The sequence below is a fragment of the Schistosoma haematobium genome, chromosome 5 (assembly GCF_000699445.3).
Source record: "Schistosoma haematobium chromosome 5, whole genome shotgun sequence".
NCBI lineage: Eukaryota > Metazoa > Platyhelminthes > Trematoda > Strigeidida > Schistosomatidae > Schistosoma > Schistosoma haematobium.
This window is the reverse complement of record NC_067200.1, coordinates 13,063,180-13,351,537: the sequence shown is the minus strand read 5'-3', so window position 1 is coordinate 13,351,537 and position 288,358 is coordinate 13,063,180. Positions and strand designations below refer to the sequence as shown.

The 288,358-nt window shown below is 33.9% G+C and overlaps 5 protein-coding genes across 9 annotated transcripts in view; 2 read left to right on the top strand and 3 right to left on the bottom strand.

Moving 5' to 3' along the window:
* MS3_00009190 (uncharacterized protein) overlaps positions 1–17,202 on the bottom strand; it is a 32,770-nt gene extending 15,568 nt beyond the window's left edge. Inside the window, exons 1-5 of one of the 2 annotated variants that reach the window (XM_051217527.1) lie at positions 17,005–17,202; positions 14,219–15,167; positions 12,305–12,374; positions 8,930–9,024; positions 755–7,869 (exon numbers count right to left, since the gene is read on the bottom strand). In XM_051217527.1, the coding sequence (XP_051064941.1) occupies positions 755–1,400 (646 nt within the window). In that variant the 5' untranslated portion in view covers positions 1,401–7,869; positions 8,930–9,024; positions 12,305–12,374; positions 14,219–15,167; positions 17,005–17,202. The remainder of the gene's footprint in view (positions 1–754; positions 7,870–8,929; positions 9,025–12,304; positions 12,375–14,218; positions 15,168–17,004) is intronic. The other variant, XM_051217526.1, reaches the window with a different exon arrangement.
* Positions 17,203–30,567: 13,365 nt separating this feature from the next.
* Positions 30,568–115,555, top strand: MS3_00009189 (uncharacterized protein). The gene is made up of 25 exons (XM_035733259.2): positions 30,568–30,637; positions 33,251–33,452; positions 37,917–37,989; positions 41,069–41,195; positions 46,853–46,937; positions 49,304–49,464; positions 52,236–52,363; positions 53,025–53,115; positions 54,495–55,090; positions 56,360–56,846; positions 57,277–57,419; positions 69,673–69,807; positions 74,846–74,979; positions 77,769–77,830; positions 78,790–79,865; positions 82,348–82,642; positions 86,804–87,275; positions 89,466–89,806; positions 94,917–95,117; positions 98,351–98,630; positions 100,901–100,935; positions 104,751–104,986; positions 106,424–107,340; positions 108,871–108,974; positions 111,234–115,555. The coding sequence occupies exons 3-25, from the start codon at positions 37,925–37,927 to the stop codon at positions 111,468–111,470; spliced, it is 6,408 nt and encodes a 2,135-aa protein (XP_035587581.2). The 5' UTR covers positions 30,568–30,637; positions 33,251–33,452; positions 37,917–37,924; the 3' UTR covers positions 111,471–115,555.
* Positions 115,556–138,355: 22,800 nt separating this feature from the next.
* On the top strand, positions 138,356–155,086 carry MS3_00009188 (uncharacterized protein). 2 transcript variants are annotated; one of them, XM_051217525.1, is made up of 10 exons: positions 138,356–138,493; positions 140,215–140,513; positions 143,582–143,656; positions 144,673–145,012; positions 145,055–145,189; positions 147,399–147,456; positions 148,196–148,287; positions 150,082–150,157; positions 152,086–152,150; positions 153,791–155,086. In XM_051217525.1, exons 1-4 carry the CDS (start codon positions 138,452–138,454, stop codon positions 144,731–144,733), a joined length of 477 nt encoding a protein of 158 aa, XP_051064939.1. In that variant the 5' UTR covers positions 138,356–138,451; the 3' UTR covers positions 144,734–145,012; positions 145,055–145,189; positions 147,399–147,456; positions 148,196–148,287; positions 150,082–150,157; positions 152,086–152,150; positions 153,791–155,086. The 2 variants fall into 2 exon arrangements, with proteins under 2 accessions (XP_051064939.1, XP_051064938.1); XM_051217524.1 differs by lacking the exon at positions 145,055–145,189 and having other exon boundaries at positions 144,673–144,724.
* Positions 155,087–157,444: 2,358 nt separating this feature from the next.
* Positions 157,445–179,597, bottom strand: MS3_00009187 (uncharacterized protein; the record flags this gene model as incomplete). Of its 3 annotated transcripts, XM_035733257.2 has the most annotated exons (11): positions 157,445–157,816; positions 160,223–160,292; positions 165,208–165,293; positions 167,001–167,093; positions 168,217–168,417; positions 170,658–170,723; positions 172,971–173,056; positions 173,781–173,883; positions 176,040–176,550; positions 177,878–177,964; positions 179,532–179,548. In XM_035733257.2, the coding sequence occupies 11 exons, from the start codon at positions 179,546–179,548 to the stop codon at positions 157,466–157,468; spliced, it is 1,671 nt and encodes a 556-aa protein (XP_035587579.1). In that variant the 3' UTR covers positions 157,445–157,465. The 3 variants fall into 3 exon arrangements, with proteins under 3 accessions (XP_035587579.1, XP_051064936.1, XP_051064937.1); XM_051217522.1 differs by lacking the exon at positions 167,001–167,093 and having other exon boundaries at positions 179,532–179,597; XM_051217523.1 differs by lacking the exon at positions 179,532–179,548 and having other exon boundaries at positions 165,208–166,949; positions 177,878–179,274.
* Positions 179,598–183,485: 3,888 nt separating this feature from the next.
* MLLT4 (myeloid lymphoid or mixed-lineage leukemia (trithorax, )) lies at positions 183,486–281,811 on the bottom strand. The gene is made up of 27 exons (XM_012939086.2): positions 281,635–281,811; positions 258,752–258,947; positions 256,551–256,669; positions 247,743–248,082; positions 246,122–246,359; positions 244,218–244,665; positions 241,748–242,335; positions 236,417–236,854; positions 233,627–233,944; positions 229,295–229,666; positions 227,289–227,459; positions 224,381–224,671; positions 221,578–222,084; positions 217,539–217,925; positions 214,962–215,351; positions 209,013–209,664; positions 205,809–206,019; positions 202,366–202,773; positions 200,176–200,443; positions 199,129–199,341; positions 197,999–198,391; positions 194,579–194,685; positions 192,936–193,041; positions 190,000–190,120; positions 188,202–188,648; positions 187,141–187,235; positions 183,486–185,105 (listed from the first exon to the last, which is right to left on the bottom strand). Exons 1-27 carry the CDS (start codon positions 281,731–281,733, stop codon positions 184,953–184,955), a joined length of 8,076 nt encoding a protein of 2,691 aa, XP_012794540.2. The 5' UTR covers positions 281,734–281,811; the 3' UTR covers positions 183,486–184,952.
* Positions 281,812–288,358: the final 6,547 nt, after the last annotated feature.

The following is a 288,358-nucleotide window of genomic DNA, read 5'->3' as shown; positions in this document are numbered from 1 at the left end:
TTAAGTCACAAGCACTGCAGAGATGGATGGTAGCTAGCAGTGGAATCCAGGACGCGCGTTTCGGCCTATTTTTAACTCGTCAGCTGGATGCACCTGCATCCCAGAGTTCTTCTTCACTCCGGTAAGATTCAAACAACCAATACAAAGATGAATTACTTCATTCTATTGTATAAACTGTTGACTATCTGGACTCAGTATCTAAGTGGATAACGTGATGCCGTTTGAGGCGAAAAGTACTGGGTTCGAGTCCCGGAGTGAACACCAACTCTGGAGTGTAGGTACATCCAGCTGACGAGTCCAAACAAGACGAAACGCGCGTCCTGGATTCTACTGCTAGCCAACATCCATCTCTGCTCATTTAGTTGGATAGTTCGAACAGTTTGTAAATCAGTGCAAGTGATTCAACTATTTTTCCATATTCATTAAGAAATGTGCACATGAACTGTATTTATACTGTTGAATAAGCAATTTTTTCTAATTATGGGCAAAATATTGTCTTTTAATACTGACAAGGTTCGGAGAAAAATATGAAAATAGAAGTTATGGCGTTACACGTCATTCAATTTGATTTGATTGCTATATTATCATATCGAAGGTGATTTGCTGGAACAATTTATAAGAATAATGCGAACCTCTCGAAAAGCCGTTAACCAGTTCAAATTAATTACATTTTGCAAGAATATAATGTAACCATATAACAGGAATGCATATGGAAATATAAATAAGTAGAGTATTGAAGCGCACATACACTTACTTATGCATAGTTCGCTAATAGATTGGCAGTCAGCAGACAAGTCCAGACGATTATCATAAACACTGGCTGGAAGTGTTTGTTCCACACAACTGGAATTATTATTACCATTATGATTATCGTTCTTGGTCAACAACAATGGATCCACTACATCGGATACCTGTAGTTTAGATGTAGACTGAGAATTTGATAACATAGATGGGAAAGAAGTGTGAATATTATCGGATAAAGTCGATAAACTTATTGAAGATTTTGTCGATATTGTATTTGGAGAAGAATTAAATTGATCGCCAATAGTAACTGATCGATTAGGATTTTTCAACCAAAGATGTACTTCTTTAAGATAATTCAAATCAGAATCATGAGTAGATAACTCTCCATTACAAGTTTGACTATCGTATTCTCGACATGATAAACAACGTGTAGTCCTAGGATAGTGTTCATCATTCGACCTTTGATTACTACTAGTAGCAGTGGTAGTAGTAGTAGTAGTAATAATAATAATAGCATCGAATCTCCCGAAAGCATCATGCCTTCGTCGGCTAGTAGACTCTAATGAATCATCTGGTCTACTAATAGATGATGAATCAGTTTGAATGCTTGTCACCGAGGATACATCCAATGTATCACTTTTATTGTTGAAATGCATATCTACGGTACTTGGATTGGTAATTGAAATAAGTTCCTAGTTAGAAAGGGGGAAAATATGTAAAAATAATGATATAGTTCATTTTTGTGTTAAAATTCATACCTGTATGACTAGTAAAGTAACTATGTACGAAGATAATATTAATTTTAGAGTCGAACTTAAGTGTTTTAAACTAATATCTTAACCTGTTGTTAGGGTGTAAAGTGTTATATTTGTTGTGTTAGTGACAATTCGGAGCCCAATTAACGCTTATTTTGAGTATCCAGTTCGGATACAACCCCATCGATGATACGTAGTTAAATATTCTTAACTAAAAATGGTAATTTAAAGAAAATATAAATAACAAGTTAGCACAATAAAAGGATTGACGAGTTAACAAGGAGAGAAACATGTAAAACACTGAAAATAAAAATAAACTACAACTCACTTGTATATGAATTTGGTGAGGGTGGAATGGAAATAATCAGAGGCAAGTAGAAATTAAACACTCCCCAGAAAATTTTCATGAAATGAATAGTGTAACTAATTAAAATACAATGCAATTTGTTCCCTTGATGACAGGCATTTTTAGAAAGTAAGAACAACAACAAACACATTATGAGCAATGAAGTGTATGTATTTTACTTCATGTACTCTTGATCTTCCTCTATATACGGATTGACTGATAGAATTCAGAAAACTAAGTATTTCAAGAATGTAATATTGTATGTGACATATATAGAGTCACTTATTCCACTACTGACAACTTCAACTACTTTTCCTATTTGCGTAAATTCGATTTTTAGATGAACGAAAAAGGGAGAAAGACCATGATTTAATGAATTCATTTTACTCCACAATCTTCGTTTATAAAAAAACTGATTAATTATGACGCACTATGCAATCCTCCAAATAAACAAATTACAGAAGTCTGGATGACATTATACAAGAGAATTTGATTTGTTTAACAAATGCTTTTTTGATGTATCAACAAAATAAATGCATTAGAAGTTGATTTGAAAGAAGTACTGATCATTATATCATGAATTCCGGGATGAGTGTAATATTACATATCTATTGGACGTAAAAACACTAAAACGTAAGTGTGGAGCAACTCTCGGTCAATAGGTTGCAAGGTTTGAGCCCACACTCGGACTACTTCGGGTTTAGGTATTTATTTATTTTATTTTAACACATAGATATTGGTACAAGGAGACACCAAATACATATGCGCCACACAGATCTCATTTGATATGTGTGAGGGCTGTGATACTGCCTGAGTGCCCAAACCGATTCAGATGTTTTTCTTAGGGGGCCACACCCGAAGTCTTCGACCTGAAGGTCTGATCCACAAGACGGTGGAGCAACGTAAAGAGATGCAGTCCCATGGTAGCCAGTGACCAGCGATTGGTTCATACGCCATTTGTTCCTTTAGGATACTGGAGCTCATGTGCACCATTGGTTTGGAATCAGGGTTTTGCAACTCCCCTAGGTGGACTCTCCATGTCCACCAACCCGGTTAAAGAGCCGAACGTTCACTTTTCGTCCTCTCAATTTCGTAAACAACACCCCCGCCACGAGAAGGCAGTGAATAGGACTTCCCTGGCAGAGGCTATATATGCGTGGCCATGTGAGAGCATTTCGAAAGGGAGAGCGGACTCTCCCTGTTATGACTTTATGTCCGGCTTTTTATCACGTGATTTATCCATCAATCAAAATGTGACTTATACAATCTAAGCACTGTGCCAAACCAATGACGTTCGGCCAGTATGAGCAGTCTAGCGTTCTTATTGGTCCTATGTCCGCCTAGCCCGTTCACTTGAGTCCAGAACACCAATACCAGCTCCCAATATGCGAATCATAAATTTCAAACATACTGTGTTTATATATCAAACAGACCGCAACGCATCATAAAATAGGAAATAACATTTGTACACAATAAAGCCAAAAAGTGGCTGTGAACGTGGGAGGCAGTAGTTAATAAACTGAGCATAATTTAGGGACAGTAAATCGTATAATAATAAATTATAGGTCAAAATGAAGCTTATAATAAGGGGAATATAAATATACATAATCTAATTATTGAATAATTATACAATAGGAATATTTATAGAATATTATTCCATTAATAGTCCTCGGAAGTTACCTGTAATTTAATCTTCACTAGGATATAACACTCCCCACTCTCGGCCGTACCAGGGCGTTTGGGGGCAGGTTTAGGTAAGATGATGGTAATCAATTACCATCATATTATCTCTCTGACACTAACAGAGTCCGTAAGAGCTGATTACACAGAAAAATTTGTATTTAGTACTACAAATTAGCATGAATAGCTACGAAGATTACAGTTCAGTATATGAATACTCTCAAATAGTTTAGTTCTGTTTTTATTATAGCCATTTCATAGTGTCTTAATAAGTCCCATCTTTCTAACTAAGTTGAATAAGCGTGAAAATATTGAGAATCCGGTACAAATTGCATTTTGAATGAAACAGTAGGGACAGAAGAATTAATAAACATCAAAGTGGCATAATTTATTTTTAAAAAGATAGGGGAAAATTTGTTTCAGACAAAAAACTACCATTACATTATGTGGTCTATGAAATCATGAAGATTTACAACTGAGGTAGGCGAATGCTTTTGGTGATGTTGAGTTCATTGAGCCATATGATCATAATTGAAAAGCTTTCGGAGGCGTTAATTCCCAGGAACAGTGGTTTTTATTCAAATCCATATATGTTATTTACAACACTGTATTTTAGCCAGACAATCATCAAAAATAAAGAATCATCGCACTGGTATTTTATACTAATTGAGGATTCCACAACCCTACAAGGAATAGAACCCAGGACCTTCAGACCTCGGAATGAGCATGCAAGAGTCAGAATCTAATAATTTATATTCCTATCTTCAATATTTAGCAATACTGTGCAACTACCATGCATAGCCATTATCAATATTTGTCTCATGACTGACACTAATGAACCCCACTACTGGTCACACAATTATTTGATTTCACTAACCAAGTATGTAAGACTGTCAGAATCACTATTACATATTCTTCTATGGATCTCCTACTACCCGTAAGACGAGAAAAAGTTTGATGTAATTAAATACTTAGAATGAATTAACAGACAACGACATTTAAACGATGACACAACTGAATGTAATCGAAGAGAAGATTGACTTTTCACCGAAAAGTTAATGAAATGAGTCAACATCACTGTATACACAGCTTTTTTTACATGAACTTAAAAGTACTAAATATTTAAAAAGACAATTGACTACGAGCAACTAATAAAAGAGGTTAGTTACATGTGATGTTTTATGTCTAATGTCATGTGCTATATATACTATACCCTTTCAAGTAACCCTAACAATTTTCATGTTTATATATCAACAAGTATTAGTTTTAATATTATTCTGATAGAATGAAACATTTCAATGTGGAGAAAAACAAGAGAAAGTGAATGTACAACATTAAGAGTTTATGTTGATGCGGGAAATTGAAAGGGGAGTAGCTTTGTGTTCAAATGTTTACTACAAACATCTTTGATAAAATTTAACAAGTTTTTTGTCTCATACAAGACACGGATTAGACTCCACTGGTTTTATCAGATTAAATTAATAAAAATGGTCATCTCTTAAATCTTAATACCTTATTTGTACAACAAATTACATTGATCAATAATGGTTTAATATTAATATTCAAAAAGTATGATTATTTCTATTAAATTACGACAGATGGAAACAAATTGAATAAGAATCCGCTGTGTATTATGATATGATGGAACACGTTATCTGACTATATGCATCGTGTAACCTGAGACATGTGTACATCAGTCCAATTGTTAAGCTTGGTTCAATTGAGATGAATAAGACAGTTACACTAATCTAACATTATTTCAAGCTGCTACACCACATTAACACAGAAAAATGAAACGTACCAACCTAAATCTCACAGTAACCGCATTCAGAGCCCCTCTAGGATTACTGTCACTTTCAAGTCCGGGTAGAGGAAAAATCACTAACCAAAAATATAATTTCAACTATTTAAACCCTCCCTTGGAAGTCAAAGAGTATTTATTTAGGAAATTTATAACTTCACATGGTGAAAGCCGAGATTTTTTAGGAGCCTTGAGACAAATGCCCCTTCTGAAAACCAGAGCGACAATTAAAACAGGTACATAAAATGTCTGGATGATTTGGGAGACTGGGAGGGCCATCCGAATAGCCACAAAATAAGAAGATAAAGCCTGGATCCGTTTGGAATAAGTGAAACTCAATGCACACAATCTAGACAAAAAAACAAAGTTCAGGAGAGTTTTTATTCTATGATAGTCACAGAGAAGTAAATATATCACACATACACAAGACGTTAGACTGAGAATGTTCAAAGAGGAACGGAAAGCACTCATACGACGGGTATCTCATGACTCCAGAATGATCAAGGAATCCTTCAAAACAAAGGAAAAGATCACACTGAATGTCAACCAAAGCTACGCACCCATTAATGATAGCAGCACAGACAATAAGAGACTGCAGTCCATACTACAGAAACGCTCAGGATAGGGAGTGATTATCCCGACGAGACCTAACGCCAAGGTAGAGATGGACAACACCGGATATAAACGCATTAGGTGGAGACAATAACTACGAGGAAGTACACATATGTATCAAAAAAATTCAGGTCAATGGAAGAACAAAGAGAATAGCTGATATAGCTTCAGATTACCACCTGGTGATGACTAAGCTAAAAATGAATCTAAAGAAGCATTAGATAATGGAAGTAGTAGTATAAAAATTTAATAAATCCTTCCCTGGAAGTGTTAAAAATCACAGCGAGTTCATGATAACTCTGCAACAAGTTCTAAGTCTTACAAGATCTGCTAAAAGAAGAAACCACCATGGAGAGCAAGAATGGAAACGAATTAAAGAATCGATAACTTGAGCATGTCAAGAAGTAACAGAATAAATAATGTGTTTTCGTAGACGGTTTGAAGAAGACTTGAGATAGGAAACACAAAAAAACTGTGATCAAAAACAGACGAAGAGAAAGCCGGAGAAAGATAAGACATAAGGTTAATATACAAAAGTAAATAAACGAGTGAGGAAGAATATTGTTGACAAGCGAAAATATGTAGAAGACCTGAGAGCTGTAGCAGAAAAAACTGCAGAAGAAGAAAATGTGAGAGAGCAAACAGGCTTGCAAGAATATATAGTAGATTGAAGGGACCAATTATGAATATAAGAAAACTTGTCACGGACGTTTAAGAGCAATGAAACAGGTGGATAAAGGACTTTGAAGAGCTCTTGAAACGACCATTATCACTGGACCAACCGGAAATCCAAGAATCACGCAGAACTCCCTGTAAATCTTATTCCATCAAGAAAACAGGGACCATCAAGGCCATCAGACAAATCAAGGACGACAAGGTGACAGTATGAAACAGCATACCAGCTGAAACACTGAAGCCAGGCATAGAGTCGACAGGATTCAGAAGAAACGGCAAGTACCAACGAAACTGAAAATAGCGATACTTCATCAAATACCGAAGGAGCTCAAGGACATCACACTACTATCAGTGTCAGACCAAGTTCTTAAAGGTGTTGCTGGATCGAATGGAAGATTCAGTAGACAAACGAATTTGAGACGAACAAGCTGGTTTTCGTAAGGATCGGTCATGTAACAATGGAAGTCATCATTATACATCAACTCTCTAGATTAGGCAAAAGCATTCGAGAGGGTGGATAAAAACACATTGTGGAATGTTTACCGATAATACGAAGTACCTGAAAAGATCCTCAACATCATACGCAACTTCTACAAGGAACTGAACTGCAAATTTGTGCATGAAAGGGAGCTTACAGATGCCTTCCACGTGAGAACTGGTGTCAGAAAATTATTCCCATTCTCCTTTCTCTTTTTGCTAGCTGTTGGCTGAGTGATGAAGACTTTCACATCTCAGAAGCAGCGCTAGACACGGTAGACTCTTTAGACAACTGGGACTTTGGAGATGATTTAGCCTGGTGGAGAAGATTTGTAGCTCAGGTGGATGATTTTGATGGAATTTTGTTCTCTGAGCTGGAGAACAAAACTTCATCAAGATGACTTAACCTTTCTATCGCATACACAGCAATAAATGCAGAGAATGAACCAGTGACGCAGTGGCTTCCACAGCAGTAGGTCTCAACATTCACAAAGGAAAAAACAAGATCTTAAAGCACAACGTGGTGAGTACCAACGAACCCACACTTGGTGACGAAGCTCGCAAAAACGTGGGAGCATTTACGTATATCGTGGGCATCATTGATAAACATGGAGAATTCGGTTATTTCGAGGTACGAACTAGGAGAGCAAAGGTAAAACTTCCACAACTGAAGAAAATATGGAACCCAGAAGTACTGCTATCCATGATTAAGGCCAGGATTTTCAACACCAACATTAGGACAGTTCTATTGTACAGAGCTGACACGGGGAGGGCTACCACTGCAATCGCAATAAAAGTAAAGAAAAATAATAAAAATATTTAGTCAAGGTAATGCAGATCTATTGGTCAGACACCATTAGTAATAGCAAACTGTAGCAGAGAACAGATCAGCCTCTAGTTGAGGAAACTATAGAAAAGATGCTGAATGTGGATAGGACAACGTTTGTGGAAGTCACTAAACTGCATCGCAAACCAAGTCTCAAGTTGAGGCTTTCAGGTAAAACGGAACAAACAGTGCTAGGAATCGGAAGCAGACATTAAGACCATAAAAAGAACTTAGCAACAACTGGAAAGGAGAGTAGTTTAGGACAGATTTGATTGGAGATCTCCGGTGGAGGGCGGCCTGTACTCTAGGTAGGGCAACAATCTTAAGTATGCAAATCTCAGAGTGGAAAAAGTACTAACATTTTTAGTAGGATTAGAAACAGTTAGATATCAAAATTTTAAAAAAGCACATGAAAATTATAGGACTGTGAGTCTGTGGAAGGACAAAAGGAGGTGCATCTACACCATTGTGACAGCTTGTGAGTCATGTTACCCAAGGTCTCCAACTGCAGGTGATAAAATTTCAATTGCATTTTAAATGACTTTTATCACAGCAACCGACTGTTATTGATGAATTAACTTCTATTAAGAAACTAGAGTATGAAGCAAGGCTCAGTATGTACGTGACTCCATAACTAGTGTTCATGTATATTACGCATTAGTCTAATGGGTTAACTAATTATAATATTAATTGTTTAAAAGGAACTGGATAAGAAGCAGGTATTATTGATATTACTGTTACTCAACATCAATTGGATTAAGCGTCCATGTGCAAAACCAAAGGTCCTAGGTTCGACTCCCAGTTGCTGGGTCGTGGATGGGAGCTGCTGAAGATGCACGTTTTAAAATAGGGTCGCTTATACTCATTGCTCTTTTTACAATCAATTGTTCGATATGGAAACAGAAAAAAAGATAGCTAGCCAGAAAGTAGATTTTGAGAGTGTACGTATGTTTAAAAGAACGTATGATTTAAAAGTAATATATGTAACCGGTAGTTATGATGAATAAACGTACCTTATTGTTTTCGTCACTGTCATATCCACAAAAACGCAAACAATCTGACGGTAAACTATGCCGACGTAATGAATGTGTTACAGAACCTCGATGATCTGGAAATATTTGTAAAATTTAACGATAAGTATTCTCTGAAACAGTGGATGATATATCACAGATAAATGTTGATCAAAATAATAAGATTGCTAGTATTAAACTTCGGTAAAATTAGACGAACAGATGATATATATATATATATATATATATATATATATATATATATATATATATATATATATATGTTTGATATGGAGTGCAACATAACCAGGCAATGAACGTCCACAGGCTACGCTATGGGCTTAATCTGATATATTGTAACAAATGAAGTGATATCATCACCGCAATCCAAAAATGAAAATGTATTAGCTCGTTTGCAAAGCTGTTTTGTTTTTGTCAGATAAGGAGAAGTGGAAACTCACTCATAAACTACCTGGTCCTGGCAATTCGAACAGTATCACTTACTGGATAAGAAATATCAGCAAAAACATTTATAATGAAAACTCATTCGATAAACATACGTTGTTCAAGTGTTTGTTCTTCGTATGAACGGAATTCAAAAGCATTTCAAACAATGAGTAATCAGTTGGAAAACTTACTTCTCTCATGATAAGATTTAATTCGACGATAAGCAAGTCTAGTAAAGTGAAAAAATTTCATAGCCTAAAAAACCTTGATATTTTATCAAACACTGGAACGGGAATGGTAGTCATCGATTTGATTCTCACTTATGGAGTTAGAAGTATATTTTACCACCATCAGAATGATCTCGATTAAATGCTCTTGACAGACAGCATCACGGTTTTCATTTTGTAAACCCGACCATGCAAGAACAAACACCGTATAGAGAAAAACTCTTTAGACAGGTGATGAAGACTGAGTAGTAGTGGATTGATACTAGGTGTCGTTTATAATGTAGTGCGAATCGCAGTCATTGTTTTGATATTAAGTTTCCATTATTTTAGCTCTTCTACAAATTAAGCACATACTCCCTCTATTTATAAATCATTAACAGTAGTGCATATTACCTTCACCCTTAACTTATTGAACAACACCAACCGATTCCTATTGTTTCACTAGCTTTAACTGCGATAAAACGCGTTCCATATTTCAACACTAGTTTCGACAAGATATTATTATCATTTTTGTATTCAATCAGAAAATACAAGTATCTGTATTAAAAACCAGGTTGTACTGGCAGAGAGTAACCAATCACGTCAACTACATTGATATTAAGGACTCGTTTACAATAATAAAAAAGTTGATTTAAGTAAAGCGTAGATACATATATCGCTAGATTGTTTTGCTTCCATATAAACAACAAATCAGCTTAACTATAATTGATTGGAATATAAGAAATTGGTGGATCGATAAAAAAGAATGTATGGATAATGACCTGCATAACAACAGCAGAGATAAGCACAAAAATATTAAATCATCTGTGAACGGAAAACACTACATGCTATTATTATCATCATACAATGTGCTTGCAATCAACACTATTTATGTGCAAAGATTGACTTTATGTGAAAGTAATTTCCAGTAAACATCTCCAAGGTTGTTCGAATTCTACACTTCATACTATTACCATATGAAGATGGATGATAAAACTTGAGTATCATTGCTAACCTACAAGCCGTAGTTGCGATTGGGAGGAAAGCAAAACTGTATTTCCTTGGTGCGACCGAGGGTGAAGAGAATTCCCATTTTCTCTTGAAGTGCTTTCATACGGCTACGGGTTTATAAACAGCCAAACGAATCGTACTGCCTTTATACAAGTGCGGGTTGTTAATGAATGTGAGATGAAAAGTGAACGTCTTGGGCTTAAACTGAGTTGGTGGATACGGACATTTCATCTAGAGGAGTTATGAAACCTTGATTACAAACCACTTATGTACATGGGCTTCAGAATCCTGAGGGGATGAATGGCGCATGAACACTTTTTTGGTTACCAGTTTACATGCCATAGCATCTCCTGACATCACTTTACTGCCTTGTGAATTAGACCTCTAGGACAAAGGTTCAGGGAGCGACCACCTAGTTTGATCTGGGGACAAGAGCAGTGTCTCAGTCCACAAACAAATGTCTAATAAATAAAATGTTTTCGCTCCTCCGCGTCATCCACACAAACGATATTTTTGAATAACTAGTTGCAATTATTAATAAATGAAAGAGAACGATGTAACTGGACTATTTACTACCATACTGTTAGTCGCAGAAGTTATGAGTTCATGCTAGTAATTTAGTGGTCAGCGAAATACAGACGAAAAGTAGTCACGTGTACAGATGAAGGTACCAAGTCATGATTTGTGGGTTAATATACAATCGTAACTGATCAGGGTCAAGTCCTATTTTAATATTAAGAATGTCATTCATAATCCTATAAGATGTTTTGATTTCTAATTATTAACTTTTACTCATGTACTATATTTGTATATGTATAGATGCGTATTTAAACATTAAAATTAAAACACGAATTTCAGCGAAGGGATCTCTTTTCAACGAATTTATTATCAAGCTGTACAATCGTATATACATGAAAATTATTATGACAAAAACATTTTAATCATCTTATTATATTCATCAAATCTATTGTTATTGTTATTATTCATATTACGTAATCTAGTATTATAACCTTTTTATTAACTGTGTTCACATTTCCCCACGGAATTAGTACTTTTACAAAAACAAAAATTTTCATATATATACGATTGTACATCTTGATAATAAATTCGTTGAAAAGAGATCCCTTCGCTGAGATGCGTATTTAACTGTTTATCCATTTAAATACTCCATATGAACTCATTCAAGAATCCCAACACGAATTGATCTCTTACTTCTTCCGTCCTATTAATTGCCGAGTTTATCAGCTGATTGGCAATACATCGCATCGTTATCCAAATTTAACATACAGTTGAAGTGGCCTAAAATAATATACATGAGATTATGCAAGACCAAGTGATTACAGTAGGAGTCAAATATGTTCCAAAAACCCATAGGCTTATTTTTTGAAATTCAACGATTATACACCGTTCAATTATAGTTCAACAATAAACCTTTGGGAAAAGAGTAGTTGCAAACATATCTGCCATTCATGCCTTTATCTACCTGTAGTTCGCGACATGTGTGTTTAATGTCATAAGTCAATATTACTCTGTATTGCTTGCCTCCCTGTGTATCAGATTTATCTTTAAATAAATGATTATTGCCTAACTTATCGAATGTAATCAACATGACAGGGATTCAAAACAAATCCACTTGGATCACTGAGAAAAAAGTAAACGGAATCAAAACGAAAATGCTCAATTTCCCAGTCAGAAAAAATGTCTGTTTACTTACGGCATTGTGAGCAATGACACAGCAAATAACCACAATGTGAATACTTTGTACAAAGATTATTATTGGAGTCCTAAAATAGACAAGAAGTTTTTTAATAAAATAATCTGCAAAGCTATTGAACTTGGTTTTAATACAACCAACAAATGGAATTTTGGTCTTAGTATTTATACGATATCATATCTAAGTAAGATGTGGCAACTTGACCGACGGAATTTAATCAGTACCAAGAGTAAGATGAAAATAATTGCCACTCAGTGGTCAGACAATTGACGTCTCGGTTCTACAGAAGGCTAGTAATCATGGTCTACGTAGCCCATTGGTAACGTATTTGACCAATTAAGGGGATAGGGATTTAAACCCTACGTAAAATATCAATTTTCTTTTCAAGACAGTAGACAGCACTCTGATGGGTGTTAATTAGCATGAAAGACTTTGAGGGCTTTTCCCTATTATCCCTGATCACTTGACATCAAAAAATAGTTAGCTTTGAATGTCCCGGTAAGTTTTAGAAGCTGTTACAATCGCATGTCATATGTTCACTCCGAGTAATGCGGCAAACAGCCGTGCCTTATGTACTCAAGTACGTTTGCACCTAAAATGATGTAGTAGTTGATATACCATTATCATAGAAGTCCTGAACGTATTACTGCTTCACATCAAACTCAAGGGCGATTGTAAAAGTTAACATTTTTTATCTATTTCCCTTTTACTTGTGTAAGGAGATACAATAAAAGGATGTTTCAGGTAAGACCATGTTGGAGTATTCTCACTGACCAATTTTCAATCAACCAGAGCTAAGGGATGGGCAGAGAACACCAGACGTCTCCTGTGTAAGTTTTACGTACACAGTGACATTTCATTACTATCCTAACTTCACTTGCTATTTACTCTGGAATACACAGACGTTCTGGTCAAATCGTATTTTAATTTGGAAACTAATCAAGTGAATCGAATCGTCCAAGAATACTAGGTCGAAGAAGACATAGTAACTTGTTTAGGCCCAAATTTCCACTTCAATCGAACATCTTATTTTCACCTTTACAAGATCATGTAAAGTGCACTTGACCAGTTTTATTTGTTCCTTTGATCATACCAAGATATGAAGACGGAAATGACCAGTCTATTCTTTTTAATTATAAATCATAATTACATGACATTGTACAACCGTGGTTTAATTCACAATAACTGTGTTAGATTTGTCTTTGTGTTGATATTATCCTAATTTGCCTCATCTTTAGCAAATGATATGGATACCATGAAATTGTACTTTACTGGTAAATATTATAACGACTTTTACTTATGTGGTTATGAATGAATTTATTGTTATATATGATTAATTCGTTTGGATTACAGAAAAGTGCGAGTATGTAGTTCGACCGAGTTTAATACTAAGAAGCGACTATGGTAATTTCCTTAGCATCTAGATAACTGGGAATATTTTTTTAAACCAGACTGTGAACAGATTGTAAATCAACGTTATCAGTCATCTGATTATGATGACAAAATCAAAATTTAACAAGACATATTACTAAGATAGATCATAGGGGTTATCACTACTGAATTCTTTAAACAACAGATTTATGCGCTCGGCTTGAGACCATAGTTTGTATGATAGATAAGGATACGACCTAACTGGTTAAACTGAAGTGGGAGAGGGTTTAAATCAGTCAACCATTGAATGAAAGTCAAATGTTTTGCCTACCAAACTACCGCTATATCGTGACTACATTAGTTGACTGGAATCCACACTAAAGTTCAATGTTCTCTTGCTTCATGAATTTTATAGAATAGAGAGAAAATAATTCACAAATGAACCAAACTTATGGATTGAAAATGGGGACGTAATTAGTTGGTAGTAGAATGTGATTTAGCTATGCAGATATATACAAAATTCAGTGGTACTGTGTGACTTACTTGATTGATGGAGCTTTGGTCACCGTGAAGACGACATTGTCTTGGTGCAGGACACAGCGGAACATTAGATCTGGCAGGAAAATTTAGACAGGAATGGTGTTTATAGTTAGATGGAGACTGTGATTTTCGAGGGGGCTTTTCCCACCCACTAAGGACATGTTTATTTGGATCTTTATACTGATTGGCAAGTTGAGCAATTTTTACTGAATGATCAGATAAGGCTTTTACGATGGATAAACGCTTATACAAACGTTGTCGCTGGTCAAAAGAGAAAGCAGGATGAAATGCAGCAAGTGTGTAAATGAGCATGATTTCATCCAAGACTTGCGGGTTAATAGTCCTTAAAATATCTACTGAAGACAATTCGTCATCACTGTCGTCTGATGAAACAGACCCACTCTTAGATGATTTACATTTTACAAGGGAAGATGTTCTAAACATGGTAGTCGATATTTGTAGATCATTCGGCGAATGTGTGTCACTCTCATCAGCCATTAACATTTCAAAATAACTTGTAGCTGCTGGTATATTTGTAGAATTAAGTAGTGAAAGACTGATAATAAGTTTAGATCGCAATGTTGGGTTGTTATTTAATATTATAAATGAGGGAGGAATCGGGATAGAAATCGGAGTTACTAAAGTGGAAATACCAGGATTCAATGGCACAGTATTATACAAAGTTAAAACACCATAATTTTCCATGGGTGCATTTGCCTGTATTTCAGAATCATGGAGACTTTCGTAATCTTGACGGGCAATCTCTTCCAAGCAGCTGCCGTAGAACCTTAGCTCTGGTGGCGTAGATAACTGAAGTAAGCCACAAACAAATTCTATACGCTTAGAAGCGGACAAATCGCTAAACCACTTTAAAACTTCAGGAACAGATGCATGAATCAAACGGAAATGTGATGGATCGAGCTGAGAGTCATAGTAACACACCATGACGTTCCTAGAGGAAAAATCAAAGAGTACATGTTTTATTTTTAAAATCTAGCATTTTATTTGTAATTGAAGTAATGTATCAGCAGATATAGATGGATTTTGTAATTCATCTTAAGCTCTGTTGCATATCCTGTGCAAAGTATTTAGCGGTTATAACCCATTAACGGTAGTAAATGCAAGTAAGACTCGTTGTGACTGATATATATATTGAATAATATTGTATTTAGATAAAACTGCCTCCAAAAGTAAGCAGGAATGGTAGCTTCAGCGGTACTATGGTGTGAACTCGTCATATATTGTAGAGTTATCGACTATTTGCCTACCTCATATGGAAGTGTAGCCGTTCTGATTAGAGTTCCATGGAAGTAGAAATTGATTTAGGTATTATGGACAATACCAATGATAACTTCGTAAAATAGTCTTTAGCAGGAATCAACATCTAGATGCAGCTGTGAGATATTCCAAATTACATCAGTCGTGACAGTTAATTAATATCTACCTATTTGGATAGGATTATACGGCAGGTGTTTTGAATATATATATATATATATATATATATATATATATACAACGCGGAACCTGGTACATGCGTGCACTGATTTAGGTTGCCACACTACACAACTATGTCACTTGCGTATCCCACGTTACCAATCGAGTTTCCCAGTAAGCCAACCCCGACATCAAGGGCTATAGAGGTCGATGAGAAAGTTATGGAATAATACTAATCTCGAAACTTATAAAGAAGTGTAAATCTTCGACGATATGTCTGACTTCAAACGGTGCCACTATAATTTACTAACAATACTCATGGAGCTTTTTAACCCGAGCCCGGACGTTTGCACTCTTTAAGTGACTTTCAGTGTTAACTATCTATTCGATGGCTGTTCTTTACCTTTGAAGGCGATAAGTGAGTGGATGCAATTCAAGACACTACAAAACCCATTCAGAAGGTGGCTGTTATTACCCTACAACAACATTGATTCTAGTGCGTATGAAGACCATTTTGCTAGTTTTCATCCTGCAAAATCAGTGCGAACTAACCAACAGAAGAAGAGAACAATAGTGATAACAGCCGCAAGCACAAGAAGGAATGGTAAGAGACCTCACAAGGTCTGAGTAAGTTTTCAGGAAATATTGGGGAAAACCCTAAATTTTCCTAATAAAATTAGGTTACGTCAAATTTTCCAAAAACCGACAAAAAATTCCTCCCATAAACGGTAGGTTGCACTCTACGTTTAGTTGCATACTAACGTCGACACACTTGTGATTTTGACTGAAATATGAAAACTTGGTATAGCGCATAATTGTGCCAAGTAATACTAAGCTTTACACACCTCACAGATAATCAGTGTCCTGAATCTTAGGAATTCGGGGTTTTCCCAAAATACGTATGGAAATCCGTACTTTTACTCAGTTTGGAGAAACTGAAGGGAGACATTTGGGAAATCCAAAAAATCCCAAGTTATTTTTGGTGAAATTTTTCCAGACCAGGTGAAATCTCGGAGTTTTTTTGTGCTATTTCCACAAAATTGGGAGATTGGATATATGAGCAGAAGATATATGAAGCAGTGGAGATCTCGCGTACAAAAAAAGTTACATTGACCAGTGCGTACTAATATGAGAATTTCCTAAATTTTATCGTCTAAGGAACATCGGAACCCGCTTGGAATATAATGAAACCTGATATCAGTATTACGTCCTGTGGAAAAAACCGGTATTTGAACTACTCGAGAAGTAGTGTATATATAAAATTTGTAACAACCCCTTATAAATGAAAAACTAAGGGTTCATTGCTTATATCTCGTCAGTAAAATAGGACCAATTCCGGCAGCCGAAGTCCTTACCCTTTTTTCACGCGCTCTTTAGCATCCACAAAGATTGAAACAAATGACTAAGAGTTGGCTTATGTGTCACGATCAGTGTGTGATGTTAATTACCATTACCGAAGATATTTTTCCTCAAAGTATTGAACCTTTTTTAGAAGATCTCATTGTTCTTTAATACTCAGTCGGAAAATGACAATATAATGTTAAAGAAAAAAAGATGCCATTTGAAGATGGTCGATTATTTACCTTTTGATACAATAAAATGCATCAGATGTATGTATGAACGCCCGACTTTAAATAAACTTGTCGAGTGTTTCATACATAAATGATCGTAGTCAAAGGAAAACGTGATGTGGTGGTAAATAAATCCCCAAAATAAATAGCTCTGTAAGTTCTCGACATTGGACGCTGACCGCATTAGTTTTAATGGACTCACCTAGCTGAAGGCGCTCGGTCATGCATCCGCACCAGATCACGAGTGGGGTCGCTGTGCTCAACATCCCATACAATCGCTAGCTAGATTAAATCGGACGATCCTCGATACATTGATAGCCTGTCAAATATATCTTCGAACCCATTCGCTTCTGTCTTTTGATTTCACTTGGTGGGTACGATTCATATTAGAAGGTGTTACTGGTTAAAGCGTTGTCAAACTATAAATGCCTGTGGCATCTTCATTGGTGAGCCCAACGTGATCTGGCACGCCAAATTGCAAACTGTCTGTTCCTTTTTGGAATTTCATAAATCATTGCTTTGTTTTAATTTTTATGTATTGTGGTTTTTTTCGTGTTTCTGGATTGTTTTCACTCGTTCATTCTCGTACTTGGTATTTCACCATGACTGAACAGACACCCAATGTACTTGAGGTAAGGACAATGTCCCTACCTTCGTTCCAACTGATGCCCTTCTGGCCAGACAACATCGAAGCCTGCGTCTGCTACGCTGAAGCCAACTTCTACGAGCATGGCGTGAACGGCACACGTGCACAATTCCTCGCAGTAGTCAAGGCACTACCCCGCGAATTCAACAGGTACACAATGATGTGACTTCCACTTAAGACCTGTGGATTAAACAGTCATAACATGACAAATCTATAGTATTAGGGTTAGGTCTATCATTACAGCAATACTAATAACGAAGTAGATCATAATTCAAGGGGTAATTATAACGAACCATTGTGTTCATGGCTGACTAGAAACGTAGTTTTATCGGTTAAATGTAGAGCAACTCTATCACTAGCGACGAGTAGCCAAAACTTTGTTAAAAGTGTGTATAGCAACGAAATATCAATATTAGACCCAAACTCATTGGACAATCCAAAAAGCTAAGGTGGATTCGACCAAGTAGAACTACGTCATGTTATGTGGCGTGGAAAGCCTTTTTGAGTCACCTGCATTAAAATATACCATGGACAAACTGTTTGCCTTTTTTAACTGGTTATCAAACGGTGCAAGAGCATTATGTAATCAGAAAATTTTCTTGCACAGAAGTAGCGTTCTGAGTTAGTTAATGCATTTCCAACATCCATCAACAAAGATTAACATGATTGATTTCAGAAGATAGTCAACGATCAGCATTCACTAACTGTTCAACGCCGCGACCTACTAACAATAAAGTAGCACCATTCATCAAGAAAACTCGATAGTAGGCCAATCTTAATCGAAGTCAAATGATAAAAGCCACGTCATAAAACACTAGAAAATATAACAGCTTGGTTATACGAGCCCTATGAGCACATTGAAATATATAATGTAAGAAGCTAAGGAATAACAGCACTCTCAAATAAACACTCTGGGAGGATTTTCGGCATATTTCTTTCATTACATCTGAGGGATATAAAGTTACTGCCCCAGCTTAAAACATCCTAACTAATATGGATAGATCAGTTTGACCGATACCAGTTACATATATTCAAACCCGAAGATGTAGTCGCCTACTTTGGAGGGGGTATAAAACTAAAATAAGGAATGATAATCTAATTTAAAGCCAAAACATTGGTGCTATATGTTAAATAGGAAACGAAAATAACACTTTCACAATATACGGTAGGAACGAACGTCCATGTCACTGTGGAACAATCAATTAGGTGGAATTCACCATTTTACACAACTCTACACATCATTGACTACGAGAAAGCATTTTATAGCGTTGACAAGACAACGCTATGGACGCTTCTTCGACACTATGGTGCGCCTGAAGTGATAGTCAACTTCATACGGAATTCCTATGGTGGACTAAACTGCAAAATCGTGCGTGTAGGACAGTTCACAGACTCGTTCGAAATAAAGGCCCGTGTCAGGCAAGGTTGCTTACTTCCACCCTTTCTCTTTTTCTTGGTGATCTCCTGGGTCATGAAGACGTCAACGTCTGAAGGGAAGTACGGGATACAATGAACAGCTAGGATGAAGCTGAACGATCTAGACTTCGCAGATGATCTGGCCCTTCTATCACACAGGCAACAGCAAATTCAGGAGAAGACAACCAGTATAGCAGCAGCCTCAGCAGCAGTAGGTCTCAACATACACAAAGGGAAAAGCAAGATTCTCCGGTACAACACAGAATGCACCAATCCAATCACAATTGACGGAGATGTGGAAGATGTAAAAACCTCTACATAACTGGGCAGCATCATTGATGAACACGATGGATCTGATGCAGATGTGAAGGCGCGAATCGGCAAGGCAAGATCAGCATATTTGCAGCTGAAGAACATATGGAACCCAAAACAACTGTCTGTCAACCAACATCATGGTCAGAATTTTCAATACAAATGTCAAGAAAGTTCTACTGTATGGGGCGGAAACCTGGAGAACTACGAAAGCCATCATCCAGAACATACATGTGTCTATTAACAGTTGTCTACGCAAAATAATTCTGATCCGTTGGCCGGACACTATTAGAACAACCTACTGTGGAAGAGAACAAACCAGACTCCAGCGGAGGACGAAATCAGAAAGAAGAGCTGGAAGTGAATAGGACACACATTGAGGAGAGCACACAACTGCGTCACAAGACAAGCTCTCACATGGAATCCTCAAGGCTAAAGGAGGAGAGGAAGACCAAAGAACACATTACGCCGGAAAATGGAGATAGACATGAGAAAAATGAACAAGAATTGGATGGAATTAAAAAAGAAGGCCCAGAACAGAGTGGGTTGGGGAATGCTCTAAACGAATAAAACAACTACTGTGAATGGCACTAACGCCACATCGTGGGAGAACCTATTGTCACGACCTGTATACTCCAGAGACAAAAATAACACCTGTAGGATAGTTTGGATCTAGGCCGTTACGAAAAAGCGAAGAGTTCTTCCAGCAAGTGAAAAATAACTTGAAAATAATCAACCTGACAGCAAATCGATGAAGCAAACGAAGCAATGGGATCTGTATTTAAGTGGATCAACGGAGATCTTGTAGCAACTCGGGTTGACTAGTTCATAGTCGACCGCAGTTGGCACGAAGAAGAAGTCAACTGTGAAAAGCGGAAACTTCGAACCAATCGGATGACATGGCTCAGCATTGCAAGAGGAGTGATTCTGTATAACTTCTCTCTACTTACATTAAATATATTGTTCTATCTCCAGCCTGAATGTGTTCTCTATGAACTTTAAACATGTTGTTAAATAGTACGAAACGATTAGTCACTGAAAACAAATCAGATCTTGGTTAACCAAAAGTCCGAAGAACGTCCGTAAGCAGTGGTTGGAAACGAAATCAAGAGATATTGAAATGGTAGTGGCTGTAAGTAACGCCAGACAGCTTTTCAGACTAATGGAAGAAACCGAAAGTAATAAGTCAAGTGTAAGTGAGGCTATTTTTGAAAAAGACGACACTCTTATCTACTTCCAGTCCAGACATTTAGGACGACGGGTGAAACATTTTAAGGAGCAGTCCATCTGGCCTTCAACCACTGTACAACTACCCACCATTCTCAGACAACCTGAATGGAACATTGAAGTAGGTCTCCCGACGCTAGCTAAAGTTTAGAAAGCCATAGCTAATCTGAAACGATGAAGGGTAGCTGGTCCAGATGGAGTGACCACAAAGGTCTTTAAGCATGGTGGTCCAATTTTAGCGATTAGATTGACTAATATTTTAGCTAAACTCTGGGAGCCGGACGTAATCCTATCTGACTGGTCGCAATCACTTATTGTCCCTATATATAAGAGAGGGTCAAAATCATCCTGTGACAACCATAGAGGGATTAGTTTGACTAACATGGCATCTAAAATATTAGCCCCAATAATTATCGGTCGCCTAACTAAGACTCGTGAACTGCAAACACGTGAAAATCAGGCTGGCTTCAGACCTGGTCGTGGCTGCATCGACCACATAATCCCCACATGGCCTACTGCTCAAAATAACGTTCTGGTCGTCCGAATTTTCAGGACCTGATTTCCTTCCAGGAGGTCCACCTATCTACTTAAAATACGCAGATGACATATTCGTGTTTGGTGAAGACGCTGATAACATGCAGAGTCTTTTGGTAGCACTGAGCAACAACACCAGGAGGTTTGCGATGCGTTTCTCTTTCTTTAATGCAAGTTATTACTTCAAGACTGGCCTGTGTCATCACCTGAACTAAGGATAGGGAATGAAGTTCTAAGACGCGTTGACAACTTCACTTGGAAGTCTGATCAGCCCTAATAGGTTGGTGTCTGACAAAATCTCTGCACGGATTCAGAAAGCTCCTTTGGCTTTTGCCAATTTATGTCACCTTATGGCGAAGGCGAGATATCCGCCTATCAAGTAAGGAACGAGTATACTGTGTGGTAGTTCGTTCTGTTCTACTTTACAGCTTCGAAATGTGGCCATTAAGAGTAGAATATACTCGTAAGCTACTAGTATTTGACCACAGATGCTTTAGAAATATTGCTGGCATCTGCTGGGATCACCGGGTAAGTAATAGTGTGGTTAGATGCAGGGTATTAAGGAATGAAGGCAAATCAGTTGATGAGGTTGTAAGTCTTCATCGACTGAGATAGTTGAGCCACGTGTTACGTATGCCTGAACACCGTTTACCACGACGCGCAATGCTGACTGGTGTTGGAGATGGTTGGAAGAAAGTTGTGGGCGGGCAAAACAAAATGTGGCATCAGTCACTGAAGTCACTAACTTCTATACTGAGCCATGTTGGTAGACGCAGACCACTTGGTTGGGGTCCGCGTGACTATCGTGACCAACGTTTGGAGACTCTGGGTTGCATGGCTCAGAATCGATCACAATGGCGTCGTTGTATACACTGTTTGTCTTCCCTTAAATCGTGAGATTAAAACAGCTTTACGTATTTCTTTCTAATTCTTTATTCCTGTACTATATCCTTATATGCAATCTTTCTTTTATATATTACCACCACTGAATTAACCACTTCTATGAATCCGGTGTTCATCTTGTTGTGTTAATGAGGTATGACAACTTGGACTGATGCATATATATATGGCTGGTCGTATGTTGTAACTGACTGACTGTTTAGGTCATGTCACAAGACACAAAGCACTATTTGATATGCTTGGATAGGCTGCAAATGGAATAGATTTTTTATCTATCCTGTGTAAGTAAATAAATTTTCGCTTTTCGATCACAACTTCATGTCTCCTTACTCTTTCAGTATGTGCGAAATGTAACCAATTTTCATCCACGCCTGTAATTAACGGACAGTCAGAGAAGCCAAAGGTTTATCTGGGGAACCTCAGACTTAAGGCCACCATCACAGTTTGTTGTCAAATCACCCAAGTTCAGTCGGCCCTGTACCTGACCACTACGAACTCTCAAGATTATAGGAGACGAATGTCTCATCCACAAGTCACGACGACTGAGGAGGAGTGCCTAAAAATTCGCTCGTTTCATGTTACGGGCAGAAATTCAGGCTTGAAAGTTTTGGCAGATATTGGTGCTGCTCTTAGTATCACTACTCACAACAACACCCAACTGTGTCGACAAACTTCACCACTTGCATATCAAGCTGCCAACAAAATTAAAATCGTAACTTCTAGGCAGAAAACTTTAACGCTAGTCTTCTGGTGTTCACCGTAGCCGATTTTGATCTTTTAATATTGGTAATGGATTTTTCGAAGAGATGAATTTTTAGTGGACACTAAAAATGACTTTCGACGCTGAATGAAACTTTGAGTTACACAAAAGTCAAAGCAAATCACGTCAATTGCCTAAATTTAAAATAAATTTCGTTCGTAACAACCGCAAAATTCTAGGATATACCCGCCGTTACCAAACTCAAAAAACCGAACCCTCAGCCTCCCAATGGTAGGCTGAAGCTAAGTCATACGATCAAAACTGAAGGCCCCACTGTGTTTTCTAGACTCAGGAGACCAGCAACAGATAAGCTTAAAAGCAATAAAGCCGAATTTCACCACATACTACTACTGGTTAATATCCCTCCCTTTGAAAACCAATAGCCACACGCTTTGTATATGTTCTCAAGGAAAAATGAAGGCGACTGGCGACCGTGTGGGAATTACATATCCATCAACCTTCAAGAAGGACCAGATATGTATCCAGTACCTCATATCCAAGATTTTACAAACGTCTTACATGATATAAACGTACTTACTGAAATTGATTTAAGGCATATATCAATGTCCCGGTATTTGAGGAAGATAACCCTAGGATAGATATTTCTACACTATGTCTATTTACATCCAAGTCACCGATACATTCTATATGGGACCGATAATTTATCAGTTGTTATTGTACGTTTCCTTTTGTACCTGGTTACTTTATACAAACGGTGTGCTCAGTTTAAACGGTTCTAATTTAAGAAAGAGAAAAAACTATATTAAAAGTACAAAATACCTCAAATGGTACAGCATGTACTATACAGTTAAGAGTTTCTCTAACACAAATGAACTTGCTAAACAACAAAAGAACTAGGTAGTACAAAAGTTTTCAATAACTGAGAATCAGTAAAAATATTCCCAACAAGATGGGATCAGATTCTACATTCAGGGATTCCAGCATCTTTCCAAGCAGACAGTCAAAGGTTGACAGTTACATACTGAAACATGCCGTGATCTTGGGTTTAGACAATGATGGAATTTCCATCTAAGATATCGTAGATTAGGTAGTCACAACATAACAAATCTACAATTTTAGGGTTAGGTCTATTACTAAAGTAGTATTGATACTGAACTAGACAATAATTCTACAAGTACATTCTAGGCCATACAGAGCCTAAAACAAATACTCAGTCAGACAGAAACGATGAACCTCAGGAGAAGCAGTAGGATCGATAAAGAAAATTTGGACTCCTGTTTAAGCTGTAGGGGTTGTGGTGTTTGTACGAACTAATAACTCCTTCGTACTTGATTACCCGCTGACTTCGAATTGCAAACATAATTCGTCCATTTGTGCCCATTTGGTTCTACTTGTTGTAAATTTCACTATTCCGGGAATTCCTAATTAATAGAATAGTTCGAATACTTCTAATTGCCGTGAAATTAGTAGTGTCAGAACATTATAACTCAACTTTTCATTTATTTCTTTATTTTTTATAGGCAATATATTTACTATTGTTTCGTACTGAACGTCGAAGAACTTTGTGTATCCGTCAAAAGTAATCTCACTCTCCACCTTTTATGTGCTTCGATCCAGATAAAGTCCTACCTACTATCAGTCCGGCTACTTCTATCGAAAAGGTGGGTAATACCCACGGGCACGAAAATATTAACAGTCCAGAAATGAAAAGAACTACCACTTATTTTTGACATTACTAGTGAAGATGCCACAGGCATTTATAGTTTGACAACGCTTTAACCAGTAACACCTTCTAATATGAATCGTACCCACCAAGTGAAATCAAAAGACAGAAGCGAATGGGTTCGAAGATATATTTGACAGGCTATCAATGTATCGAGGATCGTCCGATTTAATCTAGCTAGCGATTGTATGGGATGTTGAGCACAGCGACCCCACTCGTGATCTGGTGCGGATGCATGACCGAGCGCCTTCAGCTAGGTGAGTCCATTAAAACTAATGCGGTCAGCGTCCAATGTCGAGAAATTACAGAGCTATTTATTTTGGGGATTTACTTACCGCTACAGATCACTCCTCCCTCGTGTGAGGTAGTGATGAACCTAAGACATGGCCAGCCAGAAGTTTAAACCCAATGAGTTTGTCGTTGGTAAACACTCTTCTGATAGCCTGCTAGGTTCAGCAGCGTCTGGTCGTTTTTCATTACTATAAGGGACCATGAAATACAATATGGTAAAAAAAATGATGTACAATGAAAATTTTTGGTTCCTCGTAAACCTCATCGTTCTTTTTATCGTCTTTTCCAGCCGTCCTGGAAAAGAAAAAAGAATATGTAAGTGCATGTCGAAGTAAACTTGTACGCGCTTTAAGACACAAAGTGTGCGAAAAAAGGAAAATGGCGTAAAGGCGATTTTTACAAAATGTTTTAAAAAAAATTATTTTAGTACACATATTAGCAACATAATAAATAATTATAAATATAAGCATATAAAAAATGACTTTTTTTATATTGTGTATAATGCCATGGAAAATCGCGATGAGGCAAAATGTTGACTGGTGTCTTACGTGCAATAGTCATTTAAATGTTCCGGAAATCTTACTCTTCTCCCAGAACGCGTTGTTTTAAGTTTATTTTCAGATACTGTCGAAGTATCATCGTGCGTGTTAGTTGTCGGATGAGGTATTATAAGTGTCGGAGTCGTGTCGTTTGATTGTACCGAAGGAAAACCGACGTGGGTAGGATTTCCTTCTAAATACGCTGCTTTGAGGCGATCAGTGCTGATGCTATCATTGGTTCCGTTCTTATCGATTATATAGTATTTAGGCTCGCGTTGAAGAACTTTGAAAGATCCTTTGTATGCTGATTCAAAAGGTCGTCGATGCGAGTTTCGAAGTACGAAGACGTGTGTATTATATCGTAAGTTAGGTTGAACGAAAACATTAGTTGATTGCGAAAAAGGTTTAGCTGAATTCATTGCTTTTGTAAGCCTGTTTGTGTAGGAGGTTAGATCCATCAAGGGTACACAAATTCTCCTGGAGGCCAAAGTGTCGTTCCATAAACGAGTTGAGCCGCAATGTATCCAATGTCAGCATTCACTGCATTGCGAATACTGCGTAAGACGAGTGGAAGAGCGTCGGTCCACTGTGAAACGTTCGCAGCTGATAGTGAAGCTTTTAGTTGTCGGTGAAAACGTTCTACCAACCCGTTTGCTTGTGAATGGTAGGCGGTCGTTCGGAAGCGAGTGATTCCTAAAAGTGTGGTCAGGCGACGGAAAAGATCAGATTCAAACTGACGTCCGCGATCTGTAGTGATGGTTGAAGGGCAGCCGAAGTTTGCTACCCATCGTTCGATGAAGGCGCGGGCCACTGTTTCAGCAGTGACGTCCTTGATAGGTACTGCTTCTGGCCATCGAGTGAAATGGTCTACGCAGGTTAAGAGATAAGAGTATTCATTTGAATCTGGTAAAGGTCCTACCAAATCGACATGAACGTGGTCAAAACGAGCATCGGGAGTTTTAAATGAGCCTAAGGTACATTTGTTGTGTCTGATCACCGTAAATTTTTGGCAGCTTACACAGGAGCGTGCCCACTCCCTCACGTCTTTGTTCATGCCAGGCCAGTGAAACCGTTCTGCTATAAGCTTGATGGTTGCACGAAAACCTGGATGAGAAAGTTTGTGCAACGTATTGAAGAAGTTACGTCGATAATGATTCGGCACGATTGGGCGATCCCTACCTGTAGATGTGGCACAAAGTAAGGTTTCCTTACCTGTTCCCATCTGTTTGATGCGTAGCTTGGGGGTTTTAGGCGATAACTCGTGCTGAAGATCAGTGTCTTCTTTTTGAAGCTGGACCAGTTTAGGAAGGTCGACACCTTGGAAACTGTTCAAGGAAGTTATGCTAGACAAGGCGTCTGCAACTACATTGATCGCTCCAGAAATGTGTTGAATATCTGAAATAGACTGTGAAATGTAGTCCAGTTGTCGAGACTCACGAGGTGAGTACCTTTTCGGAGAGGAGCTTAAATAGAGAGTAAGGGGTTTATGGTCAGTAAAAAGGGTAAATTCAAGGCCTTCGATATAGTGTTGGAAATGCCGTACAGCACAATACATAGATATGAGTTCTCTACCGAATGTGCTGTACCTTGATTCACTGTCTAGCAACCGTCTAGAGGAAATGCCAAAAGTTGCCAGGAGTTGTTAACCAATTGTTGTAAGACTCCTCCGACTGCTGAGTCGGGTGCGTCTACTGCGATACTAATGGGTGCTTCAGTGTTCTGATTTGCAAGCATTGTTGCTTTAGCGATCAGTTCCTTAACTGTGGAGAATGCTTTTCGTGCGGTGTCGTCCAGATTGATGGATTTCCCATTTCCACGAAGTTGGTCGGTAAGAGGCTTCATAAGTAATGCGCATTTCGGTATGAAACGTCTATAGAAACTTACAAGGCCGTTAAACGTGCGTAATTGCTTGATGATGGTCGATTCTGGGTAACCCAGAATGGCCGCCACTTTGGTTTTAAGGGATCGGTTGCCTTGAGCATCTATAGTGTGCCCTAGGAATTCTAATGAGTCAGTTCCGATTTGACATTTCTGAATGTTTACAGTAATGCCATGTTTTTGTAGTCGGTCGACAACAAGATCCAGATGCTGGAGATGCGATTCTCTGTCCGGACTTGCTATTAGACATCCGTCAACCTACGCATGTACGAAAATGAGACCACGAAAAACGTCGTTTATGAATCTCTGGAAGGTTCGTACAGCGTTTCTTAGACTGAAAGGCATTCGCGAAAATTCGTAGAGTCCAAAGGTAGTTAAGATAGCGGTTTTCGGAATATTGTCAGTAGCCATATGGATTTGGTTATACGCTTTTACCAAGTCGATTTTCGAAAAGACAGTTGTACCTTTCAAGGTAGCTGTCAAATCGTGAATATGAGGCAACGGGTAACGATCGGAAATGGTTTCTGCATTCAATCGCCGATAGTCACCAGTTGGACGCTAATCGTTGTTGTCCCTTTTAGGGACCATGTGCGACGAAGATGCCCATGGGCTGTTTGATGGTCTTATGATACCCTAAGTCTACCATGTGGTCAAACTCGTTTTTCGCCAACCTTAGCTTTTCGAGGGCTAGCCGGCGTGCTTTAGAGAATACAGGTGGTCCTGTGTAACGTTGCTGGTTACACATGGTAATTTCGGTTGCGGTTGGTATAGCTCAGAATACTTATCGAGTAGTGGTTGATAGAAGGGGTCTATCATATGCTTAGTTGTGACTGGAGGTAATCTGCAACCAGAAAAGGAAGTTACGCAAACGGATAAATTAGTGTTTCCGTCTACTAGCTTCCGTTTGCGCATATCGATGAGTAGATTATGATGTTGTAGAAGGTCTATACTAATGATTGGGACAGAAACATCTGCAACAACGAAGATCCAGTGTATGGCTTTGCTTAAACCCGAGTTAAGGTAAACTTACCTTTTACCGTATGTGGCGATAGGCTTTCCGTTTGCCGCCTGTAGATTTAAAATTGATTTGTGAAGCCGGTCGTCAGAATTCGCTAGGAGAACGCTAACTTCTGCGCCAGTGTCGACAAGGTAGCGAACTCTCGTTGTCACATCTGTGACGTATAACAGACGGCTATGTTCGCCGGCTACGGTTGCCATTAACGTTCTGTTAACTTTTACGTAACCAGGTCTTCTCAACATTGCACTAAGATTGTGTGTGATCACCATCTGTAGGATGGCATGGAACCCGTTTTGACACTAACCAGGACTTGAAATTCTACTAATAATTCTGAACTAACTCATTGTTTCCGTTTTATTCTAACTTCTTACTAAAAATGGTTTAAAATCTCAAAATGATTTACAGAAACATATAGAGAAAGAGGTCATATACTTAGGCCATTTGTTTTACGATATCCAGGCAAGAGAGCAGCAAAAGGGAGTTGCAAAACAAATTATCTTATCAGCTTTATGGATTTAAAAGCAAAGATGCCACAAGTATTTGGAGTTTGACAACACCTTAATCAGTAACACATTTTATGATCTAAACGTGCCAACAAGTGAAATCAGAAGTTTGAAGCAAAGAGGCTTAAAGATATAATTGATAGAGTACTGATATATCGAGAATTGACTAGCCTAAGCTGACTAGCAGTTGTAGGGGAAGTGGAGCACAGTGTAACACTCGTGATCTGGTGAGGATGCATGATCAAGTGCCTTAGGTAGGTGAGTCCATTAAGACTAATGAGGTCAGCATCACATATCAAAAACTTACAGAGCTACTGATTTTAAGGGATTTATTTACAATCAAGAAATGATTGGAATTCGTGAACTGGCTTTCGTACCGAACGCAAATAATTGTAAGAGTGTACTTCAATTCCCTAAAGGAATCTCACACAGTCTAATTATTTGTATAAATGTAAAATTTTGATCACAGTGGTGTACATCCATTAACACTGATAAACACTACCGGTTTTCAGTTGTAGACTCAAGGCTCGACTCACCCTCAATACCGTTTTTCTCACTGAAGAACATATATTCTGTGTAAATAATACATCTTCGGATCATAACAAATCCGAAATTCGTTTAAATGAGTGCTATGCTGTTGACTGAAGCCGAAAATCCCTTATTTACGACTCCATGTCAATTATCAAGGAGTTGCTTTAGAAGATAGGTTTTTTTTATGGTAATACAGGTTTATTGTAGCTACAGACAGTAAAAGCTATCATATTAATTAGAGTCTATATCGTCCATAAAATTTGTCATTACTCTGGGTATAAGAGTAAAGGTTAAATCACGTTTCATATTGCTAATCGATGGTAAATTCGACTGCTCGAAGTGATGCAGCTCATGTTGAACTTATTAAAAGATCTCAGATATGATTGATTCTTGCACAAAAATTTGATCTCAGTTGTTATTAATCCTAAAATCATATGTTTGACGATGCTATCATCCCACCATTTAGTTCGGCAGTTTGCTATAAATGGGATTTTAACCGGCGTTACGCCTGTAGAAAACGAAAACCAACGTAGTCGCTTACTTCTGACGGTTTCATCAGTATAACGATGACTTCCAAACCCACGGAAATAGCATGGGGTGACTTGTAACTCATACCTTGAATGAAACATTTTAGAATGAGGATGGAGTTCTGGATAATTGATAATCGACTCTATCATCAACGCACCGATCCGTGGGACTTTTTTGACCTTATAAATACTGGGAATGACAAATATGAAAGTAAAGCTGGGCTTATAGAATAAATGACCGTAACTAAGAGATAACACAGAATTGTTACGTAAAATGACGTTGTTGTGAATATTGAATGGACTTATTTTCGCCCGAGTATCTCAAAATAGAGCATGAACTAGACCTAACTAACGAGCCTAGCAGTAGCTGATGAACCCGACCCCTTTATTATCAAAAATGTAGCAGTAGTTTTATTGCTCCTCTTCATCTATAGACGTGTTAAAAACGATACTTCACTGAATGAAGGGTTTTTAAGTCATAAATAGTACAGGGTTATATTAATTTTGTTCCTACTTACCGTGAGTGTTATTCCTTTCTTCATGTGTTCAAGGAAATATTGTATGACCTTCCTTGTTTGTATAGTGTGTTTGCTAATGTCTCCTGATCGCTACAGCTGACTCTAGGACACCTTATAGTCTTTTACGTTATTGGTTAGTGTTTATGGTATTTGTTTGTCATTGTAAAAACGTTCGTATCTGTTATTATATCCCGGAAGCAAAACTCTCCTTAATCGTTCATTTTAAATATTTGGTGATTTTTAAATCAACACCGCTTTATCACTTTAATATTTTTCCAGTAAACATAGTTTACTCCAGCGTTTTGGTTGGATCAAACTTGTTAAACATCTAAGTTTCCTTGATTCACACTGAACTTAGATTGGCGTTTCTACGTTTTCTATTCACGACTGATATTGAGTTGTGTCGTGAGAAGTTTGGGGCAGATTTAACCAAGACCTTGAACGCTTATTGTGTCAACAGCTGAAAGTTTTCTGATTATACTCCATCAAGTAAAAGTGTAAAGTCGTATTATATAACCTTGTCAGAACAAAAGTTTTCATGGCGTCTAGCTGATTTTGTGTAGCAGATAATCGTAGATCAGCGTTATGTACTAAATAACGAAGGGCTAAGTGTAGACCACGTAGCGTCGGCTGTTTTATATGGAACAACGCATTATGCTGTCCAGAGTTTTGGGGATAGGATTAGATCCGTTGTTAGTAGTAACATTAAGTTACCCATTTTTAAAAAGTTAATAGCTGCTTTGTCTTGTTACTAAGTTAATCGAATTGTCTGAAAACTGTCAAGGTAGTAGAATAAGACACATTTAATTCTGTAATAACTATCCCATCATTCATTGTTGATAGTATTGTGAACCCTTTGGTTTGTAAAAAAAACCCAGGTAACTACATTCTGAACTTTGACGTACTCGTGCATTTTTCTTGTTTCATGGTTTGGGCATGCTGACCTGCTGCATAGTCCTACTGACTGAAATACTAGGCTCGTCATGTTTTATTTGGGAACACATACCATATATCACTTATCTGTTCAAACCATAACTTTGGAAATTGCATACAAACGTAGGCTGGAAAAAGGGACTGAAACTCGCTAATTAAAACGTATTCATGGTATTGACTATCATAAGCTCGAGTGTCTTCGTTGGGGTCTAATAGATGAGTATGATCAGTGGTTGCAGTGGTACATCCACTCTCAGATAGACTCTGAGAACAGAATTGCCTCAAGCCTTCCATTCCTGAACTTTAACACTATTGGTATCATTATTTTCACCTCACCATCGTGCAAACTTTCTCGTTTCGCTGTGAAGCGCAAATCAATATACCTGTGTTCTGAGTATCAGGTCTCACGTTTTCGGCGACACTGAGTGTTTCGGTTCAAAATAAATCTTAATAATATGGATGGATTATCTTTTTAATGTGAACTTCGAAAAGTTTATTGTTCATCATTCTCCCTCATACATATTCGTTTTTATTCTAAAGTCTATTTTTTATTGTGTGGCAACTTAAATCTCTGACGTTTTGAGCCAAATTCCATTTTATTTTATCTGCATACACTTTCCTACAACTTCAGACGATTGTTAACCAAGATTAGATTAACTTTCGTTTCTATAGTTTCATACATACAATATACCTAATCATCAGCAACCAAATGGTTTCTGTTATTCAGGTTTCCAACGTGCTACACGTGTTTCATAAATTTAAGTACAGACTAGTCAGTGAATAGAAATTAAATGCTTAATACAGTGGGCTGCAACTTTATACGAGTTAATGGATATCCTTTTAAGTGTTCATCCCTCAAATCTTTTGGAAATGAAACTCTACCTTAGTCTTCCATCGGTTCCGCTTTTTCCACCACAATGAATTCGTTATAAATATAGCTTGAAATGTTAGCTGGATATTGCATAGTAACACGTACGACACGAAAGTTGCTGAACTTTTTCAAAGGATAGCTTGATTGCATGAGATTGAACTTCATGTTGAAGCAATCCTATCTAAACGATTTGATAGTCCTTTCCAATCACCGTCGATTAAAACTGATTTAACCATCTGAACTGAATCATTCACAAGTAGATTAATAACTAACTGGTTTGTTTTTAAACTAGTATGGCGGTGAAATTAACCTGAAAAAGCTGTTGGAATCATAGGTGGGCGAATTGATGAACTGTTGACAGAATCGATACAATACCCAACGATGAAATCACTGGTTGATCCACTCAGTATGTTGAAAACCAAAGCTGTTGTTTATGTAATAACAAATAATATAACCTAGTGACTTATGGGGTACCAAGCGATGAGCTTGAGTAGAAACGGTAGTTATGAGACAACCAGTGGTACTTTATCTCTACATACTATAATAAGTGATCAAAGTAGGTTCTCAGGAATACTTAAGAAGTATGGATTTGTATACTCAACTTTTAGTCACCTCGTAAAGACTAGTGAAACCACTCGACTCCGCAAACTAAGGTAAGTTAAGCCTAGTTTTAGACTGTTAACCGGCGGTTGAGCATCGGTTACTTTTCATTATTAAGCCATCCCATTACAATGTTTACACAATTATGATCTATATAACAAGTCGCGGTAAGGAAGTTTATCACAAACTGTTGGTACTTGTTCGTAGTGCATACCCTATTACCTCACTCAGACTGTTCATCCCAATTACGTAATTTTGTATGGATCACCTGTATCGCGCATCGTTTAACTAGACCTTCGTCGACACTTAAATCTGTCATGATTGCTTGGTTTTTTGTTTCAGAATTTCACGAATTTAATGTATATCATTATTGCTGTCATTTTAACATCAAGTCAACAGTCTGGATGATAATCATATTAGAAAACTTTTTGAATGATGATAACAATCGTGTAAATAATTATGAAAGTGGGATATTGAGTGAAGTTAAATTATTTTCAAAGTTCAAATTTCTTTGGATAGCCTGTTCTAGGTCATATAGTAAATCGTAAGTCAAGTTTTTGTATAAAAAATGTCACAAAGTCTTGAAGTAACTTATCACTAGTTAGGTTGACCTATTTTAGAATACATGTATGTATATGTATTACTGCTTTAAGGTTACTTCCAAACCAATCTAGAACCTGACACATATCTCCGGATCTAATTGCCAGACCACATAAGCGCAGCGCGATGAATAAGTAATAGAAATAATAGTATTGTAAATGATGACGATCGAATACACCTACTCTATCTCAACAGATCCCAAGTTATTTCACCTAACGTTTTCAGCTGTTGGTCACTATAATCTTTTAGACTACAACCAAATAGACTCAATCTACTAACACGGCTCAGTCCAACAGTCAGTGACTTCATGGAATAATATCACGTATCTTTTTGACTGATCCTAGCTTTCTCCCAATCCATCCTTGCACCATCTGGCATCGCGCTTCGATGTAGGTGGTGCTTGGGGATATGCAGTTTATGACCCATTCATTTTTGTCAACGAAAACTCACTACCTCATAGACCATTCGCGTATGAAGTCAATATTGGTCACTCGGTGGTTCCAACATACGTTAACAATGCTTTAAAGACATCTACGACCAAACACTAGTAACTTACATATATCCTATATTTTTAATGGCCACGTTTCATAACCGTACAGTAAAACAAAGCAAACTTCTGGGCAGTAAACTCGTTCTTCAGTTGGGAGGTAAACATCCCGTTTACGTCACAATTGGCCCAAGTTGGAAATGGCCAATCGAGATTTCTGAATCTGTGCCGAGATTTCGTCAGACACCAACCGAACAAAGCTGATGGGACTTCAGAGTTAAGTAGTGGCCGATAGACTCAACTACTTCACTCCCTGTCACCAGCTTAGGCGTTAATGTAGGCCAGTATTCTAGCAGCATTCACTCAGAACGGGAGATATTTACCACAAACACTTATTGCTCATATTATGATGTATGCTACTTATGCTGATAGATATAAGTAATATGTGGCACCAGTCAGAAGTAGAATGCCTGCCAGCAGAAAGTTGAATTGAAGAGAACAGGAAGGGAAATAGAAATTGTAATAACAACAGAATTGGAAGAATCATGAAGCACATGCAAGACGACTGAAGGAAGGTGCGCAAATAATGTATTTAATATACGGTTTTCATATTTAACGAAGACACTAATTTGGCATTAAATGATAAATTGGTTTTCCCAACTTCAGTTCTCGTTCAGTACAATATAGCTATTACATAAACTATCTATATATATCATCAATACGTGTAGACAGATGAAGACTGTTATCGACAATAACTTATCAAGAAGGACGTAGAACAAGCTTTTAGAATATTGTCAAAAAAGTTTCCCGTTGTCAGTTATCCGACTGCAACGTATATATATATATATATATATATATATATATATATAAAGATGAATATGCAATTGTAGAGAAGTCACTTTACGGGTCTGTGGTTCTGAAATTATTGAAGTGCCCAAGACAAGTGACATGTGTATTCAGGCCATCATTTATCTTGAGTAAGGTGCTTGATTTGAGTGAAAGTAGATTAGAAACAACTCGACATAGTCAAACTGAAATATAGTATTATCTTATGAAGTTCTTATTTATTGGTTTGCGTTACTTAGTAGGACAAAAATCCCAGGGATTTTATAAATCGAAGGTTTGAAACCTTATATCGTAACATGGTTTAAAAGTAATCACAATAGCACCGGTGTGTTAATCTTATTACTTCTTACCATCTATTACCTGATATTCCTTTTCTCATCCATCGATTTCAATCTTGATTGATCTACTGTTTTCAAGCTTTATGTACTGTTAAATGTGTATTGATATGAATCAGTTCATTATTTTGCAAGGTTTTATTCGAGGGTTAGAATTATACTTCCTTTGAAGATTCAAATATACTGTTCAATTTTCGATATTTCTGCTTTCAAACAGTCAATATTATAAAAATATTATTATATTCGCTTATCGTCTTTTTTGAAATTTCGTTCCTGATAAAATAAAAGTCGTTGTCCCTATAGCATTACACCTGTGATATTTTATAATTAGTAATTAATGAGGTCACAATATGTGTTACGTATTCCAAGTCACAACCTACATCGACAAGCGATGTTAGATGGTGGGATAACAGAGTGAAGGAAGTTATCGGTGGCCAAGCTGATAAATGTTATTAATCCATGAAGTCATTGATTGTTGAACTGAGCTGCGTTAACAAATGCAGACTACTTGATATTTCGCGAGATAGCTATGATCAGTGGTTAGAGATGCTGACTCATGCGGGTAATAATCGATCTCAACAAGACATTTTCACTCATACCTCATCTTGCTCAAGATCTTGAGCTTCAATATTCCTTCTTATACATCTTTTCATTTCATCCTTTTTGAAACATACTCTCTTTTTCATTATCCTTTACTACTGCACTACTTCGTCTCCTATGCTAGACGTGATAATATGTTCTAAGAGTGTGGTTTAATACACAGATTCCAGACCTATTTATTTCTACATTGATTATGAAGGGAAAGAAAAACGATTTATTGAATTTTTCGATGTTCACATCTATGTTCACGATCAACTTACAACATTTAATGTAAATTAACTATATTGTATTGATCTCCTTCACTCTTTTTACCTTCAAGATTATTTTCATTTCATCACTTCTTTCTGTAAATATTCTCCATAATATGGTTATTCTTCACATTATTACAGAAATTCATACCGTTAATATTGATTTATTCTCTTTGTTATCCCTAAAAATAATTCCGTTTTTTTTGTTTTGATTACGAAAATAAAAATCAATCTCATCGAGTTTTATTTGTTACTTCCCCAGTTACTTTTTAATTGATTTTTCAATAATGTTTATGTTTTGTAAATAGACCAATGTAATTTCAATATTCTAAATAATGTTAATTGGAATTTTATCATAATCTATTCATTTAATCAGTATTGATTATTGAATAATGATTTTAGGAAACATGTAGAGATTGCTTTACTTCAACGATAGAATGAGATCAGTTGGATGTGGATAAAAGTACTATTTAAGTTAAATTCTTAAAAGTATATGTAAAACAACTATCGCTAATACTGTTATTCTTGTTTTTATGTGTACTTGTTTATCAAAGTACACAAATGACATTATCTCTCTTACATTTTTGAAATTGACGTTCTGGCTACCATTCTTAGCTAAAGGTGTGTAGAGGTTATGAATAATTTCAATCAAGAAAGAACCGAAGATAATAACAGTTTGGATGTAGTAGTCATTATACATGGGTGTAGAGTGGGTGATGTTGGCCGAAACTGGATTGCATTGACACAAATTCACTCATCCTTTCTTTTTTGTACTTTAAGTTTTACCATTATTTCATACTTTCTCGTTCCCAATTTTATTTATTTTCGAACAATATTTTTCGTGCTTAGTTGTCTTCATTTCAATGGATAATAAGACTACACGTCGTTTGGTCCTCTTCTGCATTTCTTCTTTGTCTAGGCTTCGATTAAATCACAGAGACCTAACTGTATTCGATAGTTGGTTCTTATCATCGTTATTTATTATTTATTTATTTGAACACAAATATTGGTACAAAGGGGCACTGAATACATGTGCGCCTCACAAGTCATTTGATTTATATGTGGGCTATGATACTTCCCGGGTGCCCAAACCAAAGAAGATGGTTTTGTTAGGTGGCCACACCTGGAGTCTTCGACCTGAAGGTCTGATCCACAAGGCAGTGGAGCAACGCCAGGAGATGCAGTCCCATTGTATCTTGTGACCAACGATTTGTTTCCTGAGGATCCTGGAGCCCATGTCGACCATTAGTTTGGAATTAGGGTTTTCCAACTCCCCTAGGTGAACCTTCTGTGACCACCAGCCCGGTTAAAGCGCCGGACATTCGCTTTTCGTCCTCTCGATTTCGTAAACAACATCCCCGCTGTGAGAAGGCACTGAGTAGGACGCTTGTGATAGTGGCTGTATACGCGTGGCCATGTGAGAGCATGTTGAGAGGGAGAGCGAACTCCCCCACCCTCAGCTGTACCAGGGCATTTGGGGGCTCTTATCATCATTACTACAAATAATTACAAAAGTCATTGTTATTACTACAAGTGATAATGATAATAATAATAATACTGTATTATTTAGATTCTTACCCGTCTTATTGATTCCCTTTTGTTGTGCTGATGTTGTGTGGGAACTTGAACCCAAACACCTATTTTCCAAACTCTTCTCTGATTACGACTTTGTCATAATGCTAATACAAGACGTTACAACTTCGATCGATGCTCATTTATATTAGGTCCTAAGTTGTTGTTAGTTGTCTAACAACTTTTAAAAATCTATTGTTCTGTGTATATTGTCAAATTATGTTATCCGTTAATTGATTGTTGTAAATTATGTAAATGTTTTAAGGGATTTTTCCAGTTTATTTTGCTTATGTTTTTTCCCTAAAAAATTCCATTTCCAGCTATCATCATGTATATTTTTTTGATGGATCAAGGTCGCCTTGTCTCACTAGATGACAACTTATTATCTCAAACGTAAGAAAACTTTTTTTAATCGATTTATCTATGTGGATGAAGTGTTGTCTTAGTAGCCTACTAATCCTAAGTTATTTCTCTAACGTTCTATCCTTTATATATTTGTCAAAAGTTGTACACCTACTTTAGAGAGGAGTTTTGATGATTCTGCACATCAACTTGTACTGTAGTTGGTGCTCGTTTGGATAATTAATATATATATATAATTCGAGTTTTCAGCTATCAAAGCCTGTAATACTGCACATTTCATTGTATAACGCACTACTGGTATTTTACTTTGGTTGCCTGATCCCTAACAATGTGACAGTTTATCATTCAGTTTAATATGTGCACTAATTCCAACTATCGCAGAATAATGATTAAGAAGCTTCATTTTTAGCTACTTCGTTCTATGTTGGAACTTCTCTCCGATTTGGTGTGCGACCGCTTATGTAGAATGGTGTATATTATTCATGATATATTTTTAAAATTCAGTTTCGGATTTTATGTGGTTAAAGGTCGATTGATGTGGTGGTTTGAGCCTGAGTTTTTTGCTTGCTGACATTTGTCAACAAGGCTAGTTGGAATTGACGCGTTAATCAATATGTGTAGTGTTTCCCATGTTGATTGTGTTAGTTGATTTAAGAATATCTTCAAAACATTGATGTACAAGGATAATAAATTCTGGTATACAGTTTATTCTGTAATTTTGATCATTCAAAAATAATTTTCAGTTCAATTATTATTATTATTATTATTATTATTATTATTATTATTATTATTATTATTATTATTATTAACATTTTACAGTCACATTTATTTATCGAACTCAGTAATTATCCAAAGTTTTCATCTACATCTGTTCTTGGTATGACTTTGATTTATGGATGAACTGATTAGGTTTACGATAGCATCTTTTGAATTTTTTTTTACGAAACTTATTCATCCATGTAGGTAAATAGTATTTTAACATTATAGCTGATAGTCCGATCATATGGAAAAACCCTAAACCGTTTATCATCTTAATTCATAGTCCTATTTTGAACCTAATAGATAGTTTGTTTTCTAAGGTTATTTTAATGTTACTTAAAAGTTGTCTATATTAATTTTATCATTTTATTATTGTGCTTATTTTATAAAAAAAAGTTGATCTGATCAGTTGGGAAATTACTGTTTACTATTTATGTTCAGAAGGAATTTGTGGAGATTTCAGAAATTTCACAGATTGAAATCATGAGTCAATTGAAGCTAGACCACCATGGAAAACCTAGAAGCACTGGACGGCCGTTTCGCCCCAGTATGGGACTCCTCAGCAGTGGTCTAGCTTCAATTGACTCATGATTTCAATCTGTGAAATTTCTAAAATCTCCACAAACCCCTTCTAATAATAATCATCTGCTCACTAGTGACTGACTTCAAGAGATACTCCTGGAGTTCTAGAGAGAAGCCGTTACCGGTGGAGTTCAACCAGGTCTGTTGTGAGATATCAGCTCACTGAAGACAATGGTGTATGGTGGCGCAACTTCGTGAATTGATTGAAGTTAGACATTAACACCATTGGATGCCGGATCAGTAGTCTGGTTGGTTAAGCGCCTGGTGCGAGACTGATAGGTCCTGCGTTCGAATCTTGCGGGATCGTGGATGCGCACTGCTGAGGAGTCCCATACTAGGACGAAACGGCCGTCCAGTGCTTCCATGTTTTTCATGGTAGTCTAGCTTCAATTGACTCATGATTTCAATCTACTATTTATGTATTGTGTAAAGAGATGAAGAAATTAACGTGTGTTGAACATTATTTATTCAACCTACTAGTGAAATAGATTTAATATGGAGTTAATGTGAGATATTAAAGAGGAAGAATGTATTTGTAAAATCTCAGTAAAAGAATTTGAAGTAAATCCAACATTTCTCCTGGTAATCTCGTCCAAGCTTTTTCAAGGAAAAATACATTCTTCCTTTTCAATGTTCTACTGTTGAAATGTCTCAATGTCTAATTTATATATATGTGTATAGTACCTCATATCTTTATATATTTTTATATTTATTATTTTCACTTCCTTATGTAGAAAGATTTCTTCATATATACATGAATCTAAATTTTTTTGTCATTACATCAAGTTGTTTAGATCTTTGTCTGTCTGCCTGTCTTATTATCATCGGACTATCTGAATAAACTGTGCCTAGGATATAGATTTTTGTCATATGATATAGTTGTTTGTATGCTTATGTGTATAACTAGCTTATATGTTCCTAGGTATATTATTGATGTACAGGTCACATGGGCAGGAAATTTGATCAAACATCATACTGGAATATAATAATAATAATAATAATAATAATAATAATAATAATAATAATAATAATAATAATAATAATAATAATAATAATAATAACCTTGTCCCATCTTTTCTACATATGACGTAAAGCCTTGTGTTGGTTGTAGTCTAGATTATAAGTTGCACGTTTTCACTTTAGATTTACATCACTACTAATGAATGGTATTTATTTATTAGCTTAACAACTTAGATTAACGTTGAATTGTTTTACAATGAAGATTTTTTTCTTTATTGTTTTTGATAAACATCATTTAGTAAATTAGGCAGATTGTAAGCGATTCCACAATTGACCTGTAAACCAGTTAGTCATACACAATGTAGAACCCGACACATATGTGCATCGTTTCAGGTTTCTATATTTGTCGACTTTGAGACTAGACGATAAGAAATATTTAGTTTACAACCTGACGGTATAACTGGTTCTAAATGAAACTTATTCAGCCATCACAACTCCTTGAATGCAGAATCAGTAAGCTTGTTACTCTATCACACATAATTGATATTATAAACTATCGGTTATACCACTATATCTATTACATTCTTTTTAAAAGTAAATAAATAATCTGTCTCCGTTATTCCCGTAATTTAACTGCTTATTTGATCAAAATACTATTTATATCTAATCCCTTACACTTCCAACTAGTCTTAATCATTCTTCTATTTCGGTTACTTAATACTATTACTAATAAAGTAGTACCATCCTAATTCACATACACTACATCTCAATGATAATGATGAGTTTTCGTTACTTTATTTCTTTCAAGGGTTTCAAGTCTACGCAATGTTTTGGCTCATGATTTTGACCTACCATTGAATAAACAAATTCTTTTAGTATCAGGTGGTTTTCAATTGGAACCAGGTGATAAACTGTCAACTTATGGTGCGGGTTTGGTAAGTGTAATATACTGTCATGTTGTTGTTGTTGTTCTTCTTCTTCTTCTTCTTCTTATTATTATTATTATTACTATTATTATTATTATTGAGTGGTTGTTTGTTTCTACCAGGAAATTTACTTCTTGACATCGGACACGTAGATGATATGGCTATATTTTGTGAAGACACTGACAAAATGCAGTCATCAGACCACTTTAAGGAACAATGGTAGCATATTTGTAATGCGATTCTCTCACTCTAAATGCAAAAGGTTGCTTCAGGATTGCCCTACATCTGTTCCTGAATTAATGGTAAGGAGTGAAGTAGTTAAGTCCGTCAATCACCTCTCTTATATTAGGGCTTTTCATCATTCTCGATGAACTGGAATCTGACGAAATCTCGGCGAAATTCCAGAAAGTCCCATTGGTATTTTCCAATTTGCGTCAATTGTAAGGTAGTCAAGATATCCATCTACTAACCAAATGATAAGTTTACTGCACAGCAGTTTGTTCCGTTCTGCTGTATGGGTCTGAAACTTGCCCCTTCAAAATCAAGGATATTCGTAGATTATGAGTATTTGAGGTTAAGTATAATGTATTAATATATGTAATTAATTAATATATGTAGACTACTTGGTTGGGATCTGCGTGGTTTTTGTAACTAATTGTTATATACTTTAGGTGAGGTTGCTCAAAATTGTTTTCATTGCCCCACGCTCATGCATTCTTTGTCTTCCCCCAAATTCTAAGCTTCCGAACTACTCAATTTTGTTTTTGTTTCACTAATCTATATTTTCTTGAATCGTAACTTCAATGCCTAATCTCTTCTTATACCACCGTTACTGTTGCTACCTCTACTATTCCGGGATTTTCTCCAACTATTTTACATTTTTGTGCTAATCGAGTATGGCAACCTGTACCGATGTACACCTTGTTTTACGTTGCGACTGAATGGCTGTTTGTTTATGATAATCTTATAAGATTTAATTCCGATGATTTGTGATCTGTGTACTACTCAAGGATATCAGGCATTATTTTGTCATCAAGTACCCCACACAAGTAAACCACAGCTCTACTCAAGTTTATTAAATAGTGGAAACAAACTGTGTAACTTATACAACGTTGTCGATCAATTTAATTGTTGGTGTTTATAGCGCAAGTTGATATATATCTGTGTCGATGAGTCTTTATTGATTGGAAACATGAAAGAGTGGGTAGTTGTTAAACGAATAATTGTGTGCTACTTATCAGAATTCTTTAGTTATTCATAATCAACACTTCCCTGGAAATACTGTCAGCCAATGTGTTACTAAATCACATACATACTATGTATGTATATATATTCCACTGCTAGTCACAATATATTTGTTCTAAAAAAATATCGCTATTAAGTTTTTTGACATGGATAGTTTTAAGTAAATTGAACATTTACAAGAATATTCGTCAATATTAGACCGAATAGTTTGACAAATTTGGGTAATAATCCTAAAGAAGTTCAGACAAGTTTGCTGGAAGAAACGTTGGAATTACTTAGATTTCAATCTCTGGGATCATTTCAGCGGGAACCAACTAGCAATATGGTTCATCACAAATAAATTGTTAAGTTTATTTACTCATTTTCATTGTACTTATAACATATTTTTATATTATTCAAGTAAGTTACTATTTCAGTGCTGATGTATGTTCTCAGGTCACAGCTTTAGTTGTAATGATACATATCTATTGTGAAAGTTTTAATTCTATGCTGTAAAAGTTTCTCTCAACTGAACAAAGAATTGTTTTTTAATTTTCACCAAAAATGTTGTATTTATTAGAACAAAAACAACAACACTAACCCTCCAACAATATAAACGTGTTTTTACACGGTTTTCTTATTCTCAGGTTCTTTCCTTATGATACATATATAGTTGTGTATAATGCAGAACACCACACCTGATTGATTAAAATTGCTTAGTAACATTGAACTGGTTAGATTGTGCATAATAATAATAATTGTTATTATTATTATTACTATCATTATGATTGTTGTTATTATTAGCGTTTCACACGATAGTTCGATATGGCAATTCAGCTTATGTTTTACTCATGGTCATTTGCCGTGCTTACTGTGACGTTCGTGTTATATCGGCTAGCAACGTAATATTTAGGTTTAATAAGTGTTAGGAGTAGTATCCTTCCTCCGATTACGATCAAGTCTTGACCTATGTATCCTTGGACTTCTACTAGTTTGTTGTATCTTTAAAGAAATTCTAACTTCCTGTGTTTAGTGCCTGTGAATAGTCTATAGTTGTAGGCCTCAGAGAACCTAGTTTGAAATCCGTTTCTGTTGTCTTGATGTATTCATTCTTTATAATTTTCTGTCGATCTTGAGCTCAAATCTTATTCCTTAGTTTTCATTCTGTCCATTTCATTCATACTTTCCAACCTATATTCCATACTTTTCTACAACTCACTGTGACATGCGGTGTATGAAAGTTGATACTGGTTGATCACTTGGCGATTTGTGAATAACCCATTGTATCACCTCAAGTTATTATTATTATTATTATTTCAATCCCTTTGAATTCATATCACTATAGTCAGAGAATATTAATGCAACAAAAAACAGCCAACCAACCAATCATAAGCAAAATAAAACATAACCCATATTTATACATCATCAGTTCAACCTGCCACAACACATCACAAACAACAAGACGAAATTATCATGATAAATAAAAGAGTAATAGGAGAACTAACAATATTAATGTTTGTGGTGTTGGTAGTAGAAAACATTAGTAGTATAGATAATGTAATTCGAACTGGTTCTGTGTATATTCGTGGGCGAGGGACTTCTCACCTAGGCTGAAAGTGATACAAATTAGTCAAATATCAACTTCGAAAACATCTGTATGATACTACTACTCACCTGTCAATGAAATTAAAAGATAACCATCTGGTTTAATTCTTGTCCATTATGAACGATGTTAAGGGTAAAAGTGGTCGTCAAATATTTCGTTGGTTTTACTGTTCAATAATTCACAAGTTTGTAATAAATCACAACTATCTCTCTATCAGTAAATACTTCACATAACTGTAAAACACTCATCACTACTATGGTGTCAAATTTAATTGTGTACATAAGAAATGGATAAAGTAATTAATTAATGAATTCAGTGTAAGTAAACATTGTTTCTATTAGGTAGGGTACTGTAATTTTCGGAAATATACATATATGTATAATGTTATACACACATCACTCGAACGAGTACTTTACACTAAATAATGATTATGTGCATCTTTATTTATTTAAAAGTGATTCCAGTCAAGTTGTAATTTTATACTATGGATTGTTAATGTTTTCTGCAATCTAAAAAATGCATTAGAGTAATAATAAATTAATCGTAAAGATAATTCCCCAGAGAAATATGATTCTTTTCAAAAGTGTAGTGTGATGCGTACATTACAGGTTAAATCAGTTATCACAAAATTCTAGATACGGCTTACCAATGAATACCAGATAGCATGAAGCTTTGATGAATCAGGATTGCATCCTAACTACGTATAAACACTTAACTTTTCTATATTGTGTTTGGTTTTATCATGATTCTCTGTAGTTATTGGTGAATTCGCCACAAGTAATTTAAGTATCTCCATCTTTCAGATGTTATTAATCTTATTTAACGGTTGATCAATTTCAAGCAAGTATGAACTTCAGGTTCATATATTAAGGTTTCAATTTTTAAGGAGCTTTAACATGAGATGGTGGTTGGAGGTAGTCGCTAGGACACCCTGAACCTAGGTTTCATGCTATCTGGCACTTGTCATCAAGGTGTACCTATAATCTTGATGAAACTGATGCCCCCTGACGGATTCGATCTCATCGCAATATAGTGCACGCGATATTGAGTCACCTAGATTAGTGGCCGCATTGCAACTTGATCAATAGAATTGCACTAAGGAGGACTTGATATACATTACATAGATCACTACCCAGTGATCAATCAATTATGAGGAGTAGCTTTGTAGTGATGGAGAACTCAGGTGGGGAAAACCAATTTATTCGTTAATACAAAATTGCAGAATGTCTTCGTGAAATACGAAAACTATACATTAAATACTTCATTTGTACATCTTCCATCAGTTGTCTCCTACATAATCAATCGCTCCTTCATTCCTTTTGCTACTGCAATTACTCTCTGTTTACATATCTGTTCTCTTCAGTTCGATCTTCTCAACCTTTTTCTGCCATGCATTCAACTTCTGACTGCTGTTAGATACTACTTATGTCTGTCGACATAAGTAACATACACCTCAGCTTTAATAGTAATAAACCTTCTGGCACACTATTTTCAAGTAGTTTGTTTCTCTTTATTATTGTTTTATCATTTTAGTTTTAAGATGATTCTATGGAGAAAAAAACTAACCTACACTTCACTTCTGGGTACATATGTTTAGAGATTAATCATTCCAGTGTAGTAATTTTAATTTGACTTGATTAAGTAACAACAATTTACCCATGGTATGAGATAATGGTGATTTTGAACAAGGTGTCATCATTTCCAAAATTCTACAGATATTGGTTTATATGGAAGTAGTTTGGAAGAAAGCAAACCAGTGCCAATAAAACCATGACGAGTTATCAGCTTATCAGTTCACTGACTGCTGGATTGAACAATGTTATTCGGTGTAGACTACTGGGTTAGTTGGTGTCGGTTTGATTATTGTAACCAGTAGTTGAACATGTTTGGTAAAGTGAACCAGAATAGGTTACAATGATGCAGATGCATTCACTCCTTATCTTCTCTTAGAACTTGATTTTTAATTTGTGAATTCATTTTGTCTTCTCGAATCACACTCTATATACTCCTAATGTTTTCTACTACCAACACCACAAACATTAGTATTGTTAGTTCTTCTATTACTCTTTTATTTATCATGATAATTTCGTCTTGTTGTTTGTGATGTGTTGTGGCAGATTGAACTGATGATGTATAAATATGGGTTATGTTTTATTTTGCTTATGATTGGTTGGTTGGCTGTTTTTTGTTGCATTAATATTCTCTGACTGTAATGATATGAATTCAATGACTGGTCGACCATATTCAGTAAGTCATTTCCGTTAGTTTATGATACTTATGTGTTGGTAAAATAGTGATCATGTATTGGTTGCATCACTTAACTTTCAACCATTAGGTTATAAGTTTTAACCTCACTTCACCTACTTTGGTTCGAACTGATGGTTTTTATCTCAAGTGTACGTCCAGTCAATATGAGTTGTGATTTGGGTACTACATCACATAAAGTAGACTGTTTTATATAGTTAATAATCTCCATTCACTTGTTTCCACTCTGTAAAATTGTGTCAACATGCTTTGGTTTTGATTGGACATTTTATTTTCTACGTTCACATAATTTAGCAAATCTCATGTTTTAACAGTATCCTTGGCCTTCTTCACATGATTATCATGACTCCCAGCCAAGTTTATAAACATATACTTCGTAAACAAGTTGCCGATGAAAATCATTTTTATATTTGTAATAAATATCTGCATATGTCTACAGCATGCGTTGTTATTTCTTGTTTTGATAATCAATTGTGATATTAGTAAAACTGAAATTACATTAGTTTAGTTCAGATGACATGATCAACTCTGTGCTTTTATTCTCTCTGCATTCTTTCTATGTCTTATTCAGGATAAAACTAATCCAATTTATGTGTTTACGCAAACATTTTCAAATGATACAACTGTTCAAAAACCAGATGTCTTGCAAGTCAATGGTTAGTTTAATTGTTTTCTGTATTATTTTACGTAATAAAATGAATTAGATTTAAAAATAAGATTTTGCCAGTACTTTTAACCTTTGGACTACTAAAATCATCAGATAAAAGTATTTAGTTCAAAATCATTGCTGTATACCACTGAGGAGTGGGAACGTACAGTCCATTAGTCCACTCTGTCCATCTTTAGTCTTAATCTACTACATTCTCTTGAAACCCTTCAATAATGTAGTCTTTCGAAGAGTCCAATGTAAACCGTGTTATTTGGATATATTAGTGATGTGTATCATAGTTCAGTCAGTCATCATGAAAAGCAGTATCTAAAATAAATATGCCTTGAATCAACATTTACAACAAGAAAAAATCAGGATTAAAAACGATATTTTGAGTGATTGTAAAAGAAATAAAACAGTCAAAATTGTTGTATCCTCAGCTTCATATTGATTGCTTGTATAATAGGGTTTTCTAATTGTAGTAGTTGATTGTGGGGTCCAATGTACGTCTATTAGATCAACGACCTGTACATCTAATGATAAATTGTTGACCTTCTCTTAATCAATAATTAAATAACCGTGATTAATGAATACGAAATCTTAACGCCTATTGATTGGTTCAACTTGCTCCTGTAGCCACAACGGTCAGTCAGAACAAGAACACTGCAAGCAGTTAGACCTGTTGTTATGTCATTCTTTTTTGTCATTTCTGCTGAAAAAAACTCATATGATTATAAACATTGATTCCACATCCACAACAAACCTCAAATAAGAAGTTACCTTAAGTGATACAAACCTGAGTGATTAGGTTCACCACCAGTATAAATCGGAGTTGACAGTAAATAGGTATGTGTAACACATCTTCATCTCGTTAATCGATAAAGATTTGCATCCTGATCAACCAATTTACCATCTATACCTATCCCTTTACACGTAACTTCAAAATCACTTATTAAATAGTTTTTTTTCATTTCCTCTTGTAAAATTACATAATATCCGTACAGCATATGATTTATACCGAGAATATCACATTATATCCTTACTTGTTACAATGGAATAATAGTTAGAGCGCTCTATTTCCGACCAGTAGTTCCCCCATTGTAATCCCATTTCACCTATTTCAATTTCAGCGATTGGCAAGCATCATAGTTCCCTTATACAAACTTTGTGACACTTCCAAATACTTAAATGTTTACTTGATAAATGTATTACATTGTACTCTTTTTATTATTTAAGTATAAATCCGCTAACACTTATTCATTTTTCAATCTAACAAACCAGTCAACGAGCTAAACTAGTTTGCTATGTGTTTTCGAATTTGTTTACCATTACACTCTTTGTCTTCCCTTAAACCTTGAGATACCTTTCTTTCTACAAACTAGTTTTTTTCTCCCTGTATCATATCGTCATATGAAGTCGTTTTTTACTGCCACTGAAGTAACTGGTTATATAAATTTGATGTTCATCTTGTTGTGCGAATGAGGTATGGCAACTTAGATCGATGCATATATTTGCCTGGTCGCACTTTTTGACTGACTGAATATTACTGGAACAAGCTAGGTGGTTTCAAAAAATTATACGTTTTTTTCTTTCGAATTTCCAGTAAAGGTGGGCAGTTATTGGTTTGTACATTTGCCAATTTTTCGAAATTCGTCTAGGTGTATACGTTCAATTTAGTTGCAATATGCCTATCGGTTTTATGCTATACGTGATAAATTTATTAAATTCCAAAATAGATTTATTTTTCTAATTTTACTTGTCCAATTTAAACTTCTCTATAATTCTGTGAAAAAGTCTTTAGAGTTTCTTAAAATGCTGGAAATATTCCGATCAGTTAGTGTTCTATGGATGTTAGCGGGACATAGACTGGATTAAAGCATGTTCGATGCACGATTGCTTTGGTGCAAGCTGATTGGCTAATTCTTACCCAATCAGCACTGGTCGATACTTGGAGAATGCTCTAGAATCTTCTCATGTAAAAACTATAAATATACTAACGTTTTCCCTGTTGTGCTTCTTACTTCCGTCTAACCTTGTTATTTGGAATATAATCTCTTTTCCTGTTCAACTGTGTTCTGATTTGGGGACTTGTCGAGTGATTTGGTGTCCAAGACTACTAAGCAATAGGAATAGCTAGGTTATAACCGTAAGAGAGAAATATAACAATGGAATTCAAAAGTTTTCCTCTGGAATAATGAGTTACGTAATTGGTTAGATTGGTTTCGTTATCAGTTTTAGCATGTTCCAAGAGTCTTCTACAAGTTTAAGTTATACATCATTTGTTTTCTTTCTTTAAATAAATTATCAATCGTGTTTTCTTGCCGATATTTAACTACGAAAAATGGATAAATTCTTTTCTTTTCAATATCACAGATGGAGGGTATCCACGACAACTTGCCAGTCTGTTGGAGTTAGCTCCATCTGAAAAGGTATTTGAAGAGCGACTACGTCTTATTCGTTCACTTACTCCGATTGGTCGTGAAGCTGCCAATGCAATTGAACAATTGGTTTCTGAACAACGTCAAATGATACAGGTTTATACGTCCGCATTTATCTAGTTTGTGTGACTGTTTATCAGTAGTATATTTACACACTAATAATGCGATTAATTGAAAAGTATTTTAAACGTGATAGGTCAATGTTAAAAGTATAATTTAGTGATTTTAGCGGGTCTTTAAATGATATGGAAGCCAATATTTAGCTGATCAGAATGTAGGTGATATGAGTGAATAATTGATTATATAGAAACTCGAATCAAGTTTTTGTCTAGAATTACCTCACAGGGTTAATTTTAGGATTTAGCATTAAGGTTTAGGGGTAATGGTTAGGAATAGAGGGAAATATTACCTTGTCGCATGAATGAATACATGTTCAGTTTTTTATCATTATTGTAAACGTCAATCACATTTAAGTGATCTCCATACATTCATAAATCATAATCTCTATTACACTCCCCTCATGTCTATTAATTTAAAGCATGTTTGTAAGTTTTACTTAGTTTTTTATGACTTTCAAGGTATTCATTATCGCGTTTCGATTTCAACCAGATGGATTGAATGTTTCAGTCAAATTAGTATCAATATTTTCCACGTTGAAAACCACATGAAAACCCAATTTCTATGACAACTGCAATTACTGATAAACAGACACTTCATGTTTGAACCTCACATTCCACCGCATTTCTATTGGGATAATCGAGCAGTTTTTTTAGTAATAATTTGCATCAACTATTGTGTTTTAAACAAAGCTGAATTCATGTCTGATTGTTAAGTTTTGTTCGTACTTATTACTAACTTAACAGACACACATACGCAGATCATTTGGATTTGGTTATCGAATGTTACGACTACTGATAAGAATCTTTCAAATGATTTGTTTAATTCGGAATAAAATAGAGTTTAGCTGATCAGTTGGATTATAAAATAAAGAGCTTACCGATTTACAGTTGTCGTTTGTGATGGAGATCAAATTATATAGGTCATGAGTATTAGAGACAGTGGGTGAGTTAGTAGTACTCGATCGTAGTTTGAGGCTTGCTGCTATTCAATGTTATGTGGGGTTTGTGGAAACTGTAAGATTTTATGATTTTCTTTACAGACTTTAGACAAATATTGAGTACCAATAAGTACTGATTAAAAGATTTATCCTAGTATAAAGACTTTGTTAGTGCTCATTTAATACAGTAACGGTGATCATTGAATAGAAGACCTTCAGATATCCTAGCTAGCACTTGACATTTAAAGCATTGAGTTATTATTCAATGTTATACATTTCCAAATTTATTGAAAATAATCAAACTTTAGTTGTATCGAGCAATAAAATAGAGATTTCTTAATGAATTACAAGGATCCTAAAATCTTTGATTTACTATAAATCACTCATATTTAGTAACTTATGCCAATTTCCAACTGGTTATCACTTTTCTATGGATTTGTATGTTTGTTGAATACAAATTAATTGTTCACAATATTATAAATGGTATAAAATGCGATTTCATCATTTCACCTTATGATTTGTCGATATGTATATGTTTGCAATTAGATAAAAGGGATTCTTGTTTAAATCAAATACAATTATTGGTATTTATAAAGTGGGATTTTGTATCTGCTAATATTTATACCTCTGTCAGCCTATATATACTTCCTATTTAGTGTGAATATTTTCCTTGTTAAATTCAGTTCATGACATTTAAATCTCTTATAATTCATTGACAGTTGGTTAGCTGTTACATGTACATTTTACTAAAATAATTTTGGTATTACTATTTAAGTTTAGAAAAATGTCGATATCAGTCGGACCTTACTGATCTATTACTCTTATTCTGTATTTATATTATTTAAATTTGATATTCTGTGGTCTGAAAATTTGACATGATTATATTTGCATAATCAATTCATAATACCCTTTAGGTTAAGAAAAACTACAGTTAATGAAGGGCGTTATCATGTGTGTTTGTATTTCAGAAGTTGACAGTCCTTGACAATATTTCAGTGATTCACATCTCTGTTCTGACTTAAAATAAAGCATACATAGGTTTTACGAGTTCGTTATTCTGTAGCTACTAAGATGATTCATTGAGATATCGTGTTTCTTAGGATATTAGAGATTCTATATCAATTGGTCAAAGTGATCTCATGTAGTGTTAGAAGTATGAAGGCGATTATTATATCTCCGTTTCTCATACTGTGGTAGGACACGTCTTTTCGAGGTAACTGAAAAGCAAAATAATTTAGTTGTTTTGACCATCTGAGTATGATCGCAGCACTGAAGAGATAACTGCTTGATATTACTCACAGATAGTCTCTTTATGAATAGTTTTAAAGTATTAGTTCAGTACCTTTAAAGCCTTATCGTCGGCAATGGAAATCCATGAGGCAAAGTAAAGTATGCTATTTTAATTGGGGAATCTTTTATCAACTCTCTTGTTGTCACAAGTTAGCATCACTGTTGCTGTTGGTTGCTTAAAGAAAACACCTTATTGCCATTATTTTCCCAAGTACATTTGACTTTACGTCTTCACAATCAGATCATGTGTTTGTTACTTTTGTTCTTACTTTTGCCCTCCAACTGATATACATGGTATAGTAGGATAAAAAGGAACAAATTTCCCAGCTGACTTAGCTCGACTTAGTTGATACGATATACAGTCTTGATCACCACGTAAAGGTGGCAGGTACGATCTGTAGGCATTATGTATTCTATGAAACCAAGAGATACAACCTTCAATTTCGATATATACTTATATCTGTCTAACTCTGAATTAAATGAAACCATATTTTCCTAAACTTGTCGCTTTATTTTTTAGGGATGGTGTGTTGCATTAGCTAATTTAGCCGAAGTAGCGGCAGATACAAATAAACGTTTGTTGTTTGCAACAAGTCGATTAGTTCAATTTGAAGGATGTGTATCAGATTGGGAACGAAAATTGTACAAGTATGTTGAAATATGCATATTTTTACCATTTACTAATATTGTGCATATTTTAATTAGATTTGTAATAACAATAATAATAGCAATCTAATGTTTTACGTGCTTTACCCATAAATAATCAGTTATTGATAAATACTGCTAACCAGTAAACATCAATGATGTTAAGATCAAATTCTACTACTGAATTGCTTTGTGGTTTCCAGCTTTTTTCAGCCAATCAGAAAGCATCAAATATGGACGATTGAATTACAATACAAAATCAAAGAATTTAGCAATAATGTAGCATTCTACATGATGAATTAAATCTAATTTGTCTATAGATTCTTGATTATGCAATCTAACAATCTCCTTCTGTAATTCTTAACCATACTTCTAACAGTAAACTCTATTCTTAATAGAAATCCTAACCTTAAGAAATACTGAAGCGAAATATCATTGATTCTCAGTTATTTTATTCCCTCATTCACAAGTTAATACTTTTTTTAACAATCTGCAACGTCTTAATTGTATGTTCTTTATTCGGAGTCAATCACGAGACAGTTGTTAGTCAACATTTTAGTGTGTTGTGATATGGTTCAACCAACATCATCCTAGATTGATATATACACCATAACCTTGAAATCGATTTTTCTAATTTGAAATCATTCCACTTTTTTATCTTTAGCTTCAACGAATTAAAAAAGGAATTATCAGAATTGCCGTTACCACCGCAGTTGGTAGCTGGAACTAGTGAAATCCTTGATCAGAAAGAATCGGTAGGTTAACTGTTTTTTTTTTTTCCAGATGGATATCACCCATCCACTCATTCAATACATGTGGTTATTTAGTAATATGACTTGAAGATTACTATCACTGGTGCACACTTATCGTAGGTTTAAGCTCCGCATTGGATTTATCTATATATTGAAAGGTTCACTTAGTATATCACAAGATGTCACATTAAAACTGATAAGACTGATTCAAAGTTTGGGATTACATCAATCTATATTTTTTAATTTTATTATGTTTTGAGAGAGATCTTTCTGATTATATGCTTGAAACGAGTCTTGAAATGTCAATTCGAAATACATTTTATACAGTAAATACGTGTATGAAAACCTAACTTTTTACAACTTGACCATTTGCATGTTTATACGGTAGTTTTTCTTGCTCCTGTAAAACTAGATACATAGGTCTCTTTTCCATCACATTCGAGAGGATCTATCAGGCTGGTTTTACAAAAGATAGTTGAAATCAGTTTGTAGTTGATTCAAGATATTCAGCCTCATATTCTTTGGTATTAGAAAATTTTTGTGATTCAACTTACTTTATTGTAGAAGCTTTACTTACCTATTTAATTCTTTAAGCCTTTTACTCCTCTTGGAGCATAAGTTTCCAATCAGCGAATAAACGTTTTATACATTTACGTCTGTTACACCTCACTGAGTAGCATATGCCACCCACGGTGATTCTCCGTCGGACTCTGTCTTGGTCAATCCTTCCCAGTTGCTGTTCATTCTTTTGATATCAGCCACCAATTACCGACGCATTGTGTTCCTTGATCTTCCACTTCTCCTTTTTGCTTGTGGATTCCAAATTAGCACTTGTCTTGTGATGCAGTTTGATAATTTGTGCAATGTATGTTCTATCCATCTTCATTGTCTTTTCCTAATTTCCTCTTCATTTGGAAACTGATTTGTTCTCTCTCATGGTAGGTTTTTGTTGATGGTATCTGGTCAACGGACATTGAGTATCTTGTGTAGACAATTGTTTTTAAATAGTTGTACGTTTCTGATGATGGTTGTAGTAGTTGTTGAAGTTTCAGCTCCATTCAATTGGATTGTTTTGACGTTCATATTGAAGATTGTGACTTTGATATTAATATTAGTTAGTTGGTAGTTGTTTTGATTTCCATATGTTCTTGAATTGTAGAAAGTTTGCCCTTAGCTAATTCTTGCTGACTATAAAAAAGAAAGTGAATAATTTCTATAAGGAACTATCATTTCGTTATTTCATTCAGTGGGTTTATTAGACCTATTTGTTCGACTTGTGCATGATCGAAATTTTCTATTTATTTTTAAACTCCGTTTATTAATTATCTGATTTTGGGAAGTTTACAAATAACTAATTTCTTTTATGATTATTTATTTTTCAGTTCATTTTTAACAATATTCCTAAACCAACAAATTTATACGAATGGGTTTGTTTACAATCTGCTATATCTAGCGTCGGGACGCGTTATTCCTTACCATCGTCAACAATTAAAGCTGTTGGTTTACAAACGATTGCGTTGTATCTTGGTCGACATGTCGGTGTTGGTAGTGGTAGTACTGGACGTGTTCGTACAACAAGTACTGGTCATATTGGTGTCGTCAGTGGTGCTAATGATGGTATTATGTCAAATAATTCAGGATCCACTTGTATTGGATCAAATCAACCTACTGGAGTTTCTTTTTATACTGGTGGTTCTCAAACCAGCTTAAATAGTTTAGGCTCTACAAATTCAACAAATTCCTCAGATATACGTTACATCATGGATCATCATCAATATTCCATCACCAAAGATGGTAGCGATACAAATGTACAGGATCCTTCTTCCTCAGCATCTGATTGTTATGAGTCAGCGTTTTTAGATATAATTAAACGTGCATTACATGATATACATTCGTTACGATTTGGTCCAGATTCACCATTCAATTTTAATGCTAAACCACCGGATAATTTCAGTAGTGAATTAGTTTATGTTAGAGCGTAAGTGTATACATTTATTTATGTGAGCCTGAATGGAGCTGTTAACAGTTTTAACTATACCTTCGCTTAACCACACCGAGAGGTTCTCACGAGCCCGAATATACAATATCCTAGAACATCTGCTTACATGACTTGCTCCACAGAGGCAGTTGAATTGGTAGATACAGAAAGAAGTGGCTAGTATAAGCAATTTGTCTTTCAACGTCGGAGTGGTCATCGGGTCTGTAGAAAACACTAACTGTAGTTTACCTGTATTAAAAGTCCTTTGGATTGATCTGCGTAGCTTTAGTCTTAGCATTTCGCTAGGTCCATCTCCTCTGAATTGTAAGCGTATATACAGAGGCTTTTCGAACACTGTATCTATCAATTCAACTGCTGCCGTTTAGCAAGTTGTTTTGGCAGATGTTCTAGGAATTTATTTATATCTTTTTTTTCAGTTCGTTTTATCACACAAACGTATTCATTTATAAGAATTCGAATCTTAATGTTGTTGGCATACTAAGGATCAAAAGATTGTTAGTCTTTATTGGTCTATTTCATGCCACGCGCAACGTAGAACCCGACACATTTGCATCAGTTCAAGTTTCTGTACTGCATTGGCACAGTGAGATAAAATTATTTCGAGATAAATCTAAAGTTGTGTGAATGTTAACAGTATTAATTGTCGTATTAGTAAAATGACTGGGTACAGAAGGAAAAAAGGTTTAAGGAGATTTCGGAACCCAGGTTCTGAAAAAAGATGGAGAGAATGAACCTGCGCCATTGCGAACAATTCTAAAACATGTCACACAAAGTCTTTAATTGTATGTTATGATAATCACGCGGACTCCAACCAGGTAGCCTACACATATTAACATGGTTCAGTCCAATTGTTAATAACATCTTAAACCGATCCTGCACCTTTGTTTGTCCACCACTACCAAACTTGAGTCAGTTACCAAATATGTTGATTGAATACTTTCTTTTGTACCTCCATAGTTTAACTGTCGTACTATGTTGATCAGCAAAATTTGAAATACACATTTATAGTTTAGTGGATAGATTATTTAACTTTGAACTAATAGTTCATTAGTTTGAACCAAGCGTCATTTAATTCGCTTCATCCAGACGAGTGGCATCACTAACCCTCGTCCCTAACATACAATTCAATGTGACCTAAATCTGGCAGTAAGTAAATGTGTATTTAATAAAGAGCTTACATTCGATGATAAACATAGTTCATTCGTCTATTTTTTTATTGTTTTTTCAATTGTAAAATCTTGAATTTAGACAAACAAATCGCTTATATGAACTGATTACAATGGTTACTAATTGTTCAAAATCAAATTATGATGAAATGACTACTTCTACTATGTCTCATCCTTCGACGAAATCATCATCCAACATTACTACTACTAATCTTGTGACTGGACTGAATACTGCAATGTCTAGTTCGAAAGATATTTCTATTGATTCAATGAACAATGGTATTACATCAAATGATTGCAATGGAGCAGTGAATAAAAGAGAAATCCCACGGCGCACATCATCGTCAACATATTCGTCAACTTTATTCCCATCGAAATTGCCATATAATGATGGTGTAGATGATATACACTTGATCAGTGTACGTGATGCGTTAGATCCAGGTTATTTCAGTCAACGTCTTTCACAACTTGACCCTTTATTGTGTGAAGCTGTAGATCTAGCCAGAAAAATGATTGGAATCGAACAGAATTCTATAAAAACTTTTCAACAGATAATTCAACAGAAAGTTGTAAGTTATTACATTTTGTTATCAGTATAGGGTCGTGGCGATTGTTGAGTTTTAATTGAGATCATGAACCGATCGATGTTACACCACCATTGAAAACCTAGAAGCACTGGACGGCCGTTTCATCCTGGTATGGGACTCCTCAGCAGTGCGCACCCACGATCCCGAACACGGATCTTGAAGCCAGGACCTTCTGTCTCGCGTGCAAACACTTAACCTCTATACCACTAGGCCGTCATCCAACGGTGTCAATGTCTAATTTCAACAAATCCACGATATTAAGTGACCAACTTCCATTGTCTTCGATAGTTATCTGCCTCTCACTCGACACGGTTGAACTCGATTGATTTTTGTCTTAGTCTTAAAAGTCATTCTGCATTTTATTCCAGTTGGTCTTTTTTCTCCTTTCATTTCCTCTACCTTTTGTTTTCAGAATTCATTATTACAGACGAAATTTATAGAAAATACACAAAATTCACAAGAATTAATTATTGCATTCAATCGTCTTTGTGAAATTCTCGGTATTGTTATGGAGAGTAAACTGTTACTGGCTAATAATTTGTTTGATCGTCAACGGTAAGTTAATTGTGTTGCTTGTATTTGATTTATTCACTTTATTATTGTATAACATGTGCATATGTGTGAGTAGTAGTACTGTAGTGTAGTGACCAACATATTATAGTTTTCCAGTTCGTTTAAAAGTAACTGATTGAATTCTATCGTTCAGGTAGTAATGTGACCAATTTAGTTTGAGTAACTTAACATTGAGTGAACTATGTTGATGAGATGCTAAGTTTATTTTATTAATTGGGATTCCATAACTCTGTTCTCAATTCATACTGAACTTGGTTGTTTGGTTTACTTAAGCTTTGGACTCAACAACACAACAGTTGGCGATAGCCAAATAGTTTAGCTAACCACTTATAAATTTTTATAGTTATGATCAAATGTCCTTTGTCTCTTCATTAAACTGACAATTGATACTGTAATCTACGTTTTGCAGAACCGTTTTAAGTAGGTTAAAGCAGAGATGTCGAAGGCAGGGGTACAAGGTAGTGATTTTTAAAATCGTATTTCCCCAAATAAAGAGTAACCAGTTTAACGTCAGATGTTCTTAGAGGTATGCGGCTCGTTGTCGCTTCCTAGGAGCACATATCCCTGGAGGATATTTAGGGTGATTTTGATTACCTTGGATTGTAAGTGTAAAGTCCAGAGAACAGCTACTATTGAGGCCGGTCACACATGGCATCTTTTTGAGTAGTTATAAATGTGTTGACTTGCTATTTATATGACCTTGTCGCCGACTACAGAAATCAGTAGCACAAGGTGGTGTGAATTTTTGGAGCCGATCTCTTTTAACTTCACTCTGTTACAGAAAGTAACATAGCTAGAGATACTGGTTCTTTAAGGGAGAACACCTTTCTTTTGTCAAACCTCATTTCATTCAGCAATGCAATAACGTAGCAGCTACGATTTAGGCAATAAAGCCTAGTTTTAAAAGGGTTATTCTCGTCGAATTTTTAAAATGATCTTTTCACAAGCTATTCTTATAGTTACTGCCAATACACATCAATATAATATTTCAATAAAACCGAATCTATTTGCATTGTACCTCTCCCCTCGAACTAATTATTCAATTTGAAATCACCTGTTCTATTGATTTGTGTTTGCATCAGCTGATTGTGCCAAAATCAATATTTTTTCTAACAAGTAATTCATGTAAGTATTGATCCAAACAAACAATACAGTCTAGTGAAATTCAGTTGTAACAATTAAATTAAACGATAACTTCTTCGTTTTGTTAGATAGTTTAAAAACGTGAGATCATTATTATTATTATTTTACAAAACAATATTTTAAGGTGACTGGCTCTCATGGTTTCACCGTTTGTATGCTGACGTCAGTATTATTATTATTGTGCCTCGTGTAAAGTGTAACGTTAATTATCAAGGTCAATTTGACACGTACTCGCTGCGGGTTTGTTGTTTACGAAATGGAGTGGACGAAGTGCGAACGTCCAGAGCTTCAGCCAGGTTAGCGGGTACGGAAGATCCATCTAGGGGAGTTGCCAAACCACAATTCCGAACCAGTTGTGAACATATACTTCATGATCCGGAGAAAACGTATGACATATAAACCTATTGTTGGCCACCGGCTACCATGAGACTACATCTCTCAACATTGCTCCACTGACTTATGGATTAGACTTTTAGGTGAAATGCTCGGGGAGTGGCTCCTTAAGAAAACCACTTGCTTCCGTTTGGGCACCCGGGCAGCATTCCGGCCTTCACACGAATCGAATGACCAAGTGTGATGCATATATTTCTGATGCATGCCCCCAAGTATCAATGTTAATGTGTTGAAATATATATTGGGATTCTACAACGCATATAACTTAATGACTAAATCAGATAAAAACAACGTCAGAACATGGCCTTAATGTGTATTAGTCTAAGTTATTATATCACATCAAATTATGTTTTTATATATATATATATATATATATATATATATATATATATATATATATATATATATATATATATATATATATATAATTTATGAATATGAGTAGTTCTCTATACTTCTGATATTTGGGAATTTTTAAATAATTTGTCTATTCTGTTGTGTTTTGCAATCTTAAAAATCCATCTGAATCTTCCGTATGGTAGTTACAAGTGACGTTGTTGTGATTCGCGGTTTCCAATACTTAATACTGATAATTTCTGTGCACAACGAGCCTGGGAAGAAAGTTTCTTTTGACTAAACCGAATATATTGTATTTGCACTCATTTATGTAGACATAATAACAGAACGGACTGCCGCGCAGTATACTCGTCCTTTTATTAATAGACGGATATCTCGCCTTTGCCAACCTGCGTAACCTGTGGCGAAGGCGAGATATCCGACTATCAATAAAAGGACGAGTATACTGCGCGGCAGTCCGTTCTGTTTTTATTTACAGCAGCGAAACATGGCCATTAAGAGTAGAAGACACTCGTAAGCTATTAGTATTTGACCACAGATGCCTTAGAAATATTGCTGGCGTCTGCTAGGATCACCGGGTAAGTAATAGTGAGGTTAGACGAAGGGTATTAGGGAATGATGGTAAATCTGTTGATGAGGTTATGAATCTTCATCGACTGAGATGGTTGGGCCACGTGTTACGTATGCCTGAACACCGATTACCACGACGTGCAATGCTATCCGGTATTGGAGATGGTTGGAAGAAAGTTGTGGGCGGCCAAACCAAAACGTGGCATCAGTGCCTGAAGTCACTAACTTCTATACTGAGCCGTGTTGGTAGATGCAGACTACTTGGTTGGGGTCCGCGTGACTATCGTAACCAATGGTTGGAGACTCTTGGTGACATGGCTCAGAATCGATCACAATGGCGTCGGTGTATACACTCTCTGTCTTCCCTTAAACTAAGAGATTAAAATCGCTTCATATCTTTCTTTCTACGAACCAATTTTTTCTTCTTGTACTATATCCCTATATGCAATCTTTCTCTTATATGTTACTACGTTTGACCTAAGCACTGCTATGAATCCGGTGTTCATCTTGTTGTGCTGATGCGGTATGGCAACCTGGACCGGTGCACATATGTGCCTGGTCCTACGTTGTAGCTGACTGACTGACTGAATATATCCCTTGAGAAATCAAGCATATCAGTCACATATCTTATTCCCCGAAAATAAAAGCTCTTTCTAGCCCAGGCATATGCAGCTATCATTTAACGATATCTGATTAGTGCTCTGTATCAAAACACATGTGCAATGTTTCAACAACAAAAATGTTTTTAAGTTAAATTAATGAGTCTATCTAATTTAGACCACCATTGAGAACCTGGAAGCAGTGGCCGACCATCTCGTCCTAGTATGGGACTCCTCAGTAATGCGCATCCATGGTCTCAAATGCGGGAATCGAACCTGATTTGTATTGGTTATTATGTTTATTAGTGTATCACAAATTTTGCAACTAAATGTTATTTGCATGTTGTAAATCGACATGAATGAATATTTGAGAAAGGAGTTAAAATTCAATTGGTTTTTATTCACGTTTCATAATGATCACATACAATATGTATATTACTTTGAAAAAGTAAATTATTGTAATGATGTTACAATTGATTTGTAGAGTACCATAATGAATGCCTACAAATCATTTTCTCTATTCATGTTATACTCACATGTGAAAATACTTCCGCAATGTGAAACTTGGAAAAATATATTGTTTTTTTTAATAAGAATGTGAAGTTCATCGTAAATTCGGTTATCAAGAGCGTACATTCTTACATTTTGTCTATCAGTCAAGTCGAAAGTTTAAACATTGGAAACTGAGCTTTTCAGCTCACAGTTAGACTAAGAAAACTAAATGGTGCAACTAGTTTCATACTGGGACTAACTTACAATGCTAATTTGGCAAGGTATATGGGAAAAGTCTTAGTGATCACTGAATACAGTGATTGATTGGTACATTTTTATATGGAATAGAATTTCCACTTTTTACGTAGGGCATTTCCTGAGATTATAACATGATATGTTATGACTCATATCAATCAGTTATTAATTTAAAAAAAAATCAATATACTGGTACCTTACCTTGGCTTGTTCAACATTAGCTTTCTTCCAACGATCAAACATCATATGTTAATATGTGAAGTGGTTGGGTGGTATATTTAATATATATCTAACCATCTCAGTCGGTAACGACTGACTAAGCTCATTGTTTGATTTTCTACTTTCACCTCGTACCTTGGGTCCAACCTAAATATTGATTATTGATTGGTCCCAACCTACATCATCTATTATCAAACACTACCAATCTGCGAGTATCCATCTCGTTCAGATTTCAATCTCTCTCTACCTACTTTGACTTGGCAACTAAGTAGTATCATTAATCTTCATACACTTAGAGTGTGACTTGAATCTAACTGGACAATTATTTGCAAGGCCAAGTGAGTTGATAATTAAAAATCCATTTCATGTTAAGCTCTATATTCAGTACAAGTTCTAGTATGTACACTTCCATCTCATTAAAATTATACTTGTACGGTTTCACTAATTTGTAGTCTGAAAATAAAAAAATCTGTAAAATACATAACAACTAATAAAAAGGTTCTTTTTTATGCGTATGGTGAATCATCATTGTCTTCAATGTTCAATAATATTGCAATATCCAGTGTTTTCAGGCATTTTTCTGTTCATTTAATGATTGAGTGTTGTATATAAGAGTTTAATTTCCACTAGGTATCTCATTTCTATCAATATAAATCTATCTACGTATAACTTTATTGAAAACACTCCATTGTAGCCCATCCTCATCCCAGTTTACCAGAGCTTTAGAAAAAAATTGTCATTGGATATTATGCACTTACATACAGCACTCAGTCACTGAATAAACAATAATTTGCTTGAAAAATGCTTAGTATCACACACAAATTGACCGTAAAACAAATGCGCTACAAATCCATGAACACACGAATCTTATCCTTTTTCTTCAATTAGTTAATTATTCAAAAGTTGAACTATTGGAGATATTTCGTTACGTTATCATGTTTTAATGGAAAATATTCTCGTTTTCTGTGCATCAATTTTATTGTTGTCAGAAATACTATTACCAAAGAATATATATATATATATATATATATATATATATATATATATATATATATATATATATATATATATATATATATTATTGTGATTGTGAACCGATCAAAATTAGAAAACCATTGAAAACTTAAAAGCACTTAACAGTAGCTTTGTCTTAATACACCACAGATGCCTTAGAAATATTGCTGGCGTCTGCTAGGATCACCGGGTAAGTAATAGTGAGGTTAGACGAAGGGTATTAGGGAATGATGGTAAATCTGTTGATGAGGTTATGAATCTTCATCGACTGAGATGGTTGGGCCACGTGTTACGTATGCCTGAACACCGATTACCACGACGTGCAATGCTATCCGGTATTGGAGATGGTTGGAAGAAAGTTGTGGGCGGCCAAACCAAAACGTGGCATCAGTGCCTGAAGTCACTAACTTCTATACTGAGCCGTGTTGGTAGATGCAGACTACTTGGTTGGGGTCCGCGTGACTATCGTAACCAATGGTTGGAGACTCTTGGTGACATGGCTCAGAATCGATCACAATGGCGTCGGTGTATACACTCTCTGTCTTCCCCTAAACTAAGAGATTAAAATCGCTTCATATCTTTCTTTCTACGAACCAATTTTTTCTTCTTGTACTATATCCTTATATGCAGTCTTTCTTTTATATATCACCACCTCTGAATCCGGTGTTCATCTTGTTGTGTTATTGAGGTATGGCAACTTGGACCGATGCATATATGTGCCTGGTCCTACGTTGTAGCTGACTGACTGACTTGTCTTAATACAGGATTCTTTTGTAGTGTGCATCCACAGTTTCGTCGTCGGGGGTCGAACCCAGGCCATTTGGTCTCACACATAGGCGCTTAATCTTGAAACGCTTGAGCGAAGATCTAGTAGTATAGAAGTCAAAAATACATGTATAACTTTTTCACAAGTAGGATACGAAAGGAATATATTCTTAGAATAATATTTTGTTAATTTTGTTTAGAAAAACACAACAATATCTATTATTCACAAGACATAATTTTTTCATATCACACAGTTAATGCATCTTCACGTTGTTTTTAATTGCGTCATGCTGTCACATACCCATAGTTTTATGTTCTTTTTAGTAACTATACGTGTATATATTTATCACTTGCGTCGACCATATCAACTTAATTTTTACATTTTGCTATCGTTTATTATATTTCAATTAGTCATAGTTATTTTGTGTATGTACGTTTCACTTCGTTTAAAAGAAACACAACAAATTTGAACAATAATAACAACACCTATTGGTAGTGCTACGCTTATGACCTATTCTGTTCTAGGTTTTCTCCTGTATATAAAGTGTTTGTTTTATCAGTGAAATTTATAAGAAAAAAAATGTAATTAAAGCGAGAAAAGGAATTTGATTTAATTGTGTATTGTTTCTTGTGATTTAGTCATTGTGGTGTTTCATCGATTAATCAACTTATTCCACTTCATCAGTCAATCATGTGAAGTTTACAAACTCTTAAAAAAATTGTTTCCAGTTTAGTGAATTATGAAGAAAAAAAAAACAGTGGCAATATTTTTGTTGTTGTTGCAGAGACAAAAAAAATCACTTCATCTCTTTAGGAGTTTGTAATGAGTCGATTGTCTTGTCAATCACTAAATGAATATATTTATTACAATTTGTATATATATATATATATATATATATATATATATATATATATGTCTGTGTGTTTAAGCACAAGGAAGAGATAACTGATGAAATAATGAATTAATAGCTTTCTTGTGTAAATCATCAGTGCTTATATTTTATATTAGTGAAGTAATCTTGTTAAGTTACAACTTAACATAGACGTATTTGGAATGGAAAGTATATATGACTTGAAACCAACATACACATACCCATGTACAAATACTGAACTGAAATAAAAATCAACTTCAAGAGATCTACATGTCGTTTTTGTCAAATATTGTATGTAATGGTAACTAATATAATAAATGTATAAGTAAATTCCGTTATTCCATATGAGGGTAAAACATGGTCATCAAGAGTAGAGGATACTCGTAGATTACCAGTATTTGATCATAAGTGTCTTAGAAGTATTGCTCTTGTGTTTTGGGACCAGTGAGTAGGGAATCACGAGGTGAGGGATATGGTACTAGGTAAATAAGTCAGATCTATTGATGATGTGGTGAATCTTAGTCAACTGACGTGGTTGGATCATGTATTACGTATAACCAACCACTGTTTACCACAGCGGGCGATGTTGTCTGGTGTAGGAGTTGGCTGAAAGAATGTTAGTGATTGCCAAACAACGTTATGGGATCAGTCAATGAAGTCATTGATAATTGGATGTAGCCACAATAATAGGTGTAGATTATCTGGTAGGTCTTATGATTATTGTGACCAATGATAAGAGTACTTTGAATGACATGGCTCAATAATTGTATGCTATAGCATCCATTTTTTGTCTTCTCTAGAATTCTGAGCTTCAGAATTCCTTATGACTTTTGTTTTTTCACTAAATTATTTTTTTATGGAATCTTCTATTCCTATACTTTTCTATCACCACTCGTACTGTTAATAACTTTACTATTCTGATATTTGGCCTGACAATTTCATTTCTGTGTTGATGAGAGAATTTGAACCTGTGTACATACGTACCAGGTCCTACATTGTGACTGACTTTTATTTAAGTTGTAGGTGATACTAAATTCTCTTTATTTGAATCAATGTGTAATTGCAAATATATATCAGTATAACTTAATGGTTCGTTTTTTATGTGTTTGAGGATCTCACAATAAATACGATCAGAGGTTGGAGACGTTGAATGATATAGTTCAAAATCTGTCACAATAACACGAATACGTTCACTATTTTTATTTCATTGGGTTTTGAGTTTGAATGTTATCTTTTATTCCTTGCATTCATTCAATCTCCTCGAAACAGATTGTCTATACTCAATATTTTCTACTGTTGATATTGTTACTGATTCTACTACTGTAATAATATATCTTGGTAATTTCAACTTATCATGCTAATTTATTGTGAAAACTTGAACTGATACACAAATAAACCTGGTTCTACGTTGCTTCGATTAACTGATGAGGTGTAAACATCTTCACACTTGGTAACTGAGTTATAATAAATCGTCACAGAGCTTCGAACCATAGAACTATCAAAGTCTACACAAAATGATTGTTCTTTAATTTTGTGTGTATAATTTATGCTTGATATGTTAACACATTAACTTTTTGGCGTAATAACTCTATCATTATTTTTGGAATTGTTATATTCTTCGTTCACCACAATTATCTGCTACGTCGGGCTCACCAAATAATTGTGGTGAACGAAGAATATAACAATTCCAAAAATAATGATAGAGTTATTACGCCAAAAAATTAATGTGTTAACATATCAAGCATAAATTATACACACAAGGAAATTATACAGGACGTTACTTAAACTGTCAGGAATTGGCGTGTTCGAGTTTCTTTAGGTCTAGTAATCCACAATTATAAGTAGTTAATAATTACAATCACAATTGTTGTAGTCCGTCCAAGGTGTATATCCAGATAAAGCATATAATGAGAATATCACTGTGATCTGTAAACATAGATAGCAAATATATTAGGGTTCTGTTATCATAACAGCAGATAATTGAGAACAAGAAGCACATATGTACAGCAGTGTATTTGTGAGTGATAATGAGTGTCATCCTATGGGGAATTCAAAATGCAAACGGAAAACCCAATGTCATGTGTTTTTAAACAACTATTTTGCAGTCAATCATAGTAATTGTACCAATCATGAGAAGTAATGAAAGAAATGCGAATAGTAGCAAAAGCTAGTTACGAAATAAGTCTCTTCTAACTATCTCCACAAATAACTCAGGGGTTTCATTCAAAGTTATGTGTCCCTACATCATCATATTGATAGAGAAGATTTACAAAAGAAGCAAAGATTGATGATGATTGGCAGCGGAATCCAGGACACGTGTTGCATCCTACTTAGGACTCGTCAGTTGGGTGTACCTGGAGTTGATGTTCACTTCAGTGGGAAATAGTAGTAATGACTCATTTTCTCAATTAAAGAATAAAGTGTACGAAATTGTAATCACTTAAAAATAAAAAAAATAAGACAACAAATAACCCTTTTTGAACGTACAAACTCGTATATTCGGTTTCAAAGCATACTTTAAGTGTGATTTCTAGCGATATTATCTTGCTAATCATACTAAATTTGTTTAATAGAGCTGGGTTTTGAACCTGCTACTTTGTGGTTGAAAGTTGAATGTCTTGATCGTTAATTAACAATTCCATTTGGTGAATCAATACGATTGTTCTTGATTGCGAGCGATGTCACTTATTTAATACGACTTTTTTTATGTAAATCCACGTAAATAAAAAATGTACAATCTTCCTGATCCCATAATCTAATCAATCACTTCTAGCCACTTACCAAGCTTCTTAAGTTTATGTCTTCTTATTTCTATCACTATTCGAATGATATTTCTGGTCTTCCATATTGTGCTGGCATTTCATGTACTTATGTGTTGTTATTCTGGTTGTCAAAAGGCTTCTGAATAAAAACGGCTTTCACGATGAAGTGTCATAACTCTTCAGTATGAAGATACTTCAACTCCCGGGGCAAAGTTTAAGTAGTTCACACATCTAAAACTGAACGATCGACTTAAGCGCCCAAATGATTTGATTATCGAAACCTACTCACTGACTAGAGGATTAGATTTCTATGTAATCAAATAATGTACTTCTTGTACAAAATTTTAAGCATAAAAATACACACAATAAAATATCGTAGACGATTGAAAAGGAAATTGGTTCTGTACATCACTTACTGTCTAATCATTTAAGACAGTTGTTAATCCTAGTCCTTTTGAACATTTGTATCGATAACTCTACACAATACACTTTCAAAATTATCTTAAGGTATATGTCATTTCCTAATTATTGAATTCCATCCCATCGTCTGTTTCTGTATATATACAGAGAGAGAGATTCAGACAAGTTATTCTAACTGTAAACAATTTGCTATAAACATTGACATATTCTTGAATTAAATGTATCTAACAATATCTTATGTAGTTGTCGTTGTTGTGCAATTTACACAAGGGATATAATTTGTTTAGCTGCATACCATGTGTCTACATTTCGTTTAATATTCCTAGTGAAAATGCAAAATCTTACAAGGGATTTTTAATCTTATTCGAAAAGAATTTTACCCACATGTTTTGATGCCAATTTACTCTATCTGTTGTAGTTCAAGATGTATATCTATCTTCTATCTGTTGATCAGTTGAAAACTAATACTATATGGCTAACTAATCTGTTATTATTTATGGAATATTGAAACATAACCGTTCAATTATTATTTATAAGGGTGTTTAAATTATCCCGTTGTTAGTATTTAGAACGGAATTTTGACCAGCAGTTGTTGGTATATGTGTATCGTATATAAATTACCGAGATAATAGCCATTTTAATCATGCCTTTTAGGATGAAATATGCATTTTTGATTCCATTGTTAACTACATTCAATCTACTCTATCAAACATTTGAGACAATGGGTATTTCGAGAAAAAACCCCACAAGATGAAATACAAGTGAACAAAGACTTATCAAAATTCAGTTTTAATTATGAACAACGAGATAACTCAAACTCATACTAGTTATTGTCTATATGGATATATTAGTTAGAAGTGTATAGCACTTTGACTTTTGTAATGGGATATACTGTGTTCGAGTCTCGTAGTGGGCATCAACAACAGGATACATATATATATATATACACCTTATGCATCCCAAACAAAAAAAAAGCATACGTACCAGCTTTCACTGCTAACTTGATGCTGTGGCTAACACACATTGCTTGTTAGTACTTGATTATTTTCTATGTATCAAACACTTGTACAATGACTAATTCGGATTTTTAGTCCACAAATCTGATATCACTTCTTAAAGTTCTTGATTACAAAGCCGAGCTTTGCTGTGGGAGTAAACGAATTGTACTCTACCATAACAAGGAAACCATAACAGAAAAATGGTTCAGAGTCGTTTTTTTGGCAGTAAACGGGGCTCGGATACATTCATTGTTAATCTTCCGATAAATCTTCACTTCGTTTCATCCAAAATTCTATTTCCTAATCCGATACGTCGTTTCCTATTCCCACCTTTTCATTATATTCCTCTTTTAGTCTTGCTGCTTAGTGTAAGATAAAATTATCAAATGCAATATTTTCCTATGGTTCTTGTGCCCACCTGTTTAACTTATTAAAACACAACTACTTTCAAAGTCTTACACTATTCGTTCCATAGTGTTATTTTCCGTGATTATTTCAGTGAAAACGAATATTATTATTATCATTCAACATGTATATGCAAGCTCATCATTGATCACTCGGTAGTGGACCAATGTCTTGTTTGTTTTGTCTTTTTAGTGCTGATCGAATTCTATCGACAGAGTTGCCACTTGTCTCTATGACTCGGCATCACGTGCACTATAATATAGTGTTAGATAATTGGAGGTAGTCGCCAGGAAACACTAGACTTAGGTTTCATGCTATTACAGTATCGTCACCAAGGCAAACGTTTTAAGATATACCTTGCTGACCGACGATAGGTTCATACACCACCCATTTTCTAGGATCGTGCGACTCATATAGCCAATTGGTTTGGAGTTGTTGTTTTGCAACTCCCGTAGTTGGACCCTCCGTACCCGCAAACCCGCTTAAAGATCCGAATACTCGCTTTTGGTCCTCTCAATTTCGTAAACAACACACCATCTACGAAAATGCAGTGAGTAAGAATTCTCTGATAGAGTGGCTGTATACGCGTGGCCATGTGAGAGCAATTTGAAAGAGGGAGCAGACTCTCCTCACTCTCGGCCCTACCAAAGATTGATCACATTATGAGACATTTCTTGAATACCCTTGAAACTTTACTATGAATTATTTTTAAACATGGATTTCAATATAACCAAGGTAATTATGATTATAGTGTGGGAAGTCAGTACATTCTTTTCACTCATATTTTATGCTTTAAATTTGTGTGTCAATCATTTAAGATAAATCCAGCCATCAAGAAAAAAAGGAATTCTTAATATTCAATAGTTCTACAATTTTTTTTATCAATCTTATTGTGCATTCTGCACAATCATTGATTGAATATAATATTTAGAATTTATGTGTAATATTAGTTACCTTTTTTGTTATTGTAGTTGGCTACAAAACTTCCAATCAGAATTAAATCGTCTCGATGCAATTATTCAACGTTGTCTTCGTCGTATGTGTCGTGTCACTACAACTGGCACATTAATATCTCAATTAAATGAAGCTGGTCCCACCTATGCTCGGTAAGTACTCGTGTGACTTCATGTGTACTGGAGATATTTATTTAAAAATTTTTCTCTATAAACAAACTTTTGGAAACGTATGAGATTACTCGATACTTGGTTGTTCCCATATTTAAGTGTTTGGGATAGTGTGCTGCCCACCTCAGTACTTCTCAGTTGTATTTGAATCCTTGATCTTTAAAGCTTTGTCATCAGTACGATTTATACCTACTATAATCGCTATCTAATGTAGCTTGTGCACGTAAACACTCCATAATTGATATAATTGGTCACATCTTTCTCCTTGTATATCTTCTGGTAGAATGAGCCGTCAATACATTAGAATCCAGGCTTATATGCTCTACAATGCCTTGCGTAGCAAATATACACTGACGTACACGATGTTAGAGCTGACATATTCAGTAAATTGTATTCTTAACTTAGTCCTGTTACCCCTATTGGAGCATAGGCCGCTGACCAGCATTCTCCAACCCACTTTGTTCTGGACCTTCTTTTCTAGTTCTATCCAATTGTTGTTCATCCTTCTCATATTTGTCTACATTTCTCGGCGTAACGTGTTCTATGTTCTTCCTCTTTTCCTTTGACCTTGAGGATTCCAAATGAGAGCTTGCCTTGTGGTGCAGTTTGATAATTTGTGCAATGTATGTCCTATCCACCTTCATTGTCTTTTCCTAATTTCCTATTCATTTAGAAGCTGATTTATTCTCTCTCATGGTAATAATAATAATAATAATAATAATAATAATAATAATAATAATAATAATAATAATAATAATTTATATTCTGAAAATAATAATTACAGAATTCACGCCGGTTTACAGGCATGATCAATTTGATATAAATAGTAACATTAGATGTGCAGAACAAACATGTGATAGAAGAAAGTTTTAAGTATACTAGTTCAGTAATTGTTTAGGTAGTACATATATTACAGCGATCCAATGCATCAGCCGGGAATTTTTAATTTTTCCTAAATGGACAGCCCGTTGATTTATGGGCGGAGTAATTAAGGTCATTTCGTGTGCCAGATCGAATTAATGATAATTATCTACAACCAGAGAAATTAAGACGAAAACAGAGAGCACGGAACAACAAAGCAGTAATTACCAAAATATATCAATCAGGTCTACCAAAATGCGTGTGTCATGTGATCCGGTGATATACTGTTGATGTTATTCAAATTAGTTAAACTTGCTAGGGACAGTGTTAACATAAAGTGACAGAAAGTAGGTGGTTTTACTTAGGGAATGCACTAATAAAAATGGCTAAACATTTAAAGTTCCTATAATACTACTTGTGGAATGAGATACACTTATAGGTGCTAGAGCATTCAATGCATTTTCAGGGGAGCAGTATGCATCGATGCAGCGAATAAGTAATGGGAGTGATTTTATCGTACGGATAGATTGTGATAGGTTATTCCAGAGTCTAGAAAATTTATAGGTGAAGTAATTCATATAAAAAGATGATTTAGAAGTTTGTTTCACTAGTGCCAAGGAATTACGGATGTCATAATGAGAAGTTTCTACATATTGAATCACGTGATTGGATGTAAACGATAGTTTATGAAGCAGTTTGAAGGAAAAGATAAGATTTAGTTTGAGTATTCTCCTCCATAAAGGGTCTAGCCCAAGTTTATTACATCTAGAATTATAAGTTAAGGTACAATCAGCTCCAAGAATACGAAGTGTAAATCGTCTCTGTACTGATTCCAGCCTTAATTTATCCTTTATGCACGCACTGCTAAGAATAAGCGTGCAATATTCTAGAAGAGATCGAGCACAAACTTTGTACATTAAAATACGTGACTCATTGTTGTAAAGATTTCGAGTTACGTAACCTACTGGACGTTGAGACTTAGAGGTCTGTTTTAATATCTGTTTTGTAATCGACAAGTCTTGGGAGTATTTAAGTCCTAAGTCTACTACTGTATGTAGGTAGGTAGGTTTTGTTGATGGTATCTGGTCAACGGACATTGAGTATCTTTTGTAGACAATTGTTCATAAATACTTGTATGTCTCTGATGATGGTTGTAGTAGTTGTTGAAGTTTCAGCTCCATTCAATTGAACTGTCTTGACGTTCATATTGAAGATTGTGACTTTGATATTAATATTAGTTGGTTGGTAGTTGTTTTGATTTCCATATATTCTTCAACTGTAGGAATATCCCATCTTATTTGACACATGTGACAATATAAAAAGTATCTGTTTTTGTGTACAAAAAATTATTTGTGTTAACTCCTCTTTTTTTCCTTGTATGACCTAGTTTAATATGTTTGTGTGTGTGTATGTATGTGCAATTTTTTCTCCAAGTTTCACTTTACATATTGGCTGATTTTCTACTGTTATGATTCACGTTATAAATAAATCATCATTTGTGCTGTATGCTTTATTTGTCTGTTTTTTTGCCTTTTTAAAGAAAAAAAAACAATAAAAAATAAATCTATGTTACTGTTAATGAAAATTCTTTCGAAGTACACATGATATGTAGGATATACTGTTTATATGTGAATGCATGTTAACAGATTGATCATATGACTGAAATTCTTTTTTTGTGTGGTCATTAATCATAACTATTTAGTTTATTCTATTAAAGTGTATTGTAGTATATATTTTACACGATGTATTGTATATTGGTTGAATAAATGACAATGTATTTGTCGTGAAACTACATCACACGATCGTTGTTGCTACCTTGACGTGGTGGTCGGGCTTGCCTATTGTGATGAAGTAACCGAGCCATACTGGCTGGAACAACCGTTCCTCAAGGTCCTACCATGTCAGACAGGTCGGTTGAAGAGCAGTAAGACTAAATGCAACAAACCCAAGGTCCGAAGGCGAAGTCGTACTGCTCACTGTACAGAGGTGTGACAGCAGTAAGGTGTTTGTTTCAGACAACCAGCATGACAGCGATGCTGCCTTCTCACAAAGAGGGGTGGGGTTAGAAAAGGTTGACCCTAAAAATGCACACCTCGCCTTATCCCATGGATATCCGTCTCTGGCGGTAAGGTCTCAAGAAGTACGGAGCTAATACAAAAACTACTCATAAAAAGGTTGTGTGTGACCGGCCTCAAGCAGTTGTCCCTTGGGCACTGCGGTCATACTCTCAGGTCACTAAGACCACTTCTAATCCAATTTCCTTTTCAGGTACCTCCAGAAGAACCCTTCCACGGTGTGGGCAACCGGAAAGTGATAATCGCCCTCATACCTCTAACAGCACTCAAGACCACTGAAACAACATCCATACAAGTATCCTATATAAGATAATATAGTTGATTTCAATTAGAAAAAAAATTACTCCATAAAGGATTGAGTACTTACAAAGAGATACTTAACGGCTAAAGCCCCTTGCATATATGGATAAAGCTCAAATAGATGAAATGGAATACAATTCATTGTACTATGGCAACTAATTAAGTGGATCTGATTTCTTTATATCATTTTAATCCACTTAATTATCTAAACAACAACTGTTACTTTTAACTGGTCTAGTCAGTTGGTTTATTTGAATCTATAATGAACAATGAATTTTGTCAACAGAATCACACAAGCGTTCATAATTTTTTTATTTCTAAAAACTTGATTTTATACATATTGTGACATAGTTAACTCATATCATTTATAAATATTGTCCGTATTCAACAAAATATTGACCGATCACAAGTGATTTTATGGTCAGTGAAATTATTTTGCTCTCACCTCAGATCCACTGACACACATATACAATTTGTTATCTTGACACACCACATGTCTTGTAAGCACTACAGAAAATTCTTACTTTCAACGTTGTTAGATGTCCTATTTAGTATACAGTTAACTGGAGAACTATTCACCTACTTATATTCGATAATTTTGATGTTTCATTATATTTCTTTGAAAAACCTTCAACCAGATTACCGAGTGAAACGTTGGATTTATTTAAAATCCAATAGCTGAGATTTTTACAAAAATATAATTTCTCCTTCTTAATATCTTGTATGGGATCAGATATTTTGGTCTGTGAACGGGCACTAAAAATGAAGTTTGTGTACTCTGTTCATTGACTTTCCCACTAATATATTTGTAAAGAAAAGTAACATCACAGTTATAACATTTCAGTTATTGATGGAATTTGTAGTTAAGTAATCGCTCAATTGTAGTTAGGAGTAAGGTATCATTCAATCTTCGAGCCGTACATTCTGTTTAATGTCCAAACTAGTGAACAATTTATTCGAACTCGGCTTTGTTTCTCGACATTATGCATGTATTTAGTCTGTAGTTTACAAACGTGTATATATAGGTGTTACATGACTTTTCACTCTTCATTATACAATTGAATAGGTTGCACTATTTCTTCTCAGATTTTTCTCTGTTGATTACGCCTTTATGTCTTTTTTTAGACAGAAACGATACGTTAGTGTTCGAAGCACACGACTTACAAACACTAGGTCAAAAGTTCAAATAGCACTCCACTTGCTTTTGGGTTTAGACAGCCTATTGGTATCATTAATCCTCACATAAATAATGTAACTCGAAGCCAAGTTCGTAAAATCATATTTGGTAGGTGTACGGAATTGCTTTTAGATAAGTTAAACCCATTACTATCATGTAAGATAGTTGCTAAATATTTGTCTGTGGATATAACGAATCTAAACGTTAGTATACTTAGGCTTTAACATTTGAATTTATAGACTGTATCTAAATCTGTTGTAACGACTACTTACTCTAAGAATCTATTGATTGGGTAATAATTATTTAATGGATTAAATATCTAAATAAATTTACTGCTAATTAGTCTCTTAAAAAGTTTATGCTGATCTTAAAAAGTCAACTACTATAAGCTCTAAATTGCCTACCAATCTTGTGTTTTTGAGTATTAGATGAGATGTACAACAGTGGAATGTAAAAAATCCTCTCGTACAACTGTAAAAACTGTTGAGAGAATTCGGTTTATTTTAATAATGCACCTATTTAATTGATTTTATGTTTATTTGTTAAGTTTACTTCTGATTTCCTCCTCTTTTTTTGTGTGCTTTTTTCTTCTCTTAATTATCAATAGCTGTTTAGCTGAAATTGTTAGACGTACGGAATTCGACGATATGCTTACTCAACGATCTGTATGTTATCTTAAAGAGGAAACTAATTTGAGAACTGAAGAATGTCGTCGACGGCGTATATTTTCTAAACATTTAAGTATGTTTTTTAAATGTCAACATGTTATTAATACTATATTCTAGTACTTTGAATCATCCATTGTTCTGTGAGCACATTGATCCCTAACTTGATTATCCCTGTCATACTTACATTTTCTACCATATGTATCGAATAGATTTTTTATGCAATACCCAGTTTTAGCTGCTACTTGTTTATGATCTATCAAATATCACGTGACAAGGTTGCCAATCTGAATACTGACTTCTATGATCTTATGCCTGTGTTCAACCAATGATGCGTCAAAACAACACTAACAGCCTTAAGTGAACTCATGGTCCTCATTGGTTTTCTGTACAGTAATTCTTCTCCTAGATCAGTCTAGAACACAAATATCAGTGCCCACTAATATGAATCGTATATTTCAGACATACGTGGTTTATATACAAACAGACCAAACCTCATAGTGGGAATATAATTGATGGATGAAATTTGAAAGACACTAAAGTGACCTTGATAATGTCCACTTACTAACGAGGATTAAATGAGGTTTATAAACCAGTGAGAAGAATTAGAATTTTGATTCACAGTTGATGGTTAGGGTTAGGAATTAGATTTACGGTTTTCATCACAAACTGACATAAGCTAAAATTCAAAACTCTATTTAGTCAAATGGCTGAGTTTCGCGCCGAAAACCCAGGACCTGTTATTTTATATCTGATTGGGTCGTCCATAAACTATAGTCTCACTGACCGCATCGCACCATAAAATGAAAAATTATAACAATACAAAATCAAGCCAAAAGCGGCTGTGAGTATGGATGATTGTAACTGATAAATCGGGAATAATTTGTGAATGAATTATCAAAGTATTTCGGTGGTAAAAGTAACAATTTCTTTTGGAGATCTAGTTTTATTAACATTGGTCTGATCATAAGGTTGGTGTTAGCGGGATATAGACTGGATTAAAGTATGCTCAATGCACGATTGCTTTGGCGCACTCCGATAGGGTAATTCTTACCCAATCAGCGTTAGTCAATACTTAGTGACCACTCTAGAAATCTCCTCATGTGAAAAAACTATAAATATACTAACGTTTTCCCTATTGCGCTACTTACTTGCTTCTTACTTCCATCTAACCTTGTTATTTGGAATATAATCTCTTTCCTGTTCAACCGTATTCTGATTTAGGGACTTGTCGAGTAAATCGGTGTCCGAGAATAATAAGCAATAGGAATAGCTGGGTTATAACCGTAAGAGAGAATTATAACAGTTGGATTTTAAGCGCTACTCGTGATTGTGTAACGTAGTAATGGATTCGAATGCTCCTTTTCCAGTCAAATTTATTTTTGTTTCCTAGATCTAATGGTAGTATTTTGTTGGATATTGATCAAGGTATATGCCTAAACCTTTAAATTAGCTTATCATTTAGTTAAAAAATCTTAACATTTTTGATGCCACTCATCAAACAATTGTACTCATTTAATAATAATTTGAAAAACTTAGATCATATGTAACTTACCCCAGACTCCATATACTGAGACGTATTGTTAGCTGATGTGAGAGATCGGAAGAAGACTATCCATTACTAAGGCCAGTTATGGCACCAGTTCATAAAGTCATTGGACTATTAGTCTCAACCATCTTAATACATTCAGACTACTTGGCTAGTGTTTGCGCTATAATCGTGATCAATGATTTGATGAGACTATGAGTTACACGACTCAGAATCTCGGTCGTAATAGCGTTCTACATTCACTCTTCGTCTACCGCTGAGACAAAATATTTTTTTCCACCTTTTCACTCTTCTCTCAAATTATGTATCCTATTTTACTATCACTTCAATTTTTCCTATAACCATCATAATTTCATGTGATATAATAACTTAAACTAATACACATTAATGCCATGTTGTGACGTTTTTATCTGATTTAGTCATTAAGTTATATGCATTGTAGACTCCAAATACTTATTCAAACACATTAACATTGATACTTGTGGGCATGCATCAGAAATATATGCATGGTGGTTTTCTTAAGGAGCCACTCCCTGAGTATTTCACCTAGAAGTCTAATCGACAAGTCAGTGGAGCAATGTTGGAAGATGTGGTCTCATGGTAGTCGGTGACCAACAATAGGTTCGTACACCATTCTTTTTTCAAGATCGTGGATTCCATGTTCACAATTGGTTTGGAATTGTGGTTTGGTAACTCCCCTAGTTGGATCCTTCGGGCATTCGCTTTTGGTCCTCTCAATTTCATAAATAACACCCCATTCACGAAAACGTAGTGAGTATGACTTCCCTGATAGAGTGGCTGTATATTCGTTATTATGTGAGAGGGAGATTAGACTCTACCCACTCTCAGCCGTACTAGGCCATTTTGAGGTACATGTACTAATAGTCTTAATTGTAAGAAGAAAATTAGGCATCGAATTTACAATTCGGGAAAAAATATAAACTTGTGAAATGAAAAGAGATTATGATGAATTTAGAAACTTGCGTTTTTATGAAAGGTAAAAAGTGAATGCCACATGCATCATTGCGAATGATTTGGATCTATGTCATTCAAAGTCTCTGACCACTAGTTACGATAATCTCGTAAACCACAACCAATCAGTTTACGCCTACCTACATGGTTCATTCCCATGGTCACTTTTTTCGTAGATTCGTATCATGTCTCGGTTTGTGCGTCATTCGCCTTCTACCAATATGCTCCTCCATCAGCTATCGTCTCTTGTCGAGTTATGATTAATTGGTTTTTGAACATTATTAAAGTACCTAATAACAAATCGTATTTCATTTTAAAGCATAATTTTTTTCTTCTATCCCTAGAAAATAACGTTTTACATTCACTCTTTTCACCATGGACTAATTCAAAAGCGGAATGTCTCGGGGTAAATGATCACTTGCTTTATTGTTTAATTCGTTTCTCCGGTATATTGCGGTTTTCATGTATTGTTATGTTTTAACTGTGAATCGAACTTTGTTTGTTTAAGTGTTTATGTGTTTGTGTATATGTTTGAAAGCTCTCAATTTTATTTACTCGACTAAAGTGAAGTACACATCATATCTCAAAGTTCACATCTGATCTGATCAGTAGTATTGTTCATAAATCATAGAATTTTTAGCAGATAAATTGTTAATCAATGCATTTTAAGAATTCATGCAGTACTGTTGTTTTGCCTTGATGAAATTGACTTTAGAATGTTCAAAGTTGGTAATGGAATTAACACTTCAAAATATACGTTATGTTAGCTTACAAAAAGAAATATATTTGTATGTTCATTTGATATATTTATTATATGCTTGATTTAGTGACTGTTCTTAAATTCGATACTTTTGACATTCAAATTCTTATATACTTGTTGTAATCAGTTATTATACAATAGCTATTTGATTACCGTTACCTTAATGGTCTGATTTTGTATAAGTTGTTTTAAAATGTAGAAAGTGTTGATCATGGATCTCTTTCACTTGAAGTACTGTTAGTCAACACACTAGGGACTTCAAAATGAATAACATTTGATGGTTGTCACTCAATGTCACATATTGATTAGAGTTGAGTTTGTTCACCTGGACGCGAATGGTGAAGCTCCTTTTTTGCCTAACTAGAAGGTTATGAATTTGATTCTTAGTAGTGTCATGCAATGCACATTGCTATGGAGTTCCATATTTCTAGTTCCCCCTGATTTTCAGCTATACTTTAACTGAGACCAACTCGTGATGAATACCGTCTGCAGAATAATATAATTTGTTTTTTTAGATCCACATAATCGATTCTTGTCTATTTTGATGTTTATCACGTAACTTCACTTTATCTATTATTCTTATCATTATCTGTTCATGTGTATAGCTTACCAATATACCAGGAACAATTTCTATGTCACAAGATGTAGTTGAACAGCAAATGTGTGAAACATCTACTACCACCACCATTACTACTACTACTACCACTATGACTACTACTACATCTAATCAAAAAGTCGATTCACTTTCACATAGTCCTCAAACAAATGCAGCAGAATTCACAGTGAATCGACGATATGCCTTATCTTCTTTATCTGAACCACGTTTAAATGAATTAGCCAAAGCTTGTGCATTGAATCGTGTACAACATTCGCGTGTTCGTTCAACTCGATTAAATTCACTCAGTTCACCAGATCCTCAGTTGACTAAAGTTAAAGAAGATGAAGTGGTTGAATCAGATCAAAGTAAAAAACGTTCAAATTACAATTGTCCTATACAACACCAACCAGTTCTGTTACGTCCACCACATACTAAAGTAATGCTTGATGCTAATCGTCGTGCTTCAATGCCATTTGATGAATCTGATCGAGGTGAATTATCCAGTCTATCAAATTGGTCAGTTGATTCGTCATCATTATTAGGTATATTATCGAATAATTTCTATCAAACTGATCATCATAATCTATCGAATATAACACAATCAGTTAAAATTACTCGTGATGATTTAGAAAGGTTAATGCAATCTATGCCTACTAATATATCTAATTTATTAAGGATGGAATTGAATAAATCGTTTTCACTATTTAAAAATACTTCTTTTCTACCTAATTCATCATTGACCAATCCGAGTGGGAGTGTTTCTTTAGATCAAACATCCAATATTGCTAACAGTACCGGTTTTATCTGTAGTAATAGTAGTAGTCCATTATCAAATTTAAAATCAACTATCATGACGCCAACAACAACTGCCAAAACATCCATATCTACAATGATAACTAGTACACAAATTAATATGCCTGAAACAAAATCTATTACAACCTCTCCATTTAGTAGTTTAGAGAATATATCAACAAGAGATTTTATGAATGTTGGTTGTCAAGCTGAATTCGGTTTAATTGGACCAATTCTAAATGTTGGATCTGGTCGAAGCTTGAATTCTAGCCTTGGATTATCTGTTGATGAGTAAGCGTTTTACCTTATTTTGTTTTGTTATTCAGACTCATCTGAATTTTACCAAATAATTTATTATGTATACATAACTTTTATTATTATTATTATTATTATTATTATTATTATTATTATTATTATTATTATTATTATTATTATTATTATTATTAAATAAACTACCCTTTCCAAAGATACAGTAAACAGTCCTTTCTTTATAAGCGAAGATGGATGGTGGCCAGCAGTGGAATCTAGAACACGCGTTTCGTCCTATTTGGGATTGCTCTGTTCAATGCTTATAATGCTTGTGACCGAAGGCGATATCGAGGCAATCCGTATGGGATGCACATATGCCAATAAGAGACTGATCAATTGCATTCCTAAATATCAATGGAATGATTTGAACAAACAATACGAAAAAAAAGAATTTAGTCCTTTTTTTATGTAATGAAAATTTCTTCAAAAGTATAAACGTTAACTAAATTACACAATATTAATTTATCTGTTAACCAATATCACAATTAGATAGATATAATGAGATAATTTATAATTGTCATTTCTCCTTTGTTTTATCTGGTTTTTTTTTATAAGGACAATTGATTCAATGAAACAAAAGAACATATTCTTTCATTGGTTCAATCATTTATAAAACAATGTAGAGATGAGTATATATTTGTATTCATTCATGTCCCCATACCACATCAGTGGAATACTGCGATGAAATTAACAAGATGAATAATGTTTATATTCAATACTTTACTTTTAGTAAAATATAGAATTCTCAGCACAAAGTATTTCAACAAGTTCCCTTTTTTATTTCTTGATCGATCCTGACGATAAATATTAAGCGATCGCCAGTTAGATGTAAGCAGTTAAGGAATCAACGTCTGAATAATGTTCGTTCTTTCCAATGCATATTGCCAGACATCACGACGTCTCTAATTGTACTGTTTTTGTAACTTGTACAGAAAAAGGTCGTAGACTTTTCATAAACGCCCCTGAATAAGTTATGCGATTAATAGACATAATAAAGTATTAAACAAAAACAGATATGTTGGAATATTTGGATGACAGGAACAGGTAGCCCGGATATTCAAGAAGGTCGCCAATAATATTGTTAATGAGAAAGTTTAAATAATGAAAATATTCTTTGAAAAGACTGGAAGAAAAGATATGTAGGAAGGAACATTAGTCTAAAGTAAGATAAGGAAGTGGATGCATTCACTATCCAATGTAATTGATTCTGAACCATTTCACCAAATATCTCTAATCATTAGTTATGATGATCTCGCAAACCCTAATCAGGTAGTCTACACCTATTGTTTGCTTTGGACCGTTCATTTAGTATCTCTGATAATTTGTCTGTCATCATCGGAAAATTAATCCAAACTATATTGGTCAAGTATATTTTATACGTAAATAATCATATCACCATTATTGTTATAGTTATAATTATAATTATTAAGCTGTAAACTCTAGTATTTATATTGAGAGTTTAGTTCCATCACTTTCATTTAAATTTACATATCGGAAATTGTTGGGGTGATTCGGAGTATTCCTTGAAAAAAAGCTAGAGGGGTCCTGAAAACGCTGGGAAACGTTTTATCCAATCAACGTTCAATAGAAGTTCCTCAGAAACATCTAGAAAGTGAAGTCACGGGTTACATTTCTGATTGGATGATTACCTACCATGTCGCTATATTTGGTCGGGTTCCAGAACCTCCCAGAAGCTCAAAGCCATCTGAAACGCTATAAATACCCTTAATTTTCTGTACAGAAAGTAACAGAGTAAAGCCTGGGGTTACTAGAACAGCTCATGAAACCGATTCAAGCGTTCAGCCAGAAGATTAATTAAAAATACTGTCTACCAGTATTATCTTTAATTGCTATTCATTCGGTTGTAGTCATTCAAAACACTTCAGTTAGAATTAAATTTGAAATAATTCAGATTATCACGTTGTTGATGTTTTGTATTGAAATCCTATCAATCTTGGTTGGGATAGTAGCTTTCTGTGTGAATTTCCTCGATATAACCATTATGGCATAAGTTGATATAGATTAGATGGAATTTGGCTAACAATGGAATCCAGAGGCGTGTTTCATTATGTTTTGGAATTATCACCTGGATGTACATACATCCCCGAATTGATGTTCACTATGAGAATCGCGATGTCAGTTGAAGCAAATGGTACTGGGTTCGAGTCCCTGTGTGAATACCAACTCTGGAATGCAGGTACATTTATATGAAGAGTCTCAAATAGGATGAAATGCGTTCCTAGATCACACCGGTAACCATATTCTATCTATTCTATATTTCAGTTTTAACTCACCCATACGAAGGAATAATAGTGGCAACTGATTTTTTGTTTTAACGTGAATTTTTTAAAAATATGAACCAAATAACATGTGATTACATTTTTATTTAACCTCTTTATGAGAACGTGATTTACCATTCGCTAGTTTTCAACTTCTAATCCAATATTTCCTATTTTTTTCCCAGTTCAGTACGTCGTACTACAATTCATACAGTTAATAATATTCATACAGGCTGGGAAGAACTTCCAGGAAGTTTATGTAGTTGGGAATTATGCCGTTTTCCACCTGTGGCAGTACGTTCAGGTGATCGTATGTCAATTTCTTTGAATACGTTACCACGTTTTGAACATTTAGTGACTACTGGTACACAAACTGAAGAACAATTGGAATTTCCAGAATCTCATAATACATCTTATTCTCCTGTTAAACCTATAAGTACGGAAGAATTATGCTTACAAAATAGTGCGGCACACAGAAAAGTATGTCCTTTCTTTCCAAGAAGTATTATCATCTTCACGTATTAATGTGAATTAGTATCTTACCCTCTCCTTCCACAAATGATTAAACATCAATAGCAACCAAGTCATTTTATCTACATTTAATACTAAATAACCATACTTCAGCTGTAATTTCTCTATTGTTTTAATGAAAATGAGATTATGGTTTTTGACAAAAAAAACACGTATCAATCTATAGTGTATTTGGTAGTCAGGAAAACTAAATGCGAACAGCGACAGTTGGATATTCATTCTGCGACGAAACTACGAACAACAGTTTCGATCACAATATTCTGTATTGTCACAAACTCGAATAATCGTATACAGAGTCTTGGATACACAAATAAGTATTTATATTCATTTGGTTTTGGGAAGGGATTTGCGAGATCTAGGAGTAATCAATAAAACTAGGAAGTAAACCTTATCGTCCGGTCACCTATCTTCACATAATTCTCTCAGATTATCCATCACCGGATTTAATCATTTATTTTATTTATTTATTTGATTTAATCAAGAAGTCTTTAATCCATTCTGTTAACATTGTCGATTTTTTTAAAATAACGACTAATGCCATACTGTAAATCTGTGATTGATTTATAGACAATATCAACAATGTAAATTTAGAAACATTAAACAATACAACAGAGTAAAAAAGAATCCACTGATTTTGCTCACATCATGAAGTGCATATTATTATTTATTTATTTTCACAGTTGAATTCACTAGTCGATCTAAGCTAGGCCATCCAGTGCTTCCAGGTTTCTAATGATTGTCGTGCTTAGGTCGACTCATGAATTGAACTTAAAACAATCATGTTCTCACTAGTGACTATCTTCAAGATAGAACTCCTGGAATTCTACTGAGAAGCCGTGATCAATGGGGTCCGATCCATATCAGGTATGAGACAGTTGTCTACCTCAAACAATGGCTGAAGTTTTGTGCAAGATCATAGATAGATTGAAGTGATCTCGAGATTAAGCATTGGCGCGTGAGACCGAAGGTCTTGGGTTTGAGTCACGCGTATGTGGTCGTGGATGCTCACTGCTAAGGAAGTTCCATGTCATAGCGAAATGACCGTCCAAGTTTTCAATACTGGTCTAGATTAAATTGACTCGTGAATTGAACTGTGAAAATTCCACAATCTCCACAAATCCTCATACTGATTTATTCATTATTTAGAGCTAAAAAACATTAATACTGAAACAAAAAGCACAGACCAATTGAAATCTTCTCTTAGAAGTTTAGTTGTCAACTATATCCTATCGGTTATGTTAAATGTAACGTTAATTAATTGTGAATAAGTTAGTTTCAGTTTGAATTATTTTTAACGATAACATTTAAAACCTATGAAGTTGACTAGTATAGGTTGTTTTTTGTTCGTTTGAAATCTAATTCACAATATCATTTCTTGCAAGAATATAATTACATCATGGATGAAATTTTCGTTAAGCTATAATTTTCTGATAACTGCGCTCCAATTATATAAATGAGTTATTGGCACCATACCACATATGATTAGAAGGTTGTTCAGTAGATCTTTAATTTATGAGAACTTGGATGCCGAGTTAATGGTATACATTAAGGCGGAGAAATTATATTTTTGTAAAAATCTCAGCTATTGAATTTTAAATAAATCCAACGTTTCACTCGGTAATCTGGTTGAAGCTTTTTCAAGGAAATATAATTAAACGTCAAAATGATCGAATATAAGTAAGTGAATAGTTCTCCAGTTAACTGTATACTAAATAGGACATCTAACAAGGTTGAAAGTAAGAATTTCCTGTAGTGCTTACAAGACATGTGATGTATAAAGAAAAGTGTGTTCAGATAACAACTTGTTTGTGTTCGTAAATGAAGTACTTATCAACTTTTTTAAAAGGTTCATTAAATGGTATAGATTTCGAATGACTTGATTATTTTCTGGTCTTTTCTAGTCTTCCCTGAATACAAAAAAATATACATAGAAGATTCGATAACAGTTTCCTCATCTAAATTTCCAGGAGTTGAACTTTTACCGGGAGATTCACTTTTTGACTTAGAATATGACGATGACATAGTTCTGTTTGGTGAAGACGCTGACAAAATGCAGAGTCTTCTGACCACTCTAGGCAACAATGCAGGCATGTTCAGGATGCGATTCTCCCCCTCGAAATGCAAAATGTTGCTTCAGGATTGGATTGCATCGAAACCCGAACTAATGATAGGGAGTGAAGTAGTTGAGCGTGTTGATCACTTCACTTACCTTGGAAGTCTCATCAGCCTTTGTAGTCTGGCGTGTGACGAAATCTCAGCACGGATACAGAAGGCTCGACTAGCTTTTGCCAACTTGCGTCATTTATGGCGTAGGCGAGATATCCGTCTATCAACCAAAGGACGTGTTTACTGCGCATCAGTTTGTTCCGTCCTACTTTATGGCAGTGAAACATGGCCGGTAAGAGTAGAGGATATTCGTAAGTTACTAGTATTCGATTATAGGTGTCCTCAAAACATTGCTCGTATATCCTGGGACAACCGAGTAAGTAATGTAGTTGTTAGGAAACGGGTACTAGGTAGCCCCGAAATGCCCTGGTATGGCCGAGAGTGGGGTGAGCCCGCCCTCTCGAAATGCTCTCATACGGCCATGCGTATACAGCCTCTGCCAGGTAAGTCCTACTCACTGCCTTCTCGTGGCGAGGGTGTCTTTTACGAAAATGAGAGGACGAAAAGCGAATGTCCGGCGCTTTAAACGGATCCCAAACCAATGGTGCACATGGGCTCTAGTATCTTGCGGGAACAAATGGAGTATGAACCATTCCTTGGTCACCGGTTACCATGGAACTGCATCTTCTCACGATGCTCTAAAGCCTTGTGCGTCAGACCTTTAGGTCAAAGGCTCCGGGTGTGGCTCCTCAAGAAAACTACCCGCTTCGGTCTGGGCACCCGGGCAGTATCACAGCCCGCACACAAATATGATGGTGTGACTCATATATATTTATGATACGCTCTTGTACCAATATTTATGTGTTCAAATAATAATAATAATAAATATTAGGTAGGGATGGAAAATCAATTGATGCAGTAGTGAAACTTTATCAGTTGAGATGGCTGGGATACGTGTTACGTATGTCTAACCACCGACTGCCTCGACGTGCGATGTTCTTTGATGTAGGAGTAGATTAGAAGAAAGCTAGGGACTGCCAGACTAAAACATGACTCAAATCCATGAAGTCACTGACAAGTGGACTGAGCCATGTTAGTAAGTATAGACTACCTGGTTGGGGACTGCGAGATGATAGCAACCGATGGTTAGAGACCTTGAATAACATGGCTCAAATTCGCTTGCAATGGCGCAAATGAATCCACTCTTTCTGTTCTCCCGAATTCTAATCTTCTGGATTCTTCATGTCTCTTTTCTTTCTCTTTCCAAATTTATTTCACTGTATTATACTCTTTGAATAACATCTTCAAACCTTAATCTTTCAGATTACTGCTCATACTCTTACTACCTCTAATACTACGGGAATTGAATTGACAATTTTATCTGTGTGCTAATGTGGTATGGCAACTCGAACTGATGTACGTACGTACGAGGTTATACGTTGTTACTGACTGACTGACGATGTAAGTATTTAATGGTAGATATCTTCCAGAACATTGGTAACATATGTTGGAATTAGTTAGGGATCATTACAGTCAGTGGCTAGGCGTCAACCACAAGTTAAGAAGTGCAAGTTAATTATTTAAACCTAACAACCTTTTCTAAACTCATTTGTTTAGAACATGTATTATGTATGCCTGATTACATTATATATATTGACAGGAGTACGTATTTATAATTATTTAGAAGTAGAGGGATCAAAATGTGTTATTGATTCATTAGTTTAATAACCCCCTGTTTGCGCCACATCGATAAACTTAGGTTCCTTAGTTGAGGCTTACGAGATGAATTATAAAGTGTTTGTTAGTTCACATCTGATTAATAAGTAGTGATCAATGCCAGTAGTCGGCAGGAAACTCCACCCCCAGTTTCTATGTTATTGTTCAACACTGATCTTCATTATCATAAAAACTCATATTTCAAAGGAACATACAAGTATACTACATTTTGATCTCAATGGAACTAATTGTATTTTCATTTTCTATTTTTTTTTAACTCATTAAAAGAATTCAACTACACATGAGAATGACGACAATATCGTTGATTATCATCATCCTCAAACACTTCAAACACCTACTACTACCACTAGTACTATTGTTAATCAACATTCATCTTCTTCATCATCATCATCATCGTCACCGCCGTTTACAATCCACAATGATGAAATTAATGAAGATAATATTATTATATCATCAATATTTGCTGAAGATAATTTATTCACTGACTCCGCTTTAATGATGACTTCAAGTTTTCACTCCACAAAAACAACTTTTTCCAATAGTATTAATAATAATAATAATAATACTGATATTAGTAATAATAATACATCTTCATTACAAATGCATACACCTTTCATGTCAATGCATAATCAAAGTCGATCAATGTCTTCTAGTAATTTATGTGATTTAACAAATGCTACCGACATTTGTGGTAGTGAAAGTACAGCAACACAATATGATTCAATGATATACGATGATGGTAAATTTTGTACATTTTAATTAAAATTCATATTGTCCAATAGAAAATGAATTGTATTGTAATAATATTTAGTTTAATTTGTATACATTGTAATGTATGCATCATAGGTTTGATCTTCATTGCTAGAGTGTTAGTGAAAACTAGTAATTTGTTTTGTCCTTAGTATTTGGAGCTTCTCGGCAATCTCCACTTTACTTACAGCTCCATTAGTAATCGAACCTGAAATTTTCACGTTTTGATCAGTGAGTGGTACTAAATTAACATCCGACTAGTTGACTACTGATTGTTTGATTGTGATCGATCTTTCTTGTACGAATTGATAAATTAGGCTTGTGATTCTAATTGATTGGAATGGTGTGCTTATAGAACTTTCTTCGACAATTTATCAATTCTATGGTAAAGTAGACAAAATGACTTGGTCTCATCTTGCTTTATTGTTGATGATAGATTGTGGTAGATGATGAGTTGGTCATATTTTATAGTTGATGATTGAAATAATATGGAAAAGAGAATTATCTTTTTTTGAACGACCGATTACTTCATTATATTTCAATCTGTATTGAGGTCTGCTCACTAACTTTTAGAATTGCATTCACTTACTTACGCCTGTTACTCCCAATGGAGCATAGGCCGCTGACCAGCATTCTCCAACCCACTCTGTCCTGGGCCTTCTTTTCTAGTTCCTCCCAATTCTTGTTCATTTTTCTCATGTCTATTTCCATTTCTCGGCGTAATGTGTTCTTTGGTCTTCCTCTTTTCCTTTGGCCTTCAGGATTCCATGTGAGGGCTTGTCTTGTGACGCAGTTGGGTGCTTTCCTCAATGTGTGTCCTATCCACTTCCAGCGCTTCTTCCTAATTTCCTCCTCCACTGGGATCTGGTTTGTTCTCTCCCACAGTAGGTTGTTGCTAATAGTGTCTGGCCAACGGATCCGAATTATTTTGCATAGACAACTGTTAATAGACACCTGTATTTTCTGGATGATGGCTTTCGTAGTTCTCCAGGTTTCTGCCCCATACAGTAGAACTGTCTTGACATTTGTATTGAAAATCCTGACCTTGGTGTTGGTTGACAGTCGCTTTGAGTTCCAGATGTTCCTCAGTTGTAAATATGCTGCTCTTGCTTTGCCGATCCGCGCCTTCACATCTGCATCAGATCCACCCTGTTCATCAATGATGCTGCCCAAATACGTAAAGGTTTTTACATCTTCCAAAGCTTCCCCGTCAATTGTGATTGGATTGGTGCATTCTGTGTTGTATCGAAGAATCCTGCTTTTCCCTTTGTGTATGTTGAGACCTACTTCTGCTGAGGCTGCTGCCACACTGTTCGTCAGAATTGCATTAAAGTCTAGATCATTTCATTTGATCCTCGAATACTGCTTTTCACACTTACATTTATATGGGTAGCTTAGTAGTGTATCACTAAGTTTACCGTAGCTGCTATTTCGATGTGGTGGTCGGGATGGCATATCGTGATGACAGTAAGGCTAAAGTCAGCAACTTTGAGTTCCGAAATTGAAATCGTGCTTCTGATTGCACAGATGTCTGAGGGTGATTAGGTGTTCTGAAACAGTCGGCATCTCTAGAGACAATGATTTCACATAAGAGAATGAAGAGGTTAGAAAATATCATCTGTGAAAACAATATACCTCACCCTGCCTCATGGATGTTTGTCACCACTGGTATTGTCTTAATAGTACGGGGTTAGCTCATCTAGAACTTCTCACAAAAAGACCATATGTAATTGACTTTAAGAAGTTGTTTATAGGACCATGTGGCCATTCTTCCGGATCGTCAAGATCCACTCATAATTCAACTTCTTTTTGAGGTAATCCAAACAGTAGTATCCTTTTACACTATGAGCAACTAGAAATCGACAACTGCTGTAATATCTCTAGTAGATGTCAAGATTATATCTTCTTACTAATCCTCATACATCTACACATTCAAAAAAATAGTGTAGTACAATGTCATACACTTAAATCTGTATTTTAGTATGATTTCAATCTTTATGAAAATTCCAGTTACTGTTTAATCTGCTTTTTGGTTTAATCAGAAATAACACTTGAATAGTATATTTGTAAATATTCATCTTCAATTTATTCCTATATTTAATAAGTTAATCTGTTTTGATATTGTTTTGTTTTTCTTTACAATATACATATTCATTCATACAATACAATAATATACAAGATATGAAAACTTCTCGTGATGTTCTCCTTTTAAAATCATCATCATTACCGGAAGTAAAATTACACAAGTTCATTGAACAACAAAATCAAATTACATCATTTACATTATTAGATCATAATTGTTTGAAATGTCGTTTAAAACGTATTCATCAAGAATATTTTCAATTACTTCAAGATAGTTTAAAATTAATCAATAATAATTGTCATAATCATACTGATCATTATCAATTACAACGAAGTACTTCTGAAATTGTAATTGATAATAATAAATCATCAACAACTGAAATAAAACAATCTAAATCAATTTCATTAGATGCAATACAATTAAAATGTCTTTTCAATGTAAGTTTTAGTTCTATCCTTTCATAAATAAATTTTAGATTTGTTAAAATTGATTGTATATATATCTACTACTGGACAACTACGTCTTCTATTTTTTTTAGATACTCTACAAAAGTTCAACACTAATCATCTCACAAGGGGATCAAACTCATGAACTTTAGTGTATGTTTTTTTGTTGTTGCTGGGTGTAGGGTTCATTAACCACACTTTCAACCTTACTAATTTAGCTTCGGTTAGGACCAGCAGGAATTCTTGGAAATGCTGTAGGTGACGTTTCGTGAAGTGTAACAGCCGTATAAAAAAATTTACATGTAGATTTAATTAATCGTAGCCAATTATTAGACTTCATACAATCATCGATGTCTTCGGTCAGTCAGTCAGTAACAACTTGGAACTTCGTACGTACGTACATCAGTTCGAGTTGCCATACCACATTAGCACACAGATAAAATTGTCAATTCAATTCCCGTAGTATTAGAGGTAGTAAGAGTATGAGCAGTAATCTGAAAGATTAAGGTTTGAAGATGTTATTCAAAGAGTATAATACAGTGAAATAAATTTGGAAAGAGAAAGAAAAGAGACAAGGAGAATTCAGGAGATTAGAATTTTGGAGAATACATAGAGTGGTTGCATCTGTGCCATTGCAAACGATTTTGAGCCATGTTATTCAAGGTCTCTAACCATCGGTTGCTATCATATTGCGGACCCCAACCAGGCAGTCTATACCTACTAACATGGCTCAGTCCACCTGTCAGTGACTTCATGGATTTGAGTCATGTTTTAGTCTGACAGTCCCTAGCTTTCTTCCAACCTACTCCTACAACATGAAACATCGCACGTCGAGGCAGTCGGTGGTTGGGCATACGTAACACATGTCTTACCTGTCTTTTACTATCAACCTGGTTGACTTTACACGTTAAAAATTCTGGCACACAAATAATGTCTAAAATTCAATCTTGAAACTAATCACCTTACTTACTTACGCCTGTTACCCCTCGTAGAGAAGTATGGTCTGCATACCAACATTTTCCATCCAACTGTGTCCTGATCAACCCTTGCCGGTTGTTATTCATCCTTTTGATGTCTGCTTTCACTTCCTAACGTAGTGTGTTCTTTAGCCTTCCTCTTTTCTGTTTCCCTTCAGGATTCCAAGTTAGCACTTGCCTCGTGTTACAGTCTGGTGATTTCCTTAATGTATCCTCAATCTCTCCACTTCCCTCGTCTTTTTCCTAATTTCCTCTTGTTTTGAAAGCTGGTATATTTTCTTCCACATTAGGTTGTTGCTGATGATATCGGATCAACGAACATCGAGTATCTTATGTAGAAAATTTTTTATAAATGCTTGTATGTTTTTGATGATGATTGTGGTAGTTCTCCAAGTTTCCCTAGTGAATATAAAATTATCATTACTATTTCATTAGAGTGTTCATGAAGTTTTTGCTTTGCGAACATTCACAATCAACTTAGTTTATTTAGAAGAACTTATAAGAATCAAGATTGTACTGTATTGCCGTTTCATTCAATAATGATTGTCAGGTCATGATGAGATGCAAAATGTTGTAAATCATTTATCTTGTATTAATATCGTCTATTTACTATAGATCATAGATTTGAAACTGAAATAGAACAATTATTTTAAATACATTTAACTCGACTGAATATAATACATCCTTGATATATATATATATATATATATATATATATATATATATATATATATATCACAGACTGAAATCATGAGTCAATTGAAAACCTGGAAGCACTGGACGGTCGTTTCGTCCAAGTATGGGACTCCTCAGCAGTGCGCATCCACGATTCCGCACCCCGCGAGATTCGAACCCAGGACCTATCAGGTTTTCCATGGTGGGCTAACTTCAATTGACTCATGATTTCAATCTGTGAAATTTCTAAAATCTCCACAAACCCCTTCTGATATATATATATATATTGTGCACATTGAAACAAAAACTCAACACTCTTCAATTGAAATCTTTCCATAATTTATCCATTGAACTTTTGAATCCAGGTAATTATTAACTTGTTCAATGTGTAAGATCATATTTGTAAAGATTTGTATTTTACTGTGATTGAAAATTGACGATCGTTGGACAATATACCAGACATTTATATCTATTATCTTATCAGAAATCGGATTGAAATGTACTGACACCAACATGTCATCGCCTTCATTGCTAATCATCATCCACCTTTACCAATAACAATAACAACAAAAAAACAATTCATGAAATTTGAATAATACAATGAAGAAGATGAAGGTTATTAGAATTATGTGATTTATATGCAGAACGCATTTCAAACAATCTAACCATATACATGTACTTGTTAACACATCTGTTATATGAAAAAAATAGAAGGTCAGTTAGACAAATTAAAATGTAAACAGAACCAATGATACACAAGAACAATGTGAGAACCATGGTGGCTATCGGGATAGGTTAACAAGTACATATCTGATTAGATTGTTCGAGATGTAATTATATGATATAATTTTGATAATCTTCGTCTTCTTATCGCATTGATCACTAGTAAATATATAATGGAGAATGTAATTCGTTGTGATGCACTTTGTTTAATTCAATACTCTTATGGATTGTTTTGTTTTCTATGTATGTGTTATATCACATGTACAATTCATGTGATAATAAATTTTTTGTGTGGTTATTTTCTCTTCACTATTTAATTTGAATATGCATGTGTTAGTTCTGAAAAATCAACTTGAAATATTCAATGTTTATGAACTTATTTAACATCCTTACTTGAATTCATTCAGTGAAAATGTATTCTAAGTGGTTAAAGACTAGGAAAACGTTAGATTTCATTTGGATCTCTTTTTCAGTTAGTCAGCTACAACGTAGACCCAGGCACATATATGCATCGGTCCAAGTTGCCATACCTCATTAACACAACAAGATGAACACCGGATTCATAAAAAAAGTTAATTCAGAGGTGGTAATATATAAAAGAAAGATTGAAATAAGGATATAGTACAGGAAGAAAGAATTAGTTCTTAGAAAGAAAGATATGAAGCGATTTCAATCTCTTAGTTTAGGGGAAGATAGAGAGTGTATACACCGACGCCATTGTGATCGATTCTGAGCCATGTCACCAAGAGTCTCCAATCATTGGTTACGATTGTCACGCGGACGCCAACCAAGTACTCTGCATCTACCCGACCATTGTTGCTACCGTGATGTGTTGGTCGGACTTGCCTATCGTGATGAAGTAACCGAACCATACTGGCTGGAACAACCGTTTCTCAAGGTCCTACCATATCAGGCAGGTCGGTTGAAGAGCGGTAAGACTTAAAGCAACAAACCCAAAGTCCGAAGGCGAAGTCGTACTGCTCACTGTACAGAGGTGTGACAGCAGTAAGGTGTTTCCTTCAGACAACCAGCATGACAACGACGCTGCCTTCCCACAAAGAGGAGTGGAGTTAGGAAAGGTTGACCCTAAAAATGCACACCTCGCCTTATCCCACGGATATCCGTCTCTGGCGATATGGTCTCAAGAAGTACGGAGCTAACACAAAAATTACTCATAAAAAGGTTGTGTGTGACCGGCCTCAAGCAGTTGTCCCTTGGGCACTGCGTTCACTCTCTCAGGTCACTAAGACCACTTCTAATCCAATTTCCTTTTCAGGTACCTCCAGGATCTCTTTTTGATTCCGATCAACATTATTTCAAAAATTTTTTCAATTGGATTCACTATTGAATAATATACGAAGAAATCTGGATAAAAATAAACACAATTAAGAATGTCATAACCAGAATATGGTTTCATTTCTTATTGTGATTCATAGGATAATCAGTCTATAATTTGTTTTCAAAAAGGTATAGACAGTTAGTATTTACTTATTATCACTGCATTGTTTATTCAATCATTGAAAGAGATTCAAGGTCACCTCCCCTGGACGCGTGATTGTTAGTTTGGACACTTATTATCCAGTGTTTTCCAGTTTACGGTGATTCTCAGATATTAATTTTATTAAATGCAATCCATAAATTTTTCGCAAATTAATGAAAGTGGATATTCTTGAACCAGTAGAGAAAATGTAAAAGATCTAGCGAGACTCATGTGATGCTTTAGGATATGTTGATGACTAGGGGATGAGCGTCCCGAGTACAGTGTATTCATTGTTGACCTAGTTCAAACTTCTCAATCTTCTCTGATTTCAATGGTTCTCTAGCAAGTGATCAGTCTGTTCATATTCGAATTCACTTGAAAAAAGAGTTATTGTGTAATCTAATAAATGAAACGGTTATTAGTTCGTAGTTGTACAGCGTAAAAATGAAACTTTCTTTTATTGATTAATCAATAAGTAATGAGACTAATGTTTCATGTACTACTGTGGTGTATGCTACTTATGTCTGTTGACATTAGTAGTATGTAACATCAGTCGGAATTGGAAAACCTGGCAGCAGAAGGTTGAGAAGATCGAGTTGAAGAGAATAAAAGGAAAAATAGGAAGAAATTGTGAACTCGAAGAATCATACAGAATGTTAAGGACAAATGATGGAAATTCGCAAATGAAGTATTCAATTTATTACTTAGTTACACCTGTTACTCCTCGTGGAAAAGCATAGACTGCCCACCAGCACTCTCCTTCCAGCCCTGTCCTGTTCAATCCCTTCCAGTTCTTTGCATTTGCTATTCAGCCTTCGGATGTTTGCTTCCAATTTCCTACGTAGTATGTTCTTTGGTCTTCCTGTTTTTCGTTTCCCTTCAGGTTTCCGAAATACCCTGTAATTTTGTATGACAATGAAACTGATTGTCCTCACCTGTGTTCTCATTTATTGCATTGCTTTTGATCGAATTCTATCGATTAAGTAGCGATATGGCTAGACCTAAGTGATTTAATATCACGTACATTATGATTACTGACGTGTTAGCTTTTTGATGTGATACTCTGCCTTAACCTTTTTCCAAAGCTAAATTCATGACCTCCCACTGCTCGACAGGTAAACTTCTTATCGCTTGACTGTCAGTAATGAAAAAAATTGATTTTTTTGGTATCTCTATTTTTCTAAGAAATTTTCGTTTTCTTTGTTGTCTTCTCTCATGTCCTCATCTTCATTTGTGATAATAAAAGGTGTTGGAATCATGTTCATTATTATTTTTAAAATCCAAACACATATCATGTCAATCATCTCATCCTGTTTGTACGGAACTAAGCACAACGACATCAAATGGTAATGATACTTGTTCAAATGTTTCGCAACCAGATTTATCTACGACATTCAGGCAAGAGACTATTGACAGTTTAATTGACAACGACTCAACAGTAAAAGAAGTGAGTTGTTTATTGTTTTTCTTTTTATTAGATGTATGTGAATTAGCTCGACTTATCCACTGATTCAGTGTTATTTTTAATAACACGAAACAGTTTGACGTTTTTTACCCTTTTATTTTACAACTTGTTTATATCTCCTTTCTGTATTTCAATTTATACAATTGAGTATAATCATTTCGTTAGTAATTGTTCTATTATTTATAAAACAGACATGCGATTCTGTATAGATCTCTCGTATATTACTTACGCCTGTTACCCCTCGTGGAGGAGAACAGGCTGCCCGCCGGTATTCTCCATCGAACGATGTCCTGGTCAATCCTTTCCAGTTGTATTACGATTAATGATTGGAAAAATGTTTCAGTTCGCATGCACTTGAAATTGTCTCGTTTCCATTAAGTGACCGTTTATAGAGTTGATTTCCGTAACCTCCACTGTAATTTAGTTTAAGAGTTTTGAAATTGAGTAATATTTTGATTGAATATATTTTTAATGAATCAAAGTATAAAGCTTATTGTTGACTGAATTTTGATCAGTCTTTGTAAAAATAGTATGTACATCATATGTCGATTACCTCGATATATATTCATTTTATCGCATGAGTTTTTAGAATATATGTATTATGGTTAACAGTGATAGTTAGGATTGGCGTTTCATCCTATTTGGAGCTCATCAGGTGGATGTACCTACTGAATTTTGATTTTTAAAGATACCATACCTGTTGTACAACTATTTGGTGGTTTTGATGGACCTTTCTAATGGAAGGTATTTTGGTCGAGTCCTGGTTCGAATATTAACACAGATTCAGATAAATGCATTTGATGGGTCTCAAGTAGGATGAAGTGCATCTTTCATCCCAGTGTTAATCTCAATTCATCTTTTAGTGAATTGTGATATTGTTGTTTGAGGTGATCCTCAATGTTTTCAGTGTTCAATGCATTTGCTTTGTCTTACACTTTCGTCCACTTTTCCGTGTGTTTCGCACATCAGAATGTTACGTTTATTAAAGGCTTTTATTGTGTCTGGAAACATATACAACTGTCTGCTATCAATACATTGATGTAGTGCAGTCGGATTAAAACAAAAGGAAAACAAATTTGTTGAAAGTGTTAGGTTTTGAATCGAAATTTCTCAGATGAAAATTACACTTTAGTTTTGCATTACTTGCTCACTAAATTTCTAGAAAACAACCCAAACATTCTGGAAACATTTAAGGTAACTCCTTTCAATAAACGATATTACTAATCAGTTCCATGTCAGATAATTCATTTATTTATCTTCTTGTTATATTTGGATTCACGAGTCGATCTGAGCTAGACCTTTGTTGAAAACTTGGGAGCACTGGACGACCGTTTCGTCCTAGCATGGAACTCCACAGTAATGCTCATCCACGACCCCAGAAGCGTGACTCAAACCCAGGATCTTCGGTTTCGCGCGCAAACGCTTAGCGTCTAGACCATTAATCCGGCATACAACAGTGTTGATGTCTCGCTTCAACTCTGATCGATCTGTAATCTTAAACAACCCTTCATACTTTATCGAAAATAGGGAACTATCTCACACCCGTGAATTCAGCTGTGAAAATAATAGAATCTTCACAAATCTCCATACTGATAATTATCTATTTGTGTTTAAGTTACTTCATTAAGTCGATCCTAGTTAGCTGGGTAGTGTTAATTACCAATATACAAATTACTAACAGTTGTCAATCCTTTGAATCATGATAGTGTCTTAACTACAAAAAACTCTATTCTTTTTCATTTTATTCACGGTAACTAACATCTGATTCAAATGGTCATATCACATATGAATTATTAATGTATTTTTGAGTGTTCATCACCACATAAGGGAATTTTCAGTTTATTCTAAGTATTGGACATTCCATCTCTCTCCTTATTTGAACTAGCTCCATTCTTTCTTTGCCTTTTTTTTTGGTCAAAAATAGAGATTATTGTTATGACTTTAAGTTGCGATCGATTTTTACCCTGTGCTAATTGTTGTGTCCTTGACTGGAAAATTAGAGAGCAGCGTACTTATCGATCGATTACAGTGACACGTAAACACGTACGGACGGCCTAGAGTCTCGATTGGTCCCACTTCCCTGTCTAGCCCAGTCAGTTGAGTCCAGAACACAAGTCACAACCTCTGAGATATGAATCATTATATTTCAAACATACTTTGTTTATATACCAATCAAGCATACCACATCGTACCATAAAATAGAAAAGAACATTTTGTACAATATTCAACAAGTGAACAGATATCGACCAATAGGAAATGCCCATTTAAAGTCCAAGGACACCATTGGACTTAACATGATAATTATTGGTCTATTCCTCCGCATCCACAACAATTATAGAGATATATAATTCATCGGATCTATCAAATTCTTCCTTTCCATTAAACGCAACATTATTATTTATTTTGTTAATTGAATTGCTCATGTGTGTGATAAAATTAAAATGACGTATTCTATAGTGATTATCATCATATGACATTTCAATCATTGAAATAATCAGAAATGTGATTGAAGTTATATGAAGGAAAAATTAATCTATCAAACACGTGATATCATATAATTTACATCATGAATTGAATTTGTTTAGTCAACCATTGAAAATCTGGAAGGATTGGACAAATATTTCGTTCTAGTGTGGGAATGAACAACAACTTGTGTTCACCACCTCAGCTGAGGTTGAACTCAAGATGTCCAGGCTTCATAACCAGTTTTTTTTACCTTCAAACCTCTGATTGAAAATCCAGTTATCTTCATTTTTAATTTCGATAAGTTCATAATGTTGCACAGTGGTTATCTTTCAATGTCATTGATAAGTAACTGACTGCTCCATACCTGATATGATTCAATCCCACTGGTGGTAGTGGTACGGCCTGCCATTTGAACTCTGGGGTGGGATTATCCATCAAAATTAGTCATTACTGTGCATATGATTATTATTTTTATGAAGGGTTTGTAGTGGTTATTCAACTTTATAGTTTACGTCATGAACTGACCTTGGTCAGACGGCCATTAAAATCAAAGTGTCAATAGACAGGTATTTCTTCCTAGTATTGCCGCTTCTTGTCGATTCGTTATAGAAACTATGAAATTAAGCAGTTTCCACAAACCCTTTTACGTTAATAAAAATGTAATCTAATTTAAGCATATTTTCTTATAGATTCTTTGTGTGTGGCTAATATTTTATTTGTTTTTTTCGATATATCATTACGTCGTCCAGTGTATTAATTGCATTCAATTGAGTGATAATACAACGAACGATACAGCAGTACCCGATGAATTGGATTTCGGGCAGTCGCTACAATATCTTATGGAAACTTTACAGTTAAACAGTAATAATCCGGTTACCACGGTTTCCATATCTACATCAACATCACCGTTGTCATCACAAGTATTTCCAATCATCACTAGTAATGAGTCGATTTTAACACAGACAGAAATAATTCCAACCATGGATATGGCTACATCAATAACAATTCCCAATAACATGTTCACTAAAGGTTCGTTTTCTTTGTATTATCTAACAGCAATTCGATTATTATAAAAGTAATGCTTTGTAGTTTCTACTATTCGATGGAATTCGGTTGAGCTTACAGTCATTTCTAATAATGAGCAATTGAAATTTCTTTTTATATTTACCCGATAGTACGGCCATCGATACACATACCCACACAATGTCTCAACTGTTATCAGTATAGGGTTGTAGCGATTGTTGAATTTTATTGAGATCACGGACAGTTCGAAGTTAGATTAAACATTGAAAATCAGGGAGCACTGAGTGGTCGTTTGGTCGTAGTATGAAACTTTAAGGTGTACTCATCCACGACCCAGCACCTTTGATCTCTTGCGAGCGCCTAGTCTTTAAATCACTAAGCAGGCATACAATGGTGTTAATGTCTAACTTCGTTTAATCCACGTTATTGTGCAACCATCTTTCATTATCTTCAGGGGGTAATTATCTCACACTACACGGTTGAAATTTAAATGTCACATCTTTTCACTGGAACTCCAAGAATTTCCTATCGAAGTTAGTCACTAATGAACACATCATCTCCAATATAATGAAACCCATGAAAAGGACAGAAGTGTAGGAAAAGTTTTAATATTCCGAAAGTCAAGAATTCAAAATTGAAAAATAATAACTTTGTATATTTTTTAGTAGTAACGAGGCATGATCGTGAGACTCGGGAAAATTAGCAAACTATTAATGTTAACAATTAATTAGAGAGAGTGAGAGAGAGCAAAAAATTACTTACTTACATACGCCTATTACTCCTCGTGAAGGAGCATAGGCCGCTCACCAGCATACTCCATCCAACCCTGTCCTAGGCTATCCTTTCCAGCTCCTTCCAGTTGTTATTCATCTTTTTCATATCTACCTCCATTTCCCGACGTAATGTCTTCTTCGGCCTTCCTCTTTTCCGCTTCCCTTCAGGATTCCAAGTTAGGGCTTGCCTCGTGGTGCAGTTTGACGATTTGCGTAGTGTATGTCCTATCCATTTCCATCGTCTTTTTCTAATTTCTTCTTCAACTGGAGAGCAACAAATGTCATGTAAAAATATGACATTAGAAAAGATGTACTCGTTTTTATCGTTATGCGAATGAAATTAACGTTTATTCATGAAAAACTTAATAACTTGATGTCCATCTAGGATTTTCAGCCTAGATTACTTATTGTTTTATTTATTAGTATATTTCATTATTAAGTTAGTAAGTTATGTTTTTCGGTTAATTTGATGCTATCTGTCTATTCATTTTATTCTTAAATTAAATAAATGAATTTATTTATTGTAAAAGTTGGGATAAATACTTAAACCATGTAATCTATTTCAATCTACTGTTCCTGGTCTTCTCTTTTTAAATGTATGACTCATAGTGACGTATATGAACGTTAATCCATGGTCACTGAGCGCAAGTGCAGTTAGATTCGAACCCATGGTTTTGTCCCTATATGGTGACTAATTTAGCAGGAAATGATGGCTAATAATCTTTTTTCTGATATATATATATAATAGAACTGTACATTGGTTATAGAGCCTCTTATATAGCAAGTGTTACGATTTTCTTTTTGGCTTAATACTCCACTAATGTTATTATCGTATATGTATGTACATAAACTCGAACCCATCTTGGGAGCAACAGTTTCTTTCAAGACTTCAGGCACGAGTCCCAACTGGCATTGAAACCCAGATTCACTGTTTCCAGTTTAGGATAGAGTCATAGGATTAATCTGAACTCTCTCGTTATGGTGTGATATGAAAGCTATCCAGCGTATAAACCTAAAGTTGTTGAAATCAGCTTAACTATACGAATGTTTAGTCTCTACATGTGTGTATTTATATGTATTCTAAAACATTTTGTATTAACACTTAAACGACTGTAAAATGATTGTGAAGCTTATTAAAAAAAAGATCTGGTAATATTAGACGTAGAGTTAAGAGGGTTAAAATTATTTGTTGCAACATGTATGAACTAACTTTAAACTCAACAATGCACTGTCGAGAACGAAGTATTTTGGTTATATTTCCTGTAGTGGTGTTATAGATACATACTGCCAAGGAGTCCCATACTAGGAGGAAATAGGTCTCTAATATTTCCTTGTTTTTACTGGTTGTGTAACTAAGATCAATTCGTGGTGTTCAGCATACTTTATGTTTGCTCGCTTGTGTTTTTATTTCCTGATGCTTTAAATCATTTCATCATCAGTTGTTACTGTTGCGTGCGTTTATGTGTTATCATTTTTCTTTATTACTTCATATACTTTTCGTAGGTTCTGATCTTGAAGGTAGAACATCGCCAATCTGTGTAAGTTTCCCCTTTTTATAGATTTTCGGTTACTGATTTCTCGTCATTTGTCACATATTCGACATTCTTATTCAACTTTTGTGTTCACCATGTTCCAATATATTTTGTGTTAACAATAACTATCGTGAGCTGATTAAGTGTTCCAATTCTACACTACTGGAAACATTTCACTTTCGACCTTTGAGTTGCAGATCCAAAATCACTTTAGTTATAATAGTTAACGCTACTACTACTAAATGACTCTCTAAACTGAAGTAAACTTGATCAAGGTTCGAACCTATGGATAAATGGTTGAATGGTTAAACCCATAGGTCAATGCTTCACTTCTTTGGACAAAATATAGAATAGGAATTTAGAACAATTAATACCTTTCTTACATTTTTATAGAACAATTCGAAGAAGTTGATCCAAACATTGTGATGTATTTATACTATATATATCAAAAACCCTGGTCACACATAGACTTGTCAAAGCGTTTGTCCTGATAATCTTTAAGCTATTTTGTGGCCTAGGGTAGCGCGGCAATTTCCTATTCTTTCCATATGAAAGAAATCTGTTTTCTTTCCTTTATTTACAATTATCATTTAATGTTTATTGGGTTTTTTTAAAAATTTAATTGAACTTTATTAATTTTCATATATAATATTTCTTGATTAGGATATGTGTGACCAGATTGTTCGAAATGTATGACGTGAATACATCACATTTTCAGATCAACTTTGTCTTCTCATTGTTCCACCAAGGAGAATAGGAAAAACATAAGCTAAGCATGCTCATAGTCCGTGAGGGAAGTGGTACTGCTGGTCGTGGAAAAGTTTGATGATAGTAGGATATTTTTTCCCTCAAATAACTAGTGCCTGAAACGATAATATCTTCCTAAAACGGAAGGAGATTAGAAAATGTTAACCATGAACGTACCACACTCCATATTATCCCGTGGAGTAAGCTTCCGATCATACGAACGACTATTGACCGGTCTGAAACAGTTATTCTCTTAGGTGCTATGCCTTCAATGCTAGGTTGTTTGTACTACAACTAACCCGTTTTCCTTCTCAGTTATCACAAGGAGAAGTATTTTTCTGCTAGGGTTTAAGCAAACATGAAGTTGTAGCCACCTTCACACTTCCAACAGCATTTGAGATCAACATATTCGTAATCAGAACTGTTATTAATTGATAACAGAATTCAGATATTCTGTGATGCATCTGACAATATCGATATATTTCTGTTCCCTAAATTCAAACTGTGTAACAGCAAACATTAACATTCAAAAGAGTTCGGACTATCCCGTTGTTTGATATTCAGTACTGACTTTTAATGAATCTTCGCTGCCTTTGATGGAGTTTTGTTCTCTTAGCTGGATGGTTTGGTCGTGGAACTTTCATCGTTATTCTGAACGACATCATCAACACAAACTTCAGGTAGTAGTGAAGTGTTCGAATTACTCCACATATGGTTCACAGTTTGTCCTGTAGACCTCGACGTTGATTGGTTCTTATTGACCTTAAATTTGTCATTGTTTACTTCTTTATCTTGGTTGTATCTCCAATTGATTTGATTTTTGGTCCTATATTTGTCCATAGTTTTTCTGATTGGTTGATAAATTGGATTGAATACAATGTGTTTGTTGATTACTGATTGACGTGAGTGTCAAGTTTTTAAAAATTCTCTGGTGCTTTTAGAATGACCTCTATCCAAGATCTCAACACTTTCCCAGTCGAATGTGTGTCCACAGTTGTCCACATGCATTGATATCAGTGAGGATATGTCATAGTGTTTGACCACTAATTGATGTTCGTGCAGGCGAAGGTGAAGAGGGCGTCGGCTTTGTCCGATGTAGTGTTTTTCGCAGTTGGAACAATTTATTTTGTAGACGATGTTTGATTTTTCTTCTTTTGTAATTTCGTCCTTTGGTTCGCATATGATTGATTAAAGTGATTTTGTTGATTTGCGTGCTATACATATTCCAAAAGACTGAAAGTTTCGTTGCAGTTTCTTATATACCCTTTATAAATGATAGGATGATCCGTCTGTTGTTTTCCGTACTTGATTTTATTTTTGCTGATGCGTTTGGTTGGTATTTTTTGATGAAAAGGTCGGCTACCCAATCAACTTCATCAAATTCGAATGCAATTCACATCCTGAATTGATATTAGCTAGTGAATGAGGACTATTGAAGCGACTACTAAGGTTGATGTCTCAAACTGCTACTTCCCTGTAATTATGGATTGTTCTCCCCTACACTATCGATTAATAAACACTCGTAATCTTTCCCATTGGATTGACACATAAGAATTTATCGTTTTCCGTCAATCTCTAAATACTCACCACGAAATTATAAATTACTCAGTGCCATAAAATTGTTGATAGTTGTGCGCACTGATGAAGTGTTATAATTAGGAACAAGGTAACCACCTAGTTCATTTTGATTTCATCGGTGTTCCTCAATGGATGTTAGTTATTGTTAATATGTAGCATATTAGCAGGATTCTTTTATCAACGACCTATTTTATACTATTTCAAAAAAAAGATGTTTCGTCATTGGTTCCATCCATTAAAGCGGTTGAACATCATTATCCGTTTATGTTACCCAAGAAATCTAAAAAAAAAATACGTCTTTCCATCATCGATAGATAGTGACATTTCTCAGCTAGATGATAGAAAAGTATGCACACTATGTACTTTACTTCATATTCAACTAGGAATTAAGTATATCTCTTAGAAGACAGCGCACATTGACAAGTAGGCACAAACAATGTGTTATTTACAATATCAGAAAGCTACAGATTAATTATAAAATGAAATAAGCACAACGGATTTGCTACTGCAAAATTGTTTATTCACACTGAATCACGTTTATCTATTTATGTGTCTAAAATATGGGTAGCATATTTAAACCCGTGAATTCGACTCGAATAGGCATGTGTATCAGGAAATATAAACTATGCAATTACAATTCTCTACCAGGAAACAATGAATATAATGAGTGATGGTAGATATTGATAATAATTCACAAATTTGCGGTACCTATTCACAAATAGAAGGAAGAGAGCGAAAAAGTTTCCTTGCAATTAGTTACCAATCAGTTACTAAGACGCTTAAAATTAATAAATATGCAAACATTAAAACATAGAGACCAGTAATTTATTTTCGTTTTTTATTTGAATCTTCCTATTGATGTTTTGGATTGTAGCTGATCAGTGTCTTATTGGCATATGTACACCCTGTGCGAATTGAGTTGATGTTGCCTTGAATCACAAGCATTGTAAGCAAAGATGAACAGTGGCTACAAATGAAATCCAGAACACACGTTTCGTCCTACTTGGGACTCGTCAGCCGGATGAACCTGTGTTTGAAGCTAACGGTGCTGGAATCGAGTTCCGGAGTGAACATCAACTCTGGAATTCAGGTAAATCCAACTGATGAGTTCCAAATAGGATGAGACGTGCGTCTTGGATTCCACTGCTAGCCACCGTCCATAGAGATCAATATTTATGGAGTTTTTAAACCAACTGAAAGATTTGCTAGATTCAAAACTAATAAATTAACTTCATAAGTATTCATCTTTATGATTACAAAGCATTCTTTCACTTTATTCTCATTCATTACTACCAACCCTCACCTTTTTTCTTTTATGATTACCTGGATTCAGAGAGATTATCAATGGTGATCTCGATATTAAATAATAGAAATTCTTCATTCATCCACACACATTCTTATTTATTAGTTTCCTGTCTAGTATTGATTAGTAATAATAGTAGTAAACTGTTTAATTATTATGTTATGTTTTTAATTCTATTAAATAAAAAATCTAGGAAGTTTCAACGAATCTAACTTCTTCATTGATGAGTGCTACTACTACTAATACTACTACTATTAATAATAATTATAATTATCCATTGTCAACTATTTCTCGTTCTACTTCGCCAATATTACAACAACTAAATCACAACAATGAACAGGCTTGCAATCCTACAACTGGATCTTCTTGCTTCACTAATATTTCATCAAAATTAACTAATGAACGTTTTACTAGTTTTGTACATGCTAAGTGAGTTGTTTATTTTCCTTTATTATTATTTTGTTTTTTTGGAAAATATTCTGTACTACATATTGATTGAATATATGACGTTTTTAATGTTAACAGTATATCATTGTATTCTAGCAGTTCCAATCATTTAGTGGATCAGTGAATAAGTACTAGTTGTGAAAGTGTAGTTTCCACCAAATATTTCATTTTAAACACCCTTCCCTACTCCTTAACTTTTATTGCTTTTGTGCTCTTCATCTGATTTGTTGTTCTACTCTCTACACCATATATATATATACCATGAATTGATGTATATAGTACTATTGCAGCTTGAATGAATAGTTAAATGTACAACGTGAGCGAAACGAGATGGGAGGAGGGAAACTCGAGAAAATTGGTATCAGTAACTAAAGACATTAAAATGGCAGTTGTTTCGATCAATATACAATCAATGAAAAAATGAATTGACGAAGTCTAGAAATGATGATAGATCAACAGATCATAGTCAAAGGAAATGAAACTAGTAAAACGTAAGCCCGGTGATTGCAGGTTATCATTATCTTATGGACGAAAATCCGAAAGTTTTTCACCTAAGCCGTAAAATAAGTCACGTTATATGCTAATTCGACTTTTATTTAGCTGCTCAAACTACTAATGTGCTAGCCAGCCTTAAGTGTCCATGGAATAAGCGTTGACTGGTCGCTTTTTTTTCGCTGAAGATCTGAAATCTTATCAAACGATTTATTATTTCTATCTAGCACTATCCTCTTACAGTCCATGATGCCTGATTCAGCCACAGATAAACACGCTTCGTATACGCTTATTGAAAGCATCGATGACAGTGAGAGTACAGGGTAATGTTTAGGAGGCTTTAATCAGAAAACCGAATTATAGTTTGTATAAATCATATATACCTACATACAATTGTCCTTCTGACGCAAACACAGATGTGTTAACTGATATCTCAAAAAGGTTCACAATAGAATTCCTCTCATAATTTCTCGTTTATATTCTCTCACCTACCGCCTGACCTTGAGATGGATTGTGAGCGCACGCACTTGATATATCTATACTTAACCAGCCCATTGTTTCCAACTTCACGTTTACTGGTCCCACCATACATCATGAGTGGTGATTTAAAACATATTTATTATCAAGTAACTTCAATCTTATATGTTTATTTTAAACCCTTATGCGTTGGTGTTTCGGAACCTGGAAGTAATATAACACTCACTGTTGCATGGGTGTACTCACCATTTGATAGGAAGATGAAAACCCTACCTATATTGCATGTCTTTGTTGACTTGCAGAAGTTAGTTCAACTGACGTAATCAGATAAACCGGTGGTTTGGCACATACGTATCAATTGTTTCAACTAACTCAATTATATATACATATATCGTTTTACTTATATCTCATTTTTATTTATTTTAATTTTTTACTCCTTTTTATACATAGCTTTTTGCCAGATGATATTGTAATATTTGTTCCTGTTCCAGGAACTAGACCAAGTATTTCATCATCAACATTAAACACTTCTCCAACTGCAATCACTACCTTCACTTCTGTCACAGCAACAACGACTTCTACTGCAAGCTGTATTTCATCACAAAATTGCCATAATGCTGTAAAAGCAGATGATGGTACTGTTGCTACTACTACTACTACTACTACTACTACTACTAGTAGTAGTAGTAGTAGTAGTAGTAGTAGTAGTAGTAGTAGTAATAGTAATAATAATGTTCATGATTCAACAATGATAACTAAATCTGACATTTGGTCAATGAATAGTAAATTCGCTTCGAATCTCTTAGATGCTATTTCACCATCATCTAGTTTATTATCGTCAATGATTGTTCAATCATCGTTACCATTTTCATCAATATTTATGGATTCGTTAACAGGAGGAGGAATTGTATTAGGAAGTTCTGGTACTAGCACTACCGATACTATTACATCTGCCACTACTACAAACACAAGTGACAGTAATACCTTAATGAATAGTAGTAGTATCTTATCTACGCCTAAAAACATTTGTGCTTTAATCAACAGTAGTAGTGTTGACAGCAATAGTACATTAGCTAATGAATTATGTACAAGTACATTTGGCGGTAATTATGGTACACTTTTACCTTCAACTACTACTCCTACTACTAAATCTGGTTGTAGTAGCACTAGTGTCAATACTACTACTACAACAACAACAACTGAATCATCTTTCACAACGTCTACATCAACTATCACTTATGTTCAATGGCGTATGTTATCCTCGGATGGACATGTTTACTTTTTACATCAAGATGATTTTAAGGCATTGAATATTGACGATCATATTGATTATTGTAAGCCTATGAGCTCTAACGTACAGGAAACAAGTAAGTATATATATAGATGTATATGGATATCTCGACTACTAACTCTTGACTTTCATTTGCTGTAATAGAAAATGTAAATGTTCAATAGTCATATTGAAACTGTTTTACTCACTGTAATTTTCATTATAAACAGTTTTATGAATAAATTCCATCTTCTGACTGATATGTATGGGATTAAAGACCTTTCTTTCCGAATTAATGGTTATTAACACTTTGTAAGTGTTGTTTGATATGTTACCATCCAAAAAGTCAGTGGAAATCATAAATTCTAAAGATATCGGTGAAATTTCAGTTTTCTTTTCTCACTTCGACTTACTATTTGGCAAACGCTAGAGTAATATTGGTATTGAGCTTTCAGGAACCATGAATGCAAAGTTGTTTTCCATTTTCATTTTAAATAATTAGGTAATTCAACAATTTTGTATACTGATTCTTGATTCCTTTCCGTTTGTATGAAGACTGATGGCACCATGCCGTCACTAAAACATTAAATACGTAGGACGGGTTTCGAACTTGGTTTTCGCATATTAGAAAAATCTAGTTCGTGAACTTAGAAGTAACAACTTAATTGTTGTCGCTAATCATTAATACTAACCACTCAGGTTATTTTTGAAATGATTCAATGAAATCAAGTCATGATTGTTTTTACTTGCTAGAGATTCGTTGTTCAAACTTTGAAAAAGATTTGATATCGTTTCATTCTGTAACCGTTTATTGTTTTGTTAATCAATGACTATAAATGGATATTGAGCAATAATTCAAACTTATTTAATCAACTGGATACTTAAAACTATTCAGAATTGTCTTCTACTATATAAGCAAGTTATTATGACTTTTAACAAGTGTGAGTTATCAGTTTAGCACCACACCTCTTTATATGAGAACTAATACCATACTACTCAAATGTTTAGTGGAGTTTGAAATTACACGTATATACGTCGGTGCTTTTGACTATTTTGACGTTATATTTTTGTCGAGATATCATTGTTTACTTTAGGTTTTCTTGTTCATCACTCTTGGTCATATTAAAGTTGAATTATATGGGTTTAGATCAGTTTCCGCCTTGTAAATAGTGTTTGCTGGACATGGAACTCTATTCATGTAACTGTTGTTTCTTTATGGCAACGTTTATTGTTATGATGTTTTGTGGTGTAGATGATTTAGTCAGTAGACAAACATCACTTTCATTTTAATCAACAAATATATTCGCTTATATCATAAATACACGTCGACAATAGCGCCTAGGTTCGAATTCATCGGGACACATTAGTTCCCTCAACATTACAGGTATATCTTGCTGGCAAGTGTCAACTAACATGACCTAAGTCCAGAGTTTCCTATTGGTTATCTCCAATTGTCTAACATAGTAAAGCATATCTGGACCATTACTAGCCCTTATCCGTTACAAATTTAAATGCGAGTTTAATGCTCTAATTTTGTCTATTTTGCAGATATTACATGTAGGTTGTTTGACAAATGTCCCAGTTGTATTTTCACATTTTTCCCTTGTATTATGTTTTGTGTTAACAGATTCATCTCACCATAGGAATGTGTCGTTTAAAGAAGCGTTTCAGGCACATAATTATTTTGTCGCAGCCAGATACAAAAGTAAAGAACGTTGTTTATCTAAACGAGTAAGTTTATCTATCCGTTTATCCATCCATTGATAGACCTATCTGATGATTGTGTATCCTCATGAGTGTTGTTTTGTTTCTTTTCTTTTTTCTACCAAAATTCAACTTCACCTAAACACAGTCATTGTACTTGTTGGTTGAGTTTATGTTTGACAAACTGGGAACATATCGATCTGTTGTTTAGTTTGCTCTTTATACCTATCTAGTATTTCTTTGATTTCCTTTCAATTTAATATCGATTGCAAACAAGACCAATCACAGTACTAACAAATTTTTATATTTGTGATGCTTTTAATTCATTTGGTTGTTTTTGAAATTATCAGAATTAATGAAGGTACTATACTGAGCTAAAGCTTAGAATCGTGTTTAAATTCATTGACGTTAATCTGCTTTGGTAGGGATTGGGGCGACTGTCCCACAATAGACATGATTATCAGACTAACTGTTTGACTGGAACTTACGCTACTTCAGATAATCAAAGAAAATATACCTGTCTGACGATTCATTTTTAATTCAAACAAACATAGGTATTGTATCTTCAGCCATCTTTTGTATAATGGAAGAAAATAGTCAACAGTCTGTAGTATAACTTACATATACTGTACAACATACAGTGAACCGGATAGGTAGGTTTATTCACATTCATCGAAAAAGAGCTGGAGATATGTGATTATTATTCATTCAAGTTGCCTTGTAGTTAGAAATTAATTGATATAAATCCTAGTCAATAATTTTATGGATGTTAGTTCATATTTCGACTCAGTCCAAGTATTCTTTCAACTTTCAATTATCACCCTAATGTCGTTTCGAGTTGCGTTTTGTTTTTGTGTATATCAACATTAGCCCCAATTGGTGACAGTAAACTTGTTTAATCTCCGTTTCGATTACTTAAGACGTCTGTTGCGCTTCTCGGAGGTTACGCTCTCCAGCTGTCTCATCGTTTCACGGCTTATCGTCTTCACATTGTTCCGTTTTCTCTTCTATACGGTTAATTTGCATTTCAGGAGCAAACTGGAAGAGGGGCTAAGTTTGATCATTAGGAAAGTGGAAAGTTTAGTGTAGTAATCTAATTATAATCATGGGACTGCTTGATAACCATTGTTGGATATTTAAGCTCACCGTTGTAGTATGGAAGTCATACGTCATACATCTTGTACATTAGATTGCACACGTTCTAATTAATTTTGTTCATAAACTGTCCTAAATATTTATGTATTTCCTGAAATTGTTTTTTACGTTCCACCAACTGATGTAGTTACTTGGTTCGGGTATTTACCGAACTGATCATATGTATTTTAGATCGGTTTTGTAGAGGACTAGATTTTATTTTACAGAGAATTATTATATCTGTTTTTGTTGTCGAGTTATCAAATATCTGGAATATGATATTTTTATATTATTCTTATCGTAAGCTTTCATTTTCATTCGTTGAGTTGTTAGATGTTTTACTGTTCCTTAATTATAGTTATTTAATTACGGGCCTATTGTTCAGTTTTGTACAGTTTGTGGTGGATTGTGGTTATGTAACTGATGTGAGTTTTGGAGTTAGAATAATAGAAACTTAATCGGCTTACTGCTTTCGTGTTGTAATTCATTACTAGGGTTAGGAAGAGCCAGATGAACCAATAGAAATTAGAAGTTTCATTCGTTATCTTTCACGGTTATTTAGTTATTCGTCAAAAAAGTGGAAGGTCATTTATCCAAATAACAAAAGGCGAACTAATTATGATTGGACTCCGTAATTAAATGACTGGATTGAACTGACAATATGAAAAGGTTTGGTTTCATAAATCATGTATGCTTATATGATTTCATTACAATTAATTGATCATTGAATAGAGTGATCAATGTATTTATTTAGTTCTTATGGTGCTAATCGGATTCTATCGATGAAGTTGCAATCTGACCACTGGTTTAAGTGACTCGACATCGTGTGCACAATGTTGAAATGTAATCTGGTGGTTGATGGTAATCGATAGAAAACACTGAATTTTTGTTTCTTGTTATTTGGTACTCATCAGCAAGCTGTAACTGTAGTCTTAAAGTAATTAATACTTACCCAACTCACTGAGACACAACTCAAACTGAATGATATAATTGAATGCATCAGTGGGCATCAGTCCTCTAAAGATCACAAACCTCAAGTAGCATGAAGCGTAGATTCACCGTTTTCTGTCAACTAACTATCTCTAACCACTTAACATTAAATTAATATTCTATTAATTTAATTTTTTTCAAACGTTTTTCTTTTGTGTCCAGGCGAATAATCGATTCAATTTGCCGAAAAACTTTATATTTTACCGTGTTCGTGCTCGTCCTTTGTTGAATAGTAATAGTAGTAGTAATAACTGTGGCGGTGTTGGTGGTATTCCTTCGTCACCTTCTCCAACTGGAAATCTTAATCGTCAGCATCATAATAATGGCAGCAATAAAAATTCTGTGATTTGTGATTCCCATCCACTTATTTTACCAGATACAGATGTTAATAAAGAGTAAGTTTATAAGTGACATATATGTGATTGACGGTGGTGGAGAGTAGAGGCGTTCCAATCCGTTTGAGATTTGTCCTCGAAGAGAATAGGTCGGCGGGTGACGGTGGTAGATAATAATCGAAGTATTGTTGTAATTATTACTAATTATTATTATTATTACAAATATTATTCGCACTTTTATTTTACTCTCCTTTGTTTTTCTCTCGTCATTGTTGTCATTGTTATTATTCTAACCTACTTGCATACCTACCTACCTACCATATCATGCCTTTCATACATTACATATATCACTTCATCAATCATAATAAATTTCCTTCACAATCAAGCAAGATATACCAAGGGTAAAATTAATAGAAAAGTAATACTCTTTAAAATGACACACACACATCTACATCTATCATAATATTAAGTTACCCCTCGACTAATATTGAATGATGCAACTCATTATACTATCCCATAACCCACAATTATACAGATGTAGTTGAACGAAAGATCGTCTATTATCATCAGTACTAGTTCTCAATAATACATTGAGAGAAAAGAATTGAATGTCATTATTCACACTTCTGTTTCCTTATTCTTCTACTTTGTCTCCCTTTTAAACTTTTAGGATAGTTCATTACTACCATTGAACTATGTTGTTGTATATGAAACACTTAGCCTTAACTATTCTTTATGATTGTGTGATCTCCTATGTATGCACTAATATTTGTTAAGCGCCTGTGTCTTTCTTTTCCCACTTTCTCCCCTATATTAAACCATATATATAATACATATATATGTATTCCTTGTTTATGTATGAGGTACCCCTTTCCTCTTATTCATCTGGTTCAAGAGGTTATTTATTCTGTGTTCTTTAAACGTCTAGATGATTTCCATCATAGAACCTACTTCTGTCTGTTGGTTTTCGATTGTTAAATCTAATCACTTGTTTGAAAAGTTTTTTGGCTTTATTACGCACACACCCTTACCATTTATTTACATATATTTTCTATACTGTGTTCTTGTTCTATGTTTGTGTTTCAGATGAACAATTGTGTATAAAGCTATCCAGTTCTCTTAACGACATTAGTATTATTATTGCCACTGTCCATAATAAACAACATTGATCATGTTGATGGTATTCGTGGTGGTATTTCCTTCTGTCTCTTTCTTTCTATCTACATTTAACATCAACTATGGCAAGCAAAAGAATTCCGCATAGATTTTTCTCATCTCTTTCTTAGATTTTCAACTTGACATGTATAAATTATTGATTATTGTTTGTGTTTGCTTTAAATACTATGTAGATTCTTCCTGATATATTTTTCGCTCCTCTCCACTTATTGTCATCACTTCAAAATGGGTAATATATGACCTATCCAACTATACCTATACCTATATATATATATATATATATATATAATTATTTTTTACAGGCTTTTCTTTCTGAAAATTATTTCACATCATTTTCGTCTTGTATTATCTAAGACAAATAAAATCTTATTAAACCTATAAACTAAGCTAATCCTAACTAAATTGTTGAACAGTTACTGTTTTCTGACTAAACACAAACTATATACACTTTTTGTTTGTACTAAAAGAATTGTCATTAATATGATCATCATCATCATCGTTCTTGTTATTATTGTCAAAACCTTTATGCATATTATGATAACGTACGTACACAATGATAAAGCTTAACCGGTTTATATATACATATATATATGGTATTTTCTGTATACAGATTACAATTAATCATCTATCGATATAGTTTGGTTTACTGTTCGATTATGTAAGATGAATATTTGTATTTGTAATTTACTCTGTACTATATAAAAGACTGATAAAGTTTGCCCATTTTAGATATAACACAGATGTGTATTCATGATCATTTCTGTCATGGTCTATGTTTTGACTTTCTTTTTTCTTTTTTTTCTTTTCTCTTTTTTTGCAATTGTTAATCTTCTTTTTTTCTTTTTCCTTTATTTATTCTCTTTCATTTATATTCTTTATATATAAACACTGAGATGATATAAAACAATGACAATGAACAATTACACAATTATTCTCATTTCATACAACAATGAAAACATAACAACCATTATTATTCGTACTCAGAAATAATTTCTATTAAATTAAAAGGATTTTCTAGTTAATAACTTATACATATATAGATATTGAAAGTAGAAATAGTTTAGGCTTTTTTCTTTTAAAAAAGAAAAATACCTGTTACATAAATTGAATATTAATGTGAACAGATTGGGTTTTAGTCCAGTTATCATGGAAACAAATTAGGTTTTACGTTTGTTCACTTGATATTCGCTAATATAACTCGTAACCGGATCATTTGGTTAGATTTAATAAACCATTAGTTATGTCACTGGTTGAAATCATGAGTCGATTGAAGCTAGATCACCATGGAAAACCTGGAAGCACTGGACGGCCGTTTCGTCCTAGTATGGGACTCCTCAGCAGTGCGCGTCCACGATCCCGCCCCCCGTGACATTCGAACCCAGGACCTGTCAGTCTCGTGCCAGGCGCGAATATGGATCCGATGCTTTAAGTCAATCAAATATGTACACGTAATTAGCTAAGAAACGATTTACATTTCTAGGGAATGGCATATACGCTATTAGTATCAATCTGATTCTTCAATAAAAAACTACCATCTCCATTATAGAACAACTTCATATGAATTTGAAAATGACAGGTTTATTTGTTTAATTGTCTATTGTTATGAATCTAATCAATTCTCTGATTTTTCTCGGTAGTATTCTGACTAGCTTGAATTATCCGACCTGTTTCTTTATTGTGTTACCGAAATCATTCAATTTAGATGATAAAACACGTTATAAATGATCTCGTCACAAATATCTACAATTGTTCTCAGTCCCACTCATGTTGATAGAATTACTTGGTGGCTTATGCGACACTCTACTTTCATTAGTAGCATATCAACAGTTCGAAACTCCACTCTACCAATTTTGATTTCGGCAATTAATTAGCTCAAAATAGAGTACATAAATATCTACATATTAGATGAGTTATCTTCTATTAATATATAAAGGGTTTAAAGGTCTTTTCAGTTTTTTTCTCCATATCTTTAGGTATATAAATGTTCACTTATATTCCTTGTTTTCTTTCTCATACAGTCATGCAGAAAATTTAAGTGAAATTACTCACAACTTAACCATAAATATAAGTATATATAAGTAGTCAAGGTTTATAGGAAAACAGTTCCTTTTAAGGTTAATTCTAGTCAGCTGAAAGTACATGTTTTCCAATGTTCCAAATACTTATTATTATGTTATGTTATGTTATTTTTGTACAGACATACGTAATTATAAAATTGTTACTAAGACAACAATCTTTGATACATGTTTTTATCAATTTACAAAACTAAACTGCTCTGATAAAAACAGAAAAAAAGGTCAAAACGACCATGAGTTTTTCGTCCCTGAAGTGATCACATTCACACACCGCTGAGGAGTACTATACTAATACAAAACAACTATTTAATGATTCATGGTTTTAAATAATATACCCACCTAATCAATCCATGACAAATATGATCTATAAATTAATAACTAAACCGAATGTTTTTGTATAGAATTAAGTCGGTGAGATAGTAACAGAATTGTTGAAATGTATAAGGACAAAATGAGTGAATCATATCGAAGAGAAAGGAATATATGTATATAAAGTTTATCAAATAGATTTTCTAATGGAAATGAACATTGTGTTAGGTCGTAGTTAGAACGGTAGAATTCGAATCTCCATTTTGAAACACTACTCCAGTCCTTTTAAATAGAGTATTAATCATTCCTTAAAATTTAGAATCTGATCCCTTTTGATAAAGTAGTTTTAATAATGTAATTTATTTGCTTTCATACTCTGGAAAGTCCTCATGAATTTACTTAGGAAAGTAAGTTTTAATGCATCTTGTTCCGCGTAAATGGTCAGATTAATAAAGTGATTCCTCTTTCAGTTTGCGTGTCACTATTGAACACACACGAAGCATTAGTTATAGTTTGATTCTGTTGACAAGTTGTTTGAACTGTTCTTTTTAATTTATAAATTAACATTCAATAAGCGCATTATCTCTTATTGTCTGAGAATAAGAAGAACAGTTATTGACTTATTATTCTGTTGTGGGATAAATCATATAAGTCTAAATGTGTCAAATAATGTATATATGAGTATAAATTGTTTAACTGAACTTACATTTTAGGTGAAGGTCATCGGCTAACCAACCAATAATTACTTAGCTTTCTGTGTTGACCTTCATATTAAAGCGTACTATTACGTATGCCTGCCAAACTATCATAAAAATCATTCATGCTGTTAATGGTGCCATGATGAAACAAAGTAAGGTATGAGTTTATAAAATAAATATAGCTTAAATGAACTTCAAGTTAATGGCAGAGAATTATTTCTTCCTGTAAATGTTATAAAACGATATATTCCATTAAATAACATCGCTTATATGACGTATGCATAATTAATAGTATAAGTACGTTCTAAAGGTAATTTTCATCACTGATTCAAAGTTAGTAAACCTTAAAAAAAAGCACAAGACACCTTTTACTTCCTTGCCTACAATTACTCGTTACTGAGTGCTAACGATTTCATATAGGATATGACTAATTGTTTTCGGGTCTAACGTTGAGTACGGTACTTTTCAATCACAAAGTTAGGGAAAAGTTACTCGAATTCCCGACCTTAATTGATTTGTGATATAATGCTATTAATGTACACTAGTCACGCTTTCTCAATAGAAATTGATTATTTCTATTTGAAACTAGTCACTTGTAAAGGTATGATTGTTGTTAGAAGAGAACGTGAAAACTGTTCAACCTATTTGTTCTACAACTGGAGCTATTTAGTCTCATTTCGTTTCAAATTCTTTTTGCCGCACACATTTTCCTACGGTAGGATATCATGAAAAAAGTGTAAAGATAATTGGTTTATGATATAGTGCAGAGGAACGAAAGATAATGTGTCTTTATAATCTTTCGACCGCTGTCCTATACTTTCTAGATCAGTATACTTTACTGATGACTGACTGCCTGACTTCACGAAAACTTCTTTTAGTCCTAATGTAAATATATAAACATATTAGAAACGAAATTTATACTGCTAATAGCATTGAATAACGGTAGTAGTAAGTCGACTGGCCAAAATCTAACGTTGTTGGTTTTTATCTGCTCGGTCATTAATCAATAGTACTGAAAAGTTACAAACAAGGGCGAGGTATCTGGTTAAGAGTTACTTGGTAAAATTGAAAAACCATATAGTAAATCGTTAATTTGCAAATTATCAATGCATCATATCAACCTGGACTGTTTCTGTTGTAAACATCAATCCATTATTCATGCGTTTCCTTACAAACTGCATTATGCTGTCGCTCTTCCTTTCTTGATCTTCCTTCCATCTTCTGCTGCCAGACATTGCGTTTTTAACTCGCGTGATATACTACTTACATCGATATAAGTAGCACGCACCACACTTTATCTAAGGAAGGAATCATTCATAAAATAGTTCAGTTTCCTATAAGCCAAAGCAGATATAAGCGAATCAATGTTTCAAAGACAAATGATGTAAAATTTATGGTTGAAAGTGCATAGTATGAATAGTCATCAACTTCGTGTTTGTATAATCCTTATTGCTTATTAAATTTTAAAAAAATAATTTGCAGCGCAACCACTAGTTTAGATGATTATAAACCTCGTGTGCTATGTTAAGTTGTAAGTTGGTTAGAATTAATCAACAAGGAACGCTAGACCTAGGTTTCGTAGTAGCTAGAACTAATGCGCTAGATAAACACAGTATTGGTCATTACTCTTACTTACACCTGCTACCTCTCGTGGAGGGGCATAGGCCACACATCAGCATTTACCGTCGAACTCTGTCCTGGGAAATCCTCCCCAGCTGCTATTCATCCTTCTCATGTTTGTCCCCAATTCTCGACATATTGTGTTCCATGGTCTCCCTCTTTTCTGTTTCCCTTCAGGATTCCGAATTGACGCTTGCCTCGTGATTCAGTTTAATGATTTGTACACTGTATGCCGTATCCACCCTTATAATCTTTTCCTTATTTCGTGTTCATTTAGAAGCTGGTTTGTTTTCTCCCACAGTAGACTGTTACTTATAGTATGGGGTCAACGGACATTGAGTATCTTGTATAGACAATTGTTTCTAAATACTTGTACGTTTTTGATGATGGTTATAGTAGTTCTTCGCGTTTCAGCTCTGTACAGTAGGACTGTCTATAGCTCTTCTAGGGCCACTGCCTGTCTCAAGCCCAGATGAATGAGGAGGGTTGGGTGTGGGGTCGGCAACCTTGCACAAAAAGCGCTAACGAGTTCAGGATTAGATATGTGCATAACTTGACATAACAGTTAAATTGGTCTAATTTTAGTTGATTGGCAGTAGTAGCTCATAAGAACTTCAATGTCATTCATAAATGAAGTAATAATTTTAAAATTAAAACGATAAAGTAATACATTAAATATTAGTCGATATCTAGAATCTAAACTTATCTTTCAATATATTTAAACAGTTTAATAAAACGATATTTATACAAACAACTATTTTCAAACTCAAAATGAACAGGTAACATGATATTCCATTAGAGAAACAATGATATATTTGCAAGATCCCAATGAATGGAAAATTGAATTTCTGATCTTTAGCACCCTAGGACAAGTAGTTTCTTCGGAGCAAGTACATTGGAATAACCGGATCGAATTAACACATCTAATTAATACAAAGGGCCAAATAAATTATTTGGTACAGTCAACATATATCTGAACAAGTCATGTCAATCCGGAAAGGGTGAAACAAACTTGTGTAATTGTATGTTAGTGAATGTTAGATGCATTTGATAAGACATTTTGAACTAAATTACTCGTCCTGGTTAGAGTTCATTATTGAGAAGTACCTACTACGGTGCAATAGCTGATGAATCATTGAAAACCCTGGGTCATCTCATGCAATAATTGACATAGATACTCTACCACTGATTTAATGATTAAGCAGGTTCAAAATATGACCCTGATCTAAATGGTGTTTTACCAAATAATACTGGCCACCTCATCACGTATATAGTTAAATAATGAACAGTAGTCACTACGAAACCTATGCTTAAGTTGCATCACCTATCCGATAACAAATTTAGTCAACAACACTGTCAATTTACATAACATTAGTGACTGGATAAAGTAGACTTGAAACCACCTCACTCAATCAGTCATTCAGACGGATTATCGTTAAAACTTTCAGGCCACAAGTAATACGCTTCCATTTTACATTACTGGACTAGTAAGATAATCGTTAAATTAGTGATTATATGTAACAAAATAACAAATATCTCACTCTGATTGATTAGTTTAACAGTCGTTTCACTGGGAACATTTCGATCTCATGTATTGATTACTTGTTTACGTCAATAAATTATCAGCTTTCTTTGTCTCATTCAGATTTGTTATTCTGACATAAGGATCTATCTTAAACTAAGTTGTGGTTTTAATGATAAACAACCAAAATACGAGGCATAATTTCTATATAACAAAAGAAAAAAAGTTAGCACGAAAACCCATCAATCTGAATGTTGATTAGGATCGAATAAAAATAAGTAAACAATCATTCTTCTTGTGAATATCACAGCAATGTGGGATTTGTTATAGGAATTTATTCAAACTGTAAAGGATACATACGATAAAATTTCAATGGACATAGACTTATTAACTGATATGTAATTGCTGAGCTTTCATTTCATTAAATCAACCTTATTATTATCCAATGGACATTAGATTAATTTCAGATGACATGTTATAACTTGTGACCGCCGATTAGAGAGCAGTAGCTTATCGATCGGACCAAGGACGTGCGAGCAGTCTAGAGTCCTGATTGGTCCTGCTTTCCGCCTAGCCCAGCCAGTTACGTCCAGAACACCAATCTGAGCCTCTGCGATATGAATCATTATATTTCAAACATACTGAGTTTATATACCAATCAAACAGACCACAACGTACCAGTAAAATATGAAACAACATTTGTACAAGAATTAGCCAGATGTGTCTGTGAATGAAGGAGGCAGTGACAAATAAACAGGGAATAATTCAAGAATGGAAAATCATATAATAACAGTTCATAAGTTAAAATAAAGCTTATGATAAGAGAGACATGAATATGAATAGTTTAGTTAATTAATAATTATATGACAAAAATATACGCACGGTATTCGCCCATAAATAGATCCCAAAAAATTACCACTCATTATTGTTATCGGTACACAACATATGTATATTTCAATAGTGTAATAAGGAGATGATCAGAACTACGTGACGATATATTAGCGGAATACATTTCGAACAATCTGATCATACATATACTTGCTAAGAATATTTATTTACGGAAAACATAAATGGTTAACTAGACTAGAAAAGGAGGGTAAGAGGAGACAAGATAATAAAGAGAATAATGTGAAAACAATTTGAAACCTCATCAATCTGGATAATAAGTTAATATAACTAAAGTAGATTTTAGGTGCAAACGAACTGTTTTTGAATGTTTTAATGATTTAAATCATGAGTCAGTTGAAGCTAAACCACCATGAAAAACCTGGAAGCACTAGCTGACCGTTTCGTTCTATCGTGGGACTCCTCAGCAGTGAGCATTCATGACCCCACCTCGCAAAATTCGAACCTAGGACCTATCAGTCCGTACACACGAAAGGGGTTCGAATTTTCATATGGCTAAGGCTTCAATAAACCTTAGTATACGCCCTTTTACCCTTTTGTACAACACCAAAAAAGCCGAGTTAAGATCAATCTTATGACCTGTTTCAATAATGTATTGGTTTAATAATTTCGTATATGCATATAAATATTACTGTATATTAGATTAAAGCCTGATGAAGATGTAATCGAAAACAATATTGTTCGCTTATATATGTGATTCTAAATTATGTATTTCACAATAGAGGATAATGGTTGTTTATCCTTTACTTTTATTGGGTCATTTGATTCTGTTTGTTTCTGCAACCGTCGAGGTACATATTCATACACCCTAATTTGTTTTCAAAATGACTATACTGGATGTGTGTATAATTGTTAATCTGACTGATTAGTTTGTTCTTCGATCATGGTCTAGAGCTGTATATATGGTCATTGATTGTTTTCATATCAGATCTACCTATACACTTCTTACTAAATTATTCATTTTTACACTTTGAAGGTTGATTTTTTTGTTGTATGTAACTATATTCAACTTGTCTTTGAAATTGTGACGACGGACCACCGGTGAACTCGAAGAAGCTGTAAGAAGCTCATAAGGAGCCGAAGACGTTCCATCCAATCACCTTTCGGAAGAATGTTCTAGAATTCCAACGTGTAGCTTCCCCATTGGATAATGCTAATAACCCCCTGTACGCGGATTGGAAGACTGTAATGATGATTTCGTTCTCACTAAAAACTATAAATACCTGACAATTTTGTACTATGTTTGACACTGTTTGGAATAATATTCCTTTCATTAGTCTTCTGTCTTCTTACTGCGACTTGGAAGGGTTTTGGTGTTCTAGTGCTCAGTTATTCGCGGTAGTATCAAGAAAAATCGATTTTTCAAGATATAACAGAAATGAAATTTTATGAGTAGTAGCTGTTTTCCAATTTTTTTCCAACGTTTATCAATCTAGTTTTTCGGTGGTACATATTCTTTCTACTCTATGAAATAGTGTTTTGATGAGTGCACTTTCGTAAATAATTAAAAGAAAGCTAATAAAATTCAAGTATAAGACATTTCAAGTACTTTTTTGATAAATTAAATGTTGAACTTTATCGTTTGTACTCTGATTTAGGGCAATGCCAAGAAAGTAAACTGTATGTTATGATGCTGCTTGGTGAAAATTTCCAACAGATAGGTTTCATGTTGTCCACTATTATATGCATTATAACATGTCGTTAGCCTAGCTGCAATATTCCATCATTTTTTTAAATTGGTCGTTGGAACTCTGACTTTTCAAGGACCCACCAAACCATCTACACTTGTTGAACAGAAAGAAGGGTTTATCTTGAGTTTTTTTTAATAAAATATAACGAAAAGTCCTTGATAAAGAAAAAGAATTACTTAAAAGAGCACAATCTCTAGACATTTCTTGCATACAAGAGATCATGGCGCTACTTCGATTTCATTCAGGCTCATCAATAAACACCAAAAATCCAGTCTTCTGGAAATTGTTGAAGACATTATTATTAGGTATCAGAAACTTGTGTTCAAAAGGAATCTACTGTCCCGAAGGGAACATCAACTCTGAGATTCAAGAAACATCCAAATGATGAGTCAAAGATAGGATGATACGCGCATCATGGATTCCACTAGCAGCCGCCATCCATCTTTGTTTATCTTCTGTATTTCAGATGATGATGAGACTCTAATTTATGGACGACCTTTGAACAATTCTTAAGTGACCTTGACAATTATTAACCAATCAGAAGACAGTTAGTATAAAGTAAAACTATATTATAAGAAACTAATGAATTACAGTGGATATTCTTCTTGTACGTGATTTAAGAACTTGTTAAGGTTTGATAAAGGTTCAGATGTTCTGAAATCATAATGCTTACGACATAGGAACTCGTCCATAATAGTTGTCCTCTGGAGCCGTGGTACGGTCTTAAAAATTCCTTCAATCTCGACCACATGTCTTCAATGTTGTTAGTATGAACGGCGGTAGTAGGGTCGACAAAATGGCGTTTATGCACTACTACATGATGGACATATCCAAGTCTATGAAGACACTTATACGCTCTCCAATAATCTGTATATACCGTAATGCCTGGCTGCACGTATTCCTTTATAATTGGTATTATTGTGCTTGTTTGACGGTTTCTCACCCTCTGGAAATGCCCATTTTTCGTTGAGCGATCATAAATTCCAAGTTCCTGTCAACTACATTTACGGAAGTACTACTTACCCAATCTTCCTTGATACTACGTCCCCTGTCGTATTTTCGCTTTCGCAATACTGTTTCATCTATTTCCACAATACTTCCGACTCTTCCGAATGATTCGTGTAGACGCGTCATTTTAAATACACATATATCACGATAAAACTCATACCAATTGACGGCTGAAGTTTCAGTAACATCTGCAAACGCCGCAGCCAGTGTTACTGGTGCCTTCATAATCCAATCTGCAAGTATTATCATGATTCGCCTCAGTCTCAGTCTTGATCGAGCGAAGAAAGTCCCCGTTCGAGCAGACTTTTTTCTCCAACACAAAAAACAACGAAATACAATCTCATCACGATAGTCTGCACACCGTACTGCAATCATTTGATTACCGCAGTCACAGGTACAGCAACCTCTTAGTAGTCTCATCTCTTGTAGCCGCTCAATAATCACCCCTTCTCTAAAATCCGCTGTAAACCGATCGTATGTGAGCATCAGGTGTTGAATTTGGCGCCGTGACCTTGAAATTCCTCAAAAGCTTCTGACTGGCTCGTCCATAAATTAGAGTCTCGCCCAGTTGATTCTATCATCATGCTTCTTATTTTTCGCCTCTTTTCTAGACTACCAACTTTATGCAGACTAAGTGTACCTTGTTCAGAATTGTTTAAAAATTCTCATCATACAAAAACACTGATCAACAAACGAAGAATATTCTTTTCAAAAATTTCACTTCAGTTACCATAGTTACATAATCAAATTAATAATTCGAAAAAATGATCACGTTTAAGGTGAAAAAAACATCGTTTAAAACTTATAGCATATGTTTAACAAAATTAACTTGTGAATGTTTTAAAATCGCTGTTATACAACTGGAACGAGAATAAGTCCATTGGTGAAGTGAAATTGTCAGATCAATAATCAGAATTAATAATGTGTAACAGAATTTGAGAGAGAAATAATAATATGCAACTATAAATCAGATCCAATGTTTCGTAGTATATGAAGTAATATGAATTCGGTAAGAAATAGGTGGAATGAATGCTAAATAAGTTATTTATCTGTCTGGAAAATTAATAATAATAATAATAATAATAATAATAATAATAGTTATATCTTGTGGCCTTGTGTCCTATTAACGTAATGATACCGCCAATTAGAGAACAGTGGCTTATCGACCGGACCAATGACGTACGATTCCGTACGAGTAGTCTACAATCCTTATCGGTTCTTTTTCTTGTCCAATCCTGCATGTTGAGTCCAGAACACCAATCATGTATTTGTAACATATTGGGTTTATATACAAAACAAACAGACAATATGATACCATAAAACAGAAAATAACATTTGTACAAGATAAAGACAAAAAGTGGCTGTGAATGTGGGAGACTGTAATTAATAAACTGAGTGTAATTTAAGAACAATAAATCATATAATAATAGTCTATGGGTCAAAATGAAGCTTATAATAAGAGAAGAATATGAATATGCTTAGTTTAGTTACTTAACAATTACACAATAAAACTATATGTATTGTATTAGTCCATAAATAGATCCCAACAGTTGCCATTCAAAATTCTCTTCGGGATATAATAATAACAATAATAATACAAAGGTATGTGAATATAAACGATGACCATAATTGCTTTAGGGGTTTATGAGGATTTTTTTAATCTTATAGTTAACATTACAATATGATCTTAGTGACGGAATCATTGTAAACCAGGAAGCATTGGACAACTACTTCGTTCTAGTATAGAACTCCTCAGCAGTGCACATCCATTACCCCATGATACTACTCATGAATTTGAAAAATCTCCACAAACCCCAATAGTAAGTGACCATATGATTTCTAGTGACTAGCGTCGAGGGGTTATTTCGGGACTATAGTCAGGAGCTGTGACCAGTAGATTCCAAACATGTCAAGTGTGAGGTAGTTACCCACCAAGTGCGTTGGAAAGTTATTGATCAGTCTTATGAATACATTGAAGTAAGACACGGTGTCATCGGATGCCCGCCTAGTTCGTACGTGAAACCGAAGACTCTGATTTTGATTCATGATGATGGTGTAGCGGCTGCTATACTAGGACGGAATGGTCATACAGTGCTTCCTGGTTTTCAATGGTCGTTTCATTATGATCATTCTGTGTTGTTAACTGTGCAAATAACACTAATATTCGAGTATTATTAATTTCAAGTTGTAAAAAATACAAAAGCGGAAGACTGAATGTACATTGGTCAAATTAAGTCATTCTATAATTAAGTTGACTGTTGACTTATTGACCAAAGTAAGAGAGTGCATAGAAAACAATTCTATTGCATACATGCTTCCAGATTTTTATCCTAATACTTGTTGCTTCTATTGTTTTGAGGACTTTGAGTTTGACTGGCTGTAGTGGAAAACGTTTATCCTGATAATCTATTGAGAATTGGCTGGTATTATCGATTTTTCAGTGGTACTCACATTTTAGATTTATTATACTTATTTATTTAAACACATAAACATTGGTACAAGGAGGCACCAAATACATGTGCACCACATAAATCATTCGATTTGTGTGAGGGCTGGGATACTGCCCGGGTGGCCAGACCGAAGTTGGTGATTTTCTTAGGGGCCACACCCCGAGCCTTGGACACAAAGGTCTGACCCACAAGGCAGTGAAGCATCGTGAGGAGATGCAGTCCCATGATAGCCGGTGACCAATAATTGGTTCATACACCATTCGTTCCTTCAGGATACTGGAGCCCATGTGCACCATTGGTTTGGGATCCGGTTAAAGCGCCGGACATTCGCTTTTTGTCCTCTCATTTTCGTAAACAACACCGGTGCCACGAGAAGGCAGTGAGTAAAACTTCCTGGCAGAGGCTGTATACGCGTGGCCGTGTGAAAGCATTTCGAGAGGCAGGGTGGGCCCACCCCACTCTCGACATTTGGGGGCTTACATTTTAGATCATGTTGACAAATTGGAATATGCATTTAATACTGCTTTGAACATCTCTTGTGGTTTGGTTTTAATAGTTATCAGCCACTTCTCCATGTATGATATAGAGGATTGTACATATCTCAATGGAGTTTCTTGTTTATGTACACTTGGTAATCAATGTTATCATGACAAACTTGTGATTATGATTTTGAAATATAACAGAGAACTAAATGAAATAAAATAAATTCATATTATTCTGCTGAAATATTTGTTTTTACTCTTTTCAATATGACAAATGGAGCTATGTGTATAAAAGATTTAGCTATTACTAGAGTTTATAATTTGCCTTTTGTCGAACTATATTGTTTCTGTTTCAAATGGGACAGAACTCAGTCATCATTAAAGATTATAATAATATGATTTCATTCAATACACAAAGTGATTGATGCGTGTTATAAATATAGAATTAGTTGTCGGTAAAATGTAAAATGAAAATGACCAAGTCTTGGACTCTTCTTCAGACATTTATTTTCATTTTCAATGAAAATAATTATTTCCACAGCCGTAGAATATGACAAACAAAGATTTCGTGAACATCAATTCAGCTGTCGCAGAATATTCATAATAATCTATGCAGTATTAGGGAAGTGAAGCATAGAATTTACAAGCAAAGATGGATAGTGATTAGCAGTGGAATCCCGGACGCACATTTCGCTCTATTTGGAACTGGTCAGCTGGATGTACCTATATCTCAGAGTTCGTGTTTACCCCAAGACTCGAATCCAGTATCGTTCGCTTCAAACGTCATCACGTTATCCACTTAGCTTCTGAGTCTTCATAGCCACTACCTTGTACAATGAGGTGAAGTTTAATTCATTTTTGTATTGGTCGTTTAAATCTTCCCCTTGACTTTTAGGTCTTCAATTGGTCAGTCTCTTATTGGTATATGTGCATACTGTGTGTGTTACCTCGATATAGTCTGATTTCACGAGCATTATATGCAAGGATGGATGGCGACTAGCAGTGGAATCCACTACAAGCGTTTCGTCCTATTTACGAATTATACTAAAAAAGTAAAAATGTCTGATGTACTATATGTTCAACTAGTTAGTATCACATTGAGTAAAACAAAATCAAAAAAGGTTGTTATTTCAGTCTTTGTTCGTAAAATCTTGAAAAATATCCAGAGTAGGGAAACAAGACAATTGATTTGTAGTATTATAATTGAGTTACTTGTCAGATGATAAATGATTAGTCAAGGATAAAAATGACTGAAGGTCACGAAATAGCCAATCAGGTTTTAATCCTACCTATCATAGGAGATATTGATAATATCTACACTTCAGATGATACTCTAATAATATTAATAACAATAATAATAGTAGTAGTATGTAACACTAATCGGAAGTGTAAAACCTAACAACAGAAGACTAAGAAGATCGAGTTGACGAGAATGGAAAGGAAAATAGAAAGGAATTGAGAACTGGAAGAATCATGCGGAATGTGAAGGACAAATGAGGGAAATTTCCAAATGAAGTATTCAGTCTATGATTCTCAAATTTTATCAACAGATACTGTAGTCTCGATTTAAATACAATCTGTTGTCCCCACCTGTGATTTTGCTCATTATAGAAGTGGTAATTATAATGGTGATGATGATAGGCGATATGTATGTTTAATTTAGTAGAAAAAATATTGATTGTAGAAATTCTCAAGAAGTTTCGGTTTATTTTCACCAGTCTCATAAATTTTGTTGATAAACTTGATAGTCCCACACAAACTAATTAATTTATCACATAAAATCTAGGTGACCTGCGCTTTTGGTTCGTGATACTTTTACGTTATTCTTAAATGGAAGTCGGTGTCGACGATGGTGTTTCCAACCGCCTCAATAAGAGCTCTACATCTAGGTTATCTAGTTTCGAGAATGCAACATCATCAAAATTTTCATTCAGTCGAATGAGCAAAGTTCGAATGTTCAATTAACTCTAAATCTAAATATGAGGATTGATCTTTGTAGGTTTGTAGTAGAAGGACCTCAGGTCAAATAGTTTTTTTTGTTAACAAATAAAAGTTCTTACTTGTAATGATAAACGGGATAACATTTTTACAATTTATATTCCCGCGATAATATTTACTGTTACTGGTATGTTGTTTTCACCTTTAGTTTAATGACCTGTGTGCCAGGTTAATGTCTTATTGGTACAGAAATAGACCTATACCACTTCAATTTAGTCTTCGTAAATATCTAGCATATTTTTATCTTATGTCTTCTTTTTATCTTCCATTGAATCAGGCATTGTTGTGGAAATGTTATGTGTCAGTCATCCGGTTTATCGAGCTCCTATCGATCCTGTTTTTCAAGGAAAAACATTTCGATCAGTTATAATTATGAATGATAGTAGTCTGTTACAGTGAAACTGAATTTTTTTTTCAAATATTTGTCCCACTTTGTGAGGACATCCAGTTGAACTGTACAAGAACAATCGATCATAAGTTTAGTTATGGATATAACAAACCTGTTTGACGATAATTTAAATAATTTGGCATGGCTTATGTATAGATATGATACCGGATGAAGCAACAACGAGAAATGAATTCAATTTTACTTTAATAAAAAGTATCAAACCAGAATTTAAATTCGGAAAATATCATGCTGGTTTGTTCTGAAAAAAATATTCAATAATGAATGTGCGAATGAAATGTCTGTGGATTGAGGTTTGTATTGAATTTAAGATTAGCACAAGAATTTGGGAATTGGTTTAGTTCACCTAAAACTAGACATTTGTCTTCAGGTTAGGGTTAGGATTTATGCTTAATATTTGAATTAGGGCTTTCAGTGTGGTTTAGATTCAATATTAAGGGTTATGCAATAGTTCAATTATCCCTAAAATGCAAGCATGAACGCCAATCCTCGTCTTTCACTCCATGGATTAAGAAACTATAGTAAACTAAGTAAAGTCCACTACCTACATGAAATAGTATATTCGTAAAAAATTCATTGGTTCTATATTATAATTCATTCGTTCTTGTTTCTACTCTCTGGTTGGTCATATATTCTTAAGGTCAAGATGGATATTGGCTAGCAGTGGGATCCAGGACGCGAACCCAGTAACGTTCGCCTCAAACGTCATCACGTTATCCACTTAGCTACTGAGTCTTCATAGCCACTACCTTGTACAATGAGGTGAAGTTTAATTCATTTTTGTATTGGTTGTTTGAATCATCCCATTAATATTTAGGACTTTAAGTGATCAGTCATTTATTGGCAGTATTGAGGCAATCGGCACAGGATGTAGATATACTAGTATATGAGTCTCTTCCTGCCTTGGACTCGTCAGCCGGATGAACCCAGATCCGAGGGTTGATGTCCACTCTTAAATTCCCTAAACAACAAATTACGATCCGCAGCAACTTGTGAAAACGATTATTCTAAACTGTGGTTTTGAATTTATTTGCATTGGTCATTTGAATCTTCCGATTGATCGGTCCTTTTTCGTGATAGGTGCAGCGTGTGCTGATTGTCTTGATATCGCCATTAAGTCATAAGCATTATAAGCAGAAATGGATAGTGGCTACTGGTGGAGGCTAGGGAGCGTGTGTCGTGCCCCGGATGTACATAAACTCTGGGATGCAAGCGCATCCAGCCGACGAGTACCAAATAGGATGAAACGGGCTTCCTGGATCCCACTACTAGCCACCATCCGTCTTATTATCATTGTTTATTTAGTCTGATGTTATCCTTAGTGTTTTCATGTCCAATAAATGTGTCTTATCCAACATTTCTGATCACTTTTCTGTTCATATGAAAGGTTAGTGTTGAACACTAGAAAGTGATTTTCAGTAAAAATTTATTTTTAAATGCTTAACGTCATCCAAAGCTATCTGCTATGAACATATCCGATGTGACACAGCACAAACGTTCTGGATAAAAAAACACAAATAAAGTAAAAGTCACGTCTTGAAATATGTTTAATGAAGATTATTTCCTAGCCATATAGTATTCATAACTTAAGTGAACAAGGAAGCGATTCAAAGTGCTAGGCAGAACAAAGTGAACACAAAACATACTTCTGATATATTCAGTCTTGATTTACTATTTTTAAAAAAAGTATAGATCATCCAGCAACTTAAATGAATGTAAAGTAAAAAAGTTTTCAAAGTGTGCATATTATAACGTGATCTTTAACTGGTGCCAACGGTGAACATTAAAAATCGTTGAAAGTGTTAGTTTGTAATAAAATAAATTTGAAATTTGTAAAAATTACATAACAACTCAGTCACACACTAACTTTGCGCATTTTGTCATATGTATGAACGTTACCACAAAAACATTGGTTTTAACGATTCATTTATGATCAGGATATGAATATTTTTCATTATTAGATTAGGGTGAAGGTCGTAAAATAATACAGTTAGTCGGAGTTATTTTTTGTACAACTTATTAATGTATTTTCATGGAAGGTACGACGAACATGACAAGTTGATACAATATAATAATACCACATTAGTCAATCTCAGTTTAATCGCTCACACTATGTAATATATGAAAAATGGAGTATATGGAGATTTTATAGTTTGCTTCATAAAATAGACTTGGTTAGGGATCTATTAAAAACTAGGATGCCATGAATAATTATCACGTTGTAGTACGGAGATCTTCGGCAGTATGTATTACCAACTATACCGAGGAGTGAACCCAGGAACGAAGCAAACCTGAGACAGTTCAAAGGACTATCGGTATCGTAAGGTAAATCAATGTGTTTTAAGTGATAAGAAGTGAAGATCTTAACGCCACTTGACAATGAATATCCAATATCAGTTGTCAGTCTGTAAATTTAAGCCTGTTTTTCCTCATGGAGGGGTATAGGCCACACATCAGTATTCACCATCGAACTCTGTCCTGCGAAATCCTTCGCAGTTGCCATTCATCCTTCTCATGTTTGTCCCCAATTCTCGACATATTGTGTTCCATGGTCTTCCTCTTTTCTGTTACCCTTCAGGATTCCGAATTGGCGCTTGCTTCGTGATTCAGTTTGATGATTTGTGCACTGTATGCCGTATCCACCCTCATAATCATTTTCCTTATTTCGTGTTCATTTAGAAGCTGGTTTGTTTTCTCCCACAGTAGATTGTTGCTGATAGTATGGGGTCAACGGACATTGAGTATCTTGTGTACACAATTGTTTCTAAATACTTGTGCCTTTTTGATGATGATTTTAGTAGTTCTCCAGGTTTCAGCTCCATATAGTAGAACTGTCTTGACATTTGTATTGATGATTGTAACTTTGATATTAATTAGTTGGTTGAAAGTTGTCTCGATTTCCACATATTCTTCAACAGTAAAAATTCTGCCCCTACATCGCCAATCCTTGCCTTTACGTCTACATCGGATCCTCCTTGTTTGTCGATGATAACGCCCAGATATGTGAAAGTTTCCACCACTTCCAGTGATTCACCATCAAGTGTGATTAAAATGGTGCTCTCTGTGTTGTATTTTAGGATCTCTCTTTTTCCCTTGTGAATGTTGAGGCCTACTGCTAAAGTGGTTCCTGCTACACTGGTTGTTTTGACCTGCATTTGTTTGTGTGTACGAGATAGAAGGGCCAGGTCATCTGCGAAGTCCAAATGGTTTAGTTGATTCCCAGATGACCACTGTATTCCGTACTTTCCATCAAATTTGGAGAACTTCATAACCCAGTCAACCACCAGAAGAAAGAGAAAGGGAGAGAGTGAGCAGTCTTGTTTGACTCCTGCCCTCATCTAGAATGCGTCTGTCAACTGTTCTCCATGCACCACATTGCACTGTAGTCCGTTGTATGAATTCTGGATTATGTGGATGATGTTTTAAATAGTTAAGATAGTGTTTTTCTTGTTAGGGTTTTTTTAGTGAGGTTGTTTTCTATGAAACAGGGTTGGAGACTCCGTGTTCAATCCTCTTCTTTTATTTGGGCCTGAGACCGGCAGTATCCATAGAAGGGATTCAGATGAAGTGTCCACTATAATTCTGAATGATTATTGTTAAATGTCTATACTGTACCCTATTAGAAACCAAAACGACAATTAATGTTTAAAGATTACATTGTAAGTGATGCACAAGTTCAGGAGAACTGTAATGAATGGATTATTAAACTAGTCAACATAACCTATTGTCCTATGGGTCAGTCTGTGTATTCAGAAAATAAACTTGATTTGCGAGCACTTTTGATATTCAACCTTTCATTAATACAGTATGCCATACCAATTTTGTTTAATTGGTTAAGCATTAAAAATCTGCAGACCATGACCGCCGCTTGCTACCTGTAGGACTGAGTTGTTTTTGAGATGGTGGAGAAGATTTGTAGCTCAGGTGGATGATTTTGGTGGAGTTTTGTTCTCTGAGCTGGATGGTTTGGTCGTGGAGCTTTCATCGTTCTTCTGAGTTGTTTACAATTAATTAATCACTGAGTAGTGGACAATTTCATGTGTGCCTGGTCCCTTTGTACCAATCAAATTCTATCGTTCAAGTTGCAAAGTGGCCACTAGTCTAAGTGACTAGACTTCGCGTGCACTGTGTTAAAATTTTAGCTGGTTGGAAGTAGTTGATAGAAAACCCTGAAAATAGGTTTCATGTTAATTGGCACTTGTTACCAAGATGCATCTGTAATCATAAGTGGACTCTTGCTCCCTACAGAATTTGAACTCACATCACCTTGCTTCACTGTGTGGGACGTTAACATTGAGGTACCTCCAATCACCTAATATCCTAATATAGTGATGGCGATACTGAATCACATAGATTAGTGGCTGCAAAGCATCTTGATCGAAAAGACTCGATCAATACTAAGGAACTAAAAAAACATAAAACTGAACACTACTCAGTGATTAATCAGTTGTAGTATGTACACTTTAAAATCTAGGTAGAAGAAACCCGTATGTTTGTCTTAATTTCTGCCTTTTCCCATATATCTGCTTCATAACTGAAATAGGTCTAGTATCTTCCCTAAGTGTATGAACTAATTACACTACTCAATTACTGAAACAAAAAATAATTAAGATGACATTTGAACAAACTAAGCATTAATTGAAACTCCAGATCTATTAAGTTTCAGTAAAACATTAGACTTTACAAGTTCATTATTCAGCAAAATATTTTGTAAAGTACTGATAAAATTTAAGAGATTACATGAGCTGTAGACTTATAGACTACAAAGAAGTAAACAATGACAAATTTAAGGTTAATAAGGACCAATCAACGTCGATGTGTACAGAACAAGCTGTGAAACGCATATGGAGAAATTCGAACACTTCACTTCTATCTGAAGTTTGTGTTGATAATGTCGTTCAGAAGAACGATGAAAGCTCCGTGACCAAACCATCTAGCTAACAGAACAAAACTCCATCAAAATCATCCACCTGAGCTACAAATCTTCTCCACCATCTCAGACTTATAATCTCTCATATTTTTAAAATCATAGTGAATAATAAGCCGAGGAGTCCTACAATAGGACAAAACGACCGTCCAGTGTTTCCAGGTTTTTCATGGTGGTCCAGCTTCAATTGACTCATGATCTCAACTGTTGAAATTACTACAATCCCCACAAAACCCCTTCTGATACTAATCTCAAATTCATCTATTTAGTAATTTTATTTATTTTGTTGTTTTGTTTACATTCTTTCAATGATAGAATAATGTGAAGAATTATTGATTGATATCCATCATGTGGTACTTTTTCTGTTCTTAACTTTTGTTCAAAAGTGTAAAAAAACTTGTACAAAACTTGTTATTAATCTACTAAAACATTAATCAGTATTGAATTGAATTATTATACAGTTTGATTCATGTTTAAACATGGATATAATGTTAATATGAGGTAAAATTCCAAATAGAGTATTATCAGATCAAACCAAAGTATTGTGTAGGTGAGAATGATAATGATTGGTTGTTTGCTTAGTCAAACATTTAGATAGTCTGATAGGTGTCAAATGAGTTATATATTCCCTTATCCTTATTATTATTGATTGATTGTTCATTGTTGTTGGATTGTGTTCGGGTTCTGGTGTGGAAATATATTTATGTTGTGGTCAAGCTAATCATGTGTTCTTGATCTGAATTTGTGTTGACATCCTGTAGAATAGACACTGGGAAGGAATCTACTGTAGATATTCGTCTAAGATAAATTAACGTCCCATACGTGTAGACGAAGTAAAACCGAGCGTTATAACAAAAAGTTATTGAATATTAGGATACATAAAGTGGTCTTTTTCATATAAATTAGGACTTTTTTCCTTTTTTTAATATATGACTTTTTAAATTACATTTATAACTAACTAAAGTAGCGTAATTTGGATAGTAATGCTTTTGTTTTCTTATGAAATTTTGTTTTACGTTACAGGATCAAGATAAATAATTTATTTTAAAACAACATATAAGAATAATCATTCTGAATTGGCGTGAAGAAGCGGTGGTTCAAAGGTTGGGCCTTCGCTCACATGACCGGACATCCTGGGTTCGAGTCTCGTGTACAGGTTGGGGGTGTGCTGCTGAGGAGTCCTGTGCCGGGACTAAACGGCCCTCCAGTGCTTCCATGTTTTCATTAGTTGTCTAGCATAGATCGGCTTGTTAATTCAATTGTTAAAAATACAATCAATCTCTATAAATCCCCATTCTAAGAATCCAGAAGTATCAGTATCAATTTCTTATTTTACTATCTGGTCTGGTTTTACGAACAACGAAGTGACAGGCATGTCGATCAGAGTTAAAATTCATGATACAATGACAGATAACTTGTAACTTATTAAAACCTAAGTAAGAATGACTTATATTTAGCTCTGATGTATATTTATGTTGTGCAACCAAACAGTGAACGTGACATAGTGTGGAAAATAAATTGTAATAAACAACTGTTTTTGACGCAGATTGCATCTGAAAAGTTAATTTTCAATTTAATGTAATTGGTTAAAATCAGCATTTTGTATGCTCTCTAAAATGCTCCGATACATAATATTTCAACATGTTTTGCTGATTTTTCATAGTAACTTCAAACTTTTGAACATTTAGGTTTTAATAACTAACTGCATAATTCTTTATCATTATTGGCTGAAAAGTACTCTCTCACTCAAACCTCAATTCTTAGTCCTAACTCTTGACCATAATTGTACACCAGCTTTCAGCTGAAGAGGAATTGGGAAAAGACGCTGAAATTGGGTAGTATATACATTACAGAAATTACCAAACTACATCACGAGGAAAGCACTAACTTGGAATCCTGAAGGGAAACAGAAAAGAGGAAGGCTAAAGAACACACTACGTCAGGAATTGGAAGCAGGTATCAAAAGGATGAATAACAACTAGAAACAACCGGCAAGGATTACTCAGGACAGGTTTGGATGGAAAAGGCTGATGGGCGGCCTATGCTTTTCGACGAATGGATAACAGGCGTAAGTAAGTAAGCAAGTCCTAATTCCTTGCCCTAATCCTTATAAATAAATAATTCAACACTATTTAATATCAAAACTTCATATCCATTATAATTTTATTATATTTTACAATAAATTATTTTATCTAACTTCAACTAATCCACGAAATTGAGCGACACATCCACCATTGTCTTCAGTGATTTACTATCTCACAACAGACCTGGTTGAACTCCACTGGTCACTACTTCTCACTAGAACTCCAGGATATACCTCTTGAAGCCAGTCACTAGTGACCAATGGAGTTCAACCAGGTCTGTTGTGAGTAGTAACTCATCGAGGACAGTGGTGGATGTGTCGCTCAATTTCGTGGATTAGTTGAACTTAGACATTAACACCGTTGGATGCCGGCTCAATGGTCTAGTGGTTAAGTGCTCGCGCGCGAAATTATTTTATAATTAATTACTGTTTTTTGATTGGCTAATATACCACTGAAGGTCATCGGTACTGTAAAGTTTTCCTAGAATATGCATAATAAAATAATTCAATCCAATATGTTTTAGCATGAAATTCACTCCATACTCAATTCATACGACTTCATACCATTTATTAATCTTTGAATAAACCAATCTCATATGTATAACATTAAAACTGTTCCATTAATTATATAATACATGTATTTATGATTATGAATTAGTAATCTGGTCGTCTTATTTTAATAAGTAGCTCATTTCAAAGTAATCATTGCATATTATTCATTTAATCGTCTAAAACCGATCACAGACTTAAGTCACCTATAATTCTTAATTCATATTTAGGATTTATAAAGATGTATTCCTTTCAAATGCGGATATTGCTTTTGACTAGCGATTTGAACTTGTAATGTCATTTAACTATTTTAAACTTACACAACTTATTCTAGCTACTGTATAGGCCAATTTACCCATTCTTCTTGAGTCACATTTTGATCTTATTAATTATTCGTTTATCAACCTTGACTGTTTTTATATAAGTATGTAAGTATGTGCACTTCTTATCCTATTCATCACATGTCTGTAACTTATTGTCGTCTGGTTATAAATATCGATTTACTCTTGATTCAGTTGAGTTGGCTCACTTGTCCTCTCCAATCTGCTTCGCTCTCCTCTCTTCGTTTTTGTTTACTTACTTGCCTGTTCAAATCAATAATAAGTGCATGAAATCTACATATTCAAAATTCATTTTCGTAATTAACTCATTTAATTCCGCTATTCACTAACGCGGATTAAGTTGATGAGTATATACGTGGATTTGCGATGTGTATATCTCAATAGCAATCAGAAACTATCAAACTGGAGGCAGATATAGGGGCCACTAAAAACTCTTAACTGTAGAATCTTATGTGAATTTACTGATAATGATATCATTCATTTCATATATGACTGTAGTTTGTTGTCAAAAGTACAATTGTATGATGAACAGATCCTAATCTAAGTTAATAGTTTTGATGTCATCTGATTGAATTACGTCACGATTTAAATCAGTTTACCTGTATTACGATTTTACATGGATTTATGATGCCAATTATTTTTAGTTATTCATTTTTCTACTTATTATTAATCAGTAGTATGATTACTTTAAGCATTTTGATTAAATAAAAAAATTTGTACCACCTGATGAAATGTTGTCATTCGACTGAATTTTATTTTATAAATAATGATAGAATTATTTTTAGATTTAACAACGGTTCTTTCATCATAAATTACTGAGTGACCGATAAACTCACTTATATGGGTATTCAAAGGTAAAAGCTATCTGTTGATTTAACTAAGTTAATAAATAATATAAAGATTTGTCTGTCACTAGGCGGTAATCATGACAAATAAGAAGTTGTAAACAATTATTAAGGATTTAGAAGACTTAGTGATAACTTGCTCAGTTTGAAACCTGTTCTTAATGACATCGATACCATAAGTAGCCGTGAATACTCAGCGTTAAACATTTCTACGAGCAAAACCCTTGTAATAATAATAATGATAATAATAATAATAATAATCCTACGTTCACTGGTGACTAACTCATAGATCTGATTCCAAGGCTTCTAGTGAAAAGCCATGATTAGAAGAGTTCAGCTATGTCAAATGTGAGACTTATTCACCTCAGTTAATACAAGATGTTTCGCCTCGGTAGTCTGGAGGTTAAGCGTTCGTGCTCGACACCGATAGTCCTAGGTTTGGTTTTTAGTAGAGTCATGGATATGCTAGAATATATATTATCCATCAGTAATGGAAGCGTCAGTTGAAAGATTTCATTGATATATACAAGATCTGTTATTACTGAAGAGGCGAAAATGGTCAGGCTTGTTCCAATCAAATGCTCATCTTCGTGAACAAAACAATATCAATTTCGTGGAGGCAGCACGCAAAATTACGGAACTCCGTCGACTGACGAAAAACGCTATATATTCAGATTTTGTATTAGGAATAGTTCTTCATGAAGCATAAGGCCATCGGAAGACGTAATATCCTGGAATGGGAAATAAGGGACAAATAAAGGTGCTCCTTAAACCTGTCCGAAAATGGATATGCACGTATTCCAGTTTTTTTCTTTAATTCATAACTGACTGATTTCATTTCATATATTTCTTTATTACCATTAATCTTTTTTTAGTTACTTCACCACACAATCACCAAATGTTTGTTAACTCTATAAGTTCTAATTACTAGTTCAATGTTTTGGAACTTTCCCTCCCAAACTTTACTTATCCGAAACAAAATTTCTATGACCTTATTAAGTCTATTGGGATCTTCGCTAAATCATGATACACATATTCATCTCTAACCATCTTCGTGTTTATAAGTATGTCAATATCTGTAATAACGTTGATTTTAAAATATTAAGGTTATAAGCTCTTTAATAAGAACCTAACTGCTGTAACTTGTGATCTTGTGCCTAATGGTATATAACCGACCGGACCAAATGACTCACGATTCCGTACGAGTAGTCTAGAATCCCTACCGGTTCTTTTTCCCGTCCGACCCTGCATGTTGAGTCCAGAACACCAATCATGAATTTCAAACATATTGGGTTTATATAGAAAACAAACAGATTACATCACACTACAAAATAGGATATAACATTTGTACAAGATCAAGACAAAAAGTGGCTGTGAACGTGGGAGACGGTAATCAAATAACTGAGTATAACAGTAAATCGTATAATAATAATCTATAGTCAGAATGAGTTTTGTGGAGATTTTAGTAAATTTCACAGGTTGAAATCATGAGTCAGTTGAAGCTAGACCACCATTGAAAACCTGGAAGCACTGGACGGCTGTTTCGTCCTAGTATGGGACTCCTCGGCAGTGCGCATCCACGAATCCGCCCCCTGCGGGATTCGAACCCAGGACCTACTGGCTTCGCGCGCGAGCATAAATATTCTCTTCAAATGATTTATGTTAGAAAAACAAAAGAATAATGACTTTTATTCATTACATAAGCATTAAGTCAATCTGTTTATATGATAAGTAAAGAAACAATGAATAGTTATAAAGTTTGATCATATTCACTAATAGAACAAAGTCTTGTTTAATGTACTTTAATCGAATTGATTTCATTGTTTAATTATGAATGGAATCATTGAAAACAATTGAACTATTCATAGATTGCATAAACCTTCATGTTAACTATCTGAAAATGTTTTATAATTAGCAAAATAATCAAGACAATAAATATCAAGTTATTTACTTATTGTCATGGTGGAAATTGTTATTGATCATAGAAAACGTTTTAAAGAAGTGAGTGTTTAAGAAATTTCTTGTTAATCTATTTGATATTGTTTATGATTGAGATCATGAACCGATTGATGTTAGACTATCGTTGGAAACCTGCGAGCACTGGACGGCCATTTCGTTCTATTGTGGGACTCTTCAGCAGTGCGCATCCACGATCCCACATGCGGGATTTCAATGGTGTTCCTATAATCATCAATTCATAATCTCAGTCATAAAATGACTTTATGTTAGTCTTGTCTTTTTGTACTATTCATGTTAAATCGATTGTGTTGCAATATGTCTATTGTTGCGAATGGTTCAGCATCATGTTCACTGTGCTGAGATGTTAGAGGTCTAGAGGTAGTTACTATGATATCCTATATTAATGTTTCATCTTCTTTGATACTTATTAGAAAATCACAAAATTAACACAGGTAGTTTCTGTTCCATTTTGAGATCACTTACGATTATTTTAAATTTCGAATAACTAGAAGATATCTCCTGAAACTAGTGAACAGCTCAAAAATTCATCCCAAAACACTTTACCAATAATGATTCCCTCAAGTAGTTGAAAGAAAGAGAGAGAAAAACGAGAAGTATTCAGGAAACATTTGGAATTTCAGTGAGATAATACTATAGTTGGCAAATCCGTGTACATTATCATTACTATAATCCTGAGAGTATGTAACAAAAACAGCCAACTAGGAAAGAAAGTAACCTATTGGATTACAATGAAAGATAATGGGATAGTATTATTACAATTAATGACTTTATTCAATATTATATATATAGGATTCTCAGCACAAGGTATTTCAACAAGTTTCTTTTACAAAGAAAAAAACAATAAAAAATAGAGGAAAAAGGTGAAAGGATCTGGAACTATACAACTTTCCAAATTAAAAACATGTTTAAGAATACAGGTTATTGACTAGGTTGACTCTAACAACCTGCTTGTCACAGAGTATATTTGCTAAGTAAGGTATTGTAGAACTTTTATGCTTTTGCTTGCGTGCATGAATTTTAATGTTATTACATCTCGTTCTACCAGAAAATATAGAAGGAGAAAGATATGAGTGAAGGGAATGGTTGGTATCTGATAAGATAACACCTGCCAGGAATTTGCAAGACTTTAGATGTCTATGCACAACCATATTAATGATGACTTCGAAAGTCTGACCACACAGCCTGCTATCTTCCTTCAGCACTCTTCACAATACAACAGTCTTTTCTCGAAAGCCCGAGAAAGAATAATGGAGAACAGTAAACAATAATAGGTAATATGCGAGAATTGGTAAAATGTAGGAGTCAGAGGGAAAACTTTCTTCGATAGCAATAAAACATGAGAAGACCAAGAGAGATCAGAGGAGAAAGTAACACTAAGATAACCGACCTTTGACACTGTGTTTGTCAAAGAGTCTCTCATAGCACAAGCATTATGGGATCCCAAAATTGTGTTTAGATGTCGTTCATGTTTCATTCTCAAGTTAACAGCTTGACATTTAGACGGATTAAGTATGAGTTGGAAACAAGTTTCTGAGGACGTTTTCACTTGTTAGAACTATCATTTACTAATAAAAGTAAAACACCCGAATAAATGAACTCCTTCCCAGAGGTTTTAACTATCAACCATCAGGGGAGAAAATGGAATATGAAAATAGGTCGAATAAGAAAAATTGTCTTCTTAAATATTTCATGTATATGTACGATATTTATCCATACTTCTTCTTCTAACCTTTCATTAATAGATAAGATCTCATGCTTACAATCACAAAATTGTCCGGTTTAATTCACGATCAGGAAATAATTCATTGAATCAATCTACAATAAATAAAGATCCTCCAGAGGAGAAATCTAATGAATCAACTGTATACAATCAATACTGGTCAACAAATGATTTACTGTCTTTTGAATGTGGCAGTAATGATAATGAAAAATGGCACCATTCAAATGAAACTGAATATCATAGAGCTAACCTTGATGATAGATTAGGTGTTAATTTTAATTCTGGAATATTTGATTGGTCTCAAAGTGAATCTTGGTTAATGTAAGATGTGATGACTAGTAATGTTAGTTGCTTTATTTTATATTACTTATAAGTAGTTAAAAAACTTTAATTACAATTATTCGAATTCACTTACTCTGAAGGGCCTAACTCATTGATATTTAGGACTAGATAGAAGCACTCATCTAAGATCCATAATAATCATTTCATTTGGTACAGTATAGCAACTCAGGTGCAGTCGAGTTTGTTCACATTTAATTCGGTTCAGTCATTTTGTTAACTTAATAACGAACTAAGTCATCCGTACAACAACAACTTATCTATATCATTGTATCTTTATTATTGTTGCGAATGTATGAACATGTATGCTTGAGCATTGCTTACTGCCTATGCATTTATTCACGCTGCTAGCCTTAATACTAACCGCTTAATTGATTCGATGATTCATTCATTTCACTATTTATATATATGTCCATGTAATTCATGTTCATTGCTCTCTCTCGCTTAATTGTACTCGCTTACTCGTACTCATATTAGCTGACTCACTCGCTCTCTCGCTTGCCTGCTTGCCTTTCGGCACAACTCTTTCATGCTTGTTTGACGTACCTGTAATTTTGGATATCTGTGTGTGGTCCCATAATAAACATAAACAACACTTCTTATTCGCCTTCTGATTAATATACCGTTGGGGCGTTATCTAGTGACGGTTGTCAAGACGAACTGTATACGAAGTTTAAGGATTATGTTGAATACCGACCACCACAACAGATTAGTGGTTACCTAGATAAAACGGATAGATATTGGACTTTAACGTTATTGTGTACATTAACAACAGGACAAAAGTATAACCAGTTTGAAAAGTCCCAAACAGAATGCAATACAGATCCTGGAGTTTTCTGTTAACTAGAATCCAACAATATTAATGAATTCATTTGTTTTAGAGTTCTAACATGGTTATATCAGTTGACATAAAAAAATACTATGTAGGTGAGTCTGCTTTCATGAAAGAAGTAAACAAAGTTATACTGTCAAGTTAACCGGGATTACAATGATGAAAGCTAAATGAAATGTCTACCAAATCGTTTAACACTTGAGAAGGTTTTGAACTTACTTTTATTTGAAGAGAAAAGAAATGTTTTTCACGACAGTGAACGACCATAATCCTCATACGAAATCAAAATATCACAAAGTGTTTATCTTTTCCAGTACAAATTTTATCTGTAATAATGAAGATTGTTCAGTTAGTTTTATTGAAACCTACGAACTACAAGAATTCAAAATGTTTATTTGATTTTCATGGCTTCTACTAGGTAGACTCTTGTGTTTAAACATTGGCCAGACAATTTCAAAGTGATTTTCAGTGTTTTCAATTCTAATGATACTGTACATTTAGAATTGAAAATTAGGGAACAAATCGGTTAACCAGTGTAATGCTATTCAGTGATAATTCTATATTTCAGTGTAAAGACTATATATATAATCTGTGCTATATCCGGAAGTGAATAAATGAATGGTAACCGTGAGGAATTACTTATGGATTAATATTATACATATATCCTTATTATATGACTATTAAGTAACTACATTATATGTATATTCATATTCCCTTCATTACAAGCTTTATTTTGACCCATAGGCTATTATTATACGATTTACCGTTCTTATGTTATGCCTGGTCTCCTACATTCACAGCCACATTTTGTCTTGATCTTGTACAAATGCTATTTTCTGTTATATGGTGTGATGTAGTCTAAATTAGCTTATATATAAACCCAGTATGTTTGAAATATATGATTCGTAACGCGGAGACTAAGATTAACGTTTTGGAATAATAAGCAGGGATAGGCAGAAAAAAAAAACAATCAAAACTCTAAGTTGCTCGTACCGATGTATGGATCATTAGTTTGATCGCCTAAGTCAGTGTATCTAAAATTGACAATCGTGTTTCGTGATAGTCGTATAAGCTAAAGACATAACAATCTGTTTATTCAAAGTAAAGTATCATTTATGAACTTAAATGTTTCGATCATAAAAACTAGGTGTTCTCTTAATGAAGTAATTTAATATTTTCATCCTTAAAATACTTCATATGATCTATTTAGGTATGAATAAGATTGTTAAGTCGTAAACTATGGGGGGGGAATAATATCCAAGTGACATGTCTATATAAAAAATTAATAGCCAATAAAATCCAATATTGAAAGAGAATAATATTAGGCTATACTCACAAAACTCCTAGATATTGTTGTAAATTATATCGTGAAAACACTACATGACAAACCATAATGGAATCCTGAATGTTGTATACCAAATGAATATATGTATATGTTCACCGGGTAGTATAGTAGTGTGGTGTGTGCTACTTATATTGACATAAGTAGTATATGATGTTAGTCGTGAACAGAAGGTCTGACAGCAAAGAGACAAGAGGATCGAACAGTAAAGAATGGAAACAGGATGCAATTTGTATGAAAATGAAAGAACAATGAAGTCTGAGTCATTTTGAGACAATTGGTGGACATTTTGCAAATTAAACATTTTATTTATGACTGTTAGATTTTATTAACAAGTCCTATAATTGTGTGCTAAATACATTCGATTATCTCCACTGGTGTTCTTGTTCACTACAGTAGTAGTGGCCAGTTTCATAGTTGTCTAATTCTTTCAATTTTATCGATGAAGTTGAAATATGGTCCCCAGTTTAAATTATTCAACATCTAATATGCTATGTTGAAATGTTAGGTAGTAAGAGATACTTTACATGAAACTTCGTACCTAGGTTTCGCGTTAGTTGACGTTCATCATTAATAGTTCAATGGAAGCCTACCAGATCGTTGAGCTGAGGGATACAGATATCAGTTTTCTCAAGATTCTAAGTATTTCATGTGGACACTAAAATAATGTAGAGTAATCTTTATTAACAAACCAATCTACTTACTGAACATAGCTCACTAACATATATCTAACTTATTGTATAGAAATAGGATCTTTATAGGCTTTGAATGATTCTAATCAACATTATAACATGTTCAATGAAATGTAAGCATATACACCACATATTTCTATCTAATTTGAATATTACTTCTCTTTCTTGTTTTAATTTTCTTTAGTGTCCAAAATGCTATAATAAATACCATTCTTTGTAAACCAAATCTAGATATCAGTGAAGCTGTCAGAAATATGAGGTACGTTCAATTGTTGTTCATTTATAATTTTGAACAATATACAATAGCTCAACAATGATAACAAGTCATTATTGTAGAGCTAGTAGTTCATTGCATTTAGTTCTATTATCATTGGATAGTAACAATAAGGTCTGTTTTCGTTTCTTTACATGACTGCTCTAGGAATCATAACTTTATCTTATTTAATATGAAAAACTTATATATACCTTCAAAATGTTTACAATCTTTGTCAACTGTTTCGTGTTGATTACACGAAAAGAATAAAATAAAAATATGTCTTATTTGATCATAAACCAGATTTTTAACAAGTCCCGGGTTCGATCCTTTTATGGTTTGTGGCTGTATATTGCTAATGAAGATTATACTAGGACAAGACAGTTGTTTAGTAGTCCCTAGTTTCCACAGGGTAACTCAAGTGAAATCAATCACATACACATAACTTTTGAAGTAAAATTAAGATTTCAAATCTTATAGCTCATTGAAAACTTCATTTAATCTATATCGTTAAAGTTTGTTACAATCAAGCGAGTGTTAATATTGATCATTCCAAAGAAATTTTTATCTGAATGTGAGTTTGTGAAGATTGTAGTAATTTTTAATAGTTGAATTCATGAGTCGATTAAAGCTAGACCACCATGGAAAACCTGGAAACATTGGATAGTCGTATCGTTCTAGTATACGACTAGTGGAGATCAGTCATGTCTATTGTGAGGTAATTACTCACCGAAGACAATGGTAGACAGCAGCGTTATATCGTGGATTGGTTGAAGTTAGACATTACCACCATTGAATACCGGCTCAGTGGTCTTGAGTTTAAGCGTTCGCGTGCGGGATCGTGGATGCGCACTGATTAGGAGTCCCACAGTAGAGCAAAACGAACGTTCAGTGCTTTCAGGTTTCCCATGGTGGTCTAGCTTTAATAGACTCAGGAATTTAACTATTAAATCTTTATCTGTTTTAAATCATATTGATGATTCCATGGGAATTGATGAATATTGATTGTTGTTTTCATTTAGACAACTGGTAAACTCTGGAATTGAAACATCTACTATTATTGAATATTGTGATGTAAGTTGAACAAATCATTAATGCCCGTGATAAAACCTCTTAGATATGTACACAAACATCATTAGACATGAAAACATAAATACGCAAGCTGTTTAGTACCTTAAATTCATCAACCTTGATTTTCGCAACTGAAATTTTAAAATCATAGTTCATTTGTAGTATAATTTAGTTTGTCCCTAGTGATTAGTCAAGTTTCAGAAGCACTGTTCCCTCATTACATAACCAAGTAGAAAATGAAAGGTTATTCAGAAGTCTTAGTTGAGTTTATTATCCATTTACTATACATCAGTAAGGATCATTAATTCTTTAAATATATAATTTGTAATTTAGATGTTACTATACAAACCAACGATTAACAATTTTCAACTTCGGTTACTGGTATGTGCATTGAAATATAAGTACCACCCATAATTCTTCAACTAAGAAATGAATGGAGTACTAAACAACTTTGGGATTTACAAGACAGTAAGAGTTTGCTTATGATGAAAAAGACTACACTTGCCTTATTAGCTAACTAATGGTTGTCAAAAAATTGTTTTTTTTTTTTATAAATTATATTCAGATCATCATTTTATGCCATGGCAAGTGTTCAAACTAATATTTGTAAGGTTTTGTATTCTTCCATTGTCAATGTTAAATATCCATAAATGATTAGTCTCTGTGTGTACATGTACGTCTTGAAAGAACTGCTGTGATAATGTCATTTAATCACAAGTTTATTGACGGACTAGGACACGTCAGATGGATTTGTCTGGATATCACTTTTCACACTGAGACTCCAGTTCAATGATTTTAGTTTTAAACGACAACGCATTGTTTTCTGAGGTAGTGAGTACTGAATTCTTAGCACTGTGTTCAGGTCTCAGTGTGAAGATAATCACTGAGATGTACCTATTTGATGTATCTCAACTAGAATGAAACGCGCTTTATGTATTCCATTGCTAGCGACCATTACATTTTACTGTAAATATTTATTACTTTAGCTATTGATATTGTGGCGTGTACTACTGATGTCGAAAAAGATAGGTAGTATGCACCAACAATCGAATGTGAAATGCCTGGAGGTAGAGGGTTAAGAAAATCAAAGAGAAGAGAACGATAATAGAGAGTGACTGTTTTGGAAACGAAGGAACGATAAAGTTTGAGATTATTTATGGATATTTTACAAATGAAGAATTTACTGTTTGGATCTCAGATATTCTGTAATGTTGTATGAAAATGCATTAGGTTGTCCCCACTTGTGTTCTCGTTTACTACAATATGATTAAATAAGTGAATAAAGAAACTAGTAATAGAATGAGGTGAAAAACATGAATGAATAATAAGTCCAAGGTACTAATATCATGGAATTATTGTTAGGTCCCGATAAACATAATGAATGTTAACTTTGGGATCCTTTTATGGACCAATACTTAACGTAGATTTTTATCGTATAATTGTTAAGTAACTAAACTATTCATATTCATACTCCTCTTATTATAAACTTTATTTTGACCTATGAACCACTATTATACGTTTTACCATTCTTGAATTATGCCCTGTCTATTAGTCACTGTCTCCAACATTCACAGCCACATTTGGCCAAATCTTGTACAAATGTTGTTTTACATTTTATGCTACGTTGTGGTCTGTTTGATTGGTATATAAACTCAGTATGTTTGAAATATAAGGATTCGTATTGCAGAGGCTGAGACTGGTGTTCTGGACTTAACTGGGTGGGCTAGGCGGAAAGCAGGACCAATCAGGACTATAGGCTGCTCGCACGTGTTTTACGCGTCCTTGGTCCGATCGATTGGCGGCTTTGGGTTATAACAATTATCAGAAGATATAGCATGATCTATGACTATGAAGGTTCATATAATAAAGCGAACATACAACATTTTATAAACATATTACATCAAAGTAAGATTAAAAAACGATAAATTTTTTGAATGATTGGTTCGAATACAAAACAAATTATCTACTGAAACTATTCAAATTATCGTTATGTTCTAAGGTCCACTTGATCATGAGTAGACCTGGAAGCACGGACAGGTGATGTATCTACACTCTCCTCGTTCATCAACTAGGTAGTGGTTGGAACTAATTTAGAAGTTCAGAAATTTCAACTTTATCGAACAATATTCTAAGATGATGATATCTAGCTAAAACCGACTTCTTATCAATCATATATCCAGATGACAAGAAATGGATTATATATTGAATTAGACGATATTGTATTTAACTAGATTCATAGTTGCTTAGGGAAGTGTTGTGTCGTGAGGGCGGAATAGAGGACAGCGGATTATCGATCGGATCAATGACACGTAAACTACGTACGTACGGCCTAGAATCTTGATTGTTCCCGCCTCCCTGTCTAGCCCAGCCAGTTGAGTCCAGAACGCAAGTCTTAGCCTCTGAGATATGGATCATTATATTTCAGACATACTCTATTTATATACCAATCAACCAGACCACATCGTACCATAAAATAGAAAACAACATTTGTACAATATTTGACAAGTGAAATAAATATTGACCAATAGGAAATGTCCATTTAAAGTCCAAGGACACCATTAGACTTAACATGATAATTACTGGTATATTTTTCCGAACATCCTAACAGGAAGTCTTTTATTATGCTAAATTTTTGCACTAAATAATTTATCTTACAATATTGTTTGAATTTCACTAGAAAAAGGTGTTACGTAACACTATGCGTACTCTTCGCAGACCGTTGGAAAAGTTAAATGGTAGGTCAAGTAATCATTGGTTACATTGAAAACGTTTTGGTTGAAATAGTTATGAAAGTCTGTTAACTTACTTGTAAAGGGGAATATCAAAAAGATATCAAGTTAACACAGGGTACTGTCATGAGTTTTGTGAATTGAAGCTTATTTCTACTTGATTATACATTTTAGATTGTAAAGTGAATACAATATAGGAAAGTAGAATTTACTCTGTCTATCGAGTGTTAATTACACGATACACTAAATGATAAGATTGTTTAATGGAATACAAGTAGAAAAGCTTAAATGAAGTCCAACAATCTCCACAAACCGTACAAAAAATTATAATGTGCTTACTAGTGAGCAGCTTTGAGAGGAGATTTTCGGAGTTCGAATGAGAAGCCGTGATAAGTGGAGCTGATCTCTGTCGGTTGTGAGATAGATACCCATCGAAGACGATAGTCGTGCGATGTAGTGGATTATTCGACGTTAAACACCAATACTATTGAATGCTTACTCAAAAGTTTGGAGGTTAGGCGTTTGCGCGAGACTGAAGGTTGTGCACTGATTCTCGCATTCAGGATTGTGGGTGGGCACTAATGAGGAGTCTAATACTAGGAAGAGATAGCCATCCAGTGCTTCCAGGCTTTCATTAAAAAGTAGTATGCTTCGAATAACATCTATGACTTTATATATCATTTTATCACGTACTTGTATTTTACTTTCCTTATTAATAAATACAATTGTTTTTTGAAAATTTCAGGCAATGAATTGATCAGTGAACTAATAAGAATTTGGAAATATTATATAAATTATAGTTATCCTATAATTTTATTAATATTCACTACAGTGTCAGTGAGTTGTTCTTTTATTGAAATTAGTAGTATTAGTAGATAGTTTTTAAAATTTCTTTCATAAATGTATATTTTACTGATAAACCAACCAGATTTAAAGACGGCGGTTTATGAATATTTAAGCGCGAAATTCAAAAGCACGATAACAAATATCATATGCCTTATTAGGAACTATTATGGAGAACACCAACCCAATCACACGTGATGGAGAAGCACTGGAAAATGTAGAATCTCACACGTATCCGATCAGCATCATCGATGAATAAGGAGGATCAGATGCAGACGTCAAGGCAAGGATTGGCAAAGCAAGGGCCGCATTCCTAAAATTGAAGAATATTTGCAACTCAAAACAACTTCCAACCAACCAATATCAAACTCACAATCTTCAATACGAACGTTAAGGCAGTTCTACTGTATGGAGCTGAGACTTGAAGAACAACAACCATCATCAAAAAGGTGCAAGTATTTATAAATGGCTGTCTACGCAAAATACTCAATATCCGTTGGCCGGATACCATCAGCAACAGCCTATTGTGGGAGAGAACAAACCAGATTCCAATTGAAGAGGAAATTATTAAAAGACTCTGGAAGTGGATAGGACATACATTACGGAAATCACCAAACTGCATCACGAAGTAAGCACTAACTTAGAATCCTGAAGAGAATTGGAAATGAGGAAGGCCAGATAACACATTACGTGGGGAAATAGAAGCAGATATGAAAGGATGAATAACAACTAGAAAGAGCCGTGAAAAATTTTCCAGGACAGGGTTGGATGGAAAGACTGCTGGTGATCGGCCTGTGCTAAATTCTAAAAAATGATAATGAGAAATTGATTATAGAAAACAACTTGTATTAAAATGCGATTGTAATATTTCAAAACAATTCATAAGTAATTTAAGGTAACCTATGCATGTTGATAAGGTTTAAAATGAAGAATGTAGACAATTCTTGTCTACATAAGTGTTTTTATCAATATGACTACAAAGTGTTCTTCTATGATTATTTAATCAATTAACGCTAATCATAAATGTTACTTAAACTCTTAACTCAATATCCTGGTTCCAACTTTGATAGTTTTCAGTTACTTATATCCTAACTGACTAAAAATTAGCCTTATTTTTAATAATCATTTTAGGAGTTACTGAAGTTCTCTGATGACATTTAAGTTTTCTACATTTAGTGAGTGATAATTACCATGTGCTCACTAGTGACTAGCTTCGTGAAATTAATTCTCGAAGTTCTAGTGAGAAGCCGTGACCAGTGCAGCTAATTCGTGTCGGGTAGAGACAGGTATTTACCTCAGTACAATGGAAGGTGATCGCTCAATTTCATGGATCGGTTGAGCTTAGATATTAACACCGTCGGATGCCAGCTCAGTGGTTCAGTATATTAAGCGTTTGCGAGCGAGACTGAAGGCTCCGGGTTCAAATCCCGCGAACGGGATCGTGGATGGGCACTTTTGAAGAGTCCCAAAATAGGACGAAATGGCCGTCCAGTGCTTTCAGGTTTTCTATGGCGGTCTACGTTCAATTGACTCATGATCTCAACCATTGAAATTACTATAATATCCACAATACTTTCTAAGATAATCATTTGTTGAGTAATAGAAGAAGAATAATCTTACATTCACTAGAGAGGGAGAAAGCCTCTTTTCTCCTTTCCTTTCTTTTTTTTTGAATAGTGTCACGTTATGTTGGTTCCCTAGATCTAGTTTATTTTCACCTCTGAATGATAAAATATTTGTATTGAATTGGATTATTAAATTGTTTGACAACATTTTGTGTACTTTAAGGTTCCACAAAAAACAACTGAATACATGTTAGGAGCTTCCTTTTTAAAGTATATACTTGAGAGGATGAAAATTGAAGGTGAGTTTCATTTATCTATGTTGTAATATGTAGTATTTGATTTTCATAACGGTTACACAAACTTCTAATGATGTTTGTTTAATTCCTTAGAAATATAAACTATTTCTTGGTCAGTTATTTGTATCTATTATTCAGGCGGATTTCTGATTGATCTATTGTATTACTTTTTGTGACATTAATGTTGATTGTTTACATTATAATATTATGTGATTAGTAATGTTGAATTAATTTTGCCTACAGATGAATTCTCCTCTTATGTCCCTGAACTGTTTCAGAGTTATACTCAAAACACGTAACTAAATATTACGTTACTTAGTTACTTACGCCTTTTACTCCTCGTGGAGGAGCATAGGCCACTCACCAGCACTCTTTCCATCCAACCCTGTCCTGGAAAATTTTTCACGGCTCTTTCTAGTTGTTATTCATCCTTTCATATATGCTTCTATTTCCCCACGTAATGTGTTATTTGGCCTTCCTCATTTCCAATTCTCTTCAGTATTCCAAGTTAGTGCTTGCCTCGTGATGCGGTTCGGTGATTTCCGCAATATATTGCCTATCCATTTCCATCGTCTTTTCCTAATTTCCTCTTCAACTGGAATCTGGTCTGTTCTCTCCGATAATAACCTGGTGCTGATGGTATCCGGCCAATGGATGTTGAGTATCTTGCATAGACAACTACTTATAAATACTTGTAACTTCTTGATGGTTGTTGTAGTTTTCCACGTTTCATCTCCGTACAGTAGAACTACCTTAACGTTTGTATTGAAGATTGTGAGTTTGATATTGGTTGGTTGGAAGTTGTTTTGAGTTGCATATGTTCTTCAATTGTAGGAATGCGGCCCTTGCTTTGCCAATCCTTGCCTTGACGTCTGCATCTGATCCTCCTTATTCATCGATGATGCTGATCGGATACATGTGAGATTCTACATTTTCCAGTGCTTCTCCATCACGTGTGATTGGGTTGGTGTTCTCTGTGTTGCATTTGAGTTTCTTCGTTTTTCACTTGTGTATGTTGAGGCCTACTGATGCAGAGGTTTCTGCTAGTGTATCGCATTTCAAAAAAATCATATCTAACCCTACAAATTACCTATAGGTATTTCCAAAATCTCAGCAGAATTCACGCAGTGTTAGTCACTTACACTAGTAACTTCATTGTAACTTACTCGATATAACTCAATTGAAGCTAAAATGATAAGATAAACATAACGTTTATCACAACTGCTCAGTGTCCAATTGATTGTAGGTTGTGAAATATGGATTTACTTATAAGATGGACGAGTTTTTAGGAGAATCTACAGTAACTGGAGTTTAACCCTACCAACCATAAGACAAATTTCACTAATAGTAATGAGTCATCCAAAGTCAGCAGTTTTCACAGAAGCTTTTACTGACTTTTATATATTAGTGTAATTTCTAAAGGTAGGAATCTTATATTTGTTAATGTTAGAAGCTTCAATTGATCACTGTTGTTTTGCGCATGTGGATTATAAACGGAATGTAGTCACATCACCATTAAGTTACAAGCTAACCACAATTCAACTTTGCTTAAAAGTGCTTTTGACTTAACGTTCAAATGAAGACAATCCCCTCAGAATGCATATGTGCTGAAAAAAGACTGATCAACTGGAGACCTTAGCACCAATAACGGAATGATTCAAGTTTTTACAAATTATTTAAAATTCATCTCGCTTGAACAAAATAATGACTATGTGAACTTATTCGCTCAATGGAAAACACATTGGACATTCGAATAGAGAGACAATAACTTCAAGTCTCCTTGTGAATATCAACAGCATAATCCAATTACATTCAACTGGGGAGTCCTAAATAATACAAAACACACATCTTTAATCTCATTATAGTTTGTAAGCAAACTTGGCTGAGAAATATTATCAAGTTGTCTTTTTATACTTTTTTTCTATAAACAGACATTATCAAGAAACAGAATAACAAAATTAATTCGCATGTTCGACACATGTATTACACAATACTAGTAAGTTTTACCAAAGAGATTAAACAAATTGTTTCATGGGGTTTTGTTCTCTGAGCTGGATAGCGATTCAAATGCCTAAACAGTGAAACTTTTTTCTCCAAGATGAAGAAAAGAAGAAAACGTTATGTAACTCATCGATGAAGTTATATGAAGATAGTGTTTGATTGTAACTTGACTGAAGATTAAAAAAAAATATTTGAAGTATTAAATTTTAATTCAGATGCTTCAACGTATCTTTCTTGTAACAAGTTCTAATGATAATATTGACCAGATGTGTGAAGTTTTGAGCGGATACTATTAAGGAGTTTCAAACTTGGATAAAACTATAGCAACTCACGTGCGATTGAGTTTGTTCTCATTTAACTCAGTTAAGCCCTTTCGTTAACTTATTTAGAGGACAAAGTCCCCCTTACTAATAACAAATTATTGTACCTTTATTATTGTTATGTTTGTATGATGAAATATTATGCTTGAACATTGCTTACCGCATACGCATATATTCATTCTGCTAGCTTTATTATTAGCTGCTTAATTGATTCGATGATCCATTCATTTCCCTATATATATATATATATATGCATCTACCAGTTCACCTGCTCTTGTGGAGCAAGGTACATTTGCCATAGCCAGCGCTCGCTTTCAACTTGGATACGGGAACATATCGCAGCTTGGTTCTATAACGGTGAAAGGAAAGCAGTTAGAAGTTCTATACTTGAACACCTAATCGAATATATATAAACCATTCGGTATTGTGTTCGTAGTAGTTTCATTTTGTGTACCTTTGAATATTTCACTAGACAGATAACATTCATTACGTCATATGAATGATTGATGGCTTATCTTTATTATAATTAGCTTCAAGATTCATGAGAGACTAAACCTTCAATCCGATACGTGAACAATATACACTATACTTTATTATCAGGTTTTTTGATGAAGCACACACATTCTGACTATTCTGAATTATCTGTTGTTTGGTTCGCCTCCCTGTTACTTCATTCATTAGGATGGTCATTTGAAATATGCATCTTTATAAATTCTTGAAAATGACTCGATTCAATACTACATGGTTCATAATGATAGGATTAACCTAGTCATTAAACTTTGAGGCGTAATAAAAATGGGAGCTTTCTGATCTAGATCAATACCTGAAAACTAACTTCTACACATCCTTATTAATTATATATATATATATATATATATATATATATATATATATATATATATATATACTTTAATAATTCATTACAGTTGACTTATTCAAATAATCATATTCATATCTTATAATATTTTTTATCCTAGTGTGAGACTCTTCAACAGTGCGCATCCACCCCCTCCCCCCCGCAAGATTCGAACCAAGGACCTACCAGTCTCACGCGCGAGAGCTTAACGATTAAACCACTGAGCCGGCATCCAAAGGTGTTAATGTCTAACATGTCTATCGTGGATGCGCACTGCTGAGGAGTCCCAGACTAGGACCAAACAACCGTCTAGTGCTTCCAGGTTTCTCATGGTGGTCTAGCTCCGATTGACTCATGATTTAAACCATTGAAATTATTAAAATCTTCACAAAACCCCTTCTGATAATATTTTTTTATTCATAAAAATAAATTACTGAATACAGATTTTTCATCTTTTAGACCTTTTGTTTAGACAAACTTTCAGGTGATAAAATTCAACAATATAATCAATTATTTATGAAGTATATTTTACCTGGAATGGAATTCATAGAAAATCAATAAAAGTGAACATAATTATCTTTAGTTTGTTGCTAAGTTAATTATGTTACTAATAAAAATCATTTTATTTTATAAAAACAAAAAATACAAAACAATAACAGTATGAATTTCCAATGGTAATGATGAGAACGTTTTCAAGCTACCATTAATGGATTTTATCACTCTAGAGAGATTATTAGACATCCAAAATTATATGAGATATTATTCTATATTCGTTTGATATTGATGTGAACAAAGAAACAAGAAGTTTTGACAAACTACGGAAGCTATTTTTTTTTGGGGGGGAGGGACGTTATTTCATTTAATTCAAAGCTTGTAAAACAATGACATTTAATTTTGTCCTTAGTCTATTCTACATAAAATAAGCTTTCGTTTGATGTATGATTCAATGTCATAGCTCTTTTTGTTCCAAAGCTATTGTAATTTAAATATAGTATTTTGTACCCTATTTTCTATACTAAGCCCCAGTTTCGGACATAATTGTATTTTCCTAATTATTGTATGCTGTGGTCATCTATTTATTCATGTATCTTTTTACACTGATCTGAAATCGGGATATAGGGAACCAAATCGGAATTGGGAATAAATCGAGTAGTGTTCCAGTTGACTTGTATTCTCTTACTCGCGTGCTTGTCAGGTGATAGAATAGTTTTCTTCTCTCTACCCCACTTCGAACTCATTCATACTAGCCTCCATGTTAAGCCGGTCAGCCTATCAGGTCAAGGTCTTAATCTAGATTAGACAGGTTATCCTCAGCACCAAAAGTGGGTAGAGAGATCAAGGACATAACAGATATGGATGTAACTTCTTAGATATTCTATTTTAAACTATCTACTAAAATGAGGGTGAGGATTAGAAACGTTTATCCATTGGTGTTTAGAAAGCATTTTCGAGGCGAATGGGAAACTATTTTTGGTGAATTATACAAACATAAGTACATTTTATAAAAACTGTTGGAAGTTGAAACTTAAGTGTACATAAGATAAATAAGAATTCTTTGGCCACATAACAGATGAATGTGTAGTGATAAATGACTCCTTAAAATAAACAGTTTTGTTGAACCTATTTAGTTATGATTGACCGTAATGGATAAAGATACCTGATCAATTACCTTCATCATATAACGTCTTGACTTATGGTGAGACTTTTCTAACACTTTAACTAGCCCCATTGATAAAATCTCACGTTTCAGTATCGTTACCTATAATCAAATATATTCATCTCGTCAACCATCCACTCTTTATTCTTCGTTTGGATTTCGGTAACTTCGTTGAAGATATTTGAAACAACTCGTCTAACTCAGAAGAATTACGGTTGGATTCATTTTAAATAATGCACTCGAGGTCTGTTCAAGTCACAAGACTGTCTTGATTATTCGGAAATATTTGTATATTAGCATGTATTAATAATATATATGGTTCTATGATAAATCATAAGTAGTTGGATTTAAGCGTACATTCAAGGTGACAATACAGCAACAACAACAACGACAGTCAAACGTAACAATAATGAATTCAGTATGGCTGTTCATGTAACATTGTTTTAACCAATAAGAGTATATTCAGCTTGTTGATAATCAAGTTAACCAATGCGAGCCCAAAAACGGGATAACCCTGATTACTAACAAGTAACATAGCCATAAAACAAGGATTTCACAAGCAGTGCTACCAGACTATATCTTAATCAGTGTATCCTTAGTTCAGAAGTATTGTTTCCACGTGAAGGCTTGGATCTAGGATGTTTTCTGAAACTTGAGAATTGAAATGGAAGTTGATATAATATGCAATCCATCTATCCCTGCACAAATGATTTCAGACTGCATAAGTTTTTAAGCTAGATCTTTAATAGCAATCGATGTTTTGCTTTAAATCTTTTTCTACAACTTTCACTTAGCACTCCAAGAACTTGGAATGATTGAAAGACTAAAACTTATAACTTATTCAAAGAAGTAAAGATAAGCTAAAGTTAATCATTATTAAATACATTGTGCGAAAAACACTTTCAAAACTACGCACCGTTTTCCATGACATCAAGACACCGATAGAACAAATCAATAAAGACGGACGTTCTTTAGACCTTGAATGATAGCTACTGTACGTGATACAAATCAAGCTTGTTTGTTATTGGTAGAATATTATTAAAGTTTGATAAAACTGTGTATTACACAACATATATAAGATTTATGAGTACAAACTTAATAAACTTAATGCACTGAAGGTCACAACTGTCTCTAAAGAAGACATGTAGTGAACAGAACTCGGATGGGGACAATCGAATGTATTTAACACAAAATTACAGGACTTGTTAATAAAATCTAACAATCATAAAGTAAATGCCTAATTTTCAAAATGTCCACCAATTGTCTCAAAATGAATCAGACTTCATTGTTCTTGCATTTTCATACAAATTGCATCTTGTTTCCATTCTTTACTGTTCGATCATCTTGTCTCTGCTGTCAGACCTTCTGTTCACAACTAATATCATATACTACTTATGTCAATATAAGTAGCGCACACCACAGATATAACTATTAAGAAGATATGAATGACGTAATAATCATATGTTATCTCAGTTGGTCAGGTCTATTTAGAATCACATACGAGCTATAAAGTAGAAGATGATTTATCACTTTTATGATATTTAATATCTACTCATTAGGATTGGTTGTTTCGGATAAAAAAGCTTAGCTCTTCGGCTTATACCATCTGGAATTTTATTTAAACAGTTGTAAATTTCTGTAAACTAAACATACCATTGATGAATCTTTTATTCGAATGTTAGATTCCGTTTGATAAGCACTCTAGTAACCCTCAGGGCAATCTAAATGTCAGGTTGAACGCAGTGTAGTGTCGGTTATGATGTTAAGCCCATATACCTTGTTCTAGCTTTCGGACAGCCCAATCTATTCATTCTACTTGAGTCACATTCTGACCTTGTTAATTATTCGCTTATCAATCTTGACCGTTTTGATATGAGCACGTAGGTGTGTGCACACTTCTTATCCCATTACTCATCATATGTCTGTAACTTATTTTTGTATAACTATAAATATTGATTAATGTTTGGTTAAATAGGAGTTGGCTTACTCGCCATCTCCACTCTGCGTTGTTTCTCTTCTCTCTACTCCATTCATTTTATATACAAAATATATATATTCAAAAGTCCATTCTCTTTATTTGACTTATTTAATTTCGTTATTGACTAACTCGATTTAAGTCGATAATTATATACGTGGATAGGCGATAACAAACATTCATTACGATCTAATTGGAGTCAGATCAATGGGCCACTTTTTGTGGAGAGCCCTTTCGTTAACATCGTCCGATCTAAATGACGAGAAAATGAAGGGCTCCACAACAGGAAATATGAAATATTCTGTATTCGATCGTTGGATGGATCATTAATGCTCACTGCTGAAAGTTATTATATATATTAAGTGAAACATATATCTGATATCCCATAGTTTTCAATGGTACTCTAACTACAATCCATCAATGACAACTAAACTCATACAAGTCCTTCATCAAACCCTTAATCATCATTTAAACACAACTATTTTTATATATTGAATATATTTTAATTTAAATATGGATTATATATAATGTGTTGATGTGATTCAACAAATAAAGGAAGATATTCTAAAAATGTAACAAAATCAATGGTACCATTGTTTTTATTATCTAAATATGTAATTAATTGTTGTACATGAATTTGCGATAGATTAGCAGCATGAAAGAAGACCATTAAATCTTTCATTTCAATATGTCCGAATGGTTTATGATAAGAATCCATTGAAGATAGATCCCTATTAATTATGGTTGTATCATTGGTTACTTTACCACTATTTAGTTTGATAATTGGTTGAAAAATATAAGATAGTTGAAAATATCGTTTTCTGTCTAATCCACCGATTAATATGAATAATTCCTATGGAAATGTAAAAAAAATAATAAATAAATGTATTTTTATCAGAAGGGATTTTATGGAGAGTTCAGTAATTTCATTGATTGAGATCATGAGTCAATTGAAGCTAGACCACCATGAGAAACTTGGAAGCATTGGACAGACGTTCTGTTTTAGTATGGGACTCCTAAGCAGTGCGCATCCCCGATCCCGCCCAACCCGCGAGATTCGAACCCAAGAACTATCAGTCTCGCGCCATGCTCTGAACCAACTAGACCACTGAGTCGGAATCCAATGGTGTTCATGTCTAACTTCAACTAATCCACGACATTGAGCGACGCATCCACCATTGTCATCAGTGAGTTACTACCTCACAACTGACCCGGTTGAACTCCACTGGTCACTACTTGTCCCTAGAACTCCAGGATATATATCTTGAAGCCAGTCACTAGTGAGCATATGTTGTTTAGTATCAGAAGGGGTTTTATGGAGATTGTAGTAATTTCATTTGTTGAGATCATGAGTCAATTGAAGCCAGACCACCATGGGAGACTTAGAAGCACTGGACAGCCGTTTTGTCCTAGTATGGGACTCCACGATCCCGCCAACCCCCTCCGCGAGATTCGAACCCAGGAACTATCAGTTTCGAGCGCGAGAGCTTAACCACTAGACCACTGAGCTGGCAGGCATCCGATGGTGCTAATTTTTTTTAACTTCAACTAATCCAAAAAATTGCGCGGTCGTACCCCATTGTCTTCAGTGAGCTGATATTTCACAACAGACCTGGTTGAACCCCACTGGTCACGGCTTCAATTGACTCATGATTTCAACTGTTGGAATGTATTTTTGTTACTACTGATATGTTGTAAGTAATATGTGTAATTCTAAAAATAGAACGGTTCGAATAACGTTAAATAATTTTAGTTTAATATATCTTGACCTATTTCATAGAGGATGTTAGAATTTTATCGAATAAAATATCCATGACTGTCAATCAAGTAAATGAACTGACAATATGATATACTTTATTCCATGTTCAGTGATTGCATATAGATAGTGAAAGTTAATATTGCCTTGGTCTCTCAGAGGACAAGGTTGATTATTTATTGTATATCAAGATGTAAAAGCATTCCAAGCTATTAGATGTTCTGTTCGTTATCTTAGATGCATGGTTAAATAGTCCGGCTTTTAGAGTTTTCCTATACAATAACGTTTATTCATTGAGTGAAAAAACTAATTGTACGAACCAACAAATGGATTATCCTACCAAATATAGAAATGTGTACAAGAATTTTCAGCCAGTTTGCCGGAATCGTTGTGAGTTAGTGTGGTTCACAAGGTAGGGAAAATCAGACAAACGTTTTAATTCAGTCCAGAAGGCAATAATCTAAGAAAACCAGCTGAACATCCTCTAAAATATAACCGATTACAATCAGGACAAACAGTACTCCTAAAATACTGGCTTCAGTTTTGTCTTTATTTGAATGCAAAGCAAGTAGCTGTTGAATATGACAAAATATAACAATGTAAACAAGTAAGGATGAGAACTCAATTAAGAAAAACTTGGAATCTCAGATGTAAATAAGGTAAAGAATATAGAAGTTTTTCTTAGAATTCGGGTTGATCAGCGGTAAAATAGGTGCATATTTAATAAAAACTCAATCTGTCAATCCGAAGGAATAATGTTCAACAACCAGTCGGCCAGAAAATAACACAATCAAAATGAATGTTAAAACAATGGAGTCACTATAACTGGAAACAAAATAATCAGATTTTATGTCGACAGATCAAACTGTCAGTCATTGATTGATAAATTTTATCATGTCATTTCTTGTTAAACTTTATAATACTGATGTTTATGTTGCTTAGATTGATAATAAAAGCTCAGTCATTAAACCTTCCATACCTAGTGGCAGAAAGTTAAGAAGATTAAAGAAAAGAGAACGACACGACTGTCTGACTGATATCTGCAAAAAAAACAGTCAAACTTGAGAAAGTCGACTCATACTTTGCAAATGATGAGTTTACTGTATGATTCTCAGATTTGACAAAGGCATTCTGTAATTTTATATCCAAAATACATTCAATTGTACCCACTTGTGTTTTATAATCATTTAAGCAGATTCATTAATAACTCATATTACATAAACTCTTTAATCAGTAACACTCATTTTTACAATATAAAGTATCTTATAAATCCAATGTCCCTATTTTTTTTGGGGGGGGGCATTTTTGGACTATCCACAAAGTTCAATGAGCTTCCTCAAAACTGTTGAGATTTCTTCAGATCTAGGGAAATTTTTGGATCTTTGTTCCATTTCCTCAAACTTTTTTATAGCGGCTTCCCCAAAATAATGAGATTGGGAATATATAAGAATGTTTGTGATATATAAATAGGATACATTTTTTATCATTTAGAACAACACTTACTCTTGCTTTCCTTATTTTCAAACACAATGACTGTGTACCAATTTTATGCACATTATTGTCAAGAATGGATCTAGAATAAATTTTTGAAGAAAAAAACACGGAACTTGAATGTTCAGAGGTAATGAAATAAGAGCTTTGTTAAATGGAACATTAGTGCTAACTAAAATGGATTATAAATATATGAATTCACTTGGTGTTGGTTTTCTTCAATCTTCCCATTGTGGTTTAAGACTGCAATTGATCAGTCTGTTATTGGCATATGTGCATATTGTGCTTATCGCTTCGATATTACCTTAATTCACAAGCTTTTTGTAAGCAATGGTGGATAGTGGCTAGCAGTGGAATCCAGGACGTGTGTTTCGTCCTATTTGGATGATGTTTGATTTGTTGGATATTTATTTGAGCGCTGAGATTTATGAAAATCAAACGAAATTTATCATTTATGTTTATTCCACTTCTGAAATCCTGCGATTGGGGATGGTCGAAATTTGTGCTGATTCCTACTGATAACACCTGTGAAGAAGACTATGATCGCTGTACTACCAGGTAACGTAACTAGTAAGATTCAACATGAAAAAGGGTCAAACAAAGCCAATATGTAGTTGTTGCTTATCACACTTGATTGATAGTGGTTGCAGGGTCAATGACACTAAAAATTTTCTAATGTTCTACCTCATACATTTCACATTATCCCAAATGGGTTTGATATTGTCTCTCACATAAATCAGAAGCTACAGTAATCTGAGTAAGTGACACTAGTACTTTTCTTGACAGGAGAAAATTAATCGACGATTTTACTGCATGTTCATAAGCTTGGTTTTCCTTTTCCTTATCTCTTTCATATCTCTCATTGAATGCTTATATACTTAAACTGGTAATTTATGCACTAAGTATTTATTAGTGCTAATGATTATTGTTTTCATAAGTTCATTTTACCAAGTTTCGACCTACTTATTAATACATTTGGTACTTGAGTGGCTAAACAGCTACTTTCTAACCGCTTTCTAGTTCTTAGACGACTTTTTACCTGGAAGCCCGAACATAAATTAGAAAGGTGAGAATTTTATAAGTTTTCATTTGAAGGTTAGTTCGTGTGCAGAAAGAAAGGTTACTTATAAGGCTATGTGGATATAAGATTCAAGAAAGTTCTGGAAAACATGCATTTGTTCAATAAAGATAATGAAAACGTTTACAGTTGTTTTCTAAATGTTATTTCAAGTTTCTAAACTGATTAGTCATATGGATTTTCTTGAATACTGAAGACATTTTAAAGCAGTTATCGAAAGCTCCCAATACTTACTGTACTGATATATTTATTTATGTCATTCATATCATACTTATCACTACTAATGGAACACCAAGAAAACTGAACTATAAGAACAAGCCAATGATAAATGTGAAAACTACATCAAGGTTACGGTACACAACCTTTCATCTGTGGATGATGGAAAAGAAAATCGTCCTCAAAAATTATAGCTCATTAACTGAATTATGAACAAGCTAACACAGAAAAACAAAACCTAATCGATAGATAACCCTGAATGGTGTTGTTTTCTCTTGAATTTTTAACCACTTATGTGGTTAGATATAAGGACATCAATTATAATTTAATAATGTTCTACAGTCACCTTATTTGTATTTTTTTACTTATTGTGATTTACTATGCATTTCACTTCATTGTTATTATCGATTCATAAATTAGAATAGGGGTTCGTGGAGATTGTAGTAATTTTTAATAGTTGAGTTTATGAGTCGATTTAAGCCGAACCACAACTGAAAGTCTGGAAATATTGAACGGTCATTTTGTCCTAGTATGGGACTCTCCAGAAGTGAATATCTACGGGTCCGTATACGGAACTCGAATTTAGGACCTTCCATCTCACTCACGAACACTTGACCTTTAAATCACTGAGCCAGGATCCAACTATGTTAATCACTAACTTTAATCGATCTATGATCTGCACAACCATTTATCAATTGTCTGAGGTAGATACCTATCTCTACCCGACATAGATTGGACTTCACTAGTTACGGCTTCCAGATTTTTAATGGTGGTTTAGCTTAGATCGACTAATAAATTGTCATGATTAGTTTGTGTACTCTACAAAAGTATTAGCATATGCTAATGTGAAGCCTAATGAAGATGCAAATGAAATCAATATTGTTTGTCTGTTTATGCAACTTATTCTAATTCATATTATGCTCAATGATATACAATAAGATGTAGGGATGAATGTTAAACGTAATAATATTATATGCATTTCAATAACTTAATGTTTGTAAGGAACAATCAACCTAGAAAATAAGAGAAAAAAAATCGCATAATGTAACCCAACTAATTACCAGCTAATCAGTATTATCTTAACTAACATGTGGTTTACTACTACTCACAACAAATTGATTTGTGCATGGAATAAACTGGATTTCAGTAAATAAATCTTCAAGTATATTTGATACTTTGCAGAAAAAAATCATGTACAGATATGACGAAGAGTCTCATACTAGGACGAAGCGGTCGTCCAGTGCTTCCAGGTTTTCCATGGTGGTCTAGCTTTAACTGACTCATGAATTCAACTGTTGAAATTACTACAATCTCCACAAAACCCACTTTCTGATAATATGCAGATATGTTTTATTTAACGTTTAGAAAAGTAGGTCAAATTTATGTATGCAATTAAGTATCTCTACAATCACACTTTATATATATATATATATATATATATATATATATATATATATATATCAGTTGTTCATTGTAGCCCCCAAATGCCCTGGTACGGCCGAGAGTGGGGAAAGTCCGCTCTTCCTCTCGAAATGCTCTCACATGGCCACACGTATATAGCCTCTGCCAGGAAGTCCTACTCACCGCCTTCTCGTGGCGGGGGTGTTGTTTACGAAATTAAGAGGATGAAAAGCGTATGTCCGGCGCTTTAACCGGGTTGGTGGACATGGAGAGTCCACCTAGGGGAGTTGGAAAACCTTGATTCCAAACCAATGGTGCACATGGGCTACAGTATCCTGAAGGAACAAACGGCGTATGAACCAAGCATTGGTCACCGGCTACCATGAGACTGCATCTCCTTACGTTGTTCCACTGCCCTGTGGATCTGACCTTCAGGTCGAAGGCTCTGGGTGTGGCCCCTAAGAAAACCACCTGCTTCGGTTTGGGCACCCGGGCAGTATCACAGCCCTCACACATATCAAATGAGATCTGTGTGGCGCATGTGTATTTGTACCAATATCTATCTTAAAATAAATAAATAAATAAAAAGTTTCAATAAATACCTTAAAACTATCAGAAGCCTATAGAAATGTACCAAAGTTAGGATTGTCAATTGTTGGATTATAGCTCATTGGTTGTGGAGCCTAATGGTTATGGGCTCAACTTTTAGAATATAATATGTAAACATTGCTAATTAGTTCCATGTAGGAATGAAATATCTATCTAAGGTTCTCAATCTTTATGTGGTTCTTTAACCAATGTAGATTTCTTTTTTGATGAGAGCTAGATATAACCACATTAACTTAATTACAATTGGTCTGTCAAATTTTTAATGAGACAAAACTTTTTGGAAATCTTCTAAATAAAATAGAAGATAATGAACGACAAGGTATTTGAAATTCACTCTAGTACCGGCTACATCAGTATCCAAGGTAATGTGAACAGCTGAACAAGTATCCTAAGAATACAGATATCTAGTATGTTAAAATGGATACCGGTTACTTCAACCCCATGTAGAGAAGTTTACATAAACCGTATGGAACATTTGGTAGGATTCATTTGATCACTTAAGATGATTCATCTGTGTCTAAATAACGTCGTGCATCGATCAAATGATGATGTATGAAACAATCAAATTTAATTGTTCCTTGACAATTTAAACACAGATGATTTGATACATTATCGCTTGGTTTGTATTGATTTCATATTTTATTATTAGATATCAGTGTAGCTTCATAATGAGAAACGAACCGAAAAGAAAGTTCCTTCTTCATTTTATTTACCTTTTCTAAGTGTTGAAATAAGAATTTCAAATGTACTAAATATAACTCTGTTTGATCAAGGTGAGGAACACATTCATTCTCTAGTCATTTTCAATTAAATTAATTCTGAACTAAGTAGAGAAATTCGAATACTTCACTTCTACCTGAAGTTTGTGTTGATGTTGTTATTCAGAAGAACAATGACAGATGCATGACATAATCATCCAGCTCAGCGAATTAAACTTCATTCACCTGAACTACAAATCTTTACCATCTCATTAAGGCAAGTAATAATATTTTCCGCCTACTGCCTTTATCACAAAACATAATTTCTCAAACAATTATACCCCAAATGAAAGAGCTTTATGTAAATTGGCTTAATTTTAGATTAGATATGTCAAAACTTAATTTCAGATGTGTTGTGGTGATCCAGAAGATTGCTTGCAAAAGACAAACAAGCATCAGGAAACACTAAGAAGCGTTTCATCCAATCAGCGTTCATTTGGAGTCGTGGCCAAAAATATCAAGGAAGCGAAACGTCACATGCAGAGGCTCTGATTGGTTGGCTGCTACACTGCTACTATGTTTAGTAGCATTCCAGAATCTTCTAGCAACCCAAGGACATTTAAAATATTATAAAAACCCTGTATTTTCTGTATTAGAATGAACCTTGGAGTAAACTACTTCTCGCATATTTTGAGTCTTCTCTCTCGTGTTCAGGTCGCTGTATAGTTCTAGCTTGAGGGTTACAGAATAGCTTAGGAGACGAATATAGCGTTCAATCCGCAAGACTTATCAAGATGAATAATCACATAACATCGTAGTATGAGATTATTCAGTATTGCCCACTTATGTTACTCTATTCAAAACTGATTGAATTTGGAATATTTTCATGGAATACTGGTCTTAGGTTTGATCTATGATAAAGTCGTGAATGTACCACTTACAAATGAAGAATATTTCACTAAACATAATGATTAATCATAAATAATAAAACTTACTCTAAACTGTCAAATCTTTCAGCTAAAGCAGCCAATACAATAAATAAATTGATATCTAAATACCAACCGGTAAATATTTCTAAAATCTGAATAGAATATCAATAAGTTATTGTTAAAATGATTGAAAAGATTCACAATTCAAATGGATTTACATATTGTAAATTGAACGATTTTCGTTCAAAACATTTAGATTCAAACAGTGAAATCATTGAACTTAAAGAGTGAATAAGATCAGAAGAGATGTTTCAGTAAATGGAAACTTTTTGGTTAGTTACACAAATTATTATTTCTTTTATTGATTTGAACTATTCGTTTATCAAACTGTGGTAGTATTTGTAAGCAATGATGGATAGTGGCTTGCGGTGGAATCCAGGACGTGCGTTTCGTCCTATTCGGGAACGAAACGCGCGTCCGGCATTCCACTGCTAGCCACTATCCATCATTGCTTACAAAAAGCATGTGAATTAAGACAATATCGAGGCATACGCACAGTATGCACATATGCCAATAACAGATTGATCAATTGCAGTCTTAAACTTCAATAGGAAGATACAAGCCAAACAATACCAAGTGTGGTAGTATTTGATAAAAGTAAATCTAGATACATTTATAATAGGCACTTTTCAACAAACACTTTCATAATTGATTGTAATATTCAAGAATGCATATGATCCATCTAATTAAGGATATAAACTTTGTGAGAGGGTGTTTTGATATTGTCTTAAGTTTAAAGTTTCTAGACATTTGGAATATGGTATCAATATGTGAATTTTAGTGTAATTATTAACTTTAGGAAGCATGTTTATCTAACTGGTGAATTTTAACTAGAAAGAAACGAACGTTTTGGATCATTCTACTAACCACATTCTAAATATGCCAAATCATTCTTCTAGAATGAAGACGGTTTCAGTCACGAACTAGGATAAACTTCTGAGTAATTTACTATTCAAGTTTAAGATTACTCAACTGTGTATATCCGCAAACTCACACATAAAAGAACATCGAACATTTAGCTTCCTCAAACATCATGATAATTCTAAACACTCAATGAATGAAAGTCATTAGTATACACTCTTGAGAAGTCCATAAAAAATAACTACTTACTGCTCTGTGATAAGTTCAATAGTCCTCTAGTTGATATGTCAACATGGGATGAAAATTAAGTTCATATCGTAATACAGTTATAGTTTCTTGATCTAAACTTATAACTTTTGATCTTCATATTAAGAGTATAAGGTTCTATCAATTATTCCAGTCATAATTGTAGATAATACAGTGGATACGTTTCCATTTCTCTAATAATTCACAAGCGAAAACTATTCAAAAAATAACTGTTGTGAGATATCAGCTCACTTAAGACCATTGTGGATGTGTCGCCAAATTTCGTGGTTGGTTGAAGTTAGACAATAACACTTTTGGACGCCGGCTCAGTGGTCTAGAGGTTAAGCGATCGCGCGTGTGACTGATGGGTCCTGGGTTCGAGTCTCGCGTCGGGTGGGTGGGATCGTGGATGTGCACTGACGAGGAGTCCCACAATAGGACGAAACGGCTGTCCAGTGCTTCTAGGTTTTCCATGGTGGTCTAGCTTCAATTGACTCATCATCTTAATTATTAAAATTTCTATAATATTCACAAAACTCTTTGTGATACAAATAACTCATACTTTATGTTTATGTCCAACCGATAGATGATTTACATCAGACGTCTTCAATATAAGTAGTGTTTTGATATTAAATAACCCGCTAAAATTCAATGATAAACGAAAAAAGAATCAAATAAAAACATAGACTTACATCTGTTATTTTGAAATTTCCACTATCAATTTTTAATCTTTTATCAATATTTTTCATAGCATTCTCAAAGTCATTTACGTCAAGTTCAATCCTCTAATAGTGCAAGAAAGTGTGTATTTTTAATGAGAGATTCAAGTATACTTTTTTAGTTTAAGAATGATGAATCAAAGTTAATCACAATCGATTGATCACTGGGTGGTGATCAACGTCATGTGTGTTAAGTCCTTCTTAGTGCAAATCGAATACTATCGACCAACTTGTAATGCGGCCGCTAGTCTAGGTAACTCGACATTGCGTGCACTATGTTGAGAATAGATGGTGATTGGAGTTAATCAACAGGAAACGCTGGACCTGGGTTTCGTGCTACTTGGCACTCGTCAGCAAGGTGTGCCTGTAATCTTGAGGGAACTGGTGCTCCCTGAGGGATTCGATTTTGTGTCACTCAGCTTCACAGTTAGAGACGTTACCACTGGGCTAATTAGCTCGAACTGAAACTAGAATTTACATGAAGGTTGAAGTTATCTGAAATGAATTTAATTTTCAGTTACATCGTGGTGTCTGCTACTGATGTTGACAGATATAAGTAGTATGTATCATAAATGAAAGTGAAATGCCTTATGGCAGGAGGTTAAGAAGATCAAACAAGAGAACGTGAACAGAGAATGATGAAGTCTGAGACGATTGATCGACATTTTGCAAATGAGGAGTTTACTGTATGATTCTCAGATTTTACTAAGATACTCTATAATTCTGTATCCAAATACCTTGGGTTGGGTTGGAGAACGTTTGTTGGCGGCCTATGCTCCTTTGGGAGTAACAGGCGTAAGTAAGTATTTACATTATATTGTCCTCACATGTGTTCTCGTTCATTATAACAGTACCATACTGATCACTTTTCCGTTCGTTTGATAGACATGTTCATATTGGAGTATAGATTTTATTTTAACTCCTAACTTCCCTTAAAATTGTGTTTTCATCCAGGATCTTATGCTTTTGCTATACTTGGCATATGGTAACATACAGCTATGGTTAATTACAAATGTGAATTGGTGATTTAATGTTTTAAAACAAGAATGTTAATTGTTTGAACATCGCTATATGAACTTCAACATGAACAGCTGAATTGTGTTTGCCATTAATTCTTATACGAATAAAGTATAGTTGATAGGTGAGTGTTAAATTAATGAAATAATTAAAGATTATTAGAACGAATTACCTTCAATATATCAGGTATATCATATTTCCATAAGTTATGATGCATTTTATTAGGCTTATTTAAACGAATACATTCTGAGTGTAGTTGTATTTTATGTTTTTCTTCTTTAAGCTTTTTCCATTGTTTGAAAGTAGTTTGAGCTAAACATTGGCTTACATTCATTTGGTTGTAAAGATTCTCCAAATGAGAAGTTTTAATAATCTAAATTGAATTGAAAATAATCAAAAGTTTATTTCACAAATAAAATTGACAAAAATGATTTTGAAACAGTATATGACTATTCACTTGGTATTGTTTGGCTTGTATCTTCCTATTGAAGTTTAAGACTGCAATTGATCAGTCTGTTATTGGCATATGTGCATACTGTGCGTATGCCTCGATATTACCTTAATTCACAAGCTATTTGTAAGCAATGATGGATAGTGGCTAGCAGTGGAATGCCGGACGCGCGTTTCGTCCCATTTGGGACTCATCAGATAGATGTACCTGCATCTCAGAGTTGATGTTCACTCTGGGACTCGAACTCAGTACCGTTCGCTTCGAACGCCATCACCTTATCCACTCAGCTACTGAGTCCTGATAGCCACTTGCTTGTACAATGGAGTGAATTGAAATTCACTTGGTATTGTTCTGGTTGTATCTTCCCATTGAGGTACTGGGTTTGAGTCCCAGAGTGAACATCAACTCTGAGATGCAGGTACATCCAGCAGACGAGTCCCAAATAGGACGAAACGCGCGTCCTGCATTCCATTGCTAGCCACTATCCATCTTTGAGTATATGACTATCATTATACAAATTGGAATACACACTGTTTAGCCATCAAGGATTGTAACAACTCTTACATGAATCAATGAATGCTTTCGATGTCAATAATGACCGTTTTATTTTATTGAAAAGTGAAACCATCAGTGTGAAAAACGAATTCTTCGTATCCCTTAAATATAATTAGTTGATTTAAACTAACGACATTTGTATAAACAGTCTACGTTTCAGTAATTGATTCACTTGGTATTATTTGTTTGTAACTGGGAGGCAGTTACATCCAGCAGACGAGTTACGAATAGGACGAAACGCGCGTCCTGGATTCCACTGTTAGCCACTATCCATCTTTGCTTATAAAGTCAGTCAATGAGTTTCAAATTTTAGTTCATATTGCTACTTGTTCTAAATAATCTCATTGGAAAATTTAGAGTCCTATTAAATCAATGAGCACAAAGTATTCAATCATATTTCTGTTATATTTTCAGATTGGTTAGAAATGTATCTAGTTAGTGATAGTTCTTTGCTAAATAGTACTTCTCTGTATAATTATGGACCATATGTTTTCCTCTGACATTCCTATTAATCACTGAGACTTAAAATACTCCGAGTGGGTAGACAGTTCTCATGTTAGTTATTTATTTGTGTGTTATCTCAGTGAATATACATCCTTAGAATCGTAGCTATCCACTCAGAAATCTCACTGGGTTATATTTCGGTTGTATAAATGAGATATTATTAGCTCACACATATTCAAAAGCGAAACACTCTAGATTCGGTTACCTGAGCTCTTTAGTAACCCCAGGCCAAATCTACACAGCAACTTGAACACGAGAGAAAATGTGCGAAATATGGAAGAAACGCTTTACCCCAAAGTCCGTTTATATACAGAAAATCTAGGGTATTTCTAGCATTTTAGATGGCCTTGGGCTTCTGGAAATTTCTGGAACGCTTCTAAACATAGTAGCATTATAAGTAATCATTCAACCAGAAATGTGACATAGGACTTCTCACATTTTAGGTGATTCCGGTAAATCTACTATTGAATTGTTATTGAATAAGGGGTTACTCAACATTTTCAGAGACCCTATTGGCTAATTTCGAAGAATTTTTTGAATCGCCCCAACACGAATATGAGAGGGCGTTATTGAATATAAACCTATCATTAAATTCCATGATAGAGTCAGCTAAAAATAATCATTATAATTATGTATACGAATATACGTCAAGATAGTTTGACAGAAATCGGGCGCCGAGTATATAGAAGTCATTATATGTGAAAATCACGTTTTAGATAATCTCAGCGATTGAAATTTAAGCTGGACGAAACGTTGGAATTATTTAAATTTCAATCGCTGAGATTATTTCAAATATAATTTTCACATATAATGACATTATAATTATAGTTTCTTTCAACGTTAGATGCAGGCTCAGTGGTCTAGAGGTTAAGCACTTGCGTGCGAGATTGATAGGTTCTGGGTTTGGATCTCGCAAGGCAGGATCGTGGACGCGCACTGCAGAGGTGTCCTGTACTGGGATGCAAAAGCTGTCCAGTTCATCCAGGTTTTCCATGGTTGTCTACCTTCAATTGGCTCATGAATTCAACTATTAAATTTACTTTCAATTGTTAAATATCGAAAGATAGGAAGTTCTTTTGTAATTTTTGAAGTTTTTAACTTACTTGAAAATATCGTTTACGTCCCATGATTGTTTTCAATGAATTTGTGAATTGCTTTGCTATATCCAACTAGAAATGGTTAAGAAAACGAAATAGTAGATGTGTTAATTATGCAAATTTACACCACCCAATGACAAATATTTTTTTAATAATTTTACAAATTCTCTGTAATAATAAATAAGTGTAAGAACCAAATGACGGATGGTAGACTAGGGATTATCAGTAACATCTTCAGTATTCACTATGTCGTAACTAATAGTTTTGGTCATTTATCTGATGACTGGTGTATACTGAACTGAAATTTTCATTACCGACTTCATTTCGAACTGTTGGAGTTATTTATCACTGTCTTCTACTAATGTGTACAGTGTAGCTCGGTTCAAGAAATCAGATGAAACAGAAAAAAATTACGGAGAAAGTCAGATATTGAAATCCTTAATAAAAAACACACTTTAATACCAGCACTCACTCACTAAACGAATGTAAAAATAGTCGAACATGCTAAGTACGATACACATTATGGGAATGAAAATGTTGAGGATAACATTAGATCCCATTGCCCTAACTTTTAAAATACGCCCTTCTTTGATTTCATAGCTAAACTAGTGGTGTACGTGAACATCCATTTTAAGTATACCTATACTTTACTTGGTCATGCAGGCCAAATCACCATCAGGAAACGGGTTTCACAAACTCGTATTAAAACGGATTTAATTATCGTCTTGTCCTATAAATGGTAGCAGTTGGGAAGTCGTATTGTGGTGAACAAGAACACCAGTGGTGACAATCGAATGTATTTGACATGAAATTACAGAGCATCTTAATAAAATCTGAGAACCATATAGTAAATTGTTAATTTGCAAAATATCGATCCATCGTCTCAAACTTCACTGTTCCTTTGAAAATATCAGTCCATTGTTTCAAATTTCATTGTTCATAGATTTTCATACCGATTGTGTTCGGTTTTCATTCTTTCCTTATCGATCTTCTGCTAAAATACGTTCTCTGCCTGACCACCTATATGGATATAAGTAACTCACATCACAGTATCACATTCAGTTACAGTACCTACTGGTAGTTAAGACTCTTTTACCAATATATAAACAGTTTGCTCTCCCGTATCGCTATAATTATAGGGAGGTTGAAAACAATTATTTTTTACCAAGAATATTTTAGTTATACGTGCTGATCATAAATTTAGAACCGACATAATTCCATATTAGTTTCCTAATACTACTCTTTCGCTTGTTTCATATACCTGGGTATCTACTTGTAGACATCGGTGATTCATTGATATTAAATATGGACGCTCATTAAACGAAACCTTCCATGTTATTTACAGTCATTTGAACCGCTTTGTAGCCTTATATGCTTATATATACATAATCATATGAGTTGAGTCAAAGGCAATTAATACTTTCTACCAGTAGTTTACACTTTACATTGTTATGATTGGAGGACTGAGGGTAATTAAGACAGAATAAAACACAAGATTATGTTTTAATTCAGTGTGATATTTCTTCAGTATAACTTGCAGTATTCATTTGATTTACTTCGAGTATAGATTCAATGTTTATATTACCTCTATTATTTGTTATGTATGATATGAACTGACTTATTGTCAGAGAACAGTAAGATCTTCATAAAAAAATAAGTGTGCCTTAATTAGTAAGACATTGTAGTACCCTATTAAACTTCACCTTCTACCTTAAGTGATGAAATTCTCAGTTTTTTTTTACTGTTTTAATTAACCTTTTACTGGGGTTATATCAAGGACATGTGTTTTTGAGTAAGGAAGTTCGAATATATTTTTGTTAGTGACATCGTGTTGAAAACATAACAAGAATGCATGATTTAATAATTGAATTCATGAATCGATTGAAGATAGACCACTATGGAAAATCTAGAGGTACTGGACGTCAGTTTCGTCCTAGTGTGAGACTTCTCATCAGTGAGAGTCCACGATCCCGTACTCGCGACTCCAGCCCAGAACCTTCGGTCTCGCGCGCGATTGCCTAACCTTTAGATCACTGAACTGGCGTCCAACGGTGCTGATGTCTAACTTCAACCAATCCACGAAATTGCGCCACCATCCATCATTGTCTTCAGTGAGTTATTATCTCACAACAGACACGATTGAAACCCACTAGTCACGGCTTCTCACTAGAACTCCAGGAAATACTTCTTGAAGCCAGTCACTAGTGAGTATATAATGATTATAGTCAGAGAGGTTTTGTGGAGATTGTAGAAATTTAATAATTGAATTCATGAGTCAACTGAAGCTAGATCACCAAGGAAAATATTGCATAAACTTACAGATAATGTATTTTCTTTTGAAATATCTCTAAACTCCTTCACTGGAAAATTTTTACACTTTTTCATAATTTCATTGTCAAGTTTTTCTGTAAAACAAGATAAATTTCTGAAAGTAGGCTAAAAATATTGTGTATCAATTCATTGGAAGACGTGCTTGGTTCTGAGGTACCAATATTTTGTTAGGTAATGCACCGGATCTATATTTCTTGAACTAGGGTTTCGAAGAATGATGTCGATGAGTTCTTTTTCTGCAGCTAGTTTCTTTATGGCACTTATGATGAGATTTAGTGCAACAATGTTCTTTATATGGGCAGAACCTCTTATAATGCCAACCTCCACATGACCAGCATGAAGATGAGGGCTGATTGTCTGTGCGCGATAATTTTCTTAAGCCGGAATCTTTCTTTTCGCTTACAATATGAATGTATGTTAGACCACCACTGAAAACCGGGAAGCACTGGACGGCCGTCTCGTCCTAGTATGGAACTCCTTAGCAGTGCGTATCCACGATCCCGTTCACAGGATTCTAAACCATAGCTTTCGGTTTCGCGCACGAACCCTCTTTTGAAAATAAATCTTTATTTGAAGTCAAAGTGTTTCCTGTCTCTCCCAATATCACATCAAATATATTTTTGAATAGTTTTTATTTTCCTAGAACAGAAAAATCTGTAATACAACCAGTTTGTCAGAAACTCAATCACTTCAAGTAATGAAGTTAATTCATTGTCATTAGACAATATTTAGAGCGTGTCAGTTATATCTTTCTCTCAACTATAAAGAAAAATTAGAATTATTTGAACTTTAACTTACTTTTATGGTTCTGATAAGCATTCATTTGTAAGGTAAGAGTATCTTTCATTGATTTCATCATATATTCAAGTTTTTCACATTTTAAATTAATACGTTGTAACCCCTAAATGAACAATATGTATAATCAAGGATTATATATATTATATATATATATCAACCGGTAAACCATCGAAACTCAAGAGACACTGGACAACGAGACCTGCTTGAATATCTGGGCTACCTGTTCTTGTCACCTGGATATTTCAATAAGTTATCTTTCCGCTTGTTTTTTTAACACACATTATTATGTCTATTAAACTTATAAGCTATTTAGGTGAGTTTGTGAAAAGTTTTTGACATTTCGCTGTACATGTTACGATATTTATCTCAAAGATCAATCAAGAAATAAGAAAAGGAAACTTGTTGAAATACTTTATGCTGAGAATTCTACAGTGTACCAAAAGATATAATATTGAATAAAGGGATTATTAACAATAAGTAATAAATAATTATGACTAATGGTATAAATGTTTACTGAAATCGGATATCTATATATAACATTAATTCATGACTTGCTGACTTACGCCTATTACTCCTAAGGGAGCATAGGCCGCCGACAAGCATTCTCCAACCCACTCTGTCCTGGGCCTTCTTTTCTAGTTCCATCCAATTCTTGTTCATTTTTTTCATGTCTATTTGCATTTCCCGGCGTAATGTGTTCTTTGGTCTTCCTCTCCTCCTTTAGCCTTGAGGATTTCATTTAAGGGGTTGTCTTGCGACGCAGTTGGGTGCTTTCCTCAATGTGTGTCCTATCCACTTCCAGCTCTTCTTCCTAATTTCTTCCTCCTCTGGGATCTGATTTGTTTCCCCCCATAGTTGGTTGTTGCTGATAGTGTCTGGCCAAAGGATCCGAAGTATTTTGCATAGACAACTGTTATAAAAACCTGTATCTTCTGGATGATGGCTTTCGTAGTTCTCCAGGTTTTCGCCCCATACGGTAGAACTGTCTTGACATTTGTATTGAAAATCCTGACCTTGGTGCTAGTTGACAGTTGCTTTGAATTCCCGATGTTCCTCAGTTGTAAATATGCTGCTCTTGCTTTACCGATCCGCATATTCATAGATCTAATTTCATGTAAATCTATGGTTTCTAATATCATTGTGGAGTATGAAATCTAGGAGAAAATTGTAATTTGTTGCCAGCTAATTTTTATTTGTCTTTCATCTCATGTAAGTTTATTCTGATAGTAATCTTGAAATGAATATCAGCCTAAAACATACTACTCATGAATTTTAGGTTGACTAAAAAACAATTAGTTTCATAGAATTAAAATGAGACTCGATTCTAGTGAGTCATAAACAAGTCAATATACTGAATGATGTCATGTTTAAAGTTTGTCGAGAAAGAGATATAACAACAGTTCAAATAGTCAGCAACATGTGAATATTTATTGTTTGTTTAATAATTATCATATTTCAAAACAACGTAAGCAAGAATATATGACCTAAAAGTTTCAGAACATGAAAAGGTGAAACGCGAAATCGAAACAGGTAGTCCATATCTTCTTAAACAGTTCTATCCAAAAATCGATAATTTTCTGAACTGATGCCTTGTCTTGCTTTCATCGCCTTTAGTTCTTTTTCAGTCTAATTCAGTATCAACAAATATAAAGAAGTTCTAGATACTCAATACGTTTCTGAGCTATTGACTTTATGAATTGATTTATCATCATTAACTAGCATGATACACCTAGCCTCAGTATTGTTAACTTATTGATCCTAACATATGTAAACATCGCTTTTAAGAAATTTATAATTCCATATTAGTGAACCACAAATATCCTCTACTTTTTATAAAAGTATATTATAGTCGTAAACTAGAACACCACGTTTCATAGTGACAAAATAAAATAGAACAAACTAATGTTCATTACACTTATCCATTGGTTAGCAACAGATGGACATATACTTGCAAAACCAACCAAGATTTAGTTAGGCATCAATTTATCAAAGCTGATATAACTTCCAAGACAAGTAGTGAATTCAGGTACACATGTATATATCACAACTGATTGATCACTGGATGGTGATCAATGTCATGTGTGTCAAGTCCAATCGCGGACCGGATAGCTCAGTGGTAACGTCTCTGACTGTGAAACTGGGTGATACGGGATCAAATCCGTTAGGCAGCGCCAGTTCCCTCAAGACTACAGGTACACCTTGCTGACGAGTGCTAAGTAGCACAAAACCCATCTAATCTCAACATATATATCGACTTACTTCAACACATTTCTGTGTATATCTATCCAATGATATTTCATTAAATATCAGTTCTGATTGTTTAGATTTCTTTAATGAATCAATTTTCCATGTTTCATTATTATGATCATTATTATTGATTTTATTTGTTGGATATAAAATTAATTTTGATTCATTGAAATTATTATCTTGATTGATCATATTTTGTTTTTTATATAATAAACGTTTACGGATATTATTAAGTAATAAATATCGTTCCCAAATAGTTTCTAAGGTCAAATGACTATTATTGTTTAGTTGAAGATGATCACTATTATTATTATTATTATTGGCATTAGTATTATTAGACTTGGATTGAAATTGTCCAATTAGTGTATCCACATTAGAGGAATCCTTATTATTACTACTATTATCATTAGTAGTATCTAATAATCCATAATTTGATTGAGATGATAATTTATCGGAATACTTTTCTTGTCCAATTAAATAAGCTGCCATGAATATATTTTCATAATCTGGAATTTGTTGATCACTATGAGAAAAAGAAAAGAAGAAGAGCAGAAGAAGAAGAAAGAATTAAACAGTGACATTTTTATCAGAAAGGGGCTTTTGTAGATATTGTAGAAAATTTTAATAGTTGAATTCATGAGTCGATTAAAGCTAGACCAACATGAAAAACTTGGAAGCATTGGATGGCCGTTTCGTCCTAGTATGGAACTCCTCAGCAGTGCGCATCCCTGATCCTGCCCCCCTGTGATATTAGAATCCAGGACCTATCAATTTCCACAAAACCCCTTCTGACAATAATCATCTGCTCACTAATAACTGATGTCAAGAGGCAATTACTGGAGTTCTAGTGAGAAGAAGTGATCAGTGGAGTTCAACCAAGTCTTTTGTGAGATATCAACTCACTGTAGACAATGGTGTATGGTGGCGCAATTTCATGGATTGGTTGAAGTTAGACATTAACACCGTTGGATGCCAGCCAGCTCAGTGGTCTAGTGGTTAAGTGCTCGCGCGCGAGACTGATAGTTCCTGGACTGGAATTTCGCAAGGGGGGCGGGATCATGGATGTGCACTGCTGAGGAGTCCCATGCTAGGACGAAATGGTCATCCAGTGCTTCCAGGTTTTCCATAGTGGTCTATCTTTAATTGACTCATGATCTCAACTAGTGACATTTTTATTTCCTTTTCTTTTTTCTTTTTTTTAAAATGTGGTTGTTTTCAGAATGAAAATATAAACAATATATTTACACTTTATTTTATTCACAGATAATAAAGAGGAGGCAACGGATCAATAAGAAGTTCAATAATCGAACATTTTGTAAACACAGATCACTCGATCAAGACAGACTATGCGTTCGAAGTCATCTACAAGGTAAGTAGAAGTCTTCTAAGGACAATTCGACTGCATTTTCTTTGCATTGCTAAAGCATTAGCCATACATCTGGAAAAACCAGAATTGTGTGTACAGAAGAGACTGGTACAACCTCTTCTTCTACCATGGTCTTAATGTCTTACAATTTGTTTCTTTATTCATACTCTTCTTCCTTTACAGCCATCTACTTCACCTTCCATCTTCCCCTTAAAGCTTCTACCCCCAACTGGTTTATTTCTGTTTCTACGAACATCTTTGCGGAGTGTGATCGTGGATGCTTACTGCTGAGGAGTTCTATACTAGAACGAAGCGGCCATCCAGTGCTTCTAGGTTCTCCATAATGGTCTAGCTTCAATTGACTCATGAATTCAACTATTAAACATAATATTATTACTATATAGAATTTGTGGTGATTGTAGAATTCTTACAATTTTAAATTACGAACTTATCTTGGCTAGATTACCATATACAGTGAACTTACTCAATAATACGATATTTATCAATATGGATTACTGGATTCCATGTAGAGTATTCTGTATTGGTATATGAATTGTTATTTGTCATTTGTCTAAATAGATACATTAAACATAAAGTAATAGTTAATTATATTATTGTCTAAAATAACAATCAGATTACTACAACTAAACTATTTAATTGAGAGTATTAGATAATTCCAAAAGTGCAGATAATGTAACCCATCTTCATCATTCTTTATAATAACAATTATTTATTAATTTCAATAGTTGAGATCATGAGTCAATTGAAGCTAGACCATAATGGAAAATGTGGAAGCACTTGCGCTTGCGCGCAAGACTGATATGTCCTGGGTTCGAATCTCGCGAGGCAGGATCGTGGATGCACACTGCCGAGGGGTCCCACAATGGGAAGAAACGTCTTTCTAGCGCTTCCAGGTTTTCCATGGTGGTCTAGCTTCCATTGACTCATGATCTCAACTATTGAAATCACTATAATATCCACAAAACCCTATCTGAAATTATTTATTAATAAAGTATGAGAATTACTTACAGAAAAAGAACTGAAATAGACTGAACACTTTAAAAAATAATTCACTTTCATTTTAAAACTATATAGCAGAGGTTTCTTTATAATCTGAGCTCAGATGAGACTAACAGAACTTTCGGAATGGATGAAATATCACTTCTAATTGTAGTGACTTAGGTTAGAATGAAATAGTTATGTCAATTTCTACTTGGTTATTTAACTAATCATAATCTCTAATGTAGTACAATAATACACCATGTTACGTTTTCAACACTTGATTATACTTAACAGTAATTAATAATACAATCCAAATGCAAGTTTTCATTGATTAAAATACTTTTAAATATTTTATCAAACAAGATCAGTTTAATATTGTATTGAATTAGATTAGATAACTACAAAAGAGAAGCCTGAATAGGCAGACCTCAATCTAACAATTGAATACATATCAATGGTTAAGATCGTGAGTTAATTGAAGCTAGACCACCATGGGAAACCTGGAAGCACTGGACGGCCTTTTCGTTATGTTGTGGGAATCGTCGACCTCGCCCCATGCGAGACTCGAATCCAGAACCTGCCGGTTTCGCGCGCGAGCACTTAACCACTAGACCACTGAGCTGGCCGGCATCCAACGGTGTTAATGTTTAACTTCAACCAATCCATGAAAATGCGCCAACATACATCATTGTCTACAGTGAGTTGATATTCCACAACAGACCTGGTTGAACTCCACTGGTCACTTCTTCTCACTATAACTCCAGGAAATGCCTCTTGACGTCAGTCACTAGTGAGCATATGTTAATTAATATTAGTTGGGTTTTTTTTAGATATTATAGTAATTTCAATGGTTAAGATCATGAGTCAATTGAAGCTAGATCACCATGGAAAACCTGAAAGAACTGGACGGCCGTTTCGTCCTATTGTGGGACTATAATATCCACAAAACCCATCTGTTATTAACTGAATATATGTCGAGAAAATATAAAGTCTTAATCAAAAGTTTCCATTGGATTTTCATACTCCTTAAAACTTATATCATTTGAGATTCATAATGAGATCTACGATGAAAATAAGTTGGATCTGTTTGTCGAATTGAGATTTAGGTTATACCATGGTAATAAAAATATTCTTACCTGATAAAATATCTCATTATTAGTAGAGCTTACTGTAATGTCTGATTGATTATTTCCACGGTAGACGTTGAAATTATAATATTTATATACAGGCATATATATATATATATATATATATATATATATATATATATCTGTTGCTAGGACAACACAAAAAGAGGGATTAGATATAAAATTGACTCAAACGATTCTGCTCCCTTCATGAATTATTCTTTATGGTAAGACGTAAAAGGGAAGGAATTTATTATTATACTGAATGCTTATAATTCATTTCATGTCTATATGTGTATGTATGTATGTATGTATGTATGTATGTATGTATGTATGTATGTATGTATGTATGTATGTATGTATGTATGTATGTATGTATGTATGTATGTATGTATGTATGTATGTATGCACGTGTATTTGAGGAGCCAGAAATTCTTTTATTTCAAATGAAAAGTAAATGAACAAAGATCTCGAATGACAACGAAATTCATTTACGGCATAAGATTGTAATTGATGAGATAATGTTGTTTTACTACTAATATAAACAATAATAAGTATTCAAAATAAATGGGACGGAAATAGTTAGTTATACTTTACATCACAAACTGATCTTAATCAGGTAACCACTGAGAAACAGAAAATATTGAACAGTAATCTTGTTGTAGTATGGGATTAATCAACAGTGATAGAATCTTCAACTTCATTGGGAATTGAATCCATGTCTTGTAAACTTCTTAGAGGTTTTTATGTGTAGTTGTGACTGCTTAGTGAGGTCATCGTATATCGGTAAGTAGTCCCATCCTAAAACGAAACAGCTGTTCAGAGCTTTCTGGATTTCAACGGTTTAGTAAACTATGCAAGTAAACTATAAAATTCAACAATATCTAAAAACCTCTCACAGTAAAAATGATTATTAAGTGAGCTTCATAGAATTCATAATACTTAACTTCATTAAGATGTACTGATACTAATGCATGAGTAATTTTTCAACTGGAAGAGATATTAACCTCTTATATTAAGAATCACAGTAAGGAAGACTGAATTATGCAACGTTTTAACATGCTTCTTTGAATACATTTATATTCTGGGCTTGATACTATGAAAAATGTTTATTGAGGAGTTGATGAAGGATACGGTTACAAAGTAGAATGATTCACGTTATGTTACTATGGTTGCCTATATTTGAAAGTTTAAACAGTGTTGACTGCAACTGTAAATGGTTGGAATGTTTTATCTAAAAACTTTAGTCATTTGATATTAGATGTTGGATCAGATCAATCTTTGATAACCCTAACCATGTATAAAAAAACAATGCAACTTCCATTCTGTCTGCCACAGTATTATGACAAATATCTGTTAATGAGAACCGAAGAAGTTATCAACGTCCCAGATATTAATTACTGTCACTCCTTTCCATAACTTTTTTATTATTTACAAATATCTCAATATAATAAGAAAATATGAGTTCACATTCAGTTATGAAGTACATTTGTAGTATGCACTTGTTAAATATTCATCATAAACTACCTAATTGTTCATGTTTTATTGCCATAAAGTACACTAGACAGTACTCGATTAAACTAATAATATGCGATCATTTATTTTACTTGAAAGTCTCTATATGAAATCTAGTAGAAACCTCATTTATCATGAAATACTTTCTCTGAGAACCTAGTGTTATCTCATGAATAGACTTATACACTACTTCAGTTGATATACTGGTACCACTCCGATTTGGAAATCATTTGCATTGGGAAAAATATACAAAGAAATTCTGACTTTGTTGACTAATCATATTATGCTTACTATTGATCGACAAGGTCATAAGTTCAATCCAATGAGGTTTCATAAATGCATAATACCTAGGAGTATCAAATGCGATTAATCACCTCCCCCCCTCCAAAATACACATAGCCAGATTACATATCTTTTAGAAACTGTTGTGATTTTATGCTTATACAATGCAATAATGATCGATAGCCCAAACAATAAGCTAACTGCACAGATCAAAACACCAAGAAGTTTAGAAAAGTACATTTCATTATCCTGTATTATAAACATCCATTCGGTTATGTGTATATAGAATAAATGACTATTATGTGTATTATTAATAATAAATCGAATACATTTGTGGTATAAATCTGACATAAGTTGTTTATAATTGATTAATACTAATAAATGGAAGGAAAATAACGTTAAGTAGATTGAATAAAGGGTTATAATTACAACAATGTCAAAATGGACAAACCAGATTTTCCATTTATGTATATACCTATATGCTTAGTGATTCTTCTGGTAACATAAGGTTCATTAACAGTATAATAATAAGCATATCGTGTTGTTTGCACGACAGGTGAGGCCAATTGGAATAGCCTGAGCCATCTGAATCCCATCTGAATATATATGACGATTTACTACTGTGTAGTAGCTTCCAAATCCTCATATACAATAGAACCCAACTAAGCATTAAGTAAATATAACAGAATCCACTCTAGATTGATGGAATACCCCGTCTCAACCAATTTTATTGATTGTTTTCTAAATTTTAACTTATCATAATCGCTTATTGAAATATGCACTCACTTCAATAGTTATTACTGGATTATCATTGAATTTGATAAGAATTAAAGAAAATTTGAAGTTTGTAAGAGACAATTGATGGAAGATGTACAAATGAAGTATTTAATGTAGGGTTTTAGTGTTTTACAAAGATATTCTGTAATTTTGTATTATTATGTAATAAATTGGTCTTCCCCACTTGACTTCTTCGTTCATTACATTCTAACATCGATTGAGTGACGGTATAATTACTCTCTGAAAGATTTATAATTTGTAATTTTCTTACAGAGTCGCTAAACTAGTTTGAGAAAGCATTCAGTACCCACCGGATTGAGCTTATGTTAAAATGTGGCAAAAATTTATTTTCTAGAGACAAAAAATAACTGCCTTTTTAATCAAAATAAGATAGTGGCTAAAAGTAGAATTCAGGACATATTTTTAGTTCAAGTATTATTATTATTTTTAGTATTTAAACACATAAACATTGGTACAAAGAGATATGTGCCACACAGATCTCATTTGATATGCGTGAGGGCTGTGATACTGCCCGGGTGCCCAAACTGAGGCAGGTTGTTTTCTTAGGGGACCACACCCCGAGCCTTTGACCTAAAGGTCTGACCCACAAGGCAGTGGAGCATCGTAAGGAGATGCAGTCCCATAGTAGCCGGTGACCAACGATTGGTTCATACTCCATTTGTTCCTTCAGGATATTGGAACCCATGTGCACCATTGGTTTCGAATCCGGTTAAAGCGCTGGACATTCGCTTTTCGTCCTCTCATTTTCGTAAACAACACCGGTGCCACGAGAAGGCAGTGAGTAGGACTTCCCTGGTAGAGGCTGTATACGCGTGGCCGTGTGAAAGCATTTCGAGAGGCAGGGCGGGCCCACCCCACTCTTGGTCATACCAGGGCATTTGGGGGCTTTATTCCAAGTAGGGACTCGTTAGCTAGATGTACTTAGGTCGTTATATTGATATTGATAACAACATTCAAATTGTGACTCACTCTTCACATAGCAAAGTATTCTTTATTTGTGCATATGTTAATGCGATTTCTATTTCCTTGATCTCTTCAATAAAAATTTCCTATAAATTAGTTAGGACTGAGAAAAATAGTTGAAGATTATGGTGTTTAGCGTTATGGAAATCAAAACTAAAAGCATCTCCCAGTCCATTAAAACTGTTTTACCCTATATCCAAACTATTAGCCTCCATAAAATAACGAGACCTTAGAAAAAATCCTCTTGCAAAGAAATATGAACCGTTGTTGAATGAAATTACTCCATGTACCTAAATAAATAGTTGCTCTGGTTGTCAGAAGGGGCATCGGCCTCGTGACTTCCGAAGGAACTCGGCTTTCATCATGAGGCGTCATAGTTCTTCTAAATGAAGACCTTCTGACTCCCAGGGCAGAGTTTAAAAAGTTTGAGTATTTTTTTCTGGTTAGCGTTTTTTTAGCAAGTTAGTTTTCTATGGAATAGGGTCGCTAACCCCATGCCCGACTCTCCTCCTTTATCTGGGCTTCGAACCGGCAGTAGCCCCTGGAGGGACTCCAGGCGGTTTTATTAAATGAAACCCTATATATAAAAACAAAACGTAATTACATTTACAATGATTTCATTTTATTTCAATGATTATCTTTAATATAAAAACAAGAAGACAAATGGAAAGAAATTGAAAAACGGATATTCATTACAAAATGGTTTTTACCCAAATTTTCATCTATCTTAAATGTATCTAACTATTCATCCATCCATCCATCCATCTATCTACCCCATCAAAATCAATATACGCACAAAACGTTTTTTCTTTTTGTTACAAAAAAAATCATACAAAAATGTTCAATCAGTACATATAACAATTTAGAATGATGTTTTCATCATCAATATACCATTAAGATAGATTGTACTTATGAAACAAAAGCCAATAAATAATAATCATAATAATAATATGCATAATAAATTTGTTCTTCTATTGAAGGAATAAAAATGGATCCAAAAAAAAAAGAAAAATTGAACCATCCTCTCTTTATATAAATGAAATTGTTTAAATGAATCAAATCGCGGAGTTTATAAACTCAAGGTCAAATAGTTGGAGGAGGAGATAACAACAAAAAAAGAGGAATCATAAAATAATTGCTGCTGTATTTTCATAAGATTCATTCACAATCAGATTTCTTTTTCAAGGCCACTGATAAGTCATATTTTGTAATCTTAAATAGGAAAAAAAAATTATTTTTTGTTTTTGTTCAAATGACAACGAGCTCATTCTATAAATTGAGGTTGTTTGTGTGATCAAGAATAAGATATATATATATATATATATTAGAAAATTGTATGGGATGATGTTTTTTAAAGAAAAAAAAGTGGAATAAGGGAGTAAGATCTTATGAGGAAGATAAATAAGTTTTTGTGTTTGTTTATTATTTTTTTTTTAGAAAAAAAGGGCGGGAATACAAATCATTCGAGGAATGAGTATCAACAGAAACGTGAGTAGTAACAATAATAATTATGGTAAAAAAACAATGTGGTATTTATTAGTCAACGAAATGCATGAGCATAGAGTTGTAACGATAGTAATAGTAATAGTAATAATAATAATAATTAATATGATAGTTACATAAAGTAAAACAGTATGGGTTTTCATTATAGAAACTACATTGATTGATATGCATTTAAAGGCATAGAATAAGGTGGTGGTGGTGGTGTTGGTGTATGTGTGTGTGATTGGGGGGGGGAAGTAAGACAAAATAGAAGAACTGAACATTAAAAGTTCTACAAACAATTCAATAATCCCAAGAAAATCTAAATGAATTAAAATGAATCGCATGAAAATAATAATAAAAAAAACAACCATCATAATGATTATTAGATTAATGTAAATTATTTACTGATTGTAATTCTCTTTGACGACTAGATGCTTTAATACGCTCTTTTGGTGGATCTTCACCAATTTGTTGAGCAAATAAACGCATTTTCTCTTTAAATGGTAATAATTCTGCATTAGGTGGAGGTTTCACTGTTATCTAAAATATATACAGAATAAAAATAGAAAGAAAATTACAAGATTTTCTAAAAAGGATTTGAGAAATTATTGTGTTTCTATTTATCAACCTTGATAAATTGCTAAACAAACAAACATGAATGTTCAACCTAAGACTCTGGAGTGAACTTAAAAGATGAAATATTAACTTTTTTATATGATTACTTCTTTGAATTAACTGGTCCATCAGGGGGTTGGGTGCCTGTGTGGTTGCGCCACAGGATTGAGCTGTACTATTCAGATTGTAAGCTTAAAGCCTATATGGTATCTGGTTCTCCTGTGAAGCGGGATAGACTTATACTGCTCGGATTATAAAATGCAAGTCTAGATAGTACCTGGCTCTCCTACAAGTGGGATTGAGCTGTACTGTTTGGGTTGTCACGTGAAAGTCTGGATGGTGTCCGGTTCTCCTGAAAACTGATGTACAATTACCCTAGCCCATAAGAGTATGTTATATAAATAAATAAAATATGAAAAAAACTTTTTCTATCATTGCATATTTTTCATTTGTCTTCACTTTCAAACTTGTACGGTATAAGGAGTTGAACAATTAAGTTTGGTCAATACAAATTTTAACAACAGTCAATGAAATCATTAATTGTTGTCTGGATTCATTTAGTTAGGTGTAGAATATCTGTTTAGGATTCATAAGATTATCGTAACCAATGGTTGGAGACTTTGGATAACATGTTTTCTCTTAAATTCTAAGGTTTTTATTCCACGTTTGAAGCTAACGATGATGGGTTCGAATCACCGAGCGAATACCAACTTTCGGATGTAAGCTTATCCAGCTGACGAGTGCCAAATAGGACGAAACGCGTGTCCTGGATCCCATTGCTAACCACCATCCATCTCTATTTATAATGCTTGTGATTTGTGGCTATTTCGAGATAATCTGTACAGGATGCACATATGTCAAAAAGAGACTGATCATTTGCAGTTCTAAACATCAATTGGAAGATTTAAGTCAACAATACCAAGTGAATTCCTTAGTCTTGTTGGACATTTGGACGTAATATTTCAAGATATCAAGATATTTCTGCGTTTTACTTGAACAAACGTACAAGTTCCTCGGACGAAGTGAACTCTATATTTTTTGTTTTTATTTGGTTAACAAAAGAATCAATGTCACATTACATAATATCTTGGTACTGTAATTTTCCAAATGAAAAACCTTAAAATCGTGATGAGTTGAAATATTATTTACAAAATAGAATTTTTGTACTGAAACAAAAGTAAGTAGTCAAAGGAATAAACTAAAATTTAATTGTTAGTATGGGGATTTGTCCCAGTAGAGGAATGCGGAAATTGTTGAATTTCATTGAAATCATGAGCTCATCTAAGTAAGACCACCATTGAAAAACTGGAGGCACTGGACGGCCATTTCGTTCTATTATGGGACTTTTCAGAAGTGCACTTCCACGATCTCATATTCAGAACTCAAACACAAGACCTTCCTGTCCATGTGCAAACTCCTGACCTATAAATCACTGAGCCGAGATTCAACTATGTTAATGTCAAACTTCAGTCGTTCCATTTTCATGAGGTGAATAAATGTCTCACATTTGACACGATTTGAATTCTACTGGTCACGGCTTCTCATTAGATAAATGAGTAGTTGTTCGTATCGCAAGAATGAATTTTCCGTTAAAATAAGTAAAAAAACCTTTCTCCAACTATTTTGTACAAATGGTATATACAAGTTGGAAATAGTGCAAAAGTTGGTAGAAAACGAATCATAAATTTACACATCCATTATAAGGATGGAGGTTTATGGATATTGTTCAATATTAGTAAGACCATAAATCGATCTAAGACAACCACTTGAAACCACAAAGCATTGAGGAGTCTCTTACTAGGATAAAAAAGCTATTTAGTACCTCCTAGTTTACAATGGTTATCTAACTTACTCCCAGTTATGATCCTAATAACTTAAAGGTCACTTTTGTAAAACAGAAGTGCAAATTCAAAGGATAAAGTGAAAGCAAACACTATCAGTTCTAATTGTTCTAACTTACTGTAGGTGGCGTATTGTTTGTGGCAAGTTTTCCCTGAGAAGATGATCTTGGTACGCTGTGATTTAGGTTTGTTTTATTACTTTGATGATTTTTACCTAAATTCCAACATTAAGAAAACAGTTTATATATAGATATATATTATAGTAGATAAAACATGGTGAAAAAAGGGTATAAATTCAATGAGTAATAAAGCATGGCAATACTGATCCATATGTAAATAAGCCTTTGATTTTTCCCATTGTTGATACTAAGGTCTGCGTTTAGAGTTTCTAATGATATATATATATATATATATACTGAGTTCAAGTCCCAAATTTAACATCAACACAAGAATCAGGTTTATCTAACTGACGAGTTCCGAGTATAATTGAATGCGTATCCTGAATTTAACCGCTAACCACAAACTAATTTCACTGAAGATAACACTCTAATGTTATATTATTTTGGCAACTGTGGAAACAGCAAAGATTCTTCGACAGAATATTGTTCGAGATGGTAGATCCCCAGAAATCACTTGTTAACCTTCTTACTTCTTTAATTTAATTGTGGAAGTCCGAATCTCATTTTCGTGCCAAAAGCGCCCATCATTGCCTTCAGTTTGTGCTTCCCAACTGGAAGGATCTTAAACGTCACTGGTTGGTTTACACTTTAAGCACGCTACTTATACAACGATATACTTTCAAAAACATGCTCACAATATCGTTTTATATCGATTTATATTGATCAAAAGACACACTAGATATATTGGGGTAGACCCGATTCATCACTTTATATGGAAAGGATTAATCAGCATACACATAGTCAGAGGTCAACCGAACAAGACAGTTGTAAGGAACGCAGTGATATATGAAGGTAAAAAAAACCTACGAGGACAATTCATCATCATCAGACTAGGTCAATCTGTCACTCGTCAAATAACTTCCTAAACAAATTCCATCTCAGTCTGGTGTAGGCGTTGAAGTTGTTCATTGAGCTAATAACAAAACTTTACAATCGGACCAGTCAATTTTAAAAACGAAAAACTTCAAAAAAGAGTACTAAATAATTTTAAACATTCTTACCATTTGTTTTATCATCAATTTCAAAGCCGACTGGAGGACTCAATGACTTTTTATATGATGAATTAATGGATGAAGAATTCAGTGAATATTTTGGTCCCGATGTTAATGTTATGCTGGGAATTTGAGATTTATGTATAGTTCCATGGTCTATGAAACTTCCATGTGGTGTTGTTGGTGGACTATAGACAGATATAGTTTCTAAATTTTTATCAAATGATACTGATTTTTTTACACGTATACTTTCAACAGATGAACCAGTTGTACCAGATACTATTTGTAAACGATTTAATTCACTTTCAATAATTTGTGGACCTAAACGTGATTGAATAGGATGTTGTAAAGAATAAGAAGTCGGTTTGGATATTTCTGTATTATTATTATTATTATTATTATTATCGAACCTTGGACGACCATAACGATTTTGACTAGTTGATATTTGAGATATGTCTAGGAAAGTAAAAAATCACGAAAACATTGAGAAAAATAATTTTTTGATTGGTAATTGTAAATTATTTTTAAATGAATCCGCTTCATACATTACAGTATTTTAATGTTGATTGATAGCTTGATGGTGTTCGCTCTCATGTTTGTTCAATCCTTTAGTGTTTATTGAACACTCTCAGTCAAGTTAGGATGTGGAGACCAGTCTAAATGGTTCGATATTGCAAGGATTTTGTTTAATTGTTAGTTGGCATTTGGAGGCAGTCAGCATGAAACTCTACTGTCATGAGATATCATCACACTGAAGGCAATGGTGTACGGTGGTGCAATTTCGTGGATTGGTTGAAGTTAGACATTAACACTGTTGGATGCCAGCCGGCTCAGTGGTCTCATTGATAAGCGCTCGCGCGCGAGACTGATAGATCCAGGATTCGAATCTCGCAGGGGGGCGGGATCGTGGATGCGCAGTGCTGAGGAGTTCCATACTAGGACGAAATGGCAGTTCATTGCTTCCAGGTTTTCCATGGTGGTTTAGCCTCAATTGACTCGTGATTTCAGCTAGTGAAATTTCCAAAAATCTCCACAAAACCCTTCCTGATAATAATCTACTTATCATAAAGACTATACGAATTTTCATAGTTTCGAGTGAATTATTGGTAGTCCAGTTCACTTTACGACAGAAGTATATTCCCAAAGATCAGTTGATTAGAAACTACGTGAAGTTTTTTGATTACTCATATTATGAGAGAAAACATGTAATTACAATTAGGTACGGGTAGTTAGAACCGATGTCTGATTCTATACATGATTTAAAAATTGACTTCCTAAACATTTTCTAGCTTTCGAAAGTTTTCGGCTAAAGAATTCCTAGCGGAATACAAAAGACAGGAAACATAAGATTTGTAATTCGAAAACTGTGCAAAGAAAACAATATTAATTGTGATGTAATGAGACACTTTGGAACTCTAGAAGCTTCGGTGAAATATACCATGACTACTAACAAATTCGATAACTTTTCGATAAAATGAGAACAAACAATGACACAATGAAATACTTTCAAAAAATCAACGTCAATAATTTAATAATGGTATAGAATAGTACACTTGGCTTTGAACCAAACATTTTTTACGGGATGACTGGAGACACTATTAGTTTATTCATTTGAAATCAGAATAAGATGATTTATCTCTGTGATGTATTGATGGAAACATGAGTCACTCAGTTACTGAAATATTGCACAATCATTAAGGTCATATGTATATTACTACCAGTATAATAAATTGATTCATTCATGGTTATGGTAGCAACAACTGGATTGTATATAAAACATAATGATCCTTCACACTTAAAAACTTACTATCTTCAGAGCTTTGTCTAAGAGGTACTTGACTTAAATTTTGATAATTCCATGATTTTACGTCATCATCAACTGTTTCTGCGTTTCTAGGTAACGATGATGAACTGGAGGGAGATTGCACCTGGAAAATAAAAGCAGATATACATTATCAGGTTACGTCATAATTTGTCGAACTTGTTTGACCGCACATTTCAGATTATCAATAACACAATTCTGTTACTGATGCTCTTTGATCAATAATGCTTCTACTGAGAAAATAACCACTACTCTTTGATCGATTCTGAAAAGTAAGAACTGACGTAAAGTTTCAGGTGTGTTTTGTCGCAGAATGCATGATATTTAGTAGAACAGGAACAAATCCTATGACTAACAGAACGTTCTACGTAAGGTGGATATCGTCTCCGTTAAATTATAGGTGAGTGTTGAATGTTAACGTGAAGTAACTCAGTAATCAATTAAACTTCGTGTACATTTGACTTGCTACCGCACATTGTACGTGCACTTGAGAGTTAACAATACTCTGTCATTAATACAACTGAAGTAGATAGACAAGATCTTGAACTAGCGACCCGGGAGGTAGGGGTTAAGTTCCTTGACTATTCTGTTACTGCTTCTCAAAGGTAGAACTCTATTACAATGCTACGATTTTATGCTGTAAGATACAAATGAAAATTACTCACGTAAATTATAGTAGTGTGTCAGTTTGGAGGAGATGAAACATTACAGCCTGGTATCGCAGTTTTATCTTGAATGTTGTTCATGAAAGAAAACAGCTCCTAATCAATATTACAATAAGGTCGCCTAATTAGACAGTGAATTATAAATAAACAAGGAGGCCTCGTCAGACCTGTCAATAATGCAGCACAGGGCAACAGAGATTGACCACATCTAATCTTAAACATTAGTACAAGAAAATTATAAATGATTACTGATCCCATTTTTATTCGTTGAGCAAGCTGGTTGCTGCCGAGACTCGGTAGCTCAGTAGATGACGCGTTAAGAGTTTGAAATGACAAATATTAGGATCGAGTTTCAGTGTAAACATCAATCTTGTAATACAGATACATTCATTGGAATTGTAACAAATGGGATGAAACAAGTGTCGTGAATCCCACTACTAGCCACATATCTCAGTTTATTTTAGTCGACTTAAATTGTATAACCTTCAATTTATTAGTAACTCGAACGCAAACTTTATACAAATAACTAATGATCTCTAAATTAAAATATGCAAGAAATTTTTTGTTTTTTTCAACTCGTACTTAAATGTATACAAAAGGATTGAAAGTGAAAGAAGATCTGTCCATTCTCTTATTGTTGATTTCCAACAGTATTTATGTTCAATTAAGTATATTTGATTTTCGTTTCACTACAAATCTAGACATTAGTTATTTGATTAATAACTTTCATCAAGTTCCGCTTTTGAGGAATAAGCTTGGCAACTTTATCTTCAAACATTTTGTAATCGAGCTTGGAACTGGAAGTGAACATAAAACAGATTCTAGGCAAAGTATAGATCAAATAAAATCATATCCATCTAGTGTTTAATATTTACAGAATTCCATTGTTCAAGTTTTATTAAGTCATTTTAACAATAAATTGTTGTGTGATTATAACCTTCTTTCTATAGAAGAATGAACTTGTTCGATCATTGAAGAGTATTCCAAGTTGTATACTTCGATGTATCTGTTTTTTTTTAAAAAAAAAGTCAAATGATTACACTAATCATTTAATATAATAATGTAGGTAGATTGTCGTCGATGCTTTAAAATGTTAATGCGTGCCTCAAGCTTTATGTAATTTAGTTGTCATCAATTAACTTGAGTTTATTGTATCAAGCAGATTCATAAATTATACCAATAGGGTAATCATATCTCTCACTTAAACAGAATACCCTATGTGAATTAATTAAGAAATCATAACATAATTAATCCTTTTTGAATGTTTATACTATTGGAATAAAAGTACACATCCTGTGTACAGTTATTAATTAGATGTAGTCATACCACAGAACATATAGTTTATAATACTAAATAAGGAAGAATTAATATTATGATGAAAGTTTAGAAAACCTCTTACTTATTAAAGTAAACACCAAGTTAAATTAACTTAGTATTGTTTTTTTTATTTTAATCTTCTCATTGATATCTAGGACTGCAATTAATCAGTCTCTTATTGGCATATGTACATATTGTGTGTATTGCCTCGATATAGCCTTAATTCACATGCATTATATGCAAAGATGGGTAGTGGTTAGCAGTGGAATCCAGGAAGCGCATTTTGTCCTATTTGGTACTCGTCAGCTGGATATACCTGAATCTCAGAGTTGATGTTCACTCAGGACTCAGTAGCCAAATAGATAACGTGATGGTATTTGAGGCGAACGGTACTAAGTTCGAGTCTCAGAGTAGACATCAACTCTGAGATGCAGATACATGCAGTTGATGAGTGCCAAATAGGACGAAACGTCCATCCTGGATTCCAATGTCGGCCACTATCCACCTTTGCTAAAAAAACTTGTGAATTAAGGCTATATCGAGGCAATTCGCACAAGATGCATATATGCCAATAACAGACTAATCAATTACAGTCCTAAATAACAATGGCAAGATACAAGTAAAACAACATCAAGTAAATTTAGTCAACTCATATTACTATTAATCTTTAAACAAATCAATAATGTTTTCAAACTAATGATATCTAGAAAACTACTGAATAATGCATCTTTCTACATAAGAATTATCAATGGAGAGAACAGTTATCACTATGTAAGTAGTATAAAACAAATAAATTGATATAGTATCATCTTCAGTAATACCCAGTAACCAGTCAATATAACTCAACAAATGGAAGCATATACATTTAATTTTATCTTTAATAAATAGTAATAGTAGTAAAAATAATAGAAAACAAAATGGAAATCAATTAAAACATACTTGATGTTTATGTTCAAACCAATGACTACGTTCTTTAGCTCTTAATTCTTGTCTTATTAACATCGCTCTATGCTCTTGTTCTAATTGTGATAGTTTTTGATTTTGTCTAAAATGATATAATGTATAAATATTTGTAATATCTCCATTAGATTATCTGACGTTTCGTCACTTAATGTAAGCAACTTCTTTAGGGAATAAATAAATAACCAAATCAAAATTAATCCAAGTTTTCATTATTGAAATATGATTGTTGTTTAATTTCATATAGTTTTAATTGAATGTATAGAAGTAAGTATATATTTATTAGGATTTTTTGTATTGATTGTTTGAGTCTTCTAATTGATATTTAGGACTAAAATTGATTAGTTCCAATTAGAACGAAAATGCATCCTGAATTTCATTGAAACGTATAATCTATCTCTGCTTATAATGCTTTGACTTATGGCAATACTGAGACGATCCGTACAAGATACATATATGCCAATAAGAGACTGATCAATTGCAGTTCTAAACATCCAGGTTTTCCATGGTGGTCTAGCTTCAATTAACTCATGATCTCAACTATTGGAATTACTAAAATCTCGACAAAACCCCTTCTGATACTAATCAACATATGCTCACTAGTGACTGGCTTCAAGGTGTATATCCTGGAGTTCTAGTGACTAACAGTGACCAGTGGAGTTCAACCGGGTCCGTAGTGAAATAGTAACTCACTGATGACAATGGTAGATATGTCGATCAGTTTCGTGAATTGGTTATTGTTAAACATTAACACCGTTAGATGCCGGCTTAGTAGTCTAAATGTTAAGTGTTAGCACGTGAGACCAATAAGTCCTGGCTTAGAATCTCGCGAGGTGAGATCGTGGATGCACACCTTCATCCATTTCACAAGCTAGTGACTGCTTGGACTCGATAGTCATGTGGATAGCGCTATGATGTATGAAATGAGCGGTAATGGGTTCGAGTCTCAGAGTGAACATCAATTCCGAGATGTATGTACGCCCAGCTGATGAGTTTAAAGTAGGGTGAAACGCGTGTTCTGAATTCCACTGTTAGCTACTATCTATCTGCTTACATTTATTATCGCTCGCAAATTGTTATTTATTATTATAGTTGATTATTTTGAATAAATTTAATATTCTTATCGTTTGTTTCAGGTTATCTTATTATATATTAGACATTCATATATGTGTATTCGATTGAAATGTTTTATGTGTAGAATACAAAAGGTCAACCGCTCGTCGCGGGATCTGAATAATCCCGGGCTTGGTCTTTGGTGGAAAAGTATCATACCAGGTTGAAATAGCTACCCAGTGCTTTTTTCAGTGATTGTTTTAGTTATGTCAGTTCGTAATGTGAACTATAAAAAAGAGGTGGTTACTCGGTAACTATTGCACTTTATATATGTCACTTGTTACTGTATAAAACATATCAAAGTATTTGAACTCAGCATGGAAATGTCACCTTGTTCAAAAACTCGTACATTACAAATTTATTCAGCAATCAAATCATCGAATACTAATCCTACTACTACAAACGTACTACTGTTATCAGGATAAATATCAGAATAATTAAACTTAAACTGATAGACAGAGATGTTAGAGCGGAAGTATAACCATTAAAAATCTCTCTGAAATACTTACGTCTCTAATAATTCTTGTTCAGCTTGATTACGTTTTTGAACCCAATCTTGTTCATTAGGATAATTTGTATTGGACATAGACATTGATGAACGAGACTGTGATGATTCCTTAATTAAAACAAAATTATTGAGAAAATATGTTATAAAAATATCAATATTTTCAAAATCTAACATTTATGATTTCTAGGGATAATGGTTATAATGCACTTTCATTCTTATTCATAATCTAAATATATATGAAAGAATAAAAACTACGGTTATGTTGTTATTCAGACAATCATAAATGAAATAGGTTAACTGATATATTTGCGATCACGTCAACAGACTACTTAACAACAAGTATATAGTAAACAAAGAAGATTATATATATATTGACTAATCACAAATAGATCATAGATCATTGCTTCATTCTTTTGCATTGTCTATCAAAATAATTAATCAGTAAGCATTTTAAACTCCGTATGGAGCCCTTCTAGGGTTACTACCGATCCCAAGCCCGGATAAAGGAGGAAGATTGGGCATGGGGTTATCGGCCCCATCCCGTTGAAAAGTAACTTGCTTAAAAAAACTCTAACCAGAATAAAGAAATCAAACCATCTGGTATTTTAAGGATAAACAACTCAACCAACGTCAATTGTGAAGTATATTTGTTCAAATAACGTCATAAATACAAGCTATTGTTAAGTGTACAGTCCTCTATTAGATTATATGCGAATGTATCTATGTTAAAAGTATCTAAGAAAACAGATTAGATTGGATAAAAATGGATGTAAATTTTATTTACACAACATAATGATAAGATTGTATAACACTTATTTATATAAGAATAGATTATTTAACATTGTTGAATGTTACCAAGAATGACATTCCTACTGTTAAACTATGTGGTTTTAGTTTCGACTTCAAGATTATCTCAGGCTTGTGCTATTGTTGATTGTTGTCTATTACTTTCCGTAATAAACGTAAGTGGATTGTATGTGCCTGATGAGTTGTTGGTTCATTATTTTTTAGTTCTCTTTTCCAGCTCTTCTAATCTACATTATTCTTCATGCTCACCTGCTATACATGGTACTTTTCTGTTAGACATGAACTGTTACACTACTCACTTGTTATGATGCAAAAGAATAAGATCAGTAAGTTCACAATTTCAACAGCGCAACAGTTACATCATACAAAAATAGTTTATTCAACCCCAAGTCTATAGCCTATTTCAATCTCTAACTTTGTATTACAGAAAATAGAAAACAATAAACGAACTGAATAAACAAAGTGGACATTCTCTAGTTACACCCACAAATTCAGATTAGTTATGCAACAAGTGACCTGCAGAAAGTACAGTAATTTGTATTATACAGTTAGTCATATGATAAGGGAGTGAACATTTGATGAAATCAATAAATTAGATTATATATGCAAAGTTGATAAATTATAACGTTTGTATAATAATTCATTAATACACTGAAAAGTACTTTCATAGCTATAATGTTTTGCATATTGTTATGAATATAACAACAGATTATGTCAACAATGCTTAATAAACATTTAATATTATTTCACAAATTGAAATCATGAGTCAAATGAAGCCAGACCACCAAGGAAAACCGGGAAGCACTGGATGGCCGTTTCGTCCTAGTGACTGACTTCAAGAGATACTCCTGGAGTTCTAGTGAGAAGCCGTTACCAGTGGAGTACAACTAGGTCTGTTGTGAGATATTAGCTCACTAAAGGCAATGGTGTACGATGGCACAACTTCGTGGATTGGTTGAAGTTAAACGTTAACACCACCGGATGCCGGTTCAGTGGTCTATTTGGTTAAGCGCCTGGCGCGGGACTGATAGGTCCTGGGTTCGAGTCCCGCAGGACGTGAGACCGTGGATGCTCACTGCGGAGGAGTCCTATACTAGGACGAAACGGCCGTCCAGGCTTCCCATGGTAGTCTAGCTTCAATTGACTGGTGGTTTTAATCTGTGAAATTTTTAAAATCTCCACAAACCCCTTCTGATAATTTACTATTATGTTCTGTATACTGTTTAATTGAGTAATAGTTCAATTTTGTTCAGAATAAACATTGACAGATAGGTCAAATCATTATATCAAGAAGGAATGATATGTCTAACTATTATTCATTTTCAATGTATACAAACAATCAGCATAGCTGAATAAGTTGTGAAGAGAAATAATAAATGTTACATGAACTGGATAACTATTGAATATTGAATAGATTCTTCATCCGCATCCGAAATTACTCAACAATAATTTTCGTTGATTTTTTTCCCCAGATAAAATCAGGGATCAATTATGTTTTGTAGTGACCATATTAAAATTTAGCTATTTGGTTGTCAGTTGAATGATCTGTACGTTAAAAGATTTTTTTAAAATTTTGATATCCTGTGTAATTATTATTCTATTATAAGACAACATAATTCCATACTGATTTTTTTAATGAAACAGTCCATTACAATTTCGGATCCGAATGGTTAGAGTAGTATGTACATATCACTTTTGTATATGTATAACAAGGAATGTTACCTAATTAATTCTTAATTATTACTATATTTTTCATAAATTTCAAATGTTTTTTTACAATTCGCAGTTATGATGAGTTAGAGGCAGCCAAACCAAAACGTGGCATCAGTCCACAAAGTCACTAGTTTCTAGTCTGAGCCATGTTGGTAGATGGGGTCCGCGTGACTATTGTAATCAATGGTTGGAGACTCTGGGTGACATGACTCAGAATCGATCATAATGTCATAGGTATATACACTCTTTGTCATCCCTTGGACTATGAGATTAAAATTTTTTTTTACCAACTAATTCTTTCTTCCTGTACTATATCCTTATATACAATCTTTCTTTTATGTATCATCACCACTGAATTAACTACTTCTATGAATTTGGTGTTCATCATGTTGTGCTAATGAGGTATGGCAACTTGGACTGATGTACATATGTGTCTGGTCCTACATTGTAACTGACTGACTGACTGATTGAAGTATTTTTCACATTCAACAGTGAATTTTTATGTGTTCCGTAACAGTTCAACGTACTGAAATGAAGATAGATTGAATTAGACTATTGGTCACATTGGAGCTTGGGCGATAGTATATGATTAACACTGAAAGGGCTAGACAAGTATGAAATTTTGATAATTATTGGTCATCTCTCTATTATAAATATCTTATTTCCACAGGTCATTTACTGTCTCTATAGTTCAGTAATAACTTGGTAAGACTGTGAATTTACGTGAAATAAGTTCGAATCCTACAGGAGGCATTAGTCCTCTCAAAAGTGAATGTACACCTTGCTGAATTTTGCCAACTAGCACGGAACCCAGGTTCAGAGTTTCTTGCCGATTACCTAGCAATACCTAATATAAGGCTTAAAACACAAAATTTACTTTCAAAAATTAATTCATACTTACTAGTGTACTTGATTTTTCAGGTATATTATAATTTTTGGTTTCTTTTACTATAGAATTATTACTGGTACTGATATTATTATTATTATTATTCACTGCAATCTTGCAATTCGATTCACGTTCTGCTAAACGTTTTTGAAATTGTAATTCCACATGTAATCTATCTAATGTTGAACTTAAATCTAATCGATTATCAACACGTTGTTGAGCTTCTAATTCAGCAATTTCTGATTGAATTGCAATAACGCGACTTGCAGCTGAACCAGTCGGAGATGAAGAACGAAATGCAGCCGGTTTATTGGAGTATTTAGATAATGAAGATGGATAATTGTCATCTGAATCTGGTCTATGGATTATTCGGTCCAATGGTTTCAGTGATGAATTAATTGTAGAAGACTAAAACAAATTAGAACGGTAGTAAACTTAATATCAGAAGGGATTTTGTAAATATTACAATAATTTTAGTAGTTTAGATCATGAGTCAATTGAAGCTAGACCACTATGGAAAACCTAGAAGCACTGAACGGCCGTTTATTCCTACTGTAGGACTCCTTAGCAGTGCGCATCCACGATCCCGTCTCGTGAAATTAGAACCCAGGATTTATCAGTCTCACTGATAGATCTCTATTAAGTTTCTCCATCAACCGCGTATCCATAATAAGTAAATTAATAAGTGAAATTTTTTGTTTAGAGACAGTAAATTAATCTTGGGGTACCATTGAAAATATAACAACACTAGACAGTTGTTTCTCATCTTAGTCTACGACTCTTCAGTAATCAGCATATACTACCCCGTCATGGATCGAAATCAGGACCATCAGGTCTAGTATTGAACTTTTAACCATTACAGCCATCCAGTTGATCCCGTTCTAAAACAAAATTACTATTTAGTGCTCTCTGGTTTCTTACAGTACTACAATTCAGATCAATTAGTATCGAATAGAATGACTGTTAATTGAAACAATCCCTATAAAATCCTTTCGAATCATTTATAGTTGAAAATAATTTGATTGAATAAAATTACTACTGAATGACATAAACTGCTTTTGTTTTAAATGAATATTATCCAAAATATATTAAACGTATTTCACTAATATGTAACCGTCAAAATCAACAATGAAATGAATGCTAACTTGTACATCAATTGGATTAGTAGATATAGGCGATAAATGTGATTCATTTGTAGATGAACAATGTTTATACGTTGACCAGTGAACTGGTTCTAATCGTTCCGGTGGATGATATTGTGGATACTCTGCAGTTGGAATAGGAGGCGGTGACGGAACATATGATGTTGTTATAGGTCTGGGATAAGTAGGTAATGTATTATGTACTTCCATATTTAACTGTAATAAGAAACAGAAGGAGAATTTGTGAAATTTTTGGAAAGATATTGTTTTACCCTAGAAGTATCAGTGTATAAACAAACATTTCTTTGTGTAATGAAATAATATGATGGATAATCTCAAGTACACAGCTAGCTCGTTTGAACGTCAGTGATACTACCTGGCCGTTAAAACTGGGTCACGTAAAGTGGGATTTACGCATAAGTCTACTGGTAAAATACCAAGTACTTCAATCACTAACTCTCTGGCTTCTAATGTACTCTGAAATAAAATAATAATACGTATGCCACTGTATTAACGATTTCTTGTTTAGAGTACACATTCATCCAAGAAATCGACAAAGTGACAACTAGTTAAGTACCACTTTCTAATACCATATTCTTTAAGAGGTTTTTGCAGATAAACTATAAATAAAAATAAATCTAGTCTTACATCAATAAAACACGATATTTTAATTTTTCAGTTAATTACACTAAGATTAAGAAGAAATATTATCTGCATTATGGGCTGATTTCACAAACTAACCTACGTTCGATGACAACCTAAAACCAAGTAGACTTCATTGAGACAATGTTTCGTGTAACCATCATACAATGCCATATGTAAGTAATTGACTGTTCAATACACTCTGGTTTTCAATGATTATTTCATAAAGAGCAGTTCGTGATGTAAACCATAGAACATACAAACAATTCTGAGATCGAGTGTTAGTTCTTTTTCAAAAAGACAAAATAGATGAAATCATACCATTCAACAGTCTAAATGAATTCGATATTCCTACTAAATAACCTGTTACCTAATGAATGTCTCAAGTTATAAGAAACAATAACTTACTCGATTACTTTGTGAAGAAACTGAATTGAATTTATCACTATCTGAAAACTGTATACCTGAGGATTGATTTGGATAAGATGAAGTAGATATATATGATGCTGATTTCTGTACAGATGTCAAATTCCCTGGTAAATCATATTTTCGATAATCACTTGTATACTGAGGAATACGATCATGTACAATAGATTTAGACGGTTGTATAGTGTTATTAGTATTCTCCATTTTCAATTGATTTATTTCATTGGGGTGATAGGGTTTGGTTGAGATACTTTTGTTTGAAAAATCATAAACGAATAAACAAATTAAACAACAAGATTATAAGGGAAATAAAGTAAATTTATCAACATAAATTTAATGAAACAAACAAATCGTCTTAGTCCACTCTTTTACCAGGAATTCCAACGTCTCAGACATACCCAGATGGTACGTATTCAAACAACAGCAATAACAAAGAACGCAGAATTTTAAAAATTAAAAATTAACATTGATCAATGTAATTTTAAATGAAAACCACACTTTTCATTGTTAAATAGAGTGAATCAATCCGAAACTACGATCATACGTTGCCTACTGGTTAGTAGTTATCATAGAGGCATGTGTATCGTTTTATTAAAGAATCCAATGTTCATTGTGATGTTTTAGCGCGTACCAATCCCTATCTAAATCGTCAGTGACTTCATTAAATAATCTTGTATTATGATAGTAAGTAATAAACTTAGATTTCTGATATTGTTATACATAAAATAAAGACTAAAAATCATGTTTGGACTGATGTTGCGAATATATTGTGATAAAAGCTTGATCTTATACAACTATAACATTACAAAAATAATAATATAGTCATTAATACACAATAATCTATCATGAAATTCAACGATTCTGTTAAACCAGAAAATTAACTAACAAACTGTAATAATTTCATCAGTTGAGATCATGAGTCAATCGAACCTAGACCACCATGGAAAGCCTGGAAGCACTGGACGGCCGTTTCGTCCTAATGTGGGACTCCTCAGCAGTTCGCGTCCCGCGAGGCGGAGTCGTGGGTGCACACTGCTGAGGAGTCCCACATTAGGACGAAACGGCCGTCCAGTGCTTCCAGGTTTTCCATGATGGTCTAGGTTCAATTGACTCATGATCTCAACTGTTGAAATTACTACAATCTCCACAAAACCCCTTCCGAAACTGTAATATTGTTCGTATCTGTTCTCATATTCCTTCTTTCTAGAATTGAACTAGATACAGTCAATCTACAAAAGTGTTCCAGACATTTTTGTGATGATTCGATAAGAAGATTTTCATTTTATCAATATAAATAATTAAAGAGAACATATTTCAATGGAATCGGTTCTTAGACGGTAACCAAATATTTTGTAATTCCACTGACTAAGAAAAAATTTATTGTGAAAACTAGTGGTACTTCTCAACTGTTCAAAATGAAATAGGCACGAGACCGAAGGTCCTGGGTTTGAATCCCACGTGCAGGTTTGTGAATACGTTCTGTTGAGGAGTCTCATATTAGGACGAAATGGCGGTTCAGTGCTTCCAGGTTTTCAGTGATAGTTTAAAATTGATCGATTCATGATCACAATAAAAAAACTCAACAATATTCACAACCCCATGCTCATGATTTTTATTAGCTTAAATCTGTGACTCAATGGTTAATTGTGAACAGTCAACAACTTTGTTGATCAAAGTCAATAGGTCAGTAAATACAGTATAAAACTGCATCACGTTGTTTAGAAATATTTATAACTGAGTAGTTGCATACTGTTTTATAGTAGATTTTGTTTGGTTTGATTGTGTATTACATGTGTATAACTATAACCGGAAAACTCATAATCCGATAAGCAATTCGTGAACATGATTTACGACCTTAATTACCGAAAAAAAGATAATAGCTTCTTTAACAGCGGTGCAACCGGGTCCGCTATTAGACAGAAAGTACTCTTTCTTAAGTCATTTATATACAAACTAAATGTAAAATGTTATGATAAAAAAACATTCAGTGTCATTGTACATAGGTGCATTAACCAAATAAATAAACCGAATAAATGCAAAACTTTAAAAATCGAAACAACAAAATGCAACACCAACTACACGAACCAAATAATAATGTGCATAGCTTTTGTATATTTATGTGAGATCTATTTGGTGTGATGTAAAAATACTACTATTACTATTGCTACTTACCGACCACGCTGAGGGTTAATATGTACAACGGGAAGATCAGTTTGTTCCACTAGACCTCTCATCATAATACTGGGTTCTTCAGTCCATCGGTTAGTAGATACTACAGCGTGAGAAGGTGGTTTCAAGGCTTCTGAATCTGGTTCATCCTCATAAGGAAGTGATTTTGTTGAGGAGTTATTTTGTTGGCAACCGACTGATGCTTGATTTACAGAATGTAAAGTGGACTGTCCTAAGTTATGCGGTGAAATATTTAACAAACTGTTCATTGGATTATCTTCCTCGGTTGCCTTGTTTTTATGCATAGATGATTGAGTAGTTTCAGTCGAATATGGAATGTAGGCTAGATGGTCAGTTGAACTGGGATCATAATTAGTTTTATCAAACTTCTGAGATGCAGATGAATTATTTCTGTGTTTTGTACAAGATTGAATAGAGTCATTACTTATTCAATGATCACATATATTTTTCAGTTATGGTTTATAAAAAGATTAAGGAGAATGCTTAATTGTTTTACAGCTTATTGCATAGAGGTTGCTTTTTCATACAAATATCAATCCTAAAATTTAATCACTATGTCTGAGTCTTTGTACCAGTCTGCTGTCACACTTTACGAGGTGATATATGAACTGATGTCAATACAGCTGATTTAGAACATGTAAACCAGTGGCTAGATGCTAATTAACTGATCCAGTTAACTGAATATATCATGGAATGGTAAACCTTTAAACATATACTTAAACATTTTGTGGGTAGTTATCAGTTGAGAAAAGCTCATTTTCTTCAAAGATTCAATATGATATAGGATAAACAAAGATTACATAATACATGATTTGTAGACCTTATAAATACCTAATAACATTTGATGATTATTTCAACCAAACACTTTGAAACTAATATTATCCTCACGGAATAATAAATAAGAAGTTTCGTCTAAATTTGACCGAATAGTTTTACAGTATTTGGGCGCCGAGTTAATGTGATACATTAAAGAGGAAGAATGTATTTCCTTGAAAAAGCTTGGACCAGATTGCCAGGCGAAACGTTGGATTTACTTCAAATTCTTTCGCTGAGATTTTACAAATACATTCTTCCTATTTAATGTCTAATATTATCCTCATACATTCGAAATTCAGACAAAAAATGACTTCAAAGAGGAAGAATGTATTTGTAAAATCTCAGAGAATAGATTTGAAGTAAATCCAACGTTTAAAAAGGTTTGAATAATTTTTTCTGGTTAGCGATTTTTTAGCGAGTTAGTTTTCTACGGGATGGGGTCGCTAACCCCATGTCCAACCCCCCTCCTTTATCCGGGCTTGGGACTCAAAACAACTGTCAACCAACACCAATGTCAGAATTTTCAATACAAATGTCAAGAAAGTTCTACTGTATGGGGCGGAAACCGGGAGAACTACTAGAACCATCATCCAAAAGATACAGGTGTTTATTAACAGTTGTCTACGCAAAATACTTCGGATCCGTTGGCCGAACACTATTAGCAACAACCTCCTGTTGGAGAGAACAAACCAGATTCCAGCGGAGGAAGAAATTAGGAAGAGCTGGAAGTGGATAGGACACACATTGAGGAGAGCACTCAACTGTGTCACAAGACAAGCTCTCACATGGAATCCTCAAGGCTAAAGGAGGAGAGGAAGACCAAAGAACAGATTACGCCGGAAAATGGAGATAGACATGAGAAAAATGAACAAGAATTGGATGGAACTAGAAAAGAAGGCCCAGTACAAAGTGGGTTGGAGAATGCTGGTCGGCGGCCTATGCTCCATTAGGAGTAACAGTTGTAAGTAAGTAAGTAAGTAAGTAAGTAAGTAAGTAAGTAAGTAAGTAAGTAAACCCAATGTTTCTTCTGACAATTTGGTCTACGTTTTTTCAAGGGAATCATTTCAATAATGACTTCATTGTCCCGGTAGTGAAAATTCAGCTAATTATCATAACAGTTTTAATTTGAAAACAACTGATTGTTCAATGATAAGAAAAAAACGTTACATATTTAAGAACATGAGAAGACAGAGTTGATTTGAGAAATATGACGTACATTTTGAACAATCTGGTCATACATATACTTGTCAGGGCATTTTATATGTATAGCACAAATACATCACATTTTTTAGATCAACTACGTCTTCTCATTGTTCTATCGAAATTTATAAAAAAGAACAAGTTACTATATATATTTCAGATTATACACTAAATAAATATAACATTCTATCCATAACATGAATGAAATAAAGGTTTGATAAGTTTATCTACTTTCATCCTTTATAAATATTTATATATTTTATATTTTGTATATTATATTCGTCTTTGTTACTGTGGGTAGTTATCAGTTGAGAAAAGCTAATTTTCTTCAAAGGCCCCAAAATGCCCTGGTACGGCCGAGAGTGGGGAAAGTCCGCTCTTCCTCTCGAAATGCTCTCACATGGCCACACGTATATAGCCTCTGCCAGGGAAGTCCTACTCACCGCCTTCTCGTGGCGGGGGTGTTGTTTACGAAGTTAAGAGGATGAAAAGCGTATGTCCGGCGCTTTAACCGGGTTGGTGGACATGGAGAGTCCATCTAGAGGAGATGGAAAACCCTGATTCCAAACTAATGGTGCCAATGGGCTCCAGTATCCTGAAGGAACAAACGGCGTATGAACCAAGCGTTGGTAACCGGCTACCATGAGACCGCATCTCCTTACGTTGTTCCACTGCCCTGTGGATCTGACCTTCAGGTCGAAGGCTCCGGGTATGGTCCCCTAAGAAAATCACCTGCTTCGGTTTAGGCACCCCGGCAGTATCACAGCCCTCACACATATCAAATGAGATCTGTGTAGCGCATATGTATTTGGTGCCTCCTTGTACCAATATCTATGTGTTTAAATAAATAACTAATAATGATAGATCGGTTTAACAAATCAATCATAACAAGGGAATCATGTATGATATTATTTAATCTAAAATGTTTTAACCCCCTCTCATGTTTTTACCTGCTTCGGTTTGAGCACCCGAGCAGTATTCCAGTCCTCATATAAGTCGAATGATTATGTGTTTAAATAAAATAAAATAAAATAAATACATTTTGTAACTAAACCCATCAAAGGAATTATCGAATGTAAATAGAAACTTATAATAAAGCGTAATTATCAAACAGCCAATACTCAAATAGATAAATTCACTAGACTAATACTTTGTTCTATTTAGAACTTGTCAAAGGGATGCATCTACATTTTAGTACTGATGTTCATAATAAAACACAAACTCAGAGTACTTATCCTATCAAATGCCCAAATAAAATGAAATAAACATTAAGAATATCATTGTTAGTCATGTATTCATTATAATAAAATGTTATATAATAAGGTAAACTACTCAGAACGTATATAAGACAATAAAGATCATCCACTTATAATATTGAATATTAAATTATTAAAAGTTATCTTCCTTACTTTGAAATTTCACTTGAACTTTCATATTTTACGGAAGTGATATTTCTATTCTCTGTTGATTTATGTTGATTCCAATCATCATTCTTGTCTTGATTATTATTTTCATGATTATTATTATCTTGATAATTTTTCATTGTAACATGATCTAGATCCGTTTCACGCCATGCTGGTTTCCCATCTTTTTTATTCAGAATAAGATCAGTTTTTGTAGCTTGATAACGAAAATATGAAAATAGATCTTGATCAATATTAGACATTGTTGAGTATAATTATATTCTAAATTTGATTACAATATGGATCTCTGTGAAACACACATACACTTTTACACAAAAGTGATCTATGTTTGGATTTGCTTTCAGAGCAAAACAACATCCATTACACTGTCTATTTATAATAAATGATTATTGATTTTATGAGAAATACTCATTATATAATTGTCCAATCAATGGTTCTGTTTTTATATGTGTAAATATATACTAGAAAGTAATTAACCTTTAAAGTAGATTCATTTAGTCATTTACATGTATACACATTGCATACATTTATTGTTATAGACAGATTAATGTTTATGTACTATTATGATTGGTTATTTAATAGTATTATGTAATCATTAGATACATATATTGCATAAACAAAAAATGATAACCCTATGAAAGTTAAACGATTATATACCATCAAAATGATGACGAACCGAATAGTTGATAGTAGAATTGATCAATTTGAGAAAAAAATTAAAAGTATATCATTCAGTAAATAAAGCTCTTTTTATAAAGAATTCATTATCATTTCACTGATTGAAATATCATGAGTTAATTGAAGCTAAACCATCATGGAAAACCTGGAAGCACTGGATGACCGTTTCGTCCTGACTTCAAGAGATACTCTTGGAGTTCTAGTGAGAAGCCGTTAGTAGTGGAGTTCAACCAGGTCTGTTATGAGATACCAGCTCACTGATGACAATGGTGTTTGGTGGAGCAACTTCGTGGATTGGTTGAAGTTAGACATAACACCGTTGGATGCCGGCCGGCTCAGTGGTCTAGTTGGTTAAGCGCCCGCGCGCGAGACTGATAGGTCCTGGGTATGAACCTCGAGTGGTGCAGGATCGTGGGTGTGCGGTACTGAGGAGTCCCATACTAGGACGAAACGGTCATCCAGTGTTTCCAGGTTTTCCATGGTGGTTTAGCTTCCATTGACTCATGATTTCAACCAGTGAAATTTCTAAAATCGCCACAAAACCCCTTCTGACAATTCGTTATCATGTTAACGAGTTTTTAAGGCGTCATTTAATGAGAGAATAGGAGCAATAATAATCAGACAAGGTTTACCTGATATAATCTAATATTAAAATCTTTCTATATGATTATCATGTTTATTCGTTAACTATATTCCTTCATGAAATGAAGCTATAAAGTCTATTGATAAACCTTAGTAGAAAATTCATTGAGAAGTGGTCTTTATCATCAAATTTCATGTTTTTGGTGTAATCTGCAATGTTTATAATCCCTAAGTAATGTGTTATATTCAGTAATTTCATTTATTTTGTGAATGAGTACTACAATGTTAGAGGGTACTTTTATTGTACTAAATTTGTGTTTTCCATCTATCATGTTGGACTGTACTAGATTGACATATACATAGCAAATCGTTGAAACTAACTTGAATTGCATGAAATTAGATCTTTAATAAGAGTTATATTCTAATATACAACATTCACTCACTAAATGAACTGAAAAGTGGATGAAGTTACTGAGCATACCATAATTAATTCAATAGATTAAATGTGACGAATAACCTTAACACTTGGCATAGAAACTATAAATTTTAAATAAAAAAACAGATTTTACCCGAGAGTGACATGAATTAGCTAAAGAAAAGTTTAAAAAACTGTTTGATCAGTTCATCTCAGTTTGAAACCTGTTGTTAATATGAAAATGAGAATTCAGATGTTCTTTTTTCTAGAAAGAAATATACACTGGTTATTATAAGAATTTAGATTAGTTGTTTGTATTTATCAAAAATATAAACTCTGTAAATTAGTGCTATTACTTTCATGGGGAGTATGATTTACAAAAGCAGTTTTCATTTCACTATAGTACTTTGGCGAATTGCTTGGATATCTGGACTACCTGTTCCTGACATCTATATATTTCAACAAGCTACCTGCTATTTGTTTGTTTGAACATCACATAATCCATTCAGAAACGTTAATGAAAAGTTTACGATCTTTCGTTGTACATCTTACAAAAACGTATAGGAAGTGACTGGCAATATGCATTGAAAGGTATGAACATTATTAAGATGTCGATGCTTAAATTACTAACATCTAAGCTGGCGATCACTCAGTATTTACTGTCAGGATCGTTTAAGAAATAAGAAAAGGAAACTTGTTGAAAATGCTTTGTGTTGAAAATTGAATAAAGCCATTCATAATAATAATGATAATAATAATAATACATGATCTAAAATAGAATCAATTATGAATAAAGATAATTTCTTGTTTGGTTGGATTATTTGTGCATTTTTTAAATTCGCTTATAAGTATCACAGTGTAAATTACATTCAGGTAATATATTTAAAGTTGAAATGTGTTATTTAAGTTACAATTGGCAAGACTATAATTTATGGACGAACCAAGCAGTTATAAGATAACAGGTCTAGGATTTTGGCGTGAAATTCACTCATCCATTTGGCATTATAGTTGATGTCAGTTCGTGATGAAAACTCTGAATCTAATTTCTAATCTTAATCATCAGCTATAAATTATAATTATAATTCATAACCCTCATTTAGTTCTGGTTACTAAGTGGACACTCTCAAGGTCAGTATGGCTTAGCTCAAAGGTCATCCATAAATTATAGTCTCATCTTACAATTTGATATTGAACTAATGAAATAGGTTGAGTTTTGGTCAAATAATTAGAATTGTTTAATTATATTTGTCAGTAGTATAGAATGTTTTTATAAATATCAATATAATATTTCGGCTTTAGAGCTCATCATTGTTTTGAGTTGAATGATTGTATCATGAAGCTCAGAGTATAAAGCACTTTCTTTTGTATTCTAAGTCATCAGCATCTTAAACTAGATTAATGCTAGTATATCATAAGTTTAAGTTTTACATGAAACCAAATATTATGTGTATAACAAATGTGAATAAATTTAATCAGAAATCGAAATCGAAATGCTAAAAATAACTAAAACTCACCTTCATGATTCAATGATGGATTAGACTGAGGTGGCGGTGGAGGTGGTTGATGACGAATACGTCGATGTTCATTACTGTTTGTTTTATTTTGCATATTATCGTAAGAATCGGTTATTGGTTGAGATTCATTTAAACTACAAACAGTTTGTTGACTAGTTACTGATTCCAAACTACTTAAATCATTCGATATTGATTCAACAATTGGTCGAGGTCTTTCATCTTGATGGTGATTTTGTTGATGAGGAAGAGGAGGATATTTAATACTGTTTGCAGGTGAGTATTTTTCATGTACATTATCAGTATTATCCTCATTGTCAATACAAACGTTTTTTAATATATTTAGTTGTGAGTGAGAATTTTCAGACATATGATGAGATGATATTAATGGTGAATTAGGTTTATGAGATTTGTTTTTCTGTTTAGATGATTTGATTGGAGATTCTGTTCTTCTGTAATCTTCACTTTGTTGCTGACGCGTTGGTAAGTAACTATTACGGAAACTACTTTCATGATTGCGATACTGTCCGATACCTTCTTCCGGTTCATTCACAATAATATCTGATTCTGATGATGTAGTGCTAAATGATGAAGAATTCGATAGTAAGTGTTGTTGATTAATTTGTGAACTGGATCGGGCACCAACACTTTGAGGCTAATCATAAATATGAAGGAAACAAAATAGTATTCTGTGAGAAGAACATTCATATTAAAGTTTATTTATTCATACCAAACTGAGCGATAACCGTATGAAGTATGAAACAGTTACTCGTCAAATGTATTACTTATATTCAACAAATGTTTACCTTGATGCTTGATGTTTGCTGGTGTGGTTTATGAAGAAAGATTGGGGCTGTCAAACCAAGACTTAATATCAGTCTATGAATCCATTAACTATTGGACCTAGCCGTGGTAATATGTCAAAGTACCACTGCTTTTAGGGTTTACGCGATTATCATAATCAGTGAGTGAAGAAGCTATATGACATGTTTTGAAATCGGTCTCAATATTATGGATAGATCCAATCTTTAACCTGAAATATCTGTGCTTTATAGTAGTAGGTGAGTACTATTGAGAAATTCCCAGAGAAGATAAAATACAAATTTGGGCCTTCGAAAAATTTCATGAAATTATTAACGCTTATGAGTTTTATTAAAGAACGAAACCAGTATTAGATTTTCCTCTGTGTTCAATTGCATTTCAGTTGATATCAGACTATGAAGGAGGAGGAGCAGCAATAATCTTTAAATTAAATCAATCCTCATCAGTAACTAAAACATAAAAGGACTATGTGAAAATAAAACTTCCAATCAGTTATAGTCAAAATACAAGCTGACATAAATGTGTATTTTCCCAAGTTACCCTGCCACATCAACATACTTAGATGAAATGGACAAGATGTTTATTAAAGAATACGAAATGATTTAGTAATAGTGACAATGTGATTGAGCAGACACTGAGAATGTGTTTCGAAAAATCAGTGAAAATATATGCATATATATTTATGTCTGAACCCACCAACACGGCTCAGACAAACAGTTCATGACTTCATAGGTTAAAGACACATTTTAATTTGATGATCTTTGGCTTTCTTCCAGCTTACGTCTGCACTTGCTAACATCATCTGTTGAGGTAGGCATTGTTTGAACATACATAATATATGTCCTAACTACTTCAGTCACTGAGGATTCACAAATGAAAATAAAATAGTTGACAAAAAGAGGTAACTTCTGAAAGAATATTGTATATTAATTTACAAAAATGAAAATTAATTAAAACTCGAATTGAATTGTGTGAATCAAAAATAACTTAGTGATCTGAGAATTTTTAGGTGATATTTGTCACACACACATATCCTCTCCATTTTGTTTGGTCAAGAGCCGTTGCGCCCGACGGGTGGGCTCGAACCCCCGACCTCAGATTAAAAGTCTGATGCTCTACCAACTGAGCTAACCGAGCTCGGTTTGAGCACCCGGGCAGTATCACAGCCCTCACACATATCAAATGAGATCTGTGTGGTGCATATGTATTTGGTGCCTCCTTGTACCAATATCTATGGGTTAAAATAAATAAATCCTATCCACTAATTGATCCCCAGACCTTCAGGTCTTGTCTTATTGAACTAGTTTTTTGAACCGTGGAAATTAATCTTTTTCAATGTTTAATATGAATGTATTACGATGAATTCATTATATTTTGCAAATATTCTCGTTCTTGCTTTGTATAAATTTATCAGAAAAGAGTTTTGTGGATATGATAGTAATTTAATAGTTGAGTTCATAAATCAATAAAGCAGACCAACTGAATAAATAATGTATTATTATCATCAATTGTTAATAACTCTAATCAAATTAGTTGAAGAGTCCCATACTAGGACGAAACGGTCATCCAATACTTCCAAGTTTTCCATCATGGTCTAACTTCAATTGATTCATGAATTCAACTATTAAATGAGTTAAACTTATTGATCAGTCAATTAAAAAATGAAGTATTACATAATCAAACTTGATAATGTTATTTACTTAAACTAACATGAATGTCATCAATAAAATGGTATCATTAAACAAGTATATTAAAAGTGTTCCCTTGTACTTGTAAACAATGTGTAGGGAGGTGAGATAGATGAACTGAAAAATTGGCAACATGGATGACGTAATAATCATTAAAAAAACACCCATAGATTTAAACCGGATCTAAACAACAAGATGAGTGAAAATCACATAACGAAATCCATGACAACATTTTTGTCGTCATAAATTTGTAACAAACAACCAAGTTAACCATATGTGGTGGAGGATGATGATGATTATGAATGTATAAAGGGGTGTGAAAAAAATTAAATTATATTTTGCATTTTTTTGTTGTTGAGTAACAAACACTTTAGAAAAACACATCAGATTGTTTTGCATATTAATTAAAAATATGATTCATATAATAATTATCAGTATGGGGATTTGTGAAGATAGTCGATCAAAACTAGGCCGCTACTGAAGACCTGGGAACACTGTATGGCCGTCTCGTCCTGGTGTAGGACTCTTTAGCAGCGTGCATCCACGATCTCTCATATGGGACTCGAACCTAGGATCTCCGACCCTATTCATTCACTGCTGAGGAGTTATAAACTAGGACGAAACAACCATCCAGTGGATTCCAGGTTTTCAGTAGTGGTCTAGCTTAAAGCGACTCTTAAATTCAACTGTGAAAATATGACAACTGTTGAGTGTATAAAATAAAAGGTTTCAATATACTACAAGTGATTATGTGTTTAATGCAAGCGAGTAATTGTGAACTCACTAACTCCGTTACAAATCTTTTCAAACTAATTTGCAATTTTCTGAACATTTGATTAGAAAAACTGATCATCAGATGTATGATCATAAGTGTCTTTTGTTGTCATACAAGTTGGTAAAACTTGTTTTGGAAAGCTAATTGGATTATTTATTTAGGGATAGAACTGCCCGGGAGATATAGTTATTGTTATGGAATACTTTTAGTCAGTGGGATTACTTTTTACAAGTATATACTATTCCAGAAATTATACATTCCGTAGCAAATACAGAGGCATAGTTTCCTATGACCTTTGTAGGATGTAATGAGTAAATAGATATTTATCCATGTTTTGAAGGAGTGGTGGACTAGGTTGATCTTCATTCAGCTGCCTACGTTATTTTATGGAACACGTCCCAGAGAAGTGAAGGTGTGTACAGGTCTTTGCCTATGATAGTCACAGGTAATTTGTATTATTACAATTCCTAAATGAATTAGTTGTGCAAGTGAAATACAAAATCGAAATGTATCATAAATTAAAACTCTTAATAGTTAATTCATAAATAGAATACTTTAGAATTCAGACACTCGTCAGTTAAGTGTGCTACCATTCCAATGTTGACATTTACACGGATACTATAATTTCGAATCTATCGTTACAAACACAAATACGTATTCATGAAGCTATTGAATTCATAATTGATATATTTTCGTTATTTCTATTTAAGAGTACAATTGATCAATCTGTCTGAATAGGACTATCTTTTCTTAGATTACTGATTAACCAATTTGTCATTTAACTGACTGTAAATTTCGAACAATTAAATATTTTCAGAAAGGGTTTGTGGGGATTTTAGAAATTTCACTGATTGAAACCATGACTCAATTGAAGCTAGACTACTATGGAAAGCCTGAAAGCGCTGGACGGCCGTTTCGTCCTAGTATGGGACTCCTCAGCACCGCGCATCCACGATCCCGCACCCTGCGAGATCCGAACACAGAACCTATCAGTCTCTCGCCAGGCGCTTAACCAACTAGACCACTGAGCTGGCCGGCATCCAACGGTCTTAATGTCTAACTTCAACCAATCCATGAAGTTGCGCCACCGTACACCATTGTCATCAGTGAGTTGATATCTCACAACAGACCTGGTTGAACTCCACTGGTAACGGCTTCTCACTAGAACTCCAGGAAATGCCTCTTGAAGTTAGTCAGTAGTGAGCAGATGGGCGCACTGCCATGGAGTCCCATACTAGGACGAAGTGGCCATCCAGTGCTTCCAGGTTTCCCACTGTGGTCTAGCTTCAATTGACTCATGATTTCAATATGTGAAATTAAATATTTATAAACAAAGATGAATAGTTTCAAGCAGTGGACTCCACATATTGACATTTAAATTTAAAGGTGATATGATATATATATGTAGATCATGTTGTTGCTAAGCTTTCAATAATGTTAATATGATCATTAGAAAATTTTTTTTCAGATAATTGAATTGTATGAAGGAAAGTTCCAGAACATTGAAATCATGATCAAAACAAATTTTATAGGAGTACGCAATAAATCAATAAATCAATCGATAATGAAGAATAATATCATTTGAAAATTAATCAATAATGAATACCTTAGAAATGAAGTAATGATTTAATCAAAATATGAGAACAAGTTGAAATAATATGTGATGCAATAAAACAGATGTAATATATAGTACCAGAGTAAAGAACGATTTGTGACCATTTCTTTCTGAACATATCAATGTAGTTTTAAGCAGTTGATCTTGATATATTCAGTTGATTCATGAAAATTAGAATTTAATTGTTTATAAATCCTCTTGAAAGATTTCAGTGTATCACTTGGAATCACCGTTTAATCCGTATATCTTTTTAATAGTTAAGCATTTTTTTGAGTGCTGATAATTACCATGTGCTCACTAGTGATTAGCTTTACTAGGGAATTCTCGGAGTTCTAGTGAGAAGCCGTTACCAGTGGAGCTAATCCGTGTCGAGTAGAGAAAAGTGTTTACCTCAGTACAATAGAAGATGGTCACGCAATCTCGTGGATTGATTGAAGATAGACATTAACACAACTGAACGCTGGCTCAGTGGTTTAGTAGGTTAAACGTTCGCTCGCGAGACTGAAGGCCCTGAGTTCGAATCTCGCGAGTGAGATCATAGACGCGCAATGCTGAGGAGTCCCACAATAGGACGGAACGATCGTCCAGTCCTTCTAGGTTTTCAATAGTGGTATAACATCACTCGGTTCATGATCTCAATCAGTAACTTCATAATCTCCACAACCCTATACTGATAAGTTTTTGAATACTTAGATTTTACATTCAGTGTTTAAGTCTATGAATAGGTTCAAAGGAATGAAATCTTATGATGTTCCATGAAATGGCTGAATACTATTCTGTGTAGTCATCTAAATGCATTCTCTATAGACAATCCTATATAATTTTAACGTATTATAATGATCAATGTTGATTGAAAAATGTTGTGTTACAAAGGCATATTTATAATCTAGGCGGAACTGATGCTTACCAGCGAGAGTTCTACATTTACTTACTAATGTTACAGTATTGTATATTATCAAAAAAATATCCGAATAGTAAAACAATTCCTGGAAGACTGAAATATTTGCATGGGATAAATGTATAAGTAATTAATTTTTTACTAATAATCTTACTCTGTCATTTTTCTCTGCAATGCGAGTTCTGTTTCTCCTTGAACGTTTGGGTGAATGATTTGATACTGGATTATTATCCGTATAGTTTTCATTATCGTCTAATTCGACCATATCGTCATCCATTCCAACTTGAGCTAGATTCAATGATGGTGTAGATCGACTTAAAGAACCAATCTTTTGTTTCGATTTATCTAACTGCTTACTTTTATCGATTCGATGTTGATTATGACGTGATGTGTATGTATTGTCAGGTTTATCAATATCCGTCTGTTGTTGTGTATAGTGGTGATGGCGATGAGAACTGGAATGATTTCTGGTAGCCTTTTTATCAGTAGTATTTCTTGATAGATTATTTACAGTATTATGATCTTGTTGAGTATGGATCCGAAGCTAAAATTAACATGATTGAGGAATATACGTATTCAAATAAAATTTATGTACATGTATTTATAATGTACTGTAAATTGACTGTAGTATTTATGATAGGAAAAGAAACGGGTTCAGGTTTGTAGATTTAATTTTTATACTACTTAGATAAATCAGAAGTAGACTAAATCTTAAACAGTATTCAGTACTGAACCATGAAAATGCATGATTTCATCGTTATTATATCGGATGGGATGCATAAAAGACTCTATACTTCACAATAATTTACGTAACAAGGTGTTGCATACATTTTTGTACAATCATTTCTCATTAATGAACTATTTGATTTTACTGTGATTACAAATAACGTACAATAAAACTTGTTGCTTATCGTACTAAAAACAGATGAGATTTCGTAATACTGATATGTCGTAGATATGACAATCTTTGACATCCCACTACTTTGCTCAAATCTATTTCAATGATTAGCGGTCTTAAAACTTAAAAATTGAATTTACATAGTGAATTCAATTTGTAGATTTTTATTGAAATCATGAACTTATCTAAGTTAGACCAAAACTGAAATCCTAGGATCATTGAACGGCTGTTTCATCCTAGTGTGGGATTCCTCACCAGTGCACACCCACAAGCGGGAATTAAGCCCTGGGTCTACGGTGTCGCGCACGAACGCTTCATTATCTCAATGAATTTCAAGAATTTCCACAATCCTCTATTGACATCTGTTTGTAGATATTATAAAAATATAAGCCAGATAAAACGAACGAAATGCTATCAGATATATGCACAGAAACCTCTACAAAAATATTAGTGAATATGCCGCTAACTTTCAAGAATGAAAGATGACACACCACCGATAAACCAGAAAGCCAAATTATAGAGGAATACTTGAGAAACGGTGGCTATTCATAAAAGTCCATTGATAAGTATGAGAACATTGAGGTGGAAAAGTTTAAAGAAGCTACAATCAGTAGACAAACCGTTTTTATTCACCTCAGCTGCTAAGTTAATGACGATATTACAGGAATAATTAATTTCAAAATGACAGTACACCAAACGAAACCTATCTCGTCACCAAACTATCCATCTTGTATAAAACGTATTCATTAATACAATTAAAGGTGTTGAACAAATTCATTTCTTTATCTCATGTATAAGTAGATCTTAAATAAAGTAATTGATCACTAATGGTCATGTCTAGAATAATTTTGAAACTTTCTACAACTACACTATCTAATTCCCTGCTTCGGTTTAGTCACTCGGTCAGTATCCTAGCCCTCACACAAATCGAATAATTTATGTGGCGTATATCTATTTGATAGACAGCCAATGTAGAAGCAGTCTCTGCATCAGTAGGCCTCAGCATACACAAGGGGAAAACCAAGGTCCTCAAATTCAAAACGAAGAACAACAATCCAACCACTCTTGATGGCGAAACTCTGGAAGATGTAGAATCCTTCACATACCTGGGAAGCATCATCGATGAACAAGGAGGTTCAGATGCAGACGTAAACGCAAGGATTGGCAAAGCAAGGGCCGCATTCCTACAATTGAAGAACATATGGAACTCAAAACAACTTTCAACCAATATCAAAGTGAGAATCTTCAATACGAACGTCAAGGCAGTTCTACTGTAGGGAGCTGAAACTTGGAGAACTACAACAACCACCATCAAGAATGTACAAGTATTTATAAATAGCTGTCTACGCAAGATACTCAACATCCGTTGGCCGGATACCATCAACAACAGCCTTTTGTGTGAGAGAACAAGCCAGCTTCCAGCTGAAGAAGAAATTAGGAAAAGACGATGGAAATGGATAGGACAGACATTACGCAAACCATCAAACTGCATCACGAGGCAAGCCCTAACTTGGAATCCTGAAGGGAAGCGTAAAAGAGGAAGGCCAAAGAACACATTACTTCGGAAAATAGAATCAGATATGAAAAAGATGAATAACAACTGGAAGGAGCTGGAAAGGATTGCCCAGGACATGGTTGGATGGAGAATACTAGTGAGCGGCCTATGCTCCTTCACGAGGAGTAACCGGCGTAATTAAGTAAGTAATATCTATTTGATACCTCCTTGTATCAGTGTTTATGTGTTTAAATAAATAAATACACTGCCAAATTCAGTGAATTCAACTACACTAAACTGTCGTCAATTTTTTTAGTATGAAAAAAAGCTCAACTTACATCTGGTTGACTTTGATTTAAATGTAATAGATCATGAATACGATGTTTATTCTCTGAAGGAATTAAAGATAATTCAGTTGATTGTATATATCTATTATCATGATTTATATGATTATTAGAAGTTGAATTTATTATTGTTTTTGGCTTAATTAATTCAACAATTTTATGATAGTGAGCTGCTTTCTTAGCAATAATCATTTGTATACCATCATCAGATTTATTTTGTTTAGATATTTTTGCAACAGCATCAGATTGTGCACAACCAATTAAATTTGTATTACCAATAATTAATATTTGATCACCAGTTTTTAAACGACCATCTTGATCAGCTGCACCATTTGGTACAATATCTTTAATATAAATTCCATATAAACGATGACCTTCAGCCTATTTGAAGTTGGCGGTTGGTAGAGGAGTGAGAGGGAAAGGGGGTAGATGGTGAAGAATAAAATAAATAGTAAAATAAAACAAAAAATTCTTATTTTGATTAAATGAATTGTAATTAGAAATGTAAGCTAATAAATATTTATACGTGAGACCTGATGATCAGTTGGGGAGATCCAGAAAACTCCTCGGAAAAAGCCAAGAAAGGCTCTGAAACCACTGAGAAGCATCCTATTTAATCAGCGTTCACTAGATGTTTTGCCAGAAGCATCTAGAAAGTGAAAAGTCACATGTAGAGTTCCTGATTGGCTGATTACTACACTGCTACTATGTTTAGTAGTATTCTAGAATTTTTGAGAAACCCAAGGACATCTAAAATACTATAAAAAACCCTATACATTTTGTACAAAAAGGAACCTTTGGAGTAAAGTGTTTTTTCCCGTATTTCGAGCCTTTTCTCTCGTGTTCAAGTCGCTGTGTAGTTCTAGCCTGAGAGTTACTAGAAGAGCTTAGGAACCGAATATAACGTTCAAGTAGCAAGACTTATTAAGGTCTTAAGCTTAATTTCAGATTGAGTAATGAATATGTGTTGCTAAGAAATCATAAACGAATAAAAAATGTGTTCAGTTCTGCCTGATTTTTAAAAGTTACTTAGCTAAAATTAGTTGTAATGTACATTAATTAAATAATATTTTATAAAAATGGCTCAAAACACGCAAAACAAACAAACAAACATAACACAATTAGAAACTTGAGTTATTTAGTTGATCGGTGAAAAATGAAAAAAAAGGAACCACTTATCAGTAATGATGATACATTAACAATAATAAGGATTATCAGATAGACCTGTTTAGCTAATAGGTAAATCAATGTTAAGAAAATATCATCATTTAACATTTTATATAAAAAAAGTAAAGATAATGAACTTTAAAGTTAGTTTAAAACAAGGATCTTTAAGGAAAGATGGATAGTGGCTAGCAGTGGAATCCAGGACGCGCGTTTCGTCCTGTTTGGGACTCGTCAGATGAATGTACCTGCATCTCAGAGTTGATGTTCATTCTTAGACTCGAACTCAGTACCGTTCGCTCCAAATGCCATCGTGTTATCCACTTAGCTACTGAGTCCTGATAGTCAATTGCTTGTGCAATGGGATAAAGTTTAATCCACTTGGTATTGTTTTACTTGAATCGTTCCATTGATGTTTTAGGACTGAAATTGATCAGTTGACAAGTCCCAAACAGGACGAAACGCGTGTCCTGGATTCCATTGCTAGCCACTATCCATCTTTGCTTATAATGCTTGTAAATTAAGGCAATATCGAGGCATACGCACAGTATATACATATGCCAATAAGAGACTGATCAATTTTAGTCCTAAAACACCAATGGGAAGACTCAAGTAAGACAATACCAAGTGAAGGATCTTTAAGAATCAAAATTGATAGAAACATAAGAATAGTTCTCTTTTAAACAGATCAACATTAACTAGTGAACGAATAAATAACTGAGTGGACGACATAATTGTTTCTTTTTTTGTTCCAGTTCTCCAGTTCTAAGCACTGTATACTCATAACATAAAACAGAAGAGAAATTAAGATTATCAAATCTTATAACTAACATTTTTAGTTTAGATTTGCGAGTTGATATCCATTTATCCAAATATTCAAATATAACAAATTCTGTTATTGAAAATCTTAGATTTCTATCAATGAATTTATCACAAACCATGGCTGGGGTATTAAGATAGATATTTCCAATATTACATGTAACCTCAAGAGATTACTCATATTATATTGTTGAATAACTCAATCAACTTTTATTCATACTCATTTAGAGTCTGTAGGTTTTGTGTAAATTCAAAGTCATAAGTTGACAGTTCCCGAAAGACAATTAAAATCATGAGGATTTTATAATAGTTAGCTAGATATATATATATATATATATATCCTGTTGTTAATATTCACATTTGAACTAAATCCGGGTAAATTTTACTTGAATCGCCTATCTAGTGAGTTACTGAGTTTAGACTGTTACTTACTTGGGTATGAATTTTAATATAATTTGTAGGATTATGAATTATCTCATTACTGATATTCTTGGATGAATTTTGATTTCACTACTATTCTATCTAAACCTGTGACATCATATCCATATTAAAGCAGTCTACTCAGATTGTATATACGCCAACTTAGACTTGATAAACGTTTAGAGAAGAAAATATTATTAACGGAATAATTCAAATGATTACATGTGCTTAATTATATAAGCATAATTATTACCTTCAACATTGTTTACGTAACAGATGAATTATAATGTTTATGATAATGTCAGTTTTTGAACATAAGCAGTTGAAGCTAATTCGGTATATGGATTCCTATTCCACTGGAGATCATGACATTTTCCAAGATTATAAATGACTCTTGTCGATATGTACTGTTCAGGACAAAACCTAGATGTAAAGCTTTCTATAGATTTCTTCAAATCAGACCGTACCAACCGAAAGCGCATTACTATATCGAGTCATTTACACTAGTAGTAATTTGATTGGCAGTAATTAATCACTATTGAGAATCAAAGAAATATAATACTTAAAACTGACTGATTACTGACCAACATCCCATTTCTTTAATTCCTTAGTGCTGACCGAATCCCATCGATTAAGTTACAATGTGACTACTAGTCTAAATGACTTAAATATCTTGAACCTACAGGAGATCAGCTTCAGACCAAATAACTCAGTCTGATACTAAGAAATTGAATGACAATATTAATTCCTTCAAGATTATAAATTCGTTTTAATAATGAATGTTAATTGGTCAGGAAGTTAAGGTTTCATTTTCCTACAGACGTAGGGTATTAAGGAATGATGGTAAGTCGGTTGATGAAGTTGTGAATCTTCACCGACTGAGATGGTCGGGCCACGTGTTACGTATGCCTGAACATCGATAGTTGGAAGAAAGTAAGGGGGGGCCAAACCAAAATGTGGCATCAGTGCTTGAAGTCACTAACTTCTAGTCTGAGCCATGTTGATAGATTCAGACTACTCGGTTGGGGTCCGCGCGACTGTCGTAACCAATGGTTGAAGACTGTGGGTGACATGGCTCAGGATCGATCACAGTGGCGTAGGTTTATTCACTCTTTATCTTCCCTTAAACCATGAGGTTAAAAATGCTTTATACCTTTTACTCTACGAACTAAGTGTTTCTCCCTGTATCATATCCTTTTATGAAATCTTTTTTTACTAGCATTGAAGTAACGGCTTCTATGAATTTGGTATGGCAATTCGGACTGTTTGTCTTCCCTTAAACTATGAGATTAAAATCGCTTCAGATCTTTCGATCTACCAACTAATTCTTTCTTCCTGTACTATGTCTTGATATGCAATCTTTCTTTTATATATAAACAGCACTAAATTAAATACTTCTATGAATTCAGTGTTCATCATGTTGTGCTCATGTGGTATGGCAACTTGGATTGATGTAAATATGTGCCTGGTCCTACGTTGTAGTTGACTGACTGATTGACAGACTACTTATTACCATTTCACAATACTTATTACTAAAATCTGATCACTAAATTTATAAAACAATATAGATCAATAAAATGATATATAATAATATAATGAAATAATAATTACTGATTACATTAGCACTTACTTTAGCGGCTACTATACTTAATCCTAAACTATTATTGATTTTCTTTAAGAATATTTGTGTTATTGATTTGATTGGTACATTAGCTTCTTTAGCTAATTGTTCAAAATTAGCATAACTTAAATCAGGTAATGATATATGTGTTCTTATATCTTTATGAATTGGTATTGATTTCTTTATTGATTTTTGTAAAGTACCATTTAATGATTTATTTGGTTGATAACGTACAGTTTGTGTAGAAAATTCTTTTAAATGACTTCCACTACTATCAACACTATCAGTAGTAGTAGTAGTAGTTGCTGTGGTACTATTCAAACTACTATTTGAATTTGTTAAATTTTGATTATTCTGTAAATGATTAATATCCAGTTTATTTTGTTTTAATTTTTGATCATAGTTTTGTTGTAAAACCTGTTGATTACTATCATTATTATTGCGATTTTTATGAATTTGATTTTGTGTTACTTTCAATATGGAATGTTGATTATGATTGTCATGTTCAGTTTCATGCTGTAAGAGGATTGGTTAGAAAAAACGAGAAAAAATTATTATTCTTACGTAACTGTAATAGTAATACACAATCCATGTGAACTACAGAATCTGGGAAATTTATTCTTGATATTTAGGGCTTGTATAATTTGTTAAATATCATAGTAATTTCAATGGTTAAGATCATGAGTCAGTTGAAGCTGGACCACCATGGAAAACCTGGAAGCACTGGACGACCGTTTCGTTCTATTGTGGGACTCCTCAGCAGTGCTCATCCACGACCTCGACCCCTGCGAGATCCGAACCCAGGACCTACTGGTTTTGCGCGCGAGCACTTAACCACTAGACTTCTGATATTAATCAACATATGCTCACTAGTGGCTGGCTTCAAGAGGTATATCCTGGAGTTCTAGTGAGAAGTAGTGACCAGTGGAGTTCAACCAGGTCTGTTGTGAGATAGTAACTCACTGAAGATAATGGTGGATGTGTCGCTGAATTTCGTGGATTAGTTGAAGTCATACATTGACAGCGTTGGGTGCCTACTCAGTGGTCTAGTGGTTAATTGCTCGCATACGAAACCAGTAGGTCTCATCGCTTTTAGGTTTTCCATGATCGTCTGGCTTCAATGGACTTATGATCTAAAGTATTGAAATTACTATAATATCCACAAAACCCATCAAATATTATCGTGTAGATCATAGACTAATCTTAGACAGAGAACTGTTAAAAACCAATCAGTACTGAGTAGCTGTTTGTCTTTAGTGTTGAACTATTTAACAGTGCTTTTTCACGCTTCTAACTAGGATCAAACTCGGGACTTCTGTATTCTCACGAAGAGCGCCTAATATTTATATGAGTGAGTTGACATTTATCAACTACAAAATAGTTACTATATTGAATCCATTGATCAGGCGTTAAAATACGTAAAGAATTGTGTGTCAGGATTGTCTAACTTACTAAGATACTAAACTATACTGGTTGAAAAAGGAGTATTTTTTGAAGTCATTTCACCTACATAACATTAAGATATAGGAAACTGAAACTTAGCTGTTCTTAAACTGTACTCAAGTCTGCTATGACAAAAAAATATGTCCCTGTAATCTTATTGAGAAACCATGACCGTTATTGTTCTTTTATGTCAGGACTGAGACAGATAAAACTGATGTTTATTAACGAAAGTTATGATAATTCTCTAAGTAACTAAAATCAGAAATCGAAATCATGGTATTCTCAACTGAATGGCTCAGTAATTATCGTACCCATTGGAGATTTTGATGTTGCTGGGTTTGATCTCATGCTATGGTTACTAGTCCTCACAAACTGATGATTCTTGAACTAAAAACATAAATCTGTATATTATCTAATGTCAGATCATGTTACAAGTTTACTTCATAATTAAACAGTCCCTATAAATAACTACCTTAAAATTAATGATAAAGTCATCTCTAAAATTTAAACATTTCGAATAAGAAATATTACATGTTCATTTGAAACAATGAAAGAAATCTATTAGATCATTAAGAACAGAATGATGACACCATGAGTAGTGGTTAGCAGTGGAATACAGGACGTGCGTTTCGACCTATTTGGGACTCATCAGCCGGGTGTACCGGGTTCGAGTCCCGGAGTGAACATCAACTCTGAGATTTAGGTACATCCAGAACACTGAGCTGGCATCTAACGGTGTTAATGACTAACTTCAATTAATCCATGAAATTGAGCGACACATCCACTATTGTCTTCAGTGAGTTACTTGAAAAACAATGTTTAATAATTTTTAATGACATAATATCACTCTATTTTACACTATGCAATATCGTATATAAAACTAATTGTAAAAATGATTACATAATTTTTTCTAAATGATATAAATGAAAAGAAAAGCTTTCTCCAATAAACCATCTTCATTTTGCTTAGTGACTTAATTCATGCCCTTTGATGTTTTAAGAAATTTAACTATATATGATATTCCTGATTTATAACGTGTGGAATTCAGAAATGAAATTTTACATTTTATTGTGATAGTTAGTTGTAAGTATTATTTACTTATGAAGTAAACTTTCACCATGACCTGACATCAATTAATATACTACTCATTTGTTTCTGGGTTCAAGACTCTTCAGTTTTTGCACATCCCTGACTACAGCATGAGAATAAACCCAGGAGTATCCAGGTCTCTCAGTAACCATTAAAAATGCAGGAGCTCAACCATCCAATTTTAGTTAGTTAGGAATTTAATACAAGCATCAGTCAAAGTCATTTAGTTATTATATTAATAATTTAAAAATAGGACAATACATCTTAAATGTTTACTTACCATTGATAGTCGCATACAATTAGTCCATGGTCGATTCTCTAATTGTCCATTTACAATTGAATGCTTTCTCACTTTAATTAAACCAGTTTTAATTAAAGGATGTAGAAAATCTAACAGACCATCTGGAATACCGCTAAGTACAGCATCGGATACATAACCATCAGCTGGTAATAATAAAGGAATTGGTAATTCTTTTAATTCATTCAATTGTAATTCAGATAATGTATGATCAGATTGTCCTGTATTAATATTATAATGCTCGATTTCATCAGCATATGCACGGTCATTAACCTGAAAAAAAATACAAGAGAAAACAAACGGAGAAAAATTAGTTCGTTTTACAATACTATCAGGGTACTGTAAATGTCAGATCCGAACGAAGAGTAAATGAATGGTAACCGCTAGGAATTGTTTGTGGACTATTATTACATCATTCTTATTGAATAGCTACTAAATAACTAATATCATATGTATATTCACATTACTTTCATCATAAGCTTTCATTTGACATATTGGTTACTGTTATACGATTTAATATTCTTAATTTATTTCCAATTTACTAGCTATAGTTTCCCATACTCATATAGAACCAAAATGAACAGAATTAGTTGTTTGTTACAGAAAAATAATTTTTCTAGTCACAATATACATGAGCTGCAGAAATATCTGAATATATATTGAAACTACTTGTTATTTAATAGTAGTGTAACGTGAGCAACCTATTAATTCGGTCACTTTAACCAATCTAGCAAGCTATATTTTATAATTGAACTTCAATATATAGTTTTAATAAACAACGTTACTTTATTTATTACTAATGATCGAGTAAGTTTATGGTCACTAGTTTAAGTCACTTAACATCGCGTACACACTGGGTTTTATATTTAGATAATTAGAAGTAACCAGTGAGAATCTCTGATCGTAAGTTTTGTGCAACTTAACATTCACTAATTAAGCTAAGCCGTAATCGTGAGGCGGAAAATGTTCCCCCCACAGGAGTTATTACTATGTTAGAAAAGATTTATTTCTCAGGTGGATGATTCTAGTGGAGTTTCGTTCTGTGAGCTGAATGATTTAATCGTGAAGCTTTCATTGTCCATCTAAAGAATATCATCGGTACAGATTTCAGATAGAAGTGAAGTAGTCAAATTTCTTTTCATATAACTGATGGTCTATCTTGTCGGATTCGATGTCGTTAAGTTTTTGCTGATCTCTGTCTTTGATTGTCTCTTCCTTTGATCTGATTCTTGATCTTAAAGGTATTAATGATGTTTCTAATTGGTTGATAAATTAGGACGATTGTGACAAGGTTCTAAACGTTCTCCAGTCTTCTTTGTATTCGTTCTAATTACAATCGTAACGTTTTCACAGATTAACATCTGTCCAGAATTGTCCTTGTGCATGGATATAAGGAAATATACATCATAGTTTCTGATAGCTAGTTGATGTTCATGCATACGAACACGAAGAAGGTACTCACATTGTCCGATGAAGTGTTCCTCATAGTTTGAACAGTTTGTTTTGTAGATGATGTTTGGTTTTTCTTCTTGTTTTCAAGTCATCCTTTAGTTTCAATAAAATTAATTGAAGTCATTTTGTTGGTTTATTCTCCAGATGTATTCAAAACAATTTCCAAATTCTTATCCTAACTTCTAATACATCATTTACATATAGTAGGATGATCCATTTATTAGTTTTCACATTTGACTTCGTCGTTGATGATGAGTTCGACTGATATTTTTTTTGTTAAAATTGCATGGATAGCCATTCTTTAGAAAAATAGTCATTAAATAAGTTTTTTATTTGTTCGCTCAGCAAGTGTACTGCAGTGCGTCTTCGCTCTCTTAAATAAAGTTTATACTCATCTGGTTTTGAATTCTTGAGTTGTTGTTACAGTAGTTGAGAATTTGATCTATCCGGGTTGGCTTCTAATATATTTGATTCTCCAGTTTTCCTGTGTTATTTCTGTTTATCAACACATCAATGAATGACAGTTTATTGTTCGAATCCTTTTCTATCGTGGATTTTATATTGTTGAAGACGTTGTTGATCAAGATGAACAATGAAAGGTCCTTAACTAAACCACTCAGTTCAGAGAATGAAACTTCGCTAAAAAGGTTGTTACTAGATCAGGCAGATGAAATTAGTAAAACAAATGTTTTATGGCAGATAAATAGATGACTAATGTTTAGTGGTTGTCAGTAAGGATCCTGAACCTAGATTTCATGTTATTCTTCTTGAGTGAATTAACGCACCCTTTAGGGTTTGACCCGTGTTATCTACCTTTAAAGTATCTTTCTAAATATAATACCATCATTTACATGCTAAATTCAATGGACAATCAACTATCAGTTCAAAACTATACGAGATTTCATGCTTTCTTTATCATATATAGATTTCTCGTTTACGTGTTACAACGTATATGATTACAAAAAAATGATTTATAATTTATAAGTCAAGTGTACAAGAAATATAAGTTTCCTTGAAACTGCTAGTGTCCCATATTGATGAATACCAAATAGCTGTGACTGACGTCTTGTAGGAATAAAGTATTTACATTTGATTGGTCAGTGAGCAGTGCGCAATGTAATGTTTAGTGTTGATTGGTTTCTATCAGTATGGGTGACATGGGCTACAGATACGTCATCTTGACGAACACTAATTAGCATCAAATACATGATGTGGATTTGTGGTCGTTAACCTCCAATCACCCAACATTTCAACATAATGATTTGGAATTACTTAAAACAATGCCCATAGTGAAATTTGGTCGATAAGGAGTAGGTAAACAAGGATATTATTTCCTTCCTAGTGATAAGCCGAGTATATACCTAATAGAAAGCGAAATCTAAAATAATCATACAAAGAACAACACATTAGGTTATAATCATACTTCAAGTTGACTTACCTCCTTGGCTCCAGTCACAATTAAATCAATCCATTCATCAGGGACGGGTGGTGGATCAGATAAATGAGCTAATAACCACTCTAATTGAATACTATTTAACGAAATTAAACTTATACAATGTTGATAGAATTCATCTAAATTGGTACGATTAGCCATTATCAATTGACATGCCTGAAAGATTAGGGAAAAATTACTCAATGAATAGACATTATCAAATTTAGTTGAACACTGTCCAGATAACTTATTGGTAATGTCTACCAATGTGATACTGAAAGTTAATGTCATAAATTTAAATAATCTTATTTAAATGAAGCCATACTGAATATTCCGAACAAAACAATAGGCTGTTTACTGTAATTAGAGATCAATAGGTACCTATTCATGTTATCGCTAACTGATTAAATAAATTCACATGTAACTGCTAAATCATTTGCATTAGTAGATTAGAAAGACGGTCCTATGTTGCAGATTCACATTTAACCAAATATACCGTTATAAGTATGCTAACTTTATAATAATTTTGATTTTAAAATATGATGGTTCATAAGCATTTGACTAGGACCAAATGAAATAAAATGAATTCATGGGATTCTGCTCAATTCTTTGTTCTTGTTCTCTTCAAAAACGAAACAATCTAACTTACTCATAAAACATAAGCCTTTCTATTAAGCTTGGAGCTACAATTTCTCTCCGTGAAAACTCGAGATATGGTCCTTTTACGTAAACTAAAGTAAGTGCTGTAGGGTTCGAACTGCATATTTAAGGGATAGAAGTTAAACACCCTCTAAACCCGCAAGAAATATGTGTACAACTTAGCTAGTAAAATCATTATCTTCGAGTGATCCCTACTTAGGTCTTGAGATAAAATAAGTTAGAAAATTTTATCAGTGTAGGATTCACAGTACGCATGAATGCTTTACTTCTAGACCATCGAGTCGAGATTCGACTGTGTACAAGGTTAATTTCAATCAGTTCATCATAGTGCATGATTATTTTCTATTGCTTTCGATGAGTAACTTCCTCACGCTCAACACTGTTTATCCAGTTCTAGGAAATTCTGAATTGATTTTCTGGAACATTAATGCACAGATAGGTAAACCAGAAATAATTCTTCCAAGAAATTTCTCTGAGTCCTACAATTACTCACTGGACTTAATAATAGAAAGGAAAATCTAAGCTGAAAACAAATTTTTTTCCAAGATACAAATTATGTAATTATCTTTCATAAAACAAGATGTGTCCTCCGATACAACACCACATGGACCAATCGAATCACACTTGACCGAGAGGCTTTGGAAACCTTTACATATCTGGGCAGCGTCATTGATGAACACGGTGGATCTGATGCAGATGTGAAGGCGCGTATCGGAAAACCAAGAGCAGCATATATACACTGAAGAACATCTGTAACTAAAACAATTGGCAGCTGACACCAAAGTCACAATTTTCAATAAAAATGTCAAGACAGTTCTACTGTATGGGGCGGAAACTTAGAGAACTACTAGAACCATCAGCCAGAAGATACGAGTGTTTATTAACAGTTGTCTACGCAAAATACTTCGGATCCGTTGGCCGGACACTATTAGCAACAACCTATTATGGGAGAGCATCAACTAGATCCCAGCGGAGGAAGAAATCAGGAAGAAGCACTGGAAGTGGAAAGACAAACATTGAGGAAAGCATTCAACTGAGTCACAAGGCAAGCCCTCACATGGAATCTTCAAGACCAAAGGAGAAGAAAAGGACCAAAGAACACATTACGTCGAGAAATGGAGGCAGATATAAGAAGAGTGAACAACAATTGGATAGAACTAGAAAAGAAGGCCCAGAATAGAGTGGGTTGGAGAATGCTGGTCGGCGGCGTATGCTCCTTTGGGAGTAACAGGAGTAAGGAAGTAAGATATTCAAGTTATCAGTGTTTGACATCAAAAGTCCAGTTTCAAATTTGACTTTGAAAGCGTAAATATAAACGTGCAATGAAAATTTCATATCTCTAAAAAATCTACCTGTGTACATCTTTGAAGACGACATTCAACTGCCAGTTCTAATCCTTGTCTATGAGCCCATCGTTTAACACGATCCAGTCGTCTATTCAGACGTGATGCTCCAAGTCTTGTAAGCCATAAATTACCGTCATTTAAAACATTTCTGGGTTTAGCTTCTGTATCGATTAGAACTGTATTAAATATATATGCACCAATTAAATGAAATAATTGTGAGTACAACTGGAAAGTTAAAGCAGGATTGACACGTGATTTTCTTAGTTGTTGCATTAAATAAGTAAAATTCCGCAGAATAATTTGCATACTTATCGGTTCTTTGTGTTTATTCCATGTTTCTGATGGGTCGATTGGTTTGTCATCTAGAAGTACATCGTCCTAATATAAAATGGGGAAGTAATTAGGAAATTAAACAGGCATAATATTTCATTTAATTTACATACTACTTACGAGTAGGCAAAACGTATATATTCAAAAGAATGAGGCAGTAAGTTTTCATTCAATGGTAATTATGTGATTGATACTAATTGTTGTATTCCATATCATTAATTTGTTGTAGTAAGGGATTTCAAACAAAAAACATGTGTCATTATAGGCCCTGCTTAACATTTATGCTGGTCCAATCCTTGTATTTTGCTAGAATCTGAGCTCCGAAATCTCTTTGTGTCTTCTTTTTATTTGTTCTTTACCTAATTTTTTCTATTACTTCGCTGTCCTAATCTGGTATGATAAAATTAACCGATGCATGTCTCTACGTTGCATATAACTAACCGATTGACTGATGAAAGGTTACATTAATTTAACAAAAGACGTTTTCATATAATTGGCCCAGTATACTAATGTAAATAGTAATTTGTTTAAAAGGGAACATCCTTCCAAATACGTTGATTATTATTGTTAATAATTTTTATAACTGAGAAAACCATTAATCATGAAACGAAATTCTGTAACTTACCTTTTGGATGACCGAATAAACTTTTGTCAATCAAATAAGATCATTTATGACTAACATAAATTAAAATAAACTTAATTAGTATAAGACCATGAATCAGTTGAAGCTAGACCACCATGAAAAACCTGGAAGCACTGGGCGGTCGTTTCGTTCTATTGTGAGACTCCTCAGCTCGGGCGCGAAACCAGTAGGTCCTGGGTTCGAACCTCGCGGGCTGCGAGGTCGTGGATGCGCACTGCTGAGGAGTCTTACAATAGGACGAAACGACCGCCCAGTGCTTCCAGGTTTTTCATGGTGGTCTAGCTTCAACTGACTCATGATCTTAACCATTGAAATTATTATGATATCCACAAAACCCATCTGATATTAATTAGTATAACTATGAATTATTTTTCAACAATTTTAAGCTTAATTATTTCATGTTTCATAATCTTTCTAGTGTGTAGTTTGTGTTTGTTGACTTTTGAATTGTTTGAATAATGATACAAAGCAGTTATTTTGTCATAAAGCTTTTTATTAGAAGTACACTTTAAACTATTGAAATGATAAACTTAATGCTAATCAATGGATTCTACACAATGATATATAATAATACTGACTGATCTTTGAATATGTGGATCCATTTACTGATATTGAATCCTTTTTCCCTACTTTCAATGAACTGATATTCAAAGACAAAACAAATCATAAAACAGAATATTGTTTTTTCTTCTTTTTTTATAACTTCGTTTCAATTGATTGTATAATTAAACAATTACATCCATGTTAACTAAATTCATTTGATTGTTTCTTAGTGAAATATCATTTATTGATTAAGTGTGCTGGTAACTAAATAAAAATTAACATAATTCATTCATTGGAATTATATATGAAAAATATAAAAGATTTGAACTGAATTAGCCTACAATTTGTGTTTGTGTGTGTGTTTGCATGTGGGTAAGTGTATGAAAAATCTGTATAAGTAAGATTGATAATTAAGAAATTGAAATATTGAATAGAAAAGATTATATAGTAAAAGTTAAAATCCTGATTAAAATATACATATATCTATTTGATATTTCAACTCCTCCTGGAGTCCCTTCGGGGGCTACTGCCGGTCCCAAGCCCGGATAAAGGAGGAGGGGTGGGCATGGGGTTAGCGTCCCGATCCCGTAGAAAACTAACTCGCTAAGAAAACGCTAACTAGAAAAAATTATTCAAACCAAAAATTGATATTTCAACTCCGCCTGTAGCTCTTCTAGAGTTACTGCCGGTCTCAAGCCCGGGTAAAGGAGGAGTGTTGGGAATAGGGTTAGCGACCTCATCCCGTAGAAAACTAACTCGCTAAAAAAACGCTAACCAGAAAAAATAAGTATTTGATATTTTACTACAAAAAATTGACTTTGGTTAGACATTCTTTAAAATCTAGGAAATATTAGATAATACATTCATAACAGTATAGGATTTTGCATCGATGCAAATCTATGAATCTAACAAAGATAAAACTCAGGAGTTCAAGATCTAGTGATTAGCATGATACTTGTTGGTTGTTCAGCAGGAATCTGATGACATATATTTATTAAGTTTAGTTAATTTTTGATATTTTGAACAGATATTGAAACGGACCTCTAAGTCTCAACGTCTAATAGGTTACATAACTCGAAATCTTGACAACAATGAGTAACGTATTTTAATGTACAAAGTTTCTGCTCGATCTCTTCTAGAATATTGCACGCTTATTCTTAGCAGTGCGTGCACAAAGGATAAATTAAGGCTGGAATCAGTACAGAGACGATTTGCACTTCGTATTCTTGGGGCTGATTGTACCTTAACTTATAATTCTAGATGTAATAAACTTGGGCTAGACCCTTTATGGAAGAGGAGACTCAAACTAAATCTTATCTTTTTCTTCAAACTACTTCATAAACTGTCGTTTACATCCAATCACGTGATTCAATATGTAGAAACTTCTCATTATGACATCCGTAATTCCTTGGCACTAGTGAAACAAACTTCTAAATCATCTTTTTATATGAATTACTTCACCTATAAATTTTCTAGACTCTGGAATAACCTACCACAATCTATCCGTACGATAAAATCACTCTCATTATTTGTTCGCTGCATCGATGCATACTGCTCCCCTGAAAATGCATTGAATGTTCTAGCACCTATAAGTGCATCTCATTCCACAAGTGATATTATAGGAACTTTAAATGTTTAGCCATTTTTATTAGTGCATTCCCTAAGTAAAACCACCTACTTTCTGTCATTTTATGTTAACACCGTCCCCAGAAAGTTTAACTAATTTGAATAACATCAACAGTATATCACTGTCACATGACACATGCATTTTGGTAGACCTGATTGATATATTTTGGTAATTACTGCTTTGTTGTTCCGTGCTCTCTGTTTTCGTTTTAATTTCTCTAGTTGTAGATAATTATCATTATTTCGATTGGGTACACGAAGTGACCTTAATTACTCCGTTCATAAATCAACGGGCTGTCCATTTAAGAAATATTAAAAAATCCCCGGTTGATGCATTGGACTGCTGTAATACATGTCATAAATGTACTACCTAAACAATTACTGAACTAGTATACTAAAAACTATATTATATCACATGTTTATTCTGTACATCTAATGTTAATATTTACATCAAATTGATCATGGCTGTAAACTGGCGTGAATTCTGTTATTATTATTTTCAGAATATAAATTATTATTATATAAATCACTAATAGTCTTATCGTAGATGGGTAGGTTTCACATGAATACTAGATAGAATTCTTCATTTATAGGGATTGGGATTAAGACTAGTTATATAATATACAGAGATGGAAAGATAGACTGTCAAATTTGCAATCAATGTCTTCTTTTACTGCCAAGCTCATCTAAAACACTGAGCTGTTGGGTTCTATTTTATAAAAAGTATTCCCCAAAGAGGGATAAAGCAGTTGTTTTACGCTAATTGATTATCTAAGGATCTGTAATCGATGGAAATTCGTAAAAAGAAGTTCTGATTGAATTCTGTTGGTGTAACAATTATTTCACTTGGTTGATGCTAATTAGAATAAAGTTAGTAATTCATATAGTCAAAACTCTTATTACCATTTGATTCTAAAATCAAATATACCAATACTAATCTCACTGAAACACAACTAGTGATTGTTGTAAACGAATTAGCAATTCTTCTATAGAGGATTGTTTTCAAACTTGACAAATGAATCAAATGTTAATTGATAAATGATAATCAATCATTTAAGTTATTCCGAGTGATTACTACACATGTAATCGAATGGTTGATGCCGATGCCTTTAATGAACTGAGATCAGTGACATGAACACTGGACAAACGAATAAATGTTTATCTTAGTAAAATAAAATCTAACATAGAAAACTTACTTGTAAATCTAAATCTCCAGGATATGTTAAACATGATAACCATGGTTGAAGTATACTACACATAATTGAACGTAAATAATAAAAGCAATGATCTACAGTTTCAGCTAATAAATGTAATGCATCACGACAAATCATTGATTGTATTAATGATCCTGATTGATCATTTTGATGACGACTAGTTCTAGAACGATTTGAGCAAAGATCAATATCATTTTTGAAAAAATGCAATAATTCACTACTATTTCCAAGCCAATATGTTAATGGTTTAATAAGAAGTGAAGGATTTGAATTGGAATTACGATTGAAATTCGGTACAGACTATAGAAATAGAAAAAACAATATGAGATAGTTTGTCGATAAACAAACACAGACAGAATAGTATTGAAATTGAGATTGTACATTGTAAACAATAAACCTATGCTATTCAAGCAAGCATTGCTACAATGAGCGGATTGTAGACAAACCACTGAAGTGGAAAATTAAAGAGGTTGGTCACGTTTTTAACTGACAGTTTGGAAATTGAATACTGGATACATATGTATATATTTTAAGTTTCTCAATTACATTCGAGGAGAGTTGATAAGATTTAATCGTTGTTTGCAAAGCTTCTGTGTATGTTTTTTTGTCATGAATTGACATTATTTAATGTATTAGTAAATATTAGGCAATACTAGAAAGCTGTTTCATTTTAACCGCTAGAATCAATGTTAATATAAATGACAAAGCTCACTTAGTGGATTAAGATAATGAACAATAGTGCTTAATAACGGTTTTTTTTTAAAAACATTTTTCTCATGCCAAGAGTTAGATAGTTGCCACCAATGGAACTGAATGATTATCGAGCTAAAACAAAATTGATTAAGTTGTAATTGTATCAATCGAGACCAGTCTAATGATTCCAGTATCTGGGCTTTCATCAGGGGATTTATACGTCTTGGATTGAACTCTTGGTTGGGTCATGGGTGCCTAACATTGATCGTACTTATGCTAGGATGAAGCAATAGTTTAGTAATCTCTGGTTTTTAACAGTACTTCAACTGTCATTAATCTGTGATATATATACATACATGACTTGTTAAAAAATATTGTTTTAGAGAATCTAGTTGATAAATCTCATTCAAAATCATTCAACTAATCACAATAAAAATTAATGGTTCATTAAAATTTGACGGAATACTATCTTGGTTTAATGGGGATTGTTCTCATCTTTAATATTAAGAACTGATTCTGATTTAATACATTCATGAAGAGAATCTATTAATAAACTAACTGTATAAAGTTGTAGATATTAAAGTAAAAAGCAATTCATGATTTTGTGCTAAATACTAATGATGTAATTTCAATTTGTCATTTGAATTCATTTGAATATACTTGTGAAGTTAAAAATCAAGATGATCATTTATAATGGTGACCAAAAATCCAGTTTTATAGAAGTTGTCTTAATACACTTAATAATTGAGTTCATGAGTCAATTGAAGCTAAATCATCAATCAAAATGTGAGGGAACTAGGCGACCGTTACGTCTTGGTATGAGACTCCTTGGCACTGAGCATCCACAACCCTGCCGCGCGAGATCCTAACCTAGGACCTGTTGGTCTTGCGCGCGAACGCCTATTCTCTAGACCACTTAGCTATCCAACGGTGTTAGTGTCTAACTTCAATCAATCTATGAAAATGAGCCACCGTCCACCATTGTCTTCAGTCAGTTACTACCTCACAACAGATCCGGTCGAACTCCACTGCTTCTCACTAGAACTCTGGGACATACTTCTTGAACTCAGTCATCAGTGAGCAGATGATGATTGTTATCAGAAAGGGGTTTAGTGGATACTATAGTAATTTAATAGTTGACTAACTAGAATAAAATTATTTTGAAATGGAAATAAACACAGCTACAATAAAATCTGCAGTCAATTGATAAAGTTATTGAAGAAATTATATTAAATGACTTATCGAACTTAAATATATACATTCTTTATCTTTAAAGTAGATCTTGAGTCGCAGTATAATTCCTTGCTTTTTTTCGTAATTGATTGATCATTGAGTAGTGACTAGTGTGACGTATTCCAAATCCTTCATAGTGTTGGCTGAATTCTATTGATCAAGTTGAAATGTGGCAACTAGTCTAGGTGACTCGACATTGCATGCACTATGTTGAGATAAGATGGTGGTTGGACGTAATCAATAAAAAACCCTAGACCTAGGTTTTTTGCTACTTAGCACTTGTCAGATAGGTGTACCTGTAATCTTGAAGGAACTGATGATCCCTAGTGGATACAATCTTGTGTCATTCAGCTTCCCAGACAGAGACTTTATCACTGTTCCTTGGTTTTATTCGTTTTGCTTGGATTATTTTTATTATATTATGTCAAATTTTTTAAAAATACACCTGAATAACATTTTTGTTGTTGCGTCGATATAAAATATGACAAACCGATCCCTCTATCTAGTTATTTCAAATTCTATGTTGTCTACACCTGGGAATCTGACTATGATGTTGGTAATTTTACTTACGATTATATGAAAATTCAAATAGAACTAAAAGAAAATCATACCTATCAATAAAAATCGAATTTCACTGGTTGAAATCATGAGTCAATTGAAGCTAGACCATCATGGAAAACCTGGAAGCACTGTACGGCCGTTTCGTCCTAGTATGGGACTTCTAAGCAGTGCGCATTCACGACTCATGATTTCAACCCGTGAAATTTCTAAAATCTCCACAAAACTCCTTCTGATAAAAATCAAATTGATTAATTTGTTATAATTTACACAGTTAAAGCAACATACTTCATAGATTCTATTAGCCATATAATTTGTTAAATGCGATATACAATGTTCTCGTTCAGTTAATTGACATTGACTTGTTGTATTCAATTTCTTTATAAAAGATCTATATGTTAAATACAAGGCGTAAGCAAGTGATAAATAGAATGAACGACTTTTCACAGGATCTTCATGTGATAATTTCTGCGTGTTATTCAAATCCGATTGTGTACAGATTAGAATACGATCAATTAAATTAATATATTGATCCATTAAAGTATCTGATGGTAATTCATTTGTATGTTCTAATTCAATGGATAATGGTAATTGATCCGATTTAGATAATGATGATGATGTCACTGTTGTATTGGGTAATTTATGAGATGGCATTTTACTTCCATCAATATTAAAACCATTAATTTCTTGGTTTTTTGTTGATAAATTCAAATTTGATGAAGAAGTCTATTGATGTTAAAAGAAAAATTAAACATATAAGAAATATTTCATGACTGAATGTTTAATGTATAATTGTAGTTGATTAAAAGTGTTATAATGAATAAATCATTATACATATTGGGAGATATCTCCAATTGATCATCTATCTGATTTAGTTATGGACATAATTTGATTTCATTTAAATTGGATATCAAGAGGAGAATCTTCCAAGAGAAGAAGGCGATAAACTAAACGAATACTTAAATGTCATATGTTAAGAAGACCAGACATGATCATATGCCTCAGGGCTATCGGTAGGTGAGAAGGGCAAACGGTGCATACTATTTGATTAAGCCATGGTCACTGACTAGCAATATAGATATATACACATCAATTGTGTACAGTTTTATTCAGATCAAGTATTTAAAGCTTTCTAATTATTCAAATGTTTAAGAAGCGTTTAATCAAACTGATGGATTTCAACGGGTCGAGTAACAACTACATATAAATCCAAACTACCAATTAAATTATGCTTTCTGTCATTAATTTTTATTAGGAAATAGTTAAAATTGAACATGAAAAAAACTATTCATAACTGAAAGTTCCCATTTTATGAGATACATCTGTAAACAATTGGTTTATTTCTAACCATTAGAGAGATCTCAGATTGTGACAGTTTAATAAATATCTAACTGATAAGACAAAAGAAGCTCTACCTCCTCTCCTACCCTACCCCCCCCTTATCCAACTAACAATACTATCCAAAAATTGTAAATTTACAACTACAAACACTTGGATCCATGTTTTATTGATCAGAAAAAATTATCATTAAAATGAATCAAGTAAATCTTTATTGTTATCAGAATGAGTTTTGTGGAGATTTTTGGAAATTTCACTGGTTGAAATCATGAGTCAATTGAAGCTAGACCACCATGGAAAACCTGGAAGCACCGGATGGCCGTCCCGTCCCAGTGTGGGACTTCTCAGCGGTGCGCACCCACGGCCCCGACCCCGCGAGATTCGAACCCAGGGCCTACCAGTTCTGCGCCATGCGCTTAACCAACTAGACCACTGAGCCGGTCGGCATCCAACGGTCTTAATGTCTAACTTTAACCAATCCACGAAGTTGCGCCACTGTAAACCATTGTCTTCAGTGAGTTCCTATCTCACAACAGACCTGGTTGGACTCTACTGGTAACGACTTTTCACTAGAACTCCAGGAGTGTCTCCTCAAGTCAGTCACTGGTGAGCAGGTGATTATTATTATCAGAATGGGTTTTGTGGAGATTTTAGAAATTTCCATGGTGGTCTAGCTTCAATTGACTCATGATTTCAATCAGTAAATCTTTATTATCAAAAAATAAATGATAAGAACTATTTGATTTTGATTGGTCGGTTCAAGGTCAGTTGATATAATACCCAATACAAAAGAAACTAAGAGGCGGTATAATATTTAATTGTTCTTATTAATTTCATTATTGTTATTTACCTAAGCAAATGTTTATATAAGTTTCATTGTGTATCAGTCTGAGGTAATGATTTTCTTTATTTTTTGATAAGATATTTAGGATAGAATTGAATATAACTGTATACTAATTATGTTAAAAGTATTCATATTTGGTAAATAAATAAGCTCAGGCAGTTAGTCTAGTCCGTCAGTTACAACATAGGACCAAGGACCAAGGATCGGTTCTAGTTGCCATACCTCATTAGCACAGCAAGAAGAACACCGGATTCATAGAAGTAGTTAATTCAGTGGCGGTGATATATAAAAGAAAGATTGTATATAAGGATATAGTACAGGGAGAAAGAATTAGTCGTTAGAAAGAAAGATATGAAGCGAGTTGAATTTTTCTTTTATAATGACTAATATTCAGAAATAGTAACAATGATAAGATTAACTTTACAGTGAATAAGGTGAACTAATGATATCGAAAATTGATGATACGAATATTTCAGATTATTATGAATCAATTGAAGTGATAAATTAAAGAAAAACTTATTAACTGGTTGGTTTATTTTGTTAAAACATGTGAAGATATCTATAAAATGGTAAACGACTATATAACTTATCGAATAAAGCATTTCAATAACCTTCTAGCTTAATAACTTGTGACAGGTCTTGACTTTGTACCCAGACTTAATATCTCTGATTATGATGTTTGATGAAACTACCTTTAACATCACTCAGAGCATCGGCTTGCCCAAAATTGTGTGTATACTTCTAGTGACAATTGGGTTTTAGTTTGAAACCTAGGTTTATAGCCTTTCACCAATTGTCACCATCTATCAAGTATAGTGAACCACACTTTAGATTCACTTAGATTAGAAGTTGGAATTCTACTTGATCAATTGAATTTGATCAACTAAGATTACCAGTTGAGAGCGATTTTTATCATTGTACAATAGTCACCAAATATAAACATTAGCGCCATATAGTAATAAATTGATATAATAGGTAATCCACTGAAAAGTAGTGATCAATGTCATGTTAATCTAATCATTTAGAATTGGTCAAACTCTATCGATCAACGTGGCCTCTATTCTTGGTGATTCGGTATCAAGTGTCTTATATTGAGATGTTAAGTGGTTGGATGTAAGGAACAGGTAATCTTATTTGACCTAGGTTCCTCCATGATTTCAAATTTTCATCCCGTTTGCCACTCATGAAGAAGGTAGACCTGCAATTTTGAAAGGATTGATACTCTCAGTAGGATTTCGACCCGCGGTAGGCAACTTCACAGTCATTAGCAGAAGGGTTTTATCGACCAGGTATTTGGGAGGCGACGAGTTGGAACAAAGCCGATTAGCAAGCGATGTCGTTCCCAGGCTTTAAAACAGATATATATATATATATATATATATATATATATATATATATAATCATGAATCGATTTTTAAAATTATCTACCTTGAGAATAAGGCTGACGTTTTCAGTAATTTTTTCAATACTCAATCAGTGTGTTGTACATTCAGTTTTCTTCCAAGTGATTTATTTGTGGATTAGTGCACATTAAAATGTAAATCTTTATTTGAAAATTTCATTTCAACTAACTGGAGTAGGTCTTAATTGTCTACTGTGAACATTCACCGTAACCCGAAATATTAGATGAAAAACACAAATATAGTAGAAGCTAGGAGGTTAATGAGAATTACTCTAATAGACAGCAGTCACTTATTGAATCGACCGAAAAATGACTGAATTTTCTGGATATGAAATACTGAGTCAACACTAAAGATGTTGTTGATAACCTTATCTAGGAGCAGATTTATCTATTTATTTTATCGTGAGTATGACAATTAGTTTTAATGTATTAAGAAAACATTATGTATACATTATTTAACTAGGGTCAGTTCGTGATGCAAACTATGAAATTCATTCATCTCTATAAATCCCTTATACTTATAATAGTCTTGTGCTAACTAAAAACCCGTTTTGTGAGGTAATTCCCAGGATCCTAATGAAAGACTATACCGCTTGTGATGCAGCTACCCATGAATGTCATTGGAAGATAATTGTGACATAATGATTGAAGTTAGAAACATAAATTGACTCGGTGGTTTAAAGATTAGGCACTTGTAGCTTGATTTGAAGGTTCTACGCTTGATGCGCAGAATGCAAGCAGTATGAAATTCTTAATTGTATTGGTTATTTATCAAGCCTCTATTGTGGGGAGTTGTAGGAATTGTTTAATTTTGAAGTTTTCCGTTATGGACAGACTTCGGTTAGAGAACTATTGACTCCTACTAGAGTTGTGGATGGATGCTGTAGAACAGTCTCATACTAGGGCGAAAAAGTGGTTCAGTAATTTGTTTGATTGTCAATAGCTGTTTAAATAAATTCGCTCCGTAATGTAAACTATAGAAGAATATCTTTAAGTTATGTTTGAGAATTACTATAGGCCATCTCTGAGGAAAACAAGGTCTACCTATTAATGAAGGTTTTGTGATTAACAAAGAAAGTAGCTAACGATTTATGGACAAGTGAAAACAATGATGAGACAGTGTCAAAGGATGACATACAGGAACTTAGTAATTAGAGAACTGGTCAACCAGCTAGTTATAAGCTACTCAATAAGTTCAGCATTTTTCAAAAATATATCGAGATTCAAAGTGAATATAATGATCCGATAAGCCTTCTGTTTGAATAGTAGTTACGGAGTTTCTAGGAGCTTTCTATAGTCATACAACAACTTTGCGCTTCAACTGAAATAACAGAGAAATAGTGCGAAGTGTGAATAAGAGCTTTACTTCAACGTTAACTATATGCAGAGAATTGAGCGTGTTTACAGAGTTTTACATGACTCTGATACTTCAGAAACTTCTAGTGAGTAATAGATGAATAGATTGGAGTGTGAATGACATACGAGATCGATTCTTTTTATCCAACTCTATGTTACATGTATCCATATTTTAAGAAGGATTGTAAATGCTTAGTTGTATAATATGGTAAACATGTATTTGCATAATAAGTTATTGAGTCAATATTTTTAAATATAACTCAATTCTATTTGTAAATATCTGACTGTTAATCTAACTGTATATAAATCATATGAAAAATGGTGTATTCATAAATCATTTTAATTTATTTTGGAAGTGAAATAAATCCTTATCGGCAAACTTTCGTTCAGGACTTCACACCTTTTCTCTTGTGTTCAAGTTGGTGTGTAGATTTAGTCTGCGCTGATTAGAAGAGGCTTAAAGATCAAATCGAGCATTTACTTAGCAGACTTATCATTAAATTAAGAAGAGACAACTATCCGTTATGCCCTGATTGTCAGTCCTATCCTCATAATCTAAATTGATAAAAACCTTTGCAAAAAACATAAGAGGCTTTTTGTATCCACCGTAAAACATCATATTTACGTTTGCATATATATATATACATGGATAGATAGATATACAGAAAAGGTAACTAACTTTCAATGTCTGTGTTTTTGACAATGTACCTCCAGTGAATTGCGAATCCTTCTTCAATTTCATAACATCATCATTTTGATTTTTTTCATTCATTAAATCAATTTGTTTTTCTGCTAACCGATTCGATAACGATAATGATGATGGTAATCTTGTTATTGTTTGTTGTATCTTATTTGCATTCTCTGTTTTAATTTGCATTTTGTTATTAGCATTTGTAAGTGAATTCAATGATTTAGTTTGCATTGGTTGAATATACTTTAAGTATAATGTTTTACCTAATTGTAGAATAGCATTATTTGATACAAGTATTGGACCAGTTACACGTGTACCATTTACACGAACCAATGCTGGTCCAGGTGGTTTTGTAAAACCATCCAATGATGGTGTAAGTAGTAATGAGTAATTGGCAAAATTTTCTAAATCTGGCGTGGAAACAGATTTGGGTAATTTCCATTTCTGTGTAGTATTTGATGTATTATTATTGGTATTATCATTAGTATTGACAGTTGAATTTGTCGTAGTAATTTGATTGGTTGTTAGGACAACACAAAATGTACAATGAACTGGTCGAATATCAGGATGTTCAGTCTGATTATTTTGTCAGTTTGTTAATTTATTTGGTTTGGAATAAACAATAGTGTAAAGGTAAGTTAATATATTACTTAATTTGTTCAAATAAAGTAATATATAAAAAGTAAATAAGAAATATAATCACGTTCTTTTTGAAGTCATTTAATCAGTTATATGCAACAAAGAGTCTAACAAAAAGTGTGCATTAGCCTAATTTGCAATCCTATATTAACATGAGGTGGATTTAACAAAATGGCTAACAAACAAGTGAAAATAATCATAGTAAGAATGAAAGTGAGAAAGACTAACCATTGTGAATACGGTTCAAATGTGTCACCGAGCTTCACAGTCAGAAAGACCTTCTGTGGGACTGACATGTATTTACAATCGACCGATCACTGAGTAGTATCTCAGGTACTTCTCTAGTGCTGATTAAATTTTCTTGATCGGGACTAAAGAACTACTTGACACCCACGATGTTGATCACCATTCAGGGATCTGTCAGCTGTAAACACCTATCGTCAAACTTCTGCAGTATGTCTTTTACTTTCACAGTCCAGATTTCCCATCCATAGAGCCATATTAAATGGATTACCACCCACTACTATTACGCTGGTAGAAGAACGTCTCATTTACGCCACAAATGACACTATTTTTAGTGTCTCATTGTAAATTTGTCACATTATTTGGATAGCTATTTAATGTTGTCTTTTAATGATGACTGATAGTTTTATTGATAATCCCATTGCTATTATTGATTGTTATATCCGAGCGAAGATTAAATCCCGAGTAACTTCTGAGACATATTAATTGACTAATATTATCTATACATTGTAATGGTATAATCATTCAATAACTAGATTATGTATATTTATATTTCTCTTATTATAAGCTTCATTTTGATCTATAATTTATTATTGTACGATTTACTGTTCTTCAGTTTATTGACTACTGCCTATCACCTTCACAGTCACTTTTTGGCTTTATTGTGTACAAATGTCATTTCCTAGTTTATGGTGCGTTGCGGTCTGTTTGATATATAAACCCAGTACGTCTGAAATTAATGATTTGATTCGATTCTCATAGTGGAAGCTGGTATTGATGTTCTGGACTCATGTGGACGGGCTAGGCGGACATAGAACCAATAAGGACGCTAGGTTGCCCATACTGGTCGAACGTCATTGGTTTGGCACAGTGCTAAGATTGTATAATTCGTATTTTGATTGGTGGATAAATCACGTGATAAAAAGCCGGACATAAAGTCACGACATTGATAGAAATGGAATACTTTCTTAGGGTATTATTCACTTTTCTGATAATATACCATTGTTTCAAGAGAGCTCGACCATTTCTCGTATGAAAGTGACATTACTGATGAAAATCGATGATATCACAAGTAAAAACGATAGTTCCTGATTGTACATACTGTACATAAATAAACTAATTTTATACACCGGATTTTCTCGTAACTAACAGAAGAGGACGACTTGAGACATTTTAAAAACATCCTTGGGAATGCTTTAAATCGTTACTAGTTTTTGCGCATAATCTGAATCACTATGAGATATTTCTTACAAATGAGCTTTCATACTATGCTATATTCACTGTATAGTTGTACTACAGATGTGTTTATGGATTACAAGAATCTTAATAAATAAATATAGGCAAATTTTGTTTAAATCATGACAAGCTACACGCTATTCATCATGTCTTTTTAAATTTCGCACAAACATTAAAAAACCATTGCCTTAAATTTGATTGTACAATATGGCTTTAACTGTCCATTAGACAAGATAAGTTATATTTTTTCATCCTATATCTCCGAAACCAACTGAAATATTAACATGTTTGCGTAAAAGAACGCGCGAAATACCAAAACACTATTCATATTTTAACATACCTTATTTATTAATACATTAGGATATGATCCTACCATACTTCCTACTGTACCAAGTTTAATAGGCAATGTGTATGCTCTTGTAAATAGATCTGTTAAATCAATTGTAAACCCTTTAGGATGTATTGAATGATCTAAGTCACCGTTTACTTGAACTAAATATGGCATATCTGTTAATTGTTGACTTTGACGTAATTGTTTTCCATCTTTATGATTATGAAATGAAGATGAAGATGAAGAAGAATTAGAATGTAATGAAATCGGTGCTTGTTGAATTGGTGCATGAGGATAAGCTGGTGATGTTAATGGAGGCCGCTTACCATCTTTACCTACTACATATCGATGTCTAATCTGTATTATATTGGATACACCAGAGTTGGATCGTATCATTTCACGAAACTTTAAAACACAATCTTTATCATGTAGTGTAATTTCTTTGTCAATACCTTGTCTACAATTGGAATGAATGAAAGAAGAGTAAAAAATTGAAAGAAACAAACAATTCAGCCAGTCAGTATTAAATAAATGATAATCAATTATAATCTGTTGTGATTGTGGCTAGGAGTAGAATCGAGGATGCGCGTTTCGTCCTATCTGGGACTCGTCAGCCAGATGTACCTGCAGGGTTGATGTTCACTCCGGAACTCAAACCCAGTACCGTTCTACATTTTTATATGACTGATTAATACAATTACTTCAACAATTCAATATCTTGAATCACCATGTTTGATCCTTCACCATTAATAAATAATAGAATTTGAATAAAATATTTCACCATTGGAAGCAATACGAATTTCTTTTTCCCTAACTTGAAATCCCACCTCAGTATATACATTTAATTCAATCTGTAATCAATACCTGAATCTGTGGATATACTTCTTATAAAGCATTCCATAAATTACTGACAAATGGTTTATGCTATAACTTGATGACTTGAATGATGTACTTATGTGAAGACCTGAATTTGTGATACTAATTAAATCAAAAGTTTTTAATAACTGATTCAGATATTGGATCATTATCATGATAAGTAGCTGTTTCTATGTTTTCTGATTTTCAATAATTTGCTAGTGAATACTGGTTTTTTGCGATAACCATTTTTAAACTAATTGATTATCTGAAAAATGGTAGAATCATATTTATTTATTATATTACGACAACTTAGTCGATGTAAGACTTGAAGGTCCTAAGTTTATTCATCCGTACGTTCATGACGATAATTCCTCAACCAGTCGTCAGTCTTCATCAACGGAAGATCAGGAACAAATATACATCTATAAACATGACCACATCTCAAGTTGGCATAGTGTGAGTTGAAATAAACATAATGAATGCCAAAGTATAGATTACAATGCCTAGTACATACTGATTTAGGTAATTAAATTTTGGCAGAATGAATTCATCGTATTGCATTGAAAAATAATTCACAAAGAGCGCAATATATGTGTTCCATAATGCATAACCTATGTAACATATATACTATACCATATACGGTATACAAGTATTGTACCAGGTAGAACTAATCAAAGATAAATGGGAAACAGCCACTTGTGAAAACGTCTGATAGATAAAATTTCAATCTTTACAACTGAAACATATTATCTAGAAGGAATTTAGCGCAATGTTCAACATTGTGTGCTGAAATTGCCTTACTATAACGACACAACATTGAAAAAAACAGCATATAACATAGCATATTATCAGATTCTTAATTTTTGACTAATGTCCAATTTTCAAACACAAAAAGATCTAATTTTATGATGTATAATAGAGTTATCTTTCACGAAGGTGATACCATATCTTGGTTTGATAACTCTTTGCCTTCCTTTAATTCTACTCATATACTGGTCACACCAGATGTGATTCATATCATATAATAAAAAAATGACGGTAATCACTGAACTTACGGTAAACGTTCAACTCCATTCATTCCACTATGGTTACTGCCACCGATGCCAGCACCACCACGTAATGGTAAATTCACCATAACTAGACAGTAATCTCTCGAATCAACATGATTCACTAAATTATACTTTTCTAATGTCCATAATACAATTTGTTCAGCTGTATCATTGGTTGATATTGGTAATAAAATGTAAGGTATTGTTGGATTTAATGAACTACCGTAAATTTTAACTAAACTACCTAGTAAAGCAAACAGAACGTACATATACGATAAGTATACAAATAATTATACAATAATAATAAATTCAGGTAAACTACACAATTCTTTTTTTTCTTCCTAACTAAGTGTATTCATTAAATTGCAAGGTTACCATAGCATTGTTTTAATCCATCTTAATAAAATAGCTTTCAAATTACCAAGCAGCAAATGACAAGGGAAAAATCGATCGATTAGTAGCTAGAACAGCAATTCAGGTTATTTAACCATTATTCAAATCATGGGGGCTACATTTTTATAAAGTTTAGTTGCATAGAGTGATCGACACACCCAAACATATTACTGTTTTCTAATAACAAACATAACATCGAGTCAAAGCAATCCCAGAGAAATATTTAACATTTGAAGCAGGATAAAAAACTGGTTACCAATAGCGATAGTGAAATATGGTATGTTTTGTTTGTTTGATCGAATGTCTGAAGGAATTCTGAAATGGGTTCAACTGATAGGTAATCACTGTAACTGAGTTTATGATGGATTTCTGACAGGGTTCTGATAAACTATACAACCGTATTAATTAACATTGAGATCCATATATCAAGGTTATATTCAAGCTGACTTTCAAACTGTGTCTATAATTAACCGAATGCTAACTACAGATCGACTGTTAGGCAGTTTTAGTGAAGGTACCAAGATTAACCATCTATACGATAGAAAACATAGGAAAAACGTTAAAAGTGGAATAAGTAAGCAGCTTTATCTAACTGCAGTAAATTTTTGTGGAATTCGAAATAAAAATCTTTAGAAAGGATATTTTTTCATCATCGTAACTTATTGCAGGAATTATGCCCCAATTTTAATATTATCTCGATTAAACTAGATACATCACCATATATGTTCGTTATGAAGAATTTTATTCATAAAAATAAAAAAGGATTATCCATTCTCAGCGATCAAAGTAAATATGTAAGGCTGATAGTAACTTTATAAAGGACATATAAATTAGAAAGAAGGAGGAACAGAACACGAATCAAGTGAGAGTAATGGGTATGAACGGTATTAGTAAAGGAACTTAATCCATTGAGACCTACAACTTCAAAACGTCGCGATTTATAAAGATTATTTAGACTTTACAAAACTGACGGTTCTCTGTTTCCAATTCCATCAGTGTATTCATCACCTACATATAATCTTATGTGTATTGCGTCAGTATACCATATAATTCTGATACATTTCATCTTTCTAAATAAGTTCTTCTATAATAAGTTTTATGTACCTTCTCACACAAATCACTTTAATATTTAAATAGATTTATAGTGTATCTTCATATGTGATTAATATTTTAAAGGAAAAACTTCCTAATGTTCATCGTTTATCCCTTCCCAGATCACTATATATATATATACCTCTTTTAATCCCATCAGTTATATCCATACATTGATTTCGATTGTGTATTCGTTGTTGTCGACGTCGACGTAATACTTCATCTGGATTAGATAATGTTCGTGTAAATGTAGTATCAGGAACTTGTTCTAATTCATCATCTATAAGATCAGAACGATTTTTACTAGATTTCCTTTGTTTCTTTCTTGATCCTGATGACCATCGTCTAACAAATCCACGTGTTTGTTTGTCATCTGTGTTATTCTCTGTTGTTAATAAATTTTTACTATTTTTTCTTTGTTTTAATCCATGTGTTGTTGAAGTTGTTATGATCGTCGCTGAACCATTTTGATAATTTGAATCCTGTAAAAAAAGCACAAAATAAAACAATATGCTGAATGATTTATGTAATAACTAATGACAGTAAACAATAGGGTAATGTCAAAGAAAATCAGCTACATATAAATATTAACATCAAATCAGCTATACTCGACGTAGAATCTGGTAAAAATGTATGTCAAACCAAGTTCCCATTCTATATCAGCATGATAATATGAAATTAACGAATGTAAACGTGAATAAGTTTCAATAATGGTAGTGTTCACGATAGGAGAAAAATAGTTACTACGAAAAACACTTGCTTTCATTGGTTAACTAGCTGGGGCTAATATTTGATGTAAACTATCTGCTACAGCATTCTGACAGACTGGGCCAACCAAACATGTCGGCTCATAGTTAGATGATAATTAACAAATGATGTGATATACACTCTATACATTGAGGAATGACTTAACTTCCTGAGGGTCATATGTATTCATGAACAAGTTGTGCATATACTTTCTACTGGGTTAGCTAACTAAAACTTAATACTCCCCCATGGTTTTCTTACTCAAGTATCTGGTTAGGCCTGTGTATATATACGAAACAGAGTTAGAGGACCACAAAACATAACAAATCTCCTTTTAATAATAATTATGTATCCCTTGGTAATTAACCAGGAGAATAATTTCTAAGGTTTTAGTAAGAATCTCTGAAAAGTAAAGTTCAGTCACATTGAATGTAAGACAGGCATCATTAACAGGAAGATGGATATCCGTATAATATTGCGAAATGAAATGTGAAACACTAGATATCAAGTCAATGGTTTAAATATAACACATAAGAACTGGATTCGATTACTGGTGGGATCTACTGTTAAATTAGCAATTTTACGTCATGACATGGCTTTTACTAGAGAACTATTGACAACAAAAAGGTATTGAACGCTTATTCCATTCTTATATAGATCTCTCCAGGGATGCATACTCATGAACCCATAAGAAATCAGATCCAGGACTTTCAGGCTTTGATATGAACTCTTAGCCTTCAAACCACTAGGTTGTCATATGATGGTGTGCACTTCTAACTTCAATTAATTCGAAATATAATATGATGGTTAATCATTACCTCCAACGATGTGTCTGACACATCATGATTCAAAACTGAACAACTTTCGGAAGCCTTTTGTCCTAATAATAGTAAAAATAATATCTAATGATTAAAGATATATATACTTGTTCGTGATCTGGATGAATTTAAATGATATCCTACATAGAAAATCTTAAAGGATCTAAGTAACTCAGCCTTATGAACCTATGATTTGTTTGCTTTGAAAACTATGAAAATAACTTGGAAACAATCAATATTCATTTAAATTCATACGGTTTGTAAACTAAGAAAATCACTGAAAATTATGAAGTGAATTCATTTTTATTATTACTGAACTTCTGAATGGTGCGCGGTTTTAAAATACAACAAGAATGGGATCTGACGTATACTAACTACTTAAGTTTTCCTAATGTCTTCATATATTGTTGAAATAAAAAAGTTCCCTAACTTCAACTGACTAGTCAGAGCTCATAAATATTACAGCAATACTAGTATTCACTGGCTAACCAATTATGGTATAAAATGTAGATTGGGAAAAAAGTTAGAGGGTAGATGAAACCAACATTAAAACCGTTGGATGCCGGCCTCAATGGTATAGAGGTTGAGCGTTCACGCGCGAGACCGAAGATTCTGGTTTCGAGTCCCGCGTGCAGGATCGTGGGTGTGCACTGGTGACAAGTCCCACACTAAGAGGCAACGACTGACTAGTGCTCAAAGGTTTACAATGGTGGTCTAACATTGTTCGCTTCATGATCTAAATAAAGAAAATAATTTGTTAATCGACAAAATTATTGACCATTGGTTTCACTAATGTTGTTAGATATACATGCAGTCATTGGCTAGAGATGTTAAATGACATAGCTAAGAATCGGTTACAAGGAAGTCAACGCAGTAGATCCTGAGTATCAATATTTTTTAAATAAAGAACTTAATTATATTTTTTTCTTTAAAAGTTTTATATATGTTTAATCATTCTGAGTGTCATTACTTTTACTTTTATTTTGACTAATTTGCTACTCTTTTTATAACTTATTACCACCTCATGTAAGTTTAGTTGACACATATTTTTACCGGGCTCAATATTACTCAATGTTAGTTGAAGTCGAATAAATGAACAGAATCTTTTATTTTGTTATTATTACTATTATTATTATCATTCAGAGAATAATATTTTTGAAACTGGAAACAACAAAATCTGTCTTGTAAACATTATATGCAAAGATGGATAGTGGCTAGCAATGGAATCCAAACAATACACTATCACCATTGGATGCCGGCTCTGTGGTCCAGTTGATTAAACGTTCGCGCTCGAGACCGAAGGCCCTAGGTCTGAATCCCGCGTGCGGGATCGTGGATGAGCACTGCTAAGGAGTCATACAATAGGACGAAACGATCGTTCAGCGCTTCCAGGTTTCCAAAGGTGGTCTAACATTAATCAGTTCATGATCTCAATCAAATATCAAGTGAATTTTATCTTACAAAGTTCATAAGTTTGTAAAAATATATTTTAATCATACACAAAGAATCAAGTCATTTATAGAGTTTATTGAGTAATACAATAACAACATTAAAACCAATTATGGTTATATCTTATATTTCAATCCAAATTTAGTTTAACACTATCTATCTATATTATTTCATTCGGACAAACAAATTTATTTTATTTGCATAAGACTTATTGAACATTGAATAAACTATTTACATAGATGACATCATTTTCAATAAAATACACTCACACACACACACACAAATATCATATACATACATATGTAAATGTAATACTCATTCTAAAGAAGTACTAAAGTTATGTAATAAAACTGATATAATAATAATAATAATAATCGCACTTATATCCTTGTATCCTTTCAACATTTTTCACTTAACTCATTATCATATTACAACATTGTATCGAATATCAAACTGAACAAACTATAGAATGGTAAATTGAATATGTTTGATATCATAAGTCGAAATGAAGTTTGTGATTTGGATACATCAATACACAATTGTATATTTGTCTGAGTTTTGTGATAATAGTATCAAACAAACGAATAAGTGTATGCATAAATTCAAGAATTTTTCTCTATTGTGTTACATCATAATATCATTCAATGTGACATAGAGAATAGTAACTAACGTTCACATGATTACTATTTACAAAACGGATTAGTGATGGTGGTGGTAGTAGTAGTAGTGGTGATAAAATTCAATGAGTCAGGATAATAAATGTAGACTGTAAAGTAAAGAATGGTAGTGGGTGGATTGTGTGTTGTTCGTTCGAAACATATATGAGTCATCCTGAGTTTGATGACATAATCAAACATTGGATACTGTAACAGTCAATGAGATAAACAAATCTAGAAATTTTGTAGCTTTTTATCGCGGAATGACCTTAGTTAGAGAAGCATTGAAATGCCAGAAATCAGAGGACAACTGTCCGGTTCTAGTACGGAATTTTTCAAGTGTCCATCATTAACTCTAGGAAGAGTCATTACTGTCGTAACTAAACTCAGCCTGTAATATAAAGTGATAAGATTCATAAGTAACCAAGTTATATTATAACAGTCCATAAATCGATTAACATCTGGTGAATAATTCACCGCATGGATGTGGTCATGTAATATTTTGGTTCAAACAATGTTGTATTTTATGAATTACTACTGTAAATTACTCTCATTCATTTGTTAATCAATCAGCAAAGCTATCTGAAAATGCTCTATCCGATTTCAGAATTCAGTTAAAAATGTTACGCTGTTTCTATTGTGGGTTTTCATCAGTATCTACTTATTGTGTCATTTTGAAACCTCAAGGAGTAATTAAAAAGCCTATTAAATAGTTATAAGCATTCTGAATATAAGTAACCAAACACATCAAGAACATATTTTATGAACACTTTCGACGAATTGTTTTAGGTTATATTTATCACAGATTCATCTCAATTAAGATAACATTGGATATCATCGAGCACTAGACAGCTGCTTCGCTTTAGTTTGGAACTTCTTGGTAGAAGGAACATAAAACAACATTAAAAGCTGGACTCAGGACATTCTACCTTCATGGTGAACGCTTCGCCATTAGAGCCACAGGTTAGCCACACTATGGTATAACTTCAACTTCAATCAGTTCACAATGTAGTGTAACGATAATCGAATACCATTGGTAGCAAGTGTTTTAATCCTGAAATATATAAACTCCATTAGTCACGACGTCGCAATAGAATTTCAGAAACATCTCGAAGTAAAACACTAATGTTCTGACTATTATAGTTTAATAGAAGGGGTTTCGTGAAGTTTGGCTTAATTCGTAGGCTTTATTCAGTGCGGATTGATATAGTTTAGAAGTACCATAGAAAACAGCAGAGAAGTAGACAGCTGATTTGTCCTAGAATTGGATTCTTTAGAAGTGAGCTTAATCTCTCCATAATTTCTTAAACTAAGCGACCGTGAATAAACTAAGCAATTTTCTTTAGTGAGCGGATTATTTCTTAATACAAATATTGATAAATGGCGCTTCAAAAGATAAAAATAATCATTTAACTTTAACATTACTATGATTTAGTTAAAGAAAACTAATTATGAACATTGAATTGTGTTTAACTACTCAATCTAGTAATTATGTACCTATCTAAGTCTTTTAGTTACAGACTTTATAGAAGAGATGAATTACGGTTAGCACCGCAACCCATGACTTACATTTCTTACGCTGTTTATAACCAGACAATTTACATAGAATGCATATTTGCTAATAGAGACACACTAAGTCACGAAAAGTCAGAAAATCTAACTTTTTTACTTATTGGGATATTACAAATATATTATTTATTTACAACAATCTACTCGATGCTCAATTTATTTGAAATCATCAAATCAAAACTTGGTAATGATACCTACAAACTCATAAGAAATATTAGCTTGATTGATTTTAATTTTGAATCTATCAACAACAAACAACATTAGCGAAAAATACTGGTTGCCTGCTTGAATATCTACGTTACATATTCCTGCCATCTAAATATTTCAATACGTTATCTGTTTTTCTGTTTGTTTTAACACATCATTATGTTTATTAATTGCATAACCCATTCAGGCACGTTTATGAGAAGTTTATAAAAAAGTACAATCAGAAACGTGATGGCTGGTAATATGCGTTAAAATGAATGAACATTATTCAAATGTTGATTCCTAAACTTCTAGCATCTAAACTGGCGATCACTCAATATTTATTGTCGGGATTGATCAAGAAATAAGAAAAGGGAACTTGTTAAAATACTTTGTTCTGAGAATTACTCAATAGTGTACCAAAAATATAATATTGAACAAAGCCAGTAATAATAATAACAAGAAGTTACAAACCATTACAATTAAGTTACTGTTTGTTGACTTTCTGAACTCAGTAAATTAATGAATAACACTGTCACATTTTAAACCAATCTTATTGGGAATATCAATATTGCTAATCAGGTTTATATAGTTGATGAATACTAAATTGGATGTTATTATTAGCATAGGAAAATTTCAATTAGACAACTATTGTAAATGATGATGAACTGCATACTCTCTTTTGTTTATCTTCAATTGGCTTCAGCAACAGACAATCATAACTTTGTCAGTCAGTCGAACTCAAAATCTTAATACCTTAAAGGGTACATATTACCAATTAAACTAATAGGTTAGAGTTCATTTGTCCATATATCTAAATTTTCTCATAATATTATTGTGTAAAATGTTGGCACTCAATTACACACATACAAACATACACATATATCAATATTGATACAATATTCTAAGCACAAAACACACAAAGAGAAAAACTAATTTAAAAACTTTTTTTTAGTGTTTTCAATATTTGAATTATAAATAACAAAGACAACAGTGTGAGATTCTTTGTTTCACTTTTAAGGTTCATTTGGTGCCCACGACGATAAAGATTTGTATTTTTTATTTATAAGTAACCAAGGTAACTTAATTTTGTGTGGCACATCCAGTCGGTATAAATTTAGCCTACATAAACAAACATACCATTTATCGTATGGTAACTAAAATGAACCATTGTTTTCATATTGAGTAATATTGAATTGTTGAACATACATAGATAAAATATATTTCGAAAAACTACACATGCATACAAACACTTGTCTATAGTTATATTATACTGTAGAAATTAGAGACATTGCACACAACAGATATACACTGATAAAGAATAATAATAATAATAATACCAGTATGTGATTCATGTGACTTTTCAACTTAATTTAATAAAAACTCAACATACAGTTGGAGAGTTGGATTAAGTTCATTATGATTGTTATTTAATTTAGATTATGGAATGAACTCAATTAAATAACCACTAAGAAACTAGGAATTATTGGAAAACTATTCTGTTTTAATATGAGACTACTAGGAAGTGCACATTTACTATTTATTTATGAGTCCCATCCAGGATGTTCAAGTCTCATGATGAACATATACCTTTCCGATTACTGAGTTGATGTCTGATACTGTACACGTCATAATGCAGTTAATTCGTGATATTACATAGCCATCTTACAATGCCTTTGATAGTGTGGTGTATGCTACTGATGTCGATAGATATAAGTAGTATGTATAACCAGTCGAAAGTGGAGTACCTGGCGGTAAAAGGTTGAGAAGATCGAAGAGAAGAGAATGAGAACAGCAAGTGACTATTATAGAGACGAAGGAACAACAAAGTCTGAGACAGTTGATGGATATTTTACAAATGAAGTATTTACTGTGTGGCTCATAGATTTTACCAAGGTATTTTGTAACGATGTATTAAATTACATTTGATTGTCCCTACTGGTGTTCTCATTCGCAACAACAGGTTCTAATGAAAAGCGGTCACTACTGAAGTTCAAGTGATTCAGATGTGAGGAAAATTAATGAGTAAAGATTGATCACTTCCAAAATAGAAAGTTTTGTATAGATAATTCAATCAGAAAATAGTATTCGGAGTAGACGTCAAGTTGAAAATGTAAATGATCATCGAATCTCTGAGATTCAGTAGCCGCAATTGTACATACACCCCATAGCGATGCGTTTTAACTAAAATTCAAGGCTTATTACCAAATTACTTCTAATCATTAAGACATCTTTATTAAAGTTGGATAGCGGGTAACAGTAGAATCGATAGTTCATGTTTCGTTTAAATTATAACTCGTCATGTGAACTTATGTATATCCCATTATTGTTGTATATATTGAGACTCAAACTTAGCATTTATTACTTCAAACGCCAATACGTTATCCACTCTGCTTACGTATTGGGATTACCATTAAATTGTGCGATCGGAATTAATTTTATTCAGAAAGGTCGATATTGTCTCGTTATTAATGTTAAAGACTGTAATTCAACATTTTCTATTGATGTATATGCATTCTAGGTTGATTGTTTTATTATTACTATCAACTTAAATATGATGAAAATAATCTGTCTCAAGATCATTCAAGTTAATAGTTCAATAGTTGAAATAGCGATTCTTCATTGTATTTTACAATCAGTCGAATAATGAACTATCTTTTATCCAGTACACATTAAGGAAATATAAACATGTTATAACTAGGGTACATTAATCAATTTTTTTATATTTTATGAATTTATGCTTAGTGTAGCCCTATAGTAACTGGTTTCTTTGACAGAAAAGTAAATAAATACATAAATAGAATAGATAAACACTCGTATAGTTCATTTCATTAATAATAACAATACACCTTATTGGCATATTCACATGAGTCACTCACTAACAACAGGGGCGTAAACCAAGAAAATAAAAGCATATTCTAGAGAGGAAAAACAATAAAACGCAATCACCGTGAGATATATATATATATAATATTGATACTACCAATTTTACAAAAAAAATAATTTCCTGCAATGTTCTGGTTTAATGATATTCATTTATATATAAGAAGTACAAATGAAATGTTGGATAGATCGATAATTTAGACTGACCTAGAGTAAATGCCAAATTATTTGAGATTTCCTCTTGTAATATATATTTATTTATACATTTAGAGAGGAAAAAAAAATCAATATCAGTAAACATATAAAGGAGGCATTGAATATTTTTATTGATCCTTTTATGGGACTTTTTAGCAATGATATCACCAGAGTATCGAACCTTAGACCTTCTAGTTTTGTGTCAGATCCTTAATTATTAAAACTGTTGGGTAGGCATCTTGGGTTCGAATCGACTTCATTTAATTTGCAATTGAACTTGATGAACATTAAATACCATTGATAAGAACTGTTTTATTACCAAAATGTAGTAATACTACGATGTTTTAAAAAGGTTATAGTGATTTTTGAACGTTTCGATCTATTTAAATAACTTTTCAGTAGTTTGTCAATGATTAACTGAAAATACGTTTAAATTGTTTTACTTACAGGACGAGTGATTGTTTGGGGTTTAGACTCATCACGTAATATGAACCGTCCTTCCTGATTTTCTGCTGTCCAATTCAACTGAACTAGTAAAGGCGCTTCATCTGCTCCTAAACGCCGTTCTAAAGAAATTATGAGGAATGAAAGAATACAAGAAAAGATAGAACTAAAATAGAAATATGTATGGCAAATATTTAAAGTACTATTATCATTCATGCATGAATAGTTGTTAACTAGAACTCGATATTCAGGACAAGGGTGACTAAAATTTTAAAAAAATGTATTTGGAAATAGATTCGCGACGAGTCTTCGTTGTGATATGGACATTTTCTATAACAGTACGATATCTAGGGAAGTAAGCAGTTAGATGTATTCATTGTTCTGATAAAAAGAGCTATTTAAGGTTAGTAATAACCTTCAAGAAAAGTGAAGTGTAATAATATACAACTAACTTCCTACATATTCGTCTCTTATAAGCATGAACATAAATGTCGTAATGTGTTGTATTCTTTGATATTTAAAACCTTTTCAACTAATTTGGATTAACTTCGTACTGAGTATACAACTTAGATTATTAGAAGACTATTATTATAACACAATGCTCTAAATAGATCATACATTTCTTTGAAGTTCTATGTCATTACTAACAAGTAAAAATATCTGTTATGAAATACAGAACGGTCTAAATGAAGTATGTACATTACTAACTTGATCAAGAAAATACTGGCTACTGCTAAGAGTTAGATAGCGTTTAATATTCAATCTGACAATGTAACTTTTCCAAGAAGTAATTTGTAAGGAAACTAATTTAAGAGTAGTGTTTTTGACAATACTATTAATTGAAAGGCACAAAACCCATACATAAAAGTCATTAGTTTGCTAATAGTTAACTGAAATGAGTTGGAAATATCTCTGAAAGTAAGAGGTCAGTATTCACTTGGTTTTTTTTTCAACCGTTAAAACATCCAGTAATACTTACAGCCTTCCAGTCGATTAAATCCAAACACTAAATAGATTGAAATTAAATTCCAAATCAACCTCAATAAATAATTAATTGATTTTTATTTGAATTTCATCCACCTTCCAAAAGAATTAGAATTCAGTAGTAAACCTTTTTGTAACAAGTAGGTTGTTATATGGTCATTTAATAGTTATTATTATCAGAATGGTGGTTTGTAGAGAGTGTAATAATTTTAATAGTTGGATTCATGAGTCTATCTAAGCTAGACCACAATCGGAAACCTGAAAGCACTGAACAACCGTTTCGACCCAGTGTGGGACTCCTCAACAATGTACACCCACGATCACACATACCGGTTGCTTAAGATCATGGATCGATTGAAATTAGACATTAGCACCACCGGATACCGGCTAGAGTTTAGGCCGTCCAGTGCTTCCAGCTTTCCAGTGCTGGTCTAGCTTTAATCGACCGATGGGTTTAACTATTAAAATTTAATTATTATCTTTAGATATGAATGAATTATTTATTCTTCATAGTGATTATTCAATCCGGATGATCAGCATTTGTTTTATGCATGCTGTAGGATCTTATTAAAATATATGTGATGAAAGACAGCTTCGAACTGTGATTGGTTACTTACAAACCTCATGAAAAATTTCGTTGCTTATTGTTCAACTTACTCAGTGAAAAGCCATTCAATAGGATAACATGCTTAGCTATATAAATTAAAATGAAAACTGAATAGCTGTAAGAAATAATGACTTATCCAGTGAATGAGATTTAACCTGTAACTTGATCAGTTATGTAGATTATGTAACATTAATCAATGTTCAATGATTTGTTAGTTGAATTAAATATCACATTATAAAACTATTCCACTTAATACATAATCCTTTATTCAGTCAATTGTACTTCCTCAACTGATTCACATTTGGATCGTAATCACTGAACTAATTATCATACTATTTATCTAAGTTAAAACGGAAAAAACACACTCTTCTTTCGTTCTTTAAGATAAAGAACATAAATTTCATGCTTGAGTAATAAATGTGACTGATTTAAAAATAATATTGGATATATCTATTACAAATAACTCAGTCAGTCAGTCACCTACAACGTTGGACCAGGCACATATATGTATCATTCTAAGTTGCCACACCTCATTACAAATAACTAGGTCACCATAATTATAAAAGGTTTATTATTATTATTATTATTATTATTATTATTAATTGTTACTGACCTCCATTATTTGCATGATATTCATAGATAGCATAACGTCCAGCAGTAAGCATACGTAAATCTGGATGAAATTTTTCAACTAGTATATTTACAAGATATCTTGCTGTATCTGTATTTGTTATACGTATACATTTGCTTTGATATTTTCCATCATCTCCACGAAAAAAGAAACGTACAACACCATTGAATTCATTTCGCTGTATGAATAATAAAAAAATAGAGTCAATTAGAGTTTATGTACGTGTGATGTTAAATGGTAAGAGGATAAAACGCAAAGAAATTTAGGAAATTATTAGGAGAACTATATAATTTATTTATAATGTCAGTTGTCATTGATTACCAAGTCACTTTATTTTTAAAACACTTGAACTGGGAAAGATTCGTAGCTTTCAATAATGACTTTAGTGGAATGGGATTCTTTAGGCTGGATTGTTTAATCCAAAGGTTTTTCATTGTCTTTCTAGACAATATTATCAGTATGAATATTATACAGAAGTGAACGTTTACAAAATAGCTAATCAAAACCATGGTTAACAGATAGATACGCAATATTGCGGATTTGTTGAAGTTGGAAATGTAAACCATTGAAATAACATTTAGTGGTTTATAGGTTAAGCGATCGCTGTGATATCTGAAACCTCTAGTTTCAATCCCTTCTGGAATCATAAATGTGTACTTACGAGGTGTCGTACACTAGAGCAAAACGGCTGTCCAATATTCTCTAGCTTTTAATGCTTGTCTAAATAAGATCAGTCTGTAATGTGACTAGCCACCACAAACCCGCTATAACTAAGTGAAAAATATTTCACACACGAATAAGCATTACCAAACGTCATTTATACACAAATCATTGTAAGATTGATGCTTTGTAAATCATTCAGCAGTTTGTAAATTCAATTCATAAGTACTTGGGGTCAATTCATGTCTGTCACATTACATGTACACATAGACTAGCGATCACTTATTATTTCTCGAAAGTTTAATTCTACGCTAAATTCAGCTTACATTCAAAGATTTCGCTATCACAGAACATAAAGATTATCTATAAAATCAAGCTTTAAATATTTTACTGAGAAAATCATCCAATATATTCATAAATAATTTAATTCAAATCATACGATCGACTACTTTTTTAGAAATATTAATATGAGATTAACAACACAGCACTAGTTCAATAGATCATGGGTTAATTGAAGCTAGACCACCATAAAAAACATGAAACCACTAGACGGCCGTTTCGTCCTACTGTGGCTTCAAGAGGTATTTCTTGGAGTTCTAGTGAGAAGCAGTGACCAGTGGAGTCTTACCGAGTCTGTTGTGAGATAGTAACTCACTGAAGACAATGGTGGATGTGTCGCTCAATTTTGTGTGTTAGTTGAAGTTAGACATGGTAGCTCAGTGGTTTAGTGGTTAAGCGCTCGCTTGCGAGACTGATAGGTCCTAAATACGTGAAGCGGGATGGTGGATGCTTACTACTGAGAAGTCCCACAATAGGACGAGACGGCCGTCCAGTGCTTCCAGGTTTTCGAACTGACTCATGATCTAAACTATTGAAATGACCATATTATCCACAAAACCCCCTATTGATATACATCATAATTTATTTATACATACAGTCAAAGATGAAGTATGTGATATATTCACTGAATTTAATAATTGAATCATGTTGACTAATCAGTGTTTCATGAATTCATACTCATTATAGGTGAGAAAAGAAACCAATTACTACATACCATTTATTTCAATTTATGTTATTAGATATGATTTAAACAAACAGAAAAATGGAAAATCTTCGGTTTCATTTCAAAATGTAAATATTACACAATTTACAATAGATATATCTATATAATTGTTGTTTAGTTATGACTAAGCAAAGAGTATGTAATTGATACAATTTCATGCATAGAGATAAAATGAAGAAAATATCATTTAGTTTATGTCATGTCTAATTATTCTCTGGATTTTGGATAATTACTATCCTATACATCTGTTTCAGTCTGTAGAATTCAACAATATTGTCTTGAAAAATAAAATGCTTAAAATTTAATAAAAACATGAAATATAGATAGTTTTATTAATAACAATAACTTGTATAGAACAATAGCTAAAATACTATTAAACCAGACAAAGAAGTTGGTGAACAAACTAACTGTCTTATTAAGCAAAGATGGATAGTGGCTAGCAGTGGAATCCAGTTTGATGCGCGTTTCGTCCTATTGGGTACTCGTCAGCTGGATGTACCTGTATCGCACAGTTGATGTTCACTCCGGGACTCGAATCCATTAACGTTCGCCTCAAACGCCATTACGTTATCCACTTAGTTACTGAGTCCTGATAGCCATCTGCTTGTGAAATGGGGTGAAGCTTAAATTCACTAGCCACTATCCATCTTTGCTTAAAAAGCTTGTGACTTAAGGCTATATCAAGGCAATCCGAACAGGATGCATATATGCCAACATGAGACTGATCAATTGCAGTCTTAAATAACAATTCGAAGATACAAGTAAAACAACACCAAGTGAATTAACTGTCTTATGAATATAAATGTATTTTGTATCATATGATTTCATGTTACTTGAATATGTGTTGAAATTCGGTGTGATTCAAATAACGAACAAGACCTTGAAATGCTCAATTAATAATATGTGACCACATTATATGACATTGAAAAAAATGTTTTGTTCTTTAGTAAACTGACTTTATTTAAAAGGATCAGTCAGTCCTACATTTGATCGGAGTGAAAATTGTCTAGTCTATGCTCAATATAATTTCGACAGAACAATACACTACATTGCTGAAAAACATGTACTTATTCATGTAATTTCACTTTTTAACAGAAAAAAGAACAGGGTACATTAGCGGTGAGAGAAAAAGCTTGAAATTAAAGTAAGCATAAAAGAAATAAGCAGTTACAAAATAGTATGACATTGAGAGTTGGAGGAAAAAACATACAAAAGATATAATGTAGCTCATAGTAGAATCCAAGACGCACATTTTGTGCTGTTTTATCTTCGTCAACCGGGTGTACCTGCACTCAAGAGTTAATACTCACTTCGGAACTCAAACTAAATAGGACGAAGTGGATTCTACTGCTAGCCATATTCTGTCTGTTTTATATAAACTCGTGACGTAACAGCTATATCGAGGCAATCCACACAGGATGAACATAAACCGGCTAAAACTGATAAAAATTCACCCAAGATATCAACAATCGGAGAGTTCAAACGACTAATAATTAATTAAAGAATCAAAGTCTGTAGTTATTAAATTTGTGCTTGAATTGTTTTATCTACGATCTGTGGACATTTCTGGAAACTAAGAGACGATAGCAAACAAAATCTGCACTTATCTTGTCTTTTTGGCGGAGTTTCATTCTCTGAATTGGATGGGTTCATTGTAAAGCTTTCATTATCTTCCTGTGAATCTTCTTGATATTGACAATAAATTGAACTCCATCAAAGTGACTGTCCTAAGATACATATTTTTTTACTGCTCTAATCTCTAACAACACATAAATTTAGAATAAGTTAATTCACTTTATTCTAAATGCATTACAACATTCTTAATTGTTTTGTATTCTAGTGGCATCCAACGGTGTTAATGCTTAACTTCAACCAGTCCACGAAATTTCGCGATAGTGAAGTTCCTGGGTTCAAATCCGGCGTGCCAGATCGTGAGTGCGTACTGGTAAGGAGTTCCATACTAGGATGAAATGGCCATCCAGTAGTTCCAGGGTTTCAATGTTGGTACAACGTTGATCGGTTCATGATCTCAACCAAACTCTCGACAATCTCCACAAACACATACTGATAATGTTTTTAGTAAATCGCAGGAGTTTTATAGCTGTATCATAATTACAAAATGTATTTTAACGTGTCTTCAAGCGTAGACAGAAACATTCCTAGTATAACTGGAACTAGTATCATATTCCTTCTCCGTGAAAATTTAGACAAAGATCAGTAACTTCATGTTATGTGGATTTGAACAGATCACCGTTGCTTTCGTATCTAATATTTTAAGAATGATGAACATTATTGATCAAATAACCAGTTGATAATAACGAGTAGATAATTTTAAGGTTAGAAGTAGGGTACTGAGTAAAACGAATAGGATGACTGGTAAGATTAAAATGTTCTCTGAGGTGTTTCGGTCACGTTTTGTGCATCCCTAATTACCACTCACCACAACATTCAATGCCGGTTGTCATAGAGGTAGTCTGAAAAACGTTGAAAGTAGGCAGATCAAGATATGACATCAGTCTGTGAATCCATTTGAGCCATGTCAGTTAATCCAACCATCATAGATGCGGAACCACCCAATACTTTTAATTAATGGTTAGAGACGTTGGATGATAGGGTGTAAGATCATTTGCAGGGGGTTGCCTTTTTAGTCATCATCTACTTCTCTCTGATACTTGACATGATAATCATAAGACAAATGATAAGATCGATGTTAATTTTTAATACTAAAGTTTTGCAATCCACTAACTCCAGTCAAAAAATCCCTTGTAAATTAAAAATGAACTTTATATATAACCAACCTATATTTCAGCAGATTAGATAATATTACTCTATCCAGAGAACCTAAAAATTCTTCATTTGATATTATGTATTGGAGCAATTAGTATTTCAGAGCCTCAAGTGAGCATTTCTACTAAATCTCAAACTACGAACAGTATATTTACCTCATATGATTTTGAGATGGTGGAAAAGATTTGTAGCTCAGGTGGATGATTTTGATGGAGTTTTGTTCTCTGAGCTGGATGGTTTGGTCGTGGAGCTTTCATTGTTCGAACACTTCACTTCTATCTGAAGTTTGGGCTGATGATGTCATTCAGAAGGACGATGAAAGCTCCACGACCAAACCATCCAGCTCAGAGAACAAAAGTCCATCAAAAAAAGTATATTTACCATCTAGTTGTTTCATCATGGCTTTAACCAACAAAACTATTATATTTACAACTCTTATAGGGTTACTTTAACAAACATTTGAAATGATTAAATACCTACATACTACTATTGTATTATATTTAATGTGATATGGAAAAATGTAGAGACATAAATTTTTTTTGGTTCTAAACTTTAACTATGCATAGGCACACTACATGGATTGTTAAAAACTAGTCGAGTTTTATTATCTCGTAAATTCAAACAATGTTTTAGAACTTAACAATATCAAGTTACATTCTTTACTTTTTTTTAAAGAGAGAGAATAACTACGCAAAACTGTTAAATGAAGAGAAGTAATTGAAAAGTCAACTGAAAGACCATAGATAGCTTTGATAACAGTGTGAATAGAAGGATTTAAAGGCCAATGATTAATAATTTAAAGGCATTACTTATATGCACGTTATGCGAATCCTAGTTATTGAATTTAATGTATTTCATCATACCATGCTTATTATTTGTCAACTGTAAAACAAAATACAGCACATGAATTTATATGGTAAGAAAAACATTCTAAGTGATTCAACGTTTTAGTGCCAACTAAGTCTAGTGTTAGCTTAACATATATAAATATCTAACATTCAGTATGGAAGTTATAAGAGATCGATCAAATGGGGTTTATTACAGTATGATTGGTTAATACATTATGGTGAATATCTTCAAATAACAAGTATGAGCTAACATATTTCTTTTGGTGGCTACTGATATTGTTTCTATAATAGAATAAAAGCCGACTACCTTCAACCACTTGAAATTTTAACATAATTCATGCAATGGTAAGTAGCTAAAACTAGTAATAACAATACAAATTGACCAAAAGAATTCCATGAGCACTAAGCATTAAACAAACATGATATTTGTCACTAATCGGTGATCAATCAACCGAAGACGTCGTTATTCCAAAGAAAGTCATTCGAGGTCGACACAATTAAAAAATGAAGTCTCAGACTGCAAAACCTGATACTTTCGTCCATGTTCACCAGGCAGAATCACATACCATAAGATTCCAGAAATACGTTATTGACGAGTGACAGCGGGTACGAAACATAGGTTCAAGGTCTCCATTATACTGACTGTGACCATCTAACCTCATAACAGTTTAATCATCCAATTGAAGAATTTGAACTGAAATACCATTGGTTGAAAGATGACATCAGATAGTAGTATTCAATATAATATTCATTTTTATACTGGTTGTTTGGATTTTCCCATTGACGTTTAGAACTGTAGTTGATCAATCTGTTATTGGCATATGTGCATACTATGAGGATTGCCCCAATATTGTCTTACGTCATAAGCATTACAAGCAGAGATAGACGGTGGCTAGCAGTGAAATCCAAGAAGCGTGTCCTGAATTTTACTGGTAGCCACCATCTATGTCTGTTTGCAGTACAATATTGTCTGGTCCTTAGTGGTTTACTCTAATTTTATTGATTAAACTGGAATTAAGTGATAAGTTAGAGTGTGCTTTGGTTATTACTGGGTGGATGGATACTTTAAGGTGCCTCGTACTTATTATCACTAAGATATATCTGTAGATAAGTATATAAAAGTCTAAAAATGCTTCACTGTCCAAACATTCCTTGGCTGATAGATAGTGATCATAACTACTGGGCTATGATATTCATACCTGTAACATTGATGACCTATGTGAAGGTCACTATTGTTTAACAATAATACTCACATTCCACTCATTCTATTATATTATTCGGTAATTAGTCATAGAGCGTACAGATAAGGTGGAAGTAAACTTAAAGAATATTGATTAAATGAAGAATAAATGGTATATTTGTTAATGAATTTACTTTTTGACGAATAAACTAGTTCAAATGTATGCATACAGTTATTCATTGAATTACCATACATATAGTTGGAATTATACAAGTTACTCTTGGCCGATATATTCATGGAAATAATGTATCTCAATAGAATTCAAACCATTGACAATATTATGAACACTAAGCTGATGATTTAATTATTGGTTAGAATATATATACATGTTTAACATATCATAATGGTTGTCAGTTTAAATATATCTTAAAGAATAGGCTAGGATAATTAACAAATAGGTCTTGGGTTCGAATCTCGCGAGGGCGGGATCGTGGATGAGCACTGTTGAGGAGTCCCACAATAGGACGAAAAGGCCGTCCAGTGTTTCTAGGTTTTGCATGATGGTCTATATATATATATATATATATATATACCTTTATGGCACAACTTAAACTCATTTTAATTTTTGTAGAAAACAGTCCAAATAGAAAATGAAGTGAAACTGTCTTCAATAATTTGATAAAAATAAACTAAAAGCATGAAGTTATATAAAAAGTGTGCCAAATTTATTAAATTTCTAATTAAAATATTTAAATTATATTACAATGGGGGATCCAACTTCGAGATCGACAAGATGGTTTCTGTAAGCATCGGTCGTGCACAGACCAAATCGCGACACTACGGATCATCATTGGACAATCAACTGAATGGGACTCGTCACTATACATCAACTTCATTGATTATGGGAAAGAATTTGACAGTGTGGATAGGAGAACATTATGGAAACTTTTTCGATACTATGGAGTACATGAAGAATTTAAACAATGGACTACACTACAAAGTGGTGCATGGAGGACAGCTGACAGACGCATTTCAAGTAAGGACCGGAGTCACGCAAGGCTGCCTACTCTCCCTCTTTCTCTTCATTTTTCGGGTTAACCAGATGGTGAAGACATCGACATCTGAGGGGAAACATGAAATACAATGGACAGCTCGGAAACTATTAGAAGATTTGGATTTTTCAGATTACCTGGTTCTTCTATCTCATACACACCAACAAACGCAGATAAAGACAACTAGTGTAGCAACATCTTCTGCATCATGAAGGGTAACAGAAGTAAGTATAGTGGGAAATCAATCATATCTAAGTTATCTAACTGAAAATTTTGGAGCGGAATATAATAAGTGATGTCAATTATTAGTTTACATAGATTTCAAATCATGAGATGATTTTAAATAGACCGCTAATGAAAAACTTGAGGCACTGTATAACCGTTCCGCCAGACTTCAAGATGCATGGTCGTGAATGCAAATTGCTGAGAATTTCAACAGTAGGAAGAAACATTCATCCAGTGCTTCTAGATCTTCAATGATGGTCTAAGTTATATTAGTTAATAATTCAAAAACTATGAACATTCTACAATCTGCACAAAGTCCCATATTGATGATAATTATTAATTGTTAAACAAGATCTATGTCAAATTTTTACATACTGTTTAGATCGTGTTTATTTACAAGAAGGTGTCTGTCGTATTATCATAAAGCAGATGTGACATTGCATGAACAGAAAGACAGTCAAATAATTTCTTGATTAAATACAAATTATTTTTAGGACGTGAATATATAAGAACTTGTTAAATTTTCGTTTGATTTGAATAGAATTCCAACTGAATCGTTTTATAAATGATAGACTCCATTATGTACAACCTTGTGAGCTATCGATATACAAATAAATATGTATATTCCCCAAATTGTTAATTCAGTAAGTCATTTTATCGACTTTTTAACATTTATACACACAGAAACCCATTAATAGCCATCTGAGTGATCTTACGAGGCAATGCTATATATTCATCGAGAAGCGTTTCTATGCTGAAAATGCTACAATATAGGGATGAAAATTGATCCATTTAAAAACAGTAATAGTTTCGATAACCAATGGAAGACGTTGTACATATTAGAATTGATTATTATTTTGATGATAAATCATTACAATACTTATCTACAATTATTAGGTCATAGGTAATATAATATTCTTGAAGTGACTAAAAACACTTTTTATGGCTAGTAGCATGAGATAGTTTAATTGAAACATTCATTATTATTTATTTGAGCACAGATATTGGTACAAGGGGGCGCCAGATACATATGCGCCACAAAAATCTCATTTGATTTGTGTGAGGGCCATGATACTGTCCGGGTGCCCAAACCGAAGCACGTGGTTTTCTTAGAGGGTCACACCCCGAGGTTTGATCCACAAGACAGTGGAGCAATGTTAGGAGATGCAGTCCCATGGTAGCCGGTGACCAATAATTGGTTCGTACGCCGTTTGTACCCTCAGGATACTGAAGCCCATGTGCACCATTGTTTTGGAATCAGGGTTTTCCAACTCCCTTAGGAGGACTCTCCATGTCCACCAATCGGGTTAAAGCGCCGGACATTCGCTTTTCGTCCTCTCAATTTCGTAAACAACATCCGTGGTGCGAGAAGCTAGTGAGTAGGACTTCCCTGGCAGAGGCTATATACGCGTGGCCATTTGAGGGCATTTTGAGAGGAAGAGCGGACTCTCCCCACTCTCTGCCGTACCATAGCATTTGGGAGTATAATTGAAATATTATGGACACATTCCTTAGATATATTTTATTTTAACTCATCCTTACCATATAGCCTCATAAATAGGACTATATAAATTTTTATTACAAATTAATAGAAAATAAAATCATACCGAAAAATTGTGTAATTTGTAAATCATAAACCGTGTAAACAACTATTCGGTCACGTATTTATTTAACACGATTATAATAACTATGGAGAAAAATCCACTCAGGTCAAATAAATATGTTTGATAGATGATAAAAAGATTAAAACTATATAATCAAAATAGAGCGCTGAAATTTGATACTACATTTGACATTGAAACTGATGTTAAAAGAGTTTACTAACGTAGTTGTAAGTTGAAAATATTTTGATTCTTTATACACTTCGAGTATTAAGTCACGCAGACACTGAAAGCCTGGACAGCCGTTTCGTCCTGATATGGAACTCCTAATTGTTTCTATGGCTCCATTGCTGGAAAACGAGCCCACAACCTTCGATCTCAAGTAAGAACATCTAATATACAGACCAATGAACCAGGATTCAGTGATGTACAAATCTAACCTCAATCAATCCGCCATTTTACTCGACTATCCTCTATTGTTTTTAGTGTATTCCTTCCTCACACCCGGCATGGCTGAATTACACTGGCCACGACTTTTCAGTAGAACTCTAGGCATTTCCTTTCGAAGCTGGTCACTAGCAAGCATATGATAGTTTGCATGGTTTCTTACCAACTCCTATTAGCTATTCAGTACACTTTAGCATTTACTTACCAAATTATTTTGTTAATAAGCTCACGAAATTCATGAACACACAAACTATCAACGATAAATTCTATCATCTATATCTTATTAAATAATCCACACCTTTAAAGCATCAGTTAGCAATTTATTGAACTGTAACTCTCAAAAGCAGTTTGTTTATAACAGGTTATTAAGTATACTACTTTGTCAATTACTGAGTGAAAGATTGACTTGAAGACAGAATTATATGACATTAAACTTTCAGGTTACATGAATAACTTTCAAAAATATGACGTGACTCAAAACTGAACAAATACACCTTGATTTTGTTATATTTTTTAATATCAAGTTATTTGTTATCAAAGTTAACCGCTAAACCCTAGTTTATTTCGTGAGTGGAAAGAACAGACACTTTGGCTAAAATTTAGTCAGTAAATTTTCAGTGCGTTGCGTCAATGATTTTATGAGTAATAAGTTACTCTTAGTTATTTCCTGCACAATGTAATACTGTGGTGCGTGCTACTTTTATTGATATAAGCTGTATATGACGCGAGTCAGGAATTTAATGTCTGGCAGCGGAAGATTGGGAAGATCAAGAATGGAAGAGCGGGAATAGAATGCAATTAGTATGGAAATGCAAGAACAATGAAGTTCGAGACAATTATTGAACATTTTACAAATTAAGTATTATAGTACAGTTTTTCTGTTTTACCAATTAACTCTGTAATTTCGTGCTAAATATAATCCGATTGTCCCCACCCGTGTTCTGTTCACTACAATACTTGATTATAAATCTGTAGTTGGATAATTCAGAAACCTTGAGCTACAATTCAAGAAACAACAATACCCATAAATAACTAATAAGTGGCAACCAATTCCACGTCTGTTTGGTTGTCAATAATAATTGAGTTCTCCTGATCAAGTTAAATATTTATGAATAACTGATTGAATATTTAAATTATCCAAATACATGTATGTCGTGGATGCGTACTGCTGGAGAGTTCTATACTAGGGTGACACAGCCGTCTAGTGCTTCCAGGCTTTTAATTTATAAATGTGCGGATACATTTCTATGATACAGCAACTATTGATTAGAACCACATAAATATGATGGCCTGTGAAGATTATTGATTTACACTGAAATAATGAACCGATCAATGTTAGGTCGCCATTGAAAACCTGGGAGCACTGGCTGGCTGTTTTGTCCTAATATGGAACTCTTTAAAACCGATGGATGCCGAGTCGGTAGTCTAGAGGTCAAGCGTCCTCTCACTAGGTCAAATGTCCTGGGTTCTATTGCCACAAGCGGGGGTGGGGGTCTGCTCTGCTCAGAATTGCCATACTAGGACGAGACCGCCGTAATGATTTTATTGGAACTATAGAGTAATAGGTTATATTGGTCAACTGATACACAAACCTGTATTTAAATGTTCTTTAGTCAACATGTTGATATTTCTTGTTCGAATATGTCAGGTTAGTCAAATGGTTTTAACCGATCACTGTTCTTGAATTCTTAGCAACTAATAAATAAGAAATGAAGCTTCAAGAAAAACTTAATACTCATCACCACATCAATGTATTTTCGTATAAAAAATTATAATGGTAGAGAAAAAATTAATTACCAATGAATGTTCAAGGGATTAAATGAAGCTGTTCCATTAAGTGATATAAAAGTATATTGGATGACATGTGAGTTGTAATGTAGCTATAGTAAATTATTAATCTAAGTTTTTAGGATTGTAATCTTGAGTTTATTTCAAATTCTAAGAAATACAGACATAGAAATCAAAGAGCTTAAAACTTTGGAAGTTGTTATGATTATTCGTTTTCTGGTTTATTGTCCGTACTAAATAAATGTGTTCGAATCAAGAATATCTAAAAAAGAACCATTTATTAACTACAGCGAAATATCAACACAACCAGGGATCACTGATAAGCCTGCTTATCCGAGTTTGAGAGTTCATGGCAGAATGCATTTACAAATTAATAAAGAATGGAACCTAAGAATTTTTTGGAAGTTATGGAGTCTTTAATATATTTTGGTTGGCAAATCGGAATCCAGTAGTTCCTAAGATTTAGTTCAGTCATAAATAGTAATATTCATCCAGTGTCATCAAGAGCTGTGTTGTCTTAGACTCGACTAGAATACCTACACAGGTTATAGCATTCCATTAATAATCGCTTGTTTAAAAAAACCTAACGATGGAACTATAATTTATGAACGACCTTTGAGAGACTCCAAATTTGCCTTGAGAGTATCCACTTAATAACTAGAAATAAATGAGAGTTATAATCCAATGTGAGTAATTAGAATTAGGATTTACAGTTGATAGTTAGGAATTAGATTTAGGGTTCTCTTCACGAACTGACATCAGCTATAATGACAAAAAGCTATTTAGCCAAATTGAAAAATTAATTTTGCGCCAAAATTCATGGCCCGTTATCTTATATCTGATTGGTGCGTTCATAAATTATAGTCTCGCCAACTTAACTTCAGGATATATTTGCCGACGTTCTAGTGAGTTGTAATGCGCCAGATAGTCAGCCAGTCACAAGCCACGCAAAACTCGGTACATATGTGCATTGGTTCAAGTTGCCACATCACTGAGATAAAATTATCAAGATAAATATCAAGGTAGTAGGAGTGGTAACAATGTTATTGGTAGTAGAAAAGATCAAGAGTATACAACATTATTCTAGATGAACGAATGGATTTACAGAATAAACTACATTTAGATAAAGCGTGAACACATCTTCTTTATTGCGACTGATTTTGAATCATATTATCCAGCGTGTCAATCTATTGGTAATCTAATGATAATAAAACCGACCCTAACAACTAAGTCTGCACCTACCTATATAGCTTATTCTTAGCATGTTTAACCATTTGTATTAAGAATGGATCACCACTTACAAATGACGAATATTATTAATCTTCCAAAATTAAAATATATTCAGCTCATTTCTTTTTAAATGTCCAGCTTAGAAAATGTTATACTACTAATAGTAGCAATCACATAATTATAATACAATTAATTCTGTTAGAAAAGATTTTCAAAATAAATCCAACGATAAACAAACGCAATAGGAGGTAAATGAATCATTATCTGGACAGTTTAATAGTTATCTTTATTTTTCTGTTGTTGTTGTTGTTGTCTAATGTCGCCGATTATTGACATTTGAATAAGGCCAAATGTAAACGATACATATCAAAATATTAAGGAAACATATATCCTTATATCCATTACATTAATAATCAAAAAGTAGTTTAGGTGGTTTCAATACCCCCCCCCAAAATGCATAGTAACTAGGCTGTGATTTATTTGTGCTAGTGACATGTTAGTGACATGTAGAAATTTAGTCTAACATCTCCTATTTCTTTATATTTATTTTTTCGTGATTTATTTTATCGGTAAGAAAAAATCTTTATATCAATGATTCACTTGTGAATTACATGGATACAGTCCATCCTCCAAAAAAAATTTTTTTTAATTTTAAGAAGTTGCTAAGAAAATTCATTCATCAAATGATTGAGTTCTTTCTTTTTTAAAGGTAAACGGTTTTTTAAGTTGGATAACTAACAAACATTTTGATTCTCAACAGAAAGATTGATAAACATTTTAAGTGACATTCAACTTAGAAAATGAGGGTTTTTTAGAATAATTGTCAATTGAGCACTTAACATTATTAACCAGGTATTGTAGATTATTCTAAATGGGGGTTAAGTAAATCTCCTTAAAATCAAGTTGGCGAGACTATAATTTATGGACGAAACAATCAGATTTAGGATAACAGGTCTCGGATTTTGGCACGAAACTCATTCACCCAATTGTATAAATAGCATCCTGGCACTTTAGTTAATGTCAATTCATGATGAAAACTATAAATCTAATTCCTAACCCTAAGCGTCAACTTTGAATCATAAACCTTACTCTTCATACTGCTTTATAACCATCATTTAAGTAGGTGGGTATTCCCAAGGTCATTTTGGCGTCGCACAAAGGTTGTCCATAAATTATAAACTCATCCAAAATTTAAATGCCGGGTGTTTTTTCTAACTAAATGTGTTCAACTAATTAATATGCATGTATTTTTATGACGAATTTTAGTAAACCTATATGTTTTGAATGAAGATAGCATATAAATAGACTTTACATTGTTAACAGGCAGAAAATGTCTAAATAAACATCAAAACAACAGAATTTACCACTAATCAGTAATGTACAATTCATGTATCCTGAATGATGTAATATACTTGGTTTTCACATAAATTGAAATAGATGTTGTCATGTTCTGACATCCTAATTACCGTTTAAAAGCTGAGTATAGTATTTCTACTAAGTTAATAATTCATTTGTTGGTTATCTGTACCTATCTAAGCTTCCATACTTAATGAATTCGCAAAATCTTTGTATTTCAAAGTAAATAAGTGAAAATGTTTCACATCATACTAAATGGAAGATAGAACAGTTAATGATTGTCAATTTAATTTTGTGTGAATTGCCTTGATATGACCACTATGACACAATTTTATGTAGAACAGATGAAATATGGCTAAGAATGAAGATTCAGGACGTGCATTTCGTCATAATTGGGACTTGTCAGTTGGGCGTATCTACACCCCAGAATTAACATTCACTCCGAAACTCGAACCTAGTACCTTTTACTATAAACATCAACTAGTTGTTCATTTAGCCAATGACTTCATTAAGCCACTCACTTGTGCACCGGGTGTGAGTGAGTAAACATTAAGTCTGGGATGCAGGCATATTCAGCCTACATGTCCAACATAGGATAAAATATGCATTCAAATTTCCACTGCAAGCCACATTCCATCTACTCTAAATAAAGTTAATAATTGGTTTTAGTTGGTAAATTATGTACCGAAGAAGATTAGAGAAATTAACATTAAGCGAAATAATGATATTATCCAAAGGGGAAATTACTCATTACACAAATGATTGATCACTGTGCAATGAACTAATCTTATTTATGTCTAACTGTTTGATGGTGATCGTATTCCTTTGAATAAGTTTCAGTGTTGTTATTATTCTAAGTGTCTGGACACCAAGTGTACTAGATTGCTATAATAAGCGACAGAAGATAGTTAGTAAGAAACTCTGGACCTGAATTTCATGGTAATTGACAACGTCTTAGGCTGTAAAGCCGAGCATCACTTCCTTTAGTATCACAGGGACATCTTTATAACGACAGGCATTTATGTAAAAATTTAGGTCGATGGTTTCGTGTTGGTTGTCTCAGACCATCTAACTGCTCGTTTGCGCTGTTGCTTTGATTGTACGTAAGAATAAACTCACTTCAACAGACAGTAACCTCAAGGATCAGCTTTAGGATGATCATTTCAAAATATATTTCGTCCTACTCTTAACAAACAAAATATGACTCTTTGATAATGACAGTAGCAGACAATTTATAATATATTTTATCTTGTCCATACTTCATTTGTGTCCTTCTCACAATAGCTTTAAGACACAGACTTGTAAAACAAAACTTAAATATAGAGATATTAACTTATCTCTATCAAAAAAAGTTGGTCCACTTCAACTTTTACAAAAAGTACATCCCTACTCTATGCACAAATTAATTAATTCTTAAGTATCTTCCCTACTGTTTATCGATTGTATCGCATCAATCATGCTGAGATGTGTCCACAAGGTAAAATGAACCTGTGTCAATCAGTATCACTGTTCGAGTCATTTAGGTTGGAATAGTTGAGTGGTAACGTCTGTGATCATAAAAACAATTTGAATCTCACGACAACCATATGAGTACCAAACAGAATAATGACTACCTAAAATGTTCTATTCTTTTAGGTATTTGGAGATAGTTAGGAGAGACTTCTAGATCAGTTATCTTAGTATTTACCATTCACACCATCACTTGAGATCTTGAGATATCTAATTCTCCTTGTGCGATTCACATCAGTTACCCAGGTTCATAGTCTAATATATTATCACTGGACTGTTCGGGCTGCAACTAGCATACTGTAAGACTGATATATCTGCAATTGATTGGGCATTGAGTAATGATCAGTTTCATGTATGTCTAGTCTTTCAGCATTGGTCAAATTCCTCTCAAGACATATTTTTAGAAAATATAATATGTGAGGACCTTGGAAACTTGACTGTGTAGTCCTGTCTTAGAATTTCTCTCATAAAATCAAAGAAATTCATTCTGTCCAAACTTTGAGTGTCTTTTTCTAAAAAAATTTTATCATACAATCTATTATAAAGGTCAAAAATAAAGAATATTGCCGAACTGATCTGCCAAAAATAACTGACTTTAAATTTACGACGCTTATATTAATCAATAATATCGTTTAGCTAATAATTAGAAAGTTTGCTTTCGACAGCTGATGGCACTATGACGGATTCGAATGTAGAAAAAAAGGCTAAACTACTTACAAAAAATTGAGCAGTTAAAAAAACACTAATATGTGAATGTTAGCACTGAAGTTATGTTAAATGTATGTACATAAACATGAAATGCATTAGCATTCCATTTTAACTTTAGCTAGCTGTAAAAATGGTGGGTCTGATGCAGATGTGAAAGCGCGGATCGGTAAAGCAAGAACAGCATATTTACAACTGAAGAAAATCTGGAACTCAAAGCAACTGTCAACCAACACCAAGGTCAGGATTTTCAATACAAATGTCAAAACAGTTCTACTGTATGGGGCGGAAACCTGGAGAACTACGAGAGCCATCATCCAGAAGATACAGGTGGTTATTGACAGTTGTCTACGCAAAATACTTCGGATCTGTTGGCCGGACACTATTAGCAACAACCAACTGTGGGAAAGAACAAATCGGATCCCATCGGAGGAAGAAATGAGGAAGAAGAGTTGGAAGTGGATAGGTCACACATTGAGGAGAGCACCCAACTGTGTCACAAGACAAGCCCTCACATGGAATCCTCAAGGCCAAAAGAAAAGAGGAAGACCAAAGAACACATTACGCCGAGAAATGGAGATAGACATGAAAAAAATGAACAAGAATTGGATGGAATTAGAAAAGAAGGCCCCGGACAGAGTGGGTTGAAGAATGCTGGTCGGCGGCCTATGCTCCATTAGGAGTAACAGTTGTAAGTAAGTAAGTAAGTAAGTAGCTGTAAAAAAGCAGTGTTAGGGTTGGAATGTTTGGATTAAGGTTTTTATAGGCAATTTCGAGGCAATTTCTTATTCATGTGAAATCAATATGTTCTCAGGAAATCTATTTATTTTCTGTTAGAAATTATTGTATTTCTTTTTGTTGACTTCGTATGGGTTAAAACGCGTCAAAATCTGAGTCATTCGGCAGTATTCTTCAAGTTTGCCTAAAAAAAACTACCTAATGTTTAACTATGATTATATTTTTATTTTGATTTTTGATTGGTATTTATTAATTTTGAGTTATAGTTCAGTTAAAAAAACAATTTGACAAACCCGGAAGTAGATTTAAATCCATGTAATTTTTTATGAAGACTTCGGATTCTCCTCATAAAGTGGCGGTAGTAAGATAACCATTAAAAATCAGAAAGTACTGGACAAAGTTTTCATTCTATTAAGAGAATCTTTCTTCAACTGTACGGATCCACAAATACATCGGGGATCGAACCTAGAATATTCAGTCTTTATGGATAGAACATGAGGTTTAGACTGATTAACTAGAGTCCAGTGATTTAAGGGTCTACGTTTAATCAACTCATGATATTGTTTGATCATCTGCCTTTGATGACAATAAGTAACTGCTGCCCCTCGTTTGGCATGAAGTCAACTTCACATCAACACGAACTGATCGAATGTAGAATATAAATTATTGGATCCCGGTTCAGTAGTCTAAAGGTTGAATTACGAGATCTGAATGTCCTTAGCTTAATCCCTCATGAAGTTGTTGGTGGGTAATTTTAAGAACTATAATACTAGGATAAAACAACAATTCAGATCTTCCAAGTTCTAGACAATTCTCTAACTAAGATCAATTCATAATATTAAGATTACTGAACTGTTTTAACTTAAAACATAATGCATTATTGACTTATCTATTCGCCCTAGTAACAATGTTCTCTTCATTATGGTATAATAAATAAATAGTTACATATTCAAAAAGAATTTTTTTCAATAATTATTGGTGAATAGTAAAATGCTTTTCAGTGTGGTTGGTTGGTTGTTTGTTTGTTTGTGTTAGTGTATTCTATATACATACACACGCGTCATTCAAGCAACCATATTATAATCGATAAGAATATAAAGTCAAATCGATTCAGTGTAATTTCAAATGTATCAAATTAATTATAATTTAAACTCACTGTGAAAGAACTGTATGTATACAGTAATATACATAAAGATTCTATGTAGAAAGATATCTGAATTTAATAGTTGAATTTATGAGTCAGTTAAAGGATAGACTATCATGGAAAACCTGGAAACACTGAATGGCAGTTCTGTTCTAGTATGGGACTCCTCAGTAGTGCTCATCCATGATCCTATACGTGACACTTGGTTTCGCGTGTGAACGCTTAACCTCTAGACCAATGAAGTGGCATCTAATGGTGTTAATGTCTAATTTCAGGTAATCCACGATATTGTGCCAACGTTCGCTATTGTCTTCAGTGAGTAACTGTCTTGCAACAGACACGGTTGAACTCCACTGATCACGGCTTCACACTAGAACTTCAGGAAGTACATCTTGAAGCCAGTCACTAGTGAACACATGATGATGATTATTATCAGGATAGGGACTTGTGGAGATTTTAGTAATGTAATAGTTGAATTTATGAGTCGATTAAAACTAGACCATCATGGAAAACCTGGAAACAGTGGACGGCCGTTTGGTCTTATTATGGGACTCCTCAGTTAGACATTGACACCGTTGAATGTAAGCTCAGTGGTTTAGTGGTTAAGCATTCATACGTAAAACCGAAGGTCCTGGGTTCGAGTCTGACGTGTGGGATCGTAGATGAGCACTACTGAGGAGTCCCTTACTAGGACGGAACGGCCGTCCAGTGTTTCCAGGTTTTCCATGGTGGTCTAGCTTTAATCAACTCATGCATTCAACTATTAAATTACTACAATCTCCGCAAATTCCTATTCTGATAAAAATATAAATTAAGCAAGTATTGACCAATTTTCTCTCACAAAATATTTGAAACAAAACAATGAAAAACGTCATAACATCAAAGAATGAACTATTGAGAATATTTCCAAATCAATATTTCGTTGTTATCTCAAGGTTTTAGAACCTATGGTATAACGTACCAGTTTAAAAAATGGGATTAAATGATACCGGAAAGATACATTGAATTTGTTAATAGTAATATCATCAAAATCTTATCACATCAGATGTGAATTAATCCCATCGCAGTTTTACTCTATAAGAATCTTAATTGAAAAATTATTGAGTTATACAAAATATCTGTTATCAGTGAGATAGTCAGTTAAAACCACTCAACCGTTTATATTTCGAACTACAATAACATTACAACGTTGCGCAACCATATTCCAGTGGGATTTATCAGTGACTTATACCACATTTTAGTATATTTATCAAAGAGAAATGAAGCTAGACAATGTAAACAAAAGTAAATGATTCGAAGTTAAATGGTTACCGAACCCAGTAATTTTTAAATTCACGTTAGCTAGCAATCGAAGATGAAAAGCACGACGGAAATAAATACTAAGATGTGACGATTACCATCTACGTTATGACTGAATCCCTTTCACCAGTTGTCAATTATAGGATAAAATATCAAACAAGATTAAATATACTCAGTTTAATAGTCATTAGATTGAGCACTCTCTATAAAGCTTGAAAACCATGTGTTCGATTTTTGGTAGGGTTGTAAATGGGAATGCCTGAGGAGTTCCATACTAGAACAAAGTAGCTTTTTAGTGTCTCTTAACGTCATTAGTTGTCTAAGATTAGTTTGAAATACAAATCATAAGATTTGATAATCTTTAAAGACTTATCCGAACTAAAGAATAAATTAGCCTATGGTAGCAAAATATCTCAGATTTACAGCAGTATGAAACAAATAACTAATGTGTTTCATTTAAAGTTTGGAATTAATAGCTTATTTTATTCTAGCTCAGTCGTGATTAACATAGGAGTTAAGTACAAGTGTGGATTAGCTCAACTTTGCATGCAAAATGCATCTTAACTCACTTATTGATAACATATTTGTATATTTACCTCAAGATGAGCTAGATGGAGTAAGATTAGAGCCGGTGGCTTAGTTGCAGAAATTCAAACGCGCCGAACACTAACCCAACTCCTTCATTATAAAAGATGATGCATATTGAAGCAGTATTGTTAACAGCTGTTTATTATAGTCACAAAAATGAACATAGGAAGCACAAATCAGAAACGAAAAATGAAACATATAAGTCAAGCAAGTTAAAAAATATTTAAAGGTATAAGATTCAGGTAAAGATATCCTAGCGACGGATTTTGTGACTCAATTAGAGCCGAAAATGTTGGTTTATGTATGGTCAGCACCAGCTCTTAATTTAACTATATGGAATGAAGAACTCCAGTATATCACTGCTTTACTTATTTTGAGAGCCTGACTAGTCTAGGTTGTTTGGTGGATGACTAGATCTAGTTGAGAACACGGAACTTTAGTATTGACTTAAAAACTACGGAAACAATGTTTGGAGCTAAATATAAACAAACTAATACTAAGTATCACTTCATAAAATTACTTACTATTGGTTTAAGCACTAGCAAAACGTAAAAACTACCTGTTTAGTATTAGGAAAACAATCATAATCACCATTTATTATTCTGTAAACCTTAAAGTACATATCATTTCTTCCTATCCTTTTATTTTATAAGTTCTTTCTCAAAATAATTTCTCATACTTAGCATATAAAATTATGGATACGGTTATTTCTTTGGCTACTTTGATTCCTATATTGATAGTTACCGTACACGTTTTGAATTTCATGTCTGATAGTTTGCTTCAATGCATATTTCAGTTGGCTTAAACGTTGCCGAAGGGTGACTGTTTAGTCAATGCCTAGATATTGTTAACTTAAATGTGCCACAGCAAAAGAATTAAGAAATCTTCATAGAGAAAATTTGTAAATAAAACAGACATAATTGAAGGGTTCAAAATACTAGTTATTATTGGTCAATTATTAAAGAAAGAAATAAAGAATGAACTAATTTCTAACGATTCGAAATGTGTCAAGGTGTTGTTGTTTAAAGTTCACCATCATGGATTATGTTTATTCTGAGCCTATAGTACTCGTTTTAAGCTTGTATTTATAAATCCAGAAAATGATTGTTAACCGATTCGATCTAAGATAATCTACCTTTGTAGTGTCGAATTAGCATAAAATGCCTCATTAAAAATGTGTCCAATTTTAGAGAGCATCGACAAACTTACTATCACTATTTACATTTGGCAATATTATCTTGTTGGTTTCAGAGAACAAGGTTTATTGTAGAACGTTAGTTAGCCAATGTTCACGGTAAACGTGGAGACACAAAATACATAAAATATAAGAGAACAAATCCAGCTTTATTGATACAATCCTAATTAAGACGGTGAAGAGGTGTTTTGAAAGATTTGTGACATCAAAGTCCGGGAAAGTTCAATTACTTTAAATGTAATAGAATGACCTATCCACTACTCACGTTATAAAATGGATAAACATATATAATGAAACTTGTGTTATAGATTACTGGTGTTGACTTTTTTCGATTGTTTGACCGAAAATAAGAAAATATCATCTTTTTAACCGTATATCTACTGTTAAGCAACTATGAATAAAGTGATTTTGGACAAAATGTAACCTAAACCTTAAATGATATCATTTCAAACAAAAATCTATCTAAAGTGATACCAAATTTTATGGGGATGTGTAACATGCGACAAGATACTAGAGTAGCGATTGGATTGTAGTCCAGTTTTCTTATTTCTGTAGGTACTAGTGAAACAGTAGTATGTTTGCTTTATCTTCAGAATCAAGCCACAATCAAGGATGTTTAACAACACGTCGGTTGTACCTAAGATAAACAGATAAAAACCACTGAAGTCAAACCAATCCACTGGTGTGAACCTGAGTCTTTTTTAAAAAGAAGTGAACTGGTTTTGCACGTAAGACTATTTTCGAAAAGACAAAATTAATTGGATATGTTTTTAGTAGCAAGTCACTGTTAAATTACTTATACATCGAGTGGATTTGTGAATGTAGAATCAATGGTGTTGAATATTTTTATCGTTCAGCTTCTTCAATCGACACTGCTAAAAGTGCAGGTCACTTGCAAATTTTTGGGTGAAACCAAACAAAAATAAAGGATAATATTGAAGTAACTTTAAATCGTGGATGTTTGAAAGTATATGAAGTCTAATGATTTTATTAAAGAGAAGAATTAAGTAAATGACTTACTATGCTTGAGATTATCACTCTAAAATCATACAGATTACAACAAGCATCAGAAAAGCTTTTTTAAAACAAAGCGTTGATAGATAAGAAATTAAAAAACTCCAATGCAACCCATACGTTTGGAACTGATGAAGCAATTTTATGACACCCTAGACTTGAAAAATAACTGCTAGTTTTCGCAGGAATATTCAAACCATCAAAAACTGATAGAACACTTTTTAAACTCGGATTTGAAAAGAGTACAGATTACCTTATGCTAGTACGGTTCATTATCGACGACCAGTTACAGTTAAAGTCAAACGCAGAAAACATAATCACGCTTTGTATCACAAGTTGATTTTTAACTTTTAAAAATAGCGATCAACTATGGACGGATTTTATGGTTAGATATAAGGATATATGAATAAATAAAAAAAGACTTCAATAGATTTACCTTATTAGGTTCCGAAATTTTGAATAAATCCAGTCTCGTAGCATTCCATTCCTTAATACGCCTTAACAAATCTTTTTGCTCGTAATTATTTAATCCCATTAGTTCATTAGGTAATTTTTAGCTGTATATAATCATTTATCTGAGACATTTCGAAAATACGACAGTAGAGCTAATCCTGGTTGTTTACACTATTGATATATTTAAACAAAACAACGTGTCTTTTGTTGTTAGTTGTATAAGTGATAGTAAATTGAATTGTAGTTTGCATGACATCTTTTAACAGTACAATTAAGTTTCTTCAATATTTTAATCACTATGTATAGCCTTGAATTTTATGGTAAATTTTAGTACCCTACTCGTGTTGACTGGAGTAATTTGGTCAAAAGCAAACAGAGTACCATTTTAACGATGTGACTAAGAGTGACTCGAATATTTCTTGAGGGCCTTGCTTCAAACGGTAATGTTGGACCAGATCCTTTACGTTCAATATCCAAAGACCAATATGTTTGTTACGAGTTTGTTTAAGGCATATGATTTCGTTACGTCCGCGCCTCGTTATTTCTGTATGGTTCAAAATCTTTGAGATGCTCCAATAGGTGGTGGTCTTGTCCATTAACTCTAGCAGTTCTGTTTATCTCTTATGACTTTTCGTGGGTCTGTGCATCTTGTAATCTAAGTGCGTTTGTTACAGAGCAGCAGGGTTTCTGGATAACGGCAACTATTATATCATCATAGAGTAATTTGGCTGGTTCCAGAATAAAAAATAATCCGGACGTATTCTAACGTTAAGGGAAGATGATTATTTCACGAACTGAATAAATAGGTAAACCATAAAACCGTTCTGTAACAATATGAGGAACAGAGTCAATAAGACGACTTCCGCGTCGAAGTCACAAAATCGAAAAATAAGTCAAGTCATTGACCAAACTCTGGTACGTCTTCCATTCCAGCGACAGTCCAAAGAATGCACAGACCACGGGATTGTCTGGAAAACGCAGGGAGCAGTAAGGAGAAGGAGGAACGACATTCATGAACAGATAGCATCTGCCACATAGTGTAAGATAATATTTAACAAGCTGTACCTAACAAAAGTGGACATGCTGCACACATTCAGATGTTTAAAATAGACCTTATTAAGTGCTGATAATTATCTGGAACTATCAAAATGAGTCATTTTCGTTCATAAATCGTATGAATTACTCACAATAATGAAAGTTTAGTAAAAAATGACATTGGGTCTAGGTTGCGACATTATCTAGCTTTTTCAGTCCAAAAACAGTGTTTGTAACAGATGATATTTCACGCACTTGAGTCAGATCATAGTGTATATTTTGGTTAAAGGCATCTTTACCCAAGAAAATTACTAAAACATAGATGTTTTACCTCTGTGTTAATGAAGTCAAAATGAACTTCATGTGCATACCTGAGAAAATCTGATGGAGAGTAAAATGGTGAATACCTCAGTAATCTGTAAATGACGCTGACTTAAGATAAGCAATTTACTAAAAACATCAACAGTCCATTAAACCTGGACGGAATGTTATAATTGGTACCACTTGCTAAATATGTGGTTTATTACTACATAGAATGAGAATGCCACTACACGAAAATCTAACTGTACGTGAATAAAAATTTCAAACTGTCTTTCAGAAGCGTCAAAATTTCCTCACTATCCCAGTCTGTGTCTTTTTGTCATCAAATAACTAGATGTAACCGAATGAAAAATCAGTGAATCTCTCATAAGTGTTTTATTTTATCAGACTTATGACCTCTTCGATCTTTCACTCTACCTGGTCTATTAACGTTTGGCCAGTACATGTGTAACCATGTTCTATACTTCCAACTCTTCTTTGTCTACGCTTTTATTAGTCAACTTTGTCTTTTAATTTTGATATAATTTGTCTTCCTTCGTAAATTAGAACTTATATATGAAACAGAAAGTATTGTACCGATATATTTTAAAAGAATAGGTTAAAAGAGTTTTTACGCTATGCTAACGGGCGTAGTTAACATAATTTTTGGGTCAACCTATTGGCCGAGAATATATTGGGCAATTTCTCCTTCTTTTTATTCTGTAGATCAATGGTTAAGAGATTTGTGGGACTGTAAATGTTCAGTATCTTATTGGCATATGCACAACCTGTGTGGATTGCCTCGATATTGTCCTAATTCGCAGGCGTTATAAGCAATGGGAAGATTTAGGTAAACAATACCAGGTGAATCTAAACTTTGCCCCATAGCACAAGCAGGTGGCTATCAGATCTTAGTAGCTGAGTGAATAACGCGATGTCGTTTGAAGTGAATAGTACTTGATTCAAGTCCCAGAGTGAACACCAACTTTGAAAAGCAATTACATCCAGCTGACGAGTCCCAAATAGGACTAAACGCGCGTCCTGTATTATTCTGCTAACAACTATCCATCTTTACTTATAATGCTTATGAATTAAAGATATATCTCGGCGATCCGCATAGAATACACGTATGCCGATAAGAGACTGATCAACTGCAGTCCTAATCATCAATGGGAAGATCCAAATAAATAATACTATGTGAAAGAATGTATTCGTTGAAGCAAGCGGGAGGAATAGTAACTAAGTCAATACCGCCAAACTATGGAGCAATTTACTCGGTCAAGCGGGGAATCTACCCTAATCATAAGTGTCGTAAACGACTCGATAGTCGGTTTAAAAATGTATAATATCTGGATCACATATCTAGTCCTTGGTATTATCTTACCAAATTTACAGGTTGGTTGTTTCTACTTAAGTTCGATACAAAGCATACAGAATTCGACTATATCGACAAATATTTTGATCTTGCTTGTAAACTGGCATGCCTCGTGTAACATATTATTATTTTGGAATAAATTATTATTATGGCAATGACCGCATCACTAACGAATTATTCAAAGCAGCTACAACTTGTAATATGCTTGGCTGCTTCGATAGACAGATGTACAAAATTCATAAACATCCCTAAACATCCGTTAAGTATACTTAAAGCTGTAAATTGAGCCATGCAATGTTACAGTGTATAATATTATCTTATGATTTTTGGAATCTCAAATTGCCAGAAGACTGAAACGCAAACATAGCCCTCCAGCAGAATAATACTGTAGTGTCCAGTACTATGTCTAGCCTAGATAGGTCATCCGGACTGACCAGTTGGTTAAATCTTCTTGAGTCAGATTTTGACGTTGTCACTTATTCATACATAACCCTAAGTATTTTTATATAAGCGCATGTGTGTGTATCACTTAACCAAGTCATGACTTGTCTTTAGCCTGATTTTGTCTGACTGTAAGTATTGAGTATCGCCTTATCAAACAGAGTTGTTTCCTCGAACAATATACGAACGGTATCATTTGGCGGCATAAAAGTAAGAAAATATCAGTCAGACATTTTAAGAGGAATTCATTAAACACATGTACACTAGCTAAACTTTGACAATTTAAAGGGCTTTTTTATACTTTCAAGGGATTAAAGAGAACTTATATCTTCAACGATCTCTTCACTGTCTATTATTGTGTGATATGAAGCAGTTTGTATTGATAGCAGGATCAAACCGGTATCACATGTCGTAAAAACCTCGTTGTTGATAATCCTCTCTTATTTGGCAGCTGGATGGAATTTTGATATTTAATTGAGCTTGACGATTGTCTACTTACTAAATTGCGTCTGGAAATCCTCGTGAGGGAGGATAGGCCAACCACCAGAGTTCTCCATCCAACTCCGTTCTGAGTAATCCGTACCAGTTGCTATTCATCCTTTTCACGTTTGCTTTCAATTTCCGACTCAACGTGTCCCTTGGTCTTTTACTTTCCCTTCTCCCTTGAAGATTACGAGTTCGGGGTCACCCGATGATTTCTTCAATGTATGTCCTATCTACTCCTAACATCTTTTCCCGATTTCCTCTTCAGATGGAAGCTGGTCTACTCTCTCCCATGGTAGGTTGTTATTGATGATATCCGGCTAACGAACACAGTATATTGCAGTGACAATTGTTATAAATACTTATACCTTTCTGATGATGGTTGTGGTAGTTCTCCACGTTTCATCTCCGTACAGTAGAACTACCTTGACATTCGTAATGAAGATCCTGACTTTTACATTGGTTGGCAGTTGTTTTAAGTTCAATATGTTCTTCAAATGTAGAGGAGCGGTTCATGTTTTGCCAATCATCGCCTTTACGTGTGCATCAAATTCCCCTTTTCATCGATGATGCTGCCCAGGTAAGTGAAACTTTCCACCTCTTCCAGAGTTTCCCCATCAAGTGAGATGGGTTGCTGTTCTCTGTGTTGTTTTGGGATAAATGAGCCATTTCATCCGAGGAATTCAAGTCATCTAGTTGCATTCTGGTTGTTCATTGTATTTCATTTTTCCCATCAAATGTCGAGGCCACCGGAAGAAAGAGCAAGGGGGAGAGTAGGCAGCCTTGTCTGAATCCGGTCCTCAGGTGTAATCCATACACCACTTTTTAGTGTAGTCCATCGTATTAATTGCGGATGATGTTGGCGACCTCCTCAGGTACTCCATAGTGTCAAAGAAGTTTCCATAATATTCTCCTATCCACACTGTCGAATGCCTTCTCATAATCAATAAAGTTGATGTATAGTGACGAGTTCAAATGATTATTCAACGACGATCCTCAGTGTAGCGATTCGGTCTGGGCACGACCAATCCTCATAGAACCCAGTCTTTTGATTTAAAGGCCAGACGTCTATTGAGTCTTTCATACAGTTCAGCAACACTCTGTTAAACACTCCTTCTGGTTCTGATAATAGTGTGATGTCTCTGTAGTTCACACGTTTGCTCGCATCTCTCTTCCTCGGTATTTTGATGGGATGTCCTGAATAAAACGCAGAGCATGGTTGCAGCTGCTTTTTGTCTGGCTTCAGCTTTTATATTGTCAGGTCCCTCTGCTTTCCAACTGTTGATTTGTCTGACGGCCATCCTGACTTCCTCGATCGTTGGTGGTGACACTTATGAGAAGATCTGTAGGTGCTGCTTTGATATCCGGTGGATTCAATAGAGCTGGTCTATTTAAGAGTTCCTCGAGCTGTTCTATCCGTCTGTTCCTCGACCCTTAAATTTCAGTGATTGCCTGCCTTCTTTGTCCTTGAGCGATCTCTCTGATTTACTATACTTCCCTGCTAGTTTCTTCGTCGTGTCATATAGTAATCTCATATCTCCTTCCTTTTTAGTTTTTTTCTGCTGTCATTGCTAGATCTTTCAAGTATATCTGCTGGTAAGCTCTAATTCTCATCTCCACTTGTTTATCTGCTTCTATTTATTCAGCTTATACCTTGACTTTCTCTGTTCTCGATCAGCTGTTGCTAATTGCTGTATTCTCGTTCTTCCCTCTTTAAATCTTATTCAGGTTTTCGATAGACACCCATTCCTTATAATAATGCTTGCTGATGCACAGAATCTCCTGGCAAGTTGAAGTTAGTGCTTTATTAGTCCCTTTCCAATTGTCCTTCACAGTGGTTTCTTCTTCAAGTAGATCTTGTCGGGCTTGAAACCTGTTGTTCAGGGCTATGTTAAATTTTTCCGAGCTTTTTAATATCTCAAAGGAAGGATATATTGAACCTTTGTGGTGCTGTTTCTCTAATTTTCCGCTGTTTCTTTAGCTTTAATTTCATCACAGCAACCACAAGTTGGTGGTGCTCTGGAGCTATGTCAGCTCTTCTCCTGGTTCTCGTGCACTCCACTGACCTTGTGAATATTTTACTGATGTAAATATGATCTATCTGGTTCTTTGTGGTGTGACACGGTGAGATCCATGTAGCTTTGTGTATGCGTTTGTTTGAAATTATTGTGCCACCTACAACAAATTTGTTATATACACGTAAATATTCTAATCTCTCACCACTTTCCTTTCACCCAGTCAGTTCATGGCGCATCATGATATCTTAATATCCAGTATTGTCTTTGGTGTTTAGGCCTCCCTTCAGGATGATCAGGTCTTCTCCTGGGCACCTCGCTATGATCGATTGCAGCCTCTCATAGAACTGATCTTTATGGTCGTTATTGGTGGGTATATAACATTATATAACATTCATTGTGATTCCCTCTTTCTTTGTTTCGAAGGATGCTTTGATCCAAATGATTCCTATCTTGTAATTGCCTTACGTGCCTCCTTGAACAGCATTAGTGTGACGTCCAGACCTTTGTTCTCTCTCGTTATTGAAGTACTGTATGTCGATTTACCTCAAACTTACGAACCCAAAATAACAACAGAACCAAACTCCAGTTCAGGCACCAAATTTTATTTCCGAATTGCAAATAAGCGACCCAAATATCTTCGGTTTTTGAGGTACCCGGAGCAAAGCTCCCAAGATTTATTTATTTATTTGAACACATAAATATTGGTACAAGAGAGCGCCAATATATATGCGCCACACAAAACAATGAGAATTCGAAAAGAAAGAAAAAAAGGTGAGGGGCGTGAAAAAAACAAAAAAAGGAAAACAATAAAGAAGGGGTTGGTGTAAGGTAGTGTAGTAATAATAATAGTAATAATGAGGGAACGGAAAGGTACAATCAGAAGAAATCTTTCAGTTAAGGGAGACACAACCACTTTTTATGAAGAAAGTAAAAAAGGGTTACACCACGATCGCCACTGGCTTCTATTCTGAGCCATATCTGATAACGTCTCTAGCCACTGTGTAGCACCATCTCTCGGACCCCAACCAGGGAGTCGTGAAGGACCGACAGAAGCC

Coding starts and splice junctions, on each gene's coding strand:
- MLLT4 (XM_012939086.2), bottom strand. CDS start 281,733: ATGGGATTAAATAATTACGAGCAAAAAGATTTGTTAAGGCGTATTAAG. Junction 209,665..214,961: donor TTGCAGAGAAAAATGACAGA/GTAAGATTATTA, acceptor ATTTATGATTAG/CCTCAAAGTGTTGGTGCCCG. Junction 187,236..188,201: donor AATTGATGATAAAACAAATG/GTAAGAATGTTT, acceptor GTTGGAATTTAG/GTAAAAATCATCAAAGTAAT.
- MS3_00009188 (XM_051217524.1), top strand. CDS start 138,452: ATGGTGGAAATTGTTATTGATCATAGAAAACGTTTTAAAGAA. Junction 144,725..147,398: donor CTATTATTGAATATTGTGAT/GTAAGTTGAACA, acceptor GAATTTCACTAG/AAAAAGGTGTTACGTAACAC. Junction 152,151..153,790: donor ACATGTATTACACAATACTA/GTAAGTTTTACC, acceptor TTCATCTTTTAG/ACCTTTTGTTTAGACAAACT.
- MS3_00009189 (XM_035733259.2), top strand. CDS start 37,925: ATGTATATTTTTTTGATGGATCAAGGTCGCCTTGTCTCACTAGATGAC. Junction 49,465..52,235: donor AACAACGTCAAATGATACAG/GTTTATACGTCC, acceptor TTTATTTTTTAG/GGATGGTGTGTTGCATTAGC. Junction 108,975..111,233: donor AACGTTGTTTATCTAAACGA/GTAAGTTTATCT, acceptor TTTTGTGTCCAG/GCGAATAATCGATTCAATTT.